Here is a 264,010-nt window from a genome sequence, read left to right as displayed (position 1 = left end):
AAGTTTTTAACCTCTCGGTCTTGAACGATATTGAGGTCCCCCGTAATAACATTGCCATAGGAATTATATCTAAAATTCGACGATTCACAGTCTCAAGTTAGAGGAGTATTATTTTCTACACTGACGTCTGATGTGACTGACGTATAATTGAAAATTAAACTTCTGCTGGTTTTTTTTTGTATGTATACGAAATAATAGGTGGTTCTGTGTTATCAAAATAGGGAGGTATAAAGTTTTGAATGGTAGAGTCATTGAATATACTCGATAAGTTGATGAAATCAATACCTCTGTTAAAATATTAAATTTTAAGAAAATGCCGTTTATGATCTCCAGGTTTATCGATACGCGGGAACAGCCTATGGTGGCAAAAAGTTGTAATTATACGCGAATATTCAAGAGTCATAAAGAGGGCTGAAGAACGAGATTGTGTCACACTCCTTGAAAATATCATGTAATTTACTAATTAGTATTTGACCCAGTTTACATAATAATTGATGCCTACCTATTTGTTCCGTATTCCGTTTCGCCGTTTAGCAACACCCCTATTTGTTAACTATTTACGAGATGTGAAAAAAACAAAAGTGTCATGTGACCGATACCGGCTATTGACATTGTTCTGAAATAACAAACAAAAACGCAAAGAAAAGCAAATGTTAATTTGACTTTCCGTGCATATTAAAACTTGTACATAGTTGTCACGTGACGCGTGTTTACAATTCGAACATGTGACATGTCTGCTGGTTTCAACATTTTTTATCAGGTAAGTACCATATTGAAACGGTAATATTTTAAGGAATACACGTAATCTAAAAATTAAAGAAATAGTTTATTTGTATTAACATCGTTTGGACGTAAGACTATATTAAACTCTGGTGGCGGACGATGTCTTGGAATATGAATTTGTTGAGGGGGCGAAGACGAAGCAACTTTTGGAACAGGGTGCGTAAGTATTGAACGGCGAACTTGTACATCCTGCACAGCCAAACGGATGCCCCACTTTGGCAAGGGCTTTACTGCCGGTCGGAGGAAGACCAATGGTGACCATATTTCTATTCCCCAGTCACCCTTGTGGTGCGTTCATAGTAAATATGAAGCCTTTTCCTTGCAAGTAATGTGTATTCGAAGTTTTAGCTGCTTTGTAAATGTTAGTATGGTTATTCTGATTTTGAACTAATCACAGAGAAAAGTAAATTTGGTAGGGGAACTCCTGTCCTAAGAAATGTATATTTCAACAGTTTTATTAAGGAAATACATTCACAATTGAAAGCCTAGTTAGGCTATTTGGATTTCCCCTGTTTACATATTTCGTGAATGTAGTTTCAAAGGGGTTATCTGCATTTTAATTCCCTTCCACTAATTTCAGCTTCCAAAGCACTGTGCTCTTTTAAATATCTGAACGGAAAATTTATTTATATTATGCATAGACACAAGGTAAGCGATAAAGACACCTTGAAGACTATATAGCATGTTTTGTTATCCATATAATTATATTACCAATCTTAACCAAACCATTTAGAAGAATAAATATAAGTAATCACTTGATGAATATTACTCATTTCATACGAAAAGCCAAGCCAGGAGCCTTTAATTCAGTGGTTGTCGTTTTTTTTAATTGTATATCATATTTGTTTTTTGTTTATTGTTTTGTACATAAATCAGGCCGTTTGTTTTCTCTTTTGAACTGTTTTACATTTGTGATTTCGGCGCTTTTTATAGCTTACTATGTGGTATGGGTTTTGCTCATTGTTGATGGCCGTACGGTGACCTATATTTGTTTACTTCTATGTCATTTGGTCTCTGGTTGAGAATTGTCTCATTTGCAATCATACCACATCTTCTTATTTTTGTACGATACAGAATTATGTGCAAAATTTTTATCGTATGATAGCATCAAAACTAAAATGACATAAAGTTTAAACAGAACCGAACAGCAAAAAGTTGTGTCAATATTCACTGTGTCTAAACTACCCCGGCAAAAAATGTTTGGACTCGATAGTATCTAATGTCCGGTACGGTGACGGACAATCAACAGACAGAGAAAAGGTAGAATTTCTGTTTATTTATTAGTTTTTTAATGACATTGAAGAATAAACATACACATATAACTATTTTCGATTGTGTAATGTAATATTTTCTACAACCGTTCTAGATTAATGGAGAAATAAGTAAAAAGGCACATGAAAATGGTGAATTGAGTGAACCTTACTACGAATTTGTTTAATTTCTTTTTAAATTGTGTACATTGTACGGAAAGAAAAGTACGGAAAGAAAGATATTAACACAGAGATTGCATGGCTAGTCACTATGAGCACCTCAATATTTGCATTTCTGTGCATGAAACGAAAGAAATGGGTCATGTCAAAATGGAAGGACCCTGTTTCGTCAATGTTGTTTATTACACAAGGGCCCTGTTTTGTCTCAGTATAGGACCCGGTTTTGTTTTGTTTTGAAACCACAAATTTATGAAAAGCTACGTTAGCACGGATCTGGACATTGCCCATCGGAAGAAATTAGATATTTGAGTCAAAAAGATGTCATAAAGATGTTATTGCAATACAAACATGTGTTAAAATATATTTCAAACGGGAACTTTTCGAAATAGGGAGTAGACATTTTTGAATGCTTAAAACGTATACCTTATTGATCTTATCTTCGAACTAAGTTTAAATGGAAATAAATACTTTATATCATGTTCTTACATTAATTCCTTATGATAGAAAAAAGAAGATGTGGTGTGATTGCCAATGAGACAGCTCGTCACAAGAGATCAAATGACACAGAAATTAACAACTTTAGGTCGCCATACGGCCTTCAACAATGAACAAAGCTCATACAACATAGTCAGCTATAAAAGGCCCCGAAATGACAAGTGTAAAACAATTCAAACGAGGAAACTAACGGTCTAATTTATGTACAAAAAAATGAACGAAAAACAAATATGTAACACAGCAACAAACAACAACCACTGAAATACAGGCTCCTGGCTTGGGACAGGTAAATATATACAGAATGTGGCGGGATTAAACATCTTAGCGGGACCCCTAGGAAATTGGTATATTATCATTTTTGTTAAAATGAGCATTGAGCATGGCATGAAAGAATTATTTCTTTTTATAAATAAAAGTTGGTTTGCAACATTATCACGTCCAATATATTCGTCTTCGTCTTCATAGAACATCCTATTTGGCGATTAAAAATGACAATGAGACAGCTTTCCATCAGAGACCAAATGACGTAAAAGTTAACAAACATAGAACACCGTATGGCATCCAACAATGAGAAACGTCCATACGGCATAGCAAGCTAAAAAAGGCCCCGAAATGAAAACTGTAAAACTGTAAAAAAAAACAACTAATGTGGAAACTAACTACCTAGATTTATGTACAAAATAAAAAACGAAAAACAAATACATGTATGATATATAGCAACAAAAGACAACAACCGATTTACAGGCTCCTGAATTCGGTACTGGTACATACAGAATGGCGAGGTTGAACGTGTAAGCCCCCCACCCATACCCCCAACGCACCCCCTCCAAAAAAAAAAAAAAAAAAAAGTGGTATAACAGCACAACATATGAATAAACTATAAAATTTAGTGAGTTGAAAAAGACTTAACTCATTTGATTACAGAGCTCCTATAGTAAATATGCGATTGGCGGCTGTCTCTGTTTTTTCGTCTTTTATTAAATTTTATGATGGTATACGATATAGTTACATTATATCAGTTGCGGATCCAGGGGAGTAGAGGGAGTACGCCGACCCCCCCCCCCTTTTAGTGGTTAGAAATAATTATCATGTTTTTTACGATTTATATATGATTTTTCATTTAGCATAAAATCGTTAAAAAAAATTTCCCCTTGCTACGCTCGATGGTATAAAATCCGTTTATGAATACGCCCCTTTCAAAAATCATGGCCTCGGTCCGCCCTTGCATATTGACAATTTTAAACTTGAACAAATTGCTTAAATTGTAGAACATTTGTCAATGTACGATAATCATTATACAATGAAGAGATAAACCTATATATAATAGTTGTACTATATAGGGCAGTTGTTAACAACTTGATACTAGTGCATTAAAGAATTTGTTAATGTTTAAAAAAAAAAAAGAAAAAAAAAGAGAGATAAAACATCGTTTATTTATAAAAATTACTAATCAAATAATCATTATTGCAATTTCCGGATGGCCTAAGACTTTTATACTAATTTATACTTAGTATTATTGTAACAAGGAGGGGTAAACAGATTTTTAATGCACTATTATTGTGATCCTTTGCGCCGCATGGAAATTCCTTTTCTTGGGCGATTCTGCATGCACATACATTTATCCTATTCTCTTGCTTTATAATGAACGTTTAGTTTTAGAATATTTATTTTCAAACGATTATACTGTCGTCCTTTTAAGTAGAGCGGAACACTAAGATAACCATCTTGTTGTCCCAGAATTTCACATATCAAATGTGCGTCCTTAAATTTTCAAGGCCGTACACTAATTAAGTTTGAACACTTAAATTTACATAGATGATATAAAAAAATCTAATTCCGTTTCAAAACCTTCATTTCTTTTTAATTTTTCCTTTTTTTTTTTATAGAAAACAAAATTGAAATTTGCTTTGTTCTAATATAGCAGGAATTCAAGTGTTTACGGATTCAAAAAGGTTATAAGTTATCCTCTGAAAGAAAATGTTTTTCAAAGATCCCTCAAACTGCTGTTGAATGCCATATTTTAATTTTCGTCATGCGATTATGCATTATTTTCTATGACAAAACCGGGTCTGCTTTGTGAAATTTAAGGACAAAACCGGGTCGTACACATTGACAAAACCGGGTGCTTCAATTTTGACATGACCCACTTCTTTCATTCCATGCACAGACATGCAAATGTTGAGGCGATCATAGTGAAAAGTCTTGAAATCTCCGTGTTAATATCTTTCTTTCTTTCCGTACAAAGTGCTCAATTTAAAGAGAAATTAAACAAATTCGAGGCAGGGTTCACTCAATTCACCATTTTGATGTGCATTTTTACTTATTTCTCCATAAATGTAGAACGGTGGTAGAAAATATTACATCACACTATCGAAAATAGTTATATGTGTATGTATATTCTTCAATATCATTAAAACAACATATAAATTAACAGAATTTCTACATTTCTCTGTCTGTTGATTGTCCGTCACCGTACCGGACATTAAATACTATTGAGTCCAAACATTTTTCGCCGGGGTAGTTTAGATACAGTGATATTGCTTGAGGGCGGTACTAGTTTAGTTTAAGTGCAATGTCGTTATTTTTAAACCGAAAAATTATAGTCGAGATGTACCATTCAACAATGCCAGTGCCTAAGTACTAACTACTGGCGGGTCGTAACCGCGGCAACTGCATTCCTCCATGCAGCAGTGTGACCGACCAAAAAGGTACATGTAGTAAATAAACGTAAAATGTGTTTGTTTTAAGTGCACACGACAATATTTTTGTAATAAACTGCATCAAGTACGTTCGAGATTTTTACTTTGTAAAAAAAAATCGAACATAACCAAGCTCACTGAAAAGGAACGATTAAAACTTTTTAAAAACCTTCAAAGTTTAAAGGGTTAAAACAGAACAACCAAACCGTCCAAACTTTTGCGGAGGGCTGATGCCACTTTAAATTTAGCACGATTTCATAATTTGAAAACTGATTGTTTTAATCACAAGTTAAGATTTATATTGTGAGATCCGAATCACTGATATTATCCATGTTTCTAGATTAACCTTCACCAGGTACGCACGAGAAAAAAAGTTTTTTAAGGCAAAATTAAAAAGATAAAAGAGAATACAAACCTAATTGTCCGCAACTGAACAACAATTTGATTTCTCTCATTTTGTTTTGATCTGAAAATTTAACTGTGCTGTATTAAGTCAGATAGTGTTATTTTCATAATCGGGACTTGCCTATACTTGCCTTAGCCAAAAATCGTTAAACCATAGACTCCGTAACGATTTTTTTTCGAGATTTACCTGTCATATAAAGAAGATATGATATGAGTGCCAATGAGACAACTATCCATCCAAGTCACAATGTGTAAAAAGTCAACAATTATAGGTTAATGTACGGCCTTCAACACGGAGCCTTGGCTCACACCGAACAGCAAGCTATAAAGGGTCCCAAAAAGCCTAGTGTAAAACAATTCAAACAGGAAAACCAACGGTCTAATCTTTATAAAAAACGAGAAACACTTATGAACCACACCAACAAACGACAACCACTGAACACCTGTCATGTTCATTATAGAACAACGAGTGAAACACATTAAATGTTACATATTTTTTTCTTCAGATTTGAAATGGCAAATTATGATACAAAATTTTGTGGCATTTGTGAACAAGAGCATATGAATGAGCCTGCTGATGTATGGTGTCCTGAGTGTGACGAAGCTTATTGTACAATCTGCAAGAAACACCATGGTTTTTCAAAGTTGTCCAAACACCATGAAACTATCAAAATTGAGGACTACTTCCATTTGCCGTCATTTCTTTTGTCAACAAAACATCAATGCCATGATCACGGTTCTCCGTTTGAACTTTACTGCAAGGCACACAATGCACCATGGTGTGCATTCTGCATGAACGACACACATAAAGAGTGTCTCCAATTTGAACCTCTGAAGGAAGTAGTAAAGGATATTAAACATCTATATTTTCCGTCCTCGAACAATTACTGGAAAATGTGATATCAGACATTGATTTTTTAACCGAACATACTTCTAAAAATCTCGCAACTATTGACAGCAAGACCAACGAATGTTTGGAGGAAATAAAACAAAAACGGAAAAAATTGAATGACCACTTTGACAAACTGGAAGAAAAGCTAGAAGAGGAAATACTTTCACAGAAAAAATCTACTGTTAAGCACGTCGAATCTATCAAGGCTGAATTGCACTCTAGAAAAGAAAATATTATTGAAATAAAGGTAAATATTATGAAGATGAAAACCTTGACAACAAACCTTCAAACATTTTTTGGTTTAATAGAAACAGAAAAAGAGGTTGCTGCACATGAAAGCTATCTGAATTCCCTAAATGATTCGGAAAGCCTTCTGCAAACTGAATTTAGTCTTAACACATCAGTCGTCGATGATCTAATGGTACACTTCAAGTCTTTTGGGCAGTTGAATGTAGATAAAATACAATTTAAACATTGTTTTAACACATTAAAGAAAGATCAGGCCCAGTTGAACGTAAAGTTACCGTCATCAGTAGATAAAATAAAGATCAGTCTGAGATTTACAGCAAAGTTGGAACTTGAAAGTGCTTACCTTACTGGTTGTGCAATCAAACCAAACGGTGATTTTCTTTTTGTTAATTTAAATTCTAAGAAGCTGCTTACCTGTAAGAGTGACGGGAGTAACGTACAAGATCTCGTTACATTTGAGACAGCTCCAACTGATATTGTTTTCCTACCAAATAAAGACGTTGCTGTTGTTAGTTTTAGGGGCCGCGAAATAACATTTGTCGATCTATTACCAAACAAACAGATGAAAAGTATCAAAATTAAAAGTTATGGAATTGATTTTATTAATGACAAACTAATTTCATCATCGGGTAGTAAAACAATTCATTGGCTTGATATGCAAGGCGATGTTGTTTCCGAATTATGCTTGAAAACAAACTCATACTATGTAACTGCAACGAGCACGTGTGTATATTGCTCCGATTATAACAAAAAAGCAGTTATTTCTTTTGATTATACGGGCAAACAGCTGTGGGAATTTACACACGAGAAACTTATCCAGCCTCTAGGTATAACCTCTACTCTCAATGGTTATATATTTGTAGCAGACAGAGGTTCTAAAAATGTTTTCCTCATCTCTCCAGATGGTTCTGAGAGCATCATAGTCCTCAGTTTCACTGGTTCAGGACCAAGAGGTATACATTTCAGTAGTAGCAGGAACGAGTTGCTGGTGACTCAAGAATCTGGCGATGAAGTATCTCTATACGATGTACAATTTTAGTTTCGGTTCTATAGATCATTTAAGTGCGGATAAAAATCCTTTCTAACATTGTGCTTATACATTAAAGAAACATTTTTGTCATCAGTAAATAAAATAAAAATAAGTCTAAATTAGCATCAAAGATACCTCACTGATTGTGCGATCAAACTAGCACGTGGTTTACTTTCTTGTCGAGCCTGCGACTTTCGTCGCAGAAAGCTCGACATAGGGATAGTGATCCGGCGGCGGCGGCGTTAGCTAACGTCTTAAAAGCTTTGTATTTTAAAAGGTGGAAGACCTGGATGCTTCATACTTTGTATATAGATGCCTTATGTTACGAAGTTTCCGTCTGTCACATGTCCATTGTCCATGACCTCATTTTAATGGTTCAGTGACTACTTGAAAAAAAAGTTAAGATTTTTTGTAATGTTAATTTTTCTCTTATAATGAGTAATAGGATAACTATATTTGGTATGTGCGTACCTTGCAAGGTCCTCATGCCCGTCAGACAATTTTCACTTGACCTCGACCTCATTTCATGGATCAGTGAACAAGGTTAAGTTTTGGTGGTCAAGTCCATATCTCAGATACTAGAAGCAATAGGTCTAGCATATTCGGTGTATGGAAGGACTGTAAGGTGTACATGTCCAACTGGCAGGTGTCATCTGACCTTGACCTCATTTTCATGGTTTAGTGGTTATAGTTAAGTTTTTCTGTTTTGGTCTGTTTTTGTCGAGCCTGCGACTTTTGTCGCAGAAAGCTCGACATAGGGATAGTGATCCGGCGGCGGCGGCGGCGTTAGCTAACTTCTTAAAAGCTTTGTATTTTAGAAGGTGGAAGACCTGGGTGCTTCATACTTTGTATATAGATGCCTTATGTTACGAAGTTTCCGTCTGTCACATGTCCATTGTCCATGACCTCATTTTAATGGTTCAGTGACTACTTGAAAAAAAAGTTAAGATTTTTTGTAATGTTAATTTCTCTCTTATAATGAGTAATAGGATAACTATATTTGGTATGTGCGTACCTTGCAAGGTCCTCATGCCCGTCAGACAATTTTCACTTGACCTCGACCTCATTTCATGGATCAGTGAACAAGGTTAAGTTTTGGTGGTCAAGTCCATATCTCAGATACAAGAAGCAATAGGTCTAGCATTTCTGTGTATGGAAGGACTGTAAGGTGTACATGTCCAACTGGCAGGTGTCATCTGACCTTGACCTCATTTTCATGGTTCAGTGGTTATAGTTAAGTTTTTGTGTTTTGGTCTGTTTTTGTCTACTTATCAAATCCTCTTATAAGTTCAATACAAATAATAGTGGCGAAATAGTGGACCATTTTTCAGCAGCAGGCTTGTAAAAATATCCCACTTTTAATTGTTATCGATTGAATTGGCCCGTTATTTCTCAAGACACTTAGCTTCTTTCCAGTGGCTTAGCTTCAAGTAAGGCAGTGAGGTAACTGACTCATTAAATTGTTGACCAAGAAAATAGAAAAAAAGGATAAAGAAAGAAAGATTTGTGTATTCCACAAAAGATTGAAGATTCCAAACATTTGACTACGCCGAGTCAACCCTTTATAAACGTATTCCTCATTATAAACTTAAATAAGAGTAAAAGTTTCATTCCAACTTTATATCATAAAACGAAAAACGTAAATATCTTGTTTTATAGGAACAGACAAATTATACTTGAAAAAACATCGATCCAAACATTATTTAAGAACTATGTCTATGTACCGTATTGGTGCCCAAGGCGGAAGCAGGTCTAGTAACCGCTCGACTCAGTCCGTCCGAAAGAAAACTTTTCTTGGCTCCTATTGAAGTGAAAGATTTTAATATTTAGACTGGGAATAATCAGTTATGCTTCGGTATACATGTTACCCCAATCAATTGCATGCAGCGACGGAGGTCCAGACCCGGTATTGGTCTTGTTTAACCTCGCTTATATAGGTTTCACGATAACAAAGTAAGATGGATTTTACTATTATTTTAGGTCCCTTTTGGGCATATAGCTCTTTACGCGTTTCATTATTAATACATCCTTGGTTTTAAAAAATTTGACTTTGAGCGTTCCTGGTGAAGGTAAATCCAGAAAAGCGCTTCGGAAGCATACAATTATAAACTGTTATTTCATTTTCAAAAAATTAAAGATAAATTATCCGTAAAAAGGAAAGAATATATTATGGGGCAGTAACAATTCGTAGGTCGAAGAAAAACAGACTACGAGACGACATTAAGAAAAACGACGAAACACAAATTAAAAATAATCCACAACATTAAACAGAAAAATTAAGATTGAACAACACGAACCAAACAAAATAAGCAGGATGAACGTGGGTGCTCTGGAAGGAAGGTAAAACAGTCCCTGCTACACTAGTGGAATAATTAGATATTCATTGAGAAAATTTACATAACAATGTGAAAGGCTTTATTATCTAAACATAAATACAAAGAAAATTTAAAAGACATATACAAACGATGATCGAATGAACATATCAATAACCGTAATAGCAGTTGAAATAAATAAAATCAAAGGAAAGTTATAAGACTTCAAATTACACAAACTTAAAATAAAACAAACCCCAAGATTTTAATATGCCCCACCTAGGAGCATTATGTGTTTCGGTCTGTGCGTCCGTTCGTCCGTCTGTCCCGCTTCAGATTAAAATTTTTGGTCAAGGTAGTTTTTGATGAACTTGAAGTCCAATCAACTTGAAACTTAGTACACATGTTCCCTATGATATAATCTTTCTAATTTTAATGCCAAATTAGAGTTTTGATCCCAATTTCATGGTCCACTGAACATAGAAAATGATAGTGCGAGTGAGGCATCCGTATACTATGGACACATTCTTGTTAATAACCAGAATTACAGTTGGTGTACCGATGTCACTTTAACTGTTATAAGTGGAGATACAAACTAACCAATAGACGAATGAAGTCATCCCCGTACAAGAGCACTGACTTGTACTACCTCATGATTTGTAGTGCACTAGCGGTGAGTGGCATCGACCCAATATTCCTATGTAGTGGCGAATTCAGGGAGAGGGATTAGAGGAAGTATATCCCCCTTTTGATCTGAAACAATAACATCAGTTTTGACAATTACGCTTCACCCCTTTCCTCAGACCCTGAATCCGCCCTGCAGTGTGTGATTTCGATGCACAATAAGTGGCATTTCAATCAATTATTTCTATCAATGTTGTAAAAACAATAAGAAATTTTGCAATAAACCAAAACAGAAAAAAGAGGGTTTCAAAACCAGTTGCCATTTCATTTTTTGTGAATAAAATACCAGTCCTTCAAATGATTACTGCGTGCCTCGGTTGTCGTTTACATAGGATAAAAACTATCTTGTTGAGTACATATTGATTACCTTGTAAAACATATCATTATTTTAAATATTTGAGGTGCATATATATTGGCCCGTATCAATATACTACCGATAACAATCTCGAATATTTTGAAGGCAGATGTATAAAGGTTGATATGGTATTGTTATTAAAGGCTCAAAAATCTATTCAGTGCTTTAAAAAGAATTTGAAATCGCGTCCATCTGTTTGTTGATATACTAGATAGGTAATTATTGTTTTTTTAATTATAAAATTGTTTGTAAATTCTATTGATTAATTGTCAAACGTTTGTTTTGTAATTAAGGAACTAAGTTTACTTGATGCATTTCCAAAGCAACAGATATTCATTTCAAAATATGAAGGTATAGTTTCTTATCACTATATATATCAATTAGGCTTAACGTAAATTGGTTGCATATTTATGTATTTGTTTTAAATCAATTTTTATATATATTTACTTATTTTTTTTATGCGGATTTCTCATTAAATTTATAATTCGTTTCTAAACAATTTGTTTTGAGCTAAAACAAAAACTCATCAAATGATGTTGTAATAAAAAAAAAATAGGGACTGTATCGTTTAGCATGTTTTGGAGATGTGGTGAAAAATACCCGAGATGCAGTAACTACTTAACTATTGAGAAATTTTCGCAAAATTCAGGCATATGGAAAATATCACCACCCTATATCTAAAATATGCCAAACATTTTTTTTTTGTACAATGGAGTCAAAGCAAGATATCTTACTTTTGCGGACTTTAAGCCGGAAAATAAAAAAAAAAAATAACGGTACTGAAGTTTTATCTAAATAAAAAAAAGTTTAGCAAGTTTGCCAATATACACCTCCCCACACACATTTAAAGACCATAGATGATAGCGACTTACTCGCATAGTTCTTTTTCTGGAATGAATATTGGAATGATTTTAGAAAGTGATATCTCGTTTCCGATTTTTTCTGATTATGAAACTGATCTGAGATTTTTGTGAATGGAAAATTTCATAAAATAGTAAAGCAAATATTCTCTTAAATTTATTTCCCAGCAAGGTCATTTTTGGAAATTGGGAGCCCTCCAATATTTACTAAATTTCACAGTATAACATTTGTGTATGCCGGTAGGCTTTGGGATTCTAACAACATTATGCCGCATTTCAGAATATTTAATAAATTTTTAAATGCATAAAGATGATTTAAATTTAAATTTTAGCAGATTTAGAAAACTTTTGAAAAATATCGCAAAAATTAATAAGAAGGACATTTGTCATCAAAGTTCTTTTGGAAGTAAAGATAATTATGCTTGGTCTTTCAAATACAAATTAATCCATGTCGGTTAAGGATGTTTTTTCGTGCGATATTGAATAAAAACTGACTACAACGGCAATGTATAGCGGTTTATAAAATTTGAATAAATGGATATTGGTTAAATTGTTGTTAAATGTTTAAAATGCCGTATTTAGACCCTTTTATATTTAAATTCCGGTATGTTTTAACAACTTTCGGATTATGACCATACAAGGAAAATAAATTCAGGGGAAGTTTGCCCTACCTCTATGAAGAGCATCTGATAAATATAAGGCACTATCCCGGCTATACTGAATAATGTATATGGGATAGTTTTCAAGTCCCTCCCTGAAGTGGTCCCCCTTTCAGATTTTTCAGATTATCGATATTTATCTATCCGAGTCTTGATGAGGTTGAAACCTTAAAACAAATTTGATGAGGATCTGATAAAAATAAGGGCTTATTCAGGTGACAAGAACTGATGTGAACTATTTTTACATGCCCTCTTCAAGAAAAAAAATGTCTCCAATGCCATGTTTTCTTTAACTATTGATTTTAAACGCGGATTTGGTGAGTGAATACCTGCAACCAAATTTGACGATGATAGAAAAGATGAAGGAACTGATCTTGGCAACAACAAATTTAAAAAAGGACGGCTTAAAACATTATATCCTACGCAATTTGACGGGATTAAACATTATGCTTAGTATCTCAATCCCCCTTTTAATCTTTATCAGCTGACCAACAAAAGGTACAAATGAAAATACCAAAAAAAAATCGGTACATGAAAAACTCATCACTCTAAAATAAATAAATGACTAGATATAGTTGGCTACATAAATAGCACAGGATTGGAAGAGATTTTTTCTGAAGCAGAACAAAAGATATGTCTAAGGCCATTACTTTGAACAATATATCTATCAAATGAAAATTGTTTCAGATGTAACGGGGCTTTCTTCTGTGTATGTTTTGGGACTATACATTATTTCGGATCTATGTACACGGGATCGTAGTCCATCTTGTTGCCCGTTAACATAGGGAACTAGCTATTGCATATTTCGCCATAAGCTCACTACTGTCTATATACTAGTAACGAAGTCCGTTTAATGTTCACATGTTTATTCGTATAGATATTCATATAGCAGTACATGTATGATATAAATATATAGGTTCACAATATAATTTCCAATTTAACTTGTTACTTCATTCTCATCTATATTACAACTGTTACTTCATTCTCGTCTATATGACAACTGACCAATACATAAAGTTTCTCACAAGATCGTGCTATAAACATCTGTTCTTAAATTAGATTAAACATTAACACTGGACACTTTTAATTTGCAAAACACTCATTTGCAAATCCGCCGCCGCCTCTCCTTAGACCTACAGTGTCGTGTAAATAACCAAAATGTGCGGAATTACATGGGATTCAATAATTTCATTGCTTTTCTGCTGTTATTATTATATATATTTTGTAATTTGATTTAGAAAAACATGGGATTTTCAATATCCCATGGGATAGGGCAAATCCCATGGGATTGACCATTATCCCATGGGATTTTGGTTAAATCCCATAGGATTTTTTTTGGTCCCATGGGATAATTGTAGTCCCATGGGATATTTGTTATCCCATGGGACAAAATAAAATCCTATGGAATTCAAATTATAAATATACAGTAATGTGTATGTTACAATGAATTCTGTTTGGTAGTAAAAAGTTTATAATATATATATGAGTGTATTTTGGTTTTTTTCATTTTGTCACAAACATGTTTTTAATTTGTTTATATGACAATAAAGATTATTATTATTTTGGAAATATAATAATATTTAAAGTCAAAAAATAAAATCCTTTAACTGAAATAAAATGATGACGTCTTAATAAAAGAAAAAAATATTGATTTGAAATCTTTGTCTTCTTTGTTTTATTATGAAAAATAGAACTGAAAAAAATATTTCATATTCTGACTGAATAAATTGACAAAGCACAGTTAATAGTTTACTCTTTTCATGAGGTAAAGTTTTCTTTGTTATAGTTCCATTGCAATACATGAATATGCAAACGATTTGAATCTTATTCCTTTGTGGTGTTCATAATATTACATTTATATTTGTAAATTTATAAAATAAACACTTTTCCTGTTAATTTTTAGTTTTCTTGTTTCAGCTTGCTATGAACAATTATTCAGTCCACTATATAAGAGTCAAGTAAATAAATTATTTCATCCACTAGAATATTCCTACAATTCTTAGACAAAACATTTTTGCAATCTGTTCTTCAAAAATCTTCCTCCGTACATCTTTATTGGATGGAGCGATTTAAATGAGTGGACAAAGCAAGTTCATTTGGACAACAAAATACTAATATATTTTTTCATTCCTCCCTTCTTTCAATTGATAATTACGTTGTTGCATTTACATGATTAAGTTCTTGTGCATCTATGATCATGATGATATGATTCCTTTTTGTTTATAGTCATTATCTTGAAATTTCCTCTTTCTTATGTAGGAAAAAAAAACACATTCCATTTCAAATTAATAAAAAAGTCACACTATGTAGAAAAATATCAACTTTTAGTTTGCTGTTCAGTATTGACCTGTTGAATAATGATCATGAAAACCAAGATGTCTGACCTACAAATACACAAAACTCAAAAATTATAAATGAAGAGAAATACAGCAATAAAATGGCTATTTTATCATGTTTATGTACATTTTGATAAAAATTTCATTTGAATATTTAAAATTGTAAGAACTCCTATTTCAGTGCTTTGTGTCTATGGTTTTCATATTAGTTGTTTTTTTGTGCCTTGTTGCAGTCTTTTGAGTTAAGCCAATTGCAACAAATGTTGTGCTGTTATTAAAACCACTGTCCCAGGTTAGGGGTGGGTTGGGTGCTCACTAAATGTTTATTTTATTAGTTGATATTTGCTTTGAATTAGCTGTCAGTAACTGTGAGTACTAATAGATCTGTATGTTGAGTCTTTTTTGTTAAAGGGAAAGAATAAATTTCCAGCCACATCCGGTCTGTGTTTTTGGTAGCTGTTTTTTCTGCTTTGTTGCATTCTAATGAGTTAATAAAATTGAGAATGAAAATGGGAATGTATCAAAATAACCTGACCCAAGAGCAGAAAAAAACCCTTTTCAACTGATTTTATAGTGAACTGACACTTACACCACTGTCCTTAATTAGAGGAGGATTTGGCGCCAGCAAACATGTTAAACCATGCCATATTTTGTAAGTGTCTGTCCCAAGTCAGGGGTCTATTATTCAGTGGTTGTCAATTGTTGCTATATATCATATTTGTTTTTTGTTTATTGTTTTGTGCAAAAATCAGGCACTTAGCTTTCACCTTTGTAGTGTTTCCCCCAAGCATGTTTAGCATGGATAGACACCATGCCCTTTTTAAATGACGCCATGCCCTTATTGAATTGTTTTACATTTGTTATTTCATGGCCTTTTATGGATTACTATGCAGTATAGGGTTTGCTCATTGTCGAAGGCTGTACAGTGAACTAATTTTGTTAAATTTAATGTCATTTGATCTCTATTGGAGAAAAGTCTCATTGGCAATCGCACCACTTCTTATTTTTATATCAACCCTGCCATATTTTGCCTGTCATTATTTACAGGTCATCATTGGCCTCTAATAAGTAATTGCATATCTTACATCCACTTAATTGAACTCCGGTGGATAGTTTTCTCATTTATCATACCACATCTTATTTTCATAATAATCATTATTCAAGGGCAATAACTTTTATAGAAGTGGACTTACCATTTAGGCTTTGTTGACGTCTGTAAATCTAATTTTGTTGATAATTTCTTTTGTTTATAGTTTCCCTTTATCTTTAATGTTCTTGCCCTACACATAAAAGGGTAAACATTATCATTTAATGACAATAACTACTATTACATAATGAGTAGGCAACTGACAATTTTGGATCATTTGTATCTTGCCTTGTTCATCATTTTTGCTTGATATTATCAATATTCTATGAAAATGAGGTCACAGTAATATTAAACTTGGCAGACAGACATCTTCTTATTTCTATATGACACCTTGCAGTTATGCCATACACCAACAAGTAGACATATGTTTATAATATCTGATAAAATGAATAAAATGCTCCGCTGGGTGCAGCTTGATACGACCACAGAGGTCGAACCCTGAACAGTTGGGGCAAGTATGGACACAACATTCAAGCTTGATACAGCACTGAATCAGGATTGTGATTAAATATTTGACACAGCATAGGTTTCTGACACAGAATGAATGTGGTCTAAGAACTTAAAAAATTTTAATTTACCTATTCAAACCATATCATTATTATTTGCTTTTATATATAAATCAGAAATAACCAATTTAAAATGAAAAATTTTAAAGAAAAAAAAAGGAAAAAAAGGGAATCCCCCCAATTTTTTGAACCCCCTTATGATTCATCACCCCAAACTCAATCCCAGCCTTTCCCTTTGTGGTATGGTACCTTGCAGTACAATTTCAGAGAGATCCATACACATATACACAAGTTATTGTCTGGAAACTAGAAAAATGCTTGGTTTTTTTTTGCCCCTTTTTGGCCCCAAATTCCTAAACGTTTAGGGCAATTACCCCCAAACTCAAACCCAGCTTTCCCTTTGTGATATGGAACCTTGTAGTACAATTTCATAAAGATCCATACACTTACACACAAGTTATTGTCCTGAAACTAGAAAAATGCTTGTTTTTTGCCCCTTTTTGGCCCCTTATTCCTAAAATTTTGAGGCAATTACCCCCAAAATCAATCCCAGCCTTCCCTTAGTGGTATGGTACCTTGCAGTACAATTTTAGAGAGATCCATACACTTGAACACAAGTTATTGTCTGGAAACTAGAAAAATGCTTATTTTTGGCCCCTTTTTGTTAAACATTTTGGGCAATTACCCCCAAACTCAATTCCAGCTTTCCCTTTGTGATATGGAACCTTGTAGTACAATTTTAGAAAGATCCATACACTTACACACAAGTTATTGTCATGAAACTAGAAAAATGCTTGTTTTTTGCCTCTTTTTGGCCCCTTATTCCAAAAATTTTGAGGCAATTACCCCCAAAATCAATCCCAGCCTTCCCTTAGTGATATGATACCTTGCAGTACAATTTCAGAGAGATCCATACACTTGAACACAAGTTATTGTCTGGAAACTAGAAAAATGCTTATTTTTGGCCCCTTTTTGTTAAACATTTTGGGCAATTACCCCCAAACTCAATTCCAGCTTTCCCTTTGTGATATGGAACCTTGTAGTACAATTTTAGAAAGATCCATACACTTACACACAAGTTATTGTCATGAAACTAGAAAAATTCTTGTTTTTTGCCCCTTTTTTGGCCCCTAATTCCTAAAATTTTAAAGCAATAGCCCCCAAAATCAATCCCAGCATTCCCTTTGTGGCATGGTATCTTGCAGTACAATTTCACAGAGATCCTTACACTTGAACACAAGTTATTGTCTGGAAACTAGATAAATGCTTATTTTTGGTCCCTTTTTCCTAAACGTTTTGGGCAATTACCCCAAAACTCAATTCCAGCTTTCCCTTTGTGATATGGAACCTTGTAGTACAATTTTAGAAAGATCCATACACTTACACACAAGTTATTGTCATGAAACTAGAAAAATTCTTGTTTTTTGCCCCTTTTTTGGCCCCTAATTCCTAAAATTTTAAAGCAATTGCCCCCAAAATCAATCCCAGCCTTCCCTTTGTGGCATGGTACCTTGCAGTACAATTTCACAGAGATCCTTACACTTGAACACAAGTTATTGTCTGGAAACTAGATAAATGCTTATTTTTGGCCCCTTTTTCCTAAACGTTTTGGGCAATTACCCCCAAACTCAATTCCAGCTTTCCCTTTGTGATATGGAACCTTGTAGTACAATTTTAGAAAGATCCATACACTTACACACAAGTTATTGTCATGAAACTAGAAAAATGCTTGTTTTTTGCCCCTTTTTTGGCCCCTAATTCCTAATATTTTGAGGCAATTACCCCCCTAAATCAATCCCAGCATTCCCTGTGTGATATGAAACCTTGTGGTACAATGTCAGAGAGATCCATACACTAACACACAAGTTATGTCTAGAAGTTACAAAAATGCTTATTTTTGGCCCCTTTTTGGCCCCTTATTCCTAAAATTTTGAGGCAATTACCCCCAAAATCAATCCCAGCCTTCCCTTAGTGATATGATACCTTGCAGTACAATTTCAGAGAGATCCATACACTTGAACACAAGTTATTGTCTGGAAACTAGAAAAATGCTTATTTTTGGCCCCTTTTTGTTAAACATTTTGGGCAATTACCCCCAAACTCAATTCCAGCTTTCCCTTTGTGATATGGAACCTTGTAGTACAATTTTAGAAAGATCCATACACTTACACACAAGTTATTGTCATGAAACAAGAAAAATTCTTGTTTTTTGCCCCTTTTTTGGCCCCTAATTCCTAAAATTTTAAAGCAATAGCCCCCAAAATCAATCCCAGCATTCCCTTTGTGGCATGGTATCTTGCAGTACAATTTCACAGAGATCCTTACACTTGAACACAAGTTATTGTCTGGAAACTAGATAAATGCTTATTTTTGGTCCCTTTTTCCTAAACGTTTTGGGCAATTACCCCAAAACTCAATTCCAGCTTTCCCTTTGTGATATGGAACCTTGTAGTACAATTTTAGAAAGATCCATACACTTACACACAAGTTATTGTCATGAAACTAGAAAAATTCTTGTTTTTTGCCCCTTTTTTGGCCCCTAATTCCTAAAATTTTAAAGCAATTGCCCCCAAAATCAATCCCAGCCTTCCCTTTGTGGCATGGTACCTTGCAGTACAATTTCACAGAGATCCTTACACTTGAACACAAGTTATTGTCTGGAAACTAGATAAATGCTTATTTTTGGCCCCTTTTTCCTAAACGTTTTGGGCAATTACCCCCAAACTCAATTCCAGCTTTCCCTTTGTGATATGGAACCTTGTAGTACAATTTTAGAAAGATCCATACACTTACACACAAGTTATTGTCATGAAACTAGAAAAATGCTTGTTTTTTGCCCCTTTTTTGGCCCCTAATTCCTAATATTTTGAGGCAATTACCCCCCTAAATCAATCCCAGCATTCCCTGTGTGATATGAAACCTTGTGGTACAATGTCAGAGAGATCCATACACTAACACACAAGTTATGTCTAGAAGTTACAAAAATGCTTATTTTTGGCCCCTTTTTGGCCCCTAATTCCTTAAATGTTGGTACCATAACCCCCAAAATCAATCCAACCTTTCTTTTGTGGTATTGAACCTTATGGTAAAATTTCATAGAGATCCATTCACTTAAACTAAAGTTAGAGTGCGAAAACCAATGTGTCTTCGGACGACGACGACACCAACGTCATACCAATATACGACCGCAGTCGTATAAAAATCAGTTGAAAGAGGCTTAACTCATCAGATGGATAAAAATACAACAAATACAAGTGGACGTGGCCAGGTACTTGTACATCCAAACAACAAAAAGACACTAAGTACAGATCTGAGAGTACTCGCAGTTACTGACAGCTAGTACAAAGCCACTAATAACTAATAAAAAAAATCATGCATCTAAGACTAAGTTCTTGTTCACTGATCCATGAAATGAGGTCTAGGTCAAGTGAAAACTCTCTGACGAGCATGAGGACCTTGCAAGCTGGGTTTGAGTTTGGGGGTAATTGCCCTAAACGTTTAGGAATTTGGGGCCAAAAAGGGACCAAAAAACAAGCATTTTTCTAGTTTCCAGACAATAACTTGTGTTCAAGTGTATGAATCTCTCTGAAATTGTACTGCAAGGTACCATACCACAAAGGGAAGGCTGTTATTGAGTTTTGGGGTGATGAATCATAAGGGGGTTCAAAAAATTTGGGGGGGGGGGGGGATTTTTTTTCCTTTTTTTTTCTTTAAAATTTTCCATTTTATATTGGTTATTTCTGATTTATATATAAAAGCAAATAATAATGATATGGTTTGAATAGGTAAATTAAAATTTTTAAAGTTCTTAGACCATATTCATTCTGTGTCAGGAACCTATGCTGTGTCAAATATTTAATCACAATCCAAATTCAGAGCTGTATCAAGCTTGAATGTTGTGTCCATACTCGCCCCAACTGTTCAGGGTTCGACCTCTGCGGTCGAATCAAGCTGCGCCCCAGCGGAGCATTTTATTATTGTTTGTTCTTATGTTGTACTGTTACACCACTGTCCCAGGTTAGGGGGAGGGTTTGGATCCCGCTAACATGATTAACCCCGCCACATTCTGTATGTATGTTCCTGTCCCAAGTCAGGAGCCTGTAATTCAGTGGTTGTCGTTTGTTTATGTGTTACATACCGGTAAATAGATTTATGTAAAAAGCTACTAGTATGTTAAGCCTATTAATAGAGTTTTCATTGATTTCAAATGGGAAAAAATTGTGTTTCAAAAAAGTATTCTAGAATTCATAAATAAACATATATTGATACTTACATTATCTGCTTTGTTGTTTAAAAGTTTAGTTTTGAACAGTTATAGAACAATATAATTGCATTAACATTTCCAAGGAAAAAAAAGATATTCGACTAAAAAGATTCATCTTAAAACAATTTACTACCAAACAGAATTCATTGTAACATACACATTTATTTACTGGATATTTATAATTTGAATCATAGGATTTTATTTTGTCCCATGGGATATTAAAAATCCCATGGGATAATTATAGTCCCATAGGATTTTTTTTGTCCCATGGGACAACAAATATCCCATGGGACTACAATTATCCCATGGGACCCAAAAAAATCCTATGGGATTTAACCAAAATCCCATGGGATAATGGTCAATCCCATGGGATTTGCCCTATCCCATGGGATATTGAAAATCCCATGTTTTTCTAAATCAAATTACAAAATAGATATAATAATAACAGCAGAAAAGCAATGAATTTATTGAATCCCATGTAATTCCGCACATTTTGGTTATATACACGACACTGTAGCTCTAAGGAGAGGCGGCGGCGGATTTGCAAATGAGTGTTTTGCAAATTAAAAGTGTCCAGTGTTCATTGCTTTATGGTCTTACAGTATTTTGATAACCTTCTAAATGTTATTGCAACTGTACTGTGCAACCCATGTACCGTATAAACTGTCACATTAATCAAGATGAAAGATCATTAAACTGATTAACATCAAATCTTTGATGTAAATGACCACGTCACACAAGACTGACATTAAAGCAAAACGCAATACCTTTGTTAAGGATAATATCGAATAATATTCAAGGGAAACACTTTATGTATTTGACACAACACATTGTCCTGTTTTTCAGAGTGAAGACAACCTATATCTGTTTGACCGCCAGTAGAACAATCTTCGTCTACAAATCGACTCCATATCTGTAAAATTGTTTTCCTTTTGCTCTTTATGCAGGAAAATACTTATCAACACCGTAGGAAAACAGATGAAAACAACACTTTATAAATTTCATGCGTCCGAAGCGCTTTTAAGGATTCACGTTCATCAGGAATGCTCAAAGCCGAATATGTAAAAGCAAATGATTTATAAGAACCGAAACAGTTGAAAAGCTATACGACCAAAAAGGACATAAAAATAGTAGCCAAATCCACTTAAGGTCAAATGTGTCTGAGAGAGTTAAAACCTTGGTTTCTTTCTAATTTCTAAATTTATAGACTGAAAATTTTAGAAAGGTTTGTTATAAATCAGACAGTTGTTATAGGTTTACGATTAGTCGTCGATTACAACTAACAATGACTAAGTATATATTTGAAGCTTTGGATTTAAATAGAAAAGAACTTGATTTTATAGGTCCAATAACCACTTGAAATGAAATATTGCGCGCTATACTTATAATATGTGATGAAATGTACACTATTGCCATGCATTCAAGGACAATCATTGTACATTCCAAGTTACACTATTAATAATTATATGAGAATTATTGGGCTGTGTAAAGTCCATCTATCTCCTGCACAGAACATAATAAAAGTGACTACTTACAGATTGTCTAATTTTAAATGGTTTCTAAACAAGGAAATATGTTCAATCTATCAAATGAAAGTGAAAATGCTTACAAACTAACTAAATTAAAACAGAATAAACCCACATATCTGCACGCAACAGTTTGAAATTTATTGGCCTACAACATACGTGTATAAATTAGAAAATAGTAAAATATACTAATATGTCGTGTATAATCCATTTCTAGTTGAATTTGATATCTCCTGCACAGAAAATTCGCTTTTAAGTTTGATACCAATTGCTTACATAAACATTCTAAGCTTTTCCAGATGTCATGAAAGATCAAATCTATAGATTAAAATTTTAGGACACCTCTTGTGCTTAATAAATAAAAGATATTCAAGATTGTATTCGGTAAACTATGATTACAATCTATACTTCAATCAAATATTTTACAATACAAATATACCGATATTCGAAAAGTGTACACATATTATCTCCTTGTGTCTACCAGCTTCTCTTTTGACCATACGGTAATGCATAATTTACTGTTGACTGCACAGTTCATTTTAGGGTCCTAGTCGCGGTTCGCAAACTTAGACTGTGGACATTATTCGTAATATTAAACAGTTAATGTTAAAAGGTCAATGTTAAATTACAAGATAAAAATCAACATACTTCTGAATCGTTGTCGTAAAAAATAAAACTAATGTGTGTGTGTTTCAAAAACAGGATGAAAAATGAGTCTCTGTGCAGATGTACAGAAAGCACTCAAAATGTATTTTTTAATTTTTCAATATTGGGCAAAACCCATACCGTATAGCAAGCCATAATTGGCATCGAAACGACAAAAATTGATATGCAACGCATGCATTGTTGTTTCGGAAACAATTACGGCCGGTTTTATACTACAACAACTTAAATTCAATTCAATTCAATATTGTATTGCCATTAAACAATCAAATAAAGATTTCAAGATCAATTCAAATAACTCTAACATGTAAACAACTAAATGAACAAATAACTATGAGTATATATAAAAAAAAATTGCTCTCCCGACCTCAGTTCCATTCACTGTTTAATGAAGGAAACTGTTGTTATAACTTGACTGTGAGATGTGGGGTTAAGTTTTGAATTCTCTCGATTTTCTTTATATTTTTACAATAAGGAAAATGTGTTCGTCTTCCAATAATTTGCAAACTGTGCAGAGTCTCTGCTCTATATGGATGCTAACATAAAACGGTACCATTTTTTCTGCATCCGATGCGCATTTCGACAAGTATTTTCTCTTCAGTGATGTGCACGGCCAAAATATTTGAAAATCCAAAACCTTATACAAACGTAGATGAGATTTTTAAACTAAAAGATACCTTAAGTGAAGCCATTTCTTGACAAGTTCACCAGCAGAGGTATCGAATTTATATGTAAGTAAGTATCCAACGTATAATGCATTTGTTATAGGCGAGGGAACAGTTTAAATCACTGCATAGTGTAGGACATGGGGGACAAGGGTAGCTGGGGGGATGGTGGCAATTGCCTCCATCCCCCTAAAAAGTATTGAAAATTAAAAATCAAAATGAAAGAGGACTTCTAGTCTTGCTTGTCAATTTAAGAAGTCTGTCTACCTATCCCCCACACACTTTTCAGTTTCCTGTATTAAATTTCAAGGAAAATCTTTAAACAGTTAATCTAAAATATAAAACATTACAAATGCAATATGTGATAAATGTATGTGACATATAGGACATATACTTAAATAATCTATAAGTTATGTCGCTTTTGCAGATTCCTGAAATATAGGGTTTTAGGATATTAGCGACTTTTAATCAACAAATTAACGTTCAATTACTGTGTTATAACATACACGAAAAAAACAGATAAAAATATCGAAGCCAGTTAAAAAATTCAAAAGTCCAGACAAGCTTAAGCGTAAACCAGTCGGGATCGATACACTTATAAACACTACTTGTATATCATACATATGTGACTCATTATAAGATATTGAAACACTACTTCACTTTAGTATAACAACGTAATGTAATAAAAAGTAGACGCCACTATCATTGAGTGGCGTTTTATAGTAGACTTCAACTGTTTTCTGTATTTGTAACATTTAGCCAAACAACCATATTTATCAGAAACGTTTGTGAAACAAACCAAATATTCTTGACATCTTAAGAGTAAAAATTTTTTTTTCAATAATTCATATTTAATTTGGTTTCTATGAATCTTGACCTCGTACATGAACCTAAATAGTTGGTTACACAGAAATGTAATCTTGAGATGTTTTGAACCGTTACCAAAGTATTAGCGTATATATAGCATGCAAAAACTTGAAATATTCTGAATAAAATCCGTATTTTGATATTATGCTTAAAGTAAAGCACATCTTATGCTGCAAAACACTATGCTGATTCGACTCAAACTTAACCCTACTGTCTCGCATGTTTATCTTTTTGTGCCTGGACTTATACCTTTTCGATATTTCGCCTTTTTTACATGATGGTTGTTTTTTTAATTTTTGTTAGTTTTTATTATCGTAAAACACCGTCATTTAAATTTGAATTTGGTGGTGAGGAGTCGCTAATAAACGTGTTCCCATTTTTGATTTCTATGAAGCAACATTCCAACAGCATATGGAATATATCAAGCACAACTGAGACGATATTTTAGGCCTTGAACTTCCTCTGCTAATTTCCTTGATAGAGAGGTGACTTGTACATATAAACTCTTGAACCAGTGGTTCTTACTGACACCATCATGATTTGGTTGACCGAGGTTGACCATTATCAATACTTGTGTCATATTGTTCTACTTGTCGTAGCCACATTTTCTCTTTTCCTCTTTTTAAATCTTAGAATATGAATCTTAAAGACGATTATGTTTACGAAAAGGAATGAAACACCGTAAATAGAAATAAATATACTGATTTCGTAGAGTTTTGATATTTCAGTGCTCACAATTAAAGCGGAAGTGATTCGTCAGGAATTATGGGTGGAGGTAATTCTAAAAAAAAAGAAACCGAAGAGGAAGAGGATAGTTCTGATTTTATTGATATAGAACAGGAGACTGGTAGCGACGAGGTAATTCAAATGATCATGTTCTTAAGATATGACATTTTAACGTAATTATAACCACTTACAGATATTTTTTTCCTTGCTAAAAGACAGTTCAGACGTCAACGATTTAACAATCTAACGATTATACAAAAACTAAGCTTATTATTTAATACATCAGACGCGCTTTTCGTCTACATAATACTCGTAAGTGACGCTCGAATCAAAACAGTTGGAAAGCCAAATCAATTACGAAGTTAAAAGAGCATTGGAAACCAAATATTCCCAAAAGTTGAATCAAAATTGGCTAAGGACGTATATTCCTGTGCATAGAAAAACGTTAATGTTTTGCAAGATTTTAACGTTACATAAACAGTTATTTACAGAAAATGACAAAATAAATGATTCATGTATTTCATGCCAGCAATGGCTGCATGTAAAAATTCACCAAAGAAAATAGATTCTCGCACTTTTGAAGGAAGAATCCAAAGGCTAGTTGTTTACATTCTCTTTTTCTGTACTTATATTAGCAGTTCCGTTTAAAGTCGGGGCCTTTAATAGCTGACTATACGGTATGGGTTTTGGTCATTGTTGAAGGCTGAACTGTGACCTATAATTGCTTAAATCAACATCATTTGGAATCTGTTGGATGTTTGTCTCAATGGCATTTATACCATATCTCCATATTGTATATGCTCTCATATAACTACACGGCCACGATGTATGTTTATTACTATTAAGGAAGAAACCTTTAACAATAACAAATGTTACGGTACTATGATTTAAATGATATATTCTTATTGCGTCAGGGATTCACGCAGATATATTGATTGTTTTTGTAGTCTTTCGGAATACCGGAAATGCCTACTGTCTTTTCGGAATTCATCTTCTTTTCTATGGCCGCCTGCTTAATAGTTAATTAATTGATCTAATGAATATGTATTAGCGTTTTACAGTTGCTATAGAGATAAGTGTTAATCGAGGCTGATTGATATCCTACATCAGCAGTTAATTAAATTAGAGTCGCATATGTTAAGTTTTCTGAAATATAAGCTGTGTTCACATTTGAGATAAGTGACCGTCAATGGATAGGGCGTTTTCAAGATTTTAAAACTGAGTCATTTTAGCGTTATTAAAAAAGAGCAAAGTCCGTTTAAGCAGCAATTTAAATTCTACGTCCAGGAAAGATGCGAACAAACAAGGAGTTTTTAAAATTAAAATAGCAAAAATGGAATTATTATTATTAGAAGTCCATCACTTTATGTAGTAAAATATTGGAACAAAATATCCTTTATCGTTATCAAAATACAAATTAAAGCAAATAGAACATTTATTTAATTAAAGAAAAACAAACTGAACCTTGGAGTCGTTGAAAAGATGCTACAACGAAACATTTTATTTTCTAAGTTATAAAAATATTTCTAGCGGTATGTAACGATTCTGAAAGAATAATTTAATGTTTGGGCGTGATGTCTGTGAGTTCGGATATTATGCATATGCAATAGCAGTAATGAAATACTAATACAGGGTTAAACTGGACACATGTTGTGTTTACTTATCGCTACACTAACCTTCGGATGGGAGATTAAGTTGGAATGGCGGACCAGTATATTATAGGTTCAGAGATAAAATAACGAATGTCTTTTATAGAGACTGAGTGATGATAGATACAGTCAGGGATAAGAAAATGATTTTCTATTTATAGCAATAAAGGCTCTACATTTTTATCAAAATATAAATAAGGATACAAAAGCAATAATAAAAGACAACTTGATGACACCAGGCAGTTAGTTTTCTCGTATGAATTGTTTTGCATTTGTCATTTCGGTGCCTTTTATAACTTACTACGCGGTATGGGTTTTGCTCATTTTTGAAGGCTGTATGGGGACATATAGTTTTTAACTTCAACGTCATTTCGTCTCTGGTGTAGAGTTGTCTCATTGGCAATGATACCACATCTTCCCTTTTTTTATATAAAGCAACAAATTGTTTTGTTATAAATTAGGCCTTTAGCTTTTTCTCAATTGAATTGTTCCATATTTTCGATGTCGGGCCTTTTATAGCCGACTATACGGTATGGGTTTTCCTCTTGTTGAAGGCCGTACGGTTGCCTTTAATTGCTTACATCCGCTTCATTTGAACTTTGGTGTATAGTTGTCTCATTGGCAATCATACCACATCTCCTTATTTTTATATTAATCTTATTTAAAAATGCTAGTTATACCTGGAAATTACGACTAAATTTAAAGTCACCTTATAGGTGTGTTAAATGCAGAAATTATATGTCATATCGAAACAATTCATAAATAATCGTATTTAAGATAATTATATAGATATGAAACGATTTACAGACACACTGAGTGATATTCTTTGTTGCATTTAGGTTCACGATTGCATTTCTTTTTTTAAAGAGAGCAAAATGTGTTGTTTTTTTTTCTATTTGGCACACTTTTATCTTAAGCATTCCTTAGAAACACGTGACCTACGTACTGAAATCGGTATCATACATTTATACTTTAGTATTCAAAGTTTGGTGTTTATTATTTATTACAAGAAATGATCTTTTATGTTCTGTTATTCCCCATAAAGAGTGTCATCATATATATAAAAAAATGCTTGGGTCGTTAAGCCTTTAATGCCAAGTGCATCCTTTATTTATATTTATAAATTAAAACCCTTAAGAGTACACATACACACATTAGTTTATATTTATATTTGTTGCTCAACTATCTAAATCAAATATTTTATATTCCAACATTTTTGTATCAGCTTTGAATAGAATGTATCAAAGCAACTATGTGACAAGGCAAATAAATCCAAGCTACGAATATACGCAGAATAATACAAGATAACCAAAAGAGTCACCCCAGCATAAAACGAATGTTAACAGTTTGTATTGTCGAAATCCGATACAATGGAAAAAGCCAAATCAGGAACCTCGTCAGTTGTAGCCATCTTGTATTCAGGATTAAGATGTTTGTCCTGTATGAATGTTGGTATTGATAGTAGATCTTTTTTATTCTATGCTACATGATCTTACTCATTTTCTTGAAACTTGTCTTTTGTTGATGATCATATCAATTTGACCTCTAGACGTCTTTTTGTCAATAAGTAATAGATGGTGCTTCAAATGTGGGAACCGTCGTATTGTTTATAAAAGGATCAACATTTTTAATGCAAAAATCCTGCAATGCGACAATCAGGATGCATCAGGGATATAGTTAACACTGCAAAGGAAATGTTCAGAAATAAAAACAACTTACTTAATTGCTTACATCCACTTCATTTGAACTTGGGTGGATAGTTGTCTCATTGACAATTATAGTATAATACCATATCTCCCCTATTTTTATATTACTAGTACGAAAGTACTTATGAATAAGTAGCTTATTCAGTATCGAAATTTGTCACAGTTAGTCGTGGATATGTTGCATTTGTAGAAGTGACAGTCACAATCAATATTGTACTTACATTTTTCTCCGTTTTCTTTTGGTTATGCTTTTAATTATTTTACTTTCTGTGATACACGATTTCCAATATGCCCTTTGTTGCTTTTAAGATTTTCCCTGTAGCATGTATCTTGAAATGGATTATCCTTCAATGTCATAGGCCTCGAATTATTGTTTCCATGCCCTTTAGAAAGCATCATATGCCATTATTATTTCCATTTACTGTCAAGTGCTACATGTGATATTGTGCTACAGTATTTCTGTGTAACAACATTTATGAATGATTAAGCTTTTTCCACTTTATATTTTAAAATGTTGTGTTTTAGTTAGAAATAAAGGCAGAAGAAGACAACTACCCAGCAGCGCCTTCAGAAGTTCCGGTTCAAAATGGAATTAATACGAAAAGGGCGCAAGTGCCGATTAATACCCGGAAAACGTCAAATGCACCATCGCTTACCAGTAGAACTTCTAGAAGCAAACAGTCAACCATAACACACAGAAAAGAACCAAAAGTCAATTATGCTAGTGCTATTGCTAAAGCTATGCTGGTATAATTTGTTACTCATATTTTTCCTCGTTGTGTAACTTTGCTTTCCATGTAATCAATATTAAAGAAAAGGATAAATCTTTTTTTACAGAAATTGCCTTCTGCATTATGACATACATATTACACAACTAAAATTAAAAAAAAAACATACATCTGTACCCCTCTTTTCAATATTAATTGGAAACAAACGACACTTTTGTGTTAAATGATGTTTTACTTTTCCTGTAGAATGTTAAATGTTATATGTGTACAAAACCTGTATTGCTAACACTAGAATAATCGTGTAGTACCGTAGTTCTGAACGAAAATAGATAGAAACATTTGAATAAAATGTGATGTCAGCAGACTCACCTGAATAAAGACCAGGATGACAGCTATGGTTATGAATCATGATTACACATTAGGATAATAATTTTTAGTTGAACTTTGGAAGCAATGAATTCTTCGTAGAAATTCTTCAAATCTTGTTGAATCGATTTTTTTAAATTTCAAGTTTCAAACCCTATATTAAGTAGTTTTATAATAAGTAAAGCAATGATTATAGTAGAGACGAAACACAATAATGAAATGAATGTGCAAGCTTTGATAGTACCACATCAGTTATCAAATGTCATGTCAAAGAATACAACCTGGTGATAATGAGATTATGTTTTATTTAAACTTAAATTTTAAAGTCCGTAAGAAAATGAGTAATGGTTTTTACAATCTTATGGTCCAGGGGCAAATATTTCATCAAAATGTGTTCAAGCAAGCAAAAAAGAATGGAATAAAAAACAAATTAAATTATGGTTTATGACACTTTTTAATTAATTATTAATCAATGTTTAGTGGGTATATTTTTAGGTTTACAAATATTTTCTTTTAAACATAACTGTGCTCTACACAATTCCTGACTCCAATATCAAACTTTTTTCCCCTTTTAGAACATGAGTCATAAAGCAGAGACGTACGAGTCTTTAATGAAGGACCTGGTAGATGGACTTGAAACCGAAAAAGAAAAAGTCTATGCGATTACTTTGTGGCTAAGTCAACAAGATATAGAGATCGGAAAATTCCAAAAATTTAAACCAGACACACCACGTGGTTACATGCATTTAATTCAAAACAGACGTGGAACTTTTCCATCATTCTTTGCACAGTTGTGCAGAAAAGCAGGAATTCCATGTGTCATTGTGTCTGGTTATTCTAAAAGTGCTTCATATGACGTCGGAGAGATGGATGATACGGTTCTTAAAGAAAACACTAATGCTTGGAATGTTGTTCACGCAGATAAAGCTTGGCATATCGTACATCCTTTCTGGGTTTGTCGTGGTCTAGTTGGGCACAGGCTAGGTGGATATGTAAAAATTGAAAAAGGTGGACAGGCTATGATGCAAAAGGAAACAGCAAGTGAAGGCCAATTAACAAAATGTTTTAATAAATATTACATTTTCACTGATCCAAATGAATTCGTTTACAGAAATATCCCTGTAGATGAACAGGCAAAATGGCAGCTCCTTCGTAAACCGCTGACTTTTGACGAATACAAACATAAACCTTATGTGAGACCTGAATTCTTTAAGCAGAAATTAAAACTAATTAGTGATGAGGATTGTTTATTGATAGCTAAAAATGGAATATGTAATGTTACATTCCAAATTCCACCAAAAGAATTAGGATTCGTTAATTTCACATATGAATTGGATATGAAAATTGAAGAACACGTACAAGGAATTGGATTAGGTTCGCAAACAACACTTAAAGAAGGCGATGAAAGCGGAGAAGCGCAAATAAATGACAATGAAGGTGGTCAAACTATAAATATAAATGTTAATCAAAGAAATGATGAGGACGAAAATAACAATATAAAGGCAAATATTGCTAGATATGTTGTTATGATGAGGGAAGGTCAAAAACAGGAAAATATTTCATTTGAAATAAGATTACCCAAACAAGGCACCTATAAAATAACCATCTTTGCAGGGAGGGAGGATGAATGGGGTGATGATCCACCATTAGTTTCCTCTTTTCGTTTACTTTGTGATAACCTTTCGGCTGATGTTACTCCTGAGATGGCACCAATAGACCCCGGAATGGTTGGATGGGGTCCAGGGCCTAAATCTTTAAAATCGGGACTACTTATGCCCTCTCATGAACGAGGAAAAATTGAGGTGAATGTGAAAGAGGAAGTAATAATACAATTTCAGGTTGTGAGCAAGCGCCAAGTTACTGTTAAGATGGTTCACAATACAATTAAAAGTGAAGAGTTGAAGCAGTTTTATTCTTATGAGGAAACTTACTCGGAATATTCGGAGAGGCGGGAGTTGACTGTAAAAGCATATATTCCCGATAAAGATGAATATGCCGTTCGTATTGGAACGTTTGAAAACACAAACCCAGGGCATCCTGATTATGTTTGTAATTATCTTCTTTCATCAAAGAAAAGTAAAGCTCAACGTGAGGTAATGTTTATTTTATGTTTAGAGAACACGTAATAAATTCTAAAAAAATAATGGCAGGGAAAACGTCGATACAAGTAACAGTCTTACAAAAATGATATTTTCAAAACTGATCTACATGTTGATCATACTATTAGAATGTTTATTTCCGCGCTTATCTCAATGAAAATGGTTTACAAAATTTCAAACTTATCATAGAACCAACCAAGAGTGCAATGAAAACATTTTGCATTACCGTCACTGTGACAATGCTTAGTTGTAATCTTTTTATTTCAGCGGAAAATTGTTTAGTTTGTAATATATGATTATATTCAAATTTCATGTTTAATTTTTTTTTAAAAAGACAATGGGAGATATAAAAAGTACTTCCCAAGATAAAAGGTAACAATTCATAAATTGATAACTCCAGTTGCATATTAGTCCCTATATATATTCCTTTAATCATTTCACAGGAATGAAATAGACGTACGATACCTTTTTAATCGTTATCGTATTTTAAAAAACAAACGTTTTATGTGCGCGCATAAGTCTTTACTATATTGTGAAATACTACATCATTTTTAAAACGGAGTTGTATATTCTAATTTCATAATAGGGACCTCTTGTTAGAGAATATCGAAATGATGTAAAAAAGGCACTAGTCAGCAATGACTTAGAAAAGATAGAAAACCTCCTAGGTCGTGCTGAGAAGTTCAAGTTATCAGCCGATGATGAGAAGGAGGAGGTTGAAATTGAGGAGAATGGACAAAATTATGTTAGACGTCAACAGAAAAAGAAGCAGGATGAAGATGTTAGGCGTCTACAGAAAAGGAAGGAATTTCTGGAAATGAAGCAAAGTATATATACATTTTTGAAGACAATTTTGTTTTTAGTCTTCAGTGACGACATAAAGTATTGGCTATATGAATCCCTATTTAGAAAAGTAAGAAGGTATCAAGGGGACAGACAGACAAAAAAATAATTACAGAAAAAAGACGAGACCTTAAAACACCTAACAGAGCAAAGCAAATCAAACAAAAAAATGGACATGATCTCAATTGCTCCGGAAAGGCCAGAATTTTCCGCTTTACTATAGCAACTCCATCTTAAAAAGTTTCAATTCGTACAATTTAAGATTTCGTTCTTTGGGTTAGGGACAAATGAATTGATTGATTTATGAGAATTAAATAAAGACAAGTAATGTTTAATAATAATATTAATGTTTTATGAAGCGTAAAAAAGAAAGTGTCGTTTAGGGATAACTCCCGAATACAGAGGTAGAAACTGAAAATAAAATGTATGCTTTTTACGTCTATATTAAGCCTGTCTTGGTTTTACTGTAAATGAAAGTAAATTTTTTTATCTGGATTTACATTCATTGGGAACTCTCAAACATAAACATTTGTTAGCTAGAGATGTATATGAATACGTAAAAAAGTTAGGAGCTAAATGACCAAAAGGGACACAAATGCATTTCATCTAAGATTAACTTTGCCTGAGAGTAATCTTAGGGTATTTTGGTTTTTTGTTCGTTCTAAAGGCAATTTTCAGGTTAGTAATAAAATACTAATAGATGTGAACTGTTCGTTTTATAACAATTTCCCATTGAGCCTTAATGGAATAATCGTCCGATGAACGTTAACTCATAGTTACATCTGAGCCATTTTTTTAAGTATTTCAGTCGAACTTTAACATGAATATTCATTACTTTTAGTGTTTCGTCACACGTTAATGCGACAAAATATAGATGCATGTGAGAGGGCTATAATTAAAGCTGAAAATTCGCAATTTGCCCAAGTGTTCAAAAGTGAAACCTCTCAAGTTATAAAATTGATGGACAAGTTACAATCACACGACAGATGGCCACATGACATTCCAGAGAAAAACAGGTTTACACTTACGGAGGTTAGCCATCTACATGCTCCACCTGAAAAGGCCCAAGATGTGATGAAAGCTATTTGTTTGTTAGTTTTTAATTTTGATGGCGATTACATGGTAAGAAACAATGTGTACATCACTTTTTAAATATAAGAACTGAAAACTAAGCACAAGTACATTACAAACAGATGCACAGACAAATAATACTCGCCGTGAAACAGGTGTGTAAGAAATAAAAACAGAAAATCATAAATAAAATTGATTTTTTTAGTTGTTTTATGTGTAAACTGCGTCACCCAGTTTACAAAAAATTGCTTTTAAGTTATTGCCGTTTTCCTCATTCTGCATTGTTTTGCGGTAACAAACGTTTATTATCATAAGACTGCATGCTCACGTGATTATCTTTATGATATAGAAAATAAGGAGATGTAGTATCCAACAGAGGACAAGGATCTAAACAACGACAGGTCTCCATACTACCTTCAACAATGAGCAAAACCTATACAATATAGTAAGCTGTAAAAGGTCCGACATAAAAAAATGCGCAAAAAATCAAAAGATATGCAAGCTTAAGATAATAGAGTAAAAACAAATATTTACAGACTCTTGGCTGGGGACAGGCACATAAAACATAAATAGTGTTTGTGAGAGCTCAATCCTCCCCGAACTTGGAACAAACTTTTAAAATCATTAGATAGGGCTTAACACATCAAGTCGGCACTGGTATGACTATAGAGACAATAAGTCTACCGCGTTTTCTGTTCACAATGTACCAGTGAACCAGCTAATACTAGTTTGGTTTCTTGACCTTTTAGGATTGGACTGACACTCAAGCAGCACTGAAAAATAAACAGAAGATTTTAAACAGGATGCATGAAATGCAAATAGATGAATCAAAACTGCCGAGTAAAAAGACATTGGTAAAGGTCAAACGTCTAATGCAGAGTATATCAGAAGATACTGTTCGGAAAATTGATAACTCTCTAACGCCATTTTATCTTTGGGTTTGTATAAAAAGTAGATTAAACCATAATTACACAACTTACGCTGTAGTTTAAGATTATTAAAAAAATACTTAGGTAACAGTTATCAGTTGCTGGATGTGACAATAAACATATAAAAATATGCGCTTCTCCTATTGTAGCCTCAGAGATTGTAGCTAACTCATACGTGTACAACTGGTCCCAAAACAGACATGCATTTGAGCTGTTTAATCACGGGGAAAATGGAATGTTATCATGACAATGAATCAGAATGGGGCCGTTGAATCTGATGCCTTGTGTAGAGAGAGAGAGTTCTACACTCTTTGCAAGTTAAGAACCTTTTTGAGTGGTCCGTATGTGTCCTGTTGCAAGGCAAAATTTCTGTTTCTATCCAATATACCCTCATTTTTCAGTAGTATTCAAAAAATTTCCACTGTTATCCCGGACGAACCCCTGTTTCAAGAACTATACCTATTGTATTCATTGTTAATTTGTCCTCATCCAGAACATACATGAACTATTTTCCACGGGACGTTAAACCATTTACAATCATTCGTAAAGTAATATTACTACAAACCGGCTGAAACGCAACATTATCATGTCTGTCATTATTGTTTTATTATTATTACGTTAAGGTAAGAAAAAACCATATGGGCAATAAAAATGTCACAAAAAAAACAGTAAACCAGAGTATATAAGCCGAGACCGAGGTCGGTTGCATCGTCAGAGTAAGCAGTTCCAATTCTACTTGTTCACATGAAGTGTTGTTCATGACGAGTATAAAGTCAGTGAGAAAGTCACATTTGGTAATGAGTCATTAATGAACTAACAGGTAAGAGATTGAGGCTACGACAAACGAATTATATCCATATTCATCTGTGGCACAGATCTTCATATTAGAATTCATAAATTCATGTCAATAAAAACTTCATGTCACACTCACATATGTAATATAATACAAAAATAGAAAAGGTGTTTAATGAGTAAAAATAAAAACACACAACAAAACCCAAATAGTGGCACTTCCTGCAGCATACATATGAAAATAACAACTATAATTAATACATACATATATAGCTACGTAAAAGTGTGTGACCTTAATTGTGAATTATCAAAATTAGTTTTAACAAAAAATCTAACATTTTTTTTTATTATAGATTAAGAGTATACTAGAAAAGTTTGACGATATCGAATCAAGAAAAATGGGATCCGAGCAGTCCAGTTCTGTGCCGCCACTACAACTTAAGCAATAGTTAAAGCATTGACTTTCATTTGTAATCTTTCTATGTTATATACATGTATATATATACATATATATAAATATTTCTCTTTAAATAAAGCGAAATTAATATCGTCTGATCTTTTTAAAGGTTTTAACTATGGATTTGTGCACAAGTGGTTTTGATAAAAAATCTTTTTATGATTATTTAGCTTCAGGTACCGCAATTTATTTCGAGTTTTGAAAATTCCACATATATATATATATATATATTGGATAAACAGGATAAAGATATTTAATTGTAATCACATGAGTTGTTGTATAATTGAATGGGTTTGGTTGTGCAAAACATATTGAGATTACCTTGCGCCTTCTTGCTGTCTATATTTCTTTTGCCTGGTGCATGTGGAGTTGTTTTAAAATTGAACCCGGGATGAAGAAGTGAAATGCATCGTGCCGAAAGGAGTGAATTTAAAGCGTACATGAATAGGAAGCACGTATAAGAGGGTCTGGATGTGGTTTATATAATAGAGAATATTGGGCCAAATCTTCAGAAAAATGGACCCAACAAATAAAGAACATAGAATAATGGGATGCTTAAATAGAGTATAGAATGATGAGAATAAAAAGTATACAGAAATTGAGGAACAACCATCCAGACCCTCATATAACTATTTTAACTCTAAAGTTTTGTAAAATATGTAATTAGTAATATTCGACAATATTGAGCATCATCCCGGTTACACCCCATGATCATATTCAAGAACGTGAACAGTTGACGAACAAGTGTGTGAAAACGGGTGCAGTCAAGGCCCATATACAACCAGAATAGGTGTATTGAACCAATTACTTTCGACTGAAAACACAATTTGCAAACACCATATATAACGATTCGCGACAAGAGACCAAAACAGAAGAAGCAAACACGACGCCCGAGCCTTCGTGATATAGAGAAAACACATGCGTTCTTCGATTTGCAATATAAATATCCATTTAAATGATTTTTTAAAAATAAATGTAAATCAACATATAGTGCTGTCAACTAATCATAAAACCCTTTTTCGCCAAATCTCCAACGAGACCTATTTAAATTTATACAGGTCACGTTGGATATTTGGTGAAATAGGAATTGCTTTAATTTTATAGCAATTCCTAAACGTAAAAAATAACACATAAATAAGAATCGATAGATGCAATGGTCATATGTAGGATTTGTTATAACCGAGTTGCGACTCATATGAACTTGGCTAAAATTAAATTGTATGTAATTTTAGAAATACGTCCAGAAGTCCGGACAGCAACATTTTGGTTTCACACTATATCGTTTTTGAGGTAATGAAAGCTCAATATAACAACAGTTAGAAAATGGCAATAATGGTAAAAGTGATACTTTTTTCAGATCAAAAGGGAGGGGCGTACGCCCTTTAAGCACCGTTCTGAATCCGCCACTGCAAACTAGGTTTGAAAATGCCAAATAAGTGGGAAAAGTCGTCCGAATATTGAATTTGAGGATTCGTTTTGTGTTAAAATCTTGAAAACTATAAAAGATAGACAGAAACTTTTAACAGCCAAAATATCACCCAGATAAGATCTTATAATAAATATGCATGGCAAGAATCCGCGTCAGTCGAGCCATGTCCTTCAATGACGATTCATACCCATTTTGGGACTTCGCAAAAACTTTTAGTATAGATAAAGACTAGACAGAAAAAAATATGAGCACCAAAACAAGATCAGTACAAATAAATCCGCAGAACAGAAATAGACTGTTGACTCCTTATGAGAGTTTTTGCCCTTCAATGACGTATTTATCCATTTTATGTAGATATAGAGAAACTGTATACAGCAAAAATGACCAGTAAAATAAGATCTGCAACTGAAATTGACAATCGACTGTTTGCCATTAAATTGCAATTTTTCCTAATTTTGACCCTTTTTGCTATTTTTCATATAAAATTGAGAATGGAAATGGGGAATATGTCAAAGAGACAACAACCCGACCAAAGAGCAGATAACAGCCGAGGGCCACCAATAGGTCTTCAACGCAGCGAGAAAATCTCGCACCCAGAGGTGGTCCTCAGCTGTCCCCTTAATAAAACTTGAAGTTGTGTACTGGTTCAGTAAAAATGGACGTCACACTAAACTCCAAAACATATAAAGGAACTTAAATTAGAAAAACATACAAGACTAACAAATGCCAGAGGCTCCTGACTTGGGACAGGCGCAAAATTGCGGCGGGGTTAAACATGTTTTGTGAGATCTCAACCCTCCCCCTATACCTCTAGCCAATGTGGAATAAAGAAACACATAGCAATACGCACAGTAAAACTCAGTTTAAAAGAAGTCCGAGTCCGATGTCAGAATAGGTAACAAAAGAAACTAAGCAAAACTGTAATATCTAGAGAAAAAAACGTAATAGTAAAAGTGAAATGGAAATTAAGATTTTCTAAGAAGTCAACATGACAGAAAGTGTTATTACGCTTGAATAATAATGTTTGTCCATTTTTGTTGTTTTGGTAATTTTCCTGCAAACTATGAATAGAGAGAAACTGTCTTAATTAATTGACAATCGAATTCTTGTGGAAGTTACTAGGATTATTCTTGAAAGGTGTTTTTTAACCATTTTTCGCTCTTAACATGTTCTTGGATTAATTTGCACTTCTCATGAGTGCAAATTCGAACCACACTTTTTTTAACGGTAGAATCATCAAATTTGGCAATAATGTACCTCTGGGGATAGGTAAAACAATACAAAAAAAATGACAAAATCCTGTACGATATTATTTTCTCCCATAGGATTTTTTAAAATCCTACAGGATTTTCAGAAATCCTATAGGATAAAGTCATAATCCCATAGGATATTTTTTATATCCTACAGGATATTAAAATCCTATGGGATTTATAATCCCTTAGGAGAATAAAAATATCCTACAGGATATATTTTCTCCCTTAGGACTTAAAAAATCCCTTAGGAGAAATAAAAGCATTTCCTACAGGATATTTGTTTATCCTATAGGATATTTGTCTAATAAAATTATCCTGTGGGATAAAAGATATCCGATAGGATTAATAAAAATCCTAAGGGATTTCATTACAGAAAAAATATCCTATGGGATAAACAAAAATCCTAAGGGTTAAAAAAAATCCTAAGGGATTTCATTACAGAAAAAATATCCTATGGGATAAACAAAAATCCTAAGGGTTTAAAAAAATCCTAAGGGAGAAAAAAATCCTAAGGGAGAAAAAAATCCTAAGGGAGAATAAAACTCCTAGGGGAGATTAAACAAATCATAAGAGGGAAAAAGATCCTATGGGAGAAATAAATATCTTATGGGAGAAATAAATATCCTATGGGAGAAAGAAATATCCTATGGGAGAAAAGAAATCTATCTGAGAACAAAACCAAAGAAAAGAGAATAATTTTTATATGTTCTGGTACTAAGTAAAGGTATTATTTTATTTGACCAAATATCCCCAGATTTCATTGTTCAAGAAATGCAAATTTTACTACCAATGACACAAATTTCCGATAATTGTACTTCAAGCCTGGAGCTTGCATGTTTAGTGTTTAGTTATGTTTAGTATTGCCATGTGCGTAGTTTCTTCTGTTACCTATTCTAACATCGGACTCTGACTTCTTTTAAATTGAGTTTTTCCCCTGTTTTGTGCAGTGTGGTTGTTTATTCCTCATTTGCTGAACTAGTAAACATTATTGTTTAGGGACCAATAGAGGCCCGCCTCCATTTGTGGGATTTTCTCCCTGCGTTGAGGACCCATTTTGAACTCATCAGGGCACCTGTACTCAACCCTGTTGTTTTACTGAGACAAGACTGTGACACCATCTAAACCAGAACTTAATCTGTGAAAAAAATCAGAAGCAAATTCAAACAACACATGATGTTGAGGCAAAGAATACCACCAGCTCGTAATTGAAAGTAAGGGCAAGTCGGAAATATGCGTCAAACAGATCTTAAATACAGTCATACGTTTGCACTTATCTCTGTTGAGCTGCTATCCAAATATGAGTTAATTGACAGACAGACAGACAGACAGACAGACAGACAGGTAGAGTTTGTCGTTTCTATAATCATGTAATGATGATCTCAACATTTTTTAACAAGATTTCTTTTGAATATTTAGCATTTTTCAAATTTAATGTACATGTATAAATGGTTAAAAAGTAGTACTGTAAAACATGTGCAACACATGCTCATTTTACAATTACATAAAAAAAAATCTTTGAAAATCGTATATAAGTGGGTTTTTTTTTATTAAGTATAGGTAGCATTCCATGAAGTTTTATTTTAGGTGGAGATACCTGAATAGTTTTGCCAGTTACTATATTTCTTCGATTTTGTCCTCAATATGCATGTAGTATTTGCAACTGAACATTAACATTAACTAACAACAATAAATCCATCAACAGAATTTGATAATAACCCATATTTTTTTAACCTAAACCCTAGATGTTTTAAAAAGAGTGTGTTGTTCTCCTAGGTCTATGTGCATCTTCAACAACGGATACACCAACACGTTAGACTAGAATATTATTTATGACTAAAATCTCTTTTTCTTTTTTTTTTTAAATTACATTGCTAATAAATTTTTTTATTTCACAAAAATGTATGCACTTGTTGATCATTGGTTTATACAGATAGAAAGTTACAGAACTATAGATAGTCACAATTTAAAAATATATGTTGAAAATAAGAGAGAAAATAATCATATAAATTGCATATATTTCTGTACATAATAGGAACGGGGTAAATACACACGTGATTTAGTTTATGAATATAAATATAATAAATACACACATCTTATAGGAATAAAGTCTCACCAACTATAGCATTACATATATAATTGTCATTCTTGGTTGAAATAGTGGAATGAGTCATTTAAGAAATGTACATGTACGCTGTGATTAGTAGTAGTTATTCAACTTCCTAGAAAATGTGCTGCATAGCCGCAGTTGCATAATTTGTACACACCATAAATATTCCAGTCTATTTCTTTCATTTTTATATGTTAACTCAGAGACATATATATATATATCTGGTTAACAACGACAAATATTTCAATATTTGAATTTGCTGTGACTTACTGTTCATCTTTTTTCACGTTTTTTTTTAAATAAAAAGCATCGTTCCAAAGGGGAATTAAAAAAACCCACTTCTATCGAAATTTACAGATAAAAACGTAAATTTACAAATAGTTCCTGAATGTAATTTAAAAACTAAATGATTGTTTTAGTTATTAAAGTTGAGTAAGAATTTACAACATTTATCCCACCTAGGACACCTCTAAAAAGATGACTGATGATGCTTTACAATCGTGATAATTTCTGAGACATGGTACATTCTGTATAGGTAGGGCTTTACTTCGACATTTTCTGGTATTACAGCGGAGCTACATGTTTATTACCTGTATATGGTAAGGTACTCTCCAATGAAGTCTCACGTATATGTTCCAGACCATGTGAGTATTTGGACCGTACGCATACGGTCCGGACCGTATGCGTATACTCGTACGGTCCGATCATACGCGTACGGTCGGAACATATGAGTATACTCATACGGTCTAGGACGAACTCGACCATATATGTATTTGGACCATTATGGGTTAATTTTAGACAAACATTTATCAAATCTTTTATTGAGTTTTAAAAAATTAATATTATTACAATTAGATGAATAAAGTGAAATAGTGAACATTCAATCAATTGAAATTAGATATTTATTTAATTGTCTATCTGAATCCTAATGTGGCACTCTCACCCGGGGTGACACTTGCTGCCACAAGGAACGTCAGATATGTTTTACATTAACATGTTTTGTTCATGCATGTTCCTTTGCCAGCAAGAGAAAAGCTTGCTTGTTTTGCGGCAGTCGATGTAATGAAAATCCTTCTGTTTTCCAATGTGCAGTTTTCAATTTTGCGTGTCAAAAGTTCTATATCACCCATATCATAAGTTTACCATAAAAACACTTATAAGGATTTATTATTGTTTTTAAATCTTTTTTTTTATTCAACATCTATAGTTTAAATCTAAAGTATACATCGGTTAATTTAATGATAAGACATAGAAAATTGTTAAGTGTTTTTTCTTTAAGTAAAGAAAAATGTTTGTCCCTCCAAAAAATAGCTCCCCCCCCCCTCATAATTGGTCATTGCGTTAGTGGGGGCTAAATTTTGGAGACAGTGGCCAGACTGCCATAAACAACAGAAGACGAACAGCAAACAGTTGATACAACATTTGATATGTATGACAGACGACGACGGACACAAACTGGTTGTACTGAACAATTTCAACTACCACAAGATACCCTATGAATTTATTGACATACTTGAACTCGTTTAAGGAATATATTTCTGAACAATAACGAATTCAGCATGTTTACTGTACAGACACCAGACACCAAGTGATGGATAAAATTGTTGCTTTTATTGCTTATTTAATTTTTTATTGCAATATTTGATTGATTGTTGGTTGCTTAACGTCCAGTGGCAAATATTTCATGCATATTTGATTGATTGATTGTTGGTTGATTAACGTCCAGTGGCAAATATTTCATGCATATTCAGAACTAGAAGTCGTTTAAGAAATAGATTATGAAGTATTTAGTATTACAAAATTTAATGTTATAATTTTCTCATCATTTGGTAAAAGGATATTTTCTAAGCTGTTAAAATTTGTAAGAATCATAATTTTTTCTGACAAAATTATATCTTTTGCTCTAAATTAACACATACGATTCGGAAAATAATAAAAACACTGCAACTTAAGTCTCGGGAATTATTTGTATATTAAGGCTTTTGAGCATAGAATATCAAATTCAATTATTGCCGACATTATGGTTTCATGTGTTACAAATAAATAACCAATTAAAAAACAATAAGGTCTTTCCTAACGTAGTGGAAAGATTTGATTTTTGATGTTTGGTGTTTTAACGCCACTTTTAAGCACCGCTTTTGGGTTATTTCGTGGCGGCCAGTTTTTATTGGTGGAGGAAGCCGGAGTGCCCGGAGAAAACCACCGACCTTCGATAGGAAAACTGACAATCCTAGTCAATTAAGATTGCAGTCGAGTGCACCCGCATGAGCGGGGTTCGAACTCACAACCTCAGTGTTGACTGGCTAGTGATTACAGTAGTAACTACTTAGACCACTCGGCCACCGAGGCCCCGTAGTGGAAAGACCTTAATACTATACAATCATGACAAAAATTACTTTTTGATAAAACAAATGTCAACAGTTACAAAAATAAATAAGTACAGTATGAAGCCTCTGTAAACAAGTTTCAAACTTGTTGAAAACTAGTGGTTTTGATAAACCACAAGGACGCCACATGATTTTTTCAGTTTAATATAATCATAATTCGTAATAACTATGGAGCAAGTAATATAAAGTGGAAAAGCAAGCATTATGGTTTTTTTTTATAGTTATGCAAACTTTACTCATATTTCTTAGTGAAACCATTTTGTATATATACGCATCGTTGTCGGAATAAAAATAAAAATATATCTATTCTTTTTGTCTTGATACCTCTTTAATAAATAAACATTTTTACAAGCTGACGTACACCAAAGCCATGCACCTATAGCAAATAACTTTGTCAGAAGAGAAATAAAACAAATTAAAGCAAAATGATTTGTCCTTTTAATCATTGTAAATAACAAAACATTTGATTATACATATTTAGCACTAGTCTTTACAATTGTTAATTACTTAAAATAAAAAGATTATGATTGAATTTGTTCAATCAGTTGTTATGTGAGTTGGCTCGTGAATTTGTTTCATTTCTCCCTGATCAAAATATTTTTCTTCATTGTCGGGAATCAGAAATTGATAATATTTTTAAGAAACAAGTTCGGTGACACCATTTTTTTCTTTTTATTTTCTTAAAGCATACTATAAAACCTTTCTTATCATATTTTATTTTAAATTCTATCTCATAGATTTCTATTTATTCACAAAATTGTTTTTTCATGAACAATCTATGCAAATGTGTGCAATTTTGCACGACTTGTAGCTTGGAAAATAGTTACCCATACTATTTATTATATTTCTGAAAAAAAGCATAGTAAAATCTTCATTAAGGCAAAGATAAGAAAAATTCTATCTGAGGAAATATATACTGCTAATCCACCTTAAATAATTTTCAAGAGCATTTTACGGAATAACCATCATGTTTTAAGATAAAGAAAAATGCCCTAAAAATTTATAGTATACAGAAATTAAGGACGCCCATCCAGACCCTAATATATATGGCAAGCCGTTTAGGAATTTATTCCCTTTTTTTAATATTGATTTATATTAGAAAATCAGTTTTAATATTAAAAAATTATATATAATGACAGCAGTGCTTATTATCAATTATAAGAACTTAATTTGCAGAATAATTAGTGCAATACAGCATCATATTTTTCAACCGCTCGCTCAACATGGGAAGGAAGTGATGATGCCCCTAAACGTACAAATGAGGTTCACTAAAACCAAAGATATTGATGGAAATGGAACAAACTGGAAAGTGGTTTATTAATGTGATTTCACGGTCTTGCCAATCTCTTTGTATATATGTCTCTTGTAGAACAAGTATGGACACAACATTCAAGCTTGACACAGCTCTGAATTTGGATTGTTATTAAATATTTGACACAGCATAGGGTTCTGACACAGAATGAATGTGGTCTAAGAACTTAAAAATTTTTAATTTACCTATTCAAACCATATCATTATTATTTGCTTTTATATATAAATCAGAAATAACCAACTTAAATTGGAAAATTTTAAAGAAAAAAAAAGGAAAAAATTAAGGAAAAAAAAAAAAAGGAAAAAAAAATCCCCCCCCCCAAATTTTTTGAACCCCCTTATGATTCATCACCCCCAAACTCAATCCCAGCCTTCCCTTTGTGGTATGGTACCTTGCAGTACAATTTCAGAGAGATCAATACACTTGAACACAAGTTATTAGATATAGGAAGATGTGGTATGAGTGCCAATGAGACAACTCTCCATCCAAGTAACAATTTATAAAAGTAAACCATTATAGGTCAAGGTACGGCCTTCAACACGGAGCATTGGCTCACACCGAACAGCAAGCTATAAAGGGCCCCACAAATTACTAGTGTAAAACCATTCAAACGGGAAAACCAACGGTCTAATCTATATAAAAACGAGAAACGAGAAACACGTATGAACTACATCAACAGACAACTACTGTACATCAGATTCCTGACTTAGGACAGGTGCAAACATTTGCAGCGGGATTAAACGTTTTAATAGTACCAAACCTTCTCCTTTTTCTGAAACAATAGTAAAACATCCCAACATAGAAAGACACACTATAAAATATCATTTTTCTAGTTTCCAGACAATATTATTGTCTGGAAACAAGAAAAATGCTTGTTTTTTGGACCCTTTTTGGCCCCAAATTCCTAATCGTTTAGGGCAATTACCCCCCAAACTCAAACCCAGCTTTCCCTTTGTGATATGGAAACTTGTAGTACAATTTCATAAAGATCCATACACTTACACACAAGTTATTGTCCTGAAACTAGAAAAATGCTTGTTTTTTGTATCTTTTTGGCCCCTTATTCCTAAAATGTTGAGGCAATTGCCCCCAAAATCAATCCAAGCCTTCCCTTTGTGGTATGGTACCTTGCTGTACAATTTCAGAGAGATCCATACACTTGAACACAAGTTATTGTCTGTAAACGAAAAATGCTTATTTTTGGCCCCTTATTCCTAAACGTTTTGGACAATTACCCCCAAACTCAATTCCAGCTTTCCCTTTGTGATATGGAACCTTGAAGTACAATTTCAGAAAGATCCATACACTTACACACAAGTTATTGTCATGAAACTAGAAAAATGCTTGTTTTTTGCCCCCTAATTCCTAAAATTTTGAGGCAATTACCCCCAAAATCAATCCCAGCATTCCCTTTGTGATATGGAACCTTGTGGTACAATGTCAGAGAGATCCATACACTAACACACAAGTTATTGTCTGGAAGTTACAAAATGCTCATTTTTGGCCCCTAATTCCTTAACTGTTGGTACCATAACCCCCAAAATCAATCCCAACCTTCCTTTTGTGGTATTGAACCTTATGGTAAAATTTCATAGAGATCCATTCACTTAAACTAAAGTTATTGTGCGAAAACCAATGTGTCTTCTGACGACGACGACGCCAACATCATACCAATATACGACCTTTTGCGGTCGTATAAAAAATGAAAACACTGTAATTTTCATGCGTCGGAAGTTCTTTTCTGGAATAATCTTCTTAAAGAATGCTCAATGCTAAATATTTGAAAGCCAAAGCTGTATAAGAATCAAAACAGTTGAGCTATATCACCAAAATGGACCTAAAAATAAAAGCCAAATCCTTCTAAGGTCATCTTTGTCTCAGGGAGTTGAAACCTAATAGTTTCTTAATAATTTTATAATTTATAAACAGACAATTTAAGAAAGGTTTGTTATAAATCATGTCAATACTCAAGTATTGATTACTGATACCCTTAGGGGCTGGTAGTCCACATGCAGTGGTATCATTTTACTCTTGCTAACTGCTTTAATTATTGAAAGTCAAGCCAAAAAGTGCATTTTACCCTAGGCCTATGTTCTTTTTTAAGCATCAGTGGCCAAGTCTTTCTAAACTAGATACTCTAAGAAGCATTCAGATAAAGTCTGGTAAATTTGGCCTTCTAGTTTGACAGATTTTTTTTAATTTTAGGATGAAGGATGCTAAGTGTTGGTATTAAGCTACTTTTCAGCAGAAATTGTGTATTTTGTATGAAAATGAATGTTGTTTTTTTTTGTTCAACTGATACACAATACACAATCAATAGGCAATACACAATCTGTTCCTTGAACTGCTTTTCCAAATTAACATGTGACACAAGTCACACAACATACATGTACACACACTGGCCTCTAAAAACACTGCAAAGGATCTCATTTGTGTTGAGAGCACAATGTAGCACAAAAGTGAATAAAAAAACCACAAAGGACCTAAACGTGTTTTTATCCCATATGTATGCAGTGTGCGTCTTTTGAAATATTAACTTGAATCCATTCAAACAATTTCTACAAGTTCACAAGTTGTGGCTATCCCTTTTGTCTGGTTGATCAGAAATAAATTAGTCATAAACTAAACTTAACCGAATGACTGAAAAAATAAAATCATGTGAAATACCCTAATTTCAGAAACCTCTTTCCTGTCACTGGCATTTGCCGTCCAGATTTAAACTAGATTTAAGTGAAAAGATCTAATAATTGAGCAGATACACCTGCTTGCAGAAAAAAAAACAGTAACTTAATTACCAAAATTAAAAATGAATGTGACCAGTATTTTGTGTTTCATAAATTAAGTGTTAAAATCAAAAAAGCTTTTGTCAAAAATTACTTCATTATCATCTGGAAATAAGAAAGTTAAATGTTTAAGGTAACTTAGGGGCATAACTGTTGAACAGCTATTCTCAAAACCATCAAAATGGACCTTGAACAGTTTTTCGATGATCCATGATATTATGTACAATTTCAAAGGATTGGGTCAAGTGGTACTATAATTATCATCCAGAAATCAAAGAAATAACATTTTCAAAGGCAAGCCTCAAATCTTGAACAGTAATTGTGAAAAAAATCAAAATCTAACTTGACCTGTACTTTTATGGTCCATGACATTCTCAAATAAATTTCATTAACGAGTCTATTCATATAATATTACTATAACTTCTATCCCTTAAATATTTAGGCTTAAACAAAACTAACAATATATTCATGTAGCTGATAACCCAGACAGCTCGTCTAGACACCAGATTTTAATGATTTTTAAAACAATATCCATGTATACGAATTGTAAGCAGAACAAAAAATTTGCAAAAGCAAATTTACAGATCTAACATTGTTGGGCTGATGTTTAGACAGTTGTATATACAGAATGTACACAGCCATGTATCACCATCACTGCTGGTGATCCGATGGATAAATCTGTTGTAGAGTTCACTGGTTCAGACGTACTTACAAATTGTAAGCATATATACATAAAAGATAATCATAAAAATCATAATTGATGAAATGCTTCTATGCTGTATTTTAAGTAAAATACCAAATAATGACAAAATCTCTTATCAACAATCTCCCTGCCAGGAACAACCATGACAACCGACTAAAACGAGTGAACTTGGTCAAACTTCTTTAAAAACTGAATTTGTAGTGGGAAAATGTTGGAAACCTGAGTCCAAAACCTAATGCTCTGAAGACCGTCTCAGGAAGTATACTTTAGACAGTATAAAAAAATGTATAATTATTCAGAACAAAACAATTGATAAAATATAAATTATATCAAACTCAGCTAAAAAAAAAATTTAAAAAATTGTAAAAAGGAGCATAACTCTAGAAAAGTGACTCACTGCCCAAATTTGCAATTTTCCAACTGATAAAGGGGCAATACTCTTAAAAGTTAGTGCGGAAACAAAAATGGGACAAATGGAACAACAAGAGGACAGAAGGACGTAAAGGGTAACACTTAATGCCTCCTTTCCCTATGGCAGGGGCATAAAAAAAGGAAAAAATTCGGAAAAGATATATATCTAATTTTAACAATGGTGAAAGCCAAAATATACATTTCATTTTTTCTTTTATTTTAAGATTCTCCATTCTTAACTTCTGGAAGTGTTTTGACTAGACATGGACCATTATTAATATATCTAAAAGAGAAGGTCTTCAAATAAAAGTGGTCCATTTCAATTAATTTTCAAAGTACCAATTAAATCTAGCCACAGGGGAAAAAAAACAATGAATACAATCTGAACTATGAACTCAAAACAAAACTATACATACCAATAAACTGTTAACACAGAGATATGTCTCGCCTATTTGTTATTTTGATAATGCAAATGTTGAAATTAAAATAACAATACTTTTACATGCAAGTTATGAGATTACCCCCAGTTTTTGGTGGGGTTCGTGTTGCTTAGTCTTTAGTTTTCTATGTTGTGTCATCTGTACTATTATTTGTCTGTTTGTCTTTTTATTTTTGGCCATGGCGTTGTCAGTTTGTTTTTCGATCTATGAGTTTGACTGTCCCTCTGGTATCTTTCGTCCCTCTTTTATGCAAATATTCAAAGTCAATGAACCATGACTAAAGGTACAGGGCTAAACAATCTCCATGGAAATGAGATGTGCCAATGCTAATACAACTGCATACCAAATACCATTGACTTTTCATTAGTCATTCCCTTTAAAGAAACCTAAACACAAATATTAACTTGTAAACTAAGCAAAAGTTTCAAAGTCAATAGACCATGACTGAAGGGGCGGGGCCAAAAAATTTCATGGAAATGAGATATGCCAATGCTTATATTATTACAACTGCATACCAAATATCATTGACCTACCACTAGTGGTTCCCCATAAACTGACCTAATCACAAACTAATACATGAAAACTAAGCAAAGTTTCAAAGTCAATAAACCATGACTGAAGGGGCGGGGCCAAAATATCTTCATGGTAATGAGATGTGCCAATGCTAATTCAACTGCATACCAAATATCATTGATCTACCACTAGTGGTTCACCATAACCTAGACATAATCACAAACTAATACATTGTTGAAGCCGGAAACAGCATACCTATGTCTCGCTTTTTGACAAAAACCAGTTCAGTATCAATATGCATGACAAAACAATTGTCAAGAATGGACATGAGTAGAGCTACCTGAATATATCCTTTGGTTTTAATGGTAAAAAGAGAGATTTTAAAATTCAAAATAAGTTATCTATAACTTACAATCTTGTTGAAAATGGAGAATCTTTACACTATTTTTTTTTTGTAAAAAATTATAAACATTTTCTCAAACATACACAAAAATTGTCTGAATTACATTCTTTACTGGTACAGTCACCCAATCATTTTCATTCTGCCACAGATAAAGTTACCTGAAAAAGAAATATTCATTCTTAACATATCTGTCAAAACTATGTGAAAATAATTGAAACAATATTTAATGCAAAAGAATAATTAACTGGACATTACAATTATGATGCATATAACATTTCTTTACCTAGCTTTAAAGTGACTCGTGGACATAACTTTTAGACTACCAGTCTTTGTTGGCAAAAAAAGATGAAAAACAAGTCGTTGTTGGTGTCTATCATATTTTTTGTTTGTTTATTGTTTTATCCTATATCAAGTCATTGGTTTTCTCATATGAATTATTTCACATTTTCCATGTTGGGGCCTTATATAGCTTACAATACAGAATAGGTTTTGCTCATTGTTGAAGACCATTAAATGGCCTTCTATAGTTGCTAACATCCTTGTCATGTGGTTTCTGGTTGATTAATGTCTAATTGGCAATCATACTATATTTCTTAATTTCTATATAGTGGGATTAATTTAGATAAAAAAAACAGAGAAGATATCTAAAATTCAAATCTTTGACTTCCTTTCTTTGTTTCTTGATACCCCCTTCCAAATTATACATACACTTATAACATGAAAAATTCTAGTGACATGCTCTAAATTGAATAGTTCATAAATCTATGTACTGAATCTTACCATAAGTGTCAGCTCCAATGGCCATTCCCAACCTCAATCCTTACGGACAAGCTGTGATGTTAACCTGAAATGTAAAATGCCTCATCATCAAAAATTGTTTAAACTTATCATTGTTGGTATACTTATATATATTTAATATAAATACTAGTAGTCTATAAATGTGTAATAGATGTTGAGAACATGTGGATTAGACAGCTATCCAGCAACCCAGCAAACTTTTATGTAATTACATCAGATCCTAAAATTAACTTATATACTGGTACTGATAAATGAGAGAGAAGACCTGACCAACTCCTAAAAGCCTAGAGAGAATTTTCCAAAGAAATTTTATAATACATTTGGGTTTTTTTTTCTCTTCAAAACTGGAATAACATTCTTGTACTTACCTTCCTTTTAGATGTATTAGATCCCAAAGTCTTATTCCCAACACCATGAAAAACATGTCACAGAAAGAACCTAAAAAGGAATTAAAATGGATACATTATCATATATTTTATAAATCCATTTCTGTCAACATAAACATTGACTAAATCTTGTTTTGATTTCTTACTAAATGTTCACAATAGTATAACATCAACACCTAAGTTTGTAAAATTAAAAGGAAGTCAAAGAATAATGATTTGAATTTCAACTGCATTAAAATCTGCATATTTTACAGAGTTATCTCCCATTGAATTAACAAATCTTGGTGTTTATTGAATTTGTCTCCCCTTGGAAGTTCTATTCCAATCTCAGGATTAACTATTGCTATTTTAATAGAAAATCTTGTTAATATACTTGGTACATGTATCTTTAAATATTAAACTGGTAAAATAATTCTCGGTCCGGTAGCTAGATGTTTTCACTTTTAGTTTTCAGTTTTCTGACTTGGAAAATATGTTCTCACCCTTCACATGGCTACTGTTAGAAAAACATTAATAATGTCTAATACAGTTATTTTTTAATTATTTTTTTTTCTAATTATCCTGATAAGAATTCAACTGGCCAATGTACATGTAATGGTGTATAATATCATACCATAAGTCTTTGCAGGTATTTAAGTTGATTTCTTCTGTGTGTTTTTTCCCATTGAAATCAATAGTCAATACCATATTTTATTTCTTTAAGACAAACAATTACACACATAGGACATATAAAGACCATCAGAAATAATAAATACAGTATTGCAACCTATATATCTCCGTAAGAACTCTGTAATGGAAACAAATAATAAAGATTAGTGATGTTTGAAAAATTGTTGTCACTTCTATCAAAGCAGGCTCTCTTAAAAGCTTACAGAAGATTTAGCTTCATCTGTGATAAAAATAAAATATATAGAGTATAGAGTATATAGTATAGAGTTACGGAAATCTATATGCCACTCTCCCTGGTCTGTTAGCCATATTCAAGGTTGACGACTGAAACATCCTCTCTAAGCTGAATCAGCAAAAATCCAAAATTACAAATTAAACATCTGTGAGTGAACTCTGAAATGAAATATAAATATATATACAACTATACACATGCGGAACCATAGCTCTTAGGTCCTTATGATATTTATTGAGCATAGATGGTCCTCAAATCGTCAAAAATATCATAAAGACCTATTAAAGAGCTATGGTTCCGCAGCTACCTTACCATCAATTCTTTGAAGTAACCTACATAAAAAATAAATATATATACAACCATATACATGAAAATATATAAAATGAAATAGATCAATCAACCTTACTATAAGCTGCGGAACCATAGCTCTTAGGTCATTATGATATTTATTGAACATAGATGGTCCTCAAACAGTCAAAAAATATCATAAAGACCTAAGAGCTACAGTTCCGCAGCTACCTAACCATCAATTCTTTGAAGTAACCTATATAAAAAATAAATATATATACAACCATACACATGAAAATATATAAAATGAAATAGATCAACCAACCTTACTATTTAAGCTACAAACTGTAGCTCTTAGGTCCTTATGATATTTATTGAACATAGATGGTCCTCAAATAGTCAAAAAATGTCATAAAGACCTAAGAGCTACCATTCCGCATCTACCTTACCATCAATTCTTTGTAGTAACCTATATAAAAAAAAAATATATATACAACCATATACATGAAAATATATAAAATGAAATAGATCAATCAACCTTACTATTAGCAGCAGAACCATAGCTCTTAAGTCTTTATATTTATTGAACATAGATGGTCCTCAAATAGTAAAAAAATATCATAAAGACCTAAGAGCTACGGTTCCACAGCTACCTTACCATCAATTCTTTGAAGTAACCTATATAAAAAATAAATATATATACAACCATACACATGAAAATATATAAAATGAAATAGATCAACCAACCTTACTATTTAAGCTGCAAACTGTAGCTCTTAGGTCCTTATGATATTTATTGAACATAGATGGTCCTCAAATAGTAAAAAAATATCATAAAGACCTAAGAGCTACGGTTCCGCAGCTACCTTACCATCAATTCTTTGAAGTAACCTATATAAAAAATAAATATATATTCAACCATATACATGAAAAAATATAAAATGAAATAGATCAACCAACCTTACTATTTAAACTGCAAGCTGTAGCTCTTACTTCCTTATGATATTTATTGAACATAAATGGTCCTCAAATATTCAAAAAATATCATAAAGACCTAAGAGCTACGGTTCCGCAGCTACCTTACCATCAATTCTTTGAAGTAACCTATATAAAAAATAAATATATATACAACCATACACATGAAAATATATAAAATGAAATAGATCAACCAACCTTACTATTTAAGCTGCAAACTGTAGCTCTTAGGTCCTTATGATATTTATTGAACATAGATGGTCCTCAAATAGTCAAAAAATATCATAAAGACCTAAGAGCTACGGTTCCGCAGCTACCTTACCATCAATTCTTTGAAGTAACCTATATAAAATATAAATATATATACAACCATATACATAAAAATATATAAAATAAAATAGATCAATCAACCTTACTATCAGCAGCGGAAGCATAGCTCTTAGGTCCTTATAATTATTGAACATAGATGGTCCTCAAACAGTCAAAAAATATCATAAAGACCTAAGAGCTACGGTTCAGCAGCTACCTTACCATCAATTCTTTGAAGTAACCTATATAAAAAAATAAATATATATGCAACCATATACATGAAAATATATAAAATGATATAGATCAATCAACCTTACTATTAGCTGCGGAACCATAGCTCTTAGGTCCTTATGATATTTATTGAACATAGATGGTCCTCAAATAGTAAAAAAATATCATAAAGACCTAAGAGCTACAGTTCCGCAGCTACCTTACCATCAATTCTTTGAAGTAAACTATATGAAATATAAATATATACAACCATATTCATGAAAATATATAAAATGAAATAGATCAACCAACCTTACTATTTTAGCTGCGTAACCATAGCTCTTAGGTCCTTATGATATTTATTGAACAAAGATGGTCCTCAAATAGTCAAAAAATATAAAGGCCTAAGAGCTACGGTTCCGCAGCTACCTTACCATCAATTCTTTGAAGTAACCTATATAAAAAATAAATATATACAACCATATTCATGAAAATATATAAAATGAAATAGATCAATCAACTTTACTATTAGCTGCAGAACCATAACTCTTAGGTCCTTATGATATTTATTGAACATAGATGGTCCTCAAATAGTAAAAAAATATTATAAAGACTTAAGAGCTACGGTTCAGCAGCTACCTTACCATCAATTCTTTGAAGTAACCTATATAAAAAATAAATATATATACAACCATACACATGAAAATATATAAAATGAAATAGATCAACCAACCTTACTATTTAAGCTGCAAACTGTAGCTCTTAGGTCCTTATGATATTTATTGAACAAAGATGGTCCTCAAACAGTCAAAAAATATCATAAAGACCTAAGAGCTATGGTTCCGCAGCTACCTTACCATCAATTCTTTGAAGTAACCTATATGAAATATAAATATATACAACCATATTTATGAAAATATATAAAATGAAATAGATCAACCAACCTTACTATTAGCTGCGGAACCATAGCTCTTAGTCTTAGGTCCTTATGATATTTATTGAAGATAGATGGTCCTCAAACAGTCAAAAAATATCAGAGACCTAAGAGCTACGGTTCCGCAGCTACCTTACCATCAATTCTTTGAAGTAACCTATATGAAATATAAATATATACAACCATATTTATGAAAATATATAAAATGAAATAGATCAACCAACCTTACTATTAGCTGCGGAACCATAGCTCTTAGGTCCTTATGATATTTATTGAACATAGATGGTCCTCAAATAGTCAAAAAATATCATAAAGACCTAAGAGCTACTGTTCAGCAGCTACCTTACCATCAATTCTTTGAAGTTACCTATATAAAAAATAAATATATATACAACCATATACATGAAAATATATAAACTGAAATAGATCAACCAACCTTACTATTTAAGCTGCAAACTGTAGCTCTTAGGTCCTTATGATATTTATTGAACATAGATGGTCCTCAAACAGTAAAAAAATATCATAAAGACCTAAGAGCTATGGTTCCCTAGCTACCTTACCATCAATTCTTTGAAGTAACCTATATGAAATATAAATATATACAACCATATTCATGAAAATATATAAAATGAAATAGATCAACCAACCTTACTATTAGCTGCGGAACCATAGCTCTTAGGTCCTTATGATATTTATTGAACATAAATGGTCCTCAAATAGTAAAAAAATATCATAAAGACCTAAGAGCTACGGTTCAGCAGCTACCTTACCTTCAATTCTTTGAAGTAACCTATATAAAAAATAAATATATATACAACCATACACATGAAAATATATAAAATGAAATAGATCAACCAACCTTACTATTTAAGCTGCAAACTGTAGCTCTTAGGTCCTTATGATATTTATTGAACATAGATGGTCCTCAAATAGTCAAAAAATATCATAAAGACTTAAGAGCTACGGTTCCACTGCTACCTTACCATCAATTCTTTGAAGTAACCTATATAAAAAATAAATATATATACAACTATATACATGAAATTATATAAAATGAAATAGATCAACCAACCTTACTATTTAAGCTGGAAACTGTAGCTCTTAGGTCATTATGATAATTATTGAACATGTGTCCTTAAATAGTCAAAAAATATCATAAAGACTTAAGAGCTATGGTTCCACAGCTACCTTACCATCAATTCTTTGAAGTAACCTATATAAAAAATAAATATATATACAACCATACACATGAAAATATATAAAATGAAATAGATCAACCAACCTTACTATTAGCTGCGGAACCATAGCTCTTAGGTCCTTATGATATTTATTGAACATAGATGGTCCTCAAATAGTCAAAAAATATCATCAAGACCTAAGAGCTACTGTTCCACAGCTACCTTACCATCAATTCTTTGAAGTAACCTATATAAAAAATAAATATATATACAACCATACACATGAAAATATATAAAATGAAATAGATCAACCAACCTTACTATTTATAGCTAAGGAACCATAGCTCTTAGGTCCTTATGATATTTATTGAACATAGATGGTCCAGAAATAGTCAAAAAATTTCATAAAGATCTAAGAGCTACGGTTCTGCAGCTACCTTACCATCAATTCTTTGAAGTAACCTATATAAAAAATAAATATATATACAACCATATACATGAAAATATATAAAATGAAATAGATCAACTAACCTTACTATCAGCAGCGGAAGCATAGCTCTTAGGTCCTTATAATTATTGAACATAGATGGTCCTCAAACAGTCAAAAAATATCATAAAGACCTAAGAGCTAAGGTTCCGCAGCTACCTTACCATCAATTCTTTGAAATAACCTATATAAAAAATAAATATATATACAACCATACACATGAAAATATATAAAATGAAATAGATCAACCAACCTTACTATTAAAGCTGCAAACTGTAGCTCTTAGGTCCTTATGATATTTATTGACCATAGATGGTCCTCAAATAGTAAAAAAATATCATAAAGACCTAAGAGCTACAGTTACGCAGCTACCTTACCATCAATTCTTTGAAGTAACCTATATAAAAAATAAATATATACAACCATATTCATGAAAATATATAAAATGAAATAGATCAATCAACCTTTCTATTAGCTGCAGAACCATAGCTCTTAGGTCCTTATGATATTTATTGAACATAGATGGTCCTCAAACAGTCAAAAAATACCATAGAGACCTAAGAGCTACGGTTTTGCAGCTACCTTACCATCAATTCTTTGAAGTAACCTATATGAAATATAAATATATACAACCATATTCATGAAAATATATATAAAATGAAATAGATCAACCAACATTACTATTAGCAGCTGAACCATAGCTCTTAGGTCCTTATGATATTTATTGAACATAGATGGTCCTCAAATAGTCAAAAAACATCATAAAGACCTAAGAACTACGGTTCAGCAGCTACCTTACCATCAATTCTTTGAAGTAACCTATATAAAAAATAAATATATATACAACCATATACATAAAAATATATAAAATAAAATAGATCAATCAACCTTACTATCAGCAGCGGAAGCATAGCTCTTAGGTCCTTATAATTATTGAACATAGATGGTCCTCAAACAGTCAAAAAATATCATTAAGACCTAAGAGCTACGGTTCCGCAGCTACCTTACCATCAATTCTTTGAAGTAACCTATATAAAAAATAAATATATATACAACCATACACATGAAAATATATAAAATGAAATAGATCAACCAACCTTACTATTTAAGCTGCAAACTGTAGCTCTTAGGTCCTTATGATATTTATTGAACATAGATGGTCCCGAAATAGTCAAAAAATAGCATAAAGACCTAAGAGCTATGGTTCCGCAGCTACCTTACCATCAATTCTTTGAAGTAACCTATATAAAAAATAAATATATATACAACTATATACATGAAAATATATAAAATGAAATAGATCAACCAACCTTACTATTTAAGCTGCAAACTGTAGCTCTTAGCTCCTTATGATATTTATTGAACATGTGTCCTTAAATAGTCAAAAAATATCATAAAGACCTAAGAGCTACGGTTCCACAGCTACCTTACCATCAATTCTTTGAAGTAACCTATATAAAAAATAAATATATATACAACCATACACATGAAAATATATAAAATGAAATAGATCAACCAACCTTACTATTTAAGCTGCAAACTGTAGCTCTTAGGTCCTTATGATATTTATTGAACATAGATGGTCCTCAAATAGTCAAAAAATATCATAAAGACCTATGAGCTACGGTTCCACAGCTACCTTACCATCAATTCTTTGAAGTAACCTATATAAAAAATAAATATATATACAACCATACACATGAAAAAATATAAAATGAAATAGATCAACCAACCTTACTATTTAAGCTGCAAACTGTAGCTCTTAGGTCCTTATGATATTTATTGAACATGTGTCCTTAAATAGTCAAAAAATATCATAAAGACCTAAGAGCTACGGTTCCACAGCTACCTTACCATTAATTCTTTGAAGTAACCCATATAAAAAATAAATATATATACAACCATACACATGAAAATATATAAAATGAAATAGATCAACCAACCTTACTATTTAAGCTGCAAACTGTAGCTCTTAGGTCCTTATGATATTTATTGAACATAGATGGTCCTCAAATAGTAAAAAAATATCATAAAGACCTAAGAGCTACGGTTCCGCAGCTACCTTACCATCAATTCTTTGAAGTAACCTATATAAAAAATAAATATATATACAACCATATACATGAAAAAATATAAAATGAAATAGATCAACCAACCTTACTATTTAAGCTGCAAACTGTAGCTCTTAGGTCCTTATGATATTTATTGAACATAGATGGTCCTCAAATATTCAAAAAATATCATAAAGACCTAAGAGCTACGGCTCCGCAGCTACCTTACCATCAATTCTTTGAAGTAACCTATATAAAAAATAAATATATATACAACCATATACATGAAAATATATAAAATGAAATAGATCAACCAACCTTACTATTTAAGCTGCAAACTGTAGCTCTTAGGTCCTTATGATATTTATTGAACATAGATGGTCCTAAAATAGTCAAAAAATATCAAATAGACCTAAGAGCTACGGTTCAGCAGCTACCTTACCATCAATTCTTTGAAGTAACCTATATAAAAAATAAATATATATACAACCATACACATGAAAAAATATAAAATGAAATAGATCAACCAACCTGACTATTTATAGCTGCGGAACCATAGCTCTTAGGTCCTTATGATATTTATTGAACATAGATGGTCCTCAAATAGTCAAAAAAATATCATAAAGACCTAAGAGCTACGGTTCCACAGCTACCTTACCATCAATTCTTTGAAGTAACCTATATAAAAAATAAATATATATACAACCATTTACATGAAAAAATATAAAATGAAATAGATCAATCAACCTTACTATTAGCTGCGGAACCATAGCTCGTAGGTCCTTATATTTATTGAACATAGATGGTCCTCAAACCGTCAAAAAATATCATAAAGACCTAAGAGCTACGGTTCCACAGCTACCTTACCATCAATTCTTTGAAGTAACCTATATGAAATATAAATATATACAACCATATTCATGAAAATATATAAAATGAAATAGATCAATCAACCTTACTATTAGCAGCGGAACCATAGCTCTTAGGTCCTATGATATTTATTGAACATAGATGGTCCTCAAACAGTCAAAAAATATCATAAAGACCTTAGAGCTACGGTTCCACAGCTACCTTACCATCAATTCTTTGAAGTAACCTATATAAAAAATTAATATATATACAACCATACACATGAAAATATATAAAATGAAATAGATCAACCAACCTTACTATTTAAGCTGCAAACTGTAGCTCTTAGGTCCTTATGATATTTATTGAACATATGTCCTCAAATAGTCAAAAAATATCATAAAGACCTAAGAGCTACGGTTCGGCAGCTTCCTTACCATCAATTCTTTGAAGTAACCTATATATAAAATAAATATATATACAACCATACACATGAAAATATATAAAATGAAATAGATCAACCAACCTTACTATTTAAGCTGCATACTGTAGCTCTTAGGTCCTTATGATATTTATTGAATATAGATGGTCCTCAAATGGTCAAAAAATATCATAAAGACCTAAGAGCTACGGTTCCGCAGCTACCTTACCATCAATTCTTTGAAGTAACCTATATAAAATATAAATATATATACAACCATATACATGAAAATATATAAAATGAAATAGATCAACCAACTTTACTATTTAAGCTGCAAACTGTAGCTCTTAGGTCCTTATGATATTTATTGAATATAGATGGTCCTCAAATAGTCAAAAAATATCATAAAGACCTAAGAGCTACGGTTCCGCATCTACCGTACCATCAATTCTTTGAAGTAACCTATATAAAATATAAATATATATACAACCATATACATGAAAATATATAAAATGAAATAGATCAACCAACGTTACTATCAATTCTTTACTTAGGGAAGGTTTGACATTTTTTTTTAAAAGTGTTAAACCCATCCATTTGCTCATGTGCTTGTCAGAATTTGGTGTTCATATAAGTTCTTTGTTTTTTTCTGTTCATTTTATTCACGACTCTTTTAGCCTTGAATCAAATTTACACGTTATGGCTATTTGTCCGCCATTAATGGACATCACAAAGGTTCACATAAATTTTGACGCAATAGAAAATATCTGATGCCACAATGGAAAAGATGTCTGACGCCACAATGGAAAAGATGTATGACGTCAATAGTTCAAAAGGTGGAGATTCTCGGGTCAAGGGGGCAGATTTGCAAATTATAAGCTATAAGGTCTATTGTATATACATCGGACTATAGTTGATGATCTCTATTATGTCTTTGGCTATTCATTTTCATTGGGATGGTGCCTCATTGATGTATACCCTGCATTCCTTTTTTTAATAAAAAGCATAGGTACTTGCATAGGGACAGGACAATTTTTTTTCAACCCTCCCCCTTTTTTCCAGAATCGTTTTTTTATATATTATATAGAGAGAAGGACAGTATCTCACTTCGTAACTCATCACCTATCTTCCTACATAAATTCTTTGAGGAATCCCAAGTCTAATTCATTTAATATCCTTCCGGTCAGTAGGCATAATTTTTTTCCAGCTATCATTTTTCGTTTTAAGCAGGAACACTTTTAATGAAATTCAACGTCTGTCGGCAAAACGGATCAATTTTGTTCATCTTATTTTGATTCTTAAATAACAGAAGTATGATTGTATGGGCGACAACTCTTAATTCCACACCAACTCTGGTTCCCTGAAACAAATGTCTTGAATGTTATTGTACAGCACGATAAGGTACTTGAGTTCACCATATTAGTATAAAGTATAAATAGACACGAGCACGTTTACGGTTTATTTATACTTCATACTGTTATGATGAACTCTTGTACCTTATTGTGCTGTACAATAACAATCGGAACATTTGTTCAGGGAACCGGACTTGGTGCAGAATTAGAGTTGTCGCCCATACAATACTTCAGTTATTTAAGAATCAAAATACGACGACACAAAGAACAAAATTGATTCGTTCTGCAGACATTCCAACTTCAAATTTCAGTAAAAGTGCCTACTGCTTAAAATGAGGAATGATAACAGAAAAGAGTCATGCCCACTGACCTGAAGGATATTTAATATTTTAAGAATTAGACTAGGGATTCCTCAAAGAATTCAAGTTGGAAAATAGGTGATGAGGTACGAGGTGAGATACCTTCTCTCTATATAATATATATCAGTGACCGCTATGGATAGTAAACTTGAAATTGATAAAAAAAAATAGCAACTACAAGTTATTTTTAGTATATTTATGTTCATACAACAGAAAAACGTAAAAATAATTGAAATTAATAGAAAACAAAAAAATGAGAGATTCTGGAAAAAAGGGGGAGGGCTAAAAAAAATTGTCCCGTCCCCAAGTACCTAATAGGTAAATAGACTCCAAGAAAAAAATTATAGTACCCTATTGCATAATTTTTAACCAACAAAAAAATACTCACCACATATAATTATAGATGAGGTTCTTACCATACCCTTTGGTAACTACAAAGATAGCTGTTTTACTGTACACATTGCTTGCTCTTCAAGGTCACTGAATACTGTTCTGCTCTGTTCAGTTGTTGGATTCCTCTAAAATATCAGATAAGTATAAAATATTTGAAAGGATGGAAACTTAAAACTTTATTTTATTTATAGTTCTTTATAAAATGTTTATTCAATCTAAGACATTCATATAAAAATAAGGAGATGTGGTATGATGAGACAACTATCCACCAAAGTTCAAATGAAGTAGATGTAAGTCATTATAGGCATTTGTACGGCCTTCAACAATGAGATAAACCTAAATCATATGGTCGGGTTTAAAAGGCCCTAAGACACTAAAAATATGAAACAATTCAATTGAGAAAACTAACAGCCTAATTTATAACAAAACAGTTTACATAAAAACAAATATGACAAAAATGAACCAAGGACAACCACTGAACTTTCAGGCTCCTGACTTGTGACAGGCACATAAAGAATGAAATGTGTCGGGGTTAACATGTTTGTAAGTGTTCAACACTCCCCCTAACCTGGGACAGAGGTGTAACAGTACAACATAAGAACAAACTATAAAAATCAGTTGAAAAAGGCTTTACCCATCAGATGGATACAAATAGAAATACATCTAACAAAACACAAAGTAGGCGTAAACGGGTACTTATACATCCCAAAAACAAAAAGACACAAAGTACAGATCTGAGAGTACTCGCAGTTACTGACAGCTAGTTCAAAGCCAATAACAACTAATAAAAAACATATCATAGGGAACATGTGTACTAAGTTTCAAGTTGATTGGACTTCAACTTCATCAAAATCTACCTTGACCAAAAACTTTAACCTAAAAACTTTAACCTGAAGTGGGACAGATGGACAAACAAACAGACAGACAAACGAAAGGACAGACAAACGAACAGACAGACTAACGAATGGACGAATGAACAAATGCACAGACCGAAAAACATAATGCCCATAAATGGGGCATAAAAAGCATGTATCTAAGGCTTAAATATCAATCAGTACACATCCAACATCCAATGGATTACGGGTAAAGACGTCATTAACAGTCAGAGAAAAACATGACCTTGTGCAATGCCAAACTATAGGTATTGACAGATTGTAGAACCGTGAAAGTACATATATGTGTAATATTTAGTATGGTTTTTAATTCATTGATGACAAAATCAATATTTACACCAATAAAAACAATATTCAAAGATTAATTTACAGTGTTGAATAGGTAACCTTTTAGAATAAGTTTATTTAAAGAATTGATAAGTGTAACCCGGATTGTTTATGTTTTCTTTAGTACAAAAAATTCTCCTTTAATCAATGTCATATTTCAATCAATTTCTAATATATTTATCTCAACAAGAATAAAAACATATCCAACCAAATATTAATATTATCCTGTAAAACTTAAACCATAAAACATTTCTTTGCATGTAAATATCATTAAGTAAGATTAAGGTTATTGTTCCGTGACCTATTGCGGTTCATATGGATGTAGATGTAGATGGCTATAAATTATATAATACATGGCAAATATTTGAAAATACTGAATATCAGCTCATAACTAAAGCAAAGAAACAGACAGATATTATTATGTTGAAAAGATATGTTATAATTTATATCTGATTAATCTTTTCAGCTACAAGTATACAAAAGGTAAAACAAGAGTGCACATGCTGAAATGTCTCGCCTACTATGCTGACCATTGATTTTATGTTGATAGTCCTACATATAAAGTTTTACTACAAGTATCACATTAACATTTATGATCCAAGAAAATGAGGTCAAGGTCAGATAAACCAAGCCGGAAATACATGTACACCTTTAATACAATCCCTCCATACACAGAATATAGATGACCTATTGTATAAAAGAAACAGACCAAACCATGGAAATTCTACACTGACCAATGAACCATGAAAATGAAGTCAAGGTCATTTGAACCCTGCTAGACAGACATGTACACCTTAAAATCATTCCATGCATCAAATATAGTTGACCTATTGCTTAAGGTATCTAAGAAAAAAAGTTAACCAGGAAAACTGAACATTGACCAATCAACCATGAAAATGAGGTGAAAGTCAGATGATACCTGCCAGACAGACATATACACCTAACAATCATTCCAAACACCAAATATAGTTGACCTATTGCTTAAAGTTTAAGAAAAACAGACCAAAACACAAAAACTTAACATAAGCAATGAACCACGAAAATGAGGTCAAGGTCAAATAAAACCTGCCAGGCTGACATGTACATCATTAAATATTTCCATACACCAAATATAGTTGACCTACTGCATACAGTATTAGAAAAACAGACCAAAACACAAAAACTTAACATTTAGCAATGAACTGTGAAAATGAGGTCAAGGTCAAATAAAACATGCCAGACTGACATGTACATCGTAAAATATTTCAATACAACAAATATAGTTGACCTACTGCATACAGTATTAGAAAAACAAACCAAAACACAAAAACTTAACATTGAGTAATGAACCGTGTAAATGAGGTCAAGATCAAATAGAACCTGCCAGACTAACATGTACATGTGAAATATTTCCATACACCAAATACAGTTGACCTATTGCATACAGTATTAGAAAAACAGACCAAAACACAAAAACTAAACTATGACCACTGAACCATGAAAATGAGGTCAAGGTCAGATGACACCTGCCAGTTGGACATGTACACCTTACAATCATTACATACACCAAATATAGTAGACCTATTGCTTATAGTATCTCAGTTATGGACCTGACCACGAAAACTTAACCTTGTTTACTGATCAATGAAATGAGGTCGAGGTCAAGTTCAAGTGAAAACTGTCTGACAGGCATGAGGACCTTACAAGGTACGCACAAACCAAATATAGTTATCCTATTACTCATAATAAGAGAGAAATTAACATTACAAAAAAATCAACTTTTTTTCAAGTAGTCACTGAACCATGAAAATGAGGTCAAGGACAATGGACATATGACAGACGGAAACTTCATATCATAAGGCATCTATATACAAAGTATGAAGCATCCAGGTCTTCTACCTTCTGAAATATTAAGCTTTTAAGAAGTAAGTTAACGACGCCGCCGGATCACTATCCCTATGTCGAGCTTTCTGCGACAAAAGTCGCAGTCTCGACAAAAACCAGGGTTTGTAAAAGTTTTTTTTCTTTATTTACTATTAACTATTATACCTGTATACACTGGGTCTACCATTATTTAAAGTCTATATAATGGAGTTGTAATAATGTCTGGCTATCCTAAATGCATCTGAATACAAAGTTAGACGACTGTAAGTTCATAGTACTCCAAGAACTGAAAAGAAACATTTAATATTAAAACAGGTCATGAAAATTTTTACATACCGGTAGACTAGAACAATCTACTTGCTGATGAGAGAAGTCAAACTCGCCTCAATACATTCCGATTTTCATCAAGTGAAATGACCCTAGAAATATTAATAAATATAAGGTTTTCAGATCCAGGATTTTGAAAAGGGGGGCCCATAAATGTAGCTCCATAAGGGGAAGGGCACCCCCTTAAATCAGCCTCTGCTTTTTCAAAACTTGTAAACTTGAAGACATGTACGGACATTTGGAAGAGTGTTTTACAAAATTCTCCAATATATAAACAAATGTGAAGAAACTGTAATAGTCATCATTTTGTTTCACATCCAACCTTATTCTGCATGAAAATTTTGTGAAATCTTTTTGATTCTACAAAAGTAATTTTCTAGAACTAAAAGCTTTCAAATCCCAAAGTGATTGCATTGAAGGAAATAATTATAACTAAATAATACCTTAAACTCCTCATAAACCTCTGAACATATTTGGTGTACCAACAAAGTTCTAAGGAAATAATCCATGTCTTTATTCAAGGAAAGATCAAACTAATTTGGAGTCAAATTCTCACCTTTGATCACATGATCATACAGGTAATAAATCTGTTCACTCACATCTACTCACTTCTAACTTGAGTAACTAGCTGTGTACAAAAATAATTTAACCTGACAAAGGTATTTCACCAAATTATGTAACAGAATTTTGTTCAGATAATAAAACATTTCCCTAAGGGGAAAAGTTTTAATATAAGTTGTACGACTTTGCCCCCAGCATAGCTATAGAAAAACAGTACAATAAGGGGTGTGTTACAGGACACTTTTTATGAAGATACAGGATTCTTTTTATTAATAAGTCACTCGTGCATTCATTGAGTTCATTTTTATCTTTTATCACTTTATCCTTAACGTACACCTTGTGACCTAATTACCTTGATTTATAAATATAATTTATCAGGTTGGGAACAACCCTCCAAATGAGGGATATCCCTTTAATGAGGCAGACAAGGGGTCATTTTGCTGTTGTAGAAAAGAAAAAAGAAAATCTTAGCTTTTTTAACTTAAAAGTACAAAAAGTCATTATTTTTTAAACAACTTTTCTAAAAAAGGGTTCCACTTATTTTTAATAATAAAGAAGATATATAAGTCCATCAATATTACAACAATTTATTAAGTATAAGTTGCCTGATCAACCAAAACCACCAACAGGCATTGCCATTAAGGCACCTTTTGAAAAACTTGATCACGACTTGTACAGGCCAGCTGCGCGTATGGTAGCATTCTGAGTTGAATCAAAAGATCGGTTTCTGCTTTGGAAAAAAAACTTTTGCTTTTCGCTACCATTCCCAATTTGGGGCTCTTGACAACTATACTTGCAAGTGGACAGAAAAAGAAAATACTAAAGAGGGCAACATAGGTGAAATATTTATACAATTTTCAAGGGCACTGAAGATGGAATAAATACTGACTCAAACAAACTACTTACATTTCATTTATATCCAACAACTTTCTCATAACAGTTCAAGGAACACATTATTTATCATGGACAAAAACAGAGTTCCAATATCTTTAATCAATACTAGACACTCATTTTAAACAAGACAATACAGTCACAAATCGTGAACACAATAGTCTTCTTGATTCATCCAACACAGAATACACTGACTTCATAACACAATTAGACCAAATGTCAACCCCTAGAATTGTAACGCCAAGAACACATGATACTGTGATAAATAAACAATCTACTGAAAATATTCTTGCATCATTGCAACTATTAGAGAGTAAACTATGTGAAGTGTCAAACACCTGTGCAGGCTTAAAAGATGACAATCCTACAGATAACAATAACTATGATAGCAGAATGTCAGAACTAAATCAAAATCTTGATGACCTGAAAGGAAATCAACAAAAATTAGAAAAAGAGCTTCATGGTCTTGTGTTATCATCTAATCAGATGAAGAAATAATTTGTAAGTTGGCCTGAGAACACAGTTATTTCGTAGTGCATTTCTTTTAGACAATAATGTCAAATAAAAATAATCACACCTGCTCTATCTCAAAAAGATTTTTACAGTGTAGTGTACTACTATTGGGACAAATAATATCAAAATTATAGAAAAGTCTACCAGCTCTAACTTAAAATATTGACAATTCTATGTTAAGGGGGTCTAAAATTCAGTTTGACAGCTTCAGACATACTAGTTTTTGACCTTTTTTAACTGGACCAAATCACTACTTAACATGAAGATTCATGCAGCACCCAAATTTTTTTAACATGTAATTTCATCCCCTTACTTAATATTTCATGCATAAAATATAAAGAAATAAATTTAGAAAGTGTATGAAAAAATTTGCAAGTTATACACTGTCCACACTAGGGACTATATTTGTAGACAACGAAAATCGAAGGACGATAACTGTGTCCTTGGACCTAATAGTATAGAAAGACTTGACCAATTCTAATTAAACTTTGCATGACCTAAGCTTAGGCAATTATAAGATAGTTGGCCAAGTTTCATGGCCATAGGATATATATTATAGAAACTATGGCAATTTTAATATTGAAATTTGAATGTTTAATTTTGACGTTTAAATCAAATAATTTCAACTATCAAGATTTGGGCTTAAAAAATTTAAATATTTCAAAAATTTGCTTTTGAAATGCTCTTAAATATAATATATTAAGTATTAAAAGCAACAGAACACTCATTTGATTTATCAGATTTATTACAATTATTCAAAAGTCAAATTTATATGAGCCTGTGCCTGAAAATAGAGATTTTCGAATTAAGGGGAGCCTTACATAAACATGCATTTTTTTCAACCAATTTGAAGTTTTTGAAGTTTTTTACCATAAATTATTCTTTCATATACTGTGGATTCATTATTATTCGTTGGATACCAATTTTCGTGGGTTTTGTGGGTACAGGTGAACCACGAATTCAAATGTTCAACGAATTACAAATGTTAATTTGGCTTTGTATGCAAAGATTGGCAAAACCACGAAATCAAATATCCACGAAAATGCAAGTGTTCCTCAATCCACGAAAATTGATACCCACGAAAATAAATGAATCCACAGTATATCAAATGGACTTTAAATGGAAAGAAAAGTTACAAAAAGCATACCAAATGCGTATAAAATGGTCTTAGGCTATGTAAGACTGAACATTATTTAGTGTCAATTTAGGCCGTAGCACATATTTACATATAAAAATGCATTCAGAAGCTATAAGAAATGGAAATTTGTTACTTTTTGCTCATTTCTATGCTAAGATGTCATGATACAAGAAGTCTAATTGCAAAAGGATTCTTGCATTCAACTTTTTTTGCAGACAGTATGGTCTGATGCACAGTTTTTTCACTTTTCAATGGAAAACTTGCATGTAGTTTTAGTCTCAACTGGCATATATTTAAACCACATACTATCCTACAGAAGAAAATAAAGGTAGTATATGAAATGGATAAGGTGCACAGATCATTGTCAAGTGCTTTTTTTTACAGATTTAGTGAAATTTTTATGATGGACTACACATTCTATGTACAAAGCTCTTCACATTTCACACACATTAAACAGGCCGTTCGACCAGGGCCTAAATACAACACATTTTGCACATTTTTTCTGTGATAATCTACTTTTCTCTATATTCAGAGTTCACAAATGGTTAATAGAATTTGAATTAATCATAGAAACACTAAATATCAAAGCATAAAAAGCTGTCAGATAGAAAGTCAGCATGCCTCTTAGGCTTAAAAATGGAAACTGCTTTAAAATGCTTATTTTAGCCGTATAATGTCAAAATGGGATATTTTAACAGAATTACTTTCAAATAAAGATGGGTAATCCTTTACTTTTATTGAGTTTGACAAATTGAAACCAGCAAACCATTCAGGGACGTTGCCAAAGTACAGAATCTACATTTCTTGAATTCATCTCTTAGGCCCGAGAACACAGTTATTTCGTAGTGCATTTCTTTTAGACATAAAGTCAAATTAAAAAAATCGCACCTGCTCTATCTCAAAAAGATTTTTACAGTGTAGTGTACTACTATTGGGACAAATAATATCAAAATTATAGAAAAGTCTACCAGCTCTAACTCAAAATATTGACAATTCTATGTTAAGGGGGTCTAAAATTCAGTTTGACAGCTTCAGACATACTAGTTTTTGACCTTTTTTAACTGGACCAAATCACTACTTAACATAAAGATTCAGCACCCAAATTTTTTTAACCAGTAATTTCATCCCCTTACTTAATATTTCATGCATCAAATATAAAGAAATAAATTTCGAAAGTGTATGAATAAAATTTGCAAGTTATACACTGTCCACACTAGGGACTATATTTGTAGACAACGAAAATCGAAAGGACGATAACTGTGTCCTCGGACCAGTTCAGCAGTCCTTGACAAGAAACTTGTAGAATTTGAAAAGTCAGTTTTGACAAAGAAACAAAGTTACTTACACTGTCACATTAAAGGAAAATTCTGACTTAAAGAAAGCGTTGACAAATTTGGAGTTGTCAAACTCAAAACTAAGAACACAAAATGAGGCTTTTGAGGAGCAAAATCAGTTTTTAAACAAGAAAATATCTGATCTTGAAAGGCAACTTCATGAGATACATGTACCTGAAATTGAATACGAGGCAACCATAAGCACACACAACCGATTTACAGGGCTTACAACACAAAATGATGACATGACAGATATAAGTGAAAAAATCAGAGATGAACAAAAAGTAAAGAAAGATGATGATAACAGTATTCATGAAAAAATCAGAGATGAACAAAAAGTAAAGAAAGATGATGATAACAGTATTCCTAAAGAAAAAACATACAGGTATGCTCAAGATCTAGAAATAATAATTGACTCTCATGGAAATGGTCTATTGGCATCAAAACTGTACAGAAACATACAATCCAAAATCAAGGTTCTTGGACCAGGAAAGAAGAATAATATAAAAGGTGCAGGGGAGACTATTCTTGAAACAAGCAACAAAGACACCAGACATATTGTCTTAGGTGTAGGAAGCAATGACTTGAGTATCAAAACAACTACTGCATGTGTAAATGAAATGAAAAACCTTATAGAAAACACAAAAAACAGTCATACTCGTTCCGACATACATGTTTTACCAACATTTGATCGTGTGAAACAGCCCCATTTCAACAAATAAAAATTTGTTAGGGTTCCACGGAACTTAGTGTCTCGCCTACTTTTGCTGTTGTCTATGTTTTCAGTGTGATAGGGGAATGCACATAATAGATTTACAGTTAATGAAATAAAATGTTTGAAATGTATGAAAAAAGTTATGCTTGTAAAAAATTAATACAGTATGCAATCAAATCTATAAATTTATAAAAGAGTTGAAACATAAATTTATTGAATGAACAAATGATAAAGAAGATAATTTTTACATTTTCCTCTAGATACTATCTTTTGATTGTAAGAAGCTTCTGTCCAAGTTTGGTAAAAATCCAGGATGGTTTATGAATCTAATAAATGTTTTAAAAACTTTAACTGCAGACTGTATGTAATGTTAACTGGAAGAATCAAAGCACTGTAAGCGCTGTAGGCAGTTAACCAAAAACCAAGGCAAACGTAATTATGAAAACTGTGGCAATGTTGCTTCAATTTTTTTTTAAGATTTGAAAGAACAAACATTAAACATTCGTATATTGTACATTTATGTTCATTAAATGAATTGATTATTTAGGCAAATTAATTAATATTTCATCAAGGTTTTCAAAAGCAACTCGTATATCAATGTAAATGACTCACATCTTCACCCCCAAGTGCATGATGTTACTCCAAGTTTGGAATAAAATGACAGGTGATTATAAAACAGTTGGTCAATTATTCTCGGCTTTACACTGCTTGAAAGATTTATATGTTTTCTTTAAAATGAGCCATAAATGAAAATTATTATAGGCCCAGAAATAATTTAATAAACAATTAAAGTAAATTCAATAATCTAGACTCATTTTTTGGATAAAAAAAAATTTATAATTAACAAGAAATAATTGTAACAAGATGCCGTTACGGTCGAAGTCTCACAAACAAAGATCCCATAATTCGTCATTCCCATGGTCTCCTGACATTGGGCAAAGTCCAGTTCATATTGGTTTGGTCTAGTAAAGTGATATGCATATGTGACACCAAGGAGATTGACCCTGTATGTCATTCAAATCTTTTTGAAATGATGAACAGGAATAAATATGGTTTAGGTGTGGGTATCTCGACCGTTTACAAGTTCTCAAACAGGAGGGGGTGGGTGACCCCAGGGACTCACCCTATATTTCATTTGATTTGTTATATTGTCCCATACATGAATACATATGGTTTAGAGGTGGAGATCTCGACCATTTCCAAGTTCTCAAACAGGAGGGGGTGGGGTGACCCCCAGGACTCTCCCTATATTTCATTTGATTTGTTATATTGTCCCATACATGAATACATATGGTTTAGGGGTGGGGATCTCGACCATTTCAAAGTTCTCAAACAGGAGGGGGTGGGGTGACCCCAGGGACTCCCCAAATATTTCATTTGATTTGTTATATTGTCCCAAACATGAATATATATGGTTTAGGGGTGGGGATCTTGACTGTTTACAAGTTCTCAAACAAGAGGGGGTGGGGTGTCCCCATGGACTCCCCCTATATTTGATTTGATTTGTTTTATTGTCCCATACATGAATATATATGGTTTAGGGGTGGGGATGTCGACCATTTCCAAGTTCTCAAACAGGAGGGGTGTGGTGACCCGAGGAACTCCCCATATATTTCATTTGATTTGTGATATTGTCCCATATCTGAATATATATGGTTTAGGGGTGGGGATCTTGACTGTTTACAAGTTCTCAAACAGGAGGGGCGTGGTTGTCCCCAGGGACTCCCCCTATATTTCATTTGATTTGTTTTATTGTCCCATACATGAATATATATGGTTTGGGGGTGGGGATCTCAACCATTTTCAAGTTCTCAAACAGGAGGGGTTGGGGTGACCCCAGGGACTCCCAATATATTTCATTTGATTTGTTATATTGTCCTATACATGAATATATATGGTTTAGGGGTGGGGATCTCGACCGTTTACAAGTTCTCAAACAGGAGGGGGTGGGGTGACCCCAGGGACTCACTCTATATTTCATTTTTGATTGGTTTTATTGTCCCATACATGAATATATATATAATGGGGTGGGGATCTTGACCATTTCCAAGTTCTCAAACAGGAGGGGTGGGACGACACTGGGGACTCCCCCAAATTATTTTCATTGATTTCTTTTATTGTCCCATTCAAGTATATATATTGTTTAGGGGTGGGGATCGCGACGGTTTACAAGATAAAAGTACATTTTCAAATTGAAGGGGGTAAGGACATGAAGGATGACCCCTAGGGACTCACCTTATATTTTGGTTGATTTTTTGTATTGTCCTGTTCTCATTACTGAAGACTGCATGTGTCTATCACCTACTGTTTTCGAGAAATAGTCATTTGAAAATTAAAAAAAATAAAATCCCATAGGGTTCTATAGTAAACCCCTCCCTTCTTCAGGCCCCTCCAAATACCCCTAAATAGACCCCAATGCACAAACAAAAGATAAAAGGCTCCGCTAGACATGTTAGTCTAATATTTTATGAAACCCTAAGTAAATCTGACAAACGGTCAAAGTTGTCTTCTTAGACGGTTTGAGTGGATTCGGTCCGACTTGTCTCGGGGACGAGTTGTCCACATTACTTAAAACATCCCATCAACGTCGATTTCTGCATCTGTTTTCTTGAACTCGTTTCATTCATCGTTTCATTCATAAATAACAGCAACCTTATTTGGCAAGATAAGTTAGAAATTACCACCCACTTATATAACTTTATTTCCTCTATCATAGAGATTTGTTGTACATGAACAATATTCCTGCGCATTTTGCCATTTGGGAAATATAAACGACTTGTAATTACCGATTTTTGGCAATGAAATATTTCATACAATTGTTCTTTGGCATCGTAGCCTAAAGCACAGGGGATAATAAACTACGTACGGATTTCTATTGAGCACTACTTCCTATGTGCAACTTCAAAAGTTTTGGGTAGTTCGACGATCATTTAAGGTTTTTCTGGTCATATTTTTTGTATTCCAGAAATAAAAGTATTAAAAAAATGTCCAATTAGTTATAAATAACATAATAGCCAGCTAGATAATAACATTAGCACGTATTTCAGCATTTATTGGGTAGAATACAAATCTAGGGTGCTCGCATAAGGCAGCTTAACTGCCTAAAAACTAAGTCCATTTATAAGTAATATACGGAAAAACAGGAAATATATTTTTACAAAATTTTCTTCTAGATACTAGCTTTTGATCATAAACAAGCTTCTGTCCAAGTTTGGAAGAAATCCAGGATATTTTAAGAAAGTTATTAAAATTTAAAAAAAACTTTAACCACAGAGTGAATGTAATGTCAACTGGCAGAAAAACTAAGTCCATTTATAAGTAAAATACAGATAAACCTGATTTTTTTTTTTACAAAATTTACTTCTGGATACTATCTTATGATCATAAACAAGCTTCTGTTCTGTATAGTTTTAGAAAGTTATTAAAATTTAAAAAACTTTAACCACAGAGTGAATATTTGTGGACGCCGCAGACGACGAATATGACAGAATGTAGGATTGCTATGTGTCGCTTTTGCGACAAAAGTCTCAGGCTCGACAAAAAGCAAAAGAATTCAATGAAGAAATAAAAAAATATTGCGAAAATCAATCAGATGTTAAATTCATTTTGAACAATGACATAAGTGGTATTAACACATCCATTTTTCAAGAGGATGGCATTCATTTTAATCAATCAGGCAAAAAATGCCTTGTCAGAATCTTAATAAAATGCTTAGCTGAGTGTAGCCTGATACGACCGCAGTGGTCGAACCCTGAACAGTTGGGGCAAATTTGGACACAATATTCAAGCTTGATACTATCTGAATTTGGATTGTGATCAAATATCTGACATAATATAGGTTTCTGACACAAAATAGATGTGGTTAAAGATCTTACAAATCTAAAGTGCAATATTGTGCAATTGAAGATTTCTTCTTGAAACTTTTCAAAAATTTGAAATTTTGAAAATTTTGAAAAAAAAATATGAACCGTTTTAAAAAAAATTGGAAACCCCCTTCCCCCCAAACTTTTTGAATCCCTCTTTTAGCATTAACCATCAAACTCAATTGCAGTCTTTCCTTTGTAGTATGGAACCTTGTAGTACAATTTTAGAGAGATCCATACACTTAATCACAAGTTACTGTCTGGAAACTAGAAAAATGTTTTTTTTTAACCATAAAAGACCATTTAAATACATCATAAAAGTATTAAAATAGAAAATGACATCATAGTCATGGCTAAAATTAAAAAACCTTCATCAGCAACTTTTAATAGAAATATCTAAAAATAAAACTCCTTCATCAGCATTCAAAAGTAACTTCTAAAAATAAATTGACAGCTAGGACTTTGCAACCATAAAAACCCATATAAATACATCATAAAAGTATTAAAATAGAAAATGACATTATAATCATGCCCAAAATTAAAACACTTTCATCAGCAACATTAAATAGTAATATCTAAAAATAAAATTCCTTCACATACATAATCATGGCTATAATTAAATAATTTTTAAAATAGAAAATGACATCATAATCATGCCTAAAATTAAAAAGCCTCCATCAGCAACATTAAATAGTAATATCTAAAAATAAAATTCCTTCACATACATAATCATGGCTATAATTAAATTACCTTAATTAAACATTTTTAAATTAGTAACTTCTAAAAATTAATTGACAGCTAATCACCTAAAGACAATACATTTCTTTATAAATAATTGACAAGCAGTGTAAGTGAGGTAATTTGACAATATGTGTTTGAATTACCTCCCTTACACTGCTTTAAAATTATGTTTTGTACTTAAGTAATTGTCCATTAACCTGGAAACCCTTGTTTTCCCCCTTTTTTGCCCCTAATTCTTAAACAGTTTGAGCCATAACCCCCCAAAGCAAATTCTTACCATCCCTTTGTGATATGGTAACTTGTGGTATAATTTCAGAGAGATCCATACACCATTTCACAAGTTATTGTCTGGAAACTAGAAAAAATGCTTATTTGGGCCCCATTTTGGCCCCTAATTCCTGAACTGTTAGGACCATAACCCCCAAAATCAATCCCAACCTTCCTTTTGTGGTCATAAACCTTATGGTAAAATTTCATAGAAATCCATACACTTAAACAAAAGTTAATGTCTGGAAACCAATGTGTCTTCGGACGATGACGACAACTACGACGTGATACCAATATACGACCGCAATACGAATAAAAACACATTTGAACCCAGTATTTGGACTTAAACCTTATAATGAGTACAAAACTTCTATTTCTACAAGTAAAACATAAAATGGAAACTTTAGACATAACCACTCCTATGGTCCACAAAACAATGACAATCAGTCTTACAGGCAAAACTACATGTACAATGAAAACTAAAACCCCTATAACTATTATACCGGTAGTCAACAATATCACAACGCTAACAATGGGAGATCCAACAAAAGTGAGATGAACCTACTTCTCAGTAGACTTATTGAACTTGCACGATAATTCAGCTATAGATTTAACTGAAAAGCTATATAGTACAGTACATTAAGCCATATACTTTAATTAAGGCCAATTAGAATAATAAGCATTTATTATAGTTGTTATTTTTATTTTTGTACAAAAATCACAATAGTATGTTTTCATTTTTTATTTACATTGCTTGCAAATGTCATTAATTACATGTATATTGTAATATACACTCTTTAAAAGTATACTGTAGTCAAGGCACTATTACATACATATTGCTATCAATGTTTTATGATACATAAAATTAGAACACATCTCATGAAACAGAAAAATTTAGATTTACTTCCCTTGTTCCATGTTTGAAACTCATTATTGTGTTTTAAGTTAAAGTAAAAGAAAGTTATATATTTATATATTATTTTGATTAAATGAAATAGAAAATATACACATTACACATATATATCAATGACTTATATGTCCCTGCATATATTAACAAAAAGATCTGTAATTAGTAATAATAATGAAGTTATTTCCCTTTCCCCATGTCCTTTGTAAATAGATAGATTTTTGACTTACTATATGAATATTGCCTATTGGAATATCCATGATTTAAATGAAGATAAATTTCAGGATGATTTGTTTATTGAAACTATGTTGAGAGAGTCTCCTGGAAATCTTCCAGGTTTTACATCTCCCTATATAGTTAAGGTTACAAGAGTGCAATTATTCTAAATGCATTTTCCATAGGGTACCAGTGGTGTTCCGTATTTTTTTTCTCAAAGACTACACAAACTAGGGAAAAACGGGTAGCAGTTCCTGTTACTAGAAATGCCAGTGTTGCAATACAACCAAAAAAATATATATGGTCATGCGGCAAAAATTGACTTAAAATGCAGTTGAAAAAGATCGTCTATTTTTTTCGCTAAATGAAAAAGGCATATTTCAAATGGCTCCCACGTGCAGAAATGGAAGATATTTTCTATACTTTGTAAAATGTGAATCTGATTTTCTGCATTTTTTAAACCTAATTGGATAAGCTTTCGATTAAAAGTAATTCCAATCCTGTATCATCCAATCAGAAGCTGTACATAATTCTATTTTGAGTACCATCTTGGGATAAAAAACTTGCCGGTAAAATGTAAACAAATAATTGCGCTCTTGTAACCTATAGCCTACTAAGGCAAAAAAAAAGGGGGAGACCATCAGGTGGCAAGCTTGTATTTATAAAAGCCAAATTTAGAAATGTAATTTCTGAAATAAAACAGAACATCTTCTCAATATATGGTTAAAAATAGATGGAACTTTCCTCAAGTTGGAGAAAGACATTTTTTTATGTTTTACTTACAATGTATATCAAACCATATATTAATAAGGATGTTTCTGAATTGACATTCACAAAAATGGAAAATGATATTTCTTTTTTTCTATCTAAAGGTGAGGTGATTTAAAGCGGTGATTTTAATGCACGCACAGGAGGGTTAAATAACTTAATTCAAAATGATGGTGTTAATGACAATTTTACACTGTCCAGTACCTGAAGATTATACACCTGATTTACCCTTAGACAGAAATCAATTAGATCAAAAAAACAATTTACATGGGAATCTACTAGTTGATATCTGTAAGTCCTCTCAAGTGAGAATTGTAAACGGAAGATTTCTTGGTGACTCACTTGGCTACTTTACATTTTGTAATAGTAATGGTAAGAGCACAGTAGATTATATGCTGACATCACATAATTTATTTTATACCATCAATAACTTTATGGTAAAACCACCTACTGATCTATCAGATCATTGTTTAATAGCATTGAATATTTTTAATTTTAAACACCCTAAAGAAATAAAGATGGAAGATCTATGGTCCCTTCCTGGTACTTTTAAATGGACCGATCAGAGCAAGGACATTTATATTGACGCTTTTTTAGAAGAAAACAGTGTAGAAGACATTCCATCTTTAAACAAACTAATTGACAATAATAGTTTTAATGATATTGATTTCTTAGTTACCAAAACTAAGGAAATCTATTTAGAAGCTGCAAAAAAATCAGTTTCTTTCAAAGCAAATTTTAAAAAATCCATCATGCAAAAACAAACAAAAAAGGCAAACCCTAAAAAATTATCGATGTCAAATGATTGCTTACTCCTTAGAAAAGAAGTTTGCTCCCTTGGAAATAGATTAGCTAAAGCACCCAATAATAATGCATTAAGATTGACTTATTGCAACTGTAAAAGAGAATACAATAAACTTAAAAATAAACAAGAAAAGGTTTTTTTTCAATCTTTGATAAAACAAATAAATGATATAAATCCAAAGAACACCAAAGAATTTTGGGGTAGCATTAATAATTACAAAATAAAGAACAATAACTGTGAGCCTGCTATTTCTGCCAAAGAATGGGAGGTTGACATTATAAAAATTTACTTGCTTCAAGTGAAAATGATAAAACTGATACTAATCAAAATATAGAGAACAAAGACCATAACTTTATTAATACATCCCTTAATGTCCCTATTACATGTAAAGAAATCAAAGACAGTGCATTAAGAAGTTAAAAAAGGAAAAATCTGGAGGTCCTGATCTGATTTAACGAGTTTCTAAAGGTAGGGTCAAACACTTTAGTTTTACTTCTGACAAAACTTTTTAATAAGATACTTAATTCAGAAAAATTTCCCAAAATTTGGAACATTTCTCTATTGACATCAATTTATAAATCTGGTGACCCATCTGATTGTAGGAATTATAGAGGTATAAGCATAACAAGCTGTCTTGATAAAGTATTTACCTCTATATTACAAAAAAGACTTAGTGATTTTCTTGAAACAAATAATTTATGATGTTCAAATCAAGGTAGTTTTAGAAAAAATTAAGGAACTGTAGATCATGTCTTTATTTTAAAAACAATAATAAACAAATATTTGTTTAAATGCAAAAAGAAACTATACGTGTGTTTTGTCGATTTTAAAAAGGCTTTTGACAGTGTCTGGAGATCAGCTCTCTTCTTAAAATTACAAGATAAAGGAATCCAAGGTAAATTTTATAACATACTGCATGACATGTACTCTAATATGTTATATTCATGTAAATATCCATACATGTGATGGACTGTGAAACTCAGATCAGGAGATTGGGAAATTTTGGTCAGGAGATTAGGACTCAAATCAGGTTTTTAATCGACATAAATTTTGTCGTAAATGTAACCGTGTGTGGTAAAAATTGTCTTTTAAAGTGTGTTTACTTCAACTTTCCATCCGAATGTATTATGTTTATAGTACCCTTGTACTTATCAAGTTTCTCTATCTTTATATTCTACATGTTCAATCTAACATTTTTTTTTTTTTTAGTATGTTCTTTAAATTTTTGAATTCATATCTTTTATATCATTAATCTATAGAACAATCATTGCAATCAGAACATTTGTTTAGCTATCTGCAATGGCAATTAGTGTTTATTTGCATATTCAAAAACTCATTCAAACTAGTAACAAGGGTCATAGTTATTATATAAATTTCAATTTAAGCCTTGAAAGGAAGTATAGAACCCTCAAATAATTTTCAAATTATTATTTTTTTATTTGTCCTAAGACATTTAATTATAGAATAACTAATCGAAGAATTCAAATAGAGAAAAATATTCAACGAGTGACCGAACAACACATTAATTCACGAATGCGCGTAGCGCATGAGTTAATTATCAGTGTTGTTCAGTCACGAGTTGAATTTTTTTCGATATTTGAATTCTTTATTAGTTATTCTTTTTATTACATTCGCAAATGGCTTTTTTTAATGAAATTAATGTAGAAAATGTAAGGAACTATATCTTTTTTCTACGCATTCACAATTTGTTTTGAACTGACGTTATCGACGTCTTGACAACGCCTATTGTTGTATGACATCAGAGAGTGAAATAACCACGTTTATTTCACATGTGAAATTATCGGTTTTTATTTGACTGGGAAATCAATGTAATTCAAAGCTACCAATGTAATAAAATCATTTAATTACCATCCTTTAATGATTATTTGTTCAATTTATATTTTATTTATATTCTTTTAAAAATTTTCATTATTTAAAGGAAAGTAACTTAAAACAGGATAAATCAAGGGAAGTTACCCAATAAATACACAAAGTTTTTATTACCCAACGTCAGTTAGCCTGAGGTAAAAATCGTTGATTACCAGTATGTTTGACACCCAAGCTGACAAGTGAAGCCATATAATTATGCATGTTAATTGATTTACAGGTAAAATATAACTTCAGGTAATGTCAGTTACACCAGATGATATGTTGGGCAGAAATTTTTCATTAATGAAAAATTTCATACACGGGATTTTTTTCTCTTCAACGGGAGGTCGGGAGGAGACCCCTGAAAACGGGATTATTGTACTCCCGTCGGGAGGTTCACATGTATGAATATCAGAATATGTTTACTAAGCCTTTTCTTGCTAATCAAGGAGTCAAACAAGGAGACAGTTTAAATCCTACTTTATTTAATATATTTGTCGATGACATAGGAAAATACTTTGATACCAAATCAACTAGTGCAGTTAATTTACATGATCAAAAATTGAACCATTTATTGTATGCTGATGATTTGTTATTGATATCTGAATCTGCAACTGGTCTCCAGAACTGTCTTGATTCTTTGCAAAAATATAGTGCTGAATGGAAACTGGATGTGAACTTCAAAAAAACAAAAATTATAATTTTCTCTAAAAAAAAGTAAATAAAGAAAATTTCTACTTTTATTACAGTTCTAATGCAATCAAAATCGTTGATTATTATTAATACTTAGCAGTTGATTTTCATAGCTCTGGAAAATTTATACAGGCAGTGTCAAGCCTCTCAGATAAAGCTAAAAAATGATATTTTGCATTGGTCTAAACTCCCATACAGTGAAAACTTGTCTCCAGCTTTTTAACTCAATGATAGTTCCTATTCTAACTTATGGATCAGAAGTATGGATATCAGAATTCAAACCAAATTTTGAAGCATTAGACAAAAGTAAATTTGAAAAAACACAAAACTCCATATTTAAAAACATACTTGGGGTTCATGGAAAGTCTTCTGATCTAGCAGTGCGGTGCGAATTGGGTGCATTACCTATTAGCATTAAATGTTATCAACTTATGTATAAATACTATGTGCGTCTCAGTGATATTGGTGAGCAGTCTGGTGGTCCACATGAAATTCTCAAGGCTGCTTTTGAAGTGGACAAAACTCTAACAAGTAGAGAAAATTCATGGTCTAATAAATTATCTGAATTATCAAAATATATTGGAATATCCTTAAACAAGCATTGTAATATTAATTTCAAACAGAAACTAGAAGATTTCTACAAAAACAAAATTATATTTGAACTATCTAAAATAAAAGATGAAAACTTTTATTTTTTAGTAAAATTTATACTAAATGTATACAACAAGAATATTTAAACTTAATGTTCCTAAATATCTCAGAAAAAAACTCATCAGATTAAGAATAAGTGCACACCCATTAGCAATAGAAACTGGTAGGTATGCAAGACCAATAATACCCTCTAATGAGAGATTTTGTAAATTTTGCACAGGACAAATTGAAAATGAGATACATTTCTTGATTGAATGTTCTCAATATAACAAAATTAGATCTAAATATAAAATCAATGAAATAAATTCAAATAATTCGAATGAAAATGTAATCAAAATATTAAATCCCAATTCTGAAAAAGAACTAAAATCAATTTGTATGTATATTGAAGAAGCTCTTGATTTGAGAGACCACCGGATTTCATCGGATAATAATCCTTTACAGCCGCTTGTGCATATACACATATATCTTATATATAGGTGACTGTGTTTTTAAGTAAAATTATGAAAACTTAGAATAATCATGATGTATATGTGTATGGTATCATGAAGAAATCTGAATGTTATGGTATCCACAGACCATATCTAGAATTGACTTATGACTTGTTGTTACATTGATCTTTATTTCATTTTTAGTAGATGTTATTGTTGAATATATTATTGTCTGTACTTGGATCACGCCTCTATTGTGCTCTTTCCAATAAAATATTGAATTGAATTGAATTGAATATTACAAAATTGTTGGACATGTTTTGACCATATAGATGTATAGTTCTTTGGGAAAAGTTTCTTTAAATAATATAAATATGTGCCCTTTTGTACTAAGAAGTGGTTTTTACAAAAAAATATTTTTTTATCACTGAAATGTACCCCTCATAAAAAGGAAAGTCATTACATTGACGGGTTACACCTCATTTGTGAGGTTGTTCCCAACCTGTTTATATGAAAAGTGTTCATAAGAATTATATTTATAAAAAAGCTAACTATGTACCAAAATGCTGAAATTAAATAATGTGTCAACGAAGTTACTGACTGCAAGAGTAAACTGCAACGATAAAATATTTCCATGTACAAACCTCTGCCAGGGACGTAAAACGAACAAAAAAATAGTGTGTCACGTGATCAGTACGTGGGTCTACTCGAAAAGAATAGTAATTAAGCTGGTTCTCGGCTGACTACTACACTTTGTTCATAGTTTGAGTGAAGCCAAGGACGTATGTTACTTATACGTCCTTGGTGCATATCATATAAGAAGTCAGTTGCTGTATGAACCATAACATTTAAATTATTTCCATATTCTAAATATTTGAAAATTTATTTCAATTTTTAATCGAATGAGATATATTATATTGATATTTAGTCCGTGATATTGTATAAACCTGGGACTATTATACTGATTAGTATAATAGTCCCAGTATAAACTTACCAAATATGTCAAATAGTTGACTTATAGGTGCAATGGGCTGTGTGCAACATTAACTATTTACCAACTGTAGTGGTGTTTTATTTATTGATACATGTTCAAAAGCTACTATTTTAAACTAATTGCTTACTTATTTTCGAGCAAACCAACGTTATATATATTAATTATTATAATATTAATTATTTAGTAATTATCATTGCCTAAATTCAGTCATCTGTACATAATTAAATGTTTCCTTATGTTTTAAGGTGTATATAGTTGATACAATTATACCCTATGGGTAGTGCTCCACAATTAATGGAGGTATATACAATATACAAGAAACTGAACTGCTAATCAAAATTTTTAATATTTCTTTCATCAAGCTTCCATTAGCTAATCAATTAGTATAACGATCAAAAGACAATTGTTTATAGGATAAGATCTGGGAATATTATACTATTAGTATATAGTCCCAGCGGTCTCTAAAAACACCGCAAAGGAGCTCCTTTGTGCACAAAGGGCCATAAAGGAGTATGATAAGTGCACAAAGGACCTGAAATTGTTTAATAAACGGGGGGAACGTGATTTCTTACGAAAAAAAAATAAAGCTAACACTGTTTGTCAAGATTTCAACTTCACAGTTTATAAGTTTTGTATTACATGTATGAGGACTTGATTGCGCCTGAGACTACTATAACTAATTAACCGGAAGTGGCCAATTATATCCTAGTTTACAAGCAAAAGTATACAGAAACTATATATTTTTGGAATCAGTGTGAGAGAAACTATTATACGAGACCGGAAGTGACATTTACTTCACCGGAAGTAGCTAATTATCTCCCTTATTTCACTCAGAAGTATATAGAAACCACTTATTTATCGCATCAGTATGAAGAAACTGATGATAAGATGCCAATTTTAACTTTGAGTTAACACGAACTAGCTTCTTTCCAATAAATTTAAAAATTGCTGTGGAAAGACCTTCAATTGTTCTCTGAACAATTGGTTTTTAATTTCTTTCAAGTTTGTTAAAAATTATGTTTACTTTCAAAGCAATTTTAAACCTTAAATTACATATTTTATTTTCATCAGCATTGCTAAGGAAATTGAACTCATTCTTATTTTTTTATCAATTATCTAAATATAATTATGATAAATCTAATTAACAAGCTACTTAGCGTCGTAGATGATTCATTATACGGTATTTATTTCTTTTCGTTTTATTAATAGTTAATCATTTGCAAAAAATCTACTTGCTATTGCCAGTATTTCTTTTCAATTGTTTGAAAAGTCTAAATTTTGATATTGCGAATATTAAAATTTTCGAAATGATATATGATTTTGTCAATTTATATATAACCAATTATGTGTGAATTTTGTTCAGACATACATAGCAGAAAGTAAATTTCGGAAACTACTTGTTAAAATAATTAATTTCATTTCAATATCCAATTTTATTTCAAATTTTGATTATCCATTAATCAGGCTAATAAAATACAAATAAATGAATTGAGAAGATGGATATATGTCAGTAACAAGCAACCCAACGACACAAATAACCAAAAGACAGCTCTACATACTTTTTTTTATTGTGCCGTATATACTTTTTTGTCAGTCTGATTATGATTCGTCAAGTAAGGAAATTTCGGTAAATACTTTGTTTTTGTGCAGAATAAAATTTGATAAAACAAAGTGTATATTGAAATTTCTGAAATACGGATTGAAAAATTCAAATTAATTTCCTACCTTTAGAATTACTGCCATACCGTTCCCCTTGGTGCCTTTAGAAACGTTTTCGTCATAGCAATTTAAGATTCGTCAAGTAAGAAAATTTCGGTAAATTAATACTTTGTTTTTGTGCAGAATAAAATTTGATAAAACAAAGTATATATTGAAATTTCTGAAAAACGGATAGCAAAATACAACCCCATTTCCTACCTTTAGAATTACCGTTCCCTTTGTGTCTAAGAAACGTTTTCGTCATAGCAATTTATGATTCAAGTAAGAAAATTTCGGTAAATACTTTGCGTTAGACAGCGTTTTTTCAAAGCCGGACAGATTACTCTGCACAAAGTACATTAAAGACAATGTCACAGATTATACCAAAAACAAGCTGCCTCTAACATCTAGTCAAAGATCGTAGATTATGTCCGACGTTTTAAACGACAATGGCATAGCAACAGCTGATGACACCATAGATTTCGACACCAAGTCCAATGAACTTTTTAACAGCTTTCCGTGTTTTGCCAATTTTTATGAGATGAGACTTAAAAACCGTTTGTTCAATTATGTTAATCAACCCTATCGCAAATATGACTCTAACAGACTCTGGACCAACAATAACTGTGAGTCGATGAATCACCGCTTTAAGGTAGCACTGAATTGGAAACCTCACCAATTACCGGAACTGCTAGAGAAAATTTACAATGTAATCCAACTTCACCACACAGATGTAAGACGAAGTACAGTTGGCAACGGTAATTACGAACTTTTTGGAAATTTCAAGAAACACAAAATACAACATTCCAAATGGCACAGTCTTTCCCAAATTGAAAAAGAAGTGCTTTACAGAAAGCTTGCCAGTGACAAAAAGTTCAGTGACAATATGTTAAGAGCGGCAAATGGTTTTGCGATACCGAAGGACAAGTTAAACGTCTAGCCAAGAAGCCTGGGCAACGTCACCGGCCAAGGTCAGCTATCCTTTATAATTTTCGCAGTTTTGGTAAATGCTTTACCCTTGAAAAATTTCAACAATAAAATATTAAGAATAATAATTGACATTTTTATCATTTATATTATTTTTTAACTATGTAAAAATTTACATACATGAGCCATCAATTAACCCGGATATAAAGTCGGTTCCGAACCGATACCGGTGAAAACACCAAATCGTACATTATTAAAATCGCAATTTTTATTGAAATTGTTTGGTTTTTTTTTTAAATCTTTCTTCAGGCATTATAATATTTTTATGCTTTGAAAGGAATTTCAGGTCCTTTGTGCTCTTATAAAACTCCTTTGTGCTCCTTTGTGCACAAAGGAGGTCCTTTGCGGTGTTTTTAGAGATTCATTGAACACGATGATTTGAAATTTGTACTTAATCTGTGTCAAGTGCCGGTTGGCACGCGCTAATTAACAAGTCTTTAACTTCAAAATCAAAATATCTATTGATACTAAATTTCATATTTATTGTTTATATGCTTATATCTTCTTTTATTCATGTTATTTGTGCTCCTAAAACACCGTTCAAGGAACCCCCCCCCCCCCCACCCTCTTCAAGTGTCCTTAGTGCAAACACTTTGTTCTTGATGCACTATGAAGACTTAGTCCTTTGCGGTATTTCTTTCTACACATCGCTATGCGGAGTCATTCTTTTTTTATAAAGATATTGAGTAAAACAAAATAATTTTTGGTAAAGATAATTTCCTGTAAAAAATGACGGTCTTGTAATCGGCGAGGGACGTTTGCGCTTTTTCATAGGACATTTGCGCATTTTTAATGGACTTTTGCGCTTCAATTCATAGAACATTTGCGATTTTTTAAATATGGACATTTGCGAATTTTGTATAGGACATTTGCGCTTTTACAATATTTTCTGTATGGATAAAAGTTAAACAGTAATTCCATTGCAAATTCGTGTTTAAAAGTCATGTCATAGCACATTGATATATAGAGATTAATACATGACCTTTTCCATATCGGCACGGGTATCATCCCGAGACCCCCATGTCAGCCCGAGACGTAGTCGAGGTGCTGATATGGGTCGAGGGATGATACCCGGGCCGATATGGAAAAGGTCTTGTATTAATCTCTTTATCATATACTTCCGAAAATAGAGAAGATTAACACAGGAAGCTGATATGGATTTTCTGCCAGGGCCGATACGGCCATATCAGCCCGGATAGTGACGTCATTGGGCTGATACGGGGTTATCAGACCGGGTGTGCAAATACGACTTGTTTTCTTCCGGTCGTTACACATATGCAATAAGCACTGTATTAGGCATGAAGTATATGATAAAGTTATATATACCTAAAAGTAAACATTATAAAGTTTAGTTATCACAGGTAAGTTTTTGCTTTATACCTGAAGCCCATATTTAAGTCTCTATATCTTATAATTCTTGACTGAGATGCCTGTTCATCAATATAACGAATTTTAATGTAATTAAGCGACTGTTGTTCAATGATAAAAATCCATAGTGGCATATGCATTTTGTCCTCTTTACTTTCTCTTTAACTTTAAACTCTATATTTAAGACTGTGTCAATGTGAACTAACTAACGACAAATATAAGTTGAATTTATTTACGTAACTCATTAAAATTACAGATAGACGGCTATAGATAAAAAGAGCAAATGTCCGGTCAATTTACTACAGGTGTATCAAAATTTAAAGCGCAAATGTCCATATTGTTTGTAGAGCATCGTGTTACAGGTAAAAAAGCGCAAACGTCCTGTGCCCCTTGTAATCATTTCAGTTTTCACATCTCAGCTGACACTCTTTTATTTACAACGAAAGATTATAAAAAAAACCTGTGGTTGGTGTAGAGGTAAATTCAAGCTAATGCCACATTCAAGATGTTTTTTCTAACGGTTCCTTAAAAAGGAGGGTCTGGATGGGGGTTTACAGAATAGAGAATATTGGGTAAAAAGTGCCGAATAAAGGCAAAACAAATTTAATGAATACAGAAAATTCGGAAAAAAAATAACGAATAGAGAATGATAGAGTGCTAATATATAAAGAATAAAGAAAATGACTGAAAAAAATAATAGAATACAGTGTTGGAGGACCCCCATCCAGACCCTCATAAAACTGACACAAATTTCTTACATCTATTTCATTTTCACACCTAACAGTTTCTGGGTATATACACATGGTGGTAGGCGTACGCCTGCAAAGATTAAGTAGGTCTGAAAATATTAATCTGGTAATTGAGATTAAATACAAATAAAAATATGAAGATGTTAAAAATATTTACACCTTTTTCAATTATAATGTTCTATATATTTGCTAGATAAAAAGAAGACAAAATTTAAACTTTGATGTCATATTTGGTTTTATTGAAAAATCCTTAGTTGATGCCGTGTAACAAATGAAAGGGGACACATACTTTCATCCTTATATCACTTAGGGAATACAAGTACATGTGCTTGCGTTGTTGTAGTAATAATAATAAGATTTATACTCTGGATTCATAGCAAACTTAAAATCCCTGTGATGATAAAATGCTTTCTTTCAAATTGTTTCTCATCAAATAATTCAAAGCCTATATGACACTAATCATCATAAAATTTCAAATTATTTTCCAAGGGCTTTTTCCTTACGTGTACAATTGGATAATATTTTCTAAGATATTTGTGACTTTCATCCTAATAATATCAAATATGTGTGACTTTTCCCGCATCATACATGTATATCATATATGGACACATTTTTTCCCGTTAATTCTCTGAATATACTGATCAGTATTTTAAAAGAAATATTTCTACTCTGCTACACGTTTTTGCATTAAAAACTCGCATTATTATTTGGTTGAGAAATATCGGGTTGTTATAATTTACTATTTCTATAGAATTTGTAAAGATTTAAAAAAAATATTAGAAGATGTACCTTAAATACTGTATTTTGAGTTCAATATATATCTTGACTTGTCAATTCAATTCAATACTTTATTTACACTCAGACACAAACTATGTGTTACATCAGGATAATACAATAAATGACAAATAGACAGGAAAATAGTAACAAAATTATACTATTAAAAGATCATAGAACTTATATATAATGTACACGTATCTTACTATATGAGAGTAGAAAGTTTCTTGATAAATATAGATAAATTATGCAATAGCTGACAATGACATAAGGACAGCATCTTTTGCATTTTCAGAACAGATGGGTATGTTGTATAATAATTCGGTATATTTTTTCCCGAAGTTCAATGATAGAAGTATTATTACATGCATATAAATAATGATATTCATCACCAACACATTCATTACATAATGGACATATACGATCGGTTCTAGCGAGGTTGTACCATCTGCCAGTTTCCAAATGAATTTTGAGATTGCATGTTCTCAGTTTCGAAATCCAGATTCTTTTATCCTCTGGAAGACGAAGTAAATAATTTTCAAGACCGAGCTGAGCTTTAAATAACTAATAATATTCGTCACGAGACGAATTATCAATATTACTAAACCACTTTTGAAGAAACTGATCCTGAAGAATCTGTTTTATTACAGGTTTTATAGTTAAATAATCAATGTATTGGTTGAAAAACATATAACCTAATCCTGAGTTGTCAAATATAGATTTCACAAATGACACCCATTTAAATTTACAAATATCATCGCTATGTAATTTAAAAATAAGCTTATACATAGAGTTACTAACTTTGTTTTCATTTTTAGCCATTCTACTCCAAAACGACCATACTCTTAATTTTACTTTTATTTCTAATGGAAACCTTCCTAGTTCTCCATATACCATACAATTTTTCTGATCCATACAATAAAATAGAATCTACAAGATTATAAAACAATTTTAGTTGTAAATCAATGGGTAAATGTAAATTTCTAATCTTTGTATATGCAGCAAAAAGTGCTTTTTGCGATTGTTCCACAAGTTTTTTCTTTACATAAACAAATGACCCATTATAATTTAGCAAAAGACCAAGGTATATGTATATATATATAGCTATCTAAAATTTCAAGAGATGTACCATTAAGTTTAAAATCAAAATCCATTCTTGCTTTACTTTTTAAAAATCATCACTTTAGTTTTACCAATATTCACACTAAGTTTCCACATAGTACAATAATTTTCAAAAACTTTGAGAGCTTTTTGCATTTCATCATAATCATCAGCAAAAATTATAGTGTCAACTGTATACAAAAATTTCCAAAAATACATGTAATTTATTATAACATCATTATAACATTTTTCTTTAATTAATTCTAGAGGCAAGACATTAAGATCTCTGAAGTAGTCTTCTAAGTCATTTAAGAATATGGAAAACAAAAAAAGGGGAAAGATTTTCACCCTGACGAACTCTAATCATACACGGGAAAAAATCTGATCTCGTATTATTGTATTGAACACACGATGAAAACCGCTATAAATAGAGAATGTAATTGGCTTTGAACTAGCTTTCAGTAACTGCGAGTACTCTTATAAATATCTATGCGTTGTATCTATTGTTTTTGTGTTTAGTTGGGGTTTTTTTTTTGCTGTTGCTTCGTACCGATCTATTGAGTTTAGTCATTTGCAACTGATTTTTAGTTTGTTCTAATGTTTTTCTTTTACACTTATGTCCAAGGTTATTAAAACAAACATTTTTAACCCTGACACTTTCTATTTGTGCCTGTCCAAAGTCAGGAGCCTGTTATTCAGAAGTTGTCGTTGGTTCATGTATGTCATGTTTGTTTTTCGAAAATTGTTTTATTATAAACTAGGCCGTTAGTTTTCTCGTTTGAATTGTTTCACATTTTGTCATGTTGGGGCCATATGGCTATACGGTATGGGTTTCGCTCATTGTTGAAGGTCGTACCGTTACAACAGTAAACTATAATTTCTTACATTCACGTCATTTGATAGTTATCTCATTGGCAATCATACCCGTGACATGTTCTTATTTTCATATAACATGTATAAACAAAACTTTTTCTGATTAGACTGAACTATAAATGTACCATAGTCATTGCCCCCCGATGGACATTAATTGGAATAAAAAAAATTTATATTGTATTGTATCGTATTGTATTATAGCGGTATTGTATTGTATTACTAGTCTATCGTATTATATAATCTTATTGCATTGCATTATATTGTTTGCATTGCATTAGAGAGCTACCATTTGATTTTTATGGGGTGGGGCTAGGATGAAAAATTTTGTCCTGTATTTTTTTTTTAATTGTAATCTCTGTCCTGCCTTTTTTTTTATTAGTTTATCCTGACTTTTTTTACATAAATTGTCATCCTGTCTTTTTTTGCCATGTTGATCATCCTGCCTTTTTTTTTACTCAAAACTCCTGTCCTGCCTTTTTTTCAAATTTCATCCTAGCCCACCCCCAATAAAAATCAAATGGTAGCTCCCTTATTGCATTGCATTGCGTTGCGTTGCGTTGCGTTGCATTGCATTGCATTTATTTGTTTTGTTTTGTTTTGTTTAACAAATATTTGAGGTTGAATCAAAATATCGTGTTCCTCTCTGAACGTCATACTCTCCATTTCACTATTGGATTGCATTGCTCAGTTTGCATAATAGTCCCAGATAATGATTGAATTGCTTTGCATAATGATTGCATTGCTTTGTAATGTATCGTTTTGCATTGCACTGTATTGCAACGGTTTTTTTCCCCAATTCAATTCAATTTATTGTATTTATATTTTTCATTGCATTGCACTGCACTGCATTTATGATCACAATTTAAAGCAAAGTATAAAGTATCCTTGTATCAAGATGTTAGTTCTTTCGAAATACGGAAATTAACATGGACGTTGTTTTGGACTTTAAAATATATCAAGTCATTCGGAACTCCTAGTGCACAAAAAGTTCGAATGGAATGTAAACAATAACATGCTGAAAACTACTTCCCATAAAAAATGCAGTTTTATTCGGAAGAAACAAACTCTCATATTTATTGCCTTATTCCTAAATGTGATTCTTTTCATCTATTTTGCATTCATTCAAAGCGCTTTGCCAACAGACGACAAAAACGGACTAAAATATCCCGAAAAAATCGGTAAAAAGTTTATCATCGAAGAAATAACGATAATAATTAGGGAATTTGAAGATTTTGAGAATAGCTTAGAGGATGACATCAAACATTATCATCAGATATTTGGACAAAAGATTGACATTTTAATTATTGTGGACAAAAAACCATATCCACCCTTAAAACTAAACCTAACTGAAAATGTAAAGTTAATGAGTTTAGCTTTCGATTTGAACATTCCATCAGGTTCAGAAAACATTATTGCATACATTAGAACCAATACTGTGCTGTTTGTTTCCGATGGTTGTAGGATAGCAAGCTTGTCCAATTTTAAGCTTGTGCTTCAAAAATTCACTTTTCAAAATCGAGTGAGGGCATATGCAATACAAACTGGGAGTGCAAAGTTGAGTTGCCCAGGCATTCAAATTGATATGAAAAGGTGGACTGTTAAGATTGAAGATTTCAAATGGATTGAAGGACTGTGTGATTTTATTGATGGCGATCAAGCAATACTTATGAAAACAGATGATTTAAAAAAATTAGCCAGTCCATTCACAAGACCAGTACAAAAATCATTGTATTTTCAATTTGCTTTAAAGAAATGGAAAAGTTTAGTATATGACAAGCAAGTTTTTTTACCACGACAGGGCTTGCAAGATTCAATGAGTCAATATCAGCATAAACATTTAGAAAAATCAAGACTTGAAACGACATATAAAAAGTTTGGAATGCATGAGATAATATATAATCGCAATAAACATAATTATATTGGATGTACAAGAGATACTGAAAGATGTTTCGGATCAGTTGTAAATGATGTTCCTGATTATATTTACCTAAATAAATGGACTCCACCATGTTGTTTAAAAGCCATTCGAGAAACTGCCTTACATGTCTTTCAGACACTAGAAAAAAACTCAGTCAGATATTGGTTAGAAGGAGGAAGTCTGTTGGGAGCAGCTAGAAATGGAGATATTATTCCATGGGACTATGATGTTGATATTGGCATCTACCAAAATGATATTCCCAAATGTAAAGAAATACTGAAAGCAAAAGAACAGCAGTATGTTGATGATGGAGGTTTCTTATGGGAAAAGGGAATCGAAGGAGATTTTTTTCGTGTGCATTATAGTGATATTAACAGGAATCATGTTGACATTTTCCCATTCTACTCAAAGAAGGGAATAATGACTAAAAATACTTGGTTTAAAACCCACCCTCAAGATACTGAGTTTCCTGAACATTATCTCAAACCTTTAATAACAATTCCTTTTATTGGCAGGAACGTTTCTGCTCCAAATCATATTAAAGATTTTCTAGAGTTAAAGTTTGGAAAAGGTGTCATAGAAAATCCAAAATATCCAAACTCAAAACCAGTATATTGATGTATTGTTTATCTACTCATTCAAGACAATGCTCAGTTTGTAATCGAGATTTTTTTTAATTTAAATGTGAGAAACATAAACTATGCATTGTACATGTTGTACAATACGTATGAAACTTAATATACATGTATATTTTAATTTATAGCCACAAAACGACAATACTGTCAATACCATAACACATAGTACATGTACACACATTATTAAAGACAAGTCAAAGACAAAATATGCTTAGTCTCTCTTAAATTTATTCTCAACTTTTTCGACTCCTGCAATTTATAGCCTGGCATATTGCTGTATAGTATACTCATAGAGTAGGCATTTGTCTGTTGTTGAAAACTACAAGTGGCAGATTCCATAAAGAAAAGAAAATTTCCGTCAAAAAGAACAAATTAATAAAAATAATACTAACTGTTATTTGAATGATAATATGTGAATGTTTTATTGAATAGTAATGTTAAATAAAGCAAGAAAACCAATTATTGGATATGATTGTTTCCATTAAAAGTAGAAATGATCAAAACAAGTTGAAAAATGTGAAATGTTTGACGGAAATTACTTCCCATTTTTTGACACAAGGTTTATGTGTTACAATGCTTTAAATTGACACTGGTATAATGGTTTTTATTAGTGTAGTCTGATTATTCAAACATCCCTGTTTCCAAATCTTTTGCTTTTCTTTTGTTAAAAACATCTGTGATATATATTTTTTTCAATTTCAAATACCTTGCTTATTAGATGCTCGTCTGTCAATAAATGTTATGATAGCAACATGTTCATAAAATCTTGCCACATCATTGTAGGTACTTATATAAGCCTGTTAGAATTGTATTTCATAATGTACATTAAACAGACACATTTTGGATCTTTCAATTTACTGTATTCAATCAATAGTTTTATCAAATCTGTTGCTAACATAAGTTCTGTCAAACTTGTCATCTTATGTTAGCAACATTTGGATGTGCTACAAATTAGAGTTATCTGTCCTGGGTTGAAATCGTGTTAAATGTCAGGCGGCGTTATTTTGCAGGAGTTCTAAATATGACTTTCAACTAGGATAAGATCTCCAATGTTAGTTAAAAATCTCAAATATATATTGTCTGTCAAATTTATTTATGTTAGCACAATCTTATGTTAGCAACAAGTCCGTCAATATCTTATGTTAGCAACATATTTAGTCTGTCAAATCTTATGTTAGCAACAATAATGTCCGTCAAATCTTATGTTAGCAACAAAAAAGTCCGTCAAATATTATGTTAGCAACAAAAAAGTCCGTCAAATATTATGTTAGCAACAAAAAAGTCCGTCAAATATTATGTTAGCAACAAAAAAGTCCGTCAAATTTTATGTTAGCAACAACTTCATTTCTGTCAAATCTTATGTTAGCAGCATTGTTCATGTCTGTCAAATCTTATGTTAGCAACTCCAAGATAATCCTTTTTTAAAGTTGTTACAATTCCTTTTTTATTGGTGCAGATGTTAAGAAATATTTTATTCCAATTTGCCTTTCATATTTAAGCAAGATATACATCCAAACCTTGAAAATACTGAAGATATCAGGATTGTTTGTGTTGCTCACATAAGAATTTTCCGTCAAAATGTCTGTCAATTTTGTTATGATAGCAACATTTTTTTAAGGTGTCCTTTATTTAAAAAATATAAAGTGAATAGATCTATTTTTTGTCAAAAAGTGTTTACTTATATAAGTATAACATGTATTCCAAAACAGAACCTTATTGGTGTTGATTTTGTTAAACATAATTTTGGGAATTTTTCAACTTTCTTATTTGGAATCTGCCAAGTAGGGTGAACTTTAGATGTTTTTTTTATCATTTGTGTCTTTAAGCCTGCATTTCATTCATGTAAAATGTATGCCCCTCATCTCATTTTATTCATATTAAAATACTGCACTTCATGTATACATGTACATGTATATAATAGAAAAACAAAGAATATGGGGTATCCATCCATGACACAAAAATCAGTTCATGCACAGCAAAAAAAACACACAAAAATCAAAGGAACAGCCCTTTTATCGCTGTTCTTCATCTCAGTCACAGTGAGGCCTTCAACACGGAGCAAATAAAACTCACCTCACTGCAAGTTTAAGACGACCCCTAGCACCGGCTTCAGCAGGATTTTTTGCAAAAATAATTTGGATAGACTTTGTAAGATGTAACACCACCTAATTGGGCCTAGTAAAAAAAAAACACACTAGAAAGTAGTACATATTTAAAACAAAATTGTTCCTACGCATAAGGGTAAATCAAACTATGTAGCATATATTTTAGTAATTGAGGTATCAGATGAAAGGTGAAGGACTAGTGTAGAACACACAATTTACTGATAATTTTGAATAATACAAAAATGTATGAGTGAATTCTAAAATTGAGGGCATATATAGCCTGTTTCTCAGATATAAAGTGCCTGGTTTGGTGTATCCAAATATATATGTATAGGCAATTAAGGGAACAGCTCAGTTTTTCCTACTTGATCAACTAGATATAAAATAAGAGTGGTATGATTGTCAACTAAAAAAACTATCCAAAAGAGTCCAAATGTAGCAGATTTAAGCAACTATAGGTACAGGTAACTAACTGCAGGGCTTTTAGAAATGAGCAGAACTCAGCTTTAAAAGGCCTGGAGATAACAAAATGTGAAACAGTTCAAAAGAAAAAACCAACAGCTAGGTTCATGATTTGACAGACATCAACCAATAACAACCACTAAATAACATGCTCATAACTTGGGACAAGCACATATAAAATATGGCAGGTTTAACATGTTGCAAGCACTCAGCTCTCTCCCAACTTGGGATAGCAGTGGAACAGCACAACATAAGAACAAAATGTAAAAATCAATTTGAAAGGCTTGACTCATCAGATCAGCACAAAGCACATAAAACAACTAACATAAACTGAAAAGACACAAAGTACTGATCTAAGAATACTCACAGTTACTGAAATCTAGTTCAAAGCCAATGATACCTAATAAATAAATCATGTTCTCCCAGACTAAAGTACATGTATCAATCAGTACACATCCAACAGATTTAGTGTTAAGACATTATAAACAAGTCTGAGAAAAGCATGACCTTGTACAGTGCCAAAAGCACAGAAAATCAGGAGGATGCATGACCATATGTTTTCATAAATGTATAGCAATTAGTCATGTTTTAAGTTATCTAAAAAAAAATCAGTTAGTACTGATAATACAATTTTCAAAGATCTTAATTTGGTGATAAATTGAATTCTTGTAAAATAAAACCTTTTTTAAAAGACCAATGAGTTTACGTGAATTGTATTTAAATTTACAGGCTTTATAAACAATATTACCATACATGTACCAATTTGGATGTGATGTGTTGTTTTCGATAGGAATTTTACAGGTACATGTACATCTACAGCCAAACTTCAAAAAAACAAATCTTTGTATCTGTGAACAAATTTAGTAAAAGTTTTACTGGTAAGTAACATATGTATAAACACTAAATAAGAAGATCAATGTATAAGTCAATAAGCATTCTTTCAAAGAAATATCTAAAGCATGAATATCTAGAAATCACTTTAGTTGTGACTATATCTTCATTATAGGTATTTAAATAAACTCTATATTGGCCAAGTGGACGTCAGTTTTCAAAAAAACAAGATCAGATTATGACCACAATGTAATTTGGAGGAAGAAACAGAAAAATTGCATACAGAGACAGCCATTGTTTAATTCCTGTGTTGAGAAAAGCACATCACCATTAACAAATATCCAACAATTAATAGAAATACGTCCCCGTACAGTAACTTGAATCTTGTGATAGCCTTGCTTGAATAAAGGACTGCAGTCACTATGTACCATGCTATACATTGAATTAAACTTATCTGTTAAATTCATCTTATTAATATTCACTTCAAAACTACATCCCATGAACTTGACCATGAAGATTAGGTTATAAATTTATCATATCAAAAAATACATGCCATGCTGGCATTAACATGTGAGTGAATAGTCTCATGTAGGTATTAAAAAATCTAACCAATGGCAAATACTGGAAAAGATTTTATTTTCATTCTGTCAGCAACCACTACAAGATTTAAACAAGTAAAAAAGTAACTTACAGGGACACCTTATACAAAATCTGATATAATGGTACAGTGTCTGTACATTCTACTTTTTTGGGGGGGAAGATGGGGGTCGGGGGGGGGGGGGGGGGGAAGAAACTGACATCTCCATTGATAAGTCCTGTTGACTTTATTCACAAGTTTTCTAGACTCAAGACTTACAGATTGACATTCTTTTAATACTTTTTTAAAGTTGAATATAAATAAAATGAAATGTGAGGTATAAATCAATCAGACAGCAACCAGTAAACACAAACAGCACAAAGACATCAAGAGTTAAACGTACAGTTTCTGAAAATGGAAGCTATCTTTTAATATTTCAAGATCTAATCATCCCAAGTCTAAAACAGTTGTGAAATAATTGAAAGAAAACTATCAAAAACAAACACCAAGTTCTTCAAATAACAAAAAAACTTTAAAATATGACATAATAAAACAACTTGAGATTCCTGCAGCCACTATGTTCATATCTAGACATCTTTTGGCTTTACTTGTGTTGTCTAGTTGATATCTCATCTGAGTAAGTCCACATCTTGTATTCCTCCGGTCTTATACACACCTTTGACTCCATAGACGTACATGAAAGTTGATGCATACTGAGTATGTAAACAGAAACATAAGGAGGTATGAGGTAAATGTACTGTGACAATAAACCAACAACTTATAGTTACCAAAATGTACATGTAAACATTTTTGTATGTGGATTTAAACCTCATTAATTTTTTAGGTTAATCAGAAATCAAGCCACCTTTGTTTCAAAGGCACAGAAATTTGTGGGCCCATGAACAAATGAAATATAACATTGTCAACAACAAATATTTTCATTTTTCACATTCAGACACTACACTACAAAATATACAAAGAAAACAGTTTGATAAATATCAAAACAATTTAATAAATTTATATTTGTTTCATAATATGAACAGTTTTGTAAATTTTATATACATTAGAGTAAAAAATGCATCAATTAAATAGTTATCACATTTGCTCACATTTTCAAAATTCAAGCAGTCATTCAAACATTTAAAACAAACAAAAAGTCAATAACAATCATTTATAACATGCTTTTCTTAAAAAAGTGAAATGTCATTTTCACTGGACGGGTGTCACTTTGGGTTCATTTCTTATCTATAAAGTCACGTTCACTGAATTTACTTTTTCACTGAATCTACTGGTGGTTCTCTCACCATAGACAACAGCTTTTCTAATTTGGCAATTTCATTTTCTTCTCTCTGTTTTGGATCTATTGGTGCTGCTCCTTTCTTTTCCTAAAATGCAAAAAAAATTAATATTAAACTGGAATACAAAATAAAGCAAAAGAACCTCTGTAAGGATGCTGCCATTGCTTTTCTCTCACTAGTATCATAGTTATTTTTTTTATTTGTAATATTTTTTTTTAAATAATTTCTAGACAAGTAAATCAACTAGATGCAGTTTTAATCATATCAAAATATATTTTATATCTAATATATTATATCAAAGTTTCAAACTGACATACCTTTGGCATTTTTCTCAAATTTGGTGACAATTTCAAGCTGGTTACATTTCCTCTGCAAAGTAAATACAACATTGATAAAAAAATATGTCACTGAATAACATGGTATATATATATATGATTTATATGAAAACATTTTCAAGTGAACTGAAATGTTTTCCCACCATAAAAAAAGAGATACTAGTACATAATTATTTATTAACTGTTAATATACTGTACTAATCAGATCTCTGAATAAAAATAATTTCTTACCACATTGGGTCTTCAATTATCTCCCTTACCTATCTTTTTTTTATACATATTATTTATTTCAACACTCAATTCAATGTTTCATTCATTAGCAAAAAGTGAGATTAACAAACCTATCATCTCCAACTATAACCATTGGATAAACTGGATTAAATTCTATATGGGTTAATTTGGTCTTCTTCTTCTGAGCTACCATCTGTTCACATAATGGTTCATATTTATTGATATGCAAGTCATATACAAACACCTGAAATAGAAAAAGCAAAACATATGACTTACTGTAATGAAAACCACATCTTTTAATTGTTTCTACTCAAAGCGTTTAAAATTTAATTATATCAACCTCTGAAAATAATATTTTTGTTTAATTTTCCAAAATGAAACTGCATGATTTATTTTAATATTTCTTATTGACAAAATCTGGAAAAATCATGTTTGCCCAAAGACCGATCCAAATTTACACTACACATACAGCAATTTGAGCATGCACAATGGAACCTTTGCCATTCTCAGTGTTATGACAATTTTTTCATTGGATTTTTAAAAATTTAATTACAAATTTAAAATAAGTAAGAGGAAATAGGATAATAAGTGTTCTTTAACAACATATCACACAATTTCTTAAATAACTTTTAGGCAAAGCAATAAAATTTTGAGGGTCGACATTGAAACATAGGATAGGGTCTGTCAGAAGGCAGGAAACAGATACATCTTTGCTTTGTCTTATATACATACTTTTCCATCAGCAGTAACAGCAGCAAAAACAGTTGAAGAGTATGGTGCCCAGGCTACATCACCAACAGAGTTGTTCAAATCAAAAGTAAATAATGGTTTTCTGAAAGTAAAAAAATAAATTGTAACATCCCAAAAATAATATAAAATATTAATGGATTAAGTCTACCATAAGGTAAAATATCATATATCAGTCCATCTTATTGTCCATATATCTTAATGGTACTATATATCTTCCTAAATGTTTGTGTTAAATCTCTTTTGTGTTTTCAGGCAGTTAATGATTAGTTTTATATAAAAGTTTTTATGTAATTTATAAATTGCTCCCATTATAAACCTACTAGCACATAATGTTGAATATTAAATTAAGAAAGTATGAGATATTTAGCTCATTGTTTAAGATTTTCTAGTTAATCATGTGAAGATGAAGAACTGATATAAAAGCACAGTTCCTTTGATCTGATCATTTCCAAGCATATTTTCAGAAGGTTGTCACATGAACATCTAGCTCCCATTAATTCCAACAGTGATACAGGTAATCAACAAAAGGACTATTTATCAGACAAAAAAAAGGGTAATTTTTTAACTTTTTAATATTGAAATTACTTTATATTTGTAGCTTGGGTATATGGTTATTTTTGTGCAACATGTTTGTAATTTTATTTAAATTGTTTTTGTGTTGTTTAAGCCTGTTATTCACCATTTTTGTGCAATTATTGCTAAAAAAAGAAATGTGTAGGCTAAATTTTAATGACACCCTTAAAGGTTGTACTAATAAAGATTATTTTCTCTGCCTATGTTACCTTGAATTAGCATCATTAGAAGTATCAGATTTGTCTATGCTGGTTTTACTGCTCATCTCCCATATTTTGACAGTCCAATCAGCACTACAGGTAACATAAATGTTTGGATGGTATGGATTCCATCGTACTTTATATACGGCCATATTGTGGGCATCAACTGAATCAAGGAACTGACTGGTATAGGCTTTAGAACACATGTGGATCTTGCCCTCCTCAGTGCCCACCAAAAACAAGTAATCATTCTTTCTATGGAAGTCAAAGGCTGTACCACAACCTGAGGAAAAAAAAAAAGTAAATTTCAAACATTGCAAAACATGATGGCTACATTAGAACATGTTAGACATTGCTGAATGTTTATGAGAAATGAGAAATAAGAAAACAGATTAAAACTGCCATATAACACTTAGAATTACTGAAGTCAAATTTGCACTCTTCATAATAGTGGAAATCAGGGTAAAAATTAGTACCTATTTGAACTAAAAATATTGGAATTTATGAAATTTTATGCTTTTTTTTGCACATGCTGCTAAAAATCAATAGAATAGAGAATGTGCCAAAGAACCAACAACCTGACCAAAGAGCAGAAAACAGCTGAAAATGTTTCTTTTTGCATATTCAACAATTAAAACCTATTAATAACTAACTTAAAGGTATTGAAAATGAAAGTTTTACAGTCAAAATGTTATAATAAAAACCTCCCCCCCCCCCCCCCCCCCCCCCCCCCCCAATAATATATGTTTGCACATTTTACCAAATAATGCTTTCTAATAGTAGTTTATATAAACATACCAACAGTATTAACTTTTGTACCATCAGGACCTTCAGCAGTTGTGTCAGGTAAAGTTAAACAGATCACATCCTGGTATGTCAACTCATTCTGTCAAATAAATACATTATTAATCAAGCTGTTTTATGAGTTAAAGCATAATCATCATGTGAAGTTGCTGCATCTATAAGTTTGTCAATGTAATGCTCATCTAGATTGGTTTTTTGGTTTTAATATCAATATATATATAGGAATGCAGTTTTAAACTTCTAAATTAGAACAAGCATTCTGAGAGTATTGCATGGCAATACATAGTCCCCTTCCGGTTAAGAACTCATTGTACTGGAACAAAATGCTAACTTAATCTATAACTTGTCATGGTGCGAACTTTATAACAAATATTAAGTCAATATCTTCAAGCATGAGGAAAAAAGTGTGGAAAACTGATTATTTGAGTGAATTTTCTAAGTCCAAGGACCATAACTCCTCACAAAATCATCAGACTGGAACAAAATTCAAATTGATCTGTAACTTGTCATGATAAAACTATATACCAATTATTAAATCAATATCTTCAAGCATGACAAAAAAAAGAGCGGAAAACTGATTTTTTGATTGAATTTTCTATGTCCAAGGACCATAACTCTACACAAAATCATCAGACCCGAACATAATTCGAACTTGATCTGTAACTTGTCATAATAAAACTATATACCAATTATTAAATCAATATCTTCAAGCATGACCAAAAAAAGAGCGGAAAACTGATTATTTGATTGAATTTTCTATGTCCAAGGACCATAACTCTACACAAAATCATCATACTGAAACATAATTTGAACTTGATCTGTAACTTGTCATAATAAAACTGTATACCAAATTTCTAATCAATATCTTAAAACATGAATAAAAAAGTGTGGAAAACTGATTTGCCGGACTGAGGGACAGACAGACAGACAGACAGAGAGAGTGCAAACCTAAAGTCCCCTTCAACTTCGTAGGGAACTAATAAGCAGCCATAAGTTGTTCCTCAGACAATGTTGAATGCTTCTTCATAAAAAACCAAATTTTCCCATTTTGAAGAATATTACAATGATGAAAGGTATTGGAAAATCTAGCCTTTCAAAAGGCAAATCCTCTTTTTTTGCTTGTTTTTGAATTGTAATAGTTTATTTTTCTTTTGTACACATATATTCTCTTTTATGATTCTTGAATTCTGTAAAAGTATTTATTTACAAAATATGATAATTACCTTGATTATAGTCCAGTGTACAATTCTTCCATCTGAAGACACAGAGTAAAAATTGTGATTGTTTTCTAAGTCATCTGCCTGCCAGCGTACCTGTTATGACAATAATCAGTTATAATAAATATAAAAAACATCATCAATATAGATTTTACAGAAGTTCAAGGTAATTTATTACCATATAATCTACAAACCTTGTTCTTTTAACTCCTCCAAATACTATATTGAGGGGCCTGATGGGGGGTCTCATCACGATTCACGAGTTGATTTTTTTGTCAATCACAATTCACGAGTTGATTTTGTTGTCAATCACGATTCACGAGTTGATTTTGTTGTCAATCACGATTCACAGAAAATAAATTACCATGATCACGGATCACGAAAATATAAAAAAAAAAAAAAAAATCTGTAGAAAAACGGATCACGATAGCGAAAATGCGCAGATCACGAAGAACAAAAATAACCCATCAGGCCCCTCTATATTCTATAAAAAATATTCTAAAATATGTCTTTTTCATTTAATGAATAACTAAAAAGCTGTAAATTGTTGGAAATCCTCACTCTTATAATTTATGTATTCAGATTCAGATTTGCCTTCCTGATGAAACAAAAATTAATTTCCAATTTTTGTTTAAAAAATTCATCAACAAGTTTAGTTGCACACATGTTGACCTGTTAAGCATGCTCTCACTCTTAAATTTAAAGAATATCCAAAAGTACTTGAGAAAAGTGTGATGTCAACATTTTAGTTCATTCAGCATATTGAAAAATTCAAAGTCTGTCAATATATCTAAAGTTAAATCAATGGCATCATTTAGTCTAATTTGATAATTGAAAAGTATTAAAGCATTGCAATAGTTTCTGAATTTACAGTTATATTTCTATGACATACTTTCCAGTATTAGCCATTAGAACATACCTGCCAGACAGGGTCTGTATGTTTTCCATTTTTAGCAGTACACCTATGAACAGGTTCTTTTCTCTCCACATTGAAGATGCCTACACTACCGTCATAAAATCCAACAGCTATCAGATAGGGGTGTTCTGGGTGTAAGTCTAAACACATAACACCACTGTCTGTTTCATAAACAAATTCAGGGAAGGATGGGTTCTTCATACTGTTGAACAAGATCATACCATTTCCTTGTTTCATGAAATCGTCTGAAAATTTGGAACATGATAAAAATGAAATGTCACACTTGCAGATAGTTTAAAAATATTTTGGTGTATGTAGTTCTGTTTCTATTTAAGACAACAACATACACATAAATGGATAAAGTAAATTATAATTTCATTGACATACTGTAAATTCAGAAATTATTGCGTGCCTTTATTATTGCGATTTTGTCATTTTAAACCAAAATGCGATTATTATTTTTGCGATACTGAGAAAATTCCACTTCATTCATATAAAAAAAATCCAAAATGCGAGTTTAAATTATTGCGATTACAACCCTGTCACATTTTTCGCAATAATAAAAACATCGCAATAATTTCTGAACTTACAGTAATCATTATTTCAATTGTATCTTATTTGAACTTACATTTCTCGCAATGAGCCACATAATTCAATGTTAATACATGCAGAAATTGTATGGCATTGTGATAGCATTTTTAATTATTTTGTCTGAAATGATGCTCTGATTAGAAACATTTTTTAAAGTATATAAATAATCACTTTTTTGCACTGAAATCCACCAAAAGTGGTCCGCACTTAAAGCAGAATAATACAAGCATAAATTATTTCATAAAGAATTTAAGTATAGAAATAATCTGACAATAAAAACTGAAATATTCTTCTAATCAACAGAAAAGCAGATAATAAAAAAAATCTTCAATTAAAAATTTTATACAAGCTATATGTTGAAAAATTTACCCTGAGTGTGAGCAATTTATTAAAGAAAGTTTGATATCTTTCACACTGAAACTTACAAGAACCAAAAGAAACAGCAAATAAATCCTTGTATTTTGGATTCCAACAGAGTGAGGTGACTGCCAACTTCTTAGCTTTCTCGTATGTAAATCTCCACAGAGGTAACAGCGTTCCCTCGTTCTCTCTGTATTCATCTGATGGATCTTCCCAATACTTGAAATCTGAAAAAGTATAAAATGGTTAGACAATATAGAATTCTACAGCAAGTTTCAATTAAGTACTTCACCTTTATTTTTTTCAGGACAATGATATAGCAAATACATGTAACAAGAAATTTATTATCCCAGATTCATTGAGAATGATTAATTCAGTTCATTACCAGTAGCAATAAAATCCTATGTTTTAATTAGGTTTTTAATGAGACAATATACTTTATGAAATTAAACATTCTAGCTTTTAGTTGTTTACACTAATATGATCAAATTTCCTTCCTTTTTTGTAAGTACATATTTTACAGAATACAATATCAAGTCAGAATATTTGGTAATACAAACCTTGAGCAATATCATCAAATGTATTCTGGTTGACCATTCTCTCTACAATCTTGGATGCTTTATTTAACCGAGATATATCTTCTCCCTGTAAAAGTGTAGTTCAAAATGGTGTTTAAATTATGTTGACTTATAACATTTCTAATCTTATCTTATATGTCTAAAACGACTTATTAATGTATTAGTTACAACGTCTTATAATTGCTAATAATTTACTTATCAAGTGAATCTTTTTAAATATTATTACGATTATAACTAATATCTTGCACAAGATGGGAAACAAAATCTTCCAAAAAAATTATATAATATTATTTAAGTTGAAAGACAAATCTTAAACAACCCACCTGAGTTTCAGTAATTGTTAACTTCTTCCTAGTTTTCTCTTCCTCCCTTCTACCAGGTACAACTTTCTTCTCTTTGCTCTTCTCCTGAGAATTTATAAGTCAAATATTAACACAATTACATATAAATATATCTTTATAATTGTAAATTCAAATTTTTTAAACATATTCCATTTTTTAATTTTTTCAAAGTACCATTAAAATAAATAAAGATCACCAGAATGTTCAGCTTTCAATAAACTGAACACAAAGAGTTATCTCCCATTGCTAATGAAAATACACATTGCTTACTGTTATTTAAAGATCACTTTGGATTAAACAAATACATCTTTGATTATATTATAAAAATGTGGCCAAATTTTACATCTGGCTGCAGAAATGTATGCATCAGGAAATTATTAAAAAAATGAGTTTGAAAGTAGGCAGTATTAAACTGAACAGAAGAATCATGAAATCTTTAAAATATATAAATAACCCAAGATATAAAATTCATATAATTGTTGAGGGATATTCCATTTAAATATATCCGTAGAAGAGAACATCTATTTTTCCCTGCCACCCCCCCCCCCCCCCCCTGAAACCAAAAAACAAAAACTATTGATAGCTTAAATATGATGATGACCACAATTTTTTTTATTCTACAAGAGATCTAGGACAGAAGCCTCCCTAAAAAAAGCCATATCTCCCCCTACAAACTCAATCATTAAAAATTTAGTACACACTTATTGGACAAGCTTATTGATTAGACTTGAATGTACATGTATAGAAAAGGTCCAGCTATCCCAAACCAACATTCTTATTGTTAAATGCGCGTCCCCCAGGTGGTAAACTTAAATGGAATGGCCCTTACTATAGAATTAACCCTCTATCTTCGTGCTCTAGAGTAATACTGTTAGTATGAAGTTGCCATATGTGGCATAACCCAATATATTGTGCTATTTAAATACTACACTTCTCTATTGTGATGTAAAAAAAAACTACCGGTATCTATTAATCAATGATAATAAATGTAATGGAATACTAACAATTTTTCTACAGTAAAATTTAAATGGGTTTTATCACTTTTAAAAGTTACTAATTAACATTAAAGTAGAGTTTTATTAGTATTAAAATTTCTGATTTTTACAATAGTAGAAACAAATGGTTTAAGGGTCATCAGTGAAACTAGAACTGTCTTTCTGAGGTTGGATTTCTGTAAATTACCAGTTGAAAATCTAAATTTGATTAGTCAGTTCATGCAGTTAATTTCTATTTGATGTAATACACTAATTTCACATGTTAATTTTTGTGTATGATTGCCATGCAATTATATCACCCTTTGCCTAAATAAGAACCAATAGGCAAGACTAAATATGGTGACATAGTATGTATGGTTTATCTATGATGCAGGCAGTTCATTTACACTAAATATTTAAAACTATTTTTTTGCAAACTGCTGAGAAATTACTTGAACAATCTGCTGGAAAGCGGTCGGTGGTTTATATGCTTGCTTTTCTCTTAATGTTTCCATCTAAAATATATATTCGAGTATGAATATTTATAAATAGAAGGAAACTTTTCAATACCTTGACATGTAAGAGCTGGCTACTTATAATCATGATTTTTACTGTATATATGTTTATTCATATTTTATACAGTTTTCTTTCATCCTGTTTCTTAACCTGGTACTTAACCAAAGTTTGAATAATGATTTAACAGGTCACCTTAAGGGCTGTTCCATTACCCAGGGACAGTACTTCAACAATAGAGTAGCCTCCCATAGAATCAATTTTGGACACATCCATTTTAAACTTATCAGTTTAGACAAAGAAAAAAATTTCACATCCTCCAGAGTCCTAACATGGTGAACTCAAATTATTATCCCTGGGTCACATGTATGGTTTTATGGAACAGCCCTAAGCTATTATAAGTTTGTTTCTGGTACAAAAATGGTCACACAGCAAATTTAAAAGATAAAATCTTTTTCTTGATGTGAACTTATTTATCTTTGGTGCATGATGATGAAAATCTTAAATAATAAAAAAAAAAATGACATCACAACAATCACTGATCCTTTTCCAATTACATAAAACATTCAACATAATGGATTTAGTAATTTGTTATCTGCAATCTCTGAAATGTCCAAGTCAGATTAATTATAATGACTTACAAACAATATTATTATGTGCATGGTCTTAAATGTCAGTTTCCATTTTTGAGATTTTGCTTGAACAAATTGTATTAATAGTTAAAATATACATGTACCAAAATCTTGACATATATAATAAGTGACTTCTAAACTACACAACCATATAAAAAAGTATAAAAAATAAAACCTCTGACTTCCTGAAGATAGAAGAGAAAAGAAGTTATTTTTTAAATCAAGTGATATCAAAATAATTAGATACACATCTATGAAATCACACATCAGATCCTGACGGTTCAATGGTTTATTGACTTACTTGTTTTTCAAAGTCTTCTTGGTATGCATCAAATATATCCCATTGTGTAACATTACCAGAAAATGTGGCTCTTGGTGGTGGCTCTGTGGCAGTTCCCCTTTCCTATGAAAGAATTTTTTTTTCACTTAACTAAATATCATATCTTATTCAGAATTGATCCAGAGTAAAAAAAAATTAATTGTTGTAAGAAATGAAACAGAAATGTTCTTGAAAGATTTAAACAAGTGTTCAGAAGTTGTTATTTTCTACTTTTCTCCCTTTGAAAGACACAAGAATTAATAAAGTAATAATTAAAACCACAAACCAGTGAACATAAACTTTATAAATGCAAGACAATCCAAATTTAATAACAGACATTTACTAAAATCACAAGAAGGGGGATATTCAAAACTTTAACAGAAGTTCAGCTAAAGGCTTTTTACTATATAACTAACCCTGTATGGATTGTTGTATGTCTGTGATGCTCTTTCACTATAGTTGAACTGATTTGTCAATTTTTTGGATCCAGTAGATTCACCTTCAGCTGGAGCTGGAGTTGCTGCCCCGTCCTTAGCTTCTTCAGCTGCCTGGAAAATAAATAAAATTGTGAAGTATATATCTCATTAAAAATACTATCTTTTAAAGGTTTATTAAAAAATTGTTTGCCACTGAGAAATTTATTTCTATGAATAAGCATTGAAAAATTACTTATCATGTACTTACTGAGCAAATGCATGACACAATGTTGGAAAAAAATTTAAATTTAAAAAAAAAAATTTTGTTATTAATTTATAAGGAATGTTACCATCTACCTATTCCTGAAAAAAATTATTGAGAAAATATTTAAAAATTTATCTGATGACATTTTTGAGAAAAAAATAAGAGATTAGTGATTATAATTCATAAAATAATTCCTGATGTTGACAAAAATTGTTTGGAACCTACTTCTTCTTTAGCCTGTTCTTCCCCCTCTGCTGCTCCTGCTGCTGGAGTGGCCTCCCCTCCTTCACTTCCTGCATGTTCACTTGGTACAGCTAAAAGTACAAATGAGATTTGGTTATTTCAATACAAAAAAAATAAATTTACTTATTGTCCCTTTATTCCATGATCACTCCCACACCACCTTATAATCTTGTATCGTGCTATTTTCACAATTTTGTTCATATTTTTCTTAGATATCATGTCATGTCCTTAAATATAAGATATATTCCCATGGAAAGAAATCAGGTAAAAGTCTAGCCCAAATAATTATGACGTCTTGAAAGGCTATTTTAATTTTTTTCTGTGACGCCTTCCTACAACGTCATAACGCTGAAGCCATTTTTTCCATCTGGATTTTGAGAGAGAATTTTGGGGGGAACTTTGAGACCCAATTTTGGCATGAAATCTTCATTAACAGTTAGAAATTTTTGCAAAGATACAAAGTCTCACCTTTTGTATGCTTATTGGGGCTAAATATTTCCAGAAATGTCCAAAAGAAATGATAAAACAAGATACGATTCCATTTGAGGTGGGCAAACATTTATTTTGTTTTCAAAATGATTTCCCAGAATTTCCTAGATACGTCACTTCCAGCAAATATAAAATATCAAACTTGGTAAAATTTGGCAGCATCAAATTTCCGAATAATATAAATCGAACATTCCGGAAATTCTGGTTCATTAAATAAACGATTTTGATATTTTATATTCGCCGGAAATGACATATTTTGGAAATTCGGGGAAACCATTTTGAAAACAAAATAAATATTTGACAACCTCAAATGGAATCATGTCTTATTTTATCATTTCTTTGGGATATTTCTGGAAATATTTTGCACCAATAAGCACACAATAGGTGAGACTTTGTATCTTTGCAAAAATTTCCAATTGTAAATGAAGATTTCATGCCAAAATTGGGTCTCAAAGTTCCCCCCAAAATTCTCTCTGAAAGTCCAGACGAAAAAAATGACTTCAGCGTTATGACGTCATAGGAAGGCGTCATAGAAATAAATTAAAATAGCCTTTCAAGACGTCATAATTATTTGGACTAGTAAAAGTCCTTAAAACATAATGTCAATGTGATTGAAGATGACAAACAGAAAATAACTCCTAGTTCCTGAGTTTTTGAAAAAAGGTTTACACCACAGGTGTATTTCAAATGATTTCTTTTCACCCCAAGCCAAAAAATGTGCTATTTGCCAAAAATATTTTCCATATAATAGATTTAAGAGGCTACGTACCGTAAAAAGATAATAAAGATACATTGTCATGCGTAAATATTTCATTTTTACTAGGCAAGAAACAGGACAAAAATACTTTGCAAGCTTCATATTTTAAATCTTAATATTTGGGTGCTTTTATTATTGCTTTTGTTTAACAATGGATACAAATGTGTGATTAATTATTGTGATTGTTGAACAATGGATACAAATGTGTAATTAATTATTGTGATTGTTAAACAATGGATACAAATGTGTGATTAATTATTGTGATTTCAGGAAATACTTCAAACAAATAAAACTATCAAAATATCTCTGTATTTTTGGTAATATGGAAGATACTGTCATATGACATCTTTATGCTTCTGAATAATTATGTTATATATTAAACAACTATATATTTTAATGGGTTTTTTTCTACATATTTTTCAGTATATGCTATTCTTTTTTGGCATTCATACCACAGGAATGACAATAATCTATTTTACATGGTTTCTTTTTTTGTAGTGTGAATAATTTACCTTCTGGAATTCCAAGTCTTGCTCTTTGCCTTTTAGCTTCATCTGATTCTTTATGAATCATGTTACCATCAAGGGCGAAATGGATGGCTAATTGATCAACACTTGAAGTTTGTTTATACTGCCTTTCCTGTTAACAAAATGTATAAAATAACATGAGAACAATTAAACTTACTGGTATCTTTTTCTGAATATCAACTATTGTTCAATTATTAATCATATTTCTGCATTCTTTTAAAGCATATACTGGGTAATGTAAGAAATTATCTTCTTGTATAGAAATACAGGAACTTTCAATCAATAGGTTTGTTGAGTAAAAAAAAAATGAGGTATAGATAATATACATAAAACCTAACTTGTTTGATATAAAAAATTATACATTTGACCAGTCAAATGAAATGGTACAATGTGAGATTAAAGTTGCCCTCTGAATTCATAAAAATAAATTGTATGAAACCTGTAACAATGGATCTTAGGTCTGACGACAAAATTTGACTGTGACATCATTCAAATCATGAAATATAGGATAATGCTAGAAACATTTTAGTGAAACCAATATACATCAAAGTGTGGCCCAAATTATGGTTTTTCTCCCAAGTGAGCTTATGAACACAAAATACACTTCCTGTATTATTACATTTTTTTCATTAAGGACGGTGCTCTATATTTTTTAGATATGCGAGGCAAATGGCCAAGATTTTGTGCAACTTAAACATTTTCTGCCATTTGATGTCTTCATAACCCATGACAGGAAATTTATTTCTTAATTATAATCATTATACTGTCTTTTTTGGGAACAAGCTAAATTGTGGCAATAAGACTGGTTGCATATTATTCAGAACGTTATTTGCAAATTACATACAATTTGGAATAGTAGACTTTACAAAGGGGTGGTACAATGAGGCAGCACTGTATGTGATATTTCATTTGAAACTATACCTTGAAGCTGTATCTAACAATATTCTGTGGTGCATGTGGATTGTTTGCAGTTAGAATTCTGGTGAACTCTTCCTTCAGTTGCTGTAGAGAGAAAACAAAAAAGTTATTATTTAAGTTCAGTTTTATCATATGCTATTTTATGTTAAGCATGATATTTCATCAGTTTGCATTTAATTTAAAAAAATATTATTATGCATATAAATGCATTAAAGACAATATTTTCATGATTTTACATTACTTTTTTGAAATTTGTAAGATAAAATATTTAATTGTTCAAAGTGTTTTTTTTTTTAGCAATTTCATAACTTTTTATATTACAAATGTATAATTTATATTACGTTATTAAGAAATTATTAATTGCAGTTACATGAATTACAAATCAAAAATAAGTTTTAATGTGAAAATTCCTACATTCCCTTTTCTCATCTATTGTATTTAACTGTCAATAGTTTCTGTTATACATTTTTTTTATTTATTTTCATATCGCAAAGTTAAACAGTTTGCATGACATTTTTAGAATTTTTTTTTAGAATTATTCTCCTTTAAATTCATAGATATCTATATTTAACATTTTCTATGACATTGCTTTTTAATGTTGATTTCCTATCTTTTACAAAAAAGTTAAATTGCACTATCTAAAATTAAACTCCCAAATCCTTTAACTCCTTTAAAGGGGTTGGTAATAATGTTAAAACTATAGATTGTAGCATCTAGAGTATTTCTATGATAACTTGTTTATATTTCTAATCTGCTATGAATACTTACACCTTCATTTAAATCTAACTGGTCCTCAGGTTTGACTAGATTTTTGTGCTGGAAAATACAAGAGACATAAAATAAGTATAAAAGAGTTTTAATTGCTTTCTTTTGGGATGTATTGATTATGCTTACAATGGGCTGATTTTTTTTTAAATGATCCTAAAATAAGGCACTTATAAACAAACTTCTAATTTAGCAACAAATTGAAAGTGTAAAAGAATGTGAAAACTTGCAAAAAAATTGTCATACACCTTTTTCTTTCTATCTCAGGCAATTCTGTACTAGAATGTAATGACAGAGAATTTGTGGAAAAAACCCTTTGGATTTAATAAAACAGGTAGCCAACAACTGCTCATGACTTATTTAGTTAGAGTCCTTCCAGAAATAAATGGACAGGGAGATGAAGACATGCATTTAATGCCATGCCATCATGCATGATACGTAAGTATGGACCAATAACTCTTGAAGACTAATCTACAGAAGAAAACGGACCAACAAAATTTTAAATTGTTTTCCATCATCCCATATACATTCATCTTAAAGCATATTAAAAGTAGCATGACAAAATGTGAACATGATTAACAGCTGAATAGGACAAAAGATATGTTCAATACCAAACAATTGACATATAATATGGCTTTATAGATATTTTATAAACGAGATTGAAATATTAAATATTTACCTGCATCCAATCTTCAGCCTCAGTACCATCTCCTATATCTGTCATGTCATCTCCATCCTAGAATATAAAACAGGAGGGTCAAATTATCAAATGGATGATAAAATTATTAAAAAAAATCATTTCTATAACAATCACATCAAATATGGTGCAAACTATTGAAAGTAGAACATCAAAACTATATTGATTATATAATATAACTTTTTATTTTTATTTATTATTCACAGCCTAAGTAACAAATAAAATTTAAACAAATTGGTTATCAATTAAAGTGAGTATATTACCATATATATATATATTCAAAAGTTATATGATTGACTTGTAACTCTGGAGAGTTTTGTTTCTCTTTTTTCAGTGATTCTTCTGATCTTTTTTCAATAAACTGCTGTGTCGTGAATGCAATCATTATCCTTATATTAAACAGTCAAGTCCCATAACAACAAATTTTCAAAAAAATTGTTAAAAAAAAAATTAACCAAAGTCCATTAACCAGGACCATTAATTTGGAAAATCTTCAAAATATGAGAGCTTGTGTTCAATAATCTTGGCTTTGTCAATAATTTATCAAGCTTTTTAAGTTCCATAACTGTGGAACATCATTAATCACCAAAATTTAAACTTAAAGAGAAAGTTCTGTCCTCATAGATGCAAACATTACAGTGTAAAAATTGAATGAGGCAAATTGAATTTATTATGATTTTTGCTTGGATGGACTGCATGAAGATAATATACAATTATGGCCCGTAGAAAAGGTGAATATCCAAAATTGTCAACAGGACAATAGATATAAGAAGTCACAATTTATAAAAGTAAACCATTATAGGTCAAAGTACGGTCTTCAACACGGAGCCTTAGCTCACACCGCACAGCAAGCTATAAAGGGCCCCAAAAATTACTAGTGTTAAACCATTCAAACGGGAAAACCAAACAAGGTTATTCAAATGAGGGTGCAGCCCGAAGTGAAATAATTTTTTAGGGTTGACAATTTTGGATATTCATCGCTTCTATGCGGCCACAATTGTTTTATTTTACCGAATTAACAGTGGAAGGGTCTTTTGAAACATTGAAAAAAGCATGTAACCTATTGTACAGTATCGTAACTAACACAAGAAAACGTTTGAAAATAAATTTGTGAATTTCTCATATATACAACAAAGGTAGAAACTTTTTGTGAAATATTGATGGCCATGAAAAGGACCTTTTATTAGAGATATCCTTGGCACTAGATGCATTTCCAAAGCCTTGTTTCTTCGTCACTTGATGGGCTTCCTGTAACTTGAAGTTGAACGTTGCCATTTTGTTTTCTAATGTCTGTGACGTCATTTTCATGGGAGATAACTCGTGTACAAATCAAGAACTCAAAAGGTTATTCATCGATGAATAATAGGGTAATTCATCGCTGGTGTAAATTTTTAGGGTTATTCGTCCTTCCTTGCAATTAAATGAAAATTAACTGATGAATTATTCCATGTCACGTGATAACGCGTTACCCAATAGAATTGTTTATGATATATGTAAGGTATAATAATATATAATACCATATTATTATCTATAAACATGAAAAATGAATATGTGCAAAACCAAACAAAAATGTACTAAAGCACATAATTGATATTAACTAGCTTGCAACTGTGTCAATGACTTTTCTAAAATAAATAGCCTATAGTGTCTTCAAAGTGCCACATGTTTATGGTCCTAAGTAAAGTTTCTTTCCCCTTTGTTATCAGAAACCGAATAAAAAGTTCCTTCCTTAATTTGTTAAATAATCAGGGTTCTAACTATAAGTCATTGATTAGCCATTTTTGGCCATGGTGAGTCCAACAATGAGAAGAAAAAATATAATTGCTAAATTCTCTCCATGACAAAAAAAGCAAGGAAGTTACATCAAATTTTCATTAATTTTGCTATCAATTGATAACTGGGCTCAGCTGATACAACATTGTACAATATCTTGATGGCCTTTTTAGACAATGATAAGTCCAGACAGATTCTATGAGTTCTGGACCAATGGACTCTGATTGTAAAGGTTTCATCTACATAAATTTAAGAATTTTTCATATTGGAGAACAAATTTCCAATTGTTATAGCTATGAATTATACCATTAAAACCAAATTAAAAAATAATTACAAAAATGCCCACAATATCTATGTTAACATTGCAAAAGACCAGACCAAAATGATACAAGAAATCAGCACCAAAAATTCCCAAATGAAATGAATGAAAAAATGAAGCTACTTTAAATCTACCACCACCTTACCATAACACATTACATTAGCCACAAAATAAAATATTAAAATCTGTGGTACATAATAAAGCAGAAACATTTACAACCAATTTGCAACCAAAGAAATGAATATAACAAACCTATTAAAAACAAACAACAAAACACTTTTTACCTTTTTGTGAAGAATACCTGGTCCTTTTGTTTGCTTGGACTTGGCAGCTGCCTAAAGAATTCAAAATTGTATAAAATCAATTATTTATGTATAACTTTATAATCACATCGACTCACCTTAATCCTGGTCCTTCTGCGGGCCATGATATCACTCATTCCACCAGCCTGTATAGAAAACAGTAGACATGCATGATTGTGCATTACATTTAGCCTTCAAGGTGTATTGTGGGGAAAAACTGTTACACTTTTGTGGACAGATTTTAAATGTAGTGAAAGTTGGTTCAGTCAAACAAATCACTATTTTTGTGCACAACCCATTTTAGTTAAAATAAATAATTTCTTATACCGATTGTTTTCTCAATTTTTTATTCTTAGATTGAAAAAAAATCTATCTCATTACAAAGATGACTAAAAACATATAATGCATGTAATGGGGTCATTGGAAAGGTCATTGATTCCAATTAAACATATATATTACAAGTATTTTCATCCTTCTATTACGTTCTTTTCCATTTCTTTTTATTTCTGTGTATTATTAATGGAATCGCTTTTTCAAAATAATTGTCTAGGAATGATCAGCTGCAGTTAATACATGTAAATATAGTTCCCTGGCTGTAATTAACCTGATTAGAAAAAGTCAGTATTTTAGTTTTTGACATAAAAATTTACACAAAATACATTTAGGAGTAGCTGTGCTTGTTTTATATTTAATCACTGTTTCAGATAAAAAAAAAAAAAAAGGGTCTCAATTAAGTGAAATTTTATTTGTTGAAAAATCTTCTGATGTATGTTTTAATATAAAAATATTTATGTTCCCTATATAAAAAAGAAGGGTAAGAGTTCCATATGACACCCCCACCATACTAAAAGAACACAATAATGTATTACAGTTGGAACTCTTTCCGTATATATATCATGTCATAACCATTTAAAAGATAAAAATTTTTGCAAGGTACCTGTGCTTCTTTTAACATGGTTTCATTTAAAAGATGAGTTTTTTTACTGTAGTTAACAATTTGTGTTTTTATTAAATTACAACAAAACAAAGACATCCTTTGTCCTCATGTGCATGACAATGAATTATTTCACATGACAGTATCACCAGTGTTAAAATTATTGTTATAAATAATAGCCTGGCCATAAGGCCAACTTTGAATAATTCATTGTGTAGTTTTTTTGCTTTTAAATTGATGGTACTCCAAATCTCCCTTGAATCATACAGGAATTTTTTTTATCGGACTCTGCAAAGACTAATTGATAACATTTGTTGCATTGAAATATAAAACACAAGTTAAGAATTAGTCACACTGACTGATTGATTAATAGCAGTTAAAATATTGATGCATATCATTTTTCTGAAAATTTGTCAGATTTACGATTAAAATGGAAATTTTTCTACTAAGAAACAGTTATCAGGATGAGAACTTATAATTCAAAAAAAAAAAGCAACCACTCAGACTGAGACCTTATTCAAAATTTTAAACAGGCGTACCAATGTAGTTCAAAATTACATAAATGTTAAATCTTTGTTTTATAATATATTAGAAATATCCGTATATTTTAGTTATGAATGTTTTTCATATAGAATAAATTGTGAAAGAAACCAAAAGTCAGAATGTAAGGGTTAAAGCAGTAACCAGGTAGATCATGGTGAAACAAGTGTTTTTAAATTGTTTTCTACTTTTAATATGGGCAATACTTAAAATCAACACTGGTTTCTGTAAAACTTACCCCAACAGATTAGTCACTCATGCATGAAATATAGGTCAGATGCACCAGAATGTCATTAAATCATAAGTTTCTCAGAAATGGACTTGAACAAAAAACAGTTCCAAAGGTATTAATTTAAGAACGTTATGGGCAAAGTTAAAATGACCACATTTCCCATAAAATGATGGATAATATCATATTATTGTTGTAGATTAATGCTGATACTTTAAAATTGACAGATTTGTTGTTGTTTTATAGTCAAAGTGGTATGGTTTAAACATATGGTTTTGGTGTACATGTATTTATGCAGCATCACTTTTAGAATGTTAATACAAAATAAATCAGGGAATAAATATGTGTTTGTTTGATATCCTATCCTAGACTATTTGATGTTACTCATTGACCTAAAAATATTTTACAATAGTAGTTTATTAATTAACAGACCTTGAAAAATACTTAGTTTGATTAAAAATACAACACAAGCAAAAATGGTCAAGTACCTTTAATGAGACACAGAGCAGGGAATATGTTCAAAATTTAAATAAGGTCTAAAATTTTTAATTTAAGCATCACTTTTGAAATTCATGGGACAAAACATTTTGGCTTTTTTGACAGTCCAAAGAACATATTTTTATCTTTAGTCCCTAACCCTTAAAAAAGGCTCTGTGATTTCAGTTAAAAATATTTTCAAGATGTAATATTTGGTTATAGTAAAAAAAAAGTAATTATATATATATATAAAACAATGTTTGTGCTTCATAGGAAGAACAGTATGTGCTTTAGGCAAAGATTGAAGATTTTATGTATAAAAAAATTTATGAACTAACAGTACAGTAAATTCATGCTGTTATTAGTGACCAAGAGCATAATTAAGGAATCAAGAATTCAAAATTGACATAAAAATTACTTCTATTTGGTTTCAAGTGCATGCAGGTACATTAAGATGGTGGTTATATATAATACAGATTGAAGGCATAATATAGGCAACAGGTATTCATGCAATGTCTTTTAAGCTGGTAGAATAGTGAGATGAAGCAGACAGATAGATATAAGCATATTTATGTATTTTAGAGAAAGAGAGCAAATTGCCACTGTAAGAAATGACTATAGGCATCAGCTACTGTAAATTCAGAAATTATTGCGTGCATTTATTATTGCGATTTTGTCATTTTAGACTTTAATGCGATTTTAATTTTTACGATTTTGAGAAAAATCCTGTTTAATTCATATAAAATATTTCAAAGTGCGACTTTAAATTATTGCGTTTACAACTCTGTCGCATTTTTCGCAATAATAAAAACCTCGCAATAATTTCTGAATTTACAGTATATTATTAATATATAAATCTAAAGAAAGATCAAAATTCTTTGTCCAGTAACAGCTTTAGCTGCAATAACACAAACAAAATAAAATACTGTAAATTTAGAAATTATTGGAATGTTTTAATTAATGCGCAAAATGTAACAGTATCAGGTTTGATAATAAATAACACTGTATTCATTATTTCAGTAGTGCTTTTCCTCTACAAAATTTTTTCAATCACATCTTGCATTTTTACCAGTAATCAGCGATTTGCAATAATAAATGCATGCATTATTTAATTTCTGAATTTACAGTAAATGAAATTTCATTAAATCAGTAATCAATTAACATGTACATGTATGTACAATATTTGAACTGGCAATTGTTCTCAATTACCCACTTGTTTTTCTTTAATACGAGCTGAAGCCTGAAGGTCTAACTATCAATTTATCATATACATGTATTAACAAGGTATTAAGTTATTTTGACCTCAATAATTCCTTCTATTTAAGACTGAATTGCTGTAAACATAAAAACTTTTTCTTTCCTCCAACAGAATGTATGTATGTAGCAATCTAGGTCTCCTTTTTTTCAATATAATTAACAAAATATTGTGTGATACATTTGACTAAAATAACTACATCATCCATGTAGTCCATAAATGATAATGATAAAAATTACCTTCTTTTATAATATATGTATGTGCAGAATTTATTAACAAAGACAGATTATTATAAACTAACTATATTAATACTTGAAATGTATATCTAATTATAGATGATCTGAATTGTCAAAACATCAAATATGAATTAAACTTAAATTTTCCTTAAACTGTTAATTTAAAAGCATTGATATTTTATCTTTTGAAAATAAACAAGACATGCTAACTTTCAAGACTAGATAGATACACTAAAATCAGAATAGTATGTGGTCACATTAATTTTATCAACTCTTTTTTTCATTCTATCCCCTTACCTGACCATTTCAGCAAATTATCCTCCTTATTTCATAGCTTAGAATTTAAATGTTTAAATAACCTTTTTATATTGATATTCAGTTGCCTAAGGTTATGTTTTGTTATGTTTTATTTTAATGTTTATACTGAACCAGTAGAACTTTGTTACACAAATTCTCTTTATAATTCTATGTACTAGTCTGCAGTAATGCCAGTAGGAAAGTCTATAACCAGAAACTCTTTAAGTCAAAATTGACAGCAACATTAGCAATTATTATTCATGCTGTTATTTAAGCAGATACATGTAGATACAATGTACACACTGCAAGAATAAGTATATGACCAGTGTAAGCTGGTAAGACCCCAATATTGTTATCTAACACTGCTATTTCAATCTTCTTTTCAATCAGTTTAATTACTTACCTGCAGTGTTATTTAAGGACTTTTATTATGTCTATCAATTGTATGGTGTCAATAATACTAAAATAAGTAACTGAATGTTGCTTCTTTTACAGTCTACTGATTGACTGAATATGAAAAGGAGAAGTTTTCAAATTTCAATGAAACAGTAACCCGAACACACAAATTCACCAAAAAGACTGTATTCAATTTCGTTAGGTCTCCATACAGGTTTCAACAATGAAACACTTAGTCACTTAATTCCGTAACATTGACACCACCAATTTATAAGACATAATTGTGATAATGCAGTTTATGACGAGAGTCACCAGGACCCAAGTAGATTTGTTACTTTGCAAAGGTTTCTCATCAAAGGAAAATTTGTGTGTTGTAAGTTGCGGTAAAATCTTAACAATAGTTATTGCAGTCCAAGATATTTAAAACTCTTGAAGCTACAGCTAGTACAGGCCCATGCACTTAATCACTTATTACAGAGCTCAATTTTTAGAATTTCTTTTCTTTTCTGTTGGTCTGTAGAAATGATTTTTACAGAGCCAAAAGCAATTTTACAAGCCTGGGCTGCTAGACTTGTGGTTAAGCATGTGCATCTACTTCTTTTTTTAATTTTAAGCTTTGGAAATTGGAGTTTTTGTTCAACACATTTTTTATACAAAATGAAAATGTCTAATAAAAACGTGTATTCGATGTATGTGTATTTAACAAACCTGCTTCCCCTTTGCTGGTTGTTTTGGTGGCATTTTAAATGATAACTAATGTACCAAATCCAGCAAATACACCAATAAATTCAGACAAATAACGTGTATCCACCGAACAATGGCGTTGTTGTTGCTAGGGTAATTGCGCAGGCGTACAAGGAACGAGATTTACGTTAAGTTTGAGACATCCGGTTCGGCTAAGAAGAAAAAAAATATCAACACTTCTGACATTTTCCGACGTTCATCAACAAAATGAGCTTTTATCCCAAAACAGATGGTTAAAATTTAGAAATGGACGGTATGGAAGATAGCGGATTTGACAGTGACCAAAAATCAACTCAAGCATTAACCACGGATTCCCCAGCAGTTTGTATTTTCAAACATATGTCGCCTCAAAAAACTTTCATACATGTAACTTTGTCTGTATACAATTTACTATTTACAGACTAGTAACAGTACTGTAACTTCGACCCTGCCATGGATAGAAACAAGTGCCTGTGAGCATTTCATTCTTTTTAGTTGTTTTTCCTTGGTTTAACGGTTCAGTTGCTACATGTGAACAACAAAGACCTCTTAAACACCATTTATCTCAATAAATTTGCCAACAATGCCATTGTAAGGATTGGGGGATTATATGATACTAACTCCTTTAGGGATTAAATGTGGTACATGACTGTTGGGAAAATAGCCAAAGGATATGTCACTGTAACATATCGAGATCAATGCTATTCAATGCTGGCTTGTGGCTAATAAATTTTGTTACCCTTTTACTCTGTCATATACATGTATATATAATTATATATACCTTATTACCAATATGTCATCAGTATTACGCTGTTACTTATCATAAACGGAGCTAAATCAGTAGAAGGGTCAACATCTGTCAAACCTTCTATACCACCATGCACTCAAATTCTAATATTTGTTATATAACAATGTACACTAAACATTTATCCAAATTATAAAAAATCTAAAATAAACAATTTACAGGGCATAGGGTCGATAATATGTAGCTTCGTTTTGTGTGTATTTTAGTCTAATTAACTGTCTAGTTGACCTCCCGAAAACCACCGATGCCCATATAAGGGATATAAACATAAATAAAGATATAAATAGATAGCACAACTTGTGCAATTGAATTCTTCTAGGTCTATTTAATTTCATTTATAGATTAAAAATATATGTTAATCATCATTTTTACATGTATAAGAATGATTTTTTTGAGGATCGAATCAGTCACTTAAATGGATTTGACCTTTGTTTACTTTCAATGTTGACATTCTTTTCCTTTAAATAATCAAACATGCACACAATTCATGCGTTTTCCAACTCTATCTAAGGGGTTAAATTGAAGTTCACATGAATACGGATTCAATGAGGTTGAATTATTCACTTGCAAGTGAATAATTCATCATCAATATTTATTTGCTTATTTTGACAAAATTAGACAATACTGGCTGCTAAAAGCGAATTATTATTTCACTATTCCACTTTCATTAATGATTGAACAAAAAAAATCATATTTTATAAATTTGTTATATCTTGTAGCTATAGCTAGTGCCCCTTTAAAATGGCAGAAAATTTCTTTCACATTTTCATCTTTTCAGGATTTTTGCATAAACTAAAACATTTGAGTTATAATTCATAAAGGAGCATATGATTTCTCCCAAATTTGTTTCTGATTACACCAAAAAGCAGCAGAGGATGATGGGATGTACATTGTACATGTACAAAATGTATAAAACTAAAAAAAAATTGACCAATATAACACATGGGAGCTCATCTGGTAGCACCTGTGCCTCGTATTATATATAATCATGACAATAATGGCCTTCATAAAGAATAAATCCAATATTATCAAATCAAGATTTTCAATAGCTGTTTTAATAATTTTGTTATTAACTTTTCATGAAGGCCATAATTATATTTTTATACTGAACTGAATGTGGGACAAAATGTAATTCTAATTTTGTTTCATATTGTTTTGTGTTTTGAGAGTCTTTTTGTTGTAAAATATTTTCTAATTCTTAACAGAATGGCAACTAAATCATATAGTCACCACCATTTTCACCAGATGACAACTAGTTATTTCTTTGAAATGCAAAAGTGGCTGTGCCCAATATCAAATAAGTAATTTTTGCTGGATTGTATATGCTAATTCTCAAACAGTTATTTTGCCTACTTCCAGTTTCCTGCTGGAAAATTATTAATTTTACTACATGCATACATATCCAAAGCAGTTATTTTTCATGTTTTTCTTTTGCACATTTTCACACTGGAAAAGAAATTATTTTTTTTGTCCCCTGGGGTGTGGGGGACATAGAAATACCAGGCGTCCGTCTGCCTTTCCATTTGGTGTTGTAAGCGCTCTCACTTATACAATTCTTGCCAGATTTTTATGAAATTTATATCTGAGGTATAATAATTATCAGCAATGTCTTGGAAACATAGGGACCTCGGTGGCGAGTGGTCTAAGTAGTTCTTACTGTAATCACTAGCCAGTCAACACTGAGGTTGTGAGTACTAACCCCGCTCGTGCAGGTGCACTCGACTCCAATCTTAATTGACTAGGATTGTCAGTTTTCCTATCAAAGATTGGTGGTTTTCTCTGGGCACTCCTGCTTCCTCCACCAATAAAAACTGGCCGTCACGAAATAACCCAAAAGCGGTGCTTAAAAGTGGCGTTAAAACACCAAAAAATCAAAAAAATCTTGGAAACATAAGTGCCATAAGTATGTTTAAAGGAGTTATGCCCTTGGAAATATAAAGTACATGGAAAATTGCATTGTAATTTTATACTTAGTGTTCTCAGGCCTACATTTGTTTTAAGGATTATTATGAAATTTAAATCAAAGGTTTATACATGTATCAGCATTATTGGGGACAGTTTTGAAAATCAGTGCTGATCAATTATTTTTACATGAGTGTTATGTCTCTTAGAAATGTAAATTTTAAAGAAAAATAATTGCATTGTACAAATGTAAGTGATCTTAAGTGTACAATTATTGCCAGATATATATGAAATTTATATCAGAAATGTGTCGGATGAGTTTGAAAATCAGTACCGATCAACTATTTTTAAAAGAGTTTTGCCCTTGGGATTATTAATTATATAGAAAATTGCATTGTAAGCACTCATACATTTCATGTAGGGTTATTATAAAATTTTTATCAAAAGTTTATGTCAGCAATGTCTGGAGCGAGTTCGAAAATCAGTGCTGATCAATTGTTTTTACATGAGTTATGTCTCTTTGAAATATTGTTTATATTGAACATTGTATTGTAAGCACTCTCACACCTACATTTCCATTCAAGTTTTTATGAAATTTCTATCAAAGGCATATATCAGCAAGGTCTTGGAAGATTGCAGACCAACTATTTTTCAGGAGTTATGCGCCCCATAACTCCTGTAAAAATAGTATTATGCCTCTTGGAAATGAAAATTATATGAAAATAGCATTGTTCATGTCAGTGATCTTGCCTACAGTTCTTGCAAGATATTTATAAAAATATTTTAAAGATCTAAAAATTATTTTTATTTGGTTATTTCCCTTGGATAGATAAATTATGTGCAATATCATGAATATGGGAGACATCGGAACACTTCTTTTATTTGTGATCATTTTATTAATGGTTTAATTTCCTTGAAGTATAACAATAATTTTAATTAATATGAGGCAGGTGTCCACCTGTGTAAGAGGACAAAGTCTGTAAGTAGCTTTGAGACATTTCGGCCTTATACCTGTTTGGCCATATTTGATTGGGCCACATTTTCTCATAATGCGTATTAGATAAATTTACATTAAATTAGTATTTTGAAAGAAGTTTATGAAAAGGAATGTTATTTAACTAAAAGAAATGTGATCATATAAAGTCTGCATCTGTGAAAGGTAGGTAACTCAGTAATAAAAATATTTACAACATGAAAATATATGATTGCAATCACTTTACTTAGAATGGCCAAAGTATAAGTTTTGTCAATAATTCTTGCATTGTAAATAGCTATTTAAACAGTACACGTATTATTAATTCTTTTTCACTATTAAATTTCTAAAATAATTTTGAATCTTGACCAAGGCCATCTGTTTTTTTTTTGTACAGTGTAGTGACTTTTACAAAACATAATTTAAAAATAACCAGTTTGACATACATACAGTGCTATGGACAAATGGCCGAATGATTACAGTTATTGTTCTTGTACATGATTATAAAATCTGTTGCCTTCTTATGTTTTCAGTGTTAATCATGATATTAAGATAAATATCTTCTATTTCAAATTCAAAGTGTGTTTCAGAAATAATTGTACTAAAACTGAATAAATATGTACTTGAAGGAAACCAATCACCTTTTCAAAATTTTAATGAAGGTCAAACATTGTAAGATAATTTAACATGTTTCAACACCTTTCGGATTTATATGTACCAATGATAAATTATACATCTACAAAACATTGTCCAATTACATGTATTGTTAAATAATGATTAAAAAAACTGGAAATACTGACTTTCTAATTTCAAAAATATATGTGTTTGGGAGGAAATTTCAAGAGGCCCACATTGTTTTTCAATAAACAACAGATTTATATTTTGATACTAAAAAATAAAGAAAAATAACTCATTTCTGATTCTGTTAATGCAGTTGTATATGAAGACTGATTATTATACGACCGCAAAAATTAAAAATTTTTTGGTCGTATATTGGTATGACGTTGGCGTCGTCGTCGTCGTCCGAAGACACATTGGTTTTCGCACTCTAACTTTAGTTTAAGTGAATGGATCTCCATGAAATTTTACCATAAGGTTCAATACCACGAAAGGAAGGTTGGGATTGATTTTGGGGGTTATGGTACCAACAGTTAAGGAATTAGGGGCCAAAAAGGGGCCAAAAATAAGCATTTTTGTAACTTCCAGACAATAACTTGTGTGTAATTAATATAAGTGTATAGATCTCTCTGACATTGTACCACAAGGTTCCATATCACAAAGGGAAGGCTGTAATTGATTTTGGGGGTAATTGCCTCTAAATTTTAGGAATTAGGGGCCAAAAAAGGGGCAAAAAACAAGCATTTTTCTAGTTTCATGACAATAACTTGTGTGTAAGTGTTTGGATATTTCTGAAATTGTACTACAAGGTTCCATATCACAAAGGGAAAGCTGGAATTGAGTTTGGGGGGAATTGCCCGAAACGTTTAGGAATTGGGGGCCAAAAAGGGGCCAAAAATAAGCATTTTTCTAGTTTCCAGACAATAACTTGTGTTCAAGTGTATGGATCTCTCTGAAATTGTACTGCAAGGTACCATACCACAAAGGGAAGGCTGGGATTGAGTTTGGGGGTGATGAATCATAAGGGGGTTCAAAAAATTTGGGGGGGGGGGGATTTTTTTTTTTTCTTTTTTTATCTTTTTTTCATTTTTTTTTTTCTTTTAAAATTTTCCAATTTAGGTTGGTTATTTCTGATTTATATTTAAAAGCAAAGAATAATGATATGGTAGGAGATACACACCAAACAGGATGTGTAAATTATTATATAATAAGTATTGTGCAATAGCAAGAAATTTTCAATTGCACAGTATTGCACAATAGCAAGAAATCTTCAATTGCACAGTATTGCGCAATAGCAAGAAATCTTCAATTGCACAGTATTGCGCAATAGCAAGAAATATCCAATAGCACAATATTGCGCAATAGCAAGAAATTGTCAATTGTACAGTATTGCGCAATAGCAAGAAATATTCAATTGCACAGTATTGTGCAAAAGAAGATACTTCGTATAAATTGCTTATTTCTTGATCAATTTCAATGGGGTTTTATTCTTGAATTCTTGGGGTTCTTTAATATGCTGAATCTAACCGTGTATTAAGTTTTTGGATTTTGGGCCCCGTTTTTAAATTGGTCCACATTGAGGTCCAAAGGGTCCAAAATTTAACTTTGTTTGATTTCATCAAAAATTGAATTATTGGGGTTTTTGTCGAGCCTTCGACTTTTGTCGAAAAAGCGAGACATAGCGATCCTACATTCCGTCGGCGTCATCGTTGTCGTCGGCGGCGTCCACAAATATTCACTCTGTGGTTAAAGTTTTTGAAATTTTAATAACTTTCTTAAACTATCCTGGATTTCTACCAAACTTGGACAGAAGCTTGTTTATGATCATAAGATAATATTCAAAAGTAAATTTTGTAAAAAAAAAATTCCATTTTTTCCGTATTTTACTTATAAATGGACTTAGTTTTTCTGCCAGGAAACATTACATTCACTCTGTGGTTAAAGTTTTTGAAATTTTAATAACTTTCTTAAACTATCCTGGATTTCTACCAAACTTGGAAGAAGCTTGTTTATGATCATAAGATAGTATCCAGAAGTAAATTTTGTAAAAAAAAAATTCCCATTTTTTCCGTATTTTACTTATAAATGGGCTTAGTTTTTCTGCCAGTTAACATTACATTCACTCTGTGGTTAAAGTTTTTAAAATTTTAACAACTTTCTTAAACTATCCTGGATTTGTACCAAACTTGGACAGAAGTTTGTTTATGATTAAAAGCTAGTATCCAGAAGTAAATTTTGTAAAAAAAAAATTCCATTTTTTCCGTATTTTACTTATAAATGGACTTAGTTTTTCTGCCAGTTAACATTACATTCACTCTGGTTAAAGTTTTTAAAATTTTAACAACTTTCTTAAACTATCTTGGATTTGTACCAAACTTAGACAGAAGCTTGTTTATGATTAAAAGCTAGTATCTAGAAGGAAATTTTGTTCCATTTTTTCCGTATTTTACTTATAAATGGACTTAGTTTTTCTTCCAGTTAACATTACATACAGTCTGCAGTTTAAGTTTTTAAAACATTTATTAGATTCATAAACCATCCTGGATTTTTACCAAACTTGGACAGAAGCTACTTACAATCAAAAGATAGTATAGAGAGGAATATTTTTATTTATTTTTTTCCTCATTTTTGCTGAGCCTGTGATTAACAGCAAAAAGTAGGCGAGACACTGGGTTCCGCGGAACCCTTACGAATTTTTTGATATGCCGAATCTAACCGTGTATTTAGATTCTTAATTTTTGGTTCCGTATTCAAATTAGTCTACATAAAGGCCCAAAGGGTCCAAAATTAAACTTAGTTTGATTTTAACAAAAATTGAATTTTTAGGGTTCTTTGATATGCTGAATCAAAACATGTATTTAGATTTTTGATTATGGGCCCAGTTTTCAAGTTGGTCCAAATCGGGGTCCAAAATTAAACTTTGTTTGATTTCAACAAAAATTGATTATATGGGGTTCTTTGATATGCTAAATCTAACCATGTATTTAGATTTTTGATTTTTGGGCCCCGTTATCAACTTTGTCCACATTGAGATCAAAAGGGTCCAAAATTAAACTTTGTTTGATTTCATCAAAAATTGAATTCTTGGGGTTCTTTGCGATGCTGAATCTAACCATGTATTTAGATTTTGGATATTGGACCATAATAGGTGAATGTTCAATTTAAAAACTTTAAGTTCTTAGACTACATTCATTCTGTGTCAGAAACCTATGCTGTGTCAAATATTTAATCACAATCCAAATTCAGAGCTGTATCAAGCTTGAATGTTGTGTCCATACTTGCCCCAACTGTTCAGGGTTCGACCTCTGCGGTTGTATCAAGCTGCGCCCTGCGGAGCATTTTATTTCACTTCATTTTGATATAACCAACATGGTAGTACAAATGTTACATGGACAGTGATGGTACCACAACGTGAAAGGTTAATCATTCTATTATTTCTTACTTGCCACATCGCTATGAAAAATTCATTGGGAGAACACTGGAAATGTGACTTTGAAACTGACTGCAAAAGAATGTCTTGATTTTTTGTTATTAGTTGCTATCTCCATCATCTCATTGACCTAGAATGTATACATCACATATCCTTTTATTATTGTTTCATTATTACTCAAAAAATAAGAACACAAGTACAAACATATACACAGCTGCATATACATACATTTACATGTATTAGGTATTTTCTTTTGCAGAATAGAAATACTGTTTGTCAACAGAATGGAGTCCAGTCATCACAGAAGAAAACACTTGATTTACAGAAGAAAATAAGTAAGTGTTTTACACATTTGAAAATTTTTATGAATGTATAATGGTATGATGCTGTTACCCTTGTCATCTGTGTGCAGATATTGACAGTGTTTTTTTGTTCTTTACATGTAGGTTTTGCTCTATAGGAGCTGGAATCTGAGAACAGAGTGCATAATCTAATGAAAGGGGCACGCTTGTGCAGTCATCATTTTCATGACACATTTTTCTTTTACACTATTAAACATGTTACTTTTGTTGAAAAGTCTCATTTATATTTTTTCTTTAACTACCCGTAAACATAATTTTCTTTTCAAAGAAATATAAAGAGCATCATTGAATCATTTATTTAAAATAGTTTGGCCTTGAGCATCACTGAGAAGACAAACAAACATAAGATTTTTATGCCCCCGCCATACAGGAGGGGGCATTAAGTTTTACCCTTGTCCGTCCATACGTACGTATGTCCATTCATCCCAAAATTGGTTTCCGTTCTCTAACGAGTTTTCCTCAACCAAATGTTATGAAACTTATACACAATGCTAATTACCACAAAACACAGATCAAGTTTGAATTTTGGTGGCGTCACTTTAACCGTTCTAAGAGTTATGCCCCTTTATAAATGGAAAAATTGCAACATTTTTAGTTTCCGTTCTCTAACTTAAGTTTGCCTCAACCAAATGTTATGAAACTTATACACAATGCTCATTACTACAAAATACAGACATTATTGAATTTTGGTAGCGTCACTCTAACCGTTCTAGAGTTATGCCCCTTCATAAATGGAAAAATTGCAAAATTTTTAGTTTCCGTTCTCTAACTTAAGTTTGCCTCAACCAAATGTTATGAAACTTATACACAATGCTTATTACCACAAAATAAAGATCAAGTTTGAATTTTGGTGGGGTCTCTTCAACCATTCTCGCATACCTGCCAGCTTTCACGATTTAGGCGTGTACTACACGATTTTGACCTCTTGTCCCAATTGCACGATCGTGATCGTGAAAAAAGCTTTAATACACGATTTTATGAAAATCTACACGAAAAATTGATTGTTCCCGATTTTGAACTGTTCCCAAGGGATGACAATCCTGATCAGCCAATCAAAGTCTGTGTTTCTCATGATCAAGTTAATAAGCCTATCAAAATCGTTCTCTCTCATGATTATTTGGACATGCTAAAGTTTGAACTTGTTTGGATTCCTCTGTGTTTGTCAGAATTGTAAAATTGTGAATATGGCAGGTGAATCTTCATCTGCAAGAAGGTTCTTACACAGCTAAAGAAGAAAAGCATGGCTGATTGACAAAATTCAATGATGCAGTACTACCATAAACATAATAAATAGTAGTTTATTGACATTACCCTTTTAGGAATTAGGGACCAAAAAGGGGCAAAAAACAAGCATTTTTCTAGTTTCAGGACAATAACTTGTGTGTAAGTGTATGGATCTTTATGAAATTGTACTACAAGGTTCCATATCACTAAGGGAAAGCTTGGTTTGAGTTTGGGGGTAATTGCCCTTAACGTTTAGGAATTTGGGGCCAAAAAGGGGCCAAAAAACAAGCATTTTTCTAGTTTCAAGACAATAACTTGTGTTCAAGTGTATGGATCTCTCTGGGTGTCAATACGCAACAGCATAGTGTATTTCACAAAAGCAAAAAAAAAGGGGGGTCAATTTTTTTTTTTTTGGGGGGGGGTCAATTTTGCAACAGCATAGTGTATTGCACAAAAGCAAAAAATTGAATATGAATTCAAATCAAATAACCAATTTTAAGTTCTTTGACTACAGTTATTCGGTGTCAGAAACCTATTATGTGTCAAATATTTAATTACAATCCAAATTCAGACCTGTATCAAGTGCGAATATTGTTTCCATTTTTGCCCCAACTGTTCAGGGTTGGACCTCTGCGGTCATATCCAGCTGCGCTCAGCAAAGCATTTTATTTAACTGTGCCGGAGGGACACATATGTCCATATTTCAATTTATGCAAGCTTCTCAGAATTGCTGTATCTGTTTCAAATAAAAGGCTGAAGATTAAACAGTGTAATATTTTTCTTCAATGGGTCTCAAATGTAAGGGTCATTAGGACGTGACGTCATTGTTTGGCATGTGATGTCACAGACGTCGAGCTGTCGTATTTTCTGGCACAAGAAATGCAACTTTGAAAAACTACTGGCAGCAAGAGGGTTAAAAGGGGGAAAAATTAATTATATTTGGAACAACTTAAAGAGGGATCCACTTATCTTTAAAAATAATGAAGATATAGTCCATGAATATTACAAAATTTTTGGACATGTTTTGACCATATAATACCAGATAGATGTATAGTTCCTTGGGAAAAGTTTCATCAAATAATATAAATATGTGCCCTAACCCCTTTTGTACTAAGAAATGGTTTTTACAAAAAAATATTTTTTATCATTTGAAAAATAGCCCTAATAAAAGGGATAGTCATTACATTGAAGGATTACCCCTCATTTGAGGGGTTGTTTCCAACCTGATTAAATTACCAAATAATTGAAAGTACAATGTACTATGCTTTATTTTTCACAAGGACCGAATAAATGTCCTTCTTTGTGCATAATTTTAAATTGGGAAAAGTCAACAATCATTTAATATTCTTACACATTCACAAGAAAATGTATCCTGGTACATGTATTCTAGCTACATGTTCATTTCTTCTACTGATATAATTACTAGAATCATGCAGATAAAAAGAAGAAAAAGCCTTATAAGCTCATCATCAGTATACCATATAAAAAAAAAGATATTGCACTTTTTCTAGAGCACAAAATAGCACGCGCAAAAAACGCCACAAAGAATTGTAACCTTTGAAATTGTTGTCACACACTAAAACCCCCATGGGGATTTTCAAAAGTTGGCAGGTATGTTCTCGAGTTATGGCCCTTTATGAATGGAAAAGAATGCAAAATTTTTAGTTTCCGTTCTTTAACTTAAGTTGCCTCAACCAAATGTTATGAAACTTATACACAATGCTTTTTACCACAAAACACAGATCGAGTTGAATTTTGGTAGCGTCACTTCAATCATTATCGAGTTATGCCCCTTTATAAATTGAAAAATTGCAAAATTTTTAGTTTCCGTTCTGTAACTTAAGTTTGCCCCAACCAAACATTATGAAACCTATACACAATACTTATTACCTTAAAACTCAGATCAAGTACAAATTTGGGTAGTGCCACTTTTATTGTTCTTGAGTTATGTCCCTTTATAATGTTGTATGCAAGCAGGGGCATCATCTGTGTCCATGGGGACACATTCTCCATTTATTTATGTCTTAAATGCAGAATATAAATTCCTTATCCCATTATGTACAGTGTGGAATGTATATTTTTATGCCCCCGCCGTAGCGGTGGGGGCATTAAGTTTTACCCTTGTCCGTCTGTACGTACGTCCCAAAATTGGTTTCAGTTCTCTAACTTGAGTTTGCCTCAACCAAATGTTATGAAACTTATACACAATGCTTATTACCACAAAACACAGATCAAGTTTGAATTTTGGTGGCGTCACTTTAACTGTTCAAGAGTTATGCCCCTTTATAAATGGAAAAATTGCAAAATTTTTATGGAAAAATTGCAAAATTTTTATTTTCTTCTAAATATCAAGTAATTTTTAAAATTGGAGTTATCTTCCTTTGTCCATGATAATAGTTGAATCAACTACAATCAATGCTTTATACAATGCAATGTTTAATTTTGACTTCCACTGATAAAACACAGATCAAGTTGAATTTGGGTAGAGTCTCTTTAACCATTATTGAGTTATGCCCCTTTATAAATCGAAAGATTGCAAAATTTTTAGTTTCCATTCTGTAACTTAAGTTTGCCCCAAGCAAATATTATGAAACCTATACACAATATTCATTACCACAAAACTAAGATCAAGTACAAATTTTTTGTTTCCGTTTTCTAACTTTAGTTTGCCTCAACTAAATGTTATGAAACTTATACACAATGCTTATTACTACATAATACAGATTATGTACGAAATTAGGTGGCGACACTTTTACCATTCTTGAGTTATGTCCCTTTATAAACATTAAAATTGTTGAATTTATACACAACCGTACTAGAGTTATGCGTGTTTACAAATAGAAAAATTGCTGAATTTTTAGTTTCTGTTCTCTACTTAAGTTGCCTCAACCAAATGTTATGAGACTTACACACAATGCTTATTACCACAAAACTCAGATCAAGTTCAAATTTGGGTAGCGATCACTTTTACCGTTCTTCAGTTATGTCCCTTTATAACTATATGATATGCAAGCGGGGGCATCATCTGTGTCCACATGTGGACACTATCCACATTTATGTGTTATGCAGAGCTCTCCACTGTAGAATGGGTGAATTGAGTGATATTTTCACTATAGGATTCCTGATTTCACTTCAAGTCAAAATTTGTGTGTTCCTAACTTTTCTGTATGATTGCCTTATGTGGTCCTTTGATTAATATGAATTTTTTTTTCCCCTGCCTCAATTTTTAGTATATTTTCTGTGTTCTACTAGCTGTAACGATTAAAATGGTACCTTAGTTTTTAAAATTGGTTCAGTAATAAAGATTTTATGAAGGTTAGCAGTTGATGTCGAATCGCGACAAAAAGTGATTTAAAAAAAATGCTTGATCATAGTGAAAAACCTCATGTCTGTCTCATTTTTGGGGTAAATTTCTAAAACTTTTCCCTTTTTTCTGTTTAAAATCATAAAACTACCTTAGAAGAGGAAAAATTGTACAATTTGTAGGTATTTGAAAGCACTTATAGGTCAATTTTGCTGTAAATAGCATACCAAACCTTGGTTTAGAAACTCTCAAGCAGGGTATAAATTTCTAACAGTACTGGCATCATTAAATTTAATTAATGCCAAATTATAATATAAAATCCTGCTAAAAATGTTTATTTGACTTATTTGCATTCAAAAATATAAAGCGATACATTCTGAGGCTATCATATAAAGCGCAGTCTTTGGTTACAAGGGCGAAGCTAATAAAGGACAAATTTAAGACCGCAACATGTCTTAGTGTCAAAATGTGTATATTTGGTTGCTAAGGACAGTAAACAATAAAATTAACATGTATTGCAATCCTAGCAGATTTTTTCCCTTCAGAACTAAAATAAGAACCTAAAAGACTAAAGATTTGTGGTAAAATTTATCTTAAAAAGTGCATTTCTGTGCTTTCTGATGTGCCATAAGGTAGCACTCCACAGTTAGAAAATAAAATTAAAATTGAACCACAAAATGTTTTATCATCTTCTATTCCTGGCTTTCTAATACATTAACCGAACTGTTTGTGTTATACATGTGCATATGTATGTAATCAGTATCTTCCATAGATTTGATTTTCAAAAGTTAAAAGGGTGAAATATAATTCCTTTTTTGTGTATCCATGGCAACATTCTGCATTTATTTACCGTAAAATATTGCAAAAAGGGGGTGAAAATGTCAGATATCCCCCCAAAATTTGGATCAAACTAGAATTTCAATGCCTTTAAGTGATACCTTTTCAGAAACTGTTGACATTAATCTACCTAATGATCAAATAAAAAATGGGTGTCTTTCGCCTCATTTTTTCGTAAAATTTAATCACAAAGTTCATGCGACAAAAAGTTGGAAAAAAACATTACAATAATTGCCTGACCAATGTTTGGTATGGATATGCAAATACGGACTGTCATACAGAAAACAGCCTATATTACATACATTACATAATCTTGATGTTCATATAAACCCACTATGAAGGCTATTTTAATTTTCAGCTATCCAAAAATGAATTTTATTGCACACTAGCTCTCATATTTGAAAAATCCACAGGGGCCAAAATGCGAAACTACACACCTAACTGTGGAGTGCTACCTAAGACAATATTGTGGCCCTTATTAATGTTTAACACATTTATTGCATATACATATAAACATCCCATTCTCTTCCTTGTCATGTGACAAAGATTGTGTAATATCTGTACTCTCAGTTAAATTTTGATGGGAAGAGAAGGAAGACACCAAGGAAACATTCAAAACTCATAAGTCAAAGAAAAACTGACAACTCCATGGCAAAAATAGAAAAGAGGAACAAGTCCACAAAACATTACGTAGAAAACTAGAGATTGAGCAACATGAACCCCACAAAAAAAGTGACGTATTAGAAGTTTTGATATAGAATCTATTTGTTACCACTTACCAGTCTACCATGGTGTTGTCAGTTTTTCTTTTGAATGTTTCCTTGGTGTCTTCCCTCTCTTTTTAACAAAATTTTATGAATTTTATTCACTATTGACTTGCTATTTTTGTCCATCAGTTAATTCCTTCGTGCATCTATTGTAATCTATCTTTGAATACCAGATTCCATTCATAGACAGTCTGCCTCTAATCCATAGCTTTTTAGTGCAAATACTGGCCAATAAAATTTAACTGAGCATACAGATATTACACAATCTTTGACACATGACAAGGAATAGAATGGGATGCTAATCTACCACATGGTTCAGGGTCAATGAACAAGGAAATGATTCAAACAGTAAAATCATAAAAAAAGTTTTTTTTGTTAAATTTTTTTTGACAACTATGTCAAACAGACTGTGTCGCTTACTTAGAGGCCAACCAGAACTGCACCATAGGAGAAGGATTGGTCTATTGTTTTAGGAGTTTTAATTCTCTGTTTCTACAATTTAAAAAAGTTATGAGGAAATGCCTGTCAATGTCTGGAGAGTTTCTGCTTATGTATTAAATTAATAAAAGAAAATGTAGATATTTTTGATATTGCCAGAACTGTTGATGAAAGTTATATGTAGCAGGTAAGATATTATGATAACTCCTTACATTTCTTACTTGCTTCATTGCAGATAAACATAAGGAAAAGGCAGCAAGTAAAAACAGAGTTGTGAATCAACAGCCAAAAAAATATCTGCTTTCCAGAAACAGGTACCCTCAAACATACACAGTTAAATTTCATTATGGTTAACATTAATGGACCATCTATTCAAGATTTTTGATAATCATATTCAGAAATAAAAGTTTGTAGGCTTATATTTGGCACAGGCATATTATAAATTTATATTTACAGTGAAAAATTTATTTATCTTTAAGAGAGGGTGGTAAAGGTTATTTTCGTGCAACGTGTTTTGCCATTTTTATTTCACGTGCAACAGTGAAAAAGGTTCGTTATTCAACCTGTTTCGTGAAATCTGTAAAAAGATCAACGTGCAAGACATTTTTAATTGTTCGTTCATCGTGAAAAGGCAATGTTATTTCGCGTTCTTCCGTGCAGATAACCCCCCTTTACGCCCCTCTTAAGAATTTTAATCTGTTTTTTTACTTAGGGGGACAATAAATTCTAAATTACATTGAAAATAAGTGCCAAATTAAATTTTTGAACAAATTAAATAATTCAGTTCATTAATTGAATTAAGTGAAATTGATGCCAATTAAATTATTTTACCAATAAGTCCTAATTCAAAATTATAATGAAATGATAATGCATAAAAACATTAATACCAGAACTAATAAAAAAAACTTGACACTGGGCTTCTGGTGAAAAAAATACAAAAATAGTAGCTTATAGTCTTTATCCAAATTTGGCTAACTATGTTCAGCTTATAAAAGCAATTTCCTCTTTACACTGTTTGGGTCACTGTATCTTTACCTCTATCAGCATCAGTTAATCAGATATTGGTAATCAATCTTTACACATTATAATAGTGTAAATGTATAACAAATTTTAACAGTTATATTTTGGTAAATTGTTTCCAATAATTCATTGACTTTTTTCACAAAAAATCTTACGATTAAAATTGATCATAAGTTATACTGAAATGTGTGTGACTTACGAGTATTTTTACTCTTAAGATTTTTTGTGAAAAGAGCCACTGGATGTCAATTTTGTCCATTGTGCATGCTCTTCAATTTTGATCCCCATACCACTACATACATGTATGTATGGAAAATAGTTTTACCTTTGTTTGTTCTCCTGTTTAATCCATCCTTTTATCATTCCATTCTTTCAAACAAGTGTAGACTTATTTACAAGTCTTCTATACACTTGTATTGAACTGATTTTGTTTGTGTAGATCTACCATTTTTTGGGTACATTGATGAGTTGTGTACATTTTGTTCTAGTTGCTTTTACTTTTGATGGAGTTATAGTCTATGGACTTCAAAAATTATATAAGAATTGTACTTGTCTTGACAATTTAAGCTATGTATGCAGAACTTATTTTTTTTTATGTTTTGCAGATTAAGTGTACCCAGTAAACAAGACTTACTTGCCAATGAACATGACAATCAGCCTCTTGTAGCAATCATGTCAGATGATAGGTAAGGTTAATATACCAATAACTCAAATATATTTTGTTTTATGGCTTGGTTAAATTTATTCCAAGGATGCTGATTTTGAATAAATGTACAATTTGGTCATGTCCATTTTTGTGGTACAGTGGTCTTAGTTGTTCATCTGCAGGGATCTTTAGCTTTTTAAACACTGAGGTTTTGAGTTTGAAACTCTACTTGAGTCAAGGTGCTTTCGACTGTATCTTAATTAACTAGAAATGTCAGTTTTTCTACCATAAGTCATTGGTTCTCTCCAGGTACTCCAGTTTTCACTAATAAAAATTGCCAAACCAAATGATATAGCCAAGAATGTCCTTGTGAAAGTTCCTCCATGGTTTAATTTTCATCCATGGAGATCCCTGTACTCTCATTATCAAAACTGATTTAATAACATGCGTTTGTATTACAAAAGAATAATAACATGCTTGCTCCAAAGGAGGGGGAGATATACTGGTTTATCGAATTCTTACCTGATTGATACATTTTCTGACTGGTTGATATTATTTTTAACTGGGTTTTCTGAAGGAAAAAAAAACGTTATTAATTTAATGAAGTATGGCGTGCAGGCTGCGGATGGGCAGGCAGCCTGACAATTGTTTCCGTGCAATAACTTATAAACTGTTCACTCAATACTTTTCAAATTTTAATATGTTGATACTATTGACATATGGAGGTCAAGTTTGATATTGATGATTTTCACTTTTACTGTTCAGGAGTTGTGGTCCTTGATAAATTTTATATTGGCTTGTTTTTCAGTGAAGATGATGATTTTGAATCTCCAATGTTTTCCAAAGCTGCAACTAAAGAAATAGCTCAACAATTGATTAAAGATGGCTACAATTTAGATCTGGAACCTGATGATGAAGATCTTGATTTAATACCCCCACGACCGTTAAATGAACGTTGTATTTGTTGTCCTAATTACCAAGGATCATGTGTTATGCAATGATATTACAGCTTTTGTTATAGAATGAAATTAAAATCTTATAGGTTATTTGTCTGTAAACAGTAGAATTTCCAGTCTATTGTAGTGACTGAATGTAAAGATTGGAGATTTAAACACTTTCAAAAACATAAAATTTACTTAGTTTATCTTCAGTAATGTAAAACTGAACATTGTAGTTAAATAATATTTACAAAAATTTGACAGCATTGTAAAATGACCAGCAATTTTTTTTTTTTTGCTTGCAGCTTGAATTGAGTTTTTAACGCATTAGCTAGCTTTATTTAAAACTTTGTCATTAAAAAATCTTTTTTTTTATATTAGTACGTTTTTTTAAAGGAAAGTTAAGTGTTATACTGCACTTGTACAATGCTTTATAATATCGCACTCTTACTTACATTTGATTTAATTCTACACACAGTTATAATACATTATAATACTCAGTATAAATTGTCTGAGTGATAATATAAGATCTTCCATTATTTTTTTGCTCATGTAACATCCTTGAGGTGTTTCTGCTAGCATTTAGTTTTGCATTGTTATATTTGCAAATTTGCATGTTTAGGATGAAAAGTTGTTCTGTTATTGATATTTTTCACGCATAATCAATATTTTTATTTTATTTTATATATGTTTTGCTTACATTCCATTAGATGCTGTATTTTATTTGTATATTATTAAGGTCCCCCCTAAAAAGTACCAATGTTAAAACTATTGTTCATTGACTAAAATTATAAGATTTTATTGTATGGTTGAAAATCTGTAATATTGTGTATTTTTTGTATATGTGTATTAGATGATCTGAATGTGTATGTGGGAATATGGCAAAGTTAGAAGGTTTTTGTTAGTACTTTTTCATTAAAAAACATACATGGTACCCAGGGAAGTCCCCTTGAACACTTGGTAGCTATGTATAGAGGCAATTTTATAATTTCACTTTCTAAAAGGTTATTGCCACCCACCCATAGATGAGGTTTCCAAATGTCCCCTCCCTTTGTCCCACGTCTGTTTTTATGGAACAGCCCTGAGAGAATGTTGCTTATAGAAGTGATCATTAATACATCAAAGATAGAAAAATAATAGAAAATTTAAAAAATGTAAAAAATAAATCCGTAGTGTTTCACAGTTTTCAGTGTAACAAAACATTATAAAGCTTATACTCTTATTCTTAAGCTAGTTTGAAGATAACATCATTATCCATATGAGCAAAGGTATCAGCCAAACAATCTAGTATCAAGGAAGACTTGGGCTTAGCCTGAGATGGGTTGAGGCTCGATACCTCTGACAATATGAAAACCCCCATGTTATGATGCTTGTATAATATATTTTTACATCAATTATTACTACAAAACAAAAACTTATTTCTCACTCTTGTTTTGTTTTCTTACACATTTTTTAACAAACAAAATGACTATCCGGACTTCCAACTAAGATAATGTCTCTTATAACTTGACATCATGTTTTGACAGTAATACTGACATGGAAAACATTCCTTTAAATAGTATTGGAACCAGTTTTTATCTTGATTAAGACATGATAATGAAATTATTAAAGTCTGATATAGATATTTTTTGGTATTCTGTATGAAGGTTATATTTAATGTCCCCATTATCAGCACACTGGTCTTAGAAAGCATTGTTTTGTACATGAAGTATCATTTAAATATTTGATAAATTCTTATCAAATCTTATTTATAAAGAAAATAGTGACAAGAAAAGATTTTAGTTATTATATTTCAATTACATTTCTAGTTTTTGTTAACATCTGAATGTTTAAGATAATCAAGGGACAATTTTTCTAAGTTTTCAAATTTTTTATTTTTTTTCCAAAGTGAAAAAACCTTATAGTCCATGTTTTGTTTTATAATGAAGATACAATGTTAAATATTTAATGGCAATTTGATCATTAGAAATCCTAGAAATATACATGTAGTTTTATATACATTTCTGAAATCCAGTCTTTCTGAAGTATATATATTAAGACAGTTCTTTTTCTTATATATTATTTATATTTATATTATTCTGTTTCATTTTGTTTAAAGTTATATTGTTTGTTGATATTATATAAAGAATTAAGTGTTCTGTTACATACAGGTGATTATATATTTTGTGGTCTTATGGCAATGTTTTTATGAGTAGAATTTTTGTTGTTGAGAATAACGACTTGTTACAAGGGCTACAATATGATACATATGGTGAAATCCAGAACATTTTGTTTTATCAAAAGGTTGATATCTCTTAAATAATAAAAGTTTGTTACATTCTTATAGATATTTAACTGAAATATACTAACTAAATTTAATTGAGGCTTTTTCAAAAGTTTTTTTCAAGCAATCCAAAGTTTACTGAAGTTACATAAATTTTGCACATTTATTTACAATTTGTTTTTAATAAGTGGTCACATGGTCTGGTATGTTATATGAGTCTTGAATGGATTTACAAGTATTGATGAAAATTATATTAGCAATTCAGGTGTTATGTCTCTTCTCTTCAGTCAATAGGTTAAAAAAAACCAATAATAATCAATGTTAAAAGGTGCTTTCTGTAGCTACAAGTAGAAATCAAAAGTGTATATAGCAATGTCTAGTATTTACAGCATTTGAGTTTGACCATTAGAATTAGAATTAAGATTTAAAAGTAGATATTAAATTTCATGTCAAAAATTATTTCTATACAGTTCACTCGATAATTTTATACAATGATGATACTCTTGTATCTTTAATCAGCTGCATTGGTAAAATCCAATTGTTACATATCTTGGTATTTAAGGTTACAGTAGAAATTCTTTCAAGACATAAAGGATAGATATGTTATAATATTGAAGGTTATCTATCTTTGTTCACTGAGTAAAATAATGTTCACATTTTGAACAATCTTTTTCATGTATTTAGATTAAAGCTATATTCATAGATGGATTTAATACAATACAATTTTAAACTAAGTAGTACAAATATAGACATTGTTGACTCAAATGTAATTAATGCTAAGAAGGAACATACAAAATACTATAAGATTGTGATTGTATGCGGAGTCTACCACAGATGATGTATTATTGACATTGTATATGTAAGCCTTGACAATGATATACTAAAATTAGAGATGAAAACATGCAATATATATAAATTTTTGCAATGGTTTTTAGGGTCATTTGTGCAATTATATATTTTAGTTGTAAAAGTTCATACTTTTGTTCATTATTTTATTTCATGGTTTTTAATAGAAATGTATCAGTTCATGAATGATATTACTTTTTTGATAATTTTTTATGAATAGGGTAATAAAATCAGTTAAATGGCTAATGGAAGCTTCTTTTTGTTATACGACCGCAAAAATTTTTTTGGGATCGTATAATGGTATGATGTCGTCCTCGTCTTCGTCGTCGTCCGAAGACACATTGGTTTACGGACAATAACTTTAGTTTAAGTGAATGGATTAAGGGTTATGGGGCCAACAGTTTAGGAATTAAGGGCCAAAAAGGGGCCAAAAACAAGCATTTTTCTAGTTTCCAGACTATAACTTGTGTGTAAGTGTATGGATCTCCCTGACATTGTACCACAAGGTTCCATATAACAAAGGGAAGGCTGTGATTGAGTTTGGGGTTAATTGCCCCAAAAATGTAGGAATTAGGGGCCAAAAAAGGGCCAAAAACAAGCATTTTTCTAGTTTCCAGACAATAACTTGTGTTTAAGTGTATGGATCTCTCTGAAATTGTGGTACAATGTTCCATACTACGAAAGGAAAGGCTGGGATTGAGTTTTTGGGTTATTGCTCCAAGGGGGGTTTCAAAAAATTGGGGGGGGGGGGGGATTTTTTTCCCAATTTTTTTAAGGATTTCATATTTTTTTTTCAAAATTTTTCAAATTTCAAATTTTTAAAAAGTTTCAAGAAGAAATCTTCAATCGACAGTATTGCGCAATATATTTGTAAGATCTTTGACCACATTTATTTTGTGTCAGAAACCTATATTATGTCAAAAATTTGATCACAATCCAAATTCAGACAGTATTTAGCTTGAATTTTGTGTCCAAATTTCCCCAAACTGTTCAGGGTTCGACCTCTGCAGTCGTATCAGGCTGCGCTCAGCGAAGCATTTTATTTTCCATATATTTGTGATCATATTGTTTAACATAATTATAATGCTCTTGTTATTGGTACAAACCAACTTCTCTATCAAGAAAATGGTATGCACTTGAATATTTTTATCAATAATAGTTGTTATTTTCATTTATCAGCAGTTTAAAAAGGACTTAACATTTAACAAATCATTATTCCCACATTTCCAGCATAACTGAATGATATCTTAGATTGTAAAATATTTGTACAAACTATTGCCATTGGATACTGCACACAAGTGAAATTTATAGTTGCCATAGAAATATCTTTGACCAATAGTCTGACTTGCACACAATTTCCTTCTAGTCTCATAATTAAACATTTTCTTACCAGCAATATTTGAAAAAGAAATTTAAAACTAATGTCATCCAAATATTGATAATTATTTATCAAACATGTGATTTGTGCATATAACTATAAAGGTAAAATGGGTGTTATTATTTGGTTTTCACAAAGGAAAATGTGACTTGTGCATATAATTATGGTGAAATGGGTGCTAAAATTTACGATTTTCATGTAACATTTATTTTTTTTATATATCATTAGATCTCATTTGACTCTTTAAGTTGTATTAGTTTGATCTGACATTCCTCTGCAGTTTCTCCATTATCATGTGATTATGTTTTAAATTTTATACATGCTTTTCATACAAATATAATTATTCATTAAATGCAATATAGTATCTTGTTATATGTTATTGCATATGAAGATTTGTGATGAATACATGCTATGTTCAGATGTTGAATACTTCCAAAATTGGTGATAATTGATAGTTATGTCTACTCCACATACATATTGAGGGAGACATGATATTGTTTTTGTCCTTTCTGTCACACACATACAATCTAGCCATTATATTGAGGGAGTCATGATATTGTTTTTGTCCTTTCTGTCACACACATACAGTCTAGCCATTATATTGAGGGAGACATGATATTGTTTTTGTCCTTTCTGTCACACACAAACAATCTAGCCATTATATTGAGGGAGACATGATATTGTTTTTGTCCTTTCTGTCACACACATACAATCTAGCCATTATATTGAGGGAGACATGATATTGTTTTTGTCCTTTCTGTCACACACATACAATCTAGCCATTATATTGAGGGAGACATGCTATTGTTTTTGTCCTTTCTGTCCCACACATACAGTCTAGCCATTTTAGTCTCTCTGTGCATCACCATATATTGAGGGAGACATGATATTGTTTTTGTCCTTTCTGTCACACACATAGTATAGCTATTCTAGTCTCTCTGTGCTAAACAAAAGTTTTTCTGATGCTCATTCTCCTACACAACTCAAACTTGACAGAATTGCCTAATACATTATATAATGTGGATTCATTTATCTCTTTGATTGAGAAGACTGTAATTTCGTTGATATTTGATTTGCTAAAGTATGCATAGAAGCCTATAGAAAAATTAATCTTTATTGCACATTAAAATTTGTGGTTAACCTATAGCCATGACAGGGGCCTAGGTGGCGGAGTGGTCTAAGTAGTCAAACTACTTTGTCACTAGCCAGGCAACACTGAGGTTGTGAGTTTGAATCCCGCACGAGGCAGGTGCACTCAACTCCAATCTTAATTGACTAGGATTGTCAGTTTTCCTACCGAAGGTCGGTGGTTCTATCCGGGCACTCCGGCTTCCTCCACCAATAAAAACTAACCACCATGAAATAGCACAATAGTGTTGAAAGTGGCGTTAAACACCAATCAATCAATATACCCACGACATCCAATTGTGGGTACCAATTTTCATGTTTTGAGGAAAAATTGTTTCATCACAAATACTTGATTTTTTTTTCTCCAAAATCTGCATAAAAGGCTACAGAAAAATAGAAGAATGGAGTAGAACATTTAAATTTGTGGTTCACATACACCCATGAAAATTAGTATCCCAAGAATAATAACAACAAACATTGGTATCCCATGAATAATTACAACAAAAATTGGTATCCCATGAATGATAACAACACAAATTGGTATCCCACGAATAATTTCAACAAAAATTGGTATCCCACAAATAATTACAACAAAAATTGGTATCCCAAGAAAAATAACAACAAAAATTGGTATCCCACGAATAATTACAACAAAAATTGGTATCCCACGAATAATAACAACAAAAATTGGTATCCCACGAATAATAACAAAAATTAGTATCCCACGAATGATAACAAATCCACAGTATTTGTGAAACGTTCCATTTTTTTATCAGATTGATTTATAGAGGTTTCACACAATAAAAATGGTCGTTTCTACATATTGAAAAAAGGCTATTAGTACAAATTTTCCTAACAATGAATTTTGTAGTGGAATGACACATGACAGGATCTCTTTATATCAAATGTAGTTTTGTAGTTTTTTTTTTATCGGATTGCATTTCATATCAAAATCTGGACCAACATTTCTCAATATCGGGCAGTTTGTAGACACAATTTTTTTTACAATTTACACTATAATGATAGTAATGAAAGATATGCTTCAGAACATAAGAAGTTACGTGCATACAAGATTTCCAGAGCTACTGTCCTTGGTAACTTAGATAAGAATAAACTGGGTAGATACATGTTAGCATCAAATACAAATTCTTAACTTTTGTCTCTCCTGCGACTAAAGTGGCAGAATGCGAGAGATAAGGATTACAATCCAGAGGCGGAGTTAACTATTTGTATAAAGTTTTATATTTCATAAGTAGAAGTCCTGGATGTTTTATACCTTGGAGATACCTTGTGTTACAAAGTTTCCTTCTGTCATTTCTCCATTGTGCTGGACCTCATTTTCATGGTTCAGTGACTACTTGAAAAAAAAATAGCTGTTTTGTTTTGTCATGTGAAATACTCACTATGAGTAAAAGGATAACTTTAATTAGTATATGGGATCCTTGCAAGGTCTACACGTTTGTCAGACAGGGTTCACCTGACCTTGACCTCATTTCAGGGATCAGTGATCAAGGTTAAGTTTTTGTGGTCATATTCATATATTACTGTGTGCGGATTCCTTATTCTTTATTGGATACCAATTTTCGTGGAATTTGTGCGAATTTAAATGTTCAAGAAATTACAAATTTTGTATAGGCTTTGGTGGATAGTTGTCTCATTGGCAATCATACCACATCTCCTTATTTTTATATTGTAAGCAGTCTTTGGCAAAACCATAAATTAAATATCCACGAAAATGGTAGTTTCCTCAATCCTTGAAAATTGGTATCCACGAAAAAGTGAATCCACATTATAAGCAATAGGTCAACTATATTAATGTAATGATTGTAAGGTTTACATGACTGACTGGCAGGTTTCATCCAAACTTGACCTTTTTTTCATGGTTCATTGGACAATGTTTACTTTTGTGGTTTAGTCTATATCTTAGATACTTTAAGCAATAGGTTCACTATATTTGATGTATGGAATGATTGTAAGGTGTTTATGTCTGTCTGACAGTTTCATATGACCGTGACCTCATTTTCATGGTTCATTGGTCAGTGTTGTTTTCATGGCTTTGTCAGTTTATCAGATATTATAAGCAATAGGTCAACTATATTTGGTGTATGTAATGATTGTTAGATGTACATGTCAGTCTGGCAGGGTTCAAATGACCTTGACCTCATTTGCATAGTTCATTAATAAGTGTTAAGTTTTATGACCTCATTTTATGGTACATTGGTCAATGTTCAATTTACTTAATTAGGTCTGTTTCTCAGATACTAATAAGCACTAGGCTAACTATATTTGGTGTATGGTATGGTGTAATTGTAAGGTGTACATGTCTGTCTGGCAGGGTTCATTTGATATTTACCTCATTTTCATGGACCATTGATGCTTCTAGTTAAACCTTCACATTAAAGACTTTCAACATTAATTTTATCATGATGAGTATAGCAGGTGAGACATTTCAGTGCACTCTTGTGTAACATGATGAATGCCTTCTCAATATCATCTTTGACCAACTGACAAAATTGAGGAGGAGATCCCTGAAACAAGTATTTCAAATGCGGATTTAATTGTATTAAGTTGATGAGATGAGGGATGTCAAGAGGTCTAAAACTTAATATTAGATAAGACTGGAGGCTCTAATTTCTGTTGAATGGAAATCTTGTCTTGCTTATCATTTTGCTGATCAAAGTTTTTTTTTCAGTCTATCTTTTATATTCTTCAAGATATTAGGTAAAAGACTAAAATTGGTATAAAAAAAAGAAATCATCATTAAAGGGCAACAACTCTTATAATTAATTGACTGACGGATTCGGTCATGAATAATGTGTACATCTTTCCTTGCTGATCATTTTTGATTTTAAAAGTTTATATCTACTATAGTTTTAAAGATACTAGCCTACAAAACAAAAAATGGGTAAAAATATTTATTTAAGAATAATACCTCATTTTGCTGTCGACTGATGATTTCTGCCAAGATGTCTTATTTGAAGATCTTGTCTAGCTGATTACTTTTGTTGTTTTAAGTTGCTTTCCATCTATATTAATTTTTGAGATCATAGACTTAAAACACAAAAATGGGTAAAAGTCATCATTGGAGGACAATAACTTCTTTAACTAGTTTGACTGATGATTTCATTAATGTTGACTTATTTGTAGATCTTTTCTAGCTGTTCATTTCGGCTGTTTTCTGTTATAGTTTTCAAGAATATAGACAAAAAACAGAAATAATTGTCATATGAACCTCAAAATAAGTTAAAAAATTAACAAAAAAATAAACATATTGAAAACAGGATGAAAAAAAAACCATAAGCCAAACAAAAACATGTCAGCTACCTTGACATCATTCATTGTTGTAAATTTATTAAAAAAATTCTCCTCATATTAATTTCATTAATGCTTGGACTGGATGATCATTGGGGTCTCTAGTTTATAAGATTTGTGTTTTTTTTGTTCCTGCAAAATTGACAATATCTCCATTTTCAAATCAATATTCTAAGCCAATTGATGATAAGATGGGAATTACATCAGATACAACTTTATGAAGAATATCCCACATAAGTATAAACTTGTCTAATGTAAACTTTTCAGTAGGAAGGGGACATTGAATTGCATATAGATTTCCCTAATAGTGCTTGTTACTTACTGAACTAAAAAGATGATACAAAACCTTTGTACTATCCCTACTGCCTTGCAAACCAAAGTACAGTGGAAGAACCAGATAGGACGTAGAGGGTGTACGGTACGCCCCCTTTTGATCGCCAAAAAAATAAAATCTCTTGTTTCTCACGATTCATATAATTTTTTAGCATTAAGTCGTCCAAATTTGTTTTCTCCTCTATCTATTTCATTATCTCAAAATAAGCCCCCTTCAAAAATCCTAGATCCGCCCCTGAAGTAGGCTAACATAGCTTTCTTTATTCTTTAGGATGTACGATCATCTAAAGTTGCAAGTAGGTGTTAAATGTGCAATGATTGGACCAGAATCTAAGCTGAAGTAAGAAAATTCAAAATGCTTCCTTGCTTTTAGTTCAAGTTGACATCTCAAGTACCATTAATTATGTCACCATCAAAGCTAGTGCACAGAAGTTGAATGAGTAGGTGGCACTTGAAAAAATGAAGTACCGGTATGTATGTTTGGTGTACTTTTCATGTTTTATTGACCTTGGGTTAAGTTAATATAAAAAAAGATCATACTCTTCCATAGAAATGCACTGTTATAAGAGTTGCGTTTTTTAAAGTTGTTTTTACATGCTTGTATATCACACGGATATGTGATCAAATAAAACAAGAAGAGTGTTCACCATGATCTTTACATTCAGGTTAAAAGTATTTTACCCGTGTATTTTCTCTGTAGCTGACTTTGTTCATAGTTGATTTCATTTGATTTTTTTTGTGTTCAGAATAAATTACGGTACTGAAACATATCAACACTTAATATGATGATGAAGACTTTGTGTTTAATGTCCAACGGCAAATATGATAAGTGTATCTGATCGGGAACATGTTGATGCGATTTGAAAATGAACCCTGCTTTGCACTAGACTGGCTCATTGACTGATTTTAAACGTGATAGTTCAAAAAGGTAACCGTCCGCAGGAAGACATTCACCCTACCCGGACACTCTTTTCTGACCCTGAGCCGATCACTTTGCTCTTACTTTACCCCTTAATGCCACATTATTATCGGATAAACAACAAGTACCAATTTGCAAGTGTTTGGAACCCATTTATCGAACCCAAAACCTTCCGCACTCGAGGCGAACAAGCTACCAAGACCATCGAGTTAGAAACTTATAATATAAAGGTATGCTAAGTATATCTGTGAAAAAAACTATAATGTTTGCTCGAAACCAAAAGTTTAAGATGTCAAATAAATCAAACATAAGAGGTTAAAAAAAAAGAAAGAAATAGACCTAAACATAATAGAAAAAAGGCGTCTTATGATAACTTTGCCAAGGAAAGTTGAGGCATTAGTATTGGTACTATTTTCTTATTTTTAGACTGAAAATTTATTTAACAGTATATCATCTAATTTATATGACAACCGAATCGCTGGCTTTTGAGCAGAGTGTACCATTGAAGAAGAACAGTCCCCATCTGGTGACACCGATTTAGAGATAACTTTAGTAATTGTGTGTGTGTGTTATAGTAATCTCAGATCATATATAGGAACTGAAAAGGCAGTGGCGGATCCAGGGGAGTTTCGGGGGTTGGAACCCCCTTTTTTGACGATCAATACATTTGAATGGGGACATATAGTTGGACCCCCCCCCCCCCCCTTTTATTCTGGGTTAGGAACCCCCCCCCCCCTTTTATAAATGGCTGGATCCGCCCCTGAAAGGACTTCACTTCATTTTTTCTACACCAGTTAAAGTTGCTACTACTACTGACAGATAAATCAAGCCATTCATGTTGCGACGAGTACTCTGGTAGTATATTATGACTAATTTAAAATGCCCAGCTTGATTACTACGTTCTTATATTCACGTTGTAAGAAGGACAAATGTCTACTTTGTTTATGATGTTATATCACATTCTTAAAACGTTGTTCAACTGGCAAAGAGTTAGATGATGTAACCTTGACCTTTGAGACGCACTACAACACCATGTTACACAGTTTCAGTGGCAACATTAAGGTGTGTGTGATGGCGAACAAAACAGTCATAATAATAAAGAGTTAGTCAATGCTTTGTGTGGAATACTACAGAGACCGCGTAAAAATTAATGATGTATATGTTATGCTCTTGAGGATATAATGGTATTTTAGTGTGCACTTATATATAATCTTATGTACTTCAATAAAGTCTTCTAATGTAGATATAGACAACACAAGCACTGAATGCAGTAGTGAGTACACAGTTCCAAATTTACACGCATCTTCAAACGTTTGAATCGATCATAATTCATATTGTATCGCTGTTTTACTTATTGGAAGCCTATAAAAAGGCAATTCAATATCTAGATTCAAAATGGATTATTAATGTTGTTTACATAATCTTTAGAGGGAAAAGTCCGTCCTCAATTTTATCAAGTCAGATCCCGGGCTAAGAAATATTGTCATTTATTTTCCATCCGGCAGCAATCCCATGTCAAAGAGGGGCGTCAGATTTGCTGTCCGGGATGTATAAATACGCAGCCACGTTCGATCGGAGTGCAGTCGTTAAATGCGATGCCTAGTGTTGTGGGAGAGTAATTCTGTCAGCAATTCAAAGAACCCTGGCAATAATTCTCTGAGGGATACGTGCATGCATGGCCTGTTGTAAGATAATACTTCGACCCCTTCAAACATATTTTTTTTTCAGTTGCAGTCAATGTGTCTATATCCTTTACCCCGTTCGATCAAAATTGCAGAAACTACTTATTGGACTTGTTGATTTGTTCTGAATATGCATGAAATATTTGTCACCGGACATAGCATGCAAACAATAACCTTAACAATGGTTGAGCGTATACTCATCATGTGTGATATATAGGTCAATAGTCGTTAAGCAAATAACAAACAATCTATCAAGCAATAACAATGGAATAAAAAGGATTTCAATTCAATTTTTGGACCTTCTATTCTTCTATAGTCCCACAAAAATGGTACAGCTTAAAGTGCTATATAAGGGGAAGTTTAATGGACCTTTTACTGTATCTAAAATTGGTTTTCACCCAACAAATTATATGTCCATTATGATTTTGTGAATTTAAAATTTATTTGGTGCATATATACGCTCTACCTTGCCTAACCTTGCCCCCCCAAAAAAAAATCAGAAAAAAGTTATTTTTCGTTTATTGTTTTGTTATAAATTAGGCCGTTAGTTTTCTCAATTGAATTGTTTCATACGGTTGCCTATAATTACTTACATCCACTTTATTTGAACTTTGGTGGATAGTTGTTTCATTGGCAATCATACCTCATCTCCTTTATTTTTATTTTGAATTGCCGTGTATAAAAACGCAATCAATACGTAGCCTTGACTGGCAATTACGCAAATAAGACAAAAACCTTGCAACTGAACTGTTTTTGTGTATATGTAATTTAGTGTGTAAGCTAGTTACGCAGTACGCTAAGGTAAGTTTATACATCATTATTTGTTGGATATAATTTGTATGTTTTATGATGACTTTTCTTTTAATAATTTGATCAATGTTTTTATTCAATCAAGGTTTTTATTCAATGGACATTTTTAGTAGTTCTTGTACTTTTTTCATTTCACGACTATTACAAAATTGTTTCGTTTTGTAACAGAATGTGCTTGCATGGTCATTACAGTTAGCATTCTTACGGCCAAATGTTGTGATGAATAATTTCAGCGGTCGCTGAATTTATTGTTTAAATCTTCGAGACCAAATTGACGGTAAATGCCCTTCTTGTTTTTAAACGAATTTTTAAGTTAATTGATTTTATGTTTTTTTTTGCATACCGTATTCCAGAAAAATTATCCATCTTGTATTATAGTTCAACCACAATCACTTGCATTTCTATCAATAAATGATTAAACAATGTTTAAATCAATAACAGAATAGTATGACGTTGCGCACGATGTTGGTACTACTTAGCGTTACACGACGTTCCTCATAATGAAGCGATTTCGACGATTTCAAAGAACGTTTCAAGCGTTCAAGCTTATAATTGATGAGGTCAATTTACTGTTGTGAATTTGGTAACCGATTTCGAGGTATTATTTCATATTTACCACATACATTGATAAAACGTTCATGTCTGCCAGTTTCTATTCTTAAACAGTGATTGCTGAGTCTGTATTTTGTTAACAAATGTTTTTGGGGGTGCTTTAAATCTAAATAATTTTCATAGTCAAATGACCTCTTGAATGAAAAATAAGTGTCCAATTTGCCTTGATTCTGTAAATAAGAATCTCGCATTTTCTTCCAATCATTTTGAAAATTTAATTTGAGCTGTTTTTTCAGTAAATTTTTTAATTTATTTTTGCCTAAATTTTTACATATATTTAGGTCAATACCCAATTTTTCGCTGTAGAAAATGATATTAGAGAGCCATGAATTATTGGAGTTAGTTTGAGCTTTACTCTCAATCATTTTTAACTCAGCATAAGCACTTTTCATTAAAACAGATGGGGAATTCTCTAGTCTATGCCAATACATAAACATATGTGTTAGCAAATTTTTATAAAGAGGATATCTACCCAGTCCAGACAGGAATACAGATACACAGTTTCGGTGGCAACATTAAGGTGTGCGTAATGGCGAACAAAACAGTCATAATAATAAGGAGTTAGTCAATGCTTTGTGTGGAATACTACAGAGAACGCGTAAAAATTAATGATGTATATGTTATGCTCTTGAGGATATAATGGTATTTTAGTGTGCACTTATATATAATCTTATGTACTTCAATAAAGTCTTCTAATGTAGTTATAGACAACACAAGCACTGAATGCAGTAGTGAGTACATAGTTCCAAATTCACACGCATCTTCAAACGTTTGAATCGATCGTAATTCATATTGTATCGCTGTTTTACTTATTGGAAGCCTATAAAATGGCAATTCAGTATCTAGATTCAAAATTGATTATTAATGTTGTTTACATAATCTTTAGAGGGAAAAGTCCGTCCTCAATTTTATCAAGTCAGATCTAGATCCCGGGCAAAGAAATATTGTCATTTATTTTCCATCCGGCAGCAATCCCATGTCAAAGAGAGGCGTCATATTTGCTGTCCGGGGTGTTTAAATACGCAGCCAAGTTCGATCGGAGTTCAGTCGTTATATCGATGCCTATAGTGTTGTGGGAGAGTAATTCTGTCAGCAATTCAAAGAACCCTGGCAATAATTCTCTGAGGGATACGTGCATGCATGGCCTGTTGTAAGATAATACTTCGACCCCTTCAAACATAATTTTTTTCTGTTGCAGTCAATGTGTCTATATCCTTTATCCCGTTCGATCAAAACTGCAGAAACTACTTTTTGGACTTATTGTTGATTTGTTCTGAATATGCATGAAATATTTGTCACCGGACATAGCATGCAAACAATAACCTTAACAATGGTTGAGCGTATACTTATCATGTGTGATATATAGGTCAATAGTCGTTAAGCAAATAACAAACAATCTAGCAAGCAATAACAATGGAATAAAAAGGATTTCAATTCAATTTTTGGACCTTCTATTCTTCTAGTCCCACAAAAATGGTACAGCTTAAAGTACTATATAAGGGGAAGTTCAATGAACCTTTTACTGTATCTAAAATTGATTTTCACCCAAATTATATGTCCATTGTGATTTTGTGAATTTAAAATGTATTTGGTGCATATATACGCTCTACCTTGCCTAACCTTGCCCCCCCCCCCCCCCCAAAAAAAAAAAATCAGAAAAAAGTTATTTTTCGTTTATTGTTTTGTTATAAATTAGGCCGTTAGTTTTCTCAATTGAATTGTTTCATACGGTTGCCTATAATTACTTACATCCACTTTATTTGAACTTTGGTGGATGGTTGTTTCATTGGCAATCATACCTCATCTCCTTTTTTTTTATTTTGAATTGCCGTGTATAAAAACGCAATTAATAGCCTTGACTGGCAATTACGCGGCAAATAAGACAAAAACCTTGCAACTGAACTGTTTTTGTGTATATGTAATTTAGTGTGTAAGCTAGTTACGCAGTACGCTAAGGTAAGTTTATACATCATTATTTGTTGGATATAATTTGTATGTTTTATGATGACTTTTCTTTTAATAATTTGATCAATGTTTTTATTCAATCAAGGTTTTTATTCAATGGACATTTTCAGTAGTTCTTGTACTTTTTTCATTTCACGACTATTACAAACTTGTTTCGTTTTGTAACAGAATGTGCTTGCATGGTCATTACAGTTAGCATTCTTACGGCCAAATGTTGTGATGAATAATTTCAGCGGTCGCTGAATTTATTGTTTAAATCTTCGAGACTAATTTGACGGTAAATGCCCTTCTTGTTTTTAAACGAATTTTTAAGTTAATTGATTTTATGTTTTTTTTTGCATACCGTATTCCAGAAAAATTATCCATCTTATTATAGTTCAACCACAATCACTTGCATTTCTATCAATAAATGATTAAACAATGTTTAAATCAATAACAGAATAGTATGACGTTGCGCACGATGTTGGTACTACTTAGCGTTACACGACGTTCCTCATAATGAAGCGATTTCATCGATTTCAAAGAACGTTTCAAGCGTTCAAGCTTATAATTGATGAGGTTAATTTACTGTTGTGAATTTGGTAACCGATTTCGGTTTGTCTGAAAATGCATAGCTTAACATATAAAACTCAAAGTGGTCGTACACATATTTTGTTTAATGAATATTCATTTAAAGGAGTTGACAGTCTTTCCAGGCGTTAATTGATAATTTTACTTTTGGCAGCAGTTCGCATTAATGAATCATACATTAATTTTCAAATTTATACAGATTTCTTTTTAATATAAATTAGATTTTGAATTTATTTTCCCTTTTATTACATGTTTATACATACTCCTTTTGTTGCATTTCCTTCCGTTTCCGTTTCCTTTCTATATTTTATCATTTCCCGATGCTTTCTTTGTCGCAAAATTTCTAGGTAGTTAAACATTTTGGATTCATGTTTTTCTCATTTCCGTATTTTTGTGGCATTATGCAAATCCTTTTTTTTTTTTGTTATAATTGCCAGCAATGGTTTTTCTCTATTTTATTTTATTAACCAAAAAAATATGCATGTTGCTTTTGATGAGTTAAAACTTGCAGATAGACAACGTTCCTTGAATAAAACAAATGTCACGAATGTGCTGAAAAACCGAGATCCCGATATTTTTTATTTCAATCTTATTTGGTCAACATTTGAAATTAAACTTAAGCTTTTCCTTTATCATACATTGGTTATATTATAACTTTTATTTTTATTTTCAATCTAATTAAACTGGAAACAAATAATTATGATATAAAATTAAAAACCCGAGCATGACATCAATTACGTTTTGCGAACGTTGGGACAAAACGGCTATACTTTTTGAAACGATCTAAAAATCTTGTTGCCTATCGAAAAAATGCGTTTTTTTCGTTGGGACAAGATGGCTATACTTTTTGAAGTCATTGCAATAGAAACTATACGCATGGATTCCGGCAATAAAATATCATGAACCAGGAGAAAAGTAAAAAAAAATTTCAAAATATCATAAATATTCTTCCTCTCAGCTTTTCCAATTTCATGGTATAAATGCGCAAACCCGATATATGCTTACCTTGCATATGCTTGGACATTTTTTCAGACCGTTTTCAAAAATAACATTGTTCGGTTTACGGTTTCAGTAATATTGATTTTGCTTTTACACGCGAATAACAATAACAATAGCCATACTTTTGTGAAGTTTTATGATGATCAGAAAAAAAATACCGTAGGAAAGAAACGGAACTCCACTCTTTTGCACACAAAATGTAACGATTACGTTTTTGCGTAAAAATGGGATAATATAGTGTTATAATTCTTGATATTTTAAATTTCGGTTCCTTTTTTTCTTTATTTTCCAACCTAATGTAATAAATTCAACCAGAAATCACTATATTTTTATCGAACTGACCAGTCTACTTATTTATTTTCATGCTAATCTATAGCAAAATGGAATTCGTACCAACATCGTGCGCAACGTCTATATATGTACATGGACTTTTTTTTTACACAGTTTTAACTATTAATTGGTAGAAATTCAAGTGACAGCTAGTGGTTCAACCTATATAAAGTTCTTCAGTATAGTTATGAAAAATTTCATTCTTTTGTTAGCAATTGAAATGAATTATTACAAGAAGCATCATGTTTTGATTGATTTTAATTACAATATTTAATTTCGTGGTCAAAATACTCAATACAGTTTGACGGTACACGTACATACAACTGATAATGGTATATCGGCACAACAACCTTATTATATAAAGGATCTACACCTGATAGCTTTGTCTATTTCTAACTAAAGGCGTTATTCATGGAAAAAAACCCCAACAAAAACCTCGTGTTGGAAAAAGAATAAGATATACATTTGTTGGATAATAAGGCTCAAGCGATATAGAAACATATCGATTATTTACATCAAAATATTGTGATATAGAATACCTACCTCTGTAAAAAAAATCGTTAATTTTCGGTTTTCATATATATATATAGACCTTTTGCTTTTGTTCTGATTATTTTTTCTTTCTTCTGCCGTCTGATATGTTTTTTTTTGTTTCACAACATATTGAAAGGATTTTTGGCCAATGATGTCGTACAGTGATGTGTGTTCCCCATTCACCCTGTGTAATCGAACACGTATTCTTATAGGAGTTATCTCCCCACGTCCTCTTTTTATTGTTATCTTTATTTCTCTGAAACCGTAAAAGATATCAACAAACTTTTTTCTCCAGATTGTTCGTCTACTCTTAAGAAGGTTATGGTTAAGTTTAACCGAAGTGATCCAATGACATCTTATGGGAGTTATTTCCCTTTAAAAAATTATCATAGATGATATTTTGAATTAATTCATACACCACAAGTCACAGAAGCCTAAAGTCTTTTGATATGAAGTCCTTGGTCCATTTTTTAGGACAAGGTCAAAGGTCAAGGTCATGTCCTTAATTTTGTTTCTGCTTGTTATCTTTATTCCAAAGAACCCGTAAGAGTTAAAGATAAGATGTGTGTGCCAAATAATTGTTTACGACATAAAGCAACTTCAGCGCATTTAAAGTCGAAGTGAAACGGTGACCGCTTATTGGGGTTTTCTCCCCTTATATATTTGAAATCAGTAAAACTCCTCAACCATACAAGTGAATGATCTTAGGTCTTTCGATATGAGATCAATGACTTATGACCTTGAAGTTTTGCTCAATATCAAAGGTCAATTTGACGTTCTAGACTTTTACCTTGCTAAAGATTCACACTGGTTCAATTATAAAACCATCAGGTTTTTTTGCATGAGGTTGGTAGACACATGATCTTCAAAAAGGTCAACCGGAAGTGACATTATTTTAACCGGAAGAAGTCATTTTCACACTAATTTAATGAAAAAGTACCTAGAAACCTTATATTTTTAGAATCAGTTTGAAGTCATCAATCATATGAACACTATTAAAGTGACGTCTTCTTACAATTTTTAATTTAATCCTTTCTTATTGAAAGTTGAGGTGGAAAGACCTTCAATTGTTCTCTGAACAATTGGTTTTTAATTCTTTTTTTTATTTCTTCTTTATATGGCACGCTGAGATCACCCCCAGTTTTTGGTGGGGTTCGTGTTGCTTAGTCATTACGGTAGTTTTCTATGTTGTGTCATCTGTACTATTATTTGTCTGTTTGTCTTTTTATTTTTGGCCATGGCGTTGTCAGTTTGTTTTCGATCTATGAGTTTGACTGTCCCTCTGGTATCTTTCGTCCCTCTTTTATATAGTAAGAAAAGTTTCAGATTTATGATATTTTATTTTTGCATCTCTCAAAAAATATAATATACGGTCATAAATGTACAGACAGCGTTACATGAAATGATTGTTCGTTTGGTTGAATGCTGTTCGCTTAATGTCCAGTGGCAACTATTTCGGGTATCATCAGGACGAAAACAAATTAGCAATTAATGCATTACGAAGGTTCCATTAAATGAGTCGACCAGAATGAAGGGCGGAAAATTTGGACTGCCATTGGTAAATTATGGTATGTTTGATAGAGGCAGATAATATTTTTGCTTTGCAACAGGCCATTTACGGAATCGTCAAAGAGCTGTCACAAAGGTTCCTTAACGACCAGAAAGAATGACACCTTCCTCGGTGTGTTGGATTTAACGTCCCCACTCCGACAGCAAGTTGCTGCGTATTTATACTACCCCCACACAGACAAGTGGAGTCGTACACCTCGAACGGAGAAAGTGAGATATTTTTATACCCCGGGACAGTATGAATTAAATAAAATGTTCTACAATGTATATACATTTGTAGATATTTTACGCTGTCTGAAGATTAAATAATAGTTTCAGGAAGAATACGTACTATTATAATGATACGGATGTATAGCCAATGTTATATTTGTACATAATGAGATAATCCGTATCTCAGGTACCAGTAGCATGTTGCATATATTCCCGGTAAACCTGTCACATTTTGTATTATATGACTTTCTTATTAGAATAAAATTTTGCGCAAACATACTTTTGATATACCTCTCAACGTGTCGTTTGCAATACCTAACATTCCGAAATTTTATTTCATATACTTTTTTGACGGTATTTTTGTCAGAGTCTTTAAGATATTTTTTGTCTGCATCCTTCAGACCTATATTTGCTAACTGGGACCATACAGATATATGAATTTATTAAAACAATTCATGTTTTGTTTACATAATTTTTTTCTAATAATGCTTGCTTAAGTGTCTGTGTTGACTAATGCAGTCGAAGCGTAGTGCTTTATTTCAAATCAAGCTTTTGTTTCATGCATCTAGCACATATAAACTGACCCAGTGAATCATTCATAGGCCTAATTTGAATTTTATGGCACTAATGATATCCATAAACAGTTGAATATATGCCTCAACATTTCTATATGTTAAATATATATATACATATCTGGGGTTTTGCTTTTTCTTTTGCGTTTATTTTTTTTTTCTATTCTATATTTTGTCATTACATATCATTAAGAATTAATAATAATCATTGTAATAAATTATTTGTAATTATACTAGACTCTTAGGGCGTCCTTGATTGACAATAAAAATATTGTATTGTATTGCATATTAAAAATGACTAAGTTGCACAATAAAATGTCCTTGAATCTATATTAACGCATACTCATACATGTATACGTGTAACTGAAAACTATTGTGTTTACTTCATTTGGTTGTAAGAATGGAAAGAACAGTTTTGTTATACAAATCATCGCCAGTTACATTGAAACTTCAAAATATTCTCGCATGACTCTTTCAATGTCGGTCATTTCATAAACTAGAAAACAGACATGTCAGAAATTGACCCGCGTTCACATTTTTGTTTGAAGCACAGAAACAAACAATTAAGACTGATGCAAACAAAGCAGTACATTTCATGTGGTATCAATTTCCGTAAACTTTGACACCAGGAAATATTCAAGGATACGTTTTACGTAAGTAGCAACTTTAGTTAAAAGTTCGAGCACAATAAATGATTTTATGTATTTGGTCAGCCATTTATAAAAACGGTGGCTGACGGATGATTTTTGAATCAGGGTTTTTGGAAAAGATATCATTTTATAGCAGTATATCAATTTTCATTGAAATTCTAACACAAACAGATGTTTCTTAAAATTTGTGTTTTTTTCACAAACTCTAAATTTTTACTGCAAATTTGACACCGGGAATCAAATTAGAATAGCATATTATACCTTTTTATTTGCTTTCATTGCAATCCTAGCATAAAAAGATGTTTTGCCAACATTTCCCAACACTAAATGGCCACATTTCACAAACAAAAAATAAGATGTACATCTACAAATTATGCATAAAAAATGTGGCAAGTTTATTGGGGTCCTACGCATATTTCTGTAGTGATTGCGCTTACAAAATTTATTTCTAAAACTTTATGATTTTTTAACAAAAATTAAGTTTTTTTCAAAACTAATTGGCCAACTTTCACATAAAACTGTATGCACATCAACGTATTATATTATCAGATTTGGGATTTCGGAAGTGAATTTTTGAGAGGTTCTATGACTAAGATAGCAACTCTGTCTAATATTGTTTTGTCTCTTCTGTTAGACCCTTTTGGTTTTCATGCATGCTTCATAACGTCTGTATATTTTGCTCTCCGAAATGTTATTTCAAGTGTACCTGGTAAAGATTTTTCTAGAATTATTTTTCTTTTTTCAAAATGAAATCGGTTCTTGGTATCCGAGGGTGGCGCTTTACGTAGTTACACAATTAAACGTCATTAAAAACATCAAAATCATTCATTTATATGGGTGTCAAGACCAGTTAAAAACGATTTTGAATGAAAATATTGAGTACGAATAATAATGTAAAATAATTTTTATTTTTGCATTCAATAGTTTTCGAACACTTTTTTGTTCATATTTTTCAAATGTTTATATTTCATAATTGGTTTAACAATCATAAAAACGCAGAGCTCTTATAACACTGATTTTTTTTAGCCTCTTTCGATTCTATAACAATCAAACATAGCAGAGCCTTAGAATTAAATATTTAATGAATTTTCATTGATAATGAATTCTTTAATAGACTATGGATCAACAGCGGTTATATATTATTAACTTGTAAACCAAGCAATGCAATTCAAATATTGCATACAAGACGTTTAGTAATATTGAAGTCTACAGTTTGTTTGCACAAGTGCTTGTTTTCATGTCTCAATGCACGAATAGAGGAAAGATTTTCAAGGAGAATATTAAGTCAAAACGTACCGACTAAAGGTCAAAAACATCTAATTTCTGGCAGAATTATTTTACAATACAATAAGTGAGAACATAGACCAGTGTGGATAGTAATTGTTAAATGTGTGTTAGTATGTTTGACTGTATGGATAGTAATTGTTAAATGTGTGTTAGTATGTTTGACAGTGTGGATAGTAATTGTTAAATGTGTGTTAGTATGTTTGACAGTGTGGATAGTAATTGTTAAATGTGTGTTAGTATGTTTGACTGTATGGATAGTAATTGTTAAATGTGTGTTAGTATGTTTGACAGTGTGGATAGTAATTGTTAAATGTGTGTTAGTATGTTTGACAGTGTGGATAGTAATTGTTAATGTGTGTTAGTATGTTTGACAGTGTGGATAGTATTTGTTTGACAGTATGGATAGTAATTGTTAAATGTGTATTGGTATGTTTGACAGTGTGGATAGTAATTGTTAAATGTGTGTTAGTATGTTTGACAGTGTGGATAGTAATTGTTCAATGTGTGTTAGTATGTTTGACAGTGTGGATAGTAATTGTTAAATGTATGTTAGTATGTTTGACAGTGTGGATAGTTATTGTTAAATGTGTGTTGGTATGTTTGACAGTGTGGATAGTCATTGTTAAATGTGCATGTGCTAGTATGTTTGACAGTGTGGATAGTAATTGTTTGACAGTGTGGGTAGTAATTGTTAAAAGTGTATTAGTATGTTTGACAGTGGGGGTAGTAGTTATTAAATGTGTGTGAGTATATTTGACAGTGTGGATAGTAATTGTTAAATATGTGTTAGTATGTTTGACAGTGTGGGTAGTAATTTTTTGAGAGTGTGGGTAGTAATTGTTCAATGTGTGTTAGTATGTTTGACAGTGGGGGTAGTAATTGTTAAATGTATGTTAGTATGTTTGACAGTGTGGATAGTAATTGTTAAATATGTGTTAGTATGTTTGACAGTGTGGATAGTAATTGTTAAATGAGTGTTAGTATGTTTGACAGTGTGGGTATTAATTGTTAAATGTGTGCTAGTATGTTTGACAGTGTGGATAATAATTGGTAAATGTGTGTTGGTATGTTGACAGTGTGGATAGTAATTGGTAAATGTGTGTTGGTATGTTTGACAGTGTGGATAGTAACTGGTAAATGTGTGTTGGTATGTTTGACACTGTGGATAGTAATTATTAAATGTGTGTTAGTATGTTTGACAGTATGGATAGTAATTGGTAAATGTGTGTTGGTATGTTTGACAGTGTAGATAGTAATTGGTAAATGTGTGTTGGTATGTTTGGCAGTGTGGATAGTAATTGTTAAATGTGTGTTAGTTTGTTTGACAGTGTGGATAGTAATTTTTAAATGTGTGCTAGTATGTTTGACCGTGTGGATAGTAATTGGTAAATGTGTGTTGCTATGTTTGACAGTGTGGATAGTAATTGGTAAATGTGTGTTGGTATGTTTGACAGTGTGGATAGTAATTGTTAAATGTGTGTTAGTATATTTGACAGTGTTATCTCCACTGAGTTATTGTATTAGTTGTACCCCCACCAGATGTCCATCTGATAATTTGTCGGTATTTTTAGATTTTTAGTGGCACTCTGTTGGATTAACTCAAAAATATAAAATTAAATAAGAAGATGTGGTATGATTGCCAATGAGACCAAATGACGTAGAAGTAAATGAATATATATAAGTCACCACACAGCCTTCAACAATATGCAAAACCCATACCGCATAGTAAGCTATAAAAGGCCCCGAAATGACATATGTAAAGCAATTCAATCGATAAAAAAGTAACGACCTGATTTATGTACAAAACAAAAAACGAAAAATAAATACGATATACAGCAACAAACGATTACCACTGAATTACTGGCTCCTGGCAGGCACATATAGAATGTGGCGGGGTTAAACATAGTTGCTGATGGCAAATTTTGATGTAAACCAAACAAGCAAATGATGCTTTCCAAACTGGTATCTTGCAATTTGAGATGATACATTTAGTCGATCAAACCGGTAGAGACTGCAGTAAATACATTTGAAGTATAAAAGGTAGATAATGTCACCTTTATAAAAATAAGGAAATGTGATATGATTTGCCTTTCTCGCTGATACCTGCCGAATTTATGATTTGATAAAGATTGCCTTCCTACATTGTATACTGTAAAAGTGCACTTGGAGTCTTATTCGGTAATTGTTTAAAGTGAAACAGGAAATATTTAGTTCCTTTACGTGTCTTTCAGCAGAATTTACATTTCTTGTACCATAGGTGGATGATTGAGTTAAAGTTAAAAGGGTAAGGAAGCTTTCTCTTTTTATTTTACTTTTTAGAAGGTGGTTACTAAAAAATTCAAAAAAGTTGCTATTTTAGTTATCTTTTAATATCTGTGAAACAAATCTGATATCAAATTTTAATGTGAAATGGCATCTAAAATTTTCAATTTGAAGAACATTTATTATCCTCAGAATTGATAACTCACATGACAATATGGTATCAATGGGAAAAAAGGGTATTTTTCGAAAGCAAAAAGTACACTTTCGATTCTATAGATTTGAACTCGGAATTCCCTGTGCGATTAAAAAGGGAAGGAATTATCTTAAAAATCATGATTACTTGGTATTTATAAAAATTAGACCTTTTATGTCAATCTTCATGTCGTCATATAGGTCAGTAATTTATGACAACACGACAACAAACCTTTATTTGAAATAGTGTTCTTTCAAAACTTATGTATTATTTTTTTTTCTATTTTACTTCTTATTCATGGATCTAATTTTGAGTCATGTATTCGATCGTAAAACTGGTTCAGCAGTGTACTAGGACCAATATTGAAAATTAAAAAAAAAACATTAAAGTTAAATGGTATATCCATCAATATGATTCAAAAACACTTAACCATAACAGAACAATGGCAAAGACAATGATATTTGATTATTATTATTTCCTTCTTTACAACTGTCAATAGTGAAGCAGAAACAGCTGACCCTCTTGGAGCACTCGAGTTCATCCTGATTCTTTTAGTAGGATTCGTGAAGCTTATTAATAAGTTTTATTTCTTTGTGAAGTGGGTAGTAACCTTAGGTTTGTCTCTTCGTCTTTTTTTTGCGATGGCGTTGTTTTTTACTTAGGTGATCTTGTATTCGAAAAAGGGAGAAAAAAAAACTGTGTTATGTCCGCTAATCGTCTAAAACACTCAACTATTTACAGTTAAAAGGACTCCCATACTATATTATCTATTGAAATAATTTAGAATACTTCATTCTTAACTATTATATGAAAATACAAATGTCACTAAAAGCTCTCCAAAAAAATGAAAAAAAAATGAAAATAACACCTTATAATTATATACGTCCGAAGCGCTTTCTGGATTTACCTTCATCAGGTAGTCAAAACCAGATAGTTGAAAGCCAATGATGTATAAGAACCGTATGTATAGAGCTATATGACCAAAAGGGACCTATAAAAAGTAGTTAAATAAGTCAATAGCTTAAAATAATCTGAACATGAAAAGACTAGAGAAACAATAAGTTTAAATATTGAGATGAATTGAAGGCATATACAAATATTTATAATTACTCTAATGGTAACTGTATACCTTTACCTACCCGGAGAAATCCTATTTAGATTGAAACATGGAACAATACCAAAGAAAACTAGATTTGCCATTGCGAGCAATAGCGGATGGCACTCTCATCACCCATTGGCCACTAAACTGCATACATTTTGAAAATTGTAAACAGTCAATGCCGACATATGTGACTAGCCATGAGATTTCCAGGCTTATGGAGGTACATTGTCTAAAATGGGCTTATTTCATATTTATCCAGTACATACTGAGAGAAAACATCCTGCCAAGTTATTAGGACAAATTTGGTGAAACAACAGTGTAATGGGTCTTTTTGTATAAATACATAAGGCGTATTCGATTCAACTTTTTGATCAACGCACGCATTTTTTCTGGAAGACACATTATATATTTCATCGGCGCTGAGTAATTTCTAACGGCCTATTTGAACAAGTTTCAAATGTACTAATAACAGCTTTTTTTTTAGAAAATGTAATTAAAAATTAGTTGTAAAGAAATTAGTTGTATCTAAATCATAGCCTATAGTAGGTGTTTTTCTTTTCTATTAAGGTTTAATTATGCAAGTCTCTACCAAACATAGCATGCGAAGCGTAACGCTTTATATAAGGCTTAGTTTTCAAAATGACGGTGCATGTATTTTAATGCTGCAATATGTTAATGATTCTGTCATTGAAAACTCTATAGAGCAGACAATTTTGGATTGCAAACACTTTGTAAGCTTGTCTATCAATTTATGCAGAGTAAAGTAATTTCAAATTCAAACAAAAACGTAAGACTTCTCCAGTACTTGTGTACTTTCCAGCAAAGCCTATAACCAAAGTAAAGTAGTTTACCTTCTCCACAAATACATCGAAACGATTAAATATCAGAAGAAATTGGAGGAACTCTCTGCAAAACAATCTTTAATTTGTAAGTGTTTGTTAATTTATATATTATTTTTACCAGGCTTCATATGTAATTCACTCAATAAATCATGTACATAATAAAAGTCGTATCAATTCATAAGCATACAAGTAATTTGATCGAAATGTTCCAAATGTAGTTTCATAAGTTCTGCATGTGTAAACACACTTGTTAAATCAAGCAAAGCATCATTTAATCTCTTATAAAATACATTTTGACGTCATTTAGTTGCAGGACCACAGATTCTATAAAAACGGTATGTCTGAACTTCTGTGTTTTCTCTGATAATTTTGCAGAAAACATAAGTAATACTTTGTTCCGTATGCCATTTAAACGCAAATACATGATAACATTAAAGATTTAGTCGAAGAAATTTAGTTCATAAGGGTTCAACTGGGATTTTAGATAATTTATCATATTACTCGAAGCGATCTAATTTCTTTTAACGTTGTTTTAATAGCATAAAATAATCAGTTTTCTATGAATTCTTATAATCAATCAAAGTTGCTACATCTGTTACTCTTGGTGATTCCGTGATCTGGATTCTGATAGCAAATTCTTACTTTTGTGAAATGCGTTCATTTTTTATTACTTACGAAGCTAATTAACATGTTCCTTAATGTTTTCATAAATGTTATTCGCGGTTGTTTAGATAATATTTCATGGATAATAACGACACCAACATATTTGTTTTTGATTCTGATAAAAAGATTAACAGTGTGAAAGGTTAAATATTTCTTGCATGTAATAGCGTGTACTGACAAAGTGACTTGTCTCTTGTGCATTTGCCATCTTACAACTAAGGCCGTGTTCACATTGAGCTAAACTCGGTGTGGTGTAAGTGTACTCGCTCAGTGTACTCGACACTTAAACTAAACTCCATTACGTTCAGATTGATAGAAAATAAAGGTTTACATGTAGTTTAAAACAGGGTTTCACTACATGCACACGTGCACAGGTGTCATTCGGTTTATCGAGAGAAATGATCGTGAAAGAATACCTAACGGTGGTCAAGTATTGCGATTGGATCGTGAAAGCTCTTGTATCTTGTATAGGATCGTGAATTCAATCTTATCGAGAAGACATATGCAAGGTCAATTACTAATCTAATTTGGTTAATCACACAGACAAATTTACAACAAAATAAAACTGTCTGTCAAAATGGTTCAACATTATGATCAGTATGTGAGAAAATCCAGGTTTAAAAGTACATCGTTTGTACAAAACTACAAAAGGCAGATTGCACCTTGACATTTCAATGACATTGAAAATGTAAACAAACATGATTTTTTTCATAATTCGAATGACTAAACTACTTTTCTCCAAAAAAAGGTCATTTCATTATGGTTCTCAAAGTTATTTTGTGTAAGCATAATCAGAAACTTTGTATAAAAAGAAATATTTACACAAAATTGATATTTCGGATCGTGAAAGATCACGTATCGCTTTTTGAAGATCGTGAAAAGGATCGTGAAAGATCTGATGCTACGAAGACGTTCAAATCATTCTTCAATTATATGATAATTTGTATTTGTTATTGGTATAGAAAAAACTAGATTTTTTTTTTGGTGAACAGGGCTATAATCGTGCAATGCCATTTTATCTAATTATCTTATAATACCACACAGACTAGGTGAATTATAGCAATATCAGTCTACTTGTCCGACATTCATAAGTTTTATTTTCTTATACAATTTAAGATTGTTTTATTTTGTATTAATGATTTTCATTTCTCATTTGTATGCCCATTATATTTATAAAGCGAAGATTCTCAATACATTTAAGCATTTTAAAGTATTAATATTTTCAGACCTCGACTGTGCCTTATTTCGTGGATCAAGGTTTAGTTTTGTGGTCAAGTCCGTATCGCGGATTCGTTAATCTATAGGGTAACTGTATTTGATGTAAGTTATGATTGTAAGGTGTACATTTTCGACTAGAAAGGTTTCAACTATCCTTGACCTCATCATGCATCACTGGGCAATGTTTATTTTATGGGGTTTGGTCTTTTGCTTATATATACCTGTATGCTATAGGGCCACTGTATTTGGTGTATGGTGTACATGTCTGTCTGCATGTTTCATATATGACGTTGACCTCATTTTCATGGTTCATTGGTCTTTGTTAAGTTTTCATGGTTTTGTCAGTTTATCAGATACTAAAAGCAATAGTTCAATTGTATTTGATATATTGAATGATAGTAAGATGTCTATGTCTGGCTGTCGGTCAGGGTTCATATTCTTTCGACCTTATGTTCCTAATTCATTTGCCAAACATAAATTTTAGATTTGTCAGTTTCTAAGGTACTGTAAGCATCAGAACCACTATATTTGGTGTACGGGATGTTCGTACCGGTCTGTATGGCATGGTTCATCTTATCTTGACCTCTTTTTATGGATCATTGATAATCTTAAGCGTATGTGATACTTCTAGTAAAACCCTTACTATTACAGACGTTCAACATGTATACTATCATAAGTAAAGCAGACGAGACATTTCAGCATTTGCGCTCTGGTATTCTTTAGTCTGTAATATATATTAATCTCATTGGCAACCATTTCACATCTGCTACGTTGTATATAAAGAGACATAGAACTTAAAAAAGTACTGTAACACAAAAGGTTGCATGGTTATCGTTAAATCTCAAATTGTTAATGAAAGATTATGTTTTCGCTATTAGATATGGTAGATGGTTAACTTTTTGTGTTTAAACGTTGCATACCCATATTATTGGCTAAATCGTGGCGGTAAGTAGAGAGGTCTGCCTGAATTGTACTAGACCGATTCTCAGAGCTTAATTTTTTCACACGCGAACTGAAAACGGTATGATATCGTTAGACATGCCAGTGCAGATTCAGTAAAAGTTGTAACGAATGAGAACAGAACTTAATCGGTTAAATTACAGTTCAAGCTGATCATCCCATTCGAAGTACGTTGAATGAAAATTTCCCCACTAAGTTGGGTACAATGACGTATAGCTATAGTGAAAAGACTGAACAAACAATTAATTAGAAATAACGTTATCCTTGTACCTTTTTTTAGTTTGTGTCGGCACGGCCACGAAATAACAATAAATTTCATACTATGTATGCACGAACGACACTCCACATAACTGAAAGTGACAACCCTTAAACAAATGCATATATTTCCAAGGCGGATGCATTTAAGGATACATAAATACCTTTACTTTTCGACAATTTCCGCTTGTGAAGGTCTTTCTATTTTGGAAATCAACTTATCTAGACACGTTTTTTTTTTTTTTTAACTTTTGAGGTAAAGTGTTGAATTAAAAAAAAAAAATTAAAAATGAAAGCTTTAATTTCGTTCTTATCAAAATAGTTACACGCTTCCATCAGTTGCAAGTATATCAATTGGTAAAAGAAATATTGTTTTCTGATTATTAAGTCTGGTCACGCCTTGTCTTTCACGATCGAAATGAAACGTTGCCTGATCTTTCACGATCAAGTTTGATGAAAAATCAACAAAATTCAGGGTTTTCATAACAAATGAACGGTTTATAAGGAAGAGCATACTTTTATTTTACTGTACTATCGGACACACCAAAGATTAAGTTTCAAATATTTCATGATATATTGGAATGTGACCATAATAGGTACAAAAAGCGTGTTTTTTTAATGAATCCCATAGACATGTATTGCGCCTTTTGTGTTTTCTCATAAAGTATTGCATATTTTCTTTATCTTATTGCACAGTATTGTTGAGAAAGTTGAATCATTTTGACAGACATATTTGTTTTTTCGGATTTGTTCCGCGTTTTGAAAATTCAGCGATTTTTTCACAGATTTTGAAGTAGAATTTACATTTAATTACTTTCACGATCCGATTCCAGATCTTTCACGATCCAATCGCAATTCTTGACCACCGTTAGGTATTCTTTCACGATCATTTCTCTCGATAAACCGAATGACACCCTTGATGCAGTCGATAGTCAATGTAGACCTTGTGCGGATTAAGTGCATGTACACTAAACTAAATATTGTGAAACGGTGAATTTTATTATGAATATTTAAGGAAGTTACATATATTGAATAAAAATTATTATAATAATATTATGAATTAAGTTATTTACCTATTTATATGACAAAATTCAAAAATTGCTCTGTTAAAAACATTGAATTAAAAGCCTTGTGGACCATTTGATTTTAGTGCGAAAGAGGATTGTTTGCTGATAGAATATTCATTTTGCACCGGTTTTTAGCACGGTTTATTTATTTAGCGCGAACATTATTTTCACTTTTTGTACATAACTATTTCTTGCAAAGTTCTGCATTTTGTAAGACAAAATATTTATTTTCATTATGCCTTGGACAAATTATGTTTACAGTTAGTTCCAGTCCAAACTACTCAGTATTCATTTCCAAAATCACCCCATGGTCGCTTTGGTCTTCTTTCGATCGGCCGTAAAACCCTCCCCAAAGTGGGCAGTCCGTTTGGCTATGAGGAATGTACAAGTACTCAGCCACGTCTGGTCAGAATGGGGACATTAAGAACGATGCCTCGGAAGAGTGCGCGCCACGCTCTCTGCACGTTAAGAACCTATGCACCATAGTAGGTGGCCTATTGCAAAGCAACATTTCTGTCCCTATCCGATATACTGTCATTTTCCAATGGCACTGCACAATGCCCCGATGCTCATCTCGGACGGCCTCTATGACAGGACCTACCTATTGTATTTATTGTGAATTTATTATCCATAAAACGCATGAATTATTTGTCACTGGACGTTAATCAACCAACAATCAATCAATCAATCATTTTCAAAATCCCTTTTTCTCTCTATTGTTACACTGTTTGAGCTTGCGTACTCGTGACATTATTAGAACTTTCAAAGTTCTCTATATCAGTAAGGTAACGACCATTCATCTTCGTGGGACAAGCCATTTGTTTTATTACATTAATAAAAGAAACAACCAATTGTGTTCAATAACACACAGGAACATTTTTAAAACTCCATGTTGAAACCCCCGCTCTTCTTCCCTCATGAAACAAATAAAAAAATTGTATTTAAACAATTGATCTACCCGCCCCCTCCCCCTTTCCCAGAATCAAATATTGAAAAACTGAAAAAAAAATTGAATTGGTCTGCCGCCAAAAAACATGTTTACAATTCAATTCTATGTAATGTGCATGTACATTACGTGTACATGTTGTTTACTGGTGTGAACAATTGTCATGTACAGGTAAGTAAAACCGATGTACAGATGAGAACAAATTCAATGTGAAACCAGTGTTCATTACATGAAACTAATTGTAAACAGGTTTACAGTACGCGACGTTTTGTGTGAACACGGCCTTTAGAAGTATCTTTCACGGGAAAAGTATAATTCGTTCTTTACATTCACTATTGCAACGACTTCAATAGTATAAATGTATGAACAAATTGTACAAAAATAAGGTCACGGTGATAGTATTTCTAAGAACATAGTTAATAAATTATCATTGTATAATTGTAACATTGATTACTGCCGTGACGCGTATAGTAATTGATCAATTCTAAGCAGGCGGTCAACAGCTCGCAGCCTGTCCCACATTCTCAATACTGTTACCCTCGAAGAGTGTCTTTGAACAGACGATATGCAATTATCATCACATAGTTAAACTAGTAATTATTTCATGACGATACTTTTATTTTACGTATCAGTTTTTTTATGAATAATGACCGATGTTGATTAAACGGATATTGTATCAATAGTTGACATCCTATATTTCCTCCTTTATATCCACGTGTCAACTTTTTTCCGTATTTTTTAATCTCTTAAGCAACACGGTCGGTAAGTCTTAAATATTGTCTTACCATTTAAAATAAACCTAAATAACATCTCCTTTATTCTTATCAATTTGTGAAAAAAGATGCACCATCTGTTTTCAATATTTATTTACAGCTGTCAATGATTAACCCCCGACATGATTTATTAGATATTTCATTTAGTTATTGATATTTATTGTATATATATATATATATCCTCTTTAAGATGATATGCTTTTATGCTTCAAATATTCACCCAATTTTGTGTAACTTCAAAACAAATAGGTAATTGGAAAAAGTAATATGTGGCGTGTAGGAACATATGAATTCTATAACTCACGAAACCAAAAGCCTTATTAATTCACTAATAGTGTGTCCATTGATGTCATATAGATTGATATCAGAATTATCAAGGAAGCATTTATAACAAATAACAAGACAAGGTATGGCGCCTGTCGACATGCCATGGAGGCAACGAAATAAAAGGTTGATTTTACATATCAATGGGTAGGTCAGCTAAAAGGATAATTATAGAAATATATATACAAATATTATAGATTATCCTTTGCAATATTATAATATCTTTTTATTTTGTGAAGTTGGTGTTGATGAAAAATCTTTCATTACAGCAGATTTCATTGAGTGTGTACGGAAAGGTAGAATCCTTGGTTAGCTTGCTTGTTAGCTGAACCGTGAAGTCATTATTAGGTTAGGTAAACCACCCTCCTTTAAGAATAGACTAGTCCGACAGATAACCAATGTATCTGTCTGTAAGACTAGACTACTTCGAAAGGAGGGTAGTATACCTTACCTAATAATGACTTCACGGTTCAACTAACAAGCAAGCTAACCAAGGATTCTACATTTCCCTACACACTCAATGAAATCTGCTGTAATAGTCTTTAGCGGTTAAAGCTCGTAACCTTTGTAGAATGCTGGCCATTTAAACCTAAATTTTACGTACAAGTGCACATTTTTTTAATGCAAATAAGATTAAGTTACAGCTATTTTGAATTGTACGAATTTTGTTATTGATAATACAATAAAAAAAAATCAACTGCGTCTTTTATATATTGAACTGTAAAATAGTCTTATTTTAATTCTTAAGACGAATTTTATTCGAAGAGAAACAATTCTGCTAAGGGGCGTATGTTTATTTGTTTTTCTCTGTAAACCAACAATAATGCATTTACGTATCAGTAATAATTTGCACCTTTCTATGGTGTCTGAGGTAAAATTCAGTCAATAATCAGACTACTTTTTTCAATAGCTTTTGTTATTGATATCTGAAATATATCTGTCGTTATAGAGAGTCAGATGTACTGAATATGTAACATATTTCCTGCTTATCTTTTCATAAAATCCCATACCATGGCTTTGAGACGTGTGTTGTTTACCATGGCCTTGGCTTATTAATTTACTGAATCAACTGCTTGATGAAAGATATATTTAACCTCGTTCGCCTGATAGTCTACTAAATCAGTTTATGCAGAATAGTGATTCGAAAATATTTGTTGGTGTATAACAACATAATGTACAACTCATTGAAAAAATAAAAAGTCGCATTATCGCAGCATAATTTACATAGTATCTTAGACAGCCTGGCGCGCAACATAGAATTAAGACGCCACGACTCACATGTTACAGTAACTAACTTTGGTCAAATAGGCACATAAGTTTGTAAATATCTCTTTAAATACATCTGTAGAGATGGTTATATTTTTTCTCCTTGTGACGGTAATATGACATAACAAGGCCTAAGGGGGAGATGGGGCGTTTGGTGCGATGTAAAACCTGATTCAAACACCGGTATCAAGTGAGGACTATGACAGGCATTCACCAACTGTCTTTTCGGGGATAGTGAGGAGTTCATGCCTAAACTTGTCGATATAAAAGTACGCTGATTTTTCTTCAGAATATATTGAAGTTTAAAATACTCTAGTATTTACCTTTGATAAATATACAGTTATTTGCCTTTCGTCTCAGTTAAGTTGTTTCTCTTCCTCATGTGCAAATTACCTCCTTTGGTCCCTTAAAGATTTACATAATTTACCTAGAAAAGCAATGGGATTCGGTCGAAATATAAATATAGTTACGTTTTCATGGTTTTAGTGCAAAGATTAAAAACTCTGCTTAAGTATAATTCCGTCAAATTGTTATTTTTGGCTTTGTTTTGAACGTTTTTGTTTAAAGTACTCTACCGGTTTCACAGCTATTTTATTCCTACACCTCATATGTGAAGTTCGGATAGGCATCCTTTTTTTAAATGCCAAGATTTCAACCAATGGAAAAGTTTAAAATGGTGTGAAATATGACAGTATTTCAGTTTGGGTTGTTTTCCTTCGGTTGACAGACTGTTAATTGAATCATGTTTTTTTACAACTAAAAGATAAATTTTCTCTTATTTTTTTTCTCTCTTTGTTTCCATTCTTGTTTCTGTTACATTTTCATGTTTGTCGTTGCAATGCTAGATATACATACGATATATATGTATCAAATGATGAAATATGGGTCATAACAGTGTCCTGTTCAGATTTGTACTTATTGTTAGAGTTGCCATAATATTCAAGGATGATTTTACAATTTTACTGGGTCTACTGCTTTTAAAAAATATAAAAGTAGGTAATGGTCGTTAGTTGTTAAGCTGAATGATACAGTAAATGAATTTTATATATAATTCCTTTTTCTTACAATTCAAAAGAAATAAAATCGTATGTCCTTCATTGTGTATAATTATTGAATTTTCACTATAATGAAATAAAGCGTATTGAAATCTAGGGTAAATTTGAGTAGAATGTAACAGAAACCCCATTCGCAATGTATACTAAAAATGTTTTAAAATACTAGGGTTGTACTATCAACATACTATTTAATCAATCTGATGAATGTAGTTTCACTATATTCACAAATACAGCATACTGTAAGAAATCATAAAACGTGATTTTATTTAGTTTTATTTACATTGTATACATTGAAATAAGTCACTTAGTTATGCTTAAAGGAACAATATTAATAAGCTTAAAATTTACTGGTTTTTACAAATAAGTAGAATTGCATAATAATTTAAGTTTGATCTTACATGCATTCATCAAAGCTACTGACCCTTTCTAAAATGTTATCTGAATATGCATGAAATATTTCCCACGGGAAATTAAGCAATCAATATTGCAGTTAATGTACACGCTCTTAGACTTCCTTGAGTTTGTTCACGGCGCCATGAAGTTGTTTATTAAGGAGAGTCATCTAACATTGCAAATCCTTTTCAAGTAACATGTAAAAAAAAATAACTTCATCTAAAATTGCAAATCCTTTTTAAGTAACATGTAAAAAAATAACTTAAATTTTTCTGTGCAATAAACTCCGCTTATACTTTGACAGGATTATTCAACATAATTTCAATTCTAGAAATAATAGCAAGGTTTATCGAAGTGCTTTCTGTTTTTTAAATTATAATTTTATGAAAAAATTTGATTACTAACTTTGCATTTTCACAACAGCCTCCAAAAAAATATACAGTTTTGCATCTAACTCCATTTAAGTTGTGCTTATAAATATCAAGTATTAATGTTTCTTGTCTTTACAACAAAATGTGTGGGATTCAGGGTGCTAGGATGGTTGCTAAGGAAACCAAAATGTGTCATGTATATATATAATAGAAAGAAGCAAATAATACATGAGGAAAATGTTTAGGATGAGTAAAGTCTCTATTCTGTTTACAGTTCAACAGAAAGAAGTCAAGGTCATGTTAAAAGTACTTAACAACCACCCTTTTTTAATACAAAAGTACCTAGTAACCATTCATATTTTGATTCAGGACTGTATAGATTACATGTATTACAAAGACCCTACCTAAAAGGCCAGGGGTGAATGTCATCACACTAGTCATAACAACCATTCATTTATAGTGGTGGAAAAGTGCATAGCAATCATTTATTTGTATTGAAAAAGTGCATAGCAACCAAACATTTATATTAGAAAAGAACAATATATTTTCGGTTTCATTGGGACAGTAGTCAGGAAAAAATTGATATCAAACATGCAGTTTTCTTCAAATTATTAATCCCTTAAAAGAACACATATTGTATGTACAGAATTGTTGAATTACACTGACTTGATTTTTGTACACATGTATAATCCAGAATAGTTAATTATATAGAAAATTCAATTTCAAGGTTGAAAAAAATAAGGGTTTGGTTACAAATCCAAATACAACGAAGAGCTGCGCCATGATCGCATGATACGCCCGTCACCCTTTTAGCTCGTCTTTATGCTTTAACTGAATTTATATGATTAACTAGAAATACTGTGATCACTGATCAAATACCCCCCCCCCCTTTTTCCCCTAAAAAAAAAGAAGAAGAAAAGGACGTGCACACACAGTTTCATCAAAATTGCTCAAAGCATTTTTGAGTTATAGTCAGAAAACAGGAAAATCCTCCAATTATGTAAAAAATCCAATAACTCAGAAACGTAAAAACTTAAATTTATAAAAATCGAAAGGGAGCTTACTTCAATATTTAAGACCGGTCCTTTAAATCTACAAAAACAAGACGAATATTAAAAACGAACAAAATTGATAAGAGGACGACCAATTTATTTCTTTGGTAAGGGTTGGGCTTTTGAGCAAGAGGTTTTGCATGGACAGAATAATCATTTTCACCCGTTATAATGCTGGATTACTTATTTCATTTTTTTTCGTCGAAACAAATATTTTCCGTTGTGTACACACCTATTTCTTTTTTTTTCAAATCGTATGTGCATCTGAATGTACAGAAAATTCATTTTCAGCATGTCTTGGGCAAAATTATTGATCTTCAGTTCCAGACAACATCACATTCATTTCATTCAGCATCACTTATCCCCATCACAAAATATAGAATGATCCTTCCCCAGCTAATAGAACTGCTCTGAATTCGCTCAGTTGCCAGTTTTGTATTATGTGGATAACTAAAAACCTCCTTCTTAAAAACAAATACATTGTGTGTTCTGAAAAAATTTACTTTTTTTCATGTAGATTTTATATTGGTGTACACATTTTCTCCCTATTTATTATAGTTTTTTAGGCTAATTGTAAAATCTCAAAATTAAGCTAAAAAAATCTTTTCGGGCAATAACTGCTAAAGAAAATTGATTAACAATTTCAGCAATGTCAACCCATTGGTAAGTCTTATCTTTAAGCTCTGTGGCACCGTTAAAGTCCACAATTCCTCTAAAGTCCACAACACCGCTAAAGTCCACAACAAATTTCCGATAAAGTCCACAACGCCGCTAAAGTCCACAAAATGACCTCCGCTAAAGTCCACAAGAAAACGCCGTTAAAGTCCACAATAACAAGTTCCGCTAAAGTCCATAAAAAAACACCGTTAAAGTCCACACAACTTTTTTTATTTTTAGAATATCAATTCGCTTTTTTTTTTATCCCGGTAGTACAATACAAAGCATGGGCTTTTGTTCTTGGTAGATATTTTTTTTATCAGTTTGATAAATGAAAAAAAGTACAGTATCTGTAGAAGATTTTATTCCATTAATTTGATCTTTGTATTATGATGATCCGATCAATGAATCAAACAGGCCAATTTGGACATCATTTCTAAAAAGTAATCTATTCATAGTAAATTCGTTAGTTATTACATAATTACTGGAATCTTCAAGTACTTCTTTTTTTATTCTTTGTATATAATCACTTTTTTACGTCACTATAAATGTACAGAGCAAAAGTCTCGGGACATGTTATTAATAATGTGTTTTTTATGTTGATGTTTAAAAACATGAGCACCGACAAGAAATTCGACATATAATTCGATTTTGCTAGTTTTAATTAAATTGTTACTAAACATAAGCACATGGACATGGGGTCATAATAATGTATCCTGCACTCCCCTCCAGCAATTTTTCCAACTTTTATATAGTTTGCCGATATAAAAATAGCTGGATAGTAAAACAGCACAAATAAGTAAAAATATCAGTATAAATGACCAGGAATAGATAGGTAAACGTCATTTGTCTAAATGGCTCTAAATCAGAACTTTTACAAAATATTGCCTCGTAAAAAAGAGGGAGGACAGGGTATATCATCATGACCCAATGTACCTGTGTAAATAAGATTTGGTATGAGTGCCAATGAGACCACTCTCCATCTAATATTTTTGTATGATAATTGCTATCGGATTAACGTATTTAAGAACCTACATTGTATACATAATTATTATAACAAAACTGGACACACTTAAATGTCTTCCCTGTTTTAGTGTTTATAATTGAAGTTATTTGTAAGTGAACAATTTTTTTTACAACAAGCAATACATTAAATTATCAATTCAATGATCAATGAACATGATGTCAAGGTGAGATAAATCTTTTCAGACAGACATGGAGGCCGTATAAATTCATCCCATGATATACCAAATTAAGTTAGCTATCGCTTAAAATATCTCGGAAGCAAACATCATCAAGAAATAAGAACTTTGACTAATGAACCATTAAATTAGGTCAAGGAAATATGACACAGACCAGACAGACAGTCATGTACACCTTACAACCATTCAATACACAAGATGTATACATGACTTTAATATCACTTATAATATCTGAGAAACTGTCAAAACTATATATTAAGCATTTCATTTTAATTCTATCAGTCTTCTCACAAATAAACAGCTGGCTTGACGGTTTTTGTAGTAAAGTTCCTAAATTTTCTAAAAACATATCTTCCAACATTATTTGTATTTCAAATAACTTCAATTTCAGTGAGCTTTTTAACCCAATTTCATACTTAATACAGGAGATTAACTGATAAAGTTACAATATAGCGTGACTTTTGTATTTAGTTAAAGTTTTTATTTCATTTTTTAATTCTAGATTTGACAAATTTCTTAGAATTAGACAGACGGCACGCGTACGGTCCGACCGTATACGTATTTTGAATAAGTTCGTCTACGGTCCAGACCATATACGCGTATGGTCTAAATGCGCATATGGTCTGGAACATCCGTACATTGAATTTGATGTGATTAAAGTGATTACAATTTGATATAATTAGTAGGTGAACTACTAAAAAAATGTTAAAAAACAATTACATTATAAATTTATGTTGATTTTTACAAAAAGAGGAAGAAGTTATATTTTCATTTATTTAATGCAGAATGCCTGTCTATCAGTTACTTGCTAGTTATTATTAAAGGCAGTGTTAGATTTTTAACATGAATGAAATAGCTAGATAAGAATTCTGAGTATTCGTACATTTAATTTAGTTTTGAATTTACCTTGTTCACCAATAACGAAGTACATGATTGTTTTACTGAGAATGTGTACGGTACAGGGTCCTAAAGATGTAAATTTCGGTATAAGATTATGAGTAAAGGGTTATATCGAAGCCATTACTGTAGGGTTGAAAGTCAAGCCAAGTACATGACCCTGTTGGTCATGTAAGCTATGTAAGATGTTAAATTTTCCTACGAAGCTTCAGAAGAATGGATGTGAAAATTTTAGTTTAAAGAAATGCATGTCCATAGGGACCGAGCACTAGAGGTCCAAAGTTTAGAATACGCTCCAATAGAAAAAGCTTAAACTATGTGTTCCTTAAAACCAACAATGATCATATTTAGGTCAAGTGAACAATACAAGCTTAAGATCACATGATACTCTAGTTTTAATAATATTTAGATATGTATATGTTGTACAGAATTTCCTGCTGTTTATTAAATTTGAATGTTCATTCTATACTTCATTATTATCAATTCTAATAAAACCAGAAAACGAAAGTAATGTTGATCGCCTTTCTTATTTTTTTTGATACCAAACAAATCAAGGGAACGAACTAAGACACGAGCAGCCACTTTGATTTGTTTAGTAATTCCTGGGAAACTTGAAATCAGAGTAATATTTTAATTTTGATGTTGTCAATTGGAAATGTTTGCCTACCAGGTCATTCGACCTATTAACTGATTAACCGGAAGTAAAGTAGGTGGTCAATGGTCTTGTTTAAAGTATTCTGCAAGTTCATGTTATTAGAGTCTGATGATTTTCTCATCTAAATCTGAAACCTAGTTTATGCAAGTTCAGCCAGTTTTATTTAGGAGTGTTTTGATCAAATTTGCATCTTCAAATTGTTTTACAGTGACCTACAACATATATGTTCCAGACCATGTTAGTATTTGGACCGTACGCGTACGGTCTGGAGCGAATGCGTACTTTTTCAAAATACGCATACGGTCGGACTGTACGCGTAAGGTCTGCCTAATTTTGTGTATTAGATACAAATGTACATTACAGATCAACATAACTGAAATCTTAAATTAATACAAAAAGTTCAATTGCAATTGAAATAAAAACTTAAAATTTTAATTACCGTCAAAAATGTCATGTTCTCGTCTGTATTTAGCATGTCTGTAATACACGAAATTGAATTATGCTCGCTGAAATTGAAGTTATTGGAAGTAAACATAATGTGGGAAGAAAAGTTTTTAGAATATTTAGGAACTTTACTAAAAAATGTAAATTGAAAGGAATATGCATGAACAAAACATGTAAATGTGAAAAATCTAATGTTCCTTGTGGGCGAGAGTGCCAAAAAAGAAAATAAATAATTTATTTCAATTGATTGAATGTTCGCTTATTCTCTTTATTCATGTAATTGTGACAATGTAAGTTGAAGATTTTAACAAATGCCTGTATTTAAGAATTGAATGCTTCTTTTTGTAAATTCATTGGGGTGTAAAAGCGTTGACCGAAGTACATTTTTTATGAAGCGCGGAAGAGCATCATTCTAAAAATGTGCGCAAATCTTTTATACTTGTACTCATCATGGGTAAGACATAATACAGAACCGCATCAGCGTATAATCTATTCAATTCATCTTCAATGCATTCTGAAACAAATACATTTTCCTTTTTGAAAACCAAACAAACATGCAAACTAATGAGTGATCGAAATCTGCTTAGCACCACGAAATGCATGTGAGGAATTCTTTTATTTATCATTATTTTGATTTGAAACAAGAACATTATGGTTTAAAGTCTATTTTTGGAATAAGGGACCGTTTTGGCTGCTGTGGAGCATAACCGAAACTGAATGGATTTCGTTCTTATGTTTTATAGATATTTGCAAAGATATTTGCAAACGAAATTTCAATGTCAAATATAGGCTCCAAGATATGTCAGTGTGTATAAATGGTTACCAAAGAAAATACAAAAAGAGCACCATAGCTAGATAACTTTTCAGAAATGTTGCCTGTTTGATTCATAGAAAATCGCAATACAAAAATCTTTTATGGGGATCAAAATCAGAATCTTTTCATTTATCAAAAATATAATTCAAGCGGATAAGAAATACTTTCCAAGAACAGCAAGTCCATGCTTTTTATTAGATCTATACCATCGGGATTAAAAAAAAAAAGCGAATTGATTTTTTAATAATAAAAAAAAAAGGTTGTGTGGACTTTAACAGTGTTTTTTTGTGGACTTTAGCGGAAGTTGTTATTGTGGACTTTAACGGTGTTTTTTGTGGACTTTAGCAGAGGTCATTTTATGGACTTTAGCGGAAAGTTTGTGGACTTTAACGGCGTTGTGGACTTTAGCGGAAATTTGTTGTGGACTTTAGCGGTGTTGTGGACTTTAGAGGAATTGTGGACTTTAACGGTGCCACAAAGCTCATTTAAGCTGGAAATTGCCTCTCTTCACCAATTAAAATTTTCCAGAACGGCAAAAAAATTAATGACAATTTTCAGTTATTTCAACGTATTTTAACTGTGTTTTTCTGAAATTATATCTCTATCTATTATAGTTCTTAAAATAAAACCCCAAAACGCAGTAAGGGACAAAAATTATTAATGAAGGACAACAAATAGTAAGGAGTTGCTTTCAAATTACTAGGGTCTACTTCGATTCGTCCAACTCGTGTTAGTCGAGTCTTTCGAGTTTACTCGACTGACAATCGAACCCCCTCGAGTTTGACCTTTTGAACCTACCCGAGTTAACTCGACATCAACCCTGGGTTGGGGCAGGTTTAGTAGAGTTTCAAAATGGCGCCAAGCAGCTCCAGCAAAGAAAAGTCTCATACAAATACTTAAATTTTACAAATTACAGCCAGAGAAAGGGGCTGTTAGTGAAATTGTTTTTTGTTTGTTTTTTTGGAATGAAATAAATATTTTTCGTGTGTAAATACTGTCGGTGATGTTTATAAATAGAGCAGAGAAAAAAGATATTTTCGTGAATTTGAGTTGCTAAGAGTAAGATGTGAATGTATTACGACAATCCATTCTCTTTACTTACAACACGAGTTTTAAAATGAATGTAATGACCTGGGAAGAACTGGAAATGATTAAATGATAAAAGTTCTTCAATTCAATAATGTTACAAATTTGAACATGTTGTTTATTATCGACGTATTTAAAAAAGAAAATTAACTACTGCTGCTATATTTATATCCACCATTTTGAGAGTCAACTCGTGAAGAGTTTTCACTTCGATTCGGGAAGGGTACGCACATGCGCATTAACACTGATTTTATAACCGTTTAGTCAACCCGAGTTTGACGAATCGAAGTAGGCCTAGTAAGTTATCTTAACTCATTTGTTGATCGCATATGGCTGATTTATTTCCTCTTACATTTTATTCAATAAAAAAACAGCCAAAAAACAATCAATAGCGAAGTATACGATGCCACTACAAAATGTAGTTTAAAAAAAAACATATCTCGATTTTTTACAATGCCACTACAAAATGTAGTTTCTAAAACAATAGCTTAACTCAGTCTATTATATGCTTTTACAAAGTGAAGTTTCTTTTTTTGTTTTGTTTGTACAGTTTATTTATTTATTTATTTATTTATTTATTTATTTATTTATTTATTTATTTATTTATTTATTTATTTATTTATTTGTTTAATGACAATTTGTTGCACCTGTGACGTACATGAATAATACAGTCTCTTGGTCCCAGTTTGTCTATTCCTTCGGGTTTTTTTTTAAATATCAAAGACTACTAGCTAATTGTATTTTTAAAGAAACCATTATTTTATTATAATGTTTATTGTATTTCGATACTATGCGACTAAAAGTCTTTCATGTGTTCATTAAAAGAAACATGTTGTTTTATGGTGTAACAGGAGTGATTTATATGTTAGATATTGACATCGACAGGACACGTGCTTCAAACACTTTAGAATTTTCGATGAAGGATTATTTGTGAAATAAATGTATGTGCACTTATAAAGAAACATAATCTGTGGTGAGTGAAATACTATTACAAAAAAGTAATACAATTATGTAGTATGTAATATAAATATGTATAAAATATAAACTATAGAATTAACGTATATAAAGCGGTCAAGAAATTAGGGTAGTATTCTGTGAAATAAGTAAAGCTTTTGATCGAGTCTGGCATAAGAGACTGCTATTCAAACTTCAACAAACGGGCATAACGGGTTCTTTATTAAAGTGGTTTGAAAATTATCTAAGAAATAGAGTCCAGTGGGTGGTAATTAACGGTTCGAGTTTGGAATGGCTGCCTGTAAATGCAGGCGACCCACAAGGGTCCATTCTAGGCCCTCTCTTTTTTTTGATATTTATAAACGATATTGTAGAAGATATTCAAGCTCAAATTAAACTATTTGCAGGTGACACTTCATTATATATTATGGTTGACAATCCAACAAAAGCAGCTACAATTTTAAATAACGATTTAGATAAGATTTATAATTTGTGAAAGAAATGGCTTGTGAATTTTAATGCCCAAAAAGACTGAAAGTATGATAATTTCAAAAAAACTAAATAAACCCTTTCATCCTCCATTAAATATGAATACCCAAGAGCTACAAATAGTAAGCAAACACAAACATCTAGGTGTCTTTTTTCCAACAATGGATCCTGGAATGACCATATTGAATATATAATTTCTAAATCTTACAAAAGAATAAATATTATGAGGAAAATGAAAAATGTTCTTGATAGTTTTACACTTGAAAAAATTTACATATCGTTTGTTCGCCCAATTCTCGAATATGCAGATGTCGTTTGGGACTCTCAAATTCAGAATTTGATTACTAAACTTGAAAATATCCAGCTTGACGCGGCGCGTATCGTCACAGGGGGTACTAAACTTACCAGTATTAATAATTTATATGTGGAAACTCGATGGGAAAAATTATCAGATAGACGTCGCAATCATAGATTAATTCTTTATCACAACATTTTGAATAATAAAACTCCAGAGTATTTAATGCCCGATTCAGTGGGAAGTAGACATGATCATTATACAAGACAAAGAAATAATATTACACCAACTTAACACACGAACCCGTTTATATTCTGAATATTTTATCCCACCAACAACAAGACTATGGAACACCTCTTAACTTAAACATAAGAAAATGTGAATCTCTTCCATTATTCAAATAACAAATTCGTACCCAAAATAGTAAGGTCCCAATGTATTACTATGTAGGATATCGTCTTGGTCAAATTCTTCATGCTCGCTTGAGAATGGATTCAAGTTCGCTGAATTCTCACCTATTCCTTCGTAATTTAGTAGACTCCCCAAACTGTCGTTGTGGTGATGTACAAACAAATTTTCACTTCCTGTTATCTTGTACCATATATACCGATTTAAGACATGAACTATTAGCATCTGTTTCAGTTCTACCTGTTCAAGTTGACACAAACATTTTGCTTTTTGGACCAACGGTACTCTCAGATGAGCAAACTAATCATTTATTTAGTTTGGTGCAGAAATACATTATCAAAAGCAAACGTTTTAACTCTTGATGTTACTGTTCATCATTCAACAAGAACCCAAGCATTTCACACTATACATTACAAAAAAAATCATGTTTATTTTTTTCTCTATTGTATTTTTCACCTTTTTCATATTTATATATTTATTACAGAGCATGCCAGTATTTATATTTATGTATTGTTCAATAAGACTATTAGTGTATTATTTGTGTAAAAGGACACAGATTTGTAAAAGCAAATTTTCTTGTTTCTGAATCCTAAATATTTATTTCAATTTTATTGTATTATATCGTTATGTGATGATTTATCTGAATAAATATTGTTTAAACTAACTAGCTTGTATAGGTAATGGCGATTGTTGGTGAATGGAGATGTAAATGTTCCGGACCATATGAGTATTTGGACCATACGCGTATGGTCATGACCATATGGGTCTATTCTGCAAGGTGTCATAAATTTTAAAAGAGTTTCTAAAAATGAAATTTTGACTTGGATAATAATTTGGTTAGGTAATCATTGTTACGTGATTAATGAAATGAAATGAATTTTACTCACAAGTTAAAATTATAGTAGAAGCATTTTTGCATGGTCATTTTTATTAATTTGCCTTTACGAAACATAATATGTCGCCTCCGAAAATAACTAATTTAAAATGAACTGTTGAGCAAGAAGTCAAATATTTTTTCTCATTAGCAATTACAGCATTGAACCCTCCTTTTTTCTTTACTTTGGTGTTTCAATTTGTTTTTTTTTAAATTTAAATTTCTAAAACATTTCAAATCATTTTTAGTTATTTAATTTGTTCATGCTCCTCTTTATACGAGTTACAATTGCAGTAGTTTTTACGTGCTGCCTCTCTATTCTTATGTAGAAACCACTGCTATTGTAAGATCGTATGAACACACCAGCTACGTGATCTTATCTAAACGCCGGGGTAAAGTAAAAAAATTGTCCATGCCCCAAACACCTGTGGTTTCACGCGTACGGACTAAACTGTCGACAGGATAAAGGTGCTTAAAATTGACTCTAGATAGCGAAGGCAAAACAACAAATATACCAAGATTCAGACAATATGTAACACAGATAAAGTATTTCAGTTAACAACTTGTGCTGATTTTGGTTCAGAGAACGAGCTGTGTCTGTTAAGGAAATTTGAATTTATTCGAAAAATACCTATATGGTCTAAATACTCATATGATCCGGCCCGTTGAAAACCAATCGAATATATACTCATATGGTCAAACCATACGGGTATGGTCGGACCATATGAGTATACCCATATGGTCATGAACATACGCGTACGGTCCAATACTCATATGGTCCGAAACATAAACAATACACTAGTTCAATGTGTGCCTTTTGTATTCAAAGGATAACTATAACTATAATATCGAGCCACAAGTTATTTCATGAAAATGTATATATATATCTACAAAACGAGCAAAGAATAAGCAAATTCGACTATTAATAGTAATTACAATATTTGAGATAAACGACCAAGTTTGTCTATTCCGAATAAGTGTTTTTTTGTTTGATTTAGGGATCATTTTGATAAAATCTTTCATATCTTTCTTAAAAATACGGAGGATAGATGTTTCATTAAATGCTGTTTTATTGAATTATGTCGTTCCTACCTTTCCAAATACTTATTTTTTTCCCGAAAACACTATAAAATTACCAATATATATTTGCGTTTTATCAAGATTTTGATTATATCCAATGTTTTGAACATCAAAGCTAAGCGTTATATATATGCACAGAGATAGCAATCATTTTATTTCTTCACTGACGTTTTGAATTTTATAGCAATAATAGAATAAATGCTCTTGGGTTACAAAACATTTGCCACATAAGTTACATAGGCCATCGGACTTTCGCATTGGTACAATTTAGATTATATATATTATGTGGCGATTTCTATTGGAATTAGAAAATATTGTTTGATACAGGCAGCTTGTGAAGTTTTTTACAAACTGATTGCCAGTCTAGTTCTGTATTAAATGATCTATTCCATTTATTTTCACATTTTGCAATATTATATTTTTTTATGATGATTTAATTGAATGTTTTCTTGGGGAATAAATTTTCTTTTCATATCATAATTTTTATGTTATTATTCTAGATTTTTATGTGCTTCAAATTAGTTGGATTACTAATGGCGCTTCTTAGTTCGTTAATCCAATCAGTGGGGATTGATTTCTTTATTAGATTGTATTCGCATATCCATATACTACATTTATCCATTAGTTTATCAAATATTATTTTATTACTTTAAAAGGTTTCCGTTTCGATATTCCAAACATCTTTTATTTTGGCAATATGACTCTTTGATAAAGGAAGGGAAGAGCAAAGGTTTCCCTTTCCATTTTATATTGTTGTTACCAAATATATTCTCTTCAAGAATGCTATTTTTTTAACGTTCGGTCATTTTACTATAAAGTTCACACCATGCAGTAACCACCTTTTGGTTAAAAATTTGACATATATACTTAATGTTAATTCCAATAAGATCTTTACACATACTTATAATATATTCAAAACCAAATTTTTGGTCAAAGAGTTTCATCCAGTATTTGGCAATTGCATTCCATCTTTGTGCTTAACTTTCTAAAATTCTATAAATTAATTTTACATGTTTGCTTTTTATGAAACTTTCCAATTTGATCATTTTGATCCCCCGAAGATTTCATCTAGACAACATAATTTTCTGTCGACAATGCTGACTGTGGAGCATCAAACAAAATCCCAGAAAAGTGAGTTTATTTCTTTTTCACACTCATTAGGTATACCCCTCGTCTCAACCTCGTATCCCAAAATAGGTATTAATTAGTTTTTTATAATCAAAAACTTTACCACTGTAAGTTTGATTTCTTGTTTTCCAAACGTGAATACAGTTTTTTATCTTGCCAATTATGGAATCCCATATTTTACTGTTATTAATGCTATAACCATGGTGCACCCCTAAAGCTTTTATGTTATCCTTGATCCAGGATATTTTTTTGAACATTGTTTTTTTTTGTCCGTTAGCCTCCAAATAAACAAGCCTTTTGTTTTATCGAAGTTAATTTTGGAACCGGTGGCTTTTTAATATATTTCCAATATTTCAAAGACCTTTTCAGCGGATTGATCGGACCTGTTTATAAGTTGCGTATCGTGCGCAAACATTGATAATTTAGTTTCAATACGTCCGTTTTCCATTGGTATTTTGATTCCCTGTATTTCTACATTTGAGCGAATGACACATGCCATTGGTTCCGCTTGTATTATGAATAAAAAGGGGGCTATAGGACATCCTTGTCTTATGGATCTGCTTATTGAAAAGGATTTAGACAGAAACCCATTTGTTTTAATACAAGTGTTGGCATTTTTTAAATAGCATTTTTGTCCAGCTACAAAAATTATTACCAAGATTGAAGCCCTCCATTACATTTATAAGCCATCCCCATTCGACTTTATCAAAAGCTTTCTGCTGGTCTAGAAATATAACTAATCCCTCTATATCCATCATTTTCTACATATTCAATAATATCCTGTAAAATTTCCATCACATATATTTCTCCCCCTTACAAACCCTTTTTGATCCGGGTGAATAATTCTATTTAACAACGATTTTAGACGCTCTGCCAAAATATTTGTTATAATTTAATAATCAGTATTCATCCAGCTTAAAGGCGTCCAGTTTTTTTTTATTAATTCTCGTTCCCGTCCCTTATGTAGTAAAGTTAACATTCCCTGGTATTGCGATTTACTGAGTTCATTTTCGTCAAATACTTCCTTAGATACTTCAGTGAAATCCGTTTTGATGTGGTCCCAGTATATTTGATAAAATTCCGATATAATCCCATCCCTTCCAGGAGACTTATCTTTCTAAAGATTTTAACTGTCTTTGTTAATTCATGAACGTCAATTTGTCGTTCTATATTTTGTCTATCATCGTCCGTCAGTTTCATATCAATACATCCGATAAGTTTTTCTGCGCTATTTTCGTCCAAACCCTAGTGCTAATCAACTCGGAGTAAACTTTAACCTGCTCTGATAGTATTGAATCAATGTCATTTTTACATCGCGATGACCGTGAGGGCGTTCCGATGTATTCTTGCCACAGAGATTTGACTTTCGTTTTTGACTGGTAACCGATCGTATACTAGTAAATACGCGGACATTATCGAGTGCAAAATAATATTCCTTAACGCTTGTTATAAATTCATTTCTTCAATGAATACTCATAAAAATATTTTTTTTAGAACATAAATTAATAATATGAAAAAGTTTTGTCGTTAGAAATATATATATAAGTAAAAAAATCATTAATAAATATGCACACGTACAGAAAAATTGTGTTAACGCATGCGGAAGAATATCTGAAGAACGTTTTGCGGGAAAATATAAATGCCTACTCAAATCCAATCTATCAGAAAAATCGAATTATTACAGAAGAGTGTCCACCATGCACTTGCACTGCACTATTATTAGAATAGTAGAATAGAATGATATACAAATGGATGAAAATTATATATACATGTAACTGTTATAAATTATACAAATATTAATATAATATATAACAACAAACCAGAGTATACTGGTTTGTATCACCACAATATAATAGTTATTACGGTGAGGTTGAATTCCCTGTCATTTATTCATCATCCATGCACGAACTTGTCTTAGAAAAAAATATATCTCTGTACATTAACCTCACTTTCAGGTATAGAGATGTGATTTTTTTTCGGAGACAAGTGCTTGTGACGGCCCTCCACAAGAACTTGCAGGCATCCGATGTTCAGTACTTCAGTACTTTGATTATATTTGCCGTCCGAGCATTTTATGCGATTCCATAATTTTTTTTTTTAGATTTCTGTTTTTTTTTAAATGAGAGCAAAAACTTCCATAATGAGTCGATTCTGATTAATATGATAATTAATTTAAAGATCTTAATTCTGCCTATTCTTACTTGTTATGGTTATTCTTTTACTAAACATTTTTTTTTAATAATTGCCAAAAAGACAAAAGTAGGCAAATAATGACTTTGAATGACAATATGTGCCAATTGTCAATTGACTTATTTGTAGATCTTATTTTTTTTAACATTGTTGCTTATTACAATTTACTATATCCGTTATTGCTTTCGTTAAAAACACTTAAATCGGAGAAAAATTCTCACTGAGGGCAATAGCTCGCTAAAGGAGTAGACAAACTTTATTATGATCATGTTGACATGTCTGTAGATCTTATATAGCTGATTGACTTTGATGTTTAAAGTTTGAATTCTCTCTGTGTTTTATAGTTTTTCAGCATCTTGTTTTTTGCTGATTGTTTTAGCTGTGTACAGTTTCTCCTTATCGACAATAAGTTTTAGCAAAACACAAAGGATACAATCATCATTTGAAGGGGGAAGTTGACTGAAGAATCATGCCAGATTTGACTTTCTTGTAGATCTTGTCTAGCTAAGTATTTTTGTTGTATAAAGTTTTTCTCGATTTATTGCAATTTCAAAATTACCTTTAATTAGACTTAAAAACGGGTAACGATCGTCATTTAAGGGCATAACGTCGATATGGAGTCAATTTAGACAATTTCTGTCATGTTGATTAAATAGTCTTGTTGGAAATTTTTGCTGAAAAAAAATTCCATCTATCTATAAAAGTTTTCAATACAAATAACTTAAATATGCTAAATTACCTTTTATCCAAGGCCCCGAATTATTCTGTATGATTCACCTGGTATGTATGCGTAAAATTGATACAATAAAATTAGAAAAAACGCAAACACGCAAAATTATTTTTTTATTCAACAGTGTTCTTTATTCTATATTATAATGTATTTATGTCCCTTCAGATGTTTTTTTTTGTATCTATTTATCATTAGAATGATAAGTTTTAGTTCCAATTTGCCAAGTAATTTCAGAGAACCAGACTTTTGCCCTGTAGGCCAGGCCAATAAAAAAAACTGGATAAAAATCGCCGTTAAAAGTCATTTTAAGTATTTTTTTATTTTCTATCTAAAATAGATTTCAATTAAAATAACTGTAAAATTTGCTAAAAGCTGACATTTAATTTCTCTTCTGAAAATTATAAGATAGATCAACACCTACCGACCATAATATAGGGGGTAGATTAAGCCAAGAACTATCGTTTTAATTTCAGTGTTCTATTTTTACCTGTACCAGCCATATTTTTTATCAGGTGGCAACAGAATATGGGTTCTTTACAGAATATATGCTATGCATTATTACTCTTAAGTTTAATAACATTTGATTATGCAGTTTCAAACGGAAATATTTTAGACGGACAATGTGCAAAGTGATGACAATAACGAACGCCCAGTGATTGTATAACCTCATAAAGCTCTTAAGGGCCAGGTGAGTTTAAAGGAAATATCTTTGAATCATGATCAGTAAGATTTGTTTTACATTTTGTCCTCAGCATTACAAAAATTGATGATTGCTAATCATTTTCCACGATATGAGAATGGCTACTAAAGAGTACTGTGACGATATTGACCACTTACCCCTTGTTGTAAACCTATATATATGCCTGGGAAAACAGCCTTAGTACTTATTTCGACTGATTTAAAGTTTCATGAACACTAAATACAAACAAAAAAATATCTATGATGTTTTAAGTCAGAACAGGAGACAACGTGGCTGATGATTAACTGAAATACACATGAGTAAAATCATGTCAGTAATTTTTTTCTGTTCTCAAAAGGAATTTGACATTCTAATTGAAAGTAAGAATTACATTTTAGTTTCAAAATTTCGGATTTTTGTCACAAGGGATCAAACATTGATGATTGCTAGTCATTTTCCTACACGAGGATGGCTACTTAAGTCTTTGGTAACGATTTTGACCCCTCACCTTTCAATAAAGATCTTTATAACAGTTCATATTAGTATGAACCCCAATATGTATGGTTGCTAGGTTCCTTTGTATCAAGTAAGGGTCGTTGTTAAAAACTTTTGACATGACCTTGACCTCTGGCATTTAACCTTGTAACCAAATAAAAGCAATAATCGTTCTGATTTTTTTTTTCTATTCAAGGTATGGGTATATTTGTAACCATTTCTGACAAAATCTACTTAAAAAAAACTCAAGGTCAAGATCAAATATCATCAATAGCCTTTTACCTTTGAATTAAACTTAAGGTCATTGAATGCGCAACTGTTTTCAATTGATTTTCATCCTTTAACTGTCATAGTTTATGAGATATTTTGATAACAAGGTCAAAGTTATTTTACAAAATAACAACAATTTCACTTTTGGGTTTCCTTAGCAACCACCCTAGGTGTGGATGCAAAAGTGTGTAATTAGTGCAAAATGCCCATAATTAGCCTTCTTGAATGCAATGAAAATTCCCTTATTTTAATCAGTGTTGCCACCATTAGAATTATTTTATATCTTTTATCTAACTAATTAAATCTTATATTTTAATGAACAAATGTTACAATATTCCTCAAGATTGATATGAGTGCATGATAACTGCCTAAAAATCGTAGCTTTTCTACCTTAAAAAATGCAATTTAGAGCCAAAATCCAAGGGGACCCGTAACCATTGCAACGGGGACACAAACAAACTTTTTGTCAATATATTTCTTACATGTTTGTCAATAGCTACCAACAAACAAAATTTCAAGGAAATCGGAGAATATGCGTGCCGCAACTTAGTTGGTGGTTACAGAGAATTGCTATTAAGCACAAGCAAAACAATAATACCGAATATTATACCGTATCAAATGCTCTCAGTTACTGAAGCAACCTCAAAGAACGCACCTGCTGATATAAAATCATGTCGTCCTACATCCTAATATCAGTAGAAGAACTTCATAAAATATTTAATGCTGCAACGTAATAAACAGTACAGAAACATGATTTTGTACAATGCCCAGAACAAACATGTACAGAATTTCAATGCAGAAAAACAATTAAAAAAATGTAATATTGCTTCAAACTATGAATTATTGAATAAAAAAAAACATACCAGACGCAGGGATTGCATTTTATTTGTTTACTCAAAATTCGTTTATTTTTGTCATTTTATTTTTGCCACAATTAGTTTGTCACTCTTGTGTTCGAAATCAGGCATTGTTAATACTGTGCAGTCTTGTTTTGGGTATTGGCCTCTGACTTTTGGATTATTCACCAATCTTTTACAGATTGGTAATCATTTTAAAGAACACGAATTCTTTGCTGATGGATATGTTATATTTGGCCTGGATTCATCAAAATAATGGTCTCTTGATTGAAAATTTTAATTTGAAGATGAAGTAGGGGTTTTAACATTTTAAGCAAATATTTACTCTGGAAACAATCTACTCAAGCAGATCATTTCTTTACAGTTCATGATGTGATATATTTAGGGAAAATAATCATTTTGTTGGTGTCATCACAAAGGATAATTACCTCTGTCCTTCAACCACATATATATCATTAGATTGGTAAAATTGTTTAATTCATACCGAAAAATCTAAAATGATTTATAAAACTAGAACCTGTGATTTTGTAAAAATAAATTATAAAGTAGACCACGGTTTTAATACTGGAACTTTGAAGTGTTATTATATTTTTAAAACAAGTTTGGTTTTTTGTTAAGCTTATAAATTGTAATTTAAATTTACTCTGTGAACAAATATCGTATAACATTAAAAGCTTGCGTATAATGGAAGGTTTTTAATTAGCTATGGAACTTCATTGATAAATTACAATGTAAAAATGGATTTAAAATACTTTCACATCGAAAATGATGTTGAACTTCAAGACGATGACCTCTTAGTTATAAAAATGCACATACATATAGAATAATTTGCATCTAAAACAAAGAAAAATGTTTAAAACAACTAAAAGGAATTTACACTATTGATGTGAATTGAGGGTTTTCGTCGTAGTAAAAAGCGATGCTACCTTATTCGGGAAAGGTTGCTAGCTTGACTTTTTAGCAACAAAAAGTAAAAGAATTAATATATTGATAAATACCTTGAAGAATAAAGAGTTTTCTTCGTAAACATCATATAATGAATCAATTTGATTAAGTTTTTAAATTGAATATGAAATTAACACAGGGATTATACATAATAACTGGAATGAATAGACAATGAATAAAAGTTAAATAATTCATTCTATAAAATCATATTTAAACATCTTTAGAAGCATAAATATTAAAATGTTAAGCACAATACTCTGATATGAATCATTTATTTAAAAAAAACATGCTCTGATTTTAGTTTTTTTTCGCAACAACATCCACTTTAAAAAAACATTGTCCTTCAAATGGTGAATCTGATTGTACCATAAGTTGTAGAGAAAAAAATTGTTCATTAGAAACATCTGATGGTGCCACAAAAGGGAATCAGCCACCTCAAACTGATTTCTTGTGTAGGATTCAAGCAAAATTCTGTGTTTCGTAGCCAGGCAATATTCTTTTCAGTCGGTTCATGAACAAGGGTCATTATATTTTGGTGGTCTCCCTTTCCACGATCAATATGCGGAATCAGTATCAAAACTTTACAGCCAACGTTTGCCTTCTCCAAATTTGAAGTTTGAATTTCTTGTTCATTGGAACATCGAAGTTTTACAGCAAGTTACATGCGTTGTGCATTTACATTCATAAACATGAATGAATGTGCATTTGATGCTGTTTTAGGCACACAATTGCAATAAATTCATGGCATACGTGTGAAGTTATCACTATTATTAAAATGTTGGTATTATTAATTTCAATTTTAAATACTTTTATGTTTATGAGTTAATGTAGTTCAACACAGTTCAATACCATATCACTGGAAAAACTGTAACATATAAACCACATATTGGCTCACCTTACCCAAAAGAGCAGTCGTTTACTTCTTGGTCACATTACCGATTTTCAGTCGCACATTTTACTGCAGCTACTACCTTTGTATTGTTATTTTTCTTAAATCATAAAAGTATCAAGAATTGTGTACAAAATGCTTTATTGAAATGTAAAGGTATTCATGAAAAAATGGTCGTAAAGTATAGGAATACAAGGTTCTAAATCAAACCAAACCATTTTACTTAGATTGAATTGCTTTTTAAAATAACTGTCATCAGTAGCAAAGAGAAACAAGTGTTTGAACAAAAACAAATTAATGCATAAATTCGTCGGGAACTATAAAATCAAAATGGGATACAATAAAAGAGCTGAAACCTCTGAGGTAAGATTTGACAGTCAGACATACTTTTATGTCCATTTTGTATTTTGTCATCTTGAAGTAGATGTCCGAAGGAATCCAAATCGTTCACCTTTGACACTATGGAATACTTAGACCAAGTTTCATATTTTTCTGTTCACATCTTAACAATTATATCTAAGTTTTTTATCACGTTATTTTTATAGATCTAGTGTTGCAGATTATTAATGTTAGATTTAAGTTTCTTGTATCTTCTATGTATGATAGATTTCATGATACTATAGGTAAAATGCTGAAATTGTCATTGAAGTACAATAACTCCTTCACGAAGTCATTTGACAAATTTGTCATACAGACTATACAGTTGTTAATCATGTCTTGTAAACATGTTTGATCTTTATCATGATAGTTTAATTCTTCTTTTGTATCATAATTTTCAAGATTACAACAAGACGCGTAAACCTATGGTGAAGGTTTTCGTGTAAGGGCAATCATTTCTTCAAAGGGTTCCTTAAAAATTAATGTCATATGGATTTTACGTAGATCTGTTCTTGCTGTTCAGTTTTGCTGTTTTACAGTTTCTGTCAATCTAATATACAAAATATAGTTTTCAAGACAAAAAGTCAAAATGTGACGTATTTGTAGATCTTGTACTGGGGATCATTATTGCTCTGACATTTTCTGTTTATCCATTATTTTATCTCTCAAGATAATAGCTAGAGATAAGAAGGTAGCATAAGGGTTTAAATGTCAATTACAAATATAATTATTCATTTGTAGATCTTGCAGTGGTAACAATTTTTGCAATATCAGTTTCTGTCTGTCTATCATAATTTTCAAGATTTAAGTTAAAAATAGCTCTAAAATTGGTAAAAATCTTTCAAGGGTAATAACTCATAAAAGAAGACAAAAAACTATATCGGTCATTAAACAGATTTGTAGATTTTTTCTTCTTAACTAAACTATTCTAGTATGTTTTTAAATGTCATTGTTACTCAGTAAATAGTGTAAACTGCATCATGCGCATACCATTACACAAACATAGGTGACATTTGGTACTTGTTTTTATAATTTTTAGTTTTAAATTCATTTGTGTATTAAAAGAATGACATAGTTATATTATGATCACTGTAACAATATATAATTGCGATATCCATCTGTAAATTTGTGTAAAGATACAAAGACAAATATGATATTGACGAAACATAGGTATTTTTAAATTAGAACAAAATATCATTATACATTTTCAAAGGAGAATGTGAATAACTTTGTAGATATTGTTTTGTTAATCCTTTTGTCTTTTAAGGTTTCTGTCTATCTTTTATAGTTTTTCTTATATTTGTTAAAACACTAAAATATGTCAAAAGTTGTCATTTAATGGCAATAACTCTTATAAGGTGTACATTGAGTTAATTCACATTGACCTTAAAAAAAATTGTAGATCTTCTTTTGTTGGTCGTTTTTGCTGTTTACAGTTTTCTGTCTTTGTATTTTAGTTAATAAAATTATTTAGCGAAGAAGTATAAACTCATGTGCAGTTAATTGGGTTGTGTCGTAATTTGTTACTTTCACAGGGTGGGTTTCACTTACCGTGTCAAAAGTGATGATTACTTATTGAAGGTGAACTAAACTTTTATTTTGATTGACGTTGTCTTTCTTTTTGTTGGGAGAGATAGACGACTTATCATGAACGTACAAAACTAACAACAATTATTTTATTTTATCTCTTTAGTTTTGATTAATCTGATACAAAAAGTAAATCGATTAATATGGCTTACTTGATATGTAATTAATATTTGTATTCTTATTTGTAATATAATATTTGAAACAAAAGATACATTTTGTGCGCTCTACACGTGGTGCTCTATCACTCTACCACGATCAAGTTGTGTTGTTAATTCAATGACCTGTTTCACAGATCGACTTTTTGTTCATAAAGGAAATATGACGTGACGAGGGTAACCTATTTAAAGAGAAAAAAATCATTTATATCTTTTTTATTGACAGACAGCTGTAACAGTTGGTTATAGAATAAAGTCTGGAAGATGGGATTACCAAAACCACAAGCAAAACCTGAAATAAAGTGTACCAAGGTCAGTTCATTTTCATTACCTTTTTTTATTTATTCTTTGTTTGAATGTATTTTAGGAGGGTTATTTTCATGTAATCATAATTATCTTATTCCATTATAAATCTAGGAGATTTGAAGTGCCTTTCTCTGTTCTGAATTGTCATTATAGACATACAGTGACAACTTTGTTCATGAAAAAAACATATTTCTATTCTTTTTATAAATTTATTTTTGTATATTTTTTGTTGTTTTTTTTTGTTTAGGGTAATTTTGTTTGTTTTTTGCAACAATATAATTCTATCATTATTAAACTGTCCAGACTCAAGTTAGTAGCGAGTATACAATTGATAGCAAAGGAACGGCGCTTTCATTGCTGTTGCTCATCGCAAGGACACACCGAGGATTTCAACATTCAGCATAAACTCTCATCTCGCTGCCAGTATAAACACTTGTTAAAGATCGCATATGGTCATCTAGAGGCCTTTTCTGGTTTTCTCATGTTTTAGGGTTGTCTGTCGTACCTTATTTTAAATTCAAATCTGTAGCATGTTATCGTTAATTAAATAATATTAATAGAAAAATTGTTTATTATTATTATTATCATTATTATTATTTGGAAAAACTAAAATGTCCAATGATTAAAACAATATTATAGAATTCATGAATACTGAAAGATAAATATAAGTACCTGTAAGAAGTGTTTCTTGAGTGGCAGTATCCAACCAATAGCTGTAGATACTTTACCTAGCTTCCTGTAATAGCTAACATTTTTTTACCAATCATTCCAAATTATAAGCTGTTTTTATTTCCTTGTTCAGGTTAATGGTCATCCTGTTGGTAGCTGAACTGTGTAGGTTTTATCTTGTTTTGTAGTGTTACGACATATGATCTAGATAGGCAAAGGGTGATGTGTGTGCGTTCTCAAAATTGGTATTTGTCCACCACATTTTTTATCATGAACCAAGACAGGCTATAGTGACCGTTTTTTCGTTGTTTGTATGTCTTTTTGTTGCGTAGTCGGGTATAGATGGTTGGTTTTGTACCGACCTACATTTTTATTATTATTCCTGTTATCTTTTAAATGGATTATTGTTTCATGTGAAATATAAGCATGTTTGACAATGGGAATTGTGTAAAATTAAGATTAGAATTAAATTTTTTTTTTGGCATTCTTGTAAGCCATTCAATTTTTAAAAACAGATGTTTATTTAACATAGATCTGCATATGTTTCACTAAGGATCAAGAATATAACAAGAGAGAGTAATTGCGAGTTTACCTTGCCCGATACTGTCTGTATTTTTTATGAGCTGCAGGTGCTTCATGGATCATAAAATACAATGCTTATGTTTAACCGTCATAACTTAATCATATTTAAGTACAATTGTTTAAAATCTTGATGTCACCATTATGGTATAGTCAAGAGAACGCTTGAGCTTCTTCTGTATATAAAGATATAGAAATATTTCACTTAACTGATTCAAAGAGAATTTTTCTGACAATACTTATTTTTACAACAACAATAATTTAATGTTTAAATATATAGAAATATTTTACCTCACTGATTCAAAGATAATTTTTCTGACAATACTTATCTTTACAACAACAATAATTTAATGTTTAAAGATATAGAAATATGTTTGTGCTCTATTAAACATTCAGTAACTAGAGTCCTTAATTTAACAGAAAAAATGTAATATAAGCCTTTTTTCATTGTACAAAGAAACCTAATAATAACTATTTGAATAGAGTTTTTTCGGTCAATACTCTTCTAGTTTTACAGTACAAGCTCATTACGAATCATTCAGTACAGAACATTTTGTATTTACTTAAAAAATTCTAAATCGAAAAACCCTCGATCCACCCATTTAATTAAAAAAGGAAGATAACTATAAGTGGAAAGTGTCAAACATTAATCCACGGGTTGTAAAAAATTCTATAAATATATTCATACATTATAAATGCTTTATTTGGCAGGAACTTAAACAGTATTTTGATCTACGAAGTGAATATTACAAATTCGCTTGACATGTCGATTTGAGCCATGTATACCTTTTATAAACTCTTTGAGTAGGGGACCTTTAAGTGGAACACTTTTGTATTATTGCTAGAGATAATACAAATATTATGAAGTGTGTTAAAAATTAAAACTGCTAGAGCACACAACACCTTTTTCAAGTTTGTATTATTTTTGCTGGGGACTGCTCACCTTGGAAATTTGTTAATAGTTTTGAATCTAGAATATCTTTTCAATTATCAAATACTTCTATTTTTCAAATGCATCCTCAAAATAGTTGTATTTCGCATATTTTACCGCAAAAATTAAAGTTTAATATAATAATATTCCTTTATTTTGTCGATGTACACGCGATTTGTAATGTTGAATTATTATATTTGCAGATCTTTATCAACAATGAATGGGTGAATTCTACAAGTGGGAAAACATTTCCAGTAGTTAATCCATCAACTGGAGAAAAGATTGTTGATATACAAGAGGGAGACAAGGTAACAAGACGTAGAGACTCAAATGTAAAATTGTTAACGTTAACAACAAGATTATGGAAAGTACAGGTTTAATATATTTTTGTCTAGCAAAGTTTCTTTGGCATATATATCCATAACATTATTATCTTCTAAATAACTTCTTGAATAACATTCTTTTATGCATGACCATAATTTGAAGTCCTGAAAAAAGCACTTTTGAAATTTCGTGCGTCCTAAGCGCTTTTCTGGAATCGCCTTCATCACGAAAACTCTCACCTAAACATTAGAAATCCAGGGATGTATTATTATGTTTTGAAATCAATTATTATTTCATTCTATAGGCCGATATTGATAAAGCTGTTAAAGCAGCACAAGCAGCGTTCCAACCAGATTCAGCATGGCGGACAATGGACGCAAGTACACGCGGAGAACTGTTACAAAAACTGGCGGATCTTATTGAGAGAGATGCTGTTTATATGGCTGTAAGCAAAATAAGAATTAAAACAAAACTACACAGTAAAGAAAAATGTGATATTAAGTGAAGGGCTGTATTGGTAACGTACTCAGTTTGTTAAATAATATGATTACATGAACACCTGATTCCCTAGAAATTGAACACCGAGAGCCCACACGAGTCAAGACTGTACTGTTAACGTACTCAGATGGTTGAATAACATTATTAAAATACTTATGTTCGTAACTTCGTTACATTCTGATTCTTTTGTTATTTGTAACATAAATAAAAACATTATATACAAAGAAAAATAAGTTAAGGAGTAAACATTAATGAGACAGCAATCGAACAACTTTGTGCAAATACAGAATTTCGTAAGTTTTTGCAATTCAAATTGTTGAATTACGTATTCATTACAAAAGAACCCGAATGTAAGTTCGAATCCACATTGGATAGTAGTTGCATAATAAAATCTAATTTGTCCGGTTACACTAGCAATTATTAAAGTCATTTTCGTGTAATATAACGGATATTTTATAGGAAAATGTCACTATAGTTTCCTTTAACAAACACTATTAAAGATAATGACTTTCTCAAAGGCCCCCATGGGGTCTACAGAAAAAAAATCGTAACAATTTCGATATAGATTGTCAAAAAGATACGATAGAATTTTAATTTCTTACCAAAATATTCTCAACAATTATTCAGCATAGTACAAATATGAATTTTAGAGTTTAGAAACGCTAGATAATGGAAAGCCGTTTAAAGATTCATATGGCATTGATATCCCTTACACGATCAAATGTTTACGATATTTTGCTGGATGGTCTGACAAGATACAAGGGAAGACGATACCCATTGGTAAGACTTAGTCTTAATGTGAGATGCTTGTGCTTAGTCAGCACCGATATTTATCATATTTTAATGATAAGAAATTATATACATGTAAATATAAAAACATGAGATTGATACGTAATAATTCATGCATGTCAAAAACTTGCACTATAACAAACAAAAAGACGCCAAATTTAGAACACGAATGATGAAATGTAACCTTATTGAAATCATAAGGATTTATTTTAAAAAATGAAAATTTGTTCCTAATTACCATTATTAACTAGTTTAATATCGACTTTCACATAGTCATATTTCTTTTTCTTAATGCGTCTATGCAAGCAAAATACGTATAGCAAAATAGTTAAAAATTCTTTATGTCATAACATTATATTTTGTTTTTTCTGATTAGATGGAAACTTTTTCTGCTACACTCGTCACGAACCAGTTGGAATATGTGGACAAATTATTCCAGTAAGTCTCTTAACTATTTAGTAAAAATAAAGGATATGTGGTTTATACATCAATGAGAAACCAACACAAGGACACAAAAAAACATACGTCATCTAGAGTGCAACTGATAATCTTTAACAATATACGTGTTTACAAAATATGTCAAGTTCTAAATCCTCCAAAGTCTGGAAAAAAATGTGAATAAATCAACCAAAATACCAAAACTCTGCCATCAATGCCTAGCTCTAATATAACATCTTTTCAGCTGATTTGAGACAGGCGCATGAAGATAATGTATCTTTTTAGTAAGGGGTGCTACGATTTTATTTTATGCTCCATCTTCAGCTACGATAATTTTAGTGTGTGTACTGTAATATTTATACAAAAAGCAGAAGGCAGTAGTTTATCTACACCTTACATAACTTTTTTGAACCTGTTATGAAGTGAAGTTAACATACCGATTTCTATATGAATATCATGTGCACATCGGATAAACTTGAAAAACCAGAGAAAAATAACAGTACTATGCATGATAGATATAAAGCTATTTCAATGAACGATCTTTTCCTACAGTTAGGACTCGGATCATGTGTTAATTAGAAGTAGCAAATGAAATTGGCCCTTAATTAAGTTCGTGCGCTTGAAGCGCTTTTATTGATTTACCTTCTACAGGAACGCTCAAACCGAAAAATTTGCAAAAGGAATTATGAAACACCTAAACACGTCAGGAGTTATTCGACCAAAAGAGACCGAAAAAGAAAAAAAAGAGCGAGCAGGTTAAGACAGTTTTAATATTTTCAGTGGAACTTTCCATTACTAATGATGGCCTGGAAAATTGGACCGGCTCTTTGCTGCGGAAACGTTGTGGTGTTAAAGCCAGCCGAGCAAACACCATTAACAGCCCTTTATACAGCACAATTGGCTAAGGAGGTAATTCGAATCGCATTAAATTGTCTGCACTGAAAATTTGTTTTCTCCTGTTTTTTTAATCATCAATCCCGCTTTTAGAATTGTATAACATAAGGTTATGATTAGAGAAGAAAGTAATATAAAAAATATGGCTTGACAGGAAAGGCATGACTTCATTGGAATGATTAACTATGACTTTAAGTTCTTATGATAAAAATAATTATTGTTTGTTTGATTGTATATTTATGCGTTTAATTACAAAAACCTGTGATGGAAAATTCCAACAGATTATTAAAATTCTAAAACAAAGCACTTATAGACATTATATTTTAAAAATGCAATTTAACGATAACACTTCAAATCTGCTATATTACAACAACTGCAATTATAATTTTCAGTGACTTTACTTTTTTAATTCATTTATGATAAGGTTCAATGATTAACAAAGTAAGTGACATATTTAATGAAACTACTAGTGTTTTAAACCAATATTCAATACATATTAGAGTGTTGCATGAATTTATGATTTTGGCAGAGTGCACGCTTTTTCATAGTAGTGTTTTATGATTGAAAAAGGCTGGTTTTCCACCTGGAGTTTTGAATGTGATTCCTGGATATGGACCAACCGCTGGATCAGCAATTTCTCACCATCCTGATATTGACAAGGTCGCATTTACAGGATCGACTGAAGTATGTACTTTATATCGATTTAAGAGCGAAAAAGGCTTAAATTTACTTTGAGGTCACAGTAGTTTACCTATGTTCAAAACTCAGTAACAAACTAGCACAACATCGAATTAGACACATTCGCTTAATTAACAGATCAGAGGTTTATAAATATAACTAGTATATGGTGTCTTTATATTGTAAGGACTTTTTTCTCATTATTTGGGCTTTCAGTTATAATCGAAACAACTGTTTTGTCTTTGCTTGAATGGACTTAAAATGTACGATCAGTCTTTCAAGATCGAACGCAAGGTTCTGTGATCACTATATAATTATACCCCGCTTTAAAAAAGTGGGGTTATACTGTTTTACCTCTGTCTGTCCGTCCGTCCGTCCGTCCGTCCGTCCGTCCGTCCATCCATCCATCCATCCATCCATCCATCCGTCAGTCCATCCGTCAGTCCGTCCATCCGTCCCATGAATATTTTTCGTCGCAGCTTTTTCAGGAACTACATCATAAGGATTTCTGAAATTTGGTTTCAGGGTTTATATAAGTTAGTTATACCGTGTGATGCGTTTTCAGATTCAACCCTCGAAAACTTCCTGCTTACCGAACACTTACATATTTTTACACTATTAAAATTATCCAGTTGCGGCGGGGGTATCATCAGTGAGCAGTACTCGCAGTTTCATTTGTTTCTGAAGGTTTCTAGCATTTGTATTGACCCAGAAGTTGTTGACTCATTAAACGCCCTGTAGCCGATCAAGTCACAGACAGTTTAATGTTGCAAAATCATTTTCAGAATGCAGTGTTAAAAGTTTGCTGTGCTTCGGGTTTTCCTAATTTTTAACCTACCCAACTTAGGCAGAATTTAGGCCAGGACAATCATACTTACAACTTATTACAAGATTTGTACTTCCGTGAGTAACTCGACGGATGCCACATATGGACCTTGAACGAACTTTTACCCTTCTGGAACACCACAGCTTAATTTCAAATTTTGGTGGGCTTCGTGTTTCTCAATCAATTAGTGTTCTGTGTAATGCTTTTAATGTTGTTTTTGTTTTTGTTTTTGTTTTTGGCCATGGTGTTGTCTGTTATTATTGGACTTTCTATTGCACTCTTGGTATATTTTCTCTCTCTTTTGAAAATAAAAACACAGATTCCAGTAAAATATTTTCCGAGGCAAACATTGTCTTTATTCTGAACGGTCAGTTCGGCGGCATAATTATATATGAATTTGTATTAATGAACTCCATCGACTTTCTGCAATACATTGGACATTGTTTTCCCTTGCACTCCTAGATTCGGAACTTGGCCAATAATGGACTAATTCATTAATTTCATGCGTTTGTTTTCAAAGTGTTCGTCATAAATCTGCATGAAATATTTGCATCTGGCGTCGAGAAAACAGCAGCAGACAATCAATAAAACGTATAACCCAGCGAACGTAAGAAATATTTTTTTTAGATGTCTTGTAAGTTATATTATAATACTGTGCAAAGAAAGCGTTACGACTGAGTTAGACAGCTGTATATATAAGATTGCGTAGAAGGGTTCTAAAAAACACATGTTTATCTAGAAGACTTTTTAACATGTAAGGATATATGATTTATTATGCTACATGGAACATTTTTGTCAAAGCGGAAAAAACAAGTACATAGAGAGTAATAGTTACTTTAAATACTGGCAAATATACTAGCATACAATGTTTTTTATTTCCTTATGATTTTTTATTAAATGGATTCGGAAGTTAGAATACATGTTTTAGTTTGCCAATAATATCAATTACAGGTCGGTCAACTTGTGATGGAAGCTGCTGCAAAGACCAACCTTAAGCGCGTCACATTAGAACTTGGTGGTAAAAGTCCGAACGTTGTGTTCGCTGATGCTGACTGTAAGTTGTGTTCAATAGTGTTACTTGGTACTATGTTATCCGATGTTGTTGTATATTGATATCTACATGTTTCAATTATCTAGTCGCGAACTGCTTTGAAAACTGAGTCACATTAACCAATTTATGAATTTCATCTTCTATCAAAATTATCTTTTAAAGCTGATATTATTAAAAAAAATCTTCAAACATTTTTTACAAATAATCTGTCACAGATTAAGTAAGTTCATTCGTTTTGTTTAGAACTTTAACGTCCAGTTTCACGGTCAGAAATACATTATAATTGTCCTCTTCACTGTCAACAAAAATGATTAATTGACTAGTACCACTCAGAGTACTGACATTTATTCAATAATTTATTCATTATTTTTTTATCAAGATAAACCCATTATTACTGACATAATGAGGAAAACAATTTGGTGTTTCTTTTTAACATGACTAAACAAAATATTTTAAAGGTTTGACCTAAAACGCCTTTTTAAATATTAATAAAAACCCATGTTTGTCCTCTGTTGCATATTGATTTTAAAGTGTCAAAATAGTTTTATAAATACTAAATAATAATGTCGCCATGTCTCGTAGTAAAATTAAATTAGACAAAGCTGATTGATATTAAATAAACTAACCTAATAATAAGTATTCCTGTATTTTCAAAAATGTCAATAATAGTTAATATAACTGTTTCCTTTTGGAGATTTATTTTACTGCATAATTATTTATAACGCAAATGTATTATACAGATTGCGTTACAAACTTCTTATTTTTTATCCAAACATTTACTTAGTGTCTTTTGTTTAGGGGAAGATAAAAATACCTTTTAAATATCACACTTTTGATGTTCGAAGAAACTAACCCTGATCTCAAACATAAAATTTTGGAAAACTGTTGACTTCATAGAATTGGCGGTACATATATTTGTTTATACAAGTGAAACAGACTTGCACCAACATATTTTGTACATTTATATATATAAGTATAACAAAAATACCGAAATTCTAGTATATTCAAAAAGGGAGAAGTCCATAAAACCGACAAAATCAAAAGTTAGACCCTATTAACAAACGGAACGAATGGAAATTGTCAGTCAATTTCCAGTTCATAAAATTACGTAATAGTGCCAGAGTCAACTTTAAGGTTACCTCAGCCGAGGTTAATCAATTTTGCCTGTTCTGTTTAGGATCATTTAGTTTTTATACTTTCAAAGGTTTTGAACATCGATAAACTATAAATGTTCCCATAATTAATATTTTTGGTTTTCCATATTTTCGGTCAAGATGGCATCTGAAAAAGCTTTTTTTCGAAAAAAAAACGTGTTATACACACAGAAAACGAAATATAAATGTACATTGTGTATTTTACTAGTAAAAATTCATCAAATATACTAGATTTTATAATACGGTACTCCATACGCACGTTTCTTCTGTATTAGACTCATCAGTGGCGCTCAAATGAAAACAGTTGGAAGGCCAAACAAATACGAAAAACATTAAAAAGCAATAATTTTGTAACCTGAATAAAATGTCAGAACAACCTGAACTGTTTTTAAAAGATAGAGTTGCGAACTTTCCAAAACACTTGTATAATTTCGTACATCCACAAACTATTCCCAAGAAGATGTAATTTGTTTAAAACAAAATCAGTTTAAAATTTGACATTCCATTCCCTAGTCTAAGGATTTAAGGAATGTGTGGTCTAGATCTTGGCATAGGTGTTTAACACTCAACTATCATTGAGGAACTTACGTTAAGATCTAAATATTTTAACTGCTTAATTAGGATGGATGTCTTATTGACGTTTACTTCGTTTTTAAAATATAAAAGCATATGTTTTGACATTTACTCTCGATTGACAAAAGTTTTAATCCAAACTATGCATGATAAATACAAATTAACAATATGCATGTAAGACAATAAAAATATGATTCACCGTGTCAAATTAAGGGACCATCAATAATTCTGTTATTGTACTAAATAAAAATGTGCACATTGGGTAAGATTTCGATAAAAGAACGATAACTGAATCTAGGATGAGAAAACTAAATGAACAGATTATCACATTAATGATATCAGCCAAGCTGTAAAATCTTTATCTTTGTTTAAATAACAAATTGTTTTTGTCTTCAAGATGTTCCAATAAACCTTGCATCAAACATTTCTTACTAAATTCAAACAAGTCCTTCAAAGATATTTAAACAAAAAATGCACTCAACCAGTGGAATAAATCAGTTGTGGATTTTTAATACTTGTATTTAAACGATTTTCCTCAATATTTTCTATCACAGTTGTATTTTAAACAATATGTCAAAACATTAGTCTTTTAGGAATTTAATCCTTTAGTCATTTAATCTTTTATTTTTCAATCTAAACTGAATAATAGCCTAGATCTTCTCATTAAACAACATTTCCTTTATGCGAATAGTAAAAAAAAGATTCGGAAAACCTCTTACTTTGTACTATACTGTCATACTGATTCCAAGATAAATCTCCACAGTAGTAAATGCTTGAGTATTTCTTAAGTTTGGCTGATTGTTGTTCAAACAAATAGTTCAACCTAGTCGGTAATAATTTTGCGCTTTCCTAGCTGTGTTTGTACTCGTATGGATCATAATTAATGTGAAGACTGTCTTGCTTAAATTATGATCCATATCCCCCGAATAGATTCCCTTAGCAGTATTTGGCACAAATGTTCAGATGTTTTGGTTTTCAATGCTGTTCAACTTCGGATTTAATTTGGTCTTCCAAATGTTTTGATTTGAGCTGCACTGATGAGTCTTATGTAGACGATACACGCGTCTGGAGTACCGCTTGGTATCTTTGATAAGTTTTACAACCACACAGGGAATGTCACTGTTTGTTGATGTCACCAATGGTATCAACAGCCCATCAATCGGCCCTTTAATGTTGAAGAAATATAATAGATACATTTATCTGCTGTAAATTAACTGTTTATTAAATTTTAAATTATTCGAAACACTTAGGTTTATCTTCACCAAGGAATATATTGTTTGAACAGTATTTGACAGAACTATTTGAATTTTTTAGTTTTCACTGGTCTTAAAATTGCATGTGGTTTGGCCTACCAATTGAAACGCTCTTCTTGCGTACGAATTTATAAGCCTGGTATCGTTAATGAGTTTTGTTACACTAAATACTACAATGACTTAGAAATCGTTGTAAAACGATTAATTCAAAACAGTGGAACACCTTATCGGCAATCTTCGCCTTGATTTAAGTCCAAAGTTTTGAAAAGAAAAAGTATAACAAAAATACCAAACTCCATGATAAATTAAAAAGTAAAGTCCATAAAAACAACTGACAAATTCAAACGTTATCAACCAACGGAACGAATGAACATTGACTTATATTTTTACTAATATCAGTATAATATCTTCATGTTTGCTCTCATCTATACCTCTAGTATATTGGTATGATAACTCAATTCTTTTTTTTTTTTAAATTTGTATGAATCAACAGTGGATTTAGCAGCAGATATGTCTCACTTCGGATTATTTTTTAACATGGGACAATGTTGTTGTGCTGGATCAAGAACCTATGTACAGGAAGAAATTTACGAAGAATTTAAGAAAAAATTAGTGGACAGAGCAAAGAAAAGGCCTGTTGGGAATCCCTTTGATGAAAAACACGACTCCGGGCCACAGGTGTGTATCTCGTTTTTAGCTCACCTGGCCCGAAGTGCCATGTTAGCTTTATCAATACATGGCGTCCGTCGTCCGTCGTCCGTCGTCGTCGTCGTCCGTCGTTTACTTTTAAAAAAATCCTCTCCTCTGAAACGAATGGGCCAAATTTAACCAAACTTGGCCACAATCGTCATTGGGGTATCTAGTTTAAAAATGTGTCCGATGACCCCGCCTGCCAACTATAGATGATAGTTAAGGCAATGTGTATAAAGACAACTGTTCAGCCATTACATTTTATATACAACTAACGTATTTCCGCCCAAGGCGACGTCACTGACAATACGACGTCGACAATGGAAAAGTACAATAGTACGGACGTTATGTTCCCGCGACAATCTCAACATACTGGGGCCGCGAAAAGTAAAAAATATCACAATTTTCTAAATAATCTCAATTATCCATTGATCAATCGTTTGACTGATAAATTACTGTCCATCAATAAATAATAATACTTTGAAATTGTCTCTCGCGTTGTGTTTTTCTTTGAAATACTGAGTACATGAAATCATTTAAAACGGAAATTACATTTAGCAATTAAATTCAATTAATGTCACTCATGAAATAAGAATAAAATTCAACTTTGCACTAAAACGCGTAATTGTCTATCAATTACATCACTAATGGTCGTCTTTAACATCATTGGTGTATCCACTTCCGTATGGTCTCACGGGCTTTAAGACTTGCTTTTCGTCTCGGTCTGTTCTCCATATTTTCCTGCTGATCATCTATTGGAACGTTAGAATTGTTTGTCATCGTTTGTGTAACTTCTAATGGATATAATTTTGCGATCGGTCTAGTTGTTTCCCCATTGTTGGTTCTTATTCGTGCAGATCTTACAAGTCCGTCGTTACCTCTCGCCAGTTCGGTTACGATCCCAATTTTCCAGTTTATACGCGGAGATTCGTTGTGAATTTGCACGATGTCTCCTGTATTAATTAATTGTTCATTTTTTCCGGTAGTCCTATGAAATTCACGTAACGACGTAAGGTATTCGGATTTCCATCGTTTCCAGAAATGTTGAATTAATTGCGTTTGTCTGTGTACACTTTTATTAAGATCGTAATGTCCCATGTAAGTCGGGTCGGTGATGTTATCGATTTCTGGTTGTGGGTACGGTAATGTTGAAATGCGCCTTCCGTATAGTAGATGAGACGGTGTTAAAGCTTCACAGTCTTTGATATCGGACGATGGATAAGTAAGCGGTCTGTCGTTTAAGATAGTTTCTATTTCCGCAACAATTGTTTGTAATGTTTCCATGTTAACTTGCGATCGTCCAAGCACTTTTTTCAAACTTGTCTTCGTAAGAGCAATCAAGCGCTCCCAGAATCCACCATACCATGGTGCACGTTTCGGTATGAATCTCCACTCTACACCGTGTGTTGATAAAGTATCTTTTACTATATCCGATTCACATAATCTTTATTTCCTCAGATCCTGCAATGAATGTAGATGCATTGTCAGATACTAGAATTTTAGGCAGAGATTTACGGCTAACAAAGCGTCGAAATGCCTGAATAAATGAATGTTCGCTCATGTTTGGAACTACTTCGAGATGAACTGCTCTAGTCGATGCGCACGTAAAAAAGCATATATACGCTTTCTTTAAAGTTCCTTCTTGATCTCTTACGTATAAAGCGCCTGTATAATCGACCCCTGTGACGGTAAATGGCGAGGCTTCCTGTACTCTTATTTTCGGAAGCGGTGGCGGGTCCGGTTTGCTGTAAGATTTTCCCATAACTTTGCGGCAAGTTACACACTTATTCAATAACTTCTTAATAAATTGTCGAAGTGTCGGTACCCAATACGATTGTCGTACTGTAAAAGTTAGCGTAGCATTAAGTCCAGAATGGAGTGAACGTTCGTGTGCGTCTATCACAATCGTATTGGGTACCGACACTTCGACAATTTATTAAGAATAAATAAATAGTAAGGAGGTAGACGAAGACGGTGATGCATATATTAAAGCCTATCAGGACAGATCAATTGAGTTCCGAGAAAATAAATATTTCGCTAGGTTACCATGGAAACCTAGCGAAATATTTATTTTTCCTGATAGGCTTTAATATATGCATCACCGTCTTCGTCTACCTCCTTACTATTTATTCCTATTGATTCTAAATTCCAAAATCTCTCTAGATTGTATTCTTTAACTTTGTGTGATATTAGAACATTAAACATGCTAGTTTTCGACGTGTTAGTTTTCTTACCGTATGTAGGTCCCGAAAGCAAATATCCGATCTTGGATTTCACGGCGGTCGGACCGTTTCCCCGTACTATATGGTCTTCTACAATGTGCCAATAGTGATCTGCGCCTACTAACAACGATATTTCGAATGAATCTTGCTGTGTCATCGTGTGCGCTAACTTTAAACCACGCAAATAACCATTTTGTGTATCAATATTACGTCTGTGATTCTGTAGAGGCATGGCTATCATCGGTACTATCAGTACTTTGATTGGCAATACGGTTTTCAGATAGATTGTTGTCTTTTCTAGGTGTCTCGCGTTTTTCTCTTCACCTCCAAATGCCGATAAATGTATTATCTCTGTTCCCTCTATCTGTAAGTTGAGTTTATTTAAACGTTAAAAACGATCTTTGCGCTCCTTCGTCAAAAAGAATGTTTGTCTCGGTGTAGAGCTGATTCGACCCTACTTGTGCTACGGCGGTTTTCAAAAGTACACTTGATCGCGATTCTGTCGATTGTGAATACAAAATGGTAGTATCTTGATCCGTTGTATGACTATCATTTACGAGGTGAACGTTTGTAGAATTTGAAGATGGTGGGTTTTGCGGGTTGCTGCTCTGATTATCTTTCGCGCGGAAATTCGTATGTGCTGAGTTACTACCCCCGTTTCTATGGCTTACCTCATGGACTGGTTTTATGCTGTTTGTTGGACGTACATTACACAAGCTTGTATGGTGTTTCTTATTACAATGTCTACATGTGTGTTTAGATTTACATTCGTTTAGTCTGTGTTTACAAAGGCAATTAAAGCATAACTTATCACGTTTTACTATGTTCATACGGGATTCTGTGTCGGTTATTTTACTGCAATGGGTAGGTGCGTGTATTTCGTGACAGAAAACGCAAGGTCTAGTCTCAATATTCTTGTAAGATTTGGACTTCGGCAAATTCGCTCCGGCAAAGAAAGACGATGTTGTGGGCAAATTGTGTGTTGACTCTATCTCTTGTCCTGCGTCCATTATATCTATCTCGTCTAATATGCTTTTACGGAGGTCCCGTAATATCCAAGTTTTTGTTCTGTGTTCTCGCTCGAGATGTTTTCTGACTTCCCCGGGTAATTTGTTCATAATAATGGGAACAAGTAACGTACCGTATGTTTCCTGTGTTTGACCCAAAGCTTCTAATCCCCTGACGTAACCTTCCATTTTATCGTAAAAACTTCGTAAGCTTGTTAACTGATTTCTAGGCGAAGGAATTTCTAATAATGCCTGCATGTATGCATTTATGATTTTATCTTGTTGACCGAACCTCTCTTTTAACAAATTTACGGCTTCATCGTAGTTTACATTTGTTAGTGCGAAACCTGCTATTGATCCTAGTGCTTCATGTTCTAGCTGTGCTTTCAAGTAATTAAATTTTTGTACATTTGTAAGTGACAGATTAAGATGTACGGCCGACTCATATGAGTCCCAGAAAGTTTACCATTCTAAAATGTTGCCTGAGAAGGTTGGAAGCGAAAGTTTTGGTAGGCGGTGACTTTGATTACTAGTTGACGAAAATGTACTTTGTTGCGTGTTGAATGTGTGACTGGTTTGTACAGACGGGTTTTCAAACGACTGTGCGTTGTGTGTGTTGGTTATGTTGTGCGTTGGAACAAACGGTATAGTTTCTGGATTTAACGTGTGAGTTGTAGTATGTGATTCAATATGACGGGACTGCGGGGTTTGGACATTTTGTATGAACTTACGTATGTGTCGAATCTTCGTTTCCATAGTCACTGAATATTCATCTGAATCAATAATCTCATTTTCCACATCTTCCGGTTCTGTTAACTTAAGAATTTGTTCATTTAAGTCCTCAAACAATGTTTGTTTTTGCACAAGTTTTCCGAGCGTTGCAATGACTTCTTCTTCATCGAAATTCGTATTCTCCTTTGCTTCATCTAATCTGCGGAATAGTCTGGTAACAGCGCTTCTGTTCCCAGATCGAACTGATTTCAATTTTTTGAGATCCATTGGTCACGGTACCATAAATATAGATGATAGTTAAGGCAATGTGTATAAAGACAACTGTTCAGCCATTACATTTTATATACAACTAACGTATTTCCGCCCAAGGCGACGTCACTGACAATACGACGTCGACAATGGAAAAGTACAATAGTACGGACGTTATGTTCCCGCGACAATCTCAACATACCAACCAAGATGGCACACATGGCTAAAAATAGAACATAAGGGTAAAATGTAAGTTTTGTCTATTATTTTGAAAACTTTTATAAATAGAGAAAATCTGACAGGAGCAACATGTTCAGAATGTTGAGTTCTGTCAAATGTTCATATACGTGAAAACTGTCAGATGATTTCTTATAGGAGTTATTGCCCTTAAATGACAAATTTTACCATTTTTTTCATGTTTGTCTATTATCTTGATAACTATGATAGATAGAGAGAAACTTTAAATTGCAAAAATGATCAGCAAGACAAGTTCTACAAATAAGTACAACATGATCGAAATCGTCAGTCGACTCCTTGTTAGAGTTATTGCCCTTTGATGACGATTTTTACCAATTTTGTGCGTTTTTGCCTTGTATCATAAAAATTATAATAGATAGATTGAAACTTAAATAAGCAAAAAATGATCAGAAAGACAATTGAGACAATTGAGACAATATGGAGGAAATGGTCCGATGACTCCTTATTGGAGTTATTGCCCTTTAATTTTTTTGTTTTCCTTTTGCCTCGTATGATAAAAATTATATTAGATAAATAGACACTTTAGTCACAAAAATTATCATCAAGGCAAGATCTACTAAAAGTCAAGTTTTGCCGATATAGTTAGTAGACTGTCATTCTTTATAGGAGTTATTGCCCTTAAATGAGGATTTTTTTAAACCTCTTCTGTGTTTTGAGCAAAAACTAAAGAAGATAGAGAGAAACTAAACATACTAAATGATCAACAATACAAGATCAGCAAAACAAAGATTTTTGTCATGAATTCAATTCTCGTCTATAATATTGGAGAGTGTTCTTTGTTGAATATGCACATAGACCAAGGTGATCGACACAGGCTCTTTAGACCCTCTAGTTTTGTATACAGCAATTACTGAATAATTAATTTTTTATGAAGACTGAACTATTATTTAACCTTTAACGTTTTCTGTTTTATTTAGCATAATCAGATAATTTGTTTCCCTTCATGCCTGGTCATGACGCTATTGTCAAAAATCTATTCGGAGAAACAGAAACCGGTTAAGAGCGCGGAATGGTAACTAATTATACCTACTGGTGAAATCGCCATCCGTTATTTTGAGCATGCTATGATACAGTATTTTTTAAGTATTGTATTACGTGTGTTTCTCTTTTTTGTAATACGGATATTATACATTAATATTGAACAGACATATAAATGTCAACATATCCAATGCCTGACACGTGCATGTGTAATATGTCAAGCTCTCCATCGACCCTAGTTAAGAAAAACGGTGAAAAGACCTTCAAAGATTTTCCATCAACAGCAAATCTCCCAAAGGGGTTAACATTTAGATAAATTCTTGACTTAAAAACACACATTTATGTATGACCTTTAAATAGCTAAACGTAATTTGTGGCGTTTGTTTTAACGTCTCATTGACCTACACCACACATCTATTTTTTAATGTATATAGAGAATATCATATGGCTTTTTCAATATCACATACGTATCAACCCGAGACACCAATATAATCCCAAGAGCTCTGCTCGAGGGATTATATTGGTTGAGGGTTGATACGGTGTGTGATATTGAAAAAAGCCATATCATATACACTTTATTATATACATGTACCTCACGTAGATGTTTTTTATGTGACATGACGTCATACATAAAAAGGGATTTGAAATGGCGTCATACAGTTAGAGGTTTGACCTGACGTCATACAGGTTAGGGGTTTGATAAAGCCTTTGCAACAGTGACTGCAATCGATGACGTGACGTCATACAGATTAAAGGTGTGATAAAGCCTATGCAACCGTGCTGATATCGATATCATCACGGGTGGCTGATACAGCACGCTTGCCAATGACTGTATTACACATATAATGTATCTGTATTTACTACTAAGTATATAATAAACATGACTATCTGACGGAGTTAAAGTAGTTTTTAGCAATTAACCCCCCCTCGCTTTTAATTTTCAGCAGAATCTTCAAAATTAGAATTTCAGAATAGAAGAACATACAATAGATATCCGTTCAAAAGAGAACTGACCTCTTATTAATATACTACAACCTCAATGGTTGTTGACTATTGAATAGAAATATGGCCATTCGATAGTAAAGCACATACTGAAGAGGTGGTCTGTTCGTTTCGTGTAAATACGCAGTCGCGATCGATCGGAAAGGGGACGTTAAATACCATGATTTGTGTATGGGACCGTCTATGCTCACTGCAGATAAAAGAAACCTTGTAACAGACGAGTCTGTGAGTGGCCTATGGTAGGTCAAAATGTTTGGCTTTGTCCAACATACCTTTATTTTCCAATTTGTCCCTGTCGAACAACATGGCAAAGCCTACCTTTTAGTTTATCATTTTAGTATTAATAAGATTTATTGTTAATTTGTTTCTCACTAAATAAACATGAAATACTTTTCACTGGTCGTTAAGCTAACACCAATCAATCGGTCAATGAATTTTGTGCTGTCGGAAATATCCTCAAAAAAGAAATATCTCACTTATGATTACATGTTAATAGGTTGACAAAGATCAGTTTGACAAGATTATGGATCTGATTGAGAGCGGCAAAAAGGAAGGCGCACAACTTGAATGTGGAGGAAAGAAACTTGGAAGTAAGGGTTACTTCATCGAGCCAACTGTATTCTCCAATGTCAATGAAGACATGAGAATTGGGAAAGAGGAGGTATATTATATCCTTAGAACCATTTCAACTAATAAGTATGGTCATATAGTCGCCACATCAATCAACATAGAATATTAATTTTACATCAGGCTTGAAAGAAATCTTTAATTGAAAAGATATATTACTCTGCAGATTGTCGTGTTGTAAATTATCGTATAACTGAATAATTCATGTTTATTTTATGTATTTGTTTTTAGTTTCAATAAATGTTGCTCGTTTTAAAATTTTCAATGTAACCTTCAATAATTTGAATAGCTCTTTTCAACAAAATAATATGAACACCGTATAAATTTGTTCGTCTGGACCAAAAATGATATGAATAGTTATCAAAGGTACCAGGATTATAATTTAATACGCCAGACGCGCGTTTCGTCTACATAAGACTCATCAGTGACGCTCAGATCAAAATAGTTATAAAGCCAAACAAGTACAAAGTTGAAGAGCATTGAGGACCCAAAATTCCAAAAAGTTGTGCCAAATACGGCTAAGGTAATCTATTCCTGAACACCGTATAAATTTGTTCGTCTGGACCGCTTTTGTAGATTATCTAGAACCTTAAAAATAAGAAAGAAGCTATTTTCAATATAAACAAAATATTTTATATGGCTAAACAGAGATGTGGATTAAACGTAAATATGATAGCAACTCAATGACAGAAATAATCGGGAGTCTAAACAATATCCCAAGCTCTAAATATTTCCGAACCATTAATTGAAATATGGTGATAATCTGGTCCATTCGATGTACCATCGGCTTAGTAAAAACCATATACTTGAAACAAAAACAGGAAAAAAATAATGTTAACCTTGAAGAAAATAACGATTCAACTACAATTATTTAATAAGTCAGTCTGAAAATGGGGGTTGCAGGTTGTGTAAAACTAAACTGAATCCATAATGGATTATCCATTGAATAAATAGTATACATAAATATTACTAACTTTGCAAATACTGGAATATTTAGTAAGTTAAAAATGTAATTACGTTACAGATTCGTTTGAACTTGGACACACAATAAAAGATTATCACTTTTTTGAATTTTGGTTCCTCGGTGCTCTTCTATTTCGTATTTTAGTATGCTTTTTAACTGTTTTGATTCGAGCGTCACTGATGAGTCTTTTGTAGACAAAACGCGTGTTTGGCTTTCAGTCTTTTAAGCCTGGTATCTATGATGAGTATATATATATCATGTAAGACATTTCCAATATATTTATCTATGAAATTTTTCATGCTATTCCAGATATTTGGTCCAGTACAACAGATTATTAAATTTAAAACCATGGATGAAGTGATTGAGAAAGCAAATAAAACATCATACGGTTTAGCTGCTGCTGTGTTTACCAAAGACATTAATAAAGTAATGACTTACACCAGCCGTGTCAAGGCTGGAACTATCTGGTAAGTTGTCTCCTGGAGATATTGTCTAGGCTGCAAACGTCTGGTAATTTGTTTTCCATTAATCTTAATAAAGGAATAACTTACATCAGCCGTTTTAAGGCTGCAACTGTCTGGTTAATTGTTTTCCAAAGATATGGATAAAGTTATGACGCCTTTTTGACTAGAACTCAATTCAAGTTGTGAGTTGTTTACCAAAAATGTCAATAAGGTTACAACTAACACCAGCTGTGTTATGACTATAACTCTCTTGTAATTTGTTTACTAAAATATTTATAAAGTGATGATATACACCAATCGTGTTAATGTTGAAACTGTTAGATAGTTGCTTTATAATAGTGCAGTGTTTAAATACCAATTTTGTTTTGGTTTTTTGGGGGATGGGTGGCATAAATTGTAGATTTTTGTAGCCTCAAAATGCAGTTGCTTGATTTGTGAAATATTTGACAATTTCTGCTTTTGTTTTATTTCAAAGTGAATCCACACGTCAGAATAGCGAACAGAAAAACTTGTATTTGTATTTTAAACGTTATGGTACATTTATTAAAAAAACAAATCTTCATGTGACATTTCCAGGAAGGCCGATATCTTCTACAAATTCTTAATTCGAGAATTGAATAAAAGCTCACCAATGGAGGAAAACATCGTAACTTTTTAATTTTTCAACACCGAGTTAACATTTTAGCCAGTCTAATAACTTTCTATTTTGATTAAGTATTTTAATTTTTTTTTCTATTCGCGTGTTTACTTAGTCCAAGATTCCGTGCGCACATAATTTTGGGAGAAAATATATGCATATGACCCGATGACCCGCAACATATTTCATGAGTTAGCTCCCATGTTTACAAGTACTGTGAGAAAATACAATAAGATCGCAATATATATGAGAAAGCGAAGGAACGACGCTGAAAAAAGAGGGTTGATGGAAATAAAGCTTTCGTTTATGCTACATGGGGTAGTACATAAAAAAGATACTTATTTGCAAAGAAAAATAAATAAGGAATGGAATGATCTATAATCTACTTGATAATTCATCTATAATAATCTACTTGATAATTGATCAAATATGATTTTGAGACAGAAGCTTACCGCCACTCGTCAAATTCGGACATTTCCATATTTTCTATATTGGTAACGCTCTGATGTTCTACGGCTCTAGCAAGTCCATAACGGCCGTCAAAAGTCAGAGCAATCTCAAACTAATGCTTGTTATGTGCGAAAATGAAAGCGAAGTTAACTATATTTGTCTAACAGTACCGGATTTGCAACATACTGAAAAGAAATGTCTACAAGATGTTATGTTATTACAAACATATTTTTTATGTTGTTTATATTTAAAGACCTGTCCTGCTTCTTTAATGTGTTCCTATATTCTTTTTTGTTTGCAAGTTAGTCATACAGGCAACTATATGACTTTACTCTAAACATTGTATTTGTACTAAGCATCGTAAAAGAACTTTTAATTATACAAGAAAAATCTGGATATTTTATGTTTTGACCAATATTTTCGATGGAATAAAAACAAACGACGGCAATTCCTTTTTCTGTTAAATATCCTCATAATACTGTAAAGATCTGTTAAGATCATAGACTTTTATGATTGACACATGTTAAGGAAAATATTGCAAAATGATATTTATTTTCATTTTCAGGGTAAATTGCTATAATATATTGAGGACGACGTGTCCATTTGGTGGCTTTAAGAAATCAGGAATGGGTCGAGAGCTGTAAGTTTACTAAAAAACCTTTCTGATTGGTGTAAAATATTTATACTTAAAAAACCATTTTAGTTCGTATATCGTCGTGTGATTGGTATTCCGATCTCATATTTCAATGAACGTTATATTAGTTTTACTGAACATTTACAATACAAGTACAAATATCGTAGATAAGTACGAGCTTTTCTTGATTTTGATACAGTTTATTAGATTTGACGTGGAAATTTGGTTGAACCCAGAAATTTGATCATGAAATGCAAAGGATAAAAAATGGCATTATGAAAACTTGTACAATGTACAGTTGCCGTTAAATAGATAAGAAACAATCAACAATTAATCATTCAGTGTATATTTTTTTTTCATATTTCAGTGGAGAATATGGTTTACATCAATACTCAGAAGTGAAAACGGTTAGTATTGAAAAGAATATATAAAGACATTTTATTTGTAAATCAAAAGCTTTAACATATTGAAATTATTTAATAACATACTACAACCGGACAACTTTTTTTCTTAGAAGTTGGGACATAACCGTTCTTGTTTTATAACCGATCATACTATGGTTATTAAATTATTGTTTTATTTTTTCTTCTTCTTCAAATATACAGCAGACATTCAAAAACATATTTTCTTTTTAATTTATTTGATTTAAATGTGGTATACTAGTTTTAGAGCAGCTAATAATACTCAAATAGTATACGTTGCATGCCCTTATTGCACCTACAAAAAGTATATACAGGATCTAGATATAATTATGTAATCTGTGGGTGGAACACGAAATTATTTATAAATATAAACACGCTGATGTGTTCATTTAAATTTGTCAAGGTGAATCTTCTCTTTGGTAAATAGATATGCAGTGTCAAGTTTACACTACACAAATGAGTCAAACAAATAGACCTTAGAGTTAGCTCTCTTGCAATGGACAAAAAATACAGACAAGCGATTTGACTTTTTTATCACAGCTATGGACAAGATTGCATAATTCGTTCTTTCGCAATATGAATATAACCAATAAGCCTCTTCCTTTATATGATGTTGGTGTAGTTACTACTACTTACCTAATTATATGAGACAAGACGGACTTTCTTCTCTGACAAAGTAAATATAGTGTCGCTAATGTATGCAAAGCCATTTTTTATACTTGCAAAGAAGAAAAGAAAAGTAAAAATAAATATGTTTTTGATTTGCAGGTCATCGTCAACACACCGACAAAAGTATAGAAACTGATCACGTTGAAGAAGACTTTGTTATAGTGACACTATTGTATCTTGAATTAGTTACCCTTATATATCTAAATAGTAAAAATGTACAGTTGAATCTTGGTTCCCAATTAAACTTATTTGATATAATTTATTATGAGGTAAAATATGGGGATCGTTATATAGTTGCCAGAGCACATTGTATCATTTGTATTGTGCTCAATTTTACGAAGAAAAAAAGATATGACCTTATATGCAAATGTCTTGAACCTTGCAAGTTTAGTGTTGAGTAATTTAAAAAAGTTCATATTCACATGAAATCTTAATTCTAAGTGTTACATCAACATTGACAATTAAGCCTTTTAATGGACCTAATTTTCAATATATTTTTTGCATTCATCGTTTATGTGGTTTATGGTCAAATCTGTACATATAAATTATTGTTTTTATTTTCATATTATTATGAATTAATTATTTTATCTTGTTACTATGATTATTAAATACTGAAAATTTAAATACTACAAAAATGTGAGTACGATTGAGTATGTCGGATAAGATTTGACATGGTATAGTGTATAGAAATTAATTTCAAAATTTGTTTTTCTTTTCAAATTTTCAAGGTTTTGCTTATTAGAATGGATCTTTCTATCATTTAACTTATATTTAAATATTTATTAGAAATAAACGTATTCATTATTGTGTTGGTTTGGCAAGTTCTGGACAGTAATACAACGTAAAAATAAGATATGATTGCAAATCAGACAACTATCCACCAAGGACAATGGAAATGAATACTTGTGGATATTTTGGCCATTGTACTCCCAAACATTGGCAAATACCATAGCAACAAGTTTACTAGAACTGGGGGTAATTAGAGTACAATCGACCACATGGGGTTGTGATTAAAGCAGCATATCTGCTTTTTAGAAGGATAATAAACTCCAGTTGTAGGTACTCAGAAATGATAAGCAAAATGAAATTACAGGAGAATGTATGTTTCAGATTTCATTTGTTGTTATCACAAGGACATTTAAGACTTGTTCAAATACTACAAATAGGTCGATACTAAATCGTTTGGTCTACAAGTCTCCGAGGTAATCACGTGATCGGTAGTTTGTGTATTTTCAGTTGACAAAAAAGTTTAGTTTGTCGAATTTCCCTTTGATACATAGATGTTCTTTTGTTGGCTATGGCGTGACTCCTTTTTAGCTCACCTGACCCAAAGGGCCATGTGAGCTTATGCCATCACTTGACGTCCGTCGTCGTAAATTATTTCAAGAATCTTCTCCTTTGAAACTACTGGGCAAAATACCTTCAAACTTTAACTGAATGTTCCTTAGGATATCTTGTTTATAAATTGTATCTGAAGTTATGATCTATCAACAAACATGGCCGCTGTTGCTAAAATTAGAACATAGGGGTCAAATGCAGTTTTTGGCTTATATCTCAAAAACTAAAGCAGTTAGAGCAAACGTGAACGGACTTAAAGTGATGAATAGGTCAAGATCTATCTGCTATGAAATTTTCAGGCCAATTGGAGAACCCATTGTTGGGTTACTGTCAGAAGTAGTTTATTTTTAGGAAATTTTAGTTTTTGGTTATTATCTTTAAAACTATAGTAGATAAAAAGAAAGTATAAACGAGAAAAATGTTCAGCTAAGTAAGATCTACAAATAAGTTAGCAGGATCAAATTATCAATTGGCCCCTTAAGGAGTTATTGCCCTTGAAACACAATTTTTTACATTTTTTTGTTCGTCTATTACTTTTTCAAAAATCTTCTCCTCTGAAACTACTTGGCAAAATACTTGCAAACTTTAACCGAATGTTCCTTAGGGTATCTTGTTTATAAATTGTATTCAAAGTTTTGCTCCATCAACAAACATGCCCACCATTGCTAAAAACAAAACATAGGGGACAAATGCAGTTTTTGGCTTATATCTCACAAACTAAAGCAGTTAGAGCAAACGTGACAAGAGTCTTGAATATTATCATAGATAAAGATAAACTGTAAACAGTAAAAATGTTCAGCAAAGTAAGATCTACAAATATGTCAAAATGTCCAAATTGTCAATTGACCCATTAAGGATTTGTTGCCCTTTAAAGGCAATTTTACACAATTTGTTCATCACGATTGTTAACTTTAAAAAAATCTTCTCTGAAAATAAAAAAAATTACAGGTGAGCGATTCAGGCTCTTGAGGGCCTCTTGTTATTTCATATTAATGCTCTAGCTCTTCAAGTTTTAATACTTTTTACTTTTGTAATTTCGATATTTGATTTCGAAAATCACCAAAAGAAAGAAATTTTCGAATGCAAATATGATTTATCAAATTTGAATTTGCTAACTTGTGTTCCGTTTTATTTCCTAAAAAAATCAAATTTAAATGAGGTCATTTGTTTCTGGTTTATTTTGATTTAAAACGAATTGAATTAATAAATGCATTCTACAATATATATATATATATATATATATATATAAACAAGTCTAAATTGAAAACAACGTTCAAACCTATGATTGCGTTGGATAAAAACCGCAATTTTTATACGTGTGCATGCAAAACAAATTTCTGTGTAGAGGGGTCTAAATACAGCACAAACAACATTTTCCAAAAGACCAAAAAAGTGAAAAAGTATATTTTAACAAAACGCGTTTGACTAGCAGGTCGAACAACGGATGTTCTTAAACCCTGCTGACTGCCATGGCGAATGCCAAATAAATGGATCACAGATGTAACACAATAGATCTTAATTATTAATTTAATACCAAACAGAAAACAATAAACTTGCGGAAAAGATGGTATACCGCAAACATGAGGTGCAAAAATTTGTACACCATATCCGGATTTCGACAATTAGATGTTAGGAATCAAAACGGTATTTGGAAGGCGATATAATTTACCTCAATTTGGGATTGACTCTTGAATTTTGAAGAGTCGAAATAGGATGAACGGATCATATAAACCCGAAGACAAATATAATACAAGCCCAAACGAAAAAATATAAACAAGTCTAAATTGAAAACAACGTTCAAACCTATGATTGCGTTGGATAAAAACCGCAATTTCTATACGTGTGCATGCAAAACAAACTTCTTTGTAGAGGGGTCTAAATACAGCACAAACAACATTTTCCAAAAGACCAAAAAAGTGAAAAAGTATATTTTAACAAAACGCATTTGACTAGCAGGTCTAACGGATGTTCTTAAACCACGCTGACTGCCATGGCGATTGCCAAATAAACGGATAACAGATGTAACACAATGGATCTTAATTATTAATTTAATACCAGACAGAAAACAATAAACTTGCGGAAAAGATGGTATACCGCAAACATGAGGTGCAAAAATTTGTACACCATCTCCAGATTTCATATATATATATATATATATATATATATATATATATATATATATATATATATATAATGTTTTTCTCGTGCTAACAACATCAGCCGAGATGAACTTTTACAATATAAAGTCAAAAAGGTCAACAGGAGGGTGCCTTTTGTGTTGACTTACCATCCAAAATTTGACAACTTATCTCACCTAATCCGCGAAAATTGGAAAGAAATCGAAAAACATCCTAAACTATCCAAGATCTTTCCCGAGCCACCTGTACTGGCTTTCCGTAGGCCCAAAAGCCTTAAAGACTTGCTGGTGAGAGCTGATTTATCCTCTCAAGCAGGCTCTTCGTCTGTGGGCTCTTGCAAGGGTTGCGGAAACAAACGATGTCTGACTTGCAAACAAATACTGGTTACCCAGACTTTTAACAGTCACTCCACTGGTACAGAATACACCATATTTTGCAATGTTAATTGCAAGACTACAAATGTTGTGTATCTCCTACAGTGTAAATGTGGTAAACAGTATGTTGGCGAGTCAGAACAGCCGTTTCACAAACGAATGAACGGTCATCGTAGCGACTACCAATGCAAGCCAGACCTCCCTCTCAGTCGACATTTGAGATCCCCTGTCCTAACTAAGGCAGATCTCAATCGACTGACCATTACAATCATTGACCACAACTCTGCTTGGTCTAGGGAGGATAGACTCACTCGGGAAAGATTTTGGATGAGAAAATTAACAACTTTGGCACCAAATGGGATAAATGAAAAGATGTAGTTCGACTCCATGCAGTGCTTCACATTTGGGTTATATTACTTTTTATTACAGTCTCTGTTTCTATTTCTTTACCTTACTCATCTCTAAAATAAATCTGTTGAATATACCAATTTAAATTGCTTAATTTTTTGAGGGATGTAAAAGTACCAAGCCACGTTCAACTAGTTAACCTTAGTCAAAATTTATTATTATATTTTAACGGCCGTTTGTTTGCGATGTTTAAATACGCAGACTCTGTTGCAACTACTCTACCGTTGTCAAATTTGAAATATTTACAAATTTAGATCGTTCAGTGCTGTTTATTTGGAATTCTTATTGACGCAATCGTTCTTGTAACATCATAACTGTCGTCACCGTTAAAGCTTTAGAATTGTGCTAGTTCATATCGCACATTATTATTTTTATTTAAAGCATATATTTGAACTCTCTGTTGTAATTAGTCATATAACCTATGTCGTGTTTAACACATATTTAGAATTGTGAAAGCGTCTTACCTGATGTTCGGTTTGACATTTTTATTGTATAAATTTCAAGATTGGTATAGTTTAATCTAAGTAGACTGATATATGATTCATTCAACATCACAATCATATTTACTGATGAAGGATATCTATTATCCGAAATATTTATAAAAAATTACATTTATAGTTCCTTTTTTTGTTATTGGTGTTGTTGTGCACACTTTTTAGGCGTTTATATATATATATATATATATATATATATACAAGTCTAAATTGAAAATAACGTACAAACCTATATATACAGTAAAGTTAATAAGAAAAACTGATTATAAGAAGGTTCGTACACATACAATCATTTTTTAAACATAAAGGTAAATAAATGATAAAAGGATTGTACTTACTCCTGTCATTATTTGATGTATTGCGTATTTGTTGTGTACTTGCTGTCTTATTAATCATGATAGTTACCCCCGCATTTCCGTTTATTCCTAATAACAGACAAACAACCACTAAAGCAATGGCAGCCTGATATCTTTGAAGATTTTATACAAAGGTTGGAATAAAGCAATAATGTCAACATCAATTGCTTCTTGGGTATAGATTAGCCGTTATAAAATATAAGTTGATCCATGATCTCTCTTTATATTCATTGTATTGAGAAATAAAGTTGAGGATATTGCATTTTGATTTTGATTTCGGTGTGCAATAGAGTCATGTTAGAATGAAACAGAGGAAAAGCCAGAAAGACATGCGGTTTCCTCTTATTGGCTGCCATCAATGTGAACTTTAACAAATTCATACACTTTTTATTGAATTAAAAGGGCTACGAATTTATTTTTGTATTTGCCTTTATCCAGACAATGGGTTAAACGCGAGAAAGAAGTCGTCGATAATCTTTCCGAATGGATTAAGGCTGTGAGGTCGTTGATACAAATCAGAAATAAAAAACTGAATTGGTATATGAATACCCATGCTACATCAACATTTAAAGACCCAAATGTTGCAAAACACCTGTCTTACCTCCATGACAAATATGGTGTTGTCTCCGCAGATAAAGCCCCCCAAAACATCGTTTTTATGTGTAAATAGAGAATATCATATGTCTTTTTCAATATCACATCCGTATCAACCCGAGACACCAATATAATCCCAAGAGCTCTGCTCGAGGGATTATATTGGTTGAGGGTTGATACGGTGTGTGATATTGAAAAAGCCATATCATATACACTTTATTATATACAAATACCTCACGTCGATGTTTTTATGTGACATGAAGTCATAGAGGTAAGGAGGTTTGAAATGACGTCATACAGATTATAGGTTTGACATGACGTCAAAAGATTAGGGGTTTGATAAAGCCATTGCAACAGTGACTGCAATCGATGACGTGACTTCATACAGATTAAAGGTGTGATAAAGCCTTTACAACCGTTCTGATATCGATATCATCACGGGTGGCTGATACAGCACGCTTGCCAATGATTGTATTACACATACAATGTATCTGTATTTACTACTAAGTATATAATAAATAACATTACATAATAGAAAAAAAATGGATATGGGTATCCGTGACGCAAAATCAGTACATACACAGCGGGAAACATAAAAAAAGCAAAGGAACAGCGCTTTTATTGCTGTTCTAAATCTGTAAGTCACAGTGATGCCTTCAACACGAAGCAAAACAAATTCTCATGTCAATGCATACACTGCTTGATAAATGAATTAAGTATTGACAATTCACTTGGAAATTCAACATATACCCCCACGACATTTACCAAGGAGGAAACCCAGGATAATCATACGTATGTTCTATTTGGAATTTCAACCAAAGATAAAGAACTGGATCTTATCACTGTATTGGATACCTAAACTACTTGAGCGTTCTTACAAACAACGGTATATTGCTGGGTCTTCCAAGAGCTCCACGAAACCTCTTTCTAAATTTCCAACATTAATTTTATCAGCAATCAAAGCCGGGCTTCAAAGTTATTGTGCAACTACCTAGTCTACAGGTGACGTGAATCATATGTGGATACTAAAATATTCCAAAGATCTTTTAGAATACATACAATGATCTAAGAATCTGTCATCTTGCAATAGTATTAAAACATTTGACTTTTCTACACTTTGCAAAAGTATTCTTCATTCCAAACTAAAAGACAAATTGAAAGAGTTGATCCTGGTTTGTTTTATAAAACAAAAATGGCCAACGTAGATACAAGTATCTTGTTTTAGGGAGGGATGATCGTACTTTTTAAAAAATCACTCTGATTCAAACAAAAAAAAATCTGAAACTGACATTATCAAGATGCTTGATTTCTTGATTGACAACATATTTGTTACGTTTGGAGGACATGTTTTTCAACAAACAATCAACATTCCCATGAGAACCAACTGTGCTTCTCTTCTTGTCGACTTGTTCTTTTATTCATATTAGGCTTGCTTCATACAATAGCTTTTTAGGAAGAGAGAAAAGAAGTAAGTAGTATCCTTTCACTTCCTTTTCCGCAAGATGATGATTTTCTCTCAAAATTTGGTGTCTAGCCTTTTAACGAATGTGACCTACCGAATAAGACTATTTACCGGATTTGTAATAGCATAAGCAACACGACGGGTGCAACATGTTGAGCAGGATCTGCTTACCCTTCCGGAGCACCTGAGATCACCCCCAATTTTCGGTGGGGTTCGTGTTGCTTAGTCTTAAGTTTTCTATGTTGTGTCATCTGTACTATTATTTTTCTATTTGTCTTTTTATTTTTGGCCATGGCGTTGTCAGTTTGTTTTCGATCTATGAGTTTGACTGTCCCTCTGGTATCTTTCGTCCCTCTTTCTTGAACACCTGAGATAAAGGATACAACAGATACAGTTAAGTCTGCCTCATATCTTGACTTACATCTAGAAATTGACAATAGGGCTGGTAGTAAACAAAACTTTACGACAAAAGAGATGATATCAGCTTCCCAATTGTGATCTTTCCATTTCTATGTAGCAACATTCCAGCAGCGCCTGCATATGGAGTATATATCTTCCAGTTGATACGATATTACAGGGCTTATAATTCCTTTCATGATTTCCTTAATAGAGGATTGCTGTTCACAAGGAAGCTATAAAACAAGAGTTCTAAGTGGTGAAGTTGAAATCATCCCTTCGTAAATTTTACGGACGCCATCACGAGTTGGTTAGCCGTTATGGATTAACTGTTTCACACATGACGACGGGTATTACCCTATTGTCGTAACTACAAAATCCAGTCCACTTTTCCTCGAATGTGATCTATCGAATTAGACTAATCATCGGGTTTGTACTTACATGAGCAACTCGACGGGTGCCACGTGTGGAGCAGGATCTGCTTACCTTTCCGGAGCACCTGAGATCACCCCAAGTTTTTGGTGGGTTTCTTGTTGCTCAGTCTTTAGTTATCTATGTTGTTTTTTTGTGTACTGTTGTTTGTCTGTTGGTCTTTTTCTATTTCAGCCATGACGTTGTCAGTTTGTTTTCGACTTATGAGTTTGAATGTCCCTTTTATATCTTTCGCCTATCTTTATCGCGTTCAATTGTAGATATTAGAACAGTAAATGCAGTCTTTTGTTTTTGTTCTTACCGTACCACGGTCCCCTTTTTACTTTTTATTGCAGACATTATGATGTTGTTCTTGTTGCATGCACAAGGGTATATATTTTACGTCATCAATTCTATAAATCAATTATATTTGCAATTTCTACGATACAAACGTGTAAAAGAATACGTTGATTTGAAAGAGGGATAGAGAATTTTATGCATGCTAATTATGAAGGACGGTTTAAATTTCCTAACTATCTATTTAGTATCAATTAAATTTAAAACTTATTTCATTTACAACAAAGGATGTTAAAAAGTACTATTATTATGTTTTAGTTTCTGTCTATTCCTGTCTTTTGGTGACTTCTTACGAAAAATGTCTCTCAATATTGATATAGTTTAATGACATGCTATAATATATGCGTATATTGGTCTCCATAAATGGTGGTCGTAACTTAATATCATTCTACTGAACTACGAGAAAACCCCATATATTAAACGCAGTCTACCAAAAAGCATTTAACAACATCCTGTTACATCAAATTATTGATTGATACTCCTTAGTTACAGAACATGTTCAGTGAATTTATGAACTTTGTTAACTGTGCACCGATACGTAAGATACGATTTTTTCCCGAACTATCTTTAGTTGTGAAAGTCCGCTTCATTTTTTTAGCTTAATGAAACCATGTCATTTGAACTGTCAATGCAAAAACTTAATTAGTTTTAGTTTGTGCAATTTGATTAAAGAAATTAAAAGAACCATGTTTTCTTCAAAACTGGACATCTCTTATTCTCCGATAGGTCAAATATATTTACTGCAGTTTATTATTTTGACACAATGGCCACAATTCAAAATGCCTTTCTCAAAATGCAGTTAAATCTTAAAGATTTCTGAGAAATCGTAAAACATTTCCCTTTCATTTGTCTGTTTTTGATAAGGATTTTTAATTAACATATTTTTTTTCTGAAGAAGATTGCATTTGCTTTACAGACATTTCATGATCTTTATGGCATAACAATGAAGATAAACCCAATCATAATTTGTGCTGTACCAACCCAGGTTATCTTGACCATGTGTTCCTTGTTGTTGTTCAGAGGGTGTTGCTGTGAGCTCTCAAACTAGGCTAAGCCATAAATTAGGGAATACTTGTCATCTTTCTATTGCAGTATAATGCTATTCGGTCGAAATAATTCCATATTCAAAATCAATGTATACATATGAATCTAGAAAATAAATGTTATACTTTGTTCCCTGAAAACCTAAAATCCATAAAAAAAATCTTGTCTATCTTGGAGCTTTCCTTGTATCAAGAATTGTTACATAAAAATTTAATAGAAAACCACAAAGTAGAAAAAAATGACAAATAAAAAATGACTTTGGAACATATACACCGGAATGCTTGGAATTGATGCAAGTTTAAAATACAAAAAGACACAGAACCGCTAGCACCTTTCTTGCAAACAAATTTGTTTTTTTATCGATCCAAGGATATCGTTTATTGACACCTTTTTGCCGACTGTATAAACACAATGTCTATGGAAGGCACATAAATCGTTTTCTTTGTAATAAAATGTTCGTGACAGTTTTACTACGTATAAATTAGACATACTTGAGACACGATTCAGTTCTTCGAAAATCCTGGTGTTTTGAAGATGCTTCCCATACAGAAAAACTACAACTGTTTGTGTTTGACCTCTTGGGAAAGCAAGCAGGCTTTTGTATAAAGATTTTAGCAATTTTCGAAGTCTGCTAGATTTTGTTATGCCTGGTTGCAGGTTATTTAAGAACACGTGTCTTCTTTGGGGCGTTGTTACATCAGGTTGATTTAATAAAGAAAAGACCATCTTTGTTTTGTGAACATCAAATTGTTTTGCCATAAGCGCTATACTTTTTCGTAACTCTTTATCAACGTTGGCAGTAGTAACCTGATCATAAACAAAAGTTAGACGGGATAAAAGTTGTTTCCTTTCTCCTGAAATAACAAATTAGTGTGCTAAAACATCTTTCTTATAAATAACAAATAAGTGTGCTATATCATCTTCTAATGATAGTAATTTGACTCCGCTACTTGTTCATTTGCTTGAACCGAGTTAGGAAACTCGTCATTGGTTTTTCATGGAATATGATGCATGTATTGATGGCAACTCATATCTACACAGAAGATGATTTAGATCACGACATAGCGTATAAACACCTGCCTATTTGACGACCTCTTGGTGACTTTTGGTGTTTTTTTGTTTGGGTTGCTATCCTATTGACGCATATCCCACACCTCTGTTATTCATATCATTGCTTATGAATAGAAACCAGATAGGGCAAGTAAATTTTTGAGACTATTCATGACATGACATAGGTTATAACTTCAAATGTGTAGTATCTAATTGTACACTAAAATATTATAAATTTTAAAGTCAAATACAGGTGTGCCTGTTCATAATACTAATCAAGAATTGTACAACATCAAAGTAATTAAATTTGTTTTGATATTGCTGTTTTTTACAAAGATGAGAAAGCCAAAGATAAATTAATTCAAATATATACAATTCTGTAATATTGACTATTGGGTTGATTGTATCTTCTGGTTCATTACATTTGCGCATTAAAATCATTATTTTTGTGGTTCACATTTAATGCCTTCTATTCATCATGAACGTTCAAAGGCAACACTGAGAATGCCAAAAAAGTCAAAATACACGCGGTATGAAAAGGTAGCCTAAACTTTTATAGGTTAACTTTGATTGAGGCAACTGCACCCTTATAGTTTTGGTAAAATTATAAAATTTATCAGGTAAAAACTTATGTTAAAAATAAGCGTTATATGTGAAATTTTATAAGTAAACTTTGATTGAGGCAACTGCACCCTCATAGTTTTGGTAAAATTATAAAATTTATCAGCTGAGAACTTATCTTTAAATTGAATGTTATACGTGAATTTCATGGCCAATGTTACAACGTTGACTACTGGTAAATGATACCTACAGTAACTTACAGTTCATCAGCAGTACTATATCGGTACTGTACGTTTTTTAATTTTAGAAAATAATTGCATTCGATATACAAGACTCACCTCTGTCTTTTTTGGTAACTGCTTGCTTTGATTCTGCAATAAAACAATACAAGTTTTAAAAATAGGGAGGTATATGCTAACGTGGATGATAAGGAAGCTATTTTATGAAATTTTAAATGTTTCGTATTAACTGTCATTTCAAGTGACCGCTGTTAATTCAAAGCCCTATTAAATCTTAATTTTTTCATATTCTTATGTGCATCAAATTAATACAAATTAAAGCAGCCAAAGCCTACTAGAGAGGTCTTTCAACTGTGTAATTTTCATTTTTCCTGACGTAAATTCTGCATTAAAAACTTATATCGTTGGTAATACAAAAAAAAAACATTAAGACCCCAAAACATATACTTAGTATTCGCTTAAAAAACGTAAAACACGAATTTTCTGTTATTTGTTAGTTGATTTAAGCATGTTGAGAACATATTCTTGTGATCGGTTATTGGATAACCTTCACAAAGAACACTCACAGCCAATCTTTTTGAAAAGAATAATGGAAATGCAGGTGTGGGATATTTCCGCTTTCTAAAATTTCTCGTTTTGAGACGGCTCACTCATTTGGATTTAGTTGCATAAGTAGCAATGGTTTTTCAATGGAGATCAATTCTAACATTTTGTTAATTTTTTTGTTTGTTTGTTTTGTTTGCTATTGATATTCTATCTTTTTTTCTCTCAAATAAACAGTTACAGACCTTTGCATGTTTTATACGTTAAGTCATCAATAATTGTTTTCAAACTTCCAAAGTTGTCAACACTAAACACAAATCTTGACGATGGTGTACTCGCTATAGCCTGTAGTTCAAATCTGTCGACACCACTGCTTACACCAATCACGATAGTTTTTACTTCTTCTTGTTTTAATAATTTTGACTCATAAATTGTTGCTGTTTTATTTTCTGATATTCCATCCGTTATCAAGATTAAAATATCTGGTGCAAGCTTACGTCCTCCATTTCGTGCGGAAAACATTATGTCGCGTGCATATGCAATTGCTTCAGCAGTGTGGGTTCCTTCCCCGACATAGGACACTCTTTTTATGCCATGTTTTAATGATTTTTTATCAACAAACGTATTCAGATGGAATGCTGGATAAACGTGATAGCTAAATGTTAAAAGACCGACTCTCACTTCATTTTCTGATATTGGAAACTTATCAACTACTTGCTCAACAAATTGCAATTGTTGAAGGAATTGCTCCCGATGAATGCTCGCAGAGGAATCGAGTGCAAATACTATATCAGCAATAGGTCTTCTTCTACAGTAATATGTATCCTTGTTAGACAGCACTGTAATTATTAATGAAAATGTATTGTTGTAACTTTCATTGAAATCATGCATGGAGAAATTTTGTCAAAAATAAATATTTTTCTATATGAATGCAACAATTCGAAATATACTATTCATTACAATATTAAGTTATCAAAAAAAATATAAATAAATTTTGTAAGAACTTTCCTGTGTTCATACTTAAAGTTAAAATATTTCAAATCAGGTTAAAGAGTATTAAGAAATTCAAATACATTTTTTCATCTTTTTTTATTATATTCACTTGAATTCAAAACAAAAATTTAGCATTTTCATTACAAATCAAAAATATGATATTGCCTTTTGTATTTTGTAAAATACAAGCTTGATTCTTATATACTATGGTAAGAAAATAACACTAGATACCAGAAGAAAGTGCGACTTGCAAAGAGATTCTGATTAAGCTTTTGATCTAAAATGCTATAAAAGTTTACAACTTTATGGATTTGTATTCATATGTTTAATTACTTACCAAAATAAAAATGATGAACAATCTGCAATTATATAGACATGGAAATTATAATAAACTTAAAAAATCAAACAAGCAAACAAACAATTAAAACATACATGCACATTTAACTTGAGGCAAAGAAGATACCTGGTAAGAAAACATGAATAAGAACTATGTAAAACAAAAGGGAAAAATATGTAATCGAAACACTACACAAAAAGGCACAATATGAACCCTGCGAAACCGGGCTTGATCGTCTGGTGCCCCAGAATTGTTACAAAGAAGACGGGATCCAGTTTTTTTTTAAACAAAGGGCACGATTCTTAAGCAATATATTTCAGATAATCGTAACTGACTTCACATTTCACATTGCAAAATTATATCAAAAAAGGTCGGCCAGAAACTCGACAATGAACATTTGATTCATGCATTTTTTGTTCAATGAAAGAAATATCCTTGCTTCCATTCTTACTACTGATTCCAAACAAATTAATTACTTTCTATAAGGTTTTACTTAATGTATAAAATAACTTTTACTGCGCAAATTCCCATCTTGACAATCAAGTCTCTTCAGGAATGCACGAGGCCAAACTATTGGAAAATCCGAAACCTAATTCCAACGTTTACTTGCTGATAAGAACTTATTTCAGAAAATTAAATAAACATATTGAGATATATACTTTAGTTCATCTTTTCTACAATATATCTTACAGTCTTCCAAACAGAAATATGTCAAAGGAGATTTTTTTTTCTGACAGCATTTAAAATAATGATTGTGTATTTGTGTAACAAAAGTTGAAATTAGAAAACAAAGTCAAGCAAATACTCCATGGAGTTCTGTATAACAGTAGTTTTACTAATACAGAGTATTTATTAAAGACTCTCTGATATATTTATTATCATGATACTGACTAATTAATCACAAATAGCAGCAAATTACCACTTCAATTCAATTGTTTGATACTTTAATCAAATAATGCTTATGTAAAATATATATTACATAATAACTGATAAATTAATACATAATACATAACTGAAAAACAAACACACTTAAAATGTTTATAAACACCTACAATTGCTCTGAAAATTTTACTAAGTTAGATTTTTTATTACACTTTATTCTATTTTTTTTCTTCTAAATTTATATAAATGTATCGAACACCCAAATGAATTTTCCTTAAATTTAAAGCTGAATTGGATATTATTTCAAGCACAGTTCGGAAAATAAAATGATTCAATCGGAGTTTGACAAGGATTGATCTCAAATTAGGTGTTTCTGATAGTGTCTAATATACAAAATCCATTTCAGGAGAGATAGAAGTTAAAAATGAGACATTTTTTTTTTTAAATTGAAGCAACCCCAATGATATTTAATTGTTTCTGTTTTTGTTTTTTGGTTTGATTCATTCTTCGCGGTTTCTAACCTTTAGAATAAAAGTCTTAAACATAACCTCTTAACCAAACCTTCTTTAGCCATAAATATTAATTTAATCAGAATTAAGACTACGAAGATTAATTTATAGTTAATTATGTGTGTGATGTATAGTTAACTAACAGTCTAACGATCTATTTCAAACATCTTTTTAAATACCCTCTATAAAAGTAAGGAGGTGTGGTATGATTGCACATAAACAATTATCAACAAAGAGTCCAAATGACGTGAATGTCTATTTATGTCGATATGGCAAATACTCTGTATCTCCTTTTAATTAATTTGTTATTCGTTATTTTAGAAAATGTTGAATACTTTCCCTTTCAATAACCTATTTACAAATGTATTCATTTTTTGCCCTCATTTATGTGTTGTCCTATGTTTATCATATTATGCAGTACAGGTATATATCATACCTGTGTAGTAAAGAAATAATAAATGCATATTGAAATACAAAATTAATAGTTTATCTTACCATAAAAAATATAATAGTACGAAAGTGAAACATGATCCAGTCACTGAACCTCATAGTATCAATTTCTGAAAGATCGTCTTCTAAACATCACATCTTAAAAATAAAGTCAAGGTCGACCTAATAAGACAAACTTTATTCCCAAGCGAGTTTGATACATGTCGTTTTCGGCTCTTATCATAAATTTACCTAACAAAATCAATAAATATGACCTCATCTTAAAATTTATGTCTTTTTTCACTTTCACGGCAAAGAAATTGGAATACCAAGAAAAAAAGTCATCAAATGGGAAACTTGTAACATATAATTCCGCCTTCCTTCACTTATTTATAGTTGAAACATAACTTATATATCTTTATATGCCTTTAAGTTCTGTACAAATATACGTTGGACATAGCGCAAGGTCGTGTTTTTCGCACTGTTCATAACAATGCTGAATAAAACTTCTTCAAAGTACAACCGCCTATATTAGAAAACAATCAATGACTTTCAGCATCAGAGAATGCTTACAGTTAAGGTGAGAATTCTTTGATTAATACCATTTAGTGGTTTTCTACTTGTACATGTGTATTTGATGTCTCCAATTCATTAGTACTAGTATACAGGTACTAGTAGTTAAATACCTTTGCCGTTCTAATTTACGTACAATATAAATCTAGATTTTTTTTTTAACTAAACATTCATTTTGTGTTGATAATGTTTTACAATTTCGGATTAAAGGGTAATATTGTAAAATATTAATGTCGCAATGTAATTACTAAATTTCAGAGGATCACTTTAACACAGCACGATGAAAGTTTCCAGGAAGCTTATAATCCACGAGTCCTAATAGTAAAGTTCGAAAGTTTTATGGACGTCGTCATGATTGGGTTGACCATTAAGGAATATCTGTGTCACAGATGACCACGAATACATGTGTGTTCCACTTGTCGTAATCACAGCCGGTCCTCTTTTTCTGATTTGTGTCATCACCGAATAAGATTCATCACTGGACTTTATGGTTTTTGGTAGTATGTGAATAAAAGGTATATTTAGAGAGTTCTCTCGCAAAGTTTTTATAGTTTTTTTTGACAAGATTGTACGGAACCTTACAGTTTGTTAATCTACCAAAGACTCAAATTTAACTTTTTCAGGGTAGTTTTTTTGTTTGTATCTGGTATTTGATATTACTAATATTATTACGGCCAACTTTCTGATACTAAATGCTCAATATGATGACACGACTGACACATGTTATACCGTTAGTTTGCGCAAATGAATTGATAAATGCCATTCACTTGGGACCATACGTGGAAAACTAACTATACTTCATTACGGTTACTGGATGATACGAATGAAATGCTTTATTTTCTTTAATATACTTGCCAACATTTTAATGTTAGTACTGTCTCTTCTCTAAAAATACTTTTAAAACAAACTTATTATATAGGAACTAACTTAAATCTACCTTTGTTTGTTGAAAATGCGTATTCTACTAATTTCATAGCATCAAGTACAGGCATTGTTACAAAATACAGACAAATTTAATGTCGTTTTTAGAAAAAAAATTGTCTCTCCGTAAACATTCCTTGATGTGGTTGCTTTTTAAAAGCCTAACCACATCAGTTTATTTCAGGATCACGTATGTAGGCATTTAACCACCTGATTTGGGAGGGGTACTTCGCCATATTCATAAAGTATATATTTTACACGTAGATTATTAGATAATTGATCTCACAATTTATCACAGAAGCATTTGCTTCATTAATCTACAGAAAACACTATAAATGAAACTTGCGTAATGCGAACTACCAATTCGGAAGTAGTCATGATTATGGGCCCTGGAAAGATTTTGAATATTCCTGTCCTCATTTCGACGTCTGTTTTGTAATTTTATAGGAATATCCATGACAAATATGGTTCTATACAACACATTTACAGGAAAACTACGTCTGACAAAGAACTTTTAAAAAGCCAATAATTGTAAGCACGAACCAACTTTAGATATATACTTTACATATGAAGTGCACATCTAATCTCGAAAAGTTTGCTTCTGGTTGTATAAAGTCTGATTTTATACCACAATTTATATATATATTGTTTTAATTTATACTGCAGTGTAAATTTGACAAAGCTTTGTCAAACGGTTTGAAGCTATGCATGGCAATGTTTTGTTTTTTCCGTGTTGTAGTAATATCTTGTTCATGTCGAAATTCTGGAATAAGACTTATCCTAGAGATACAGTAAAATTACAAAAAAAAATGTAACGTCTGTGTACCAAAAACAATTTTAAGCTCAGATTTTTTCAAAATGAATAAAACCCAAAGGCTTGATCATGGTATAGAAATATGATAAACTGGCCTTCTCCCACCGCGACAGTAAAACCAATGATGCGTTCGTTTTGCTGTGCAGAATTAATAAATATTTAGCCACGCCCGGAAGAAATTTAGCCGATAAACGCGATGCTTCGTATTAGATAGTGTCATGTTTTCTTCACGCCAAAGAAGCTTTGCAACAAGTATTTGAGGGGTTCTTAAATGCGATTAAATTTCTTCCCCTATCAAAAATACCCTTTCACAGGGAAGCCAAATTATCAATCATTCGTAGTATTTGTCAATGCCACAGCAACTCAACAACTCGAAAACTAAATTAATTTTGTGTGTTTATTGCGTATTATAATTTTTTTCACTGCTTATTTAAAGAGCTAATAGCTTACAGTATCTTCGTTTAAAAACTATGATATTAAGATTTAATGGTACTTCATGCCTGTAGATAATTCTTAAAATTTTCCATTGATTTGTGTTGGAGTTTGTTGCCTTGATATAGTTTAGGTTTTTTTTTTGGTGAATTTGTGTTGTTGGATTGCTGTATCTTTGGCTTATAGTCAATATCAGAATGTATTGATTCATCAATTTATCGTTTGTTTTTTCACTGAGAATCATAGCTAGAAGAGTACACCACTAAGGTAAAGGATCAAGAAAACAAACACATGTATTGAGATAAAAAGACAAACGGGAGTTAGAAACATCACACATCAGCGTACGGTTAATAAAACCAGACTGTGTGCAGGCGCACGATGCGGATTATAAAACCAGGTTTTTAAAGGTTGAATAAAGATGACTAAAAACGACACCAACTGAATTAAGGGTGTATTCTTCTGATGTTTCAGTCTCGTTGAAATCTCGTTCGGTTATTATTTCCAAAACATGTGATCCAAGTGGAAAATATCAATGAATTTTAAAAATATTATAATCAAACTAAACTATGTGAAAAAATTGTGTACTGACAATAGTAGTTTTTGAATGATAAAATTTTCAATCTTTAAAAGCAATCCGGTCAGTGTAATTAGCCAAAATGTTGAGAAAATGGGTGAAGTGTACAAAGAAATGATTCTACCAAAAATATGTACTTCCATATCAATTTTTTTCTTTTAAAAATTCTTAGATATGTATTTATTCAATCATTCATAGCACAGAAGTTGATATAATATGCTTTTTGTTCTGAAAAAGAGAGAAAAATCCCAAATTTACAACATTTACAGCATGGTCAAATTGACACACAAAAAGCAACGAAATTTTATAAAACTTTCTTATATTCATACCTTCCTAAAGTTTTTTTGAAGTTAAGTTTATTCAGATTGGTCCACTTCATCTTAAGTGAAAGCATGAAAAAAAGTTTAATTGTGAAACTGTGATTTTTTTCATGATAATAGTAAAAAAAATGGGTAAAAATTGATGAAAAATGGGAAAATCATAACAATGGGATACTTTCAAACGGCAGAAGCAAAAAAATAAGTGCACCACCATATGATTTTTTCTTCGTCAATTACTTTCTGACAGTCATATAAACCCAAAAAATCAGGTTAAGAAAAAAAGTTTAATTCTAGAAATTTTTGGCTCCTCAGAGGTGTACATCCTTAAGGAAATAACATGAAGAGTTCATACAAAATTTTAAAAATCAGAACACTTTTAAATATAACAAATATAGAAATGTAGGTTGCCAAAGAAACGATGAAATTAGATTGACAATATACAAGAAACATAACTTGGCAACTTAGAAGTAAAACACATGAAATGGATGTAATATAAACAAATATAGGACCAAAGCATGTGAACAAACAAATGATAAATCAAACCTAAATGCTTGTCTTATATTGACCATAATATACACAAGTGGATTGTGTGTTCAAAGGTTACAATACCTAAATATACCGATCTGCCACTTGCAAATAGATCGACATGCCACATGCTATACCTATCGTATGGTGTTAAACAGCAACAAAATCACTATTTAGCCCTATGCAGAGGGATTGATGGGGGCAAATCACCAAGAGGCGAAAAAAGGTTGATACGGTACGAAAATTCATTTCACTTAAGCGAATATAAAATAGACATCCGAGCCCTCTTTTTTAGTCTTCGATACATCACTTCACCGAAATTGTTTCTGACATTACATTTCAATAATTATTTTATACTTGGTTTGAAAATAACGAAGAAGGATAAAGTTAAACGACGGAATATGCATTTGCATTGAAGCGGACATCCAGCGAAAAAATATAATGTGTAAACGACATGACAAATGTTATGATATTACTAAAAGGAAAGATATCCATCAAATAATAAAGTACGCAAATTCAATATATTTTTTATTAAAACAAAACCTTTAAAAAATCATATAAATATTAAACTATACAAAATATAATGGTTTTCTATTACAATTTTAACTCTTAATCATTCTTTAATTCAACATGAATTAAATTTAACTGCTGTTTTGGTAAAGACTATGGGTTGTTGACCCTCACAATCAAAAAGTATATTAATGTATAAAAATGGAATATTAACAAATCACAATACTTATTAACAAATAGTTTTGAACATGTCCAATACTGTTTAAGGCAAATCGTTATAGCTTTCCTGATGGAACAAACATTGACTATATTTGCAGAGTTTTTCGGCTTCTTCTTTGCTTATGTATTCACCAATTGACATCACATAAACGTCACTTTTAAAAGCAGTGCGCTCTGCTTCCTTGGATGCAGTTCCAATAAAATTTAAACTGTCATCAACAAACATAACGGTAATGGACCTATACCTTAAAGTTCTTTACAAATATACATTGGACATAGCGCAAGATCGTGTTTTTCGCACTGTTCATAACAATGCTGAATAAAACTTCTCTAAAGTACAACCGCCTATATTAGAAAACATTGAATGACTTTCAGCATCAGAGAATGCTTACAGTTAAGGTGAGAATTTTTTGATTATACCATTTAGTGGTTTTCTACTTGTACCTGTGTATTTGATGTCTCCAATACAGTAGTACTAGTAAATAATAGTAGTTAAATACCATTGTCTTACTAATTTTGATGGTACGGTCTTTTATATACTTAGTACCTTTTTTTATGCCACTGGTGAATTAAAAGAGGAGAACTGAGTGCTAAAAGGAACTAACACATGTGCGCGTGTCGTCCAAAGTCAGAAATCCTATCATCGTTGTCCTTATTTCTATCTCAATAGTTTTGTTCTGTTTGGTTTTCATGACAGTTATTATCAAATTTATTCACATCTTTTGTTCTATACTAGGGGTCGGTTTACAGTTTGACATATTCTACAGATTATTATTGAGTATCAAATTACAACCCTTATATTTTGTTCGGTTATTTATACTTTTGTGTTGCTGTCTTACTTATAACGGTACATCCCACTTCTCTTCTTTTGTTCATATTTCTATATCAGGCGTATTGAATTGCAACTACCTGTCATTAATTCTCTCCTTTGTAGCCTTGAGACGTACAATATAAATCTAGATATTATTTTTTTTTACTAAATATCCATTTTGTGTTGATAATGTTTTACAATCTCCATTTAAACATATGGATTACAGGGTAACATTGTAATATTATGTCGCAATGTTACTACTAAAATTCAGAGGATCACATTAACACAGCACGATGAAAGTTTCCAGGAAGCTAATTACCCACGAGTCTTAGTAGTAACGTTCGAAAGTATTATGGACGTCGTCATGATTGGGTTGATCGTTAAGGAATTTACCACGGATATATGTGTGTTCCACTTTTGTACCACATCCGGTCCTTTTTCTGGTTTATGACATCTACGAATAAGATTCACCACCGGAATTTTATTTGAATTTGAAATAAGCTACACGATGGATGATACAATAAAAACATTGATTGCTTATTATTCTGTAGCATCGGAGTTCACCCCGGTTTTTTTGTTGTTTTCATGTTTTACAGTCTTTAGTTTTGCACTGTACAGTGCTTTATGGACTGCCTGTTTGTCTTTTATCTATTGACATAGTGTTGAATGTCGACTAGGTCTTTCTTAAACTTATGGCTTTTGGTAGTGTGTGAATAAAAGGTATTTTTAGAGCTTTCTCTCGCAAAGTTTTTATAGTTTTTTTACAAGATTGTATGGAGCCTTACAGTTTATTAATCTACCCAAAACTCAAATTTAACTTTTTTAGGGTATTTTTTTGTTTGTTACTAATATTATTACGACCAACTTTCTGATACTAAATATGATGATGCGGCTGACACATGTTACAGTTTGCGCAAATGAATTAATAAATGACATTCACTTGGGAAAACGTTCAAGCTAACCATGCTTCATTACGGTTACTGGATGATTACAATGAAATGCTTTATTTTCTTTAATATACTTGCTAATATTTTAATATTACTGTCTCTTTTAAAACAAACTTATTATATAAGAACTAACTTAAATTTTACCTTTGTTTGTTGAAAATGCGTATTCTACTAATTTCATAGAATACAAGCATTGTTACAAAATACAATGTAGTTCTTAGAAAAAAATTGTTTCTTCGTAAACATTCCTTGATGTGGTTGCTTTTTGAAATCCAACCACATCAGTTTATTTCAGGATCACGTGTGTAGGCATTCAACCAGCTGATTTGGGTGGGGTACTTCGCCATATTCATAAAATATCTATCTAAACGTAGATCATTAGATAATTGGTCTCACAATTTATCACAGAGACATTTGCTTCATTGATCTACAGAAAACACTATAAAATGAAACTTGCGCAATGCGAACTACCAATTCGGACGTAGTTATGATTATGGGCCCTAGAAAGATTTTGAATATTCCTGTCCTCATTTCGACGTCTGTTTTGTAATTTTACAGAAATATCCATGACAAATATGGTTCAATACAACACACTGACAAACTACGTTTGACAAAGAACTTTAAAAAAGCCAGTAATTGTAAGCACGAACCAACTTTAAATATATACTTTACATATGATGTGGCCATCAAATATCGAAAATTTTGCTACTGGTTGTATAAAGTCTGTTTTTATACAACAATTTATATATATTTATTTAACTTTATACTGCAGTGTAAACTTGACAAAGCTTTGTCAAACGGTTTGATGCTATGCATGGCAATGTTTGTTTTTCAGTGTTGTAGCGGTTATTTTTATCTGACATTCTACAGGTACCTGGAAACTTCACATAATTTTACATTATTACCGAGTATTATCTTGTGCATGTCGAATTTTTCTGGAATAAAACTTATCCTAGAGATAAGTAAAATTACAAAAACACAATATCTTGATACCAACAACAACAGATTTTTCAAAATTAATAACTTAAACCCAAAGGCTTGATCATGGTATAGAAATATGGTAAACTATATCTCACACCCGACTGGTGCGTTCGTTTTGCTGTGCAGGATTTATAAATAGTCAGCCACACCCGGTCGGAAATTGGCCGATAAACGCGATGCCTCGTATATGGATAGTGTTATGTTCTCTTCACGCCAAAGAAGCTTTGCAACAAGTCTTTGATGGGTCCTTAAATGCGATCAAATTTCTTCCCCCATCAAAAATTACCTTTTACAGGGAAGCCAAATAATCTGCCCTTCATCCTGATCGTCATATTCTATCGGACGTTCTAATTGTAATTGGGTGTATTGTTTGTTTGTTCTCAGATTGAAATTTCTTGAAATATTTTCCACTGGTATATTAGCACACAGCAGAGCAGTCAATCATTCGTAGTATTTGTCAATGCCACAGCAACTCAACAACTCGAAAACTAAATTAATTGTGTGTGTTCATTGCGTCTTATAATTTTTTTCAGTGCATACTTTAAGAACTATTAGCATACAGTATCTTCGTTTAACAACTATGATATTAAGATTTAATGGTACTTTTTTGCCTGTAGATAATTCTTAAAATTTTCCATTGATTTGTGTGGGAGTCTGTTGCCTTGATATAGTTTAGGTTTTTTTTTGTGAATTTGTGTTGTTGGGTTGCTGTATATTTGGCTTATAGTCAATATGAGAATTCATTCGTTCATCAATTTATCGTTTGTTTTTTCACTGAAAATCACAGCTAGAAGATTACATCACTAAGGTAAAGTATCAAGAAAACAAACACATGTATTGAGATAAAAGACAAAAAGGAATTAGAAACATCACACATCAGCGTACGGTTTATAAAACCAGACTTTGTGCAGGCGCACCATGCGGATTATCAAACCAGGTTTTTAAAGGTTGAATATAGATGACTAAAAAACGACACCAACTGAATTAAGAAAATAACATAAAGAATTCATACAAAATTCAAAAAATCAGACCACTTTTAAATATAACAAATATAGAAATGTAGGTTCCCAAAGAAACGATGAAATTCGATTGACAATATACTAGAAACATAACTTGGCAACTTATAAGTAAAACACATGAAATGGATGTAATATAAACAAATATAGGACCAACGCATGTGAACAAACAAATTTTAAATCAAACCTAAATGCTTGTCCTATATTGACCATAATATACACAAGTGGATTACGTGTTCAAAGGTTACAATACCTAAATGTATCGATCTGCCACTTGCAAATACATCGACATGCAACATGATATACCTATCGTATGGTGTTAAACAGCAACAATATCATTATTTAGTCCTATGCAGAGGGATTGGTGGGGGCGGCTCACCAAGAGGCGAAAAAAGGTTGATACGGTACGAAAATTCATTTCACTTAAGCGAATATAAAATAGACATCCGAGACCTCTTTTTTAGTCTTCGATACACCACTTCACCGAAATTGTTTCTGACATTACATTTCAATAATTATTTTATACTTGGTTTGAAAATAACGAAGAAGGATAAAGTTAAACGACGGAATATGCATTTACATTGAAGCGGATATCCAGCGAAAAAATATAATCTGTAAACAACATGACAAGTGTTATGATATTACTAAAAGGAAAGATATCCATGAAAAAGTATGCAAATTCAATATATTTTTTATTAAAACAAAACATTTAAAAAATCATATAAATATTAAACTATACAAAATATAATGGTTTTCTATTACAATTTTAACTCTAAATCATTCTTTAATTCAACATAAATTAAATCTAAATGCTGTTTTGGTAAAGAATATGGGTTGTTGACCCTCACAATCAAAAAGTATATTCATGTATAAAAATGGAATATTAACAAATCACAATACTTATTAACAAATAGTTTTGAACATGTCCAATACTGTATAAGGCAAATCGTTATAGCTTTCCGAATGGAACAAACATTGACTAGATGTGCAGAGTTTTTCGGCTTCTTCTTTGCTTATGTATTCACCAATTGACATCACATAAACGTCACTTTTAAAAGCAGTGCGCTCTGCTTCCTTGGATGCAGTTCCAATAAAATTTAAACTGTCATCAACAAATATAATGGCAATGGACCTATGAGAACTAGTTTTATGATGTGATTTCTGGTATTTTATTCTGTACTTCCTTAAAAGATGACTTAACCCATCAGAAGTTTTTGCGTTCAACAAATTTATTAATTCTGATTTTAGTTTGTAATCAGAGAATAGTATATTATTTTGTTTTGAACAGGTTTTCGACAAAACACCAATTTTTACATTATTTTTGTTGAAATCCACTATTTTAACTACTCCACTGATGCTTTTACGAATTATTTTCGATCTGTACAGCCCAACTGCGCTAGAATCGTAAATAAATGTTACGTCTGTGGATCCCGGAAATGAACAAACTGTAACAAAAAAAATATAAGACTTTTCATTTATGATATCAAATTATTTAAAGCATGTCACAAAAGTCTGTAATTTATTGCAGGTTATGTTGTAACTCACATTGTCGAATACTTTGATATGGCTATTCTTTTAGATAGGTAAATCTGTACACTCATCAATATCAATAGTACAACTCGGTTGTGTTTCAATGTTAAAAGTCTCTGTTCTTCATCTTTTACAAATTTCAAAGAAATTCAAATCTGTACAGAGAACAAATGCATCAGAAGAGAGAATAAAAATAACTGATGACAGGTCAAAAGGTTAACTAAGATCAGAACATTATGTCTTTTGTCTTTTTGTTATATTTTTTGTATTTAGCACTGATGTGATGAGTAAAGCTCTTACCTACTGGTGTGTCGTTACATCACTGTCCCATGTTAAGGGAAGGTTGAACGTTCACAAAATGTTTTACCCTCCCACACTTTTTATGTGCCGTTCATGTCAAAATCCTGTAAAAATGGTTGTCGATGGTTGCTGTATGCCATATTTGTTTTTTAATATTGTTGTAGTATAATCCAGGAGGTTGTATTTTCTCTTTTAAATCGTTTCATGTTTTAGTGTTTGAGCGTTCTTGACGAATGTAGATAGAGAAAAGCGCCGCGAGTTTGAACGCACCAAATTTGTAAAGTGTTATTTTCATTGTCATGCCGGGGCCTTTTATAGTTTACTACACAGTATGAGTAGTCATTGTTGACGTATGGTCTCCTGTATTTGTTCGCATCATTGTCATTTCGTCTTTAGGGACAGTTGTTTCATAGGCAATCGTACCACTTCTCTTTGTTTTACATTAAAAAACATGATTTTAAATGTTGATTGACACTTACTGTATTTGTCTGTCTGTAGCCTCCAGTCAGCTTGGACTGAAAAAGAGAAAAAAAGAGTAATTAAATAAATTAATTGCCTATAATTGCTTACATACACATAATTTCAACTCTGGTGGATAGTTGTCACATTGGCAATCATTCAACATCTCCTTAATTTTATATACATATGAAAGGAAATGGAAATTGTATAAAGTACGCCTATTTTGTTTCTGTTATCTCTCTTTTATAGCGAGTATTGTGTAGTTGTACAACACGTTTAATATTTTATTTTGTTTAGATGTATTATATCCCTCAAAAATGTGAAATGTACATTACTAGTACACTTTTCCGATTGAACTGTACAAAGAAGGAGTGGTTGCTCCAAAGGAAGCCTTGTAAAACAATGTGATCTTGAAAGACAATAAAATATCAAATATTTCTAGAGCAAAAAGGATTTTAATACTAAAAAACATTAAAAAAAAACAACAACGATAAAGACTTAAACGTAAAAGCATTTTCCATTGGACCTGTGTATTTTGTGCAAGAAGTGTAAAGGTTGTGTTTTTATTTAATAAGTCTTTTTCAACAGTTATACCAAATACTAAATGGATAATAATAATAAAAAAAAACGTCCGCTAACCTTGACATGTATTCATTACAAGTCTTTCTTTTATAGTAGCAAGAGCATTATAATCTTTGACATGGAACATAAATTTGTTTTTTGGTTCACTGGCTATTTCTTTCAGTTCTTCAAAATCGGATTGTTCTTCAATTCCTACTGACAGGATATGAATCCCTTGTTTTTTGGCCTCTGTAGCTGCAAATTTTGTTTCGCCAGGTTTCTTTGATTTTCCGTCTGTAAAAATAAGCGCTACTCTAGCCGCTTCGGGTCTTTCCTGACTTTCCAAAAACCCATATGAAGTAAGATATCGAAGTGCCTTTGCAGTTTCAGTTCCCCCGGTTAGCTGATTTAACCCCATAATCTTCTTTGTAATTTCTGTACGATTCAATTGGTTGTCAAGAGGCAACATTAAATGAACATCATCGCTGTATGAAATAACACCGATCCTTGTAAAAGTTGGATCGAAGTGAGAAACTACTTCAGTAATAAAATTTAAAACTTTTTTGAAATTTTCTGACCAGATGCTGTTTGAATTGTCTAAAATGAAAAATAGGTCAACTGGTCGCTTTCTGCATTCTGGAAAAGAAAATCGTATTCAATTTTAAAATATAGGTATATATCAGTCAAGGATGTAAACTAAAAAACGATTATAAAAATGTGAATGCTATGTTTTTTGTTTTATTAAATTCAAAATGTGTCTTTGAAGTAAGGTTACGTAAAGCCATCGTGTATATAGATATATTTTAACTTAAGACTATCATGCAGGTGTAAATGAACAATCAACATTATTGTAGTGATATTTTCCAAAGTCACATCGCCTTTCACGTTCATATTAACAACTTTGTAAGGAATTGCAAGATTTGTCTTTTGTATACAATTGACTTTTAACATAATATGAAGGATGTAATATCTATGCAAAATTAAAAGTTGTGCTATCTTAGGTTCAATTTGATATATGCTTTATCATTAAAGTCATAAATATATAAATATTAGATAAGAAATATCAAAGCATTTTTGTGTTGTTAGTACCTATGTTTTTTTACTGAAATAAATCAGCTTACCGTCGAACGTTTCGGCTTGATCATTCTGTACAGGGGGTGACTCATCTGTAAAACAAATAACAGAATGACATAAAAGGTGACACTTTTTACAGATATAAATATCAACTTGCTTTGATGTCTTCAAATTTATACATATTTTGAATCTCAGTAATAAAGGTATATAGGTAGCTGACTTCGTGAAGTTTAATAGATCTGTGGATTTTTTTAAAACATTAAATTCAACTTGAATAGTAAATTATTTTTCTTTATAAAAAGTAAACGTTCTTACCACTACAAGTATGTTGACTTAATGATTCAACAATAGTATCTAGTGCGTCGAAATTATCAACCTTGAATACTGATTCGTCAGTGGCTATCAGTTGCAGTTCTCTGTCTGCTGGTTCGTTTCCAACACCAATAGCTATGATATGTATACCAGATAACTTTGCCAATCTGGCTTCGGAATCGGTTTTTGTTTGATTTTCTGAAATTCCATCTGTTATAACGACAATTAGTTTTTCAGCGAGTTCTCTACTTCCAAACTTTTTCGAAAACATCTTAGTGCGCCCATAATACAAGGCTTCCCCCGTATTTGTACCCCCTCCGACATAAGGAATTTCTAATATAGCCTCCTTTAATTTCTTTTTGTTCAGAAAAGAATTTAAATGGAAATTTGCATGAACCATATGCGTAAATGTCAAAATTCCTACTTGAACCTCGTTTTCACTAATTTCAAAATGGTCTACAACGTTCGCCACAAATTTCAGTTGTTGTTGAAATTGAGGTGGATGCATACTATAGGAAGAGTCAAGCATGAAAACTATGTCCGTCATTTGCCTTCTACAAACCACAGCTGAAAAAAAAATACTTTATTATTCATAGCCTATCCAGTGGTTACATAATTAATTAAGGGGTTTCCCTTCGCGAGGAAAGACTTATTGTTTTTCTAATTTATTTATTTTCTACATAAAACATTTGAATGTTAAAATAGTTTGTTATATCGAGCCACTGGTCTTAAGTCAGGAGTCTTTAACTTAGTGGTTGTTGTTTTTTGATGTATTTTATATTTTTTTTTCGTTTATTGTTTTGTACATAAATCAGGCCGTTAGTTTTCTCGTTGGAATTGTTTAACATTTGTCATTTCGGGGACGTTTATAACTTGCTATATGCGGCATAGGTTTTACTCATTTTAGAAGTACGCACGTTGACCTATAGTTATTAACTTCCAAGTCATTTGGCCGCTGCTGGAGCGTTGTCTTACTGGCAATCATACCACATTTTTTTTGTTTTGATATTATTCCATTGGTATGTATAGTGAAAAAAGTGTAATAATTGGGTGAAAGTTTGTTCTGAGATTAGCCAGTAAAAACCAATATCAAATAAATGACTAAAACGCAAATAGCGTATAATACTCAGGTTTTACATTTGACAATTCGTGTTTCCCCTTTTATAGTAGTATCAGTAAAACAAAGTATTTTTCAAAAAGTCAAGTCTTAATAAACATGTGTAACCCTTTCAAATACTTTTAGCAAGTATTGGTATTTCCCCTATTGCTGAAGAACGCCGTCAAACGTATATAAACACTTCTTCCTTTTCATCTCCGATATTTGCCCGCCTGATTAATTCTCCCCTTTTTACTGTAGATGAAGATGATTTTTAAAATGAAAACTTTAACAGTCATATATTAAAAGGAAATAACATGTAAATTGTCACTTCTACGCACATGACTAAATTATAAAATTAATTGAAATAGTTTATAATATTTTTGCAGGTAAAACGTGGATGTGTGTTCCTCGTGTTATATTACACTTGTAACATTATCTACTGTTTCGTCAATTGTGGTTTTAATAGAAAATTGAAAATCAGTAAAAGCAGGAACAAGCAGATACTGTGTATTGTAGGTCGATGGGTTCTTTAAAAATACCTGGGCGATTAAGCCAAACAAAACATGCATGTGTTTAGAATTTCCTCGTTTTGATTAAAGGGTAGGTATATAGGATTTATTTATTTTGCTCAATTTTTTAGCCTTGAGTATATGAAGACCACCAATTCACGATTCACTATTGGTCCCAATAAAAAAATCTTTAGAGAAAGCATTTTGAAGTATAAGAAAAAAGGGTAGGTATGAAAACACAACTATTTGTTCTCGTAGCCTTAGCTTTGTGGTATAACAGACCTGTATTAATTTTTCACTTTGTCATGACACTTATTCTATTTTTGAAACAATGTAACGTATTTACAACGTACCTTTAATCCCTCGGAGGTGAAATATCTGCAAAAGGAATAAAATAAGATTTACAATGCGGTTATCAATTAGGTTAGAAATGATTCAGTGGGCTACCAACAAAGTGTTTTGTGGATAAACCCCAGGTAGTATTTCTGTTTAAATAAGCTGATAACGAGATGTTCTTGAGACGCCGATACTTCAATCGATAACAGTAACTAAGACTTAAGGTGACATGTAACCTGCTATGAATTTGTTTTTAGTTTTAAAAATATTTCCTTCTTTCAATTTCCTTTTTAAAAATTGTATTTTAGAAAATTTTGAATAGTTGCCCATTATATACACTCACTATTCAGTCGTAAACTATTAAATAAACAGCTAAAAGACTTAGGAAATTGAAACAAACACTTTGCAAAATCTCATAAACAGTTGAAAGCACAAAACGTTTAACTTAGCAATATTGTCTGACAACGTATTGTCCTGAACATGCGTGAAATATCTGCCACTGGACGTTAAACAAACATCAATCTATCAATCTTATAACGTATGATACGGACTTAGTGCACACACCACGTTCTGAAATTACATTCATTAGATTCTCCCAAAAATAAATGTTTAGTAGCCATAAACAATGTACATAAAATGTCCACGAACATCAAATCCAATGAGCCTTCATAGCACAACAAAACCGTCATGGGTCATTTGTCTTAGGGGTTGCTTCCTTTTTTTTATTGTTTCAGTACAATTTCATAATTTTAAAAGTGAAAGTTTTGTAAAATGAAACAATGTATTATATAAATAACGCCAAAACCGAAATAATTAATACAAGGTAAAAAGTACAATTGGGGACTGACACTCGAACCGTAGCGGTACCAACCTATTTAGAGTATTAATTTTAATAATTGATAATATTTCATTTACTTTGTACGGTAAAAACGAACATAATGTGATGTATACAAAGATGCCAGATTATTCTGTCAACAATTTACCAACGTTAGGGTCAACAGCTTACATTGAAACGACAATCTTTTGTTTTTCTCTAGCAATCATTTCAGTGCAATCTTTCAGCAAGATACATCATGTACCCATGACTGGGCATGTAAAAATGCATTTTCAAAGATATGGCTTGGCATGAGTATTACAACTAGTCATTTGCAACATGACATTTCAAGTTTAGATGTGTGAATATTTTACAACTGCAGAATGACAAGGGCAAAAAGCATATAGGTTAAAGTTCTACTATGCAAACGAATCAGAATATGTCTGAATAGTCATAAAAAAATTTAAACAATTATTGGTTTAACTGCAAAATGTTTTGAATTGTCTAATACAAGTAAGTTATCCAAATAATGTTTACACAAAAGTCAGTATATAATACATAGTTCCCCAAATTTGAATAATAAGATAAGTTTCGCTAAGTGACTTTACTACAGTAACATTGAATGAGCAATACATGTGTATGCGAACAATTTTTGTTTTCCATTTATCTAATTTCTAAGGCAAAACAAATATTATCTTTTACATTTTTGCTTACGAAAACAATCGAGTACTCGATATAATGTCTTCAGTCGTTTCTTATACTTGTAATATTCACAAGCAGATAACTTAAAGTCATAATAATTTATACTGAACTTGTAGCTATTTCAGTTACGCTTTTAATATCGAATATCGGTTAAATGACATAAATATTTACTTACATGCAAATAAATAATAATTATATGCAATATTTTAGAAATGTATTCCATGTTACTGTGTTTGTCGCACATGTATATTTGATAATAATCAACTACTGAATCGGTGTTTTATTTATAAACACACGTGGGGGCAGATAATGTTTTACTCGAATGAACTAACCTAGAATGACATAAGCGGCCTCTGGAGACATCAGCCGTTAGCGCTGACATCAAATTTCTACCGAATTAGGAAGTATTTAAGACATGTTGTGTTTTTTTAATTGAAACGAGTTGGGAAGTGACTCTCGAATTAATGAACAGGATTAATGTGTTTATGATACACAGGAATGTCAATTGTATGTTTTTTTACTTGTATGATATAATTCATGTAAGAAGGTTAACCTTTAATCTTCTTGAATTACTCAGGATAAATATTTACCTACCAGAAAAAAAGTAGTATGAAATTGAATTTGGTTCTTTATATTCATGAATCATTTGTAAAATGGGAAATATTTTAAAATAAAGATATATGGAAATGAATTTACGCCATTATACAAATGAATGCCAGCAACTTTCAACCCCTTGTCATACAAAATCAAATCCTACTGACAGCCCTACGTACTAAACTTTTGTTTACTATTTCCAGTTACAGTTCAAACTAATTAGACTTTCCTCTTGTGTACCAACTTACCAGGAAAAATATGTAACAGTAGGTCATTCAAAGATAATACACTCTGCCGTAATTTTCATCCCTTTTCATGCTTGAAATATTTGCCACTTGACAATCTGTCTTTGTATAAAATTTCACATATTAAAAAGAAAACGTTTTAATGCATAATACAAGAGATTCTATGCAGTCAAATATTTGTAAGCATCATAAATCATAGTATATATAAATAAAACAAAAATATGTACGCCAGTGAGATGAGATCTACAACAAAATCAGAAAGGACATTCAGATATCCGTATACCGATTTCGTTATAAAACATATGTCAAACGTTAAATCGCAAAGAGTTGAGAATACTCATTGAACAAATTTAATAGGTAATACAGAGGATCAGCCTTAAACTACAAGATGCATAAAAGACAAACACAAAAAAGATTTAAATAAGGACAACCTCTAACGAAATTCTGTAACAGGGTTTAAGTAGGTTTTTTTTTACAGTTATAAACCTTCTTTCTTTTTCATTTAGATCTCTTGAAAAAAAGGGAGGGAAAGACGTTCAATATACATGGCCATTTGGTATTCTAAAAATATAAAGAAATCTTTTTTCAGTGAGTAGATACAAGTAGTTAAGGAACGCACTCGGGCATCTTGGTCACTCTTTCTTCCGATAAACTCTAAATCAATTAATTAATTGCTTTAACTGAAAACTACGTATTGTTACCTAACAACATATTACCAAAGAAAAAGGTGTTATGACAAAGTTTCTTACATAAGTGAAATAATATTGTGTGTTTTCTTTCTGATTTTGTCTTTACTGGCAGTGTCCATACCTTCCTGTCAACTACACTTAGTAAATGTTGGTAACTAAATAGAAAGGTATAGTCTTTTTGCACTAAAAATGTTACATATTTTAGTATAGGCTGACATTCAAAAGTCAACATTTTATCAAAAGCACCAGAACAAAGCACTGAAAATACTCTTCACTTTATCAAAATTATTTGTAAATCGTTTTAAAGTTCAATATGGTTATTGTATTTGTTTTTCTACAGAATGATCTCAACTTTCACCATTATCTGAGTTTGTTGACGAAAAAAAATCAAACATAACTACGTCAAAAGCAACATATATCTCGATTGTTTGTTCGAGGGTTGAAATATCTTTAGTAAAGACATAGTTTACACATTGGAATTTCTGTGGGTTAAACTGTACTTTCTATAAGATATACGAGTGCAATAACACTACTTAAACATTTTATACTTCAAAATTATGGACAGAGGAGATTTCATCAGGAAAGTGTTACTGTCTTTTCACATTTATATTTTCAGCAAATTTCAATATCAACATCATATAAAAGATACATTCAAATACAAATAATATGATTGCCCTTACAGTTTTACTCTTAAATGGCGCGCGTTAAATTCCTTCAGAATAATACAAAATCATAACAAAGTCACATAGAGTCAACATCACTTTAGAGTTTATGTCATAATGAGCGAGTGTTCAATTAGATAATGTGGAAAATTGGATTTCAACACCGAAATTCGTACTTTTGATTTTGTAGAATGAAATTTAATGCACGCTGTTTCTTCTAAGTACGCAGTGCAATCAAGATGCAAGACTTAACACTTGTCTTCTCAAGTTCAGAATACTTGTAATATGTGCAGGTAGGTTGACATGTGCACTGAAAGCATGTTAGCAAGTTTGTGTAAAAACGTATAGTATATGTTCCGCATCTCACATTTCTAGAAATAAAACGGTTTAAAGAGTGAACTCTGGACGAACAAAATTCAGCCATCAATGTCAAACAGTATTGCAATATATCGACATATTACAGAACTCCATGGGGGTCTACAATACCACTGCTAATTTAATGTAATGTTAAATTGCTTGCACATTATTTAGAGATTAATTTAAAACATTTTAAAGTGGAACCGAAATGAAGTACACAGGTATGTCACTTTTTAAGGTGAGAATCTAATAAGCAAAAATGAATTGCTATGGTAATGGTTGTATTTTCCCATAGGAAATAGTTACAAAATTTTTTCATTTTTTTAAATGAAAAGTATTTAAATAAATAACTATGATTCCCGTTTAAAATGGAAAATGACCTGCTACTCTTACACTTATAGATTCAGTATTGATACTATGAAAACCATGTTGATAGTATTCATAGAAGTATTGCAAATAGCAACGCTACTATATTGTATGAAAACATGAGTAATAATACAAGAATAATGAAAAGTCAAAAATGAATCTCCAAAAGGTAGACTAAGAAATAGCATGGGTCCTTATCTTTAATAAATGGTATAAATTATTACAATACATATCTTTCAAATAAATTCTTAGTCACTTTGGATTTGGGCCAAGAATTGTTATTTGGACAAGAAAGATACGAGGAAATACACTTCTACTGAATCAGAGAACATTTTTGAATTTCATGATTCATCGAATTAAGTACAAACAAGTAATGATAAAATGTTCTATTCTTGTTTAAAACCTTTGTTGTCAATAATTACATATCAAAACTACTAAAGGAAGAGACCGATTTCATTGAGCCACAACTCCTCTGAAACCATACAAAGTCGGAAATATTTGTGATATGACGTATAAATGTAGTGTTTTGTACTTCCTAAATTTGTCTTTGAAACAATCTTTTTTCCACAGAAAACGCCAATTTTTGAGAAAATATCCAAATTCGGAGACCGTTATCGATCCGTGTCTTATACGCTTTCGCGCATGCTCAGTCGACGTACTGCCCGCGAAATTAAAAAACTCTTTGTTTCAACACTTGCCCAATTGTACCGCGATTTCGCGGACATCTTCTAGTAATAATTACTTAAAGTTAGTCAATACTTTTTTACTCGTTTTTTTCGAAACAGGAGACTTGGTTTAAATGAAATTTTCAGAGAATCTCCATCAATCGGCATTGTTCACCTCTTATTTAGTTTTATCTAATTTTGATGTATTTTGGAATTTTCCATACCAAAACATTGAAATCTGTCATTATGCATGTCCTTTTCTTTTATCTGATAAAAAATATTTGGTGTTTTACACAAGTTTTGGGCTTTGCCACTTAGAAATAAAAACGTCCTTAAATATATAGTCTTGTTATAAGTGTGTATTATTTTTTATTGTAAACTTGTCTTGTGACTTTCTTTCGTTAAGCGTAGATGCTTGGTTATACAATCACCGATCGATTTCAAGACAAAACTCTCTATACAACTATGAGACCAAAAATATATAAGAGCTCGATCGAAAAGAATAAGTAACATCATATTTTCTTAAATTATAAATGTCATATTTGTATACATGTAAATTTAATATAAAAATAAAAAATACATGACACAGTATAATCACTATCCTGTCAACACTGAAGTTGTGAGTTCGAGTCCGAACATAATTTACTAGGATTGACAGTTTTCTGTCGAAGGTCGGCGGTGTTTTCCAGGTACTCCGGCTTAATTACTCCACCTACAAAGATGTAGCAAAGTGTGGTGGAAAGTAAAGTTAAACACTAATTCAATCAATCAATCAATCCAAGATAAAGGTATCAATCAGTAAATTTCGATCACATTTGGGGTAAAATTTCTTTTTAAGGGAAAATATAAATACATGTTAATTTTGTAGGACTGTCTTTGGTGCAAGATATCTGTTTCGATTCATGTGAGTGAAAGAAGATACGGGCTAAACCTATCATTGGTACTATTGTGCATATTATAATAATACAATCATTAATTTGGGTGTAAAACGTCGCCGATGTGCTAATTGTTATCTGGTTATACTATGCTTCCTAGGTGCGTTTGCACTATTTACGCAATCTTATTACAAGTACAGTTATGAGTACAGAATAATTACTTTTTATTTATTTGCCTTTCCTATTAAGGTAAATTAATTGCTTATTATGTAATAAGCATTAAGTTGTCAACCTACTTCATGTGAGATCTGATTTATCAGATTCCATACATCAGGAAAGGCACTTAAAAGTGCATATAATAATTATAGTACAAACTAAGTCGAAACTTTCGTTTTTTTTTACTGGTGGAAGCTTGCATTTGTTAATAATTGTATCACATATGACAAACAATGTGTATGTTACATTGTTGTAATCTCATCCTTCTTTTTGTTCATGAACAATTATTACAGAGGTTTAACATGAGTAATGCTACAATTGCCACTTTAAGACAATGAACTGCTAAACCCATGCTCCTCATCTTCCTAATTGATTTGACATTCCAATTGTATTTATTCAAGCAACTGATGAGTTTGTGATTTCCTCAAGACCGAATAGTCGGCCATACGTACTTTTCGTCTACATAAAGAAAAATTCAAACACAACTCTATAAGTAAATACAACTGACTTAAGTAATGATAAATGTTATTGGTGATATATGGTCATATATATACTCTGGGCCAAATGAGCAGCTTTGCTCAGATTATGTACACAAACATTCAGATATATGTAGTAACAATATACCTCTGAAGGTAAGAGTAGAATGTAATGAAGTAATTTCCTTTAATGAATGATTTGTGACAAATTATGATGCTGACTTTGCAGCAACATTTACTATGTTGAGTTTTGTGTTTTCGACTTTTGAGTTTAAATATCCCTTTGATATCTTTCGCCTCTCTTTTACAAGAAACTACCGGTTTACATATTACATATAAGTTAGTTGTATCACAAACATGTATTGTGGGAAGATATCGAGTATTTGTAAATATCTCATGATAGTAAAATTTATTCTGTAATATAAATGCATTTATTACATCATGGTGATAGTAATTTTATACGTATAAATGACGCCACAAGAGGTTATTCCGGTAGAGAAACTAATTTCCGAGTACCATATAACGTTACAAACAGTCGTCATACATTTGTTAAATTTTAATATCAATCACAGATTTACAAATGAGCTAAAAATAAATTCTTCGATACATTTGTGGAACACAAACAGCACAACAAACTTAACTGTCGATGTTATTATGACGAAGGTGTGATATGTATGGATAAAACACTACACGTTTTGAGGAAATACTATTCTATTGAATCAGATTAACTTCTGGATATCGGTGACTCAACACATTAAAAATATACTAGAAATGAAGTTAAGTAACACTTAGGTTATTTTTCTTAAAATTTACATGATAAACATTGATGCATCATTTTTGGAATTGACGATTAATGGCAACAACAGCGCCTTTCTGTATTTACCTTCATTAGCTTATACCCCAAAAATTTAAAGCCAAAGATATAATTTCCTTAATACAATTAAAGCTAACTTTTACTTATTCATTAGTTTAATTACACTAATGAATAAGCAAATGTAAGGAAAATAAGAGTCGAAACCGATCCTTCAAATTATTTTAAGGAATACTGGGCATTTTGGAAATCCTTGTGCATGGATCTTTGGAAGTTTGATCGACGATGAAGAAGTGCATCTACCTCCCTCAACTGGAACTATTTTAAACAACGTTATACGGATTGACCTGCTAAATTCTTCATAAAACCTCATTCAATATTATTCACTTCTGTTCTATCAGCAATGAAAACCGGGCTTCGGAGATACTGCAAAACTCGAGATCTATCAATTGAATTGCATTTGTGGTATCCAATTGTCCTCGTGTATGACCTATGACAGGACTTTTACATGTCTTGAAATATGGAAAGCAGTAGGTACTTTGTATTTGTATGTGCCTGTCTCCGCTTGAATTCAGGAGCCTGTGGTTTATTGTTTGTCGTTTGTTGCTGTATACCATATTTGTTTTTCGTTCACGGTTTTGTTCATTAATCAGGCCGTTATTTTTCTTGTTTGATTGTTTAACATTTGTCATTTCGGGCCTTTTATAGCTGACTATCCGGTATGGGTTTTGCTCATTGTTGAAAGCCGTACGGTGACCTATAGTTGTTAATTTCTATGTCATTTGGTCTCTGGTGGCATCTTCTTATTTTGATATATTCAAGACAGATTGAGAAATTTTTTGTCGAACTTTGATTTTCATAAAAATGAATGACCGACCATACAATTATGCGGATCGCAGCTATCCCTTGAACTAGATATTAGTAATACCACATATACAGCCAGGTATGCATATTGACTAAATACAATTGCAGATATTGACCGTGATTGTCAGTTTAAAATTAAAGGGGCATTATCTACGAGATATAAAAAAAAAAATTATGTGTTTATTTTGTTCAATCATTAATGAAAGTAAAATAGTGAAATAATAATTCGCTTTTAGCAGCCAGTTTGGTTTAGTTTAGTCAAAATAAGCAAAGAGACATCGCTAATGAATTATTCACTTGTATAAGTGAATAATTCGACCTCATTGAATCCGTATTCATGTGAACTTCTATTGAACCCCTTATCTGGAGATGGGTTACGCATGAACTAGGCGTGTTCAGCTATCAAAAGGAAAAGAATGTTAACATTGGAAGTGAAACAAGGGTAAACCATTTGGTTGACTGATTCGATCTACAAAAACTAATTCTTATACAGGTAGAACGATTATTAACATATTTTTTAACCTATCATATGAAATCAAACAGACCTAGAAAAATCCAATTGCACGAGTTCGCTATCTATTTATATCTATGTTTATGTTTATATCGCGCTATATGACCGTCGGCAGTCTTCGGAGGTCACCTCGATGGTAAATAAGATGGCGACTAGACTGAAATACAAACGAAATGCAGATAAAATTTTATTGAGTCCATGCGTCGTAAATTGTTTATTTTAAACTTTTTATAATTTGGATATACGTTTTAGTGTGTTACAAGTCGAATATGAGAATTTGAGTCCAATCGGTAAACATGAATTTGACAGCTAATGCCCCTTTAAACCATAAGACCAAAATATTACTTCAATTTCCCTTTTGTTTTCATCTTACAACATTCCAGCAGCACCTGCAAATTGATTACAAATTATCGAGTTGATACGATATTCCAGTGCTTTTGTTTTTCTTCCTGATTTTACTTGATCTAGGGTTGCTACTCACAAGGAAGCATCTGAATCAAGATTTTTAAATGATGAAGTTTAAGATAACTATTTGAAAGTTTTCGCGAGTTATAACGAGTTGACTATGACGCACTATTTTCGCCAAAGTTGACCACCATATGAATGACATTTGTGGTAGCACCAACTCTGTCCAATTGATCTGGTGTGTGACCTATGAATGGAGTTTTACATGTCTTAAGTACTACGACGGTAACTTCTAGTGGCCATGAATAAAAGGGGGAAACCCGTTATAGTTCTGTTCGTCCTTCTCTGACTAATAATGTTTATTAATCTATTGATATCTCCTTAATTTTGTTCATATTCATTTATTTATTTATCATTTACAGTATATTTAAATGTTACTTCTAATTTGACATTGCTACATCTTTAGATATAAGAAAACAAATCAGAGAGCTTACATTTAATTAACCGAGAATGTAGCTTACAATTATCATCCCTAGTCGCGGGACCTCCCGGAAGACATTCTACTTGCATATATTTAATAAAATCGGTATTTAACGAGAATTTGCTTTTTTTATTTATATTTCATGAACATTTTTGCGTCTTTTTTATTTATCTTTTTCGACTTTCTTTTGATTGTTTCACATAACATAAGGTTTCAAGTTGAAAAACATATGGTTATAGATTAATACTTTTCCGCTATCCAAAAATGAGTACAATATCCACGATTTCACTTCAAATTAACAATATTTGCTGTACCATAGAGTTATTTTTTTAAATTTCTATGCCCATTTGTACCTATACATCTTTTTCCAAAGATGATAATAATACGTAGTTATTTTAAGAATAAAATTCTCTAATAATGGTTTGAATGTATTGTGTATTCATATCTCAATTAATACGTTACGCTCGTGTACCTTCACACTATGCAGACTTCGATGACAGGGATGTGCTCCTGACACTAAAACTCATCAAATTCAGTTATGACGAAAGATGACTGACATCGACACTACTTAAGCTTTATGGTCGCTATCCCGAATTGGTTGACCGATACAATGTATCTGTGTTTCAACTCACAAGCGATATTTTTTCGCGGTCTATTTGAATGTATCAAACCTATTTTGTCGTTCATTCAGAGGTGAATATAAATATATATAATTGTTTCATATGCAAATATCATTATTTGGAATGTCCAACTGAAGCAATAAAATTCGCAGCAAATCCGAAATTCCACATGTATTGCTCCATCTTTCACAAAAAGGGTTATTTTAGAAAATCACAAATCCGTCCTTTTCTCCTTTGGTACTAGTATTAACATAAAAAAGGACGATGAAAACTTCCCTTCTTCATACTGGATACGTAAACTTCCAAATTATCCTTACACAGGATGATTCATAGCCGAACTGTCTTTCTACAGTATGACCTTCAGGAATATTGTGATGAGGCATATTCAACCAGTAGTGTCAAACAGATGTGATTTCTCAAAAATCTTAAGATTTACTCCAAAATATTAATTCACAACCTTTTCAATATAGCAATAATATCAAAACTTTTTATTTTTCTACACTCTACACCACTTATCCCCCATGCTTAATTGAAAGATCGACTACATCATCACATTAAACAGCTCTCTTTTCACAAAAAATGGGAATCGTAGATATAGGTCATGAAAAATCTTGTGAAGAACCACACTGATTTCAACAACAAATACACCGAAGATGATATCATAAAAATGATGGAAGTTTTGATCGACAATATATTTGTTGAGTTTGGTTCATTTATATTTAAACAGACAGTCGGTATACCAATGGGTGGTTATTGTGCAGCCCTAGTGATCGACTTTTTTTGTTCGTTATAGGAAGCAGAATTCATACAGAATCTTCCCAAAGACAGTAAGAAATGGCATTTTGCAAAATTCTTAATTTCCCTTTCCGATATAGTGTTGATGTCCTGTTACTCATTTACCCACATTTCAGTGAGGGTTGCATTTCATGTTATGTCTGTTTAGGTTGCTTACCCAATTTTGTCAATATACAGGAAGTGTAAACAATTGTCACACTATAAAACCAGGTTTTACCTACCATTTTCTTCAGAAAATGCCTGTACCATGTCAGGAATACGGCAGTTATTTTTCACTGGTTCCGTTGATTGATAGCGTTTGATTTTGTTATTTTTTATGGACTTCGCCTTTTTTTAATATGCCTTGGAGTTCAGTATTTTTGTTTTACTCTTTTAATATATCCCAGCAAACTTGAGGATACGGATAATTACAACGATGCTAGAAGGTGTGCTTCATATCTTTATCTTCTTCCCGATAACAACACAGAAGTACGACTTGAAACTAATATCTAAGTTAAGCATAATGATTTCAGCTATTGTCATCTTCCGATTTCTGATTCCCGTAATATATCTTCTACCCCATCGTATTGGGTGTACCTATCTCAATTAATACGCTACGCTTGTGTATGTACACACTATACCAACTTCGATGACAGTGATATGCTCCTGACACTAAAACTGCTTCAACTGAATTATGAGGAAAGACGACTGACATCGACGCTTCATTAGTTTTGCGGTCTCGATCACGAATTGGTTGACCGATACGATGTATCTATGTTTCAACTCACAAGCGACATGTGTTCGAGGTCTTAGATCTTTAGGTTAATTCAAACAACAGTAGTTTCCTGATGTTCAAATCTCATTAAGAATTGTCTTTTTTTTAAATAAGTTAACAAACAAAAACTGAGGGAATCACATGAAATCCAACAGAAGCGAGAATGTCGGGAATTAGACACAACCGCTAAAACAGAAAAGTCGACTGATTTAAAATTTTGTGATGTGTTCTATTCCCGATTGTGACACTTAGACAGAGTGTTTATATGCATGGCATGTGATGTTAACATACAAAAAACAATTGTTTAAAACATGAATATATACAATGTAAGCTTAGATATGGTCAGATATTGCTTTGTCTAATACTGAGTTCCTCATAAAGAGATGACGCGAGGTCCCCGCATGTATATCTTTTTTCCCTACAAAAAAAGAAAAATCGGTAATTCCCTGATCGTTTGGATCATCAAAGAATACCATGCTTATAATTTATAACGTCATACCCGCATTTTCGTCTACATAAGACGCGTCATTGGTGCTCGATTCAAAAAAGGAAAATAAAAACATTTGTATTTCGAGTAATTCAAAACTTTATGAGCAAAAAATATATTTAAAATTCGATATTTTTTGCCTACATGGAAGTGCCATCGGGGACAAAATGTCCAACTGTAGTGTCATCGACCAAGTAATTGTAAAAACTCGTAAAAGATAAATAAAGGAATCTTAAATCAGCATCATCAAATGTTTAGGAAACAGACGGTAATATATATCACACTGGCTTATTGGGCCTGGTGAGCTACAAACCCTTTCAATGACGTCACGTTTTTTCAAACTGATATCCTGATGAAATATTTTTTCTAAACTTGTATTCATATAACTTATTATTTTTATCACGACCAACTTATTATTGCTTTTTTTAAAGTGACTAATGCACTGTGTATTTCATTGTAAGAAAAATCCGAAGCATAAAACATGAAACATACAGTAGGTATCTATAATACTTCCGTGGTGTATTATTCACGGATGGATAACAATACTTATAGACTGGTAGATATAACTGTGAAGATGATTTAGTATCAGATGTTATCTAGTTCATTAAAATTCTTTAAGAAAGATGTGTTAAATATTAAAATATATTCGTAACCACCCATACATGTAATTTAAATGCTGTAAAATTTTTCACCTTGTTACTAATAAGGCGTCACAATATTGAAATACGTTACAAAAAGTTAAGAATTAAGATGCAATTCAGAAAGTTGATCCTGCAATATAGTATTCAAGATATCATTAGACAATATAAACTGTATGTTGAAGAAAAAAACAGAAAACACGATTGCCAAAAGAAAACGACTGAAATACTAACAGTACTCCCAAAAAATGCATAGAAAACCTGAGGTTGAGCAACCGAACCTCTCCAAACTCTGAAATAGGCACCATTGTAACTTATTCTTTATTTTGATTAAAATGAAATGATATATATGTTGAATGCAATTTCGTTTAATTCACTCAATTTTATTCCACCGCACAATAAGGGGAAGCGAAATAGCAAAATAGATTATTCAGTCCATCACAAATTGTCAGTTTTAACATGTTAGTATGCTAAAAAAATGACTAGAAAATATCAACTGTTATATAAAGTTTGTAAATGAGTGTTTGTATGAGTTCTTTGATGAAAGGAATTTATCGAAAAATTTCTGAAAACTTATAACTTATTTGGTGCGGATAGGGAATTTAAAGAATTGGATATTACTCACGTAACAGTAAAAATGACCACATTTCTGTATGAAGACTAACGCGTGAATATCTTGGAAGACTTATAGATGGAAGCTATTGTGATTTTTAGTTAGTTTAGACACCAGGATAGTCCTTGATGGTAACACGAGCCCAGTCGCCAGATCTTCGATATTGGCATGCAAATATGAATATTCTTTGATTGAAATTGCTGTTATAAGATTTTGAGATAATTTTGAATTTATGAATTGATCTCTCATAAGCTCTGATACTTTGTACGGATCTGGCTATACTTCAGACCTTTTTTTGGTTTTGTAAACTCTTCAACGTTTGTATTATGTTTTGGGTTTTCATATATTTCAGCCTCGAGCATCACTGAAGAGACATGAAATGTAGAAATGCGCATATGTTGCAGTGAAAATTGGTACCGTTAATTTTATAAACTAAAACATTTATTTGCTAGGTGATTGATTGCCGCATATTGTAACCCTGTAAGCACAGTCTTGTTTAGTTGGATGGCATATTCGCAATATTTTGAACATAGATGAACCAATATCATCCCTAATTTTAAACATCAAAACGGAAAGAGTTTATTTGCTGAACAGTTGAGCTGAATTATGTCCCTTGTGACTGCTTTTCGTATTGTTATTGATACAAACTATATTTAAACTAACTACAGTACATTTCTGAAGTATAGTAACTACTTTCTTTATCTAAATGAATACAATACTTTTTTCGTCTATTATTTACTCTTTGGTCTCATTGCATATCAGTAAGAATATCTGAATTTGGACATTACGAACCAAGTTGTTTACTTCTCTTTAAACTAGAACAAAACAGTAGATGAATTTATTTACACGAATATATGTTATCGGTGCATTTAATAAACAGGTGTTTGAATATGGTTAACCGCAAAATAATATTATGATTTGAATAAAATTCTATTTATTTTGCAGGTATATTTATATGTGATTCACTCAAAAGAAATTGTTGTATCCTGTTAAACGATTTCTTTTGTGTTTTTCTCCCTCTTTCATCATAATTCTTATCGAACAATTGAATGAAAATTTGTTACAAATTGTATACATTTTGTTTAAACAAATGATGATTGACAAGAAAAGGGTCACATTTCATTCTCCAAAACAGCGAATTAAAAGGGAATATACGATATAATGGAAACAAATATTTTGACTTGATGGAGAGTTGTCTCATTGGCACTCATACCACATCTTCTTATATCTATGAAATTATATCACTGCAAGTCCACAATTTGCTTTACAAAAAAACACCTAAATTTTGTTTACTGACATGGTATATTTTCTCGATACAAAGTGCTATCTCCTATAGTTCCGATCATTGTTCATATATATATAGTTAAATATTCCTAATGGGCATGAAATGAATAATAAATTATCATTTTGATCAAATAATATCCTATAAGTTTGCATATTACGGGTGCCACCAGTTGAGTATGAACTTCTTACACTTCCGGTGCATTTGAGAGTTTACCTCCTGTTTTTTTTCCTCGACTTATCTGTTTGATATTAAAACAATTCCAAACCATACATGCACATAACCATAGAATAAAGGTGTGATAACATTGGATTCTTCTGTGAAAATGTCTAATATTCGAAACTAGCTATCAATAAAAGAACTTTATTCATCACGTTTGTTAAAGAAAATTTGAAGTGGTCCCTCTGCTTCAATTTCTAGTGAAATATATATCTATATGTGAAGCAGATGTTGTTTTAATGTTGTACTTAATATCAATGGGATATATTAGATGCAAAAACTCGCTGAAATGTGAAAAAACTGAGTGACATGACATGATCAATACATCTGCATGTGAAATTCAAAAACTTGGCAACATCCTTGTTTTTTCTTTTAGAAGTCTTTCTATGAATTTTGTTTCATTTGAATACAAAAGAAATCAAGTTGGTCAGCAGGGGTGCAATAACAGATTTTAGAGTACTGCTTTAGAATTTTATGGAATCCACTTCTAACAGACACCACTAGTTGAGTATACATCATCACAATATTCTTAAAACCAGTTTATGCTGAACAAAGACGTTAACTTGTTTTAGGTCATGAAAAACTACACCGATTCCAACAACAAATACACAAAAGAAGATATCATCAAGATGCTGTAATTATCTACTGACATATTTTTGTTTTATTGATTGATATTTCAACAAACCGTCGATATTCTCTTTCGTACTAGTTGTGTCCCCTTACTGACCGACTTGTGTTTGTACTCATGTACATAACCATCTCAAAGACAAAAGGAACAATGTATTCTTTAATTCCACTTTCAGATATATTAATAATGTCCTGTCACTCACCCAATAACTCACATTTCAGTCAGAGCATACATCTCATATACCCCATTGAACATAAAATAAAGGATAGTACCGAAAGTAGAAGGTCGGCTTCACATCTGAATATTTATCGTGATATTGACACAGACGGTCGACTTCAGATTAGGATCTATAAAAAACGGGATGCTTAAAGTATCCCAATTGTCAACTTTTCATTTCTCACCAGTAACGTACCCTCTCCCCCATCGTACATATCTCTGACTTCATCAACAGGGATGTGCTACTGACACTAAAACTGTCCTGCAGGTTTATCTGGAAGAACTACTGAAATCGACACTACATAGTTTTTACGGACACCAACGCGAATTGGGTTACCGATACGATGTGTGTGTGTCTTAAGTCTCATATGAAATGTTTTCGCGGTCTAAGATCTATAGATACCAGAATAGTCGTTGATCTGTAAATTTACATATTGTGTGTTATTACCTGATGTGACATTTAAACTGATTATGTATTGATTTGCATGACGTGTATTAAATGCATAGTAGGAGACGCTAAGCCTGTCAACGCGCCCGTTCCCGCTCCGTTGCGAGTCAATGCGATTCCCTCTGGTTCTGTGTTATATCTTTATTTGTATATATATACTAGTTGTATATACAGAATGTACACAGCCATGTATCACCATCACTGTTGGTGATCCGATGGATAAATCTGTTGTAGAGTTGTCACTGGTTCAGACGTACTTATATATATATATATATAAATAAGTCTAAATTGAAAACAACGTTCAAACCTATGATTGCGTTGGATAAAAACCGCAATTTTTATACGTGTGCATGCAAACAAATTTCTTGGTAGAGGGGTCTAAATACAGAACAAACAACATTTTCCAAAAGACCAAAAAAGTGAAAAAGTATATTTTAACAAAACGCATTTTACTAACAGGTCGAACAACGGATGTTCTTAAATCCTGCTGACTGCCATTGGCGATTGCCAAATAAACGGATCACATGATGTAACAAAATTGATCTATTTTATTAATTACTCTAAATATATATATATATATATATATATATATATATATATATATATATATATATATATATATAATGAATTAAGCTACGAGATTTTAACATCTTTTTTTTACTGTTGCCTGTAGCATCTAGATAGACTGCTAAATATCGTTCTTCGTATATATCATGAATGATGTAGATTTATAGGTGTAATTTCCAGGCTTGCTGCATGTGGAATCTAAGTTCTTTTGTCAATCCAAATAAAGATGTGTGCATATAAAGCAATGTTGTTTAATGATATCTCTGCTGGAACAACACACTTATTCTTCGTCAAGGGTAAGCAACCTTCTG

At 31.8% G+C, this 264,010-nt stretch overlaps 8 protein-coding genes and 2 long non-coding RNA genes across 17 annotated transcripts; 5 read left to right on the top strand and 5 right to left on the bottom strand.

Annotated features, from left to right (window-relative positions):
* The first annotated feature begins 724 nt into the window (after positions 1 to 724).
* On the top strand, positions 725 to 8,105 carry LOC127735451 (uncharacterized). The gene is made up of 2 exons (XM_052245618.1): positions 725 to 760; positions 6,319 to 8,105. Exon 2 carries the CDS (start codon positions 6,961 to 6,963, stop codon positions 7,990 to 7,992), a length of 1,032 nt encoding a protein of 343 aa, XP_052101578.1. The 5' UTR covers positions 725 to 760; positions 6,319 to 6,960; the 3' UTR covers positions 7,993 to 8,105.
* Positions 8,106 to 11,603: 3,498 nt separating this feature from the next.
* LOC127735441 (uncharacterized) lies at positions 11,604 to 36,203 on the top strand. The gene is made up of 8 exons (XM_052245601.1): positions 11,604 to 11,685; positions 25,556 to 25,685; positions 29,434 to 29,655; positions 30,578 to 32,095; positions 32,688 to 32,928; positions 33,786 to 34,066; positions 34,765 to 34,953; positions 36,090 to 36,203. Exons 2-8 carry the CDS (start codon positions 25,593 to 25,595, stop codon positions 36,183 to 36,185), a joined length of 2,640 nt encoding a protein of 879 aa, XP_052101561.1. The 5' UTR covers positions 11,604 to 11,685; positions 25,556 to 25,592; the 3' UTR covers positions 36,186 to 36,203.
* Positions 36,204 to 49,823: 13,620 nt separating this feature from the next.
* Positions 49,824 to 51,181, bottom strand: LOC127735459 (uncharacterized). The gene is made up of 3 exons (XR_007998424.1): positions 51,101 to 51,181; positions 50,715 to 50,778; positions 49,824 to 50,092 (listed from the first exon to the last, which is right to left on the bottom strand). It is a non-coding gene; the product is annotated as an uncharacterized LOC127735459 (long non-coding RNA).
* Positions 51,182 to 54,446: 3,265 nt separating this feature from the next.
* LOC127735461 (uncharacterized) lies at positions 54,447 to 59,395 on the bottom strand. 2 transcript variants are annotated; one of them, XR_007998427.1, is made up of 3 exons: positions 59,339 to 59,395; positions 54,843 to 54,892; positions 54,447 to 54,628 (listed from the first exon to the last, which is right to left on the bottom strand). It is a non-coding gene; the product is annotated as an uncharacterized LOC127735461 (long non-coding RNA). The 2 variants fall into 2 exon arrangements; XR_007998426.1 differs by lacking the exon at positions 59,339 to 59,395 and adding an exon at positions 55,316 to 55,420.
* Positions 59,396 to 91,110: 31,715 nt separating this feature from the next.
* LOC127735445 (ribitol 5-phosphate transferase FKRP-like) lies at positions 91,111 to 93,162 on the top strand. Its single transcript, XM_052245608.1, has one exon. The coding sequence runs from the start codon at positions 91,155 to 91,157 to the stop codon at positions 92,676 to 92,678; it is 1,524 nt and encodes a 507-aa protein (XP_052101568.1). The 5' UTR covers positions 91,111 to 91,154; the 3' UTR covers positions 92,679 to 93,162.
* Positions 93,163 to 97,657: 4,495 nt separating this feature from the next.
* On the bottom strand, positions 97,658 to 119,998 carry LOC127735443 (dynein intermediate chain 2, ciliary-like). 3 transcript variants are annotated; one of them, XM_052245603.1, is made up of 21 exons: positions 119,846 to 119,998; positions 114,872 to 114,919; positions 112,362 to 112,418; positions 111,686 to 111,733; positions 110,921 to 111,001; positions 109,985 to 110,111; positions 108,209 to 108,297; positions 107,719 to 107,850; positions 107,285 to 107,386; positions 106,291 to 106,353; positions 104,847 to 104,930; positions 104,506 to 104,590; positions 104,011 to 104,172; positions 102,998 to 103,239; positions 102,085 to 102,174; positions 100,856 to 100,943; positions 100,067 to 100,340; positions 99,267 to 99,366; positions 98,645 to 98,778; positions 98,286 to 98,337; positions 97,658 to 98,055 (listed from the first exon to the last, which is right to left on the bottom strand). In XM_052245603.1, the coding sequence occupies exons 1-21, from the start codon at positions 119,876 to 119,878 to the stop codon at positions 97,939 to 97,941; spliced, it is 2,208 nt and encodes a 735-aa protein (XP_052101563.1). In that variant the 5' UTR covers positions 119,879 to 119,998; the 3' UTR covers positions 97,658 to 97,938. The 3 variants fall into 3 exon arrangements, with proteins under 3 accessions (XP_052101563.1, XP_052101562.1, XP_052101564.1); XM_052245602.1 differs by lacking the exon at positions 114,872 to 114,919 and adding an exon at positions 114,756 to 114,806; XM_052245604.1 differs by lacking the exons at positions 106,291 to 106,353; positions 114,872 to 114,919 and adding an exon at positions 114,756 to 114,806.
* An 11-nt stretch (positions 119,999 to 120,009) lies between these two features.
* LOC127735454 (protein FAM219A-like) lies at positions 120,010 to 140,362 on the top strand. Its single transcript, XM_052245622.1, has 5 exons — positions 120,010 to 120,202; positions 127,848 to 127,923; positions 134,756 to 134,834; positions 136,146 to 136,226; positions 136,995 to 140,362. Exons 1-5 carry the CDS (start codon positions 120,128 to 120,130, stop codon positions 137,185 to 137,187), a joined length of 504 nt encoding a protein of 167 aa, XP_052101582.1. The 5' UTR covers positions 120,010 to 120,127; the 3' UTR covers positions 137,188 to 140,362.
* A 9,331-nt stretch (positions 140,363 to 149,693) lies between these two features.
* Positions 149,694 to 217,766, top strand: LOC127735447 (retinal dehydrogenase 2-like). 5 transcript variants are annotated; one of them, XM_052245614.1, is made up of 16 exons: positions 161,253 to 161,377; positions 163,471 to 163,577; positions 194,220 to 194,305; positions 196,682 to 196,786; positions 197,107 to 197,247; positions 197,951 to 198,080; positions 198,466 to 198,527; positions 199,308 to 199,436; positions 199,992 to 200,105; positions 201,877 to 201,979; positions 205,450 to 205,634; positions 212,591 to 212,755; positions 213,995 to 214,152; positions 215,802 to 215,876; positions 216,238 to 216,277; positions 217,061 to 217,766. In XM_052245614.1, exons 3-16 carry the CDS (start codon positions 194,258 to 194,260, stop codon positions 217,088 to 217,090), a joined length of 1,485 nt encoding a protein of 494 aa, XP_052101574.1. In that variant the 5' UTR covers positions 161,253 to 161,377; positions 163,471 to 163,577; positions 194,220 to 194,257; the 3' UTR covers positions 217,091 to 217,766. The 5 variants fall into 5 exon arrangements, with proteins under 5 accessions (XP_052101572.1, XP_052101571.1, XP_052101575.1 ...); XM_052245612.1 differs by lacking the exons at positions 161,253 to 161,377; positions 163,471 to 163,577 and adding an exon at positions 149,694 to 149,786; XM_052245611.1 differs by lacking the exons at positions 161,253 to 161,377; positions 163,471 to 163,577 and adding an exon at positions 152,272 to 152,363.
* An 8,762-nt stretch (positions 217,767 to 226,528) lies between these two features.
* On the bottom strand, positions 226,529 to 232,118 carry LOC127735439 (collagen alpha-6(VI) chain-like). Its single transcript, XM_052245599.1, has 5 exons — positions 231,943 to 232,118; positions 230,057 to 230,078; positions 228,972 to 229,565; positions 228,283 to 228,315; positions 226,529 to 227,187 (listed from the first exon to the last, which is right to left on the bottom strand). The coding sequence occupies exons 1-5, from the start codon at positions 231,994 to 231,996 to the stop codon at positions 226,658 to 226,660; spliced, it is 1,233 nt and encodes a 410-aa protein (XP_052101559.1). The 5' UTR covers positions 231,997 to 232,118; the 3' UTR covers positions 226,529 to 226,657.
* Positions 232,119 to 241,194: 9,076 nt separating this feature from the next.
* LOC127735437 (cartilage matrix protein-like) lies at positions 241,195 to 248,472 on the bottom strand. The gene is made up of 7 exons (XM_052245597.1): positions 248,391 to 248,472; positions 246,717 to 246,741; positions 244,759 to 245,322; positions 244,491 to 244,535; positions 243,448 to 244,005; positions 242,829 to 242,864; positions 241,195 to 241,964 (listed from the first exon to the last, which is right to left on the bottom strand). Exons 1-7 carry the CDS (start codon positions 248,457 to 248,459, stop codon positions 241,423 to 241,425), a joined length of 1,839 nt encoding a protein of 612 aa, XP_052101557.1. The 5' UTR covers positions 248,460 to 248,472; the 3' UTR covers positions 241,195 to 241,422.
* Positions 248,473 to 264,010: the final 15,538 nt, after the last annotated feature.

This window comes from Mytilus californianus, unplaced genomic scaffold (genome assembly GCF_021869535.1).
Source record: "Mytilus californianus isolate M0D057914Y unplaced genomic scaffold, xbMytCali1.0.p SCAF_3, whole genome shotgun sequence".
NCBI classification, from domain to species: domain Eukaryota; kingdom Metazoa; phylum Mollusca; class Bivalvia; order Mytilida; family Mytilidae; genus Mytilus; species Mytilus californianus.
Note: the sequence above shows the minus strand (reverse complement) of the source record. Positions and strands in the feature narration are given on the sequence as shown.

Coding starts and splice junctions, on each gene's coding strand:
- LOC127735451 (XM_052245618.1), top strand. CDS start 6,961: ATGAAGATGAAAACCTTGACAACAAACCTTCAAACATTTTTTGGTTTA.
- LOC127735441 (XM_052245601.1), top strand. CDS start 25,593: ATGGGTGGAGGTAATTCTAAAAAAAAAGAAACCGAAGAGGAAGAGGAT. Junction 25,686..29,433: donor AGGAGACTGGTAGCGACGAG/GTAATTCAAATG, acceptor GTTGTGTTTTAG/TTAGAAATAAAGGCAGAAGA. Junction 29,656..30,577: donor CTATTGCTAAAGCTATGCTG/GTATAATTTGTT, acceptor TTCCCCTTTTAG/AACATGAGTCATAAAGCAGA.
- LOC127735445 (XM_052245608.1), top strand. CDS start 91,155: ATGCTGAAAACTACTTCCCATAAAAAATGCAGTTTTATTCGGAAGAAA.
- LOC127735443 (XM_052245602.1), bottom strand. CDS start 119,878: ATGCCACCAAAACAACCAGCAAAGGGGAAGCAG. Junction 102,175..102,997: donor ATACAGACCCTGTCTGGCAG/GTATGTTCTAAT, acceptor TTGTCATAACAG/GTACGCTGGCAGGCAGATGA. Junction 100,341..100,855: donor TACAAAAGTTAATACTGTTG/GTATGTTTATAT, acceptor TTTTTTCCTCAG/GTTGTGGTACAGCCTTTGAC.
- LOC127735454 (XM_052245622.1), top strand. CDS start 120,128: ATGGACGGTATGGAAGATAGCGGATTTGACAGTGACCAAAAATCAACT. Junction 120,203..127,847: donor TAACCACGGATTCCCCAGCA/GTTTGTATTTTC, acceptor TTTCTTTTGCAG/AATAGAAATACTGTTTGTCA. Junction 127,924..134,755: donor TGATTTACAGAAGAAAATAA/GTAAGTGTTTTA, acceptor GCTTCATTGCAG/ATAAACATAAGGAAAAGGCA.
- LOC127735447 (XM_052245612.1), top strand. CDS start 194,258: ATGGGATTACCAAAACCACAAGCAAAACCTGAAATAAAGTGTACCAAG. Junction 201,980..205,449: donor TGTGTTCGCTGATGCTGACT/GTAAGTTGTGTT, acceptor ATGAATCAACAG/TGGATTTAGCAGCAGATATG. Junction 216,278..217,060: donor AATACTCAGAAGTGAAAACG/GTTAGTATTGAA, acceptor TTTGATTTGCAG/GTCATCGTCAACACACCGAC.
- LOC127735439 (XM_052245599.1), bottom strand. CDS start 231,996: ATGAGGTTCAGTGACTGGATCATGTTTCACTTTCGTACTATTATATTT. Junction 229,566..230,056: donor TGTTCATCATTTTTATTTTG/GTAAGTAATTAA, acceptor TAATAATTACAG/TGCTGTCTAACAAGGATACA. Junction 228,316..228,971: donor AACGTATAAAACATGCAAAG/GTCTGTAACTGT, acceptor GTTTTATTGCAG/AATCAAAGCAAGCAGTTACC.
- LOC127735437 (XM_052245597.1), bottom strand. CDS start 248,459: ATGTGCGACAAACACAGTAACATGGAATACATTTCTAAAATATTGCAT. Junction 245,323..246,716: donor TCACCTCCGAGGGATTAAAG/GTACGTTGTAAA, acceptor TTTTTTTTTCAG/CTGTGGTTTGTAGAAGGCAA. Junction 241,965..242,828: donor GCTACAGACAGACAAATACA/GTAAGTGTCAAT, acceptor TTTTTGTTACAG/TTTGTTCATTTCCGGGATCC.